The sequence below is a fragment of the Dryas octopetala genome, chromosome 5 (assembly GCF_963921425.1).
Source record: "Dryas octopetala chromosome 5, drDryOcto1.1, whole genome shotgun sequence".
Classification (NCBI taxonomy): domain Eukaryota; kingdom Viridiplantae; phylum Streptophyta; class Magnoliopsida; order Rosales; family Rosaceae; genus Dryas; species Dryas octopetala.
This window is the reverse complement of record NC_141370.1, coordinates 10487373-10775730: the sequence shown is the minus strand read 5'-3', so window position 1 is coordinate 10775730 and position 288358 is coordinate 10487373. Positions and strand designations below refer to the sequence as shown.

At 34.6% G+C, this 288358-nt stretch overlaps 20 protein-coding genes, 2 long non-coding RNA genes, 1 other non-coding gene and 6 pseudogenes across 27 annotated transcripts in view; 19 read left to right on the top strand and 10 right to left on the bottom strand.

The window, feature by feature from the left end:
• LOC147284218 (Homeodomain-like superfamily protein) overlaps positions 1-4445 on the top strand; it is a 4524-nt gene extending 79 nt beyond the window's left edge. Inside the window, exons 1-2 of the mRNA XM_086245115.1 lie at positions 1-867; positions 3538-4445. The exon at positions 1-867 is cut by the window's left edge and continues 79 nt beyond it. Of these exons, the coding sequence (XP_086101241.1) occupies positions 1-867; positions 3538-4311 (1641 nt within the window). The 3' untranslated portion in view covers positions 4312-4445. The remainder of the gene's footprint in view (positions 868-3537) is intronic.
• A 958-nt stretch (positions 4446-5403) lies between these two features.
• On the bottom strand, positions 5404-7251 carry LOC147284217 (transcription factor bHLH93-like). The gene is made up of 4 exons (XM_086244340.1): positions 6447-7251; positions 6033-6203; positions 5764-5931; positions 5404-5665 (listed from the first exon to the last, which is right to left on the bottom strand). Exons 1-4 carry the CDS (start codon positions 7092-7094, stop codon positions 5579-5581), a joined length of 1074 nt encoding a protein of 357 aa, XP_086100466.1. The 5' UTR covers positions 7095-7251; the 3' UTR covers positions 5404-5578.
• Positions 7252-53649: 46398 nt separating this feature from the next.
• Positions 53650-57133, top strand: LOC147284216 (Glycosyl hydrolase family protein). The gene is made up of 6 exons (XM_086243561.1): positions 53650-54484; positions 54582-54748; positions 54868-54965; positions 55082-55432; positions 55894-56310; positions 56388-57133. Exons 1-6 carry the CDS (start codon positions 53711-53713, stop codon positions 56984-56986), a joined length of 2406 nt encoding a protein of 801 aa, XP_086099687.1. The 5' UTR covers positions 53650-53710; the 3' UTR covers positions 56987-57133.
• A 16102-nt stretch (positions 57134-73235) lies between these two features.
• Positions 73236-79415, bottom strand: LOC147284215 (DNA-binding protein, putative (duplicated DUF1399)). The gene is made up of 9 exons (XM_086244948.1): positions 79261-79415; positions 78483-78650; positions 78052-78169; positions 77710-77964; positions 77073-77528; positions 76013-76551; positions 74864-75062; positions 74318-74473; positions 73236-74235 (listed from the first exon to the last, which is right to left on the bottom strand). The coding sequence occupies exons 2-9, from the start codon at positions 78638-78640 to the stop codon at positions 73546-73548; spliced, it is 2571 nt and encodes an 856-aa protein (XP_086101074.1). The 5' UTR covers positions 78641-78650; positions 79261-79415; the 3' UTR covers positions 73236-73545.
• Positions 79416-80549: 1134 nt separating this feature from the next.
• Positions 80550-83840, bottom strand: LOC147284214 (endoribonuclease E-like protein). The gene is made up of 6 exons (XM_086244287.1): positions 83534-83840; positions 82986-83263; positions 82468-82633; positions 81942-82186; positions 81242-81429; positions 80550-81126 (listed from the first exon to the last, which is right to left on the bottom strand). Exons 1-6 carry the CDS (start codon positions 83772-83774, stop codon positions 80913-80915), a joined length of 1332 nt encoding a protein of 443 aa, XP_086100413.1. The 5' UTR covers positions 83775-83840; the 3' UTR covers positions 80550-80912.
• A 6409-nt stretch (positions 83841-90249) lies between these two features.
• Positions 90250-101725, top strand: LOC147284213 (nodulation receptor kinase-like). The gene is made up of 15 exons (XM_086245522.1): positions 90250-90649; positions 91179-91704; positions 93319-93797; positions 93895-94045; positions 94252-94350; positions 94453-94521; positions 95190-95261; positions 95375-95449; positions 95548-95720; positions 96642-96868; positions 97721-97847; positions 97923-97991; positions 99158-99347; positions 100533-100665; positions 100889-101725. The coding sequence occupies exons 1-15, from the start codon at positions 90556-90558 to the stop codon at positions 101216-101218; spliced, it is 2814 nt and encodes a 937-aa protein (XP_086101648.1). The 5' UTR covers positions 90250-90555; the 3' UTR covers positions 101219-101725.
• A 354-nt stretch (positions 101726-102079) lies between these two features.
• Positions 102080-103595, bottom strand: BRK1 (BRICK1). The gene is made up of 2 exons (XM_086243491.1): positions 103368-103595; positions 102080-102377 (listed from the first exon to the last, which is right to left on the bottom strand). Exons 1-2 carry the CDS (start codon positions 103498-103500, stop codon positions 102247-102249), a joined length of 264 nt encoding a protein of 87 aa, XP_086099617.1. The 5' UTR covers positions 103501-103595; the 3' UTR covers positions 102080-102246.
• A 1127-nt stretch (positions 103596-104722) lies between these two features.
• LOC147284211 (putative cytosolic oligopeptidase A) lies at positions 104723-113084 on the bottom strand. Its single transcript, XM_086243492.1, has 17 exons — positions 112683-113084; positions 112313-112480; positions 111865-111988; positions 111365-111441; positions 110731-110874; positions 110407-110637; positions 110254-110344; positions 109753-109874; positions 109383-109490; positions 109022-109267; positions 108124-108269; positions 107413-107530; positions 106587-106746; positions 106456-106487; positions 106188-106253; positions 105467-105538; positions 104723-105151 (listed from the first exon to the last, which is right to left on the bottom strand). The coding sequence occupies exons 1-17, from the start codon at positions 113082-113084 to the stop codon at positions 105065-105067; spliced, it is 2394 nt and encodes a 797-aa protein (XP_086099618.1). The 3' UTR covers positions 104723-105064.
• A 602-nt stretch (positions 113085-113686) lies between these two features.
• SHM1 (serine transhydroxymethyltransferase 1) lies at positions 113687-120599 on the bottom strand. Of its 2 annotated transcripts, none has more exons than XM_086244645.1 (16): positions 120266-120599; positions 120114-120164; positions 119907-119993; positions 119517-119638; positions 119318-119394; positions 118699-118823; positions 118283-118375; positions 117524-117616; positions 116910-117107; positions 116654-116758; positions 115884-115949; positions 115568-115645; positions 115210-115321; positions 115007-115117; positions 114684-114841; positions 113687-114093 (listed from the first exon to the last, which is right to left on the bottom strand). In XM_086244645.1, the coding sequence occupies exons 1-15, from the start codon at positions 120353-120355 to the stop codon at positions 114702-114704; spliced, it is 1548 nt and encodes a 515-aa protein (XP_086100771.1). In that variant the 5' UTR covers positions 120356-120599; the 3' UTR covers positions 113687-114093; positions 114684-114701. The 2 variants fall into 2 exon arrangements, with proteins under 2 accessions (XP_086100771.1, XP_086100772.1); XM_086244646.1 differs by having other exon boundaries at positions 113687-113976; positions 120266-120598.
• Positions 120600-124151: 3552 nt separating this feature from the next.
• Positions 124152-124225, bottom strand: TRNAN-GUU (transfer RNA asparagine (anticodon GUU)). The gene has a single exon. It is a non-coding gene; the product is annotated as a tRNA-Asn (tRNA).
• Positions 124226-131523: 7298 nt separating this feature from the next.
• Positions 131524-138749, bottom strand: AGL21 (AGAMOUS-like 21). Its single transcript, XM_086243495.1, has 7 exons — positions 138568-138749; positions 135328-135409; positions 132461-132522; positions 132108-132207; positions 131918-131959; positions 131778-131819; positions 131524-131613 (listed from the first exon to the last, which is right to left on the bottom strand). Exons 1-7 carry the CDS (start codon positions 138747-138749, stop codon positions 131524-131526), a joined length of 600 nt encoding a protein of 199 aa, XP_086099621.1.
• Positions 138750-146725: 7976 nt separating this feature from the next.
• On the top strand, positions 146726-148681 carry LOC147284207 (L-type lectin-domain containing receptor kinase IX.1 pseudogene; annotated as a pseudogene).
• Positions 148682-152647: 3966 nt separating this feature from the next.
• LOC147284206 (L-type lectin-domain containing receptor kinase IX.2 pseudogene) lies at positions 152648-153100 on the top strand (annotated as a pseudogene).
• An 11206-nt stretch (positions 153101-164306) lies between these two features.
• LOC147284205 (L-type lectin-domain containing receptor kinase IX.1-like) lies at positions 164307-166253 on the top strand. The gene has a single exon (XM_086244551.1). It carries the CDS (start codon positions 164307-164309, stop codon positions 166251-166253), a length of 1947 nt encoding a protein of 648 aa, XP_086100677.1.
• Positions 166254-174463: 8210 nt separating this feature from the next.
• LOC147284204 (uncharacterized) lies at positions 174464-176172 on the top strand. Its single transcript, XM_086245664.1, has 2 exons — positions 174464-175010; positions 175358-176172. The coding sequence occupies exons 1-2, from the start codon at positions 174464-174466 to the stop codon at positions 176170-176172; spliced, it is 1362 nt and encodes a 453-aa protein (XP_086101790.1).
• A 559-nt stretch (positions 176173-176731) lies between these two features.
• LOC147284203 (L-type lectin-domain containing receptor kinase IX.1 pseudogene) lies at positions 176732-178389 on the top strand (annotated as a pseudogene).
• Positions 178390-182586: 4197 nt separating this feature from the next.
• On the top strand, positions 182587-184673 carry LOC147284202 (L-type lectin-domain containing receptor kinase IX.1 pseudogene; annotated as a pseudogene).
• A 19621-nt stretch (positions 184674-204294) lies between these two features.
• LOC147284201 (uncharacterized) lies at positions 204295-206279 on the top strand. Of its 3 annotated transcripts, none has more exons than XR_015122394.1 (5): positions 204295-204569; positions 204680-204735; positions 204887-204923; positions 205448-205501; positions 205930-206279. It is a non-coding gene; the product is annotated as an uncharacterized LOC147284201 (long non-coding RNA). The 3 variants fall into 3 exon arrangements; XR_015122396.1 differs by having other exon boundaries at positions 204295-204579; XR_015122395.1 differs by having other exon boundaries at positions 204295-204579; positions 204680-204923.
• An 11897-nt stretch (positions 206280-218176) lies between these two features.
• LOC147284200 (uncharacterized) lies at positions 218177-224433 on the top strand. The gene is made up of 17 exons (XM_086242843.1): positions 218177-218279; positions 218489-218630; positions 220161-220218; positions 220482-220603; positions 220845-220895; positions 220975-221097; positions 221202-221321; positions 221474-221609; positions 221719-221889; positions 221987-222139; positions 222245-222351; positions 222450-222540; positions 222699-222840; positions 223017-223173; positions 223323-223439; positions 223638-223764; positions 223874-224433. The coding sequence occupies exons 2-17, from the start codon at positions 218500-218502 to the stop codon at positions 224111-224113; spliced, it is 2046 nt and encodes a 681-aa protein (XP_086098969.1). The 5' UTR covers positions 218177-218279; positions 218489-218499; the 3' UTR covers positions 224114-224433.
• A 145-nt stretch (positions 224434-224578) lies between these two features.
• On the bottom strand, positions 224579-228313 carry LOC147284199 (uncharacterized). Its single transcript, XR_015122247.1, has 2 exons — positions 227681-228313; positions 224579-224693 (listed from the first exon to the last, which is right to left on the bottom strand). It is a non-coding gene; the product is annotated as an uncharacterized LOC147284199 (long non-coding RNA).
• A 19866-nt stretch (positions 228314-248179) lies between these two features.
• On the top strand, positions 248180-251419 carry LOC147284198 (putative mannitol dehydrogenase). The gene is made up of 5 exons (XM_086245442.1): positions 248180-248368; positions 248493-248606; positions 250055-250568; positions 250659-250812; positions 250976-251419. Exons 1-5 carry the CDS (start codon positions 248271-248273, stop codon positions 251179-251181), a joined length of 1086 nt encoding a protein of 361 aa, XP_086101568.1. The 5' UTR covers positions 248180-248270; the 3' UTR covers positions 251182-251419.
• A 2107-nt stretch (positions 251420-253526) lies between these two features.
• LOC147284197 (putative mannitol dehydrogenase) lies at positions 253527-255894 on the top strand (annotated as a pseudogene). Its single transcript, XR_015122357.1, has 4 exons — positions 253527-254606; positions 254682-255210; positions 255289-255422; positions 255681-255894. The product of XR_015122357.1 is annotated as a putative mannitol dehydrogenase (transcript).
• A 622-nt stretch (positions 255895-256516) lies between these two features.
• LOC147284196 (putative mannitol dehydrogenase) lies at positions 256517-258500 on the top strand. The gene is made up of 5 exons (XM_086242945.1): positions 256517-256614; positions 256802-256915; positions 257364-257877; positions 257967-258120; positions 258295-258500. The coding sequence occupies exons 1-5, from the start codon at positions 256517-256519 to the stop codon at positions 258498-258500; spliced, it is 1086 nt and encodes a 361-aa protein (XP_086099071.1).
• A 1489-nt stretch (positions 258501-259989) lies between these two features.
• Positions 259990-266656, top strand: LOC147284195 (uncharacterized). Its single transcript, XM_086245663.1, has 11 exons — positions 259990-260047; positions 261696-262543; positions 262626-262763; positions 262847-263023; positions 263432-263611; positions 263983-265067; positions 265203-265266; positions 265349-265435; positions 265538-265768; positions 265972-266210; positions 266288-266656. Exons 2-11 carry the CDS (start codon positions 261704-261706, stop codon positions 266502-266504), a joined length of 3258 nt encoding a protein of 1085 aa, XP_086101789.1. The 5' UTR covers positions 259990-260047; positions 261696-261703; the 3' UTR covers positions 266505-266656.
• A 964-nt stretch (positions 266657-267620) lies between these two features.
• On the bottom strand, positions 267621-269239 carry LOC147284194 (uncharacterized). Its single transcript, XM_086245156.1, has 2 exons — positions 268825-269239; positions 267621-268732 (listed from the first exon to the last, which is right to left on the bottom strand). The coding sequence occupies exons 1-2, from the start codon at positions 269237-269239 to the stop codon at positions 267684-267686; spliced, it is 1464 nt and encodes a 487-aa protein (XP_086101282.1). The 3' UTR covers positions 267621-267683.
• Positions 269240-271304: 2065 nt separating this feature from the next.
• On the top strand, positions 271305-275547 carry LOC147284193 (putative mannitol dehydrogenase). The gene is made up of 5 exons (XM_086245451.1): positions 271305-271422; positions 271722-271850; positions 274196-274709; positions 274806-274959; positions 275125-275547. Exons 1-5 carry the CDS (start codon positions 271325-271327, stop codon positions 275328-275330), a joined length of 1101 nt encoding a protein of 366 aa, XP_086101577.1. The 5' UTR covers positions 271305-271324; the 3' UTR covers positions 275331-275547.
• A 1709-nt stretch (positions 275548-277256) lies between these two features.
• Positions 277257-277958, top strand: LOC147284192 (putative mannitol dehydrogenase pseudogene; annotated as a pseudogene).
• On the top strand, positions 277659-278674 carry LOC147284191 (putative mannitol dehydrogenase). The gene is made up of 3 exons (XM_086245453.1): positions 277659-278147; positions 278223-278376; positions 278469-278674. Exons 1-3 carry the CDS (start codon positions 277974-277976, stop codon positions 278672-278674), a joined length of 534 nt encoding a protein of 177 aa, XP_086101579.1. The 5' UTR covers positions 277659-277973.
• Positions 278675-281573: 2899 nt separating this feature from the next.
• LOC147284190 (putative mannitol dehydrogenase) lies at positions 281574-283331 on the top strand. Its single transcript, XM_086245452.1, has 5 exons — positions 281574-281693; positions 281807-281920; positions 282074-282587; positions 282696-282849; positions 283018-283331. The coding sequence occupies exons 1-5, from the start codon at positions 281596-281598 to the stop codon at positions 283221-283223; spliced, it is 1086 nt and encodes a 361-aa protein (XP_086101578.1). The 5' UTR covers positions 281574-281595; the 3' UTR covers positions 283224-283331.
• Positions 283332-288358: the final 5027 nt, after the last annotated feature.

Here is a 288358-nt window from a genome sequence, read left to right as displayed (position 1 = left end):
TCCATAGCCAACACAGCACAACAAAGCACAACTCTTCGAAGATCTCCCAGATTTCTTCACCGGAAGAGCACTCCAGAAACAGAGCAACCCACTGCGACTCTCCGAAAATGCCAGAGACTTGTCCACCAGAAAAAGAGTGCTGTAGAACCCGAAAACCCGAGAACCCCCAAATCCAAACCCAGAAGCAATCCGGTACGGTCTTTGAACCCTTCTGTCAGCTCAAAGAAATCGACTAAAGCTAAAGATGGGTATAGAAAATCTCCGAGATTGAAGGATGGGGACGAGCAGTTATGGAGTCTTAGACGATCTTCGAGGGTTTTGAATCGGCAACTTGTCGTCGATGATCAACGTAAGGGTGAATTTGACAATGGGTCGAGTTATCGCGCGAAGTTGAGTTCTGGGTCAAGAAAATCTGTAAGATTGAACGATATCACAGAGGGGTTTCAGAGCCCTAGACGATCTCTGAGGCTTTATGAAAAGCAAAATGTTGTTTTTGAGCATACTGATAGAGCAACCAGTGCTAAATCTAACTGTCTAACATATAGTTCCTTTGATGAAGAGGAGTTATCAAGTGTTGGGAAAGCTGGAGCGTGCGTGAATTCATGCGAAAGCACTCGGTCGAAGAGCAAAAGGGTCACGAGGAGGGGTTCAGTTGGTGTTGAGACGGTTATTCTGGAAGGCAGAGAAAGGAAAGCGCAAGTTTTTGATGGTGGAGATAAAGAATTTGGGGTTGGGTGGAAGAGAAAGAGAGATGAAGAAGGTATTCGGGTTGTTCACAGTTGGACAAAAGAACAAGAATTGGCCTTGCAGAGAGCTTATTTGGCAGCAAAGCCGACACCCCATTTCTGGAAGAAGGTTTCAAAACTGGTATTTTGCTATTCTTTTGATCATCCTTAAATGCAAAAAAATTTTGTTTTCATGTCAAGCTGATTATAGAATTCTTTTATATATTTTTTGTTTCTATAGTTTAAGCCTGATTTTCTTTAGTTTTTATAGTTCCAGTTTTAACAAAATTTCCTTAGAGTTTGCTAACATTTTAACATGATCTAAATTTACATTTCCTTCACATTGTGTGACGAAAAAGGTGAAATTTTACTTTAATTTCACCAAGCTGGAAAAACTAATGTGACAGAAATATAGAACCAGGCCGTGGTGAAAGGTAAATTTGTTCACCTTTTGATCATTTTGTTAACCAATGTGATAGAAATGTAAATTTGGACCACATTGAAAAGGTTAGCAATTACAAGGGTAATTTGAAATAGAGCTATAAGGATTAAAGTGGAGTTGATCATAAACTATGTGGATCAAAATTATAATTTAGCGTAATAATGATACTAATATTGAAACTATGAAAATGGTGAACTTTTTTCATTGATCAGTTATTTTCCTGTTTTAATGATATAGTAGGACTAGGAGTACTCTTGTTGCTTTTGTTTCTTTTATGTCAGTCAGTGTTTTGTTCATTCTAATGCAACTGAAAGCCAATATACTGAAGGGAAAACTGATATAATGAAATTCCTGTTTTATACTGAAAAATATTATACTGAGTGTAAAAATTGATATAATTAAACTGTATATAGAAGATCACTCTAAGTCTTGAAAGGAGGATTTGTAAGATATAGGTACATGCTCTTTCCAGTGAGTGAAAATGTTGGTTGCATACCAGGAATTGGCCTTAAAATTTGTGCTCAAATTCAGTGCAATGCTGTGATGATTTTAGATATAGTTTTGGAGCTGAAGCGCAGTGCACTTATATAAAGAACTCAACAGTTTTTGTAGGATGAAAAAGTTGGGTTGATGATAATTGATGAGGCTTATGATTATGCAAGCATGACAATAGGCCTGGATGATACTCCTTTAGCAAGCACAACATTCGAAAGTAACATGCTAAGAATGGAGTTTCCTAAATTTCCCAAATCACATACCTCTTAGTCCTAAGCACCTTGGTATTTTATAATATTTACTTGTCTAAAAGTCGTACATGAGACTTAACTGATAGAAGAATGCGATAAATGTTGATAACCATGTTTCATATGAACCAGAACCATAATGCTTTCCTATAAATAAAAAGAAAAAAAGTAAGAACCATAATGCTTATTAGTTTAGTAAATTAGGTAGTACAGAGCATTTCTATTGGGTACATGTTTTGACAACGTGGTAATAGCGATCATAGTCAAGTAGGGCTTGGGTCAAGAAGAGGATCCTGATTCCGAGATTCATTTTTTAGGGGTATCACAATCCACAGCTTGGGAGTATGATGACCAAAATTTTCTTAAACTGCAAAATTGATAAGTACAAATAGTCTAGGAAAATATTACTTTCCATTGATATTTCATGTGATGCCTGCAAAACAAGGAGAAATATTTAAAGTTATTATAAGTGCAGATAAATTAGAGAGATAGAGAAAAATAAAGAGGAGAAAGTATACATGGAGATATGGAGGCATAAAGCCTTCAAGGTAACAAAGCCTTTTTCAACAAGACTTATAAGCTTCATATATAGAACCCCGAAAGACTCCCTGGAAGTACTAAAGATTCATTATAGGCTACAAAACTCTTACAGAGCTTAAAAGACTTCTTTCTAATACCCAAATACATTAAGTAGTAATACTCTTAAACACATATAAAAATGGATCGACTCTTAAATGACATTTTAAAATGATAGAAATGAACGGACTCTTTAATTACCATGGGCATCTCTCTTTGGTCCCAAAAAAAAAAGGCCTTATTGACAGACTTGGGCCAAACACTTAATTCTTTTCTAATCCCTTGCTGTTGCATAACTGTGGTTTTCAGCTTATTGGTTCCCCTTATGTTGTTATTTCTTTGGCTTTTAATGCATCTTTCTTCTGCTTGAGTTTTGAACAAAGTCCATTTAACTTTTCATAACATAAACCAAGTCATTTGCAGCAAACACAGTGCTGGGAAGGCCATGTCATTTAATTTTTTATAACATAAAGCAATTCATTTGCAGCAACACGGCCCTGAGAAGGTCATGTTAAGTATGAGCAGTCAATTCATAAACTTAAGGGTAACCATCAAACTAACACCACATCCAGTTCCATTCATAGCAGTGTATATCAAGGGTCTTCTGTTACATGATACAAATATGAGATAGGATTGCATTTCAATGTTTAATTTTGCATGAATATACTTTAACTGTTATTTCCTGTTCCAAAGTTTGGAAAGCTTTCTAAAGTTAGCAGTAATGTTATCCTTGTGTACTTGCAGCACTACTTTATGGGAACAAAAAAATTGGGGTTACAAACTTGGAACCAACTGTAGTTTTCTCTCCGTTATTCTATCTTACAAGTTCCAAGTTACTTATTTAAAAACTTAGCTGCTATTGAAGTTTTCAGCTATGAATTGATGTTTTGTTTTAAAGTTCCTTGAACATTTAGTGGGCTCATTTAGATTTGGACTTGTTGTAGTAATTATATATCTTTGTCCTTTGACATGCATAGCCAATTTTAATTGCCATTGCTTTATTCAGATGATATCTAGTGTAACTTATGGTTCCATACAAACTCAATCTCAGGTGCCTGGAAAATCTGCACAGGATTGCTTTGATAAAGTCCATTCTGACCATATGACCCCACCTCAACCTCGTCCTCGGTCGAGGGCAAAGATACTAACAAATTCATCACCCCTTGAACAATTTTCACTCTCTGCAAGTAAACTGCTGAAACCGACTGAGCTAAAGGTTAAAAAGCCAAGCTGCAATAAACAGAGAAGTCATCTTGCCCAGAAAACTGTCAGAAAGTTATTACAAAAGCATTATCAAGTGTACCAAGATTATGAGGCAGATCTATTTTCAGTACTTGAGCCTAGTCTGGGTCCATCTACTGAGAATCAGCCTAGTGCTATACTTTCTACCCCAAAAAATTTACAGGAAAATCAGGGACCTCTTCAAAACTGCAGTCAAAGATCTTCTTCGGGTCATAAGAAGCCCCTTTCAAGATTTAGTAGCTCAAGTGGGACACCTCTTGTTAGCCCTCCAGTACTGAAGCAGGTCAAAAACAGGGCCTTGCATGAGAAGTATATTGACCAATTACATAACAGGGAAGCCAAGAGAAAAGCAGCTACTAAATGCACCAAGAAATCCACTGTCGGAATTGAGGATAGAAAAAAGAACCATATTCAGGAAGTGGATGTGGTCAGAACTGCAAAAATTGCCCTGGTTTCTGACGCAAGAGATGCCATCAGTAAGCTCCAACATCTACAGGCCAATGCCATGGGCAACTCTTCTGATCTAGATGATGATGGCATTGTAAGCGATGATGAGGAAGATGAAGATGAAGATGATACTTAGTAATGCCTTTTCTCCTCCCTTTTTTTTAGATATGTGCAACATTAACAGAGATATACTAATTGAAGCAACCTTGTGTAGCTGCTGACTATGGACCCCTGTAGTCTATCATTGATCCATATTTGGAAACTCCAAATTCTGTAATTTTTTCATTTGTTATTGTAAATCCAAGTTCTGCTTGAATGATTTCATAATTTGCTTTCATATCCTTATGCAATGATGCATTTAAAACTCATCTGAATGCAGCTTAGCTTAACGTATATAAAATGAAGAAAATAGAGATAATGATGGTGAGATCTGGCGGCTAACCTTTGACTAATTATACCCTATGAACCTGGTTTTATGCATGTAGGGCTAAATTGTGGGATTAAATATAGATGGTAATGACCGCAATGTTTGCTGCAATTTCGTTAGCCTGATATCTTATGGCCTTGCTGTTATGTTCCCATCCTTGCTCAATTATTTCCTCATGTAAAACTCACCAATTGTGTTTTGAATTATCTAAGAAGATGAGGTTGTATGTGCTGTACAGAATTATCATAACGAGAAATGTTCTTTTGTCAAACAATATGGTATCTTGTGTTGCCAGTTTATCAATCTGAATGGCTGATTAAATGGATTCTTGTCTGAATGGATGATTTAAATTCACAGTTTGACAACAAATGCTAGATATTTAGTAAAAGAACCCTAAAAAAATTGTTTTAGACGTATACGTGGAGGCAAAAGAATATTTGATGATATCCTGCGTGTAAGAATTGTCTTCCTGAATGAATTACTCTTGTCGCTGTCATGGTTTCTGTGTAGTGTATAATTGCTGATGTTCTTGATATTCTTCAAAGATTGAGGGACAAGAAGTCTCTATCCGAATTCCTAAAATCCAATTATTGATGCTTTCTGGTTACCTCTAATGTAGCAACAAGAAAATATACAACGAATCATTCACAAAATTCTGAGCATAACACTATGTAGCCATTGAAAAACATAGAAAAGAAGAAACACAAAATCAAAGACAGAAAGAAAAAATCGTTATTAGCTGTCTGTCATCAGTCTTGGTTAGATGTGGAACTTGTGACCCTTATGTTGGAAGATATATACCCCAATTTGAGTAGACAATACAGAATAGGATGTTAGATGGATCTGATAAATGGGCACTATTATTTAAAAGGACAATATTATTACAACTTCTCATTTGAAAAATCTCTTGAAGTCATGTCAAAACCCATCTATTGGGACTTTGTAAAGCAACCCTTTCATTTTGCATCCCTTGTTCCTACAAACATCTTCCTCCATACCCTGCATTCCTGAATAATGCTTGCTTTATGTCCTCAGAACTTATCAATGTTCTCTGCTCAGCTCCCTAAAGCCATTAGAGAAACATAAGCATTTAAAACACAGATTTACACAAAACATGAACACTAATTAACATACATATAGCCAACAAAGTCATATACAAACCTCTGAACATGAAGCTTGCATTGAAAAATCATTGAAGCAGCTTATAACACACTGTTGAATCTCAAGGCCTAGTGCTTCTATAGTATTTACTGTTGTTAGCAGCAATCCTGGCTTGGCTGCACAGCAGATTTCTATCCGGGTATCCATGTCTCTTCTTTCCACATCAAACTGCAGGGTCAATGAGAGAGAGAAAGAGAGAGAATTAAGTAATTGGGATATAAAAACCTTGATTTTGGGCTTACAATGTGGAAGTGGTGTATGAATTTTACCTTGGGGGAATTTCTCACTAATACCTCACTTGGGTTTTGCTCCTTGGAGATGCCCATTAAGTTGATTTGATTTGTACCCTCTTCAGTTTTTTCTTCTTGCAACTTATTGATTCTTTCCAAGAGCTCTTTCATGTAATCTATTGTGTCTCCAAGTATAGATGTCCTGTCCATCTGCTAGCATTTAGATGCATTCTTCAGTTTATCTTTAGCAAGTAGTAATTGGTACAAAATTCCTCAGTATTAGCAGTGAGGATTTGGCCAATGTCAGAAAGCAGATGAAAAATTTACTATAAATGAAACATCATCAAGAACAATGAAATGCCACCATTGTAGTTCTCACACAGCATAATGTTAAAAGGAAAAAGAACTTAAATCAAAATAGAAGCTCAAAGGATGCAGAACATAGATCATCACCTTGCTTATTTTAGGGACTATTGATCTGAGCATGGAAAGGCGATCATTTAAGCGCTTCCTTCTTCTTCTCTCTGCCATTAGATTCTTTGAAGGCTGCCCTTCTAACTTCTTAGCCTTGGCACCTCTTTTTTCTCCACACAAACCCATATTAAAAGCCGGAATAGTAATATCTGTAGCTTGTTGTTCCATCTCAACTTTGCAAGTACTGTGGTTCTTGCTTTCTTCCAAACAGCTTCTGTGGTTTTCAGCAGCACTGCCAAGAAAACCAAACTCTTCATCTTCCACTATTGAGGGGTAATCTGCTTCCTGTGATGGAAATGGAGGAGGGGTGTCATTATTGTTGGTGTATGATGAATCAATCTCTGCTGCTGCAGGCACTGTGAGTCCTCCATCAACAAAAAGGTAGGAGCTGGCAGCTGCTTGTTGATCACTGAATGGGCATTCAAAGCTTGGTTGATGATCAGCTTGTGTGGAGAATCCAGCAAATGGAGGATTTGGGGGAACCAAAACTGGGTTCTCTTCCAAAGCATCAAAGCTCCATCCATTGGGAAAGAATTCATTCAGTACTCCAGTGGAGTAGCTGCTCCAACCGTCTCTTCTTGGAGCCATGAGTAGCTCCTCCAAGAAACCATGTTGAGTGAGCTCCATCTCTCTCTCTCTCTCTCTCTCTCTCTCACACACACACACACACTTTAATCAAACACTGTTTAAGGAGTAGGGAATTGGAAATTCAAAGAGAGAAGCTTAACAATATGAAGTTGCACCAAGGTGAAAGGAATTGAAATACAATATATATGAAAGGGTCCATTCCTCCTAATCAAGAATGCATTATAGAATGTATTAGAGTGTGTGTAGCAGCACCTAGCGCTAGACTAAGATGGAAATGCTAGGTGCTAGACTAAGATGGAAATGGAATCTGCTTTTTCCTCTTCTCTCTCTCTCTCTCTCTCTCTCTCTCTCTCTCAAGGTGAATTTATGTCTTTTTCACCGAAATTATTAATCAGACAAACTTATTATTTAATATCCATACCCTGAAAGCTTTGACCCACAAATCTGTCTGAACCCAAAAAGGATGCATTAGCATCAGAGACCACCAGGTATATATATAGTTATTTGTTTTTGGATAAATTATAATTTAATACCTCAACTTTATCTCAGATTTCAAGTTAGTAACTCAAGTTCAAAAAGTTGCAATTTCATGCCTCAACTTTCATTTTGTTTCCTCAACTTTCATTTTGTTTCAAGTTAATACTTCCGTTAGTCTTGCCCTCAAAAAGATCGTTATCTGATGACGTGACAAACTACTAAAAGGCTTTATTTCAATTTAGTAGCTCAACTTTATCATATTTTTCAAGTTCATACCTCAAGTTCAAAAACTTGCAAATAAATAAATGTTTTCCAATTTTTATCTCAATTTCACCCCAGTTTTTTACCCATCAAATCTCTACCAAAATTATCAATCTTATACTCATTTTGAAGCTATGAATCTCCTCTTTACAACCATATAAAAATCATGCAAAAAAGAGTTATGGAACCCAAGATAATTGGTCACAAAGTAGGCTACCCAAAAGTGCCAAATTTTCTAAACAAATTGACAATTTCGGGTAGCCTAATTTGTGACTACTTCTTTCGTGTTTCATAGCTTCTTTTTGAATTATTTATATATGGTTATAAGGAGGAGATTTATAGCTTTAAAATGACTATAAAATTGTTGATTTTGGTGAAGATTTGATGGGTCAAAAGTTGAGGTGAAGTTGAAATAAAAACTGAAAAATATTTATTTATTTGCAAGTTTTTTAACTTGAGGTATGAACTTGAAAAACATGGTAAAGTTGAGGTACTAAATTGAAATGAAGCCTTTTAGTGGTGTGTCGCGTCATCAGATAACGGCTTTTTTGACGGCCAGACTAACAGAGGTATTAACTTGAAACAAAATGAAAGTTGAGGCATGAAATTTCAACTTTTTGAACTTGAGGTACTAACTTGAAATCCGAGATAAAGTTAAAGTATTAAATTGTAATTTATCTTTTTTTATTTTCAGACAAAAAAAAAATAGTTATTATTTTTTTTAATTTTTGTATTAACTTTTCAAATGTGACCGGATGAACATGCAGAAATAATGCATCTCTTTGTTTCTCTCTCTAATGACTAGGCATGGAAAAATACGCCTAAATTGTCTCTAGCTAGCTGGGATTAAATAATGTACAGTGTATTTGTTCTATGTGATTAGTCCTTTTAATGTAATTATTTCTACTTTCCTGGCTAAGGCAAAGGAATATTCAAGGAAACAGGAAATTAAAAGTGCTTGCACTCTAAATTCCTTATTACAGAAATTAATATAAGTTCTTAGCTAGTTAATTATATGTTATTGTTTCTCTCAGTTTTGGCTTTTTGCTAAGGTCGGCTAAAACATGTGAACAAACTCTTATTTTATTTTATTTTTTTCATATTTAAAAGAGGGAATGTCTAAAAGTTGAACTTTAATCATAAGACAACTTTTGTTATGTTGAAATGAAATTTGAGTGTGAAGTTTTAGAATGAAAATGAGTATGAGATTTCTAAAATCACATTTTGTGAAACAAATGCTACAGGTTATAAGAACCCACCTCTTCAAAGGTTAAACACATGTGAATGTGAGGTAGTAGATAAATCGTGTAACGAATCATATTGTTGTAAGTAAGTGTTTGGAATACATTATTGTTTTATTGATAAAAACAGCTAGAATCCTTGCATCAACATGCATTTCCTGCAGTGCTGTATGCCTGTATCCAAGTAGCTAGTACTTTGTACGAATTGAAAACTTTAAGACTAGCTTGGAATTGATTCTTTTCAGTGATAAGCATTAAAATGTAATGCCTGCAGGGAAGCTAGCCAACCCTACAAAATATATATTTTATATATTTAACAATGTGATGAAACATTAATTTTATTATATGCATCACCTGGAGAACCTAATTAAGTTGTTTAATTAAATTCATATTAATTGGACAATGCTGGTAGCCTGGCCCGAAATAAGTAATTAATTATTAATTTTTTGGATTAAGGGTCAAACAATTCTCTGGGGTGCATCTTGTCTTGTGTTTGTGAGGTTCAAGATTGGATGATCATGTCTTTTAGCACTTGTAGGAATGACCATTATACGAAATTAAACAACACAATTCTCTAGTCTGATAAATTATAATTTACTCGAAAGAAAAACAAGAGAATATTATTCTCGCATATTAAATTCTTAATGAGGTGCCTTCACGATCAGAGCGTTTGTAGCCGTTGGATTGAATTCAATATTTCAATCTTAATAAGACAATCATTACAATTTACATCAATTGAGTACATGCTATCGAAGGTGAAAACTTACCTATAATAGAGGTAGAGGTTGACTTAACATCCCAATAGATAGTTTTTGTCTTAAAATTGGAAAAATTTTTATGTGATAAAGTATAAAAATATAGGTGCTATCATGTTATTGAGTTGTAATACCAAATCAGTCATATTCCTGTTGCAAGGAGGTTTCTACCGCTATCAAATAACAACAAGAGTTCCTTGAGCATCCTATATGATCCATATTCTACTGGGGAGATTATAAGAATTAAAAGTGCTTAATTTGATTTCCAGCACATTAATTGACTTACTTACTTGTGAGTTGTGACAAAATTATTAACATTGAGACCGTTAGACTTAATGAATGCACGCGCGTACGTGTTGCTTTGGTTAGAGCATTTGAAATTTTGATTATAAGTTAAGCAAGTCGTTAATAATATTTAATCAAACTCATTTCTTAGTAGAATTAATTACTTCTAAGGGCAAAAAAAAAAAAATACATACACTAATATTAAATACAGCCAATAATATAATTAAGCTAAATAATAATTTGTGCGCGTTAAACACGTCCGTTAATGTAAAATATACCGCCGAACGCTCGGCCTTTTGAGCTGCATCTGTATTTATTGTTAGATTTTTTTTATTTTTTATTTTTTTCTTAATTCTTAATATTTGTGAGTTGATTATGTTTTTTTTGGTGTGTTTTAGGAAACTTGTTGGTTGAAGATTTTAAATTAGAGTTTTTTTTATTGAAAATATATAATATAGCTGCAATAATGTTGTAAGTGCAGATGCAGTAAATTTTATAAGTGCAGCTGCCGAGCACTCGAAGGTAATTTTTGTCTTGCAGCTTAATATTGCATATGGCTTTCCTTTTGGTTAATGAAATTACGTTTTTTATCCTAATTTAAATTGTCATATAAAGACTAAAGTTAGTAATTAATCAATAACTTAAACAAAAAGTGGAAAAAGTTAATACGTACACATGTTCCGAGTTAAGACATTTTTAGGTAACATGTGATATGTTTCACTTGCACCAAGCTTCTAATTAAATAATTTTGACTTTATATTAACAGAGTCACATAGATATGAAATAAATGCACATGTATGCATGCATGCCACCATGGCACCATGCATTATTACCATCATGGCCAGTATTGGTTTTATCATTAATTAGCTGCTCATTGTTTTATATTGTAGCTGCGGAGTGCAAACACAGAGTAGGACAATAATATTGGAGGTAGGAGAATTTCACTTTATAAGAGAAATTCTGCATGCAATTGCATCGATTATTTCTAACTCTTAGCTGGCAGGGGCACCATCAATATCATCAACACAATTGTATTTTTTTTTGGTCTGATGCAGAAGTGATGCATACATAAATGAATGATATAAAAAACTGTAGTATGTCTCTAATTATTTATGCTTGTAAAGTTGTTCCTGAAACATTACTGTATATGTTCTTACCGTTTGCGCCAAAACAAAGACATTAGTAATCATGCAATTATCTTTTAGAATACTGTTTAGTTCTGTTATCTAATCGTTGTCTTCCCTTCTACTTTTACAATATAAGAAAAAAAAAACATATAAATAAATCAATATGGAAGTCAATTAATTATTAGAAGACTTTTCTTTTTACCTAGGAGTTATAATTCGAATTTGAAACCTATTCAATTGTTGAGAGAAATACCAAATAACTCAACAACTAGTTTGGAATTATTAACCAAGCTTTATGTTGATGCAAATTCTCGTAAGGTAGATGCAACAACTTAGATAAGCTGATCTGGCTGATCAGGTGCTTTGCTGGATGATGAAGTGGATACTGGTTGAGATTTTCCTGTAGACAAAAACAAGATCAAAGGAGATGGACCGGTGTGGTACCAGCCAAACACACTCCGATGATGAAATCAGTGGTGGTGTTTGATGGTGGATGAGGAAGAACAAAGGAAGAACTTGGGAGAATGGGAAGAACAAGGCAAATGTTCTGGGTTATTCTCAGCAAGTTGGGTAAGCTCTTTGGTGAATGGGAATTTTTGTGTAAGTGTTTTTGGGTAGATGCGTAGATTGTTAGATGCCTCATTTTGTGCATATGTGGTGCCTTATATAGGCAAAGGAAGACTTAATGAATAAGTTACCTGCATGTGAATGAATGGTTGCCAGAGATCCACGCACCTGGCTAGACCTAGTTGCATGTTCAGCTGCTTACTTCCTCAGCATTTAATGTTGCATTGAATGCCCCATTAAATGCTAGGTTGGAAGGATTAGGCAAACTGTCCCAGTAGTCATGAATGCAAGCCTGATATTCTATCTGTCAGAAGATTGTGTCAGGTGCATTCAAGTGTGGCGGTTCGTCCCAGCGTGATCTTCCTGGGAATGGCGGCGGAGAGCCGAGCCGAGCCGATACAAACACATATTCTCATGCAAAGACACGAAGTCCAAGTGTGGTCGGATCGGACATGGGATTCCAGGCCGAGCCGGTCCCATAGATTGGGGTCTTTCCGAGCCCTAACTGGTCGACGCCAGAACTCGACAAGAGACCATCTCCTGTGCCGAGCCGAGCCGAACCGGGATGATCGTGGGAAGATGGATACTCGATCCCTTAGAAGATCATGGGTTCGGCTCGGACCGAACATGGAGGGCCCGGCATGGAGATCCGGTCCGAGCTGGCAGAGGCGGTGCTGAGTGGTGATGACGTAGAGGTCAAAGTTTGACCACTGAGAGTCAACTCCGAGGTGGGTGTTGACCAGCCACGTGTCGAGCTGTGATTGGCTATTCGGATCGATGTGGATTTTCCCACAAACACTTTATTTCTATTATTTTGAAAATTTGAGGTCATATTTGGTATCTTAATCTCTCGATCTTTTGTTTGAGATGATGGGATTCAAAATTAGGACATTGTCCAACGAGATTGAGAGATCGAAATATATACCATTAGACTATTAATAATTAGTTGGTCATATTTAGTATTTAGTCACTTGAATAACATTAATTGGAATGTAATGTATATATCGATTATTCAATTTAAAAGAGATGAAATTAATTTCTTAACATGCACTCCAGCGTGCGTCAATATATAAATTGAAATTAGCTTCTTCACATGTGCCACTATTCATGTGGCTTGCATCTTTAGATAAGTACCCGGCCAGGCTTTGTTGCTTAATTAATATATTCTCCCTCGATCGTGAAAGTCTCATATGCTGAGTAGATGATGAGACAAAGGTAATTAAGCCAATGTGGGAAGAACAAACAAAGAAACAAAGCAAGTAGCAACCCAAGAGCACGTGAGTGACAAATGACTCACATACCCATGCAGGTATCCAGCAAGCAAATTCCATATGGCGCCGTAGCTTGAGACAAATTAACAAAGCCTAATTAATAATCAGAATTAATTTTCTTCAATTCATGATTTCGTCCTAATTAACCTAGCTTGTTCAATCAATCCATGCATGGATGTGATAATGATTCGCACTTCATCTTATAATACTTAATATGGGATTGAATATTCAGAAATGGTGCATTAATAAAAGAATTTTGTCTACTGACTTCTATGTATATATTATATATACATTCCAAGATATATAAGTGGAAATTATTATGTGATGGAGAGTGGAAAAAAAAAAGGAATAAACTTATTGTGGATTGGATTTGGGCTTACCCTCAACCCTTTGAAATGATTGGACTTCCATATATAACCTGAGGTGCAGTTCTATCTAAGGATATATTGATTCTAAAATATTATGTGTGGGATGGGACCTTGTAGGTAAGTGTCAATATATTATACTAACTACAGATTAATTATATTTAGTGGTTATTATAAAGATATTTAAATTATTAATTAGATGTGGGTAAATAAGTAATTTACATTCTAATAACCCTTTCACATGTGAATATCTCTCCACCACTAGAAGGTAAAATATGCAGAGAAAGGTTATAATTATAGTTACTAATTATAAACCCCTAATCATTCCAAAACTTAATTATATAGGGATCCAAATTCAGCGCGCATTCATTGTTGGATCGTGTTAAGACTATATACAGAGTTGCTAGGCTAGAGTGAAAATTTTAGGCTCAAACCATTAAAGCAACTTGTTCGATCCCTGTGTTAATCACTTGTTGAGTATTATGTCACTTTGTTGCAGAAATGTGTAGACTAGATTGATTATATATGCATATAATTTCAGATCAGCTAAATAAGCATGTGATCGAGAATGTAAAGTGTTGTCCTACGTTGAAAAATTATAATATTCTATAGTGATTTATAAGCAGTGGCGTCGGAGCCACAATGAGGGTATTGGGGTCATGAATAGTCAAGTTGTTTCACTCTTACAATTTTGGGTCTAATATATCCCATTATTTATTTAGACAAAAAAAAATTAGACCCTATTTTTTATGAACATTGGAAGATGAGTTTCTTATTTGAATATAAATAGTGTGTTACTTTAGTTTCTGTGTGTGCTTTTGACTTTTTGTGTTTGTTTATTTGTATTAGTTTAATTGGTTTCTTATTTAAATACTTATTTTATGTCTTCTAAATAAATGAAGATGACACAAAATTGCAAATATCTTTTTATTAATTGTCGTTGCCTCTCACAACAATTATCATAAAAAAGTTAAGATAAATAGATCGATACAACAGCTGGAAATTTTTCTATTGGATTATAGTGGGAAAGAAAAAATTTTATATTGTTATCATGCCCTCATTATGATTAATTATGGCCTACGCCAATGTTTATAAGGTGTTGGGCCTCCCACTTATTGCTAATTGATTTTGGGTTAGATACTTTAATTTTGTTTATAATATTAAAATCATGTTCACTCATGTGTTGGACCAAATGACCGAACGTGTTCCACATCATCTAATATATGTTTAACTTGAGCGATGCCACACGTATAGGAGAAGTTATAGTCTTCCAAGTCTTAAAACAGGTCAATTCTTCACAACACACTTAAACTATAGAATTGTGTAATTCACTTCATTTTACTATGCGAATGGAACAATGTTAATAGTTATAGCTAAAACTTGTTTAATGCAGATTTATTTGAAAAAGAAAAATTGCAACTAGACTTCCACCGATCCTAGCTTATAATGCTTTTCTGTGTTTGGATTCCAAGTAAATTATAAGGCACGACTCGAAGAACGTAAGGGTCAAATTTAATGTCAACTATATGTATTTAATTTACATCTATAACTGGTCTTAAACAGCATTAAGAGTTAACTATGGTCGAACTGGTCTTGACAAATGTGGTGTGACATTGAAAGTGACAAGTAACACCTAGCTAGTGCATGTGTTTCTTTGTACAGTACCAACTAACTTGGTATAATCTTTTTCACGTCATATCAGGATATGAGATAGGCCATGTACCATATGAACTGCAAATGCACTTTCAGTACTAGTCTTGCATACGTTTATAATCGATCATAAACTAATTTGTTTTATAAATCATAATTTGTTTTAATATATAGTTTTTCTCTTAACCCAATGGTAAACACTGGGATGTCGTTCAATGTGGTTTAGTAATATTCTACATTCTAAAATAAGCAACTTTATTCAGAATGAAATAAAAAAAAGGGTTAATTTCATTTATATACTTCAACTATACATTACTTATTAACTGGGTACCTTTGGTTCAAAAACTTTCATTCGGATACTTCAACTTCAATATTTTGTCAACTTAGTACCTCCGTTAGTCTGACCGTTAAATGTCTATGTGGCACTGATGTGGCACACGCAGACCCACTACTAAACGTTGACTTCTCTTTAAAAAAAAGTCACATATACAAAAATTAATAAAAAAAATAAAAAAACCATTAAAATTATATAAAATTGAAAAAAAAAAAAGCCAATCCCCACCTAGCACCCTCCCTCCCCTTCCTCCCCCACCCTTCCCCCACCCAGACCATCCCCTCCACCTTCCCCGCCCTTCCCCCCAAACCCAGGCCACCCTCTCCACCTCCCTCGCCCCTCCCCCCCCCAAACCTAACCCCCTGGCCCGTCGCACCCCCTTCCCACCTAACCCCAACCTTTCTTCCATCCTTTCCCAAACTCTCCTAAACAGAAACCAAAAACTCATTGCCAAGATTGAAACCAACCTCCCAAACAGAAACCAAAAACTCATTGCCAAGATTGAAACCAACCTCCCAAACAGAAACCAACCTCTCAAAACAGATGCGGCCCAGGTATGCGCTGGGCTGGGCAGGAAGGGGATGCGTATGGGTTGGGTTGGTTTTCAGTGGTGATGTGGTTTTTGTTTCTTATAATATCATTTGCAGAGAACGTACTAGAAATTCAGATCAAACATGGCGGCCACTACTGATCAGCTTCGCTACTCTACTCTGGCCAGAGATCATTACACTCCCTCAGACAATCATCACTTCTCCAACAACAACCCTCACTCTGCTATTTCTTTCCCGTATTCCCAAATCCCAAATCCCACTCTCTCTTTAGTTCTCAGATCCACCCGGCCCATAAAGCCAGAGCTCACATTCTCTGGCGGCAATGGCAGCAACGGTGGCGCTGGAGCCGGCGGAAACAGCGGTGGTTGGAGCCACGGAGATGGGAATTTCGACGACAACAACTCTTCATCATCGTGGTCGAAATCTCAGGGTCTAGGAATGAGTTTTTGGTTTATGTTTGGGAGAGTTTGGGAAAGGGTGGAAGAGAGGTTGGGGTTAGGTGGGAGGGGGTGCGACGGGCCAGGGGGTTGGGTTTGGGGGGGAGGGGCGAGAGAGGTGGAAGGGGTGGCCTGGGTTTGGGGGGGAAGGGCAGGGTGAGGTGGGGTGGGCGGGGGGTGTTGCTGGGGGAGGGGGCGCCGGGGGGGGGGGGGTGAGGGGTGTCGGGGAAGAGGAAGAGGAAGAGGCTGGGTTGGGCAGGATAGAGGCGAGCTGGGGTGGGAGGTGCGATGGAGCTGGCTGGAGCTAGGTGGCAGAGGGAGGGGCGGAGATTGGTGGAAGAAGGAGGTGTTGCAGAGGGGAGGGGGGGCATAGAGAAAGAGAAAGAGAAAGTGAAAGGAGGGAGGTTGGTTGGGTCTGGTCGGGGTGGCGGGGGGAAGGTGTGGCCTGGGTTTGGGGGGGAAGGACGGGGGATGTGGAGGGGGTGGCCTGGGTGGGGGAAGGGTAGGGGAGGAAGGGGAAATGAGGGGGCTAGGTGGGGAGGTGAGGCCGGGCAGGGGAGGCTGGCCCTGGCTTTGTTTTTTGTTTTTTTTTTTTTCAATTTTATATAATTTTAAGGATTTTATTGATTTTTTTATTAATTTTTGTCCATGTGGCTTTTTAAAAGACAAGTCAGCGTTTAGTGGTGGGTCTGCTTGTGCTACGTTAGCGCCACATAAGCAGTTAACAGTCCTTCTAACGGTCAAAGTAACGGAGGTACTAAGTTGACGAAATATTAAAGTTGATGTACCCGAATGAAAGTTTTTGAACATGAGGTACCCAATTGACAAGTTATGTATAGTTGAAGTATATATTTGTAATTAACCAAAAAAAAAAAAAAACGAATGATAACAAATGGTTTGAAGCAAGGGTACGTGCTTTAATGTGTGTCGATTGATCTATGTTCCTAAACTTGTTGACGTCCTGATTTGTTGAGAGTCTGCCTTCCTAAGCTGGTACCAATTGATAATTAATGTACGTTATATGGAAATAAGTTTACAAAATTTGTAAATATTGAAATGGTGTTAAAACAAGAAGAGTAGGATGTATTGAAATATATGTGAAGCATGTGTAGCCAATAATGGAGATAGGAATAGAGTGATAAAACGACGGCGTTGGGTTTGGTTGCGATTGCGAAATAGGTGCGTCAGAAAACGCAAATCTAATCAAGAAAAGAAAGGGATGATATTGATGTACGTTTATTTGGTGGTATTATTTTTGTTGGTAGTACGTGAACGCTGATCGAACCTGTTGATATATTCATGCAATACAACAGGCTACGCCCACAATATCACTCACTCTCTCCCACACCAAAACCGCTTTCCATTCACTTTTTTCACTGTCCTTTCCTCCATTTCACTGGGTCCCACCCCCACCTTAATACTATGCATTTGCATTTTTTTTTTGGGCAAAACTATGCATTTGCATTTTAGGAATTAGGAATTGCTCAAATGAGAAATAGAGTTTGTGTATATATGCTACATTAGGAATTTAGGATACATAATTACACAAATAAAAAGAGGACGAGGGACCTAAAAAATTGTCCTGATCATTGAACTCTATTGCCGAGTGATTCCTAAAGAAGATGTCCTCACTTTTATGGACACTCTCATTTGAAATCACCTTTACAATTAAATATAAGGGTGAAAAAGATCTACATCTTAATAATAAAAAACCAAATCTGCTACAATTCAAATGTTAAAAATGTGTATATGTGTCATATATATATTGGACATCGTGTTTTTTCACATTAAAATGTTGAACATTTCTGTTATATACTTATTGTATAGTATTCAATTATTCTTTAAACTTTGAATGTTGACATATTTACTTTCTAATATATACTATGTTATAGATTTTAAGTTCATCTTAAATACAATGTTTGTATAGCATTTAAACACATCTAATATGGTGGAAAATTCATACAATAGTAGTAGAATGATTAATCCATTAACATTTAAGAGTAAAAATATGTACATAGCATGTGGTGACTTGTAAAAGTTTTAATAAATTTTTTACAATCTATCTAATACACTCACCGACAATTTTAGAATCTTCCTGTAAAATGAGAATTATTGAGAGAGAGCTCTTTCTAATCAGCAGCTGCAGTGTTTCAAAATGAAAATTTGGCATCCGTATGTGAGTGTGACGTACACTTAACAATGGGGGTGAGTTGCATGCATGTGGGGTTGGTGTACGTTTGAGTTGAAGGACAGAGCTTAGAGCTAGGTGTGTGCAGGCAAAGGTCAGAGACTAAGGAGTGTCGCTGTTGGGTCTAAGGGGAAAGTTGAGCAAGTAGTGAGGTCCCCATTCCAGTCATGTCAGCACAAGAAAACGAGGGCAAAAGAAGCCATCAAAAGACGTGTAATTAACCAACACTAATTCTGCCAAAGCAAAGGAAGTCATTTTTCATGGTAAATATTGATATTCACTGCAGTTTGGTAGAATTATTCTTGGTTAACAGTTGGAAATTTCAATGAAAATTTTGACGGAGGTTTTAAAAATTTTTAAATTTTGATAAAAATTTGATGGAAACGACGAAAATTGCTATCAAAATACGAAAATTTTGAATGAAATTTTATCATATGTTTATTTAACATATTATCTACTACATTGATAATATATTAATAAAAAATATTAAAAAAACTTAATTATATAATAAATTTCATGTGATATAAGATAAAAATACATTGTTTTAAAGTATTATTTCATTAAAAATGCTGTGAATAACAAAGATGTTGAAGTTATTTATTGCAAGACTGAAGATCAAACAGCTAATATCTTCACAAAAACTCTACCTAAAGATAAGTTTATCTATTTAAGGCAACTATTGAGAGTTAAATAACAAGACATTAAGGCTAAGATTTTATTTGGCGTTGAAATATAATGCCTCCTGCCTTTTGAACATAAAAATATCTAGTTACTGTTTTATATTTAGTCAATTTTTTTTTAGTCTAATGCCACATATAAGGCTAGGATTTTATTTTATTTGGTGTTGACTTTTTAGGAACTTGTCCTAAGCAATTAGATCTCTTAGCTATATCAAAGAACAGGGGCAGTAAGCTTGCTGCGCCTTATCTATTCTCTCTCTCTCTCTCTCTCACTCAGTTCTTCATTTCTCTGCAACTGCAACTGTCCTATTTTTGTTTGAGATTGATTAAGTGCAGGTGAAGATCAAATTGAGGAGTCTATTTCAATAGAACATTCATTCGATTTGAGGAGTCAACCACCCTCTCCCTCTCTTCTCTCCCGCAGCCTCTCTCTCTCTCCCCTGCTTTCTCTCCCCCACCGACTTGAGCACCACCAAGCTTCTCCATCTCTCGCCCCCTGTCGCCGCCCCTGTCACCGAAAACCTAGCCCCCCTCCTCTCTTCCTCCCTCCATAGCCTCAGTTCCTCCCAAAATCTAGAAACTTCCCGGAAATCTCACCCCCAAAGTCGAAAATTTCGCCGAAATTTCAAGAATTTCGGCGAAAATACCGAAATTCGGCAAAATAATCTAAATTTTGTCGAAAACTAACTGGTTTAGTGTTAAAACTTCCATAGCCAAAAAAACGAAAATTTCGGCGAAATTTTTGAAATTTAACTCCTTGTTAACAATATTAAAGTCGCGTATTTTCTAAGTTTAGATTAAAAGATAATTCTCCAAAAAATTACAGAAATTGACATTTTTAAAATTTATTTATTTTTAGAATGTAATTCCATTAATAAAACTTAAATCATAAAAGAGAACCCTAGCTCGAATTAAGGCCACCGAAGCCCCTCATAAACAGCTAACATATTTGTTTCACTCAGGGAGAGAAAATTCTGAACTGCTTAATTTACTGCAACCCGCCATGAACTTGTCCAAGTTATATTGTGAATAACCACCCTTACCTCGCGACCCCCATCCTCCCTCACAGCGCTGTCAATGTTAATCTTGTACTAGCTGGCAGGAGAACATTCCCACCGCTCAACCACGTACAATGGATGACGAAGGAGCAGCCAACGCCCTAATATTAGCTTCAGCAAATTTCACTGCATCATTTCAAGTGTTTATTGAATCACTATATAAAGGAAACTAGGTATTCATCCTAAAACCAATTGACAATGAGATATGTAACCCAAACTCTTATAAACTACTATGCAAGGCCTCACATTTTCAATGTGAGATATTTCTCTCAATACATCATCGCACGTGTAGCGTCACTCAAGCCTAACACGTGGACAATTCGTATTGGATGATGTGAGAGCATGTGTGGTTGTTGGGCCTAATACGTGGAAAGCTTGCTCTGATACCATGAAAGAAACTATACATCCATCTCAAAACTAATTGGCAATGAGAAAAGTAGTCAAAAAACCTTGTAAACAAATATGTAAGGCCTCGCATTTTTAATGTGTGATCTTTCTCGCATCACTATATCCGTTTATTATTCAATTATAATTAGATATCTTAATGGTTTTTAATTTACTAACTTTTTGCATGGATGTCTTTGAATGGAAACTTAAAAAATAGACATCTTCAGTCATCAAACTATAATGGAACCCATAATTAATCCTTTATTATGACTTAAATGAAGTATAACTCATTTGAACCTCTTAGCTATATATATTCTCTAGCTTTAGAATGACTTTACATATATATTGATACACATATTGATCGAGCATAACTACACGTCGTAGAAATAGAAACGATGAGGCCTGGATTACGTTTGGGCCGTTGTTCTAGTGGACTTAGGCCGAGAAGGCCCAAGAGACGTGAGACATGTCCATAGGCCCCAAGGGTCTAGTGGATGAGGCGAGGTCTAAACATGGGCTTGAGACCCAAAGGATCAAGGCATTGTGGGCTTGGCGACCAATGGACCAAGAACAGAAGGTTTGGTGACCAAGAGAGGCGAGGGTAGGTTAGCCTTGGATTAGACATAGGTAGTAGCTTGTGATGGACCATGAGTTGACACTTATGGATACGAGCACTCAATATCATAAAGGCGCGATGCTTGAGTGAGTCTTGGTGCATTGAACGTGCAAGACTAAGGGTAGCTTAGCCTCGACACTAATAGAGACCCAAACCCAATGATCTAGGCTTAAGGCTTCGTTGTAGGGAAGTCTCGGAGGCCTACAGCCATGGGACGCCCTGGGGAGGGAGGCGCTCTAGAGATGACCCGGTACCGATGTCAGCCCAGGATTGCACTTGGGGACCCATGGGGTCCCTGGTGGTGAGGTTTGTAAGCGACTAGGGTGGAGTGGATGAGCTTCTTAGCTAGAAGGCCCATGCGCAAGAGTTTTCCTAGCTAGGATGAGGTGTATAATTCAATTCTAATCGGGTAAGGAGTCATGACCTATCCTATGTTAAGACTTACACAACAATTAAGTTATCAGGAATCCTAATTGGATAAGGACTAAGAGATCTTCGACCATTATCACTATAAAAAGAACATGCTAGCGGTCAGGTAAAATATATCTATAAGCTCTCTAAAATATTCTGAAAGAAGGTGTGATTATTGACTTGGGTGTTGGAGGGTTCTTGGTCGGTACTACACTGGTGCCCCATTATGCTTATTTTTTCTTGTTTTGGCGTGCATGGTAGAATGAGATCGAGTACGTGACAATGTGATTGACATAAAGCCTTGACGTAGAGGTCAGAGGCTAAGTTGACCCGCGCGACAAATTTTACGCATCAACTATATATATTATATAAGACAAGAATTAATTGTACTTTGCATATGTACACTTGGATATATAGATATATACTCTTCGAAAATGACTTGCGCTTCACTTGTATTTAACCCATTTGGCTTTAATTGGCATGCATTCGATCTGATCACTCTTCAATGTTCTTAATGATTCGTAAAAGGGCCCTACTCCATTGGAAATTATCTAAACTAGCCTAATTGAGCTTCTTCTTTTCAGACCTGCAATATTTTGATTAGCTCCAGTGGGGGGACATGGAATATATTACTTTCTGTAAATTGGGGAACATTTTTTGTTTTGGTAAATAATTGGGGGCAAGGAATATTGAATTGCATAGATGTGACAAGTAACATTTAATGATGAGGAGTGAAGACAATTTATAATGATATCTTATACAATATCATCATTCAGGTGATTGCTAAAGAAAAAGAGAAGTAGCCTGCAGCAATTGCTTTTTTGTTGAAGTCAATTGGGTTCTTCTAGCTGCCTGCAAGAAACTTATATTCAATTCCCATTTCAAAGTCAAATGCTTAAATCATGTACTATTAATTATTTCCTTTCACCTAGGGTTTCAAAAGATAAACAATTGTTTTCACCTATATATATGCTTTTTTAAATTCGAAGTTGTTGAAGATAACTCTTATCAATAATATTGCTAGAATTTCTAATTAAGACAGATTTTCACATCAGATAAATAAAGTCTTGTATAATACATTCTAGCTATGATCTTGTGTCTTTTTATTCATTGTTAATTGATTTAGGTAGATATTCTAATTTCTTTATGATATATATTAGAGCAAACAATGTACGTATTAGGCACAACGTCTTACGTTTATCAACATAGAATGTGAGAAAAAAAAATGAGTGGAAAGGAATAAGGCGAGAGAATGAATTAGAGGAGGGATGATTCATTTTCATTAAGTTGTTTACTAACCATCTAGAATCAGAATGAAAATGAAGTTAATTCTAGCTCACTCCCGTGTTTACTAATGATCATGAATTAGAATAAAAATTACTTTAATTACCAAAAATTTTAAGGGTTGTTAAAAAAATTTTATTTTCTTAATGGGTATTTTGGGATTATTAATTAAAGTTTGCGAATAATATTCTTGGCATAAGTTATGACCCTGGTGGAATGAGAATCAATATGTTCAGTCCCCACTAAGGAGTAGGATTGATGAAAACCATATGGCTTTTTTATTTATATTTTTTTTTTCCGAAATAAAACCCTTTGACCATTGCCTTGTTAAAGAAATGTCATTATTATTATTTTTTTTTTAGGGTATATGGCATAAGTTCACCTCATACTTTTTTAGGGTATAGAATGAAGTTTGTGGAGGTTACACAGAGCCCAAAATATTAGAGTTAAAACCTAATATAAAGCTGACAAACCAACACTCGAGGAAAAAATAAAAATGCACTACCGAACACTCGACAATGGCTGCCGAGTGCTCGGCGTCTGGTATGTGTGAAAAAAAAATTAAAAACTAATGGACCAATATTATGTAACATGATTCCATGAAATTATTATAATATTATTGAATTTTAGTTAGATTTTAAAAATTATAAGACTTTAGTTGGTAAATTGTAAAATTAAAGTATTTGGATAAAAATTTATATAAAATTATGTTATTTTAGATTTTTATTTAATTTTTTTTTTAAATGAATCTTAAGCCCTAAACTTTGAAAAGAATTATTTAACCTTTCAATCTATATGGTTTTGATTACAATTATAAAAGGCAGCATCTATTTGCATACTTCCAAGCATTGGTAATGATCATGTCTGGCTGATGAATCATATCAAAATTAGTCGGACTTTTTGAGGCTGATGATGAACACAACTTAAAGGCCTGGCCTCTCTAGCTCTAATGAACTTTAATGTTCGACACGTGACTGTGTCTGCGAAATCCTCAACTGGGTTTTTGTACCAAGCTATAATTAATTTCACTTTATCATTTTGTTTCATTAAGGAATAGTAAATATTAATATTTACATATAGAAAGTTGCTATTTTGTGGTGGAAATTAATTTCCTAGGGTTCATGCAATGCAAAAAGCATATATATATATATATATATATATATATATATATATAACTAGCTCTTACTGCACATTTCTTATCTTTATCGAATCCGATTGAAACTTCTGTCTCTAGCATTTTCACGTGGCAAAGTTACCCAATATATTCTAATCATCATTCCCTTAAGTTTTGTCAAATTCATTATTGCAAATCGATCAGTACGTGATTCTTTTGCAGAGAGAATTGGATATTCTTCGCCACTTTTATTCACAAGACACATTGACATAAAAATTCTAATCATAACATGCAGACTAGATGTGAGATTAATTTTTCAAAACATGCATCACAATATAGGATAATAATTTGTAGCTCTAGTACTAGGAATTGTCTTAGCTTTTAATTTGCCTCAAAGTGCATAACAAGCAAACTAAATTTTTATTGCAACTAGAATTGAAATAACAAATTAAGAACTTGAAAAAGATTGCATAAATGAACTTAAATCGATATTAAGAATTGGATCTTAGCATTGCTTAAACTAAAGAAAACCTAGAACTTCTAGGAAAAACCAAAGTCGGGGGATTTGATAGTAAGAGAGACATCATACTCGATCTTGAGTGTTGTGTGTTGAGCGGGGCTTTCCCTTCTTCATTGCCCATGGCCATAAGTTGCCTCTTCTGATTGAATCTGAGATCATTATCTTATATAGTTCTCAAAAATCAAATCAAATGTTCCACAACATAATTTCCTTAATTAATATCCAATAAAATCTCCTAGATAATTGAGGCAAATAACATTGTCCTTATAATAACAGGCATCCACAGAGATAATTAATTATATCAAATTTTCTCAATTTAAATAATGTCCATATATAATTTCCTTAATTTTTTTGATTGGGGAGGAGGGAGAATTGAACTTGGGTGCATATTGAGGGCAATTCTACGACCCTTCTAAGTAGGTTATCCCATCAACTACATATATAATGTAAATTGAGGTTGGCTTAGTTATCCGAGGACAAAACTCCCCCCTACACACCTGAGATTTAATACAATGAGTCAGTGAGTTATTAAGTTCAGCACTTACAAATTCAATCCCAATGGTGATGATCGTTCCTCATAGATGATAATAATTAAACCCACATTTGAACTTTTTTGTGTTCATAGCTACCAAAAACATTTATATATGATATTAATGGACTACAAATCTCCTAATTTTTATTTTTTTGGAAAGGACTAATCTCGTTAATTTCAGGTGTTATAGTTTGACAAATTTGTTTATGCGTGTGAGTTGTGGCACTCTCTAAACATATTAAACACAGCCGTTGGGGAGAAGCAACCAACCTAACATAATATCTGCTATACACTTCATTGTATATCCATATCCCTCATCAACAATTTAAGTAGCTTTCAACATATACGTACTCATTGCTTCTTAGGGGATCGTCCAGCTAGCTAGTTTTTGTCTGTTCATAATAAGTTGCTTATATAAATTAAGGTGATTTGAAGGCTCCTTCAAATGGATAATATAGTATACTTTATGATCTAGAAAAATGTTGTCCTTATGTGGTGTCTTCCTATATGCTACAACAAATTTTAAACAACGTACCAACAGAATTTGGGAATGTTTTGTGGTTCCCAGATCATTCTTTATAAGGCGCTGATCCTTTTATTTTACTTGAATTAATATATGCCTTCTACAATATCGATCTGAACATTTGGATGAAGGCTTTATACTCTACTACAATTCAGGGCATGATCACAGAAAGTGTGATGCAGAACGGATGGCGGAGAAGTTTATGCAACAGCTTGATCGTTGCAAGCCCAAGAAATTTGGGAAATGATTTCTACTAGTCGGAGGGTTTGGCTCTGAAAGTGGCACTAATGCATATCGTTTCAAAGGAATCGCGAGACGAGTCAAACTCATCGCTATGCCATGACCTATGGGCTTTTTCGGCCTTCTGAGGTCGTTTAGGGTCTCAAAACTGCATTTTAAACTTTCAGACATTTTATTTATTTTCGTTTATATTTTATTTGGGTTTGTAATTACCCGTGGGCCTTAATTATAAAGTTGTTTTCACCCTAGGGTTTCTTTAAGCGTACTTAAGCAATTTTACAATTGCTAGCCGGATTAGCTATTATTATTTTTATCAAATTAATTGTCGAGGTTTTCTCTCAATTTCCTGGTGGATTCCAGGTTCCTTGTTCTTTTAGGTTTACGCTTGTAAGCCTTGGTTGATTGTACTGCATCAAAGTGATACGAATGTTCAATAATTAATAATAGAATCACTAAAACTTTTCTTAAATTTTAGCTACTAATTAATCACATGGCGTGTGACATGATAATATCATACTCACACACATATCTACTTGGTACAAATAAAATAGGTTAGAGAATGAGTCTAGATGTGACCAAATCAAAACATTGTCTTAGATTTAAAATCTTAGGTTTGGGTCGGTGTCTTTGGTACTACTTAATGTCTTATACAAAGACCTTCGTGTGTGTGAATATTGGTTATGCAAATCGTCAGCAAATTTTTTCTCGCAATTAAATGAAAGGAAATATGTTCTTGCTAGACATTTTAACAACACTTGAAATTAACAGCCCGAAATTAATGGCTCATATTAATCCTGTAGTCCAAGTAAAGCAGCATTATAGTGTATATTCTAATTAATATATAGCTGGTTCATATTTTATATATAATTTAAAAGAGAAAATTACAAATTTAGTCCAGTTATTTTATACCTAGTTCAATTTTGATCCACAATCTTTTTTAAGTTTTGTTTTGGTCCACTAATTGTTTTATTTGTTCAATAAAGATCCAGATTTGTTTTCTCAAATTTGGCCTGCCTTTTACCTTATCAAATCTCTTCCAAATTCAGCAAACATATACTTGTTTTAAAGCTATACATTTCTTCTTTACAACCATATAAATATCATTCAAATTGGAGTTCTAAAACTCAAGATAATTGACCCCAAAGTAGGGTATCCGAAACTGCCAATTTTTCAAATTTCACCCAATTTCAATTTTCTTAGATTCTAATACTCCAAATTTGTTTCTATGACTAAGAAATGATGAAATATAACTTATACTTCAATTATAATTGAAGAAAACAGAACCCAAAGGATTTAAAGTCACAAAGCTGGACCTTTATTGAACAAGTGAAACAATTAGTGGACCAAAACAGAACTTAAAAAAGATCATGGACCAAAATTGAATTAGATATAAAATAAGTGGACCAAATCTGTAATTTCCTCTAATTTAAAACATAATTAAGAAGCTGCAAAAAGTCAGCAAATTGGGTTGGAGATGGTTGTTGAGATCCACAATAAGCTTGTCGATTATGTTGAACCGATTCTCGCAAAGACCTTGTTTGTTTATCAGTGTGATTGGAAGTTATTCTTAATTCCCATATTGAATATGGTATTTTTATATATTCTTAACATGCCTAATGGTTAGTGCTTATTGGGTCATGAACACCAAACCCTAGATTAAATTATACCTACCAACCTAGCTAGGCACCTTTTTAAGTTACAACTTTCAACTGAGTTTTTTTTTTTTGCCCAGTTTCAACTGAGTTTAATAGATCAATTAAGTGCTATACCGATTTCCCAACTTAATTCTAGCTGTTCTATCTCTCTTCTCCAACTGACCAACTGAGGCATAATAATGTGTAAGCCACACAATCAACTTTCTTGGACTTGTCTAGGGCCCAAATTGAAAGTAGTGTTGAGTGAAGTAATGCTTTTCCTTCTGGACTCAACTCGATGGAGCCCGAACTTCAACGGATTCCAAATGTCTGCCGCTGGCATACTGCCAAAATATATATAGGGTTACAACAATGATCTTTGAGCTTTACTCTTAGTATTAAATTAGTCTACAAACTTGTTTTTTAAATTTTATAGTCCGTGAACTTTCATCTATGTATCACTTAAGTCTATTATGTCAATTCCATCTATTTTTTCCATCAATTTTAGTTATGTGTCAAGCACGTGAGCCTAGTGGCGTAGCCTAAATTAATTATAATGGGGGCATGATAACAATAGATAATTTTCTCCTTCCCACTATAATCCAATAGAAAATTTTCCAATTGTTTTATCTACTTATCTTAGCTTCTTGACGATAATTGTTGTGAGAGCGCGCCAACTATAGTTAATAAAAAGATATTTCCAATTTTGTGTCATCTTCATTTATTTAGCAGACATAAAATAAGTATTCAAATAAGAAACCAATTAAACTAACAGATAATTAGGCTTAGGTCATTTAGAAAAACAGTTTTTATATGAAGACCGGGGGTGTTTTAAAATTTATAAGAAAATCCTTTTAATTTATAATAATTTATAAGAAAATTCTTTTAATTCATAATAAGGTCCTTTTAATCTATAAGAAAATCATTTTAATTTATAATAAAATCATTCCCCAATTTGAAGGGTATTTTCCCCTATTTGAAGGGTATTTCTCCTCCTAGGATATACAGAGGGCTTTGTAGAGGCTGCATGTTAGGTTTTAACTCCAAGATTTTGGGCGACTTAATTAAAACCTAATATAAAGCTGTCAAAGAAGAAAAATAAAAGGACTTAATTAAAAATCCTAAATCACTACGGGGTTTAGTCTAAGAAAGATTCATAAAATGGACTGAACTCTAAGTCTCTCTTAAACTAATCTAAAGAAACAAACACAACAAGCCAATAGCCAAAAGCACACATAGAAACTAAAGTAACACACTATTTATATTCAAATAAAAAACCCATCTTCTAATGTTCATAAAAAATAGGGTCTAATCTTTTTTTTTTTAATTATTTTTTTTAATCTAAAAGGATAATAGGGTTAGACCCAAAATTGTAGAAGTGAAACAACCAGACTATTGGGGTCATGTGACCCCAATGCCCCAATTGTGGCTCCGCCACGGTGAGCCCTTTTTGAAAGATAAAACTGGTAACACCTCCTCTGTCTTTCCTAAACGTGATATAAGTGACTAAAATTGACGAAAAAATATAGATAAAATTGACAGAATGGACTAAAGTGATACATAGGTGAAAGTTTGTGGACTATAGAATTCAAAAAACAAGTTCCTGAACCAAAGTGATACTTGAGGTAAAGTTGGAAGATCATTGCTATAATTATATATAGGGCTAATTATAAAATACCCATCTTAGGTTTAGTGTCATTTTCAATTCGCCCCCATAAGGTTTTAATTTTTTCAATGTGATAAATATAGTTTTCAATTTTTTCAATGTGATACATATAATTTTTAATTTAAGTCAATATGCAAACTGAAAAGAAAAAAACAGAAAAAACTGAAAAAAAGAAAAGAAAAGAAAATGACTCAATTACCCTACCCCAGCCTTGCCCCACCCTCCACCCAGCCCCGTCGTCCCCTCCACCCTCCCCAGATGTAACACCCCAAATCTTGATGATTTTGGTTTAGAATATATGTGTTACCAAATTGATTTCTTAGATTAGACTAATGTTCACATTTTTGCAACTACAAATATGGATTTGATCCACATGTTTACATCTATGGGAAATTGCTTTCTTTAATACACTTATTATAACTTGAACCATGTGCTTATGCTTACTTTCCATACTTGTTAAATTGTTATGCATGCATTGTCTTGTGAAAACAAGTAACTTATCTAAGTGTTTTATTAAGCATTTTCGGATCACATGTGCACTTGTACTTATGCACATGTGTGATTTCTATACTTGAATTTGGTTTAGGACGCTAAGAGTTGACAAAGGGAATATCAAAGGATCAAGAGATTTGACCTTGAAACCCTAGCATTGACTGGCCTGCACAACTAGGACTAAAACCCTAGGTTACTTGATTAAATGAAGAATAGGTTGAACCCTAGGTAAGGTGTAATGATATTCATGGTTTAAGAGAGGTTGAATGTATTTTCAGCTAAATGAAAATAAAAAGGGAAAAATCTAATGATATATTTTTTTAAGTGGGTTAAAATCAGGAAAGGCTTTGGATTAGTTAATTGGCTATTAAGCCTAGTCCATTAGGTAATTATACTTGTTAGTAAGCCTTAAGAGATTGGTTAACCCAATCAGAACCTTCTTGGGAAACACAAAGCCTGAAAACCAGCCTTGAAGCATTTCCCACGCAAACCATAAGAAACTGAAGAGGTGACTCTTCACTTTTCTTCCAACGGCTACCACTCTTGACCTATAAACCAACCTCCATTCAGACAACTTTCTTCCCCATTTAATTCAGAATTCAACGAGAGAAAGAGAGAAAGAGAGAAAGAAAGGAGGAGGGACATAGAGAGAGAGAGAGAGACTTGAAGGATTCAAGAAGGAACAATAATTCAAGAAAAGAGGAAGGAGGAGTGCGGCCAACATTGCCTTCGAAGAGAATTTCTGGTAAGGAATCTTAAAACAAACCTCTCAAGTTCTTCAATACCAATATCTAAGATTAGAATGATGGTTGAATGGCTAGGATAAGTTGCATTTCGAAAATCCATAGGATTTCATGTTATAAAAATCTTGTTCGGCTGATTTCCACTTTTCTAACCTCACTGCCTTATTCTGAAGTTTTGTATTGTTTGGTATGAAATTTTGTAAAACTGTTTTAGGGTGTGAAATTAGACATCCTAATCTTTCTTAGAATCAAGAATCACTAGAATCCAACTTGTTATGGATTTATGGTGAATTTAAGAATGTGCTGCATTTTTCTGCATGTTATCATAAAGAAAAGTCTTACGTTTTTATGCACAAATTTTGATACACTTGGAATTCTGTTTTGAAATAGTTACAGTAGTTTTTAAATGTGATTTCAAAACTAATGCAAGTGGTCTCATTTGATTTGGTTCAGTATATACAAAAATGAGATTTTTGACCATATGAACAGTGTTCTCAATAATTTCAGTTTCTGGTATAAGTTTGTGCTCTTCGAAAATCATACTTAAACAACCCAAAATACTTTGAAATTTTTTTTGCATGAGTACGTGTTAGCATGTCCACTACTTACTTGTGAAAAATCTTGTTCAAATGATTTCTTTATGATTTTATAAAATTCACTGAGAAAACACTGCTCTTTTGACCATTTTAAGAAATCAATGAAGTGCCAAACTGCCATTTTTCATTTTAAGACCTTTTGGCCAAAACTCTTAGTTTGAGCAAGTCACAAATCACCCTTGTGAATGTTCTAGGAACATGAGGGAGTCCACCCTTGGATCGAAATTTAGGTTGTCAAACTCCTGCTTGTTTTTCAACTGAAACCTTGAGAATAGTTTCTGCAACATACCTATTTTCTAATATGGCTTTTGTGATGTTTTCAAACCCCAAGTATGATTGAATATATGATTTCAGACTTGTGAGAAGTTAGTCCTTGACTTTTTTTGAATTTTGAAATCTCGGATGCAACTTAACTTGACAAATAAACCATTAAACCCTAGGAAAGCCTAAGTTTAAAATTGTGAATACAAATTCTGATTTCATTGTATTTTGAAATTAGGAATCAACCTACTTGAAGGTGCAGCAAATGAAGGGACTACAATCGAGGTAGGGGGAGCTAGTCCACTTAAACACTATGTTTTCTTTATACTTATAAATATATATATGTATAAATGTGTATGCTTGTGATTGTTGTCTGGAGCCATGTGTTCTTTAAGTAGAAGAGCATAATATGATGTTTTGTGTACCTCACTAAGTTACTGTACACTAGGACAACTAAGCCACTAAACATAAATTAAAACATTGCCTAGTTCTTTAGGTTTGTTGTTTGAATGCTTATTGATTTGACTAATTGGTTTTGTGTAAAAGAAGATTAACATGTGCAGACATGTTGATGACTTCAACTTGTTTTGAAAATAATAATAGTATGAACTGGTTATGCTCATAATTAGAATGCACTTAGGATGACTAAGTGTAACTTGCAGCCTTCTTTATGCATGCATGAACTCGAGACTAGAAACTAAAAACAACTTGCTTCTTAATAAATCATTGGTACTTTGCTTACTTAGATTGGTTATTTAAACAAGTTGGAATAATTTGAAACCTAGTTTCACAGCTTTGCTTTAATATTGCATATCTTTAGGAATGTAAATTAATTGAAACTAAAAGCTAGGAACTGAAACTGAAAAGGAATTAGTTGACTATCCTACTTTGTTTTGGAATGAATACAAACCTGCTTCTTTTGGATTATTGTTAATATGATTTACTGTGTTTTATTTCTTTAATTGAGAGCATGCTTATATGATTTATTTATTGAACTAAATATGTATATGTGAAACTGTCATCCATTGCATTACATTAACATTCATAGTTATTGAATTGAAAATCTGTACTCTAATGTGTTTTGAGTTTTGGACTTCCTAATTAGAGATGAAAGGGTAAAATGAAACTTTATCCTTGGGTTCAATCCCCTAAAAGTATGCATATAGGTTTTATCTAGAGGGTTATTTGATTTAAAAATATGCTAGAGGGAAAAAGATAGATTTATCTACTTTCAATGAAGGCTGGGGGTGGGGCTAATTGAGTCATTTTTTTTTATAGTTTTTTATGTTTTTTTTTCTTTTTTCAGTTTGCACATTGACTTAAATTGAAAACTATATGTACTACATTGAAAAAATTGAAACCTTATGGGGGGAATTGAAAATGGCATTAAACTTGGAAGGGGTATTTTGTAATTAGCCCTTATATATATAGGAGAAGAAGGGGTTTTAAAATTTAGGTTTAATTATCAATAGATACAAATGTCTTTTCATTTTAAGTGATGTGGTAAATTAAAAATGACATGTACAAATTAATAACTTAGCCACATCAAATTCTATGTCATTAGGGCACACAATTGGGCATAAATTATAGGGGCCATAATCTTTTCCCATATATATATATATAGATTTTCACTAGAGGATGTCTGCATTTTACAAAATTTGCGAATGTGGACTATCCGGTAGACAGCCGCAAATTTTGGTCGACAGGTACTGTAGCAAGTTTGGTCTCCAGGGTTTAGTGGATGTCTACGGGAAGGCGACCAGATAGTCCACATCTGCAAATTTTGTAAAATGCGGACATCCTCTCTAGAGAAGGACTATATATATATACATGCACCTTCAAGTGTGAGATCTCATAAATAATTTTATTTGTGGGATCCCTCATACGGCTCACTCCATATAATATTTCAACGATCCGAACTGTCTATTCTTTAAGTCTTTATTCAAAGATCATCCTTGCAAAAAATTAGTCAAATTGGAAATAATTTTCCTATCTAACTTTGATCAAACAAATAGGCGAACCAAATATTTTCGATAAAACCGTCCATTTGTTTGATCAAAGTTTAATAGGCAAATGATTTCCGATTCGCCTAATTTTTTGCAAGGATAATTTATGAATAGAGGCCTAAAAAATAGACTGTTTGGATTGTTGAAAAACTATATGGAGTTGGCTCATCCGCTCTATCCCACATTTAACACTAAATGTGAGATATCACACTTGAAGCTCCCTGTATATATATATATATATATATATATAGGAGTGCTCTAAAGTTAACTGGTTAGCAAGTTAATACGAAGCTAACCATATTTTTGGACCTACTACATAACTAATATCATAATTTGAACCGTCCATTTTTTAGGCCCTACTTAAAAAATCATCATTGTAAAAAATCAACTAAATCAGAAATCATTTAGTCATCTAATTGTGATCAAATAAATAGACGATTACTGTTTTCGATAAAAGCATATAAGTAGTTGTTATTATAATCAAATGGCTAAATGATTTCCGATTTTAGAGATTTTTTACAGAGATGATCTTTCAAGTATGGCATAAAAATTAGACTGTTCGGATTTTGAGATTACATTGTGCGGTAGGTCGAATATCGTGGTTAATTTTGTATTAACTTACTAACTAGTTAGCTTTAGAATATTCTTGTATATATATATGGGTCAGGTTCAAGACCCACACCATTTTACATACTATTTTTACACCCCATTTAAATCTTTAGATTAAAATACATTGAATGGTCAAGATTGCATCTGACCTTACACCACCTGTGAGATACTAATTAAAAAAGCATGTTCTCTCTCTTCATCTCTCTCAGTCAGACCCCTGGCATTCTCTAATTTCTTCATCTCTTTCTCTTATTGGACTCGCCGGAAAAATGAATGCAAATTCCGTCATAATGCTGGAAGTAGTTTCGCAGCCATCTCACTCCTACAACCCTCATTTTCATCGTGTAAGAGGATGGGAGCCTTGAATCTTTTTTTTTTTTTTTTTTTTTTGGGTCTGATGCACTTTGAATCTTATACCATGTTTGTTTGTTCATTACTTTATAAATTTCAATTTCTATTTGGTTTGATTCTCTAATTATGAACTTGTCAATAAAAAAGTATGCATATTATTTTTGTTGGTATATTATAATTTTAATGGTACAAACAAAATACCATAGTTAATAATCAATACAAAATTAAGGATATTTTGGGCAACCTAAATTTTTAATTAATGGGCCCAACAACTTTCAATTAGTCTTGAAAAGCAGGTGGATAACTGCTTTTAAAAATTGTAGTGAGTGACATAGAATAGTGAGGCACTATAGTTTTTTGTTTTTTTACCAAACACTAAAATTGTTGTGAGTGACCTAAAATTGTCATCCACAACAAATTTTGGGTGTCCAACAACAATCCTCAACGGGCCCTTAATCTAATAGTTTAAATAGGGTGTAAAAATGGTATGTAAAATGGTGTGGGTTATGAACCTGACCCTATATATATACTTCTTTCATTGAGGGATCCCTGATTTAATGGTAAATAAGGGTCTCTTGTGGGGCCCTCTCCTTATTATATTTTGATGATCGAAATCCTCTACATATTGAGTCTTTGTTAAAGAATCATCCTTACAAAAAATTAGCTAAATCGAAAATAATTTACCTGTTTGATTAAATGGTCATTATTTCAAGTGTTAATCGAAAATATTTTGTTAATTTTATGCAATGATGATTTTTGAATAAAGACCTAAAAGATAGACGGTTTGTTTCCTTAAGTACTGCATAGAGTGGGCCCAAAGAGGCATCCCTTATGACCCATTCTATATTGTATTTCAACAATTCGAACTATTTATTTCATAGGTTTCTATTCAAAAATTATTTATGCAAAAAATTAGAAAAATTCAAAATCATTAGGATATCTAATTTTGATTGAAAAATTGACGAACATAATATTTTCGACAAACACTTGAAATGATGATGACCATTTAATTAAACGGCTATATAGTTTCCGATTTATCTAATTTTTTGCAAAGTTGATTGTTGAAATAAGACTTAAAAAATAGACAACTTCAATTGTCGAATTACAATTTAGAATGGGCCCTACAAACTAGCGATCTTTTTTTTACTCTTAAATGAGGGATCCCACGTTAGAAGGGGCCTATATATAGTGTGGGTTCAATTCCCAATATCATGTACACTTGAATTATATTGTGTATTTTTTCTTTTTTTCGAAATCAGAAAATAGAGGGAAAAACAAGGAGATGTGGTAAAAGTTTGTCAAGTCATTATTTTTTCTCGCCCTGAGCATTCGAACGCTAGACACAAAAACTTCAAACGCTCGTCTGTAACGCGATTGTTGTTCGCAAGTTACAACCCACATTTAGGTAAAGAAAATTAACAAATTCATTTACAAGGTGTTTTTACATATTGCTTGTCAAATATTAATACACAACCACAACAACGTAATCATACAGGTCCAAAAAGAAAATATTGTGAAAAATAGAAAATAAAAAATACAGTCAATACTATATATTGGTTAATATAAACACATATGTTATTGCAAAATTTGTCACCCTAAATTTATATTGTGGACTTGTTTAACCTAAGAAAAATATGAGTGGATCTACTTAACAGAAAACAAAGTTAGGAGGGTTAATGAAACAATGAAAACTTAAAACTGGACTTTTGGTTCATTATTTATACAACTTTTTTGACCACTATATATTATCTATACAACTCAAGCATGTGAAAATATTAATACACAATTACAAGAAAGTGATGCACACAATTCTAAAGAAAAAAGAATCACAAAAAATTAAAAATTTCAATTATTATTGTGGATTAGTGCCACTGACTGTTTAATCAGGGCATTCGAATAATTGTTTAAAATATGGATCTCATAAATTTAATTATAAAATGTAAGTTTATTTATCATTGAAAATTGTGAAATAGATGTTCGTATTAGTAATTGTAGTTTAAAAAATAGGCTATATTGCCCTTCGAGCCTATTTTAATTTCCATCCTTTATTTCTACCTCCAATAAATTTTAAGAATATTAATTTACTTATCCCACACATTCTAATCTAAAAAAATGTATACATTTATTTATTTCCTTCCCGGTCTCATAACTCAAACCTAGTAACCCTAACACTCTCTCCTCCCTCCTTTTTTTAATCTAATTAATTAATGAGTGTTGCCCCCAAAATGAAGAGCAAGTAATTTGAATTTACATGTAATTGTTAAGACGAGCTTGCAAAATGGACTTCAATTATGTTGTCAACACTTGTTTTCGAAGATATGGTCAAAACCAAAAAGCAAGTGCAATAATTGTCTAGGAATTAAGTGCATGACACTGATTAGTCTTTTATTGTTGACTACCATAATCATTTTTTGCATTGTATTTATCATAATACTTGGGCCAAGACTCACTTTAGTTAGTGTTTTTTTTTTGTTGTGTGAGTCTTTAGCCTGCTATTGCACTAAAAAAAAAAAAATTAATATTCTTGTTTATCAAGAAACTCTCAACTCACTCTTGCCAAAAATTATGAAAGCTAATTTAAAATAAAAATCATGACTCATACTTATTTATTATTAATATGGAATATAGTCAATACAAAGATCAACAATAGCAATGGCATTGATGAGCATTGCCTACTTTTTTGCAGAATCCTCCTTTTTCACATTCAACTATACAAAACGCCCAGCATTTACCATTCTTGTTTGGGTCGTCATCCACACCAGGCACACAATTTCCAAGTTCCGGATGATTATTACAACACCTAGAATCAATTTCTTGAGCAATTGTTGTCTTGCAAACTGGAATTGAAAACAAATTAAGTATTAGTTTTTCAGAATTGATAGTCATTATCGTATAATCACACTCATAACATTACGATAAGATTAAGCTTGGTTCAAAAGAGTGTGTATATTATTACAAGATATATTCTTTGGACAAAAAAAAGTGCAAATGGACTTAATTACAGAATAAAAATCATAATAACACTGACAAAAGAAAGAAAGTGTATGAGTTTGCTAGTACTTAAATACAGTCTAGCTAAATGCGTGGATGCACTTGAAGTTCCAATAATAGAATCTTATAGTGGAAAAGAAGAAAAAAACCATTAAGTCACATGAACATATGAAATAAATAAAAATCAATAAAAACTTGACCCATAAAAAGAAGAAGCGTACATGCATGGGTTTTCTACTACTTGAACTACCCTAATAGCTTGCATGCACATATATGGAATATGTTAGACTATAGAAAATAGAAAAGGATAATATGATTCTCGATCATTGAAACAAACCTGCACTGAATAAAACCATCGACATAAGGACAATAGATGCGAATGTAACCTTAGTCATCTTTTTTCCCGAGAATTAATTCACTTCTCCAATTCTTTTGTTGAAAATGTTGCAAAAATCTGCAGTATATATAGTCGGAAGTAAGAAGTAGATAGTTGAAAAAACCTATGGATATTAAAGCGTAATTAAATTACAATGAAACTCCCTAATAAATGCATTTTATAGGGTCAAGAGTATATTTACAATGAAATTACGGTCTTATGATTTCATTACGACCATATATTGAAGTTATTTTGATCATTATGACCATATATTTTGCGATTTCATTGTAATTTCAATAAGACCGTAATTAATTTTTAATTGTATACACTAATCTGCATATATTGAAGTTATATGGTCGTAATGAAATCATTAATGAAATCATAAATTGTATACGATATATTGAAGTTATTTTGATCATTATGACCATATATTTTGCGATTTCATTAATGATTTTATTAAGATCGTAATTAAATATATTGCGATTTCATTAAAATAATGATTTAAATATATTGAAGTTATTTTGATCAAAAGATATGGTAATAATGATCAAAATATATGGTCATAATAATCAAAATAACTTCAATATATGGTCCTAATGAAATCAAAATTGTATACAATATATGATTTCATTAATGATTTCTTTACGACCATATAACTTCAATATATGGAGAGTAAATTAAAAATTAATTACGGTCTTAATGAAATTACAATGAAATCCCAAAATATATGGTCATAATGATCGTGATTTCATTAATGATTTCATTAAGATCGAAATTAAATATTTTGTGATTTCATCAAATTAATGTTTTAAATATATTGAAGTTATAATAATGATTTAAATATTTAAATATATTGAAGTTATTTTGATCAAAATATATGGTCATAATAATCAAAATAACTTCAATATATAGCCGTAATGAAACCATAAATTGTATACAATTTATGATTTCCTTAATGATTTCTTTACGACCATATAACTTCAATATATGGAGAGTAATGTATACAATTAAAAATTAATTACGGTCTTAATGAAATTACAATAAAATCGCAAAATATATGGTCATAATGATCGTGATTTCATTAAGACCGTAATTAAATATTTTGCGATTTCATCAAAATAATGATTTAAAAATATTGAAGTTATAATAATGATTTAAATATATTAAAGTTATTTTGATCAAAATATATGGTCATAATAATCAAAATAACTTCAAATATGGTGGTAATGAAATCATAAATTGTATACAATTTATGATTTCATTAATGATTTCTTTACAACCATATAACTTCAATATATGGAGAGTAGTGTATACAATTAAAAATTAATTACGATCTTAATGAAATTACAATGAAATCGCAAAATATATGGTCATAATGATCAAAATAACTTCAATATATGGTCGTAATGAAATCATAAATTGTATTGCAAAAATCTGCAGTATATATAGTCGGAAGTAAGAAGTAGATAGCTAAAATAACCTATGGATATTAAAGCATAATTAAATTACAATGAAACTCCCTAATAAATGCATTTTATAGGGTCAAGAGTATATTTGCAATGAAATTATTTATTAATTACAGTCTTAACTTCAATATATGGTCGTAATGAAATCTTAAGACCGTAATTTCATTGTAAATATACTCTTGGCCCTATAAAATGCATTTATTAGGGAGTTTCATTGTAATTTAATTATGCTTTAATATCCATAGGTTTTTTCAGCTATCTACTTCTTACTTCCGACTATATATACTGCAGATTTTTGCAACATTTTCAACAAAAGAATTGGAGAAGTGAATTAATTCTCGGGAAAAAAGATGACTAAGGTTACATTCGCATCTATTGTCCTTATGTCGATGGTTTTATTCAGTGCAGGTTTGTTTCAATGATCGAGAATCATATTATCCTTTTCAATTTTCTAGTCTAACATATTTCATGTGCATGCAAGCTATTAGGGTTGTTTCAGTAGTAGAAAACACATGCGTCTACGCTTTTTATTTTTATGGGTCAAGTTTTTATTGATTTTTATTTATTTCATATGTTCATGTGACTTAATGGTTTTTTTCTACTTTTCCACTATAAGAATCTATTATTGGAAGTTCCTACGTATGGACTAACAACATTCAAGTGCATCCACGCATTTAGCTAGGCTTTGTTTAAGTACTAGCAAACTCATACACTTTCTTTCTTTTGTCAGTGTTATTATGATTTTTATTCTGTAATTAAGTCCATTTGCACTTTTTTTTGTCCAAAGAATATATCTTGTAATATACACACTCTTTTGAACCAAGCTTAATCATATCGTAATGTTATGAGTGTGATTATATGGTAATGACCATTAATTCTGAAAAACTAATTCTTAATTTGTTTTCAATTCCAGTTTGCAAGATATCAATTGCTCAAGAAATTGATTCTAGGTGTTGTAATAACCATCCGAAACTTGGAAATTGTGTGCCTGGTGTGGATGACGACCCAAACAAGAATGGTAAATGCTGGGAATATTGTATAGTTGAATGTGAAAAAGGAGGATTATGCAAAAAAGTAGGCAATGCTCATCAATGCCATTGCTATTGTTGATCTTTGTATTGGATATGTTCCATAACAATAATAAATAATAAATATAAATAAGTATGAGTCATGATTTTTATTTTAAATTGGCTTTCATAATTTTTGGCAAGAGTGAGTTGAGAGTTTCTTGATAAACAAGAATATTAATTTTTTTTTAGTGCAATAGCAGGCTAAAGACTCACACAACAACAAAAAAAAAAAACACTAGCTAAAGTGAGTCTTGGCCCAAGTAAACGTGAAATAAAATCCAACAAATTTAATTATATATGATTCTTAAAAGCTTCCTAAGGTGATCATTAATTGCTTGATGAATACAATGCAAAAAATGATTGTGGTAGTCAACAATAAAAGACTAATCAGTTTGATGCACTTAATATTCCTAGACAATTATTGCACAGACTAATCAGTTTGATGCACTTAATATTCCTAGACAATTATTGCACTTGTTTTGGTTTTGACCATATCTTCGAAAACAAGTGTTGACCACATGATTGAAGTCCATTTTGCAAGCTCGTCTGAACCATTACATGTAAATTCAAATTACTTTCTCTTCATTTTGGGGCAACACTCATTAAGTAGATTAAAAAAAAAAAGAAGGGAGGAGAAAGTGTTAGGGTTACTAGGTTAGAGTTATGAGACCGGGAAGGAAATAAATAAAGGTATACATTTTTGAGAATATAATGTGTGGGATAAGTAAATTAATATTCTTAAAATTTATTGGAGGTAGAAATAAAGGATGGAAATTAAAATAGGCTCAAAGGGCAGTATAGCCTATTTTTTAAACTACAGTTACTAATACGAACATCTACATCTGAATTGATTCAATTTATGTCTAAAACTACAAATCAAATCAACCTAATCGGTTTGATTTTTTTTTTTGTTCCAAATCAAAACTAATTAAACTATATACTTGACCGAACCAAACTTGTTCATTCATTGTCGGTTTAGTTTGGTTGATTTGAACAGTTTAAGAAGAGAGGACAAATAAAAAAACAAAATAATAAAGATATGAACATGAATAGAAAAAAATATATGTCAAGAAGTTAAAGAATAAGATAGAGAAAACTTGCAAAGAGAGATGGAAATGGATGCATTGATTAACGGGAGTTTGAGAGGGAAGGAGGAATGAGATTATGTTGGTCAACTCGTCGATTCCAATCAGTGTGTCAAGTTTCATGCGATTCCGAGTTTGGACTCGATGATTTCTACTAATCTTGTTCTAGGTCACCTCGGTACTTCAGAGAGTGAGACTCAAGGTTTGAGCTCGGTGTCACATTTATGGATCTACCGCTGATAATATTTATGACATAACATTAACTATAAATGAATCGCATAATTTTTTTTTTTTTTTGAAACTACATAACTCAATCATTTATCACAACATTAAGAGTAAATGGTCTTTCATTCCCCTAAAGGTTCTTTCTTTGGCATCTATAATATATCCTTGGATAGTTACCATATATGACAACCTAGGTAATTAATTCCCACAAAAGTGTATTGTATTACCCTTTTTTTTTTTGTTGGAGAGTAGTGTATCCACTTTATGATTTCATTACGGCCATATAGTGAAATTATTTTGATCATTATGACCATATATTTTGCAATTTCATTGTAATTTCATCAAGACCATAATTAATTTTTAATTTAACTTTAAATATACTCTTCACTCTATAAAATGCATTTATTAGGGAGTTTCATTGTAATTTAATTATGCTTTAATATCCATAGGTAATTTAATTTTGTCTCACTTTTAGACCATCTTGACCATCCAATGTATTTTAGGCTTAGTTTGGTATTGTTATGAGAAAAAACTGCTGTTAAGTAAAAAGATTGTGAATTAAAGGCAGCTGTAAAGTAAAGCAGTTGAGTATTTGGTAAACTATGTTTTCAAAAGTGCTGTGAGTGCAAAAAACACTATCAAGGTGCATGTTTGGTAAATTTTAATGTAAAATTGTTGTTGATGTTTATAATTTCTAAAGTAGACATGATACTGAAAGTGATTTTGATTTCTTTAATTGGTAAAAACAGGCATTTTCTTGGAGAAAGTATTCTATATAAACGATACACTGCTACATGGTATAATTAATCTATGTAATGTCATAATATGGGTAGATGTTATTAATACTATACCCTACCAATATAAACATACCGTCCAATAATACTCTTACACATTTGATTGGTTATACCATGAGGCGGTACGTATATCAGTTATACCCAATAATTTTTTCTTTAGTTGTTAATAATTTGTTGTCAACAAATTTATATTAACATTAAAATTGCTAAAAACAAAATAATTAAAAAAGTATGCATATTATTTTTGTAGGTATATTATAATTTTAATGGTACAAACAAAATACCATAGTTAATAATCAATATAAAATTAAGGATATCTTGGGCAACTAAAATTTTTAATTAATGGGCCCAACAACTTTCAATCAGTTTTGAAAAGCAGGTGGATAACTGCTTTTCAAAATTGTAGTGAGTGACATAAAATAGTAAGACACTATAGTTTTTTGTTTTTTTACCAAATACTAAAATTGTTGTGAGTGACCTAAAATTGTCATCCACAACAGATTTTGGGTAACCAACAACAATCCCCAACAGGCCCTTAATTTAATTGTTTAAATAGGGTGTAAAAATGGTATGTAAAATGGTGTGGGTCATGAACCTGACCCTATATATATATATATATATATATATATACTTCTTTCATTGAGGGATCCATGATTTAATGGTAAATAAGGGGTCTCTTGTGGGGCCCACTCCTCATTATATTTTGATGATCAAAATCCTCTACAAATTGGGTCTTTGTTGAAGAATCATCATTGCAAAAAATTAGCTAAATCGAAAATAATGTACCTGTTTGATTAAATGATCATTATTTCAAGTGTTAATCAAAACTATTTTGTTATTTTTATGCAATGATGATTTTTGAATAAAGACCTAAAAGATAGACGGTTTGGATCCTTAAGTACAACATAGAGTGGGCCTGAAGAGACATCCCTTATGACCCATTCTATATTGTATTTCAACAATCCGAACCATTTATTTCATAGATATCTATTCAAAGATTATTTATGCAAAAAATTAGAAAAATCGAAAATCATTAGGATATCTAATTTTGATTGAAAAATTGATGAACATAATATTTTCGACAAACATTTGAAATGGTGATGACCCTTTAATTAAATAGCTACAAAATTTCCGATTTATCTAATTTTTTACAAAGTTGATTGTGGAAATAAGACTTAAAAAATAGATAGCTTTAATTGTTGAATTACAATTTAGAATGGGCCCCACAAGCGATCCTTTTATTCCCCTTAAATGAGGGATCTCACGTTAGAAGGGGCCTATACATAGTGTGGGTTCAATTCCCAACATCATGTATACACTTGAATTAAATTGTGTTTTTTTTTTTTGGTCGAAATCAAAAAATAGAGGGAAAAACAAGGAGATGTGGTAAAAGTGTGTCAAGTTATTCTTTTTTCTCGCCTTGAGCTTCGAACGCTCGTTTGTAACGCGATTGTTGTTCGCAAGTTACAACCCACATTTAGGTAAAAAATTAACAAATTCATTTACATGGTGTTTTTACATATTGCTTGTCAAATATTAATACACAACTACAACAACGTAAAACATACAGGTCCAAAAAAGAAAATATTTTGAAAAATAGAAAATAAAAAATACAGGCAATACTATATATTGGTTAATATAAACACATATCTTATCGGTGATGGAGAGTGACAAGCATTAACGCTCACGTAGGAGCATTCGAAGTTTTGAATTAACCCTCGTTGAAAATTTGTCACCCTAATTAAATTTATAATGTGGACTTGTTTAACCTAAGAAAAATATGAGTGGTTCTACTTAACAGAAAACAAAGTTAAGAGGGTTAATGAAAACAATGAAAACTTAAAACTAGACTTATGGTTCATTATCTATACAACTTTTTTGAGCACTATATATTATCTATACAACTCAAGCATGTGAAAATATTAATACAGAATTACAAGAAAGTGATACACACAATTCTAAAGAAAAAAGAATCTCAAAAAATCAAAAATTTCGATTATTATTGTGGATTAGTGCCACTGACTGTTAGTAATCAGGGCATTCGAACAATTGTTTAAAATATGGATCTCATAAATTTAATTATAAAACGTAAGTTTATTTATCATTGAAAATTGTGAAATAGATGTTCGTATTAATAACTGTAGTTTAAAAAATAGGCTACACTGCCCTTCGAGCCTATTTTAATTTACATCCTTTATTTCTACCTCCAATAAATTTTAAGAATATGAATTTACTTATCTCACACATTATATTCTCGAAAAATGTATACCTTTATTTATTTCCTTCCCGGTCTCATAACTCTAACCTAGTAACCCTAACACTCTCTCCGCCCTCCTTTTTTTTTAATCTAATTAATGAGTGTTGGCCCCAAAATGAAGAGCAAGTAATTTGAATTTACATTTAATTGTTCAGACGAGCTTGCAAAATGGACTTCAATCATGTGGTCAACACTTGTTTTTGAAGATATGGTCAAAACCAAAACAAGTGCAATAATTGTCTAGGAATATTAAGTGCATCAAACTGATTAGTCTTTTATTGTTGACTACCACAATCATTTTTTGCATTGTATTCATCAAGCAATTCATGATCACCTTAGGAAGCTTTTAAGAATCATATATAATTAGATTTGTTGGATTTTATTTCAACGTTTACTTGGGCCAAGACTCACTTTAGCTAGTGTTTTTTTTTTTTTTTTTTGTGTGAGTCTTTAGCCTGCTATTGCACTAAAAAAAATTAATATTCTTGTTTATCAAGAAACTCTCAACTCGCTCTTGCCAAAAATTATGAAAGCCAATTTAAAATAAAATCATGACTCATACTTATTTATATTTATTATTTATTATTGTTATGGAATATATCCAATACAAAGATCAACAATAGCAATGGCATTGATGAGCATTGCCTACTTTTTTGCATAATCCTCCTTTTTCACATTCAACTATACAATATACCCAGCATTTACCATTCTTGTTTGGGTCGTCATCCACACCAGGCACACAATTTCCAAGTTTCGGATGGTTATTACAACACCTAGAATCAATTTCTTGAGCAATTGCTATCTTGCAAACTGGAATTGAAAACAAATTAAGTATTAGTTTTTCAGAATTAATGGTCATTATCATATAATCACACTCATAACATTACGATATGATTAAGCTTGGTTCAAAAGAGTGTGTATATTACAAGATATATTCTTTGGACAAAAAAAAGTGCAAATGGACTTAATTACATAATAAAAATCATAATAACACTGACAAAAGAAAGAAAGTGTATGGGTTTGCTAGTACTTAAACAAAGCCTAGCTAAATGCGTGGATGCACTTGAATGTTGTTAGACCGTACGTAGGAACTTCCAATAATAGATTCTTATAGTGGAAAAGTAGAAAAAAACCATTAAGTCACATGAACATATGAAATAAATAAAAATCAATAAAAACTTGATCCATAAAATAAAAATCGTAGATGCATGAGTTTTCTACTACTGAAACAACCCTAATAGCTTGCATGCACATGAAATATGTTAGACTAGAAAATTGAAAAGGCTTAGACAATGATAATATGATTCAAGATCATTTAAACAAACCTGCACTGAATAAAAGCATCGACATAAGGACAAAAGATGCGAATGTAACTTTAGTCATCTTTTTTCTCGAGAATTAATTCACTTCTCCACTTTTTTTGTTGAAAATGTTGCAAAAATCTGCAGTATATATAGTCGGGAAGTAAGAAATAGATAGCTAAAATAACCTACGTATATTAAAGCATAATTAAATTACAATGAAACTCCCTAATAAATGTATTTAATAGAGTTAAGAGTATATTTAAAGTTAAATTAAAAATTAATTACGGTCTTAATGAAATTACAATGAAATCGTAAAATATATGGTCATAATGATCAAAATAACTTCAATATATGGACGTAATGAAATCATATGACCGTCATTTCATTGTAAATATACTCTTGACCCTATAAAATGCATTTATTAGGGAGTTTCATTGTAATTTAATTATGCTTTAATATCCATAGGTTATTTTAGCTATCTACTTCTTACTCCGACTATATATACTGTAGATTTTTGCAATACAATTTATGATTTCATTAATTACTACCGTATATTGAAGTTATTTTGATCATTATGACCATATATTTTGTGATTTCATTGTAATTTCATTAAGACCATAATTAATTTTTAATTGTATACATTACTCTCCATATATTGAAGTTATATGGTCGTAAAGAAATCATTAATGAAATCATAAATTGTTTACAATTTATGATTATATCCAAGTTATTTTGACTATTATGGCCATATATTTTGATCAAAATAACTTCAATATATTTAAATCATTATTATAACTTCAATATATTTAAATCATTATTATAACTTCAATATATTTAAAACATTAATTTGATGAAATCACAAAATATTTAATTTCGGTCTTAATGAAATCATTAATGAAATCACGATCATTATGACCATATATTTTGGGATTTCATTGTAATTTCATTAAGACCGTAATTAATTTTTAATTGTATACATTACTCTCCATATATTGAAGTTATTTTGATTATTATGACCATATATTTTGATCATTATGACCATATCATTTGATCAAAATAACTTCAATATATTTAAATCATTATTTTGATGAAATCGCAAAATATTTAATTACGATCTTAATGAAACGGCAAAATATATGGAGATCGAGTAGTATATACAATTAAAAATTAATTACGGTCTTAATGAAATTACAATGAAATCGTAAAATATATGGTCATAATGATCAAAATATTTAAATATATGGTCATAATGAAATGATAAGACAGTAATTTCATTGTAAATTTACTCTTGACCCTATAAATTGCATTTATTAGGGAGTTTCATTGTAATTTAATTATGCTTTAATATTCATAGGTTATTTCAGCTATCTACTTCTTACTTCCGACTATATATACTGTAGATTTTTGCAACATTTTCAACAAAAAAAAAGTGGAGAAGTGAGTTAATTCTCGGGGAAAAAGATGACTAAGGTTACATTCGCATCTTTTGTCCTTATGTCGATGCTTTTATTCAGTGCAGGTTTGTTTCAATGATCTTGAATCATATTATCCTTGTCTAAGCCTTTTTATTTTTCTAGTCTAACATATTTCATGTGCATGCAAGCTATTAGGGTTGTTTCAGTAGTAGAAAACTCATGCATGTACGCTTTTTATTTTATGGATCAAGTTTTTATTGATTTTTATTTATTTCATATGTTCATGTGACTTAATGGTTTTTTTCTACTTTTCCACTATAAGAATCTATTATTGGAAGTTCCTACGTACGGTCTAACAACACTTTCTTTCTTTTGTCAGTGTTATTATGATTTTTATTATGTAATTAAGTCCATTTGCACTTTTTTTTGTCCAAAGAATATATCTTGTAATATACACACTCTTTTGAACCAAGCTTAATCATATCGTAATGTTATGAGTGTGATTATATGATAATGACCATTAATTCTGAAAAACTAATACTTAATTTGTTTTCAATTCCAGTTTGCAAGATAGCAATTGCTCAAGAAATTGATTCTAGGTGTTGTAATAACCATCCGAAACTTGGAAATTGTGTGCCTGGTGTGGATGACGACCCAAACAAGAATGGTAAATGCTGGGTATATTGTATAGTTGAATGTGAAAAAGGAGGATTATGCAAAAAAGTAGGCAATGCTCATCAATGCCATTGCTATTGTTGATCTTTGTATTGGATATATTCCATAACAATAATAAATAATAAATATAAATAAGTATGAGTCATGATTTTATTTTAAATTGGCTTTCATAATTTTTGGCAAGAGCGAGTTGTGAGTTTCTTGATAAACAAGAATATTAATTTTTTTTAGTGCAATAGCAGGCTAAAGACTCACACAAAAAAAAAAAAAAAAAAAAAAAACACTAGCTAAAGTGAGTCTTGGCCCAAGTAAACGTTGAAATAAAATCCAACAAATCTAATTATATATGATTCTTAAAAGCTTCCTAAGGTGATCATTAATTGCTTGATGAATACAATGCAAAAAATGATTGTGGTAGTCAATAATAAAAGACTAATCAGTTTGATGCACTTAATATTCCTAGACAATTATTGCACTTGTTTTGGTTTTGACCATATCTTCAAAAACAAGTGTTGACCACATGATTGAAGTCCATTTTGCAAGCTCGTCTGAACAATTAAATGTAAATTCAAATTACTTGCTCTTCATTTTGGGGCCAACACTCATTAATTAGATTAAAAAAAAGGAGGGCGGAGAGAGTGTTAGGGTTACTAGGTTAGAGGTATGAGACCGGGAAGGAAATAAATAAAGGTATACATTTTTCGAGAATATAATGTGTGAGATAAGTAAATTCATATTCTTAAAATTTATTGGAGGTAGAAATAAAGGATGTAAATTAAAATAGGCTCGAAGGGCAGTATAGCCTATTTTTTAAACTACAGTTATTAATACGAACATCTATTTCACAATTTTCAATGATAAATAAACTTACGTTTTATAATTAAATTTATGAGATCCATATTTTAAACAATTGTTCAAATGCCCTGATTACTAACAGTCAGTGGCACTAATCCACAATAATAATCGAAATTTTTGATTTTTTGAGATTCTTTTTTCTTTAGAATTGTGTGTATCACTTTCTTGTAATTGTGTATTAATATTTTCACATGCTTGAGTTGTATAGATAATATATAGTGGTCAAAAAAGTTGTATAGATAATGAACCATAAGTCTAGTTTTAAGTTTTCATTGTTTTCATTAACCCTCTTAACTTTGTTTTCTGTTAAGTAGATCCACTCATATTTTTCTTAGGTTAAACAAGTCCACATTATAAATTTAGGGTGACAAATTTTCAACGAGGGTTAATTCAAAACTTCGAATGCTCCTTCGTGAGCGTTAATGATCGTCACTCTCCATCACCGATAAGATATGTGTTTATATTAACCAATATATAGTATTGCCTGTATTTTTTATTTTCTATTTTCAAAATATTTTCTTTTTTGGACCTGTATGTTTTACGTTGTTGTAGTTGTGTATTAATATTTGACAAGCAATATGTAAAAACACCATGTAAATGAATTTGTTAATTTTTTACCTAAATGTGGGTTGTAACTTTCGAACAACAATCGCATTACAAACAGCGTTCGAATGCTCAAGGCGAGAAAAAAGAATGACTTGACAAACTTTTACCACATCTCCTTGTTTTTCTCTCTATTTTCTGATTTAGAAAAAAAAAACAATTTAATTCAAGTGTACATGATGTTGGGAATTGAACCCACACTATATATAGGCCCCTTTTAACGTGGGATCCTTCATTTAAGGGTAAAAAAAGGATCGCTTGTGGGGCCCTTTCTAAATTGTAATTCGACAATTGAAGTTGTCTATTTTTTAAGTCTTATTTCAACAATCAACCTTGCAAAAAATTAGATAAATTGGAAACTATGTAGCTGTTTAATTAAATGGTCATCATCATTTCAATTAAGTGTTTGTCAAAAATATTAAGTTCATCAATTTTTCAATCAAAATTAGATATCCTAATGATTTTCGATTTTTCTAATTTTTTGCATAAATAATCTTTGAATAGATACCTATGAAATAAACGGTTCGGATTGTTGAAATACAATATAGAATGAGTCATAAGGGATGTCTCTTCAGGCCCACTCTATGTAGTACTTAAGAATCCAAACTGTCTATCTTTTAGGTCTTTATTCAAAAATCATTCTTGCATAAAACTAACAAAATATTTTCGATTAACACTTGAAATAATGACCATTCAATCAAACAGGTAAATTATTTTCGATTTAGCTAATTTTTTGCAATGATGATTGTTCAACAAAGACCCAATTTGTAGAGGATTTCAATCATCAAAATATAATGAGGAGTGGGCCCCACAAGAGACCCCTTATTTACCATTAAATGAGGGATCTCTCAATGAAAGAAGTATATATATATATATATATATATATATATGGTCAGGTTCATGACCCACACCATTTTACACCTTATTTAAACCATTAGATTAAGGGCTTGTTGGGGATTGTTGTTGGATACCCAAAATCTGTTGTGGATGACAATTTTAGGTCACTCACAACAATTTTAGTATTTGGTAAAAAAACAAAAAACTATAGTGCCTCACTATTTTATGTCACTCACTACAATTTCGAAAAGCAATTATTCACCTGCTTTTCAAAACTGATTGAAAGTTGTTGAGCCCATTAATTAAAAATTTTAGTTGCCCAAGATATCCTTAATTTTATATTGATTATTAACTATGGTATTTTGTTTGTACCATTAAAATTATAATATACTTACAAAAATAATATGCATACTTTTTTAATTATTTTGTTTTTAGCAATTTTAATGTTAATATAAATTTGTTGACAAAAAATTATTAACAACTAAAGAAAAAATTATTGGGTATAACTGATATACGTACCGTCACATTGTGTAACCAATTCAATGTGTAAGAGTATTATTGGACGATATGTTTATATTTGTAGGGTATAGTATTAGTAACATCCACTCATATTATGACGTCACATAAATTAATTATACCACGTAGCAGTGTATCGGTTATATAGAATAATTTCTCCAAGAAAAGGCCTGTTTTTTACCAAACAAATAAATCAAATTCACTTTCAGCATCATGTTTATTTTAGTAATTATAAATAGATACAACAATTTTACATGAAAATTTACCAAACACTTTGATAGTGTTTTTTGCACTCACAGCACTTTTGAAAACATAGTTTACCAAATACTCAACTGTTTTACTTTACAGCTGACTTTAATTCACAACTGTTTTACTTAATAACTATTTTTTCTCATAGCAATACCAAACTAAGCCTAAAATACATTGGATGGTCAAGATGGCCTAAAAGTGAGACAAAATTAAATTACCTATGGATATTAAAGCATAATTAAATTACAATGAAACTCCCTAATAAATGCATTTTATAGAGTCGAGAGTATATTTAAAATTAAATGAAAAATTAATTACGATCTTAATGAAATTACAATGAAATCGCAAAATATATGGTCATAATGATCAAAATAACTTCAATATATGGTCGTAATGAAATCATAAATTGTACACCTACTCTCCAACAAAAAAAAAAAAGTAATACAATACACTTTTGAGGGAATTAATTACCTAGGTTGTCATATATGGTAACTATCCAAGGATATATTATAGATGCCAAAGAAAGAACCTTTAGGGGAATGAAAGACCATTTACTCTTAATGTTGTGATAAATGATTGAGTTAAGTAGTTTCTAAAAAAACGAAAGAAAAAAAGAGTTATGTAATTCATTTATAGTTAATGTTATGTCATATCATATATATTATCAGGGATAGATCCATAAATGTGACACTGAGCTCAAACCTTGAGTCTGCTCTGAAGTACCGAGGTGACCTAGAACAAGACTAGTAGAAATCATTGAGTCCGAACTCAGAATTGCATGAAACTTGACATGCTGATTGGAATCGACGAGTTAACCAACATAATCTCATTCCTCCTTCCCTCTCAAGCTCCCTTTAATCAATGCATCCATTCCTTCTCTCTTTGCAACTTTTCTCTATCTTATTCTTTAACTTCTTGACATATATTTTTTTCCATTCATGTTCATATCTTTATTATTTTTTTTATTTGTCCTCTCTTCTTAAACTGTTCAAATCAACCAAAATAAACCGACAATGAATGAACTAGTTTGGTTCGGTCAAGTATATAGTTTAATTAGTTTTGATTTGGAAAAAAAAAAATCAAACCGATTAGGTTGATTTGATTTGTAGTTTTAGACATAAATTGAATCAATTCAGACTATGTCCACTCCTAACTTAACCATGATATATAATCTGGAGTTATTTACACTTACACCCCATGTGGTTTATCATCTTTTTACATATACCTCTCGGGATTTCAAAAATTACACATACACCTCCTGAGGTTTCAAAACTGTTGCATATAACCTCTGTAAGACAAAACAATAAATAAACAAAGAAGAAGATATTTGTATTGAGGTTGGACCTTACACCTTGAGTAATCTTATTAGGCCATTTCATTCCTTAGCATGCATTTTTGCATATTTTCTAATCATTTTTTGTCTCACTGTAGGGGGTTATGTGCAATAGTTTTGAAACCTCAGGAGATGTATGTGTAATTTTTAAAACCCCAAAAGATATATGTGAAAAAACGATAAATCTCAAGGGGTGTAAGTATAAATAACTCATATAATTTGTTGGCCAACACCACACGTGCATCACTCTAATAAGTTGCAGAACATTGGTCAACAACACACTTGCATCACTCTAATTAATGTCTAATAACATTGCTTGTTTTATTTTTTAGGCTGAACTATCAAATATGCCGAGCAGACCTTTTTTTGGTCAGAAATACCGATCAGACCTTTGAGCTACCGCGATTTGTTGAGTCAGATATAATCATCAACTTATTTCAATTAATAATTAATTAAATATCGATTATTCTTGATTTTGACTATTAAATAAGTAAAAGCATTTAAGCAAGCCTAAAATAATGATTATAATTACTCAATACTGTTTTGGTTTTCATCATTTCCAACTTATATATTATCAATTCATTTTGTTTGTTTATACCAAATTCTTTGTATCCTTCTTACACCAAAACAAGCTCTGAAACTCTTTTCATCCCCAACTCTGAATATTTTATACATCAATAGTTTGGCCCGTGATTAACCACTGTTTGTTCAAATCTTTCTAACATGAGAACGATTTGGAATCTAAAAACTCCAAACCTAGGTATTGAGACCAGCATTTATATTCTAAGTAAGTAAGTATTGTTGGGATTGTGTAGCTCAATACCAAGTCAATGTATATGTAGAGAAATCTCACATTTTGAAACGATAATTTTACAATCTACAATACAATATATAAATTAGAGATATGTTAATAAAGCATCGAAACTTTTTAAATTAAAATTCTACACTTAAAAATGTGCACTAAACCCGACTCCATCCAAAAAACCTTAATTGAGAGCTTACTTACCACCTCATCATGCTAAGGCAAGATTATCTACTAAAAAATTGCAACTTGTTCAATTGTTACTATAATTTTTTATTTTAAATTGTCAATTTTATTTTTATAATAACAATTGAACAAGTGGCAAGTTTTTAATGGGCAGTCTTGCTACCAAATATAGTAAACAAAAATTGGGGAGATGGGAGATTAAACTTGGATGCAAACTGAGAAATTTCACAGCTCTTCTAAGTTCTAACTTAGGCTACCCGACCTTGGCCAAAAAAAAAAAAAACTTAGGCTACCCGACAGCTGCTTTGATTTTATTTAAGTGGTAGATTAATATGCAAAGTACAACCACTGGTCTTCATACTCTTCACTGACTTTTAGTTTTGGATGTCTCCTCAGTGGAAATCCCTCTTCTTCTTCCTCCTAGAACTCCTCAAATTCTGCTGCAGCATATCCCAGCCATTCACATCGTCATCATCAAATCCACACCTTCAATTCCCATGCAAGCCACCCCACCACAGCTCCTACCCTTTCTGCAACACCTCCCTCCCCATACACACCAGAGCTCAGTCCCTAATCTCCCTCCTCACCCTCCCAGAAAAGATCCAACAGCTCTCAAACAATGCCTCTGCCATTCCAAGACTCGGCATACCACACTACGAATGGTGGTCCGAGTCACTTCACGGCATCGCCACCAATGGCCCTGGTGTGTCCTTCAATGGCACCATCCCTTCAGCCACTAGCTTCCCACAAGTGATTGTCACCGCGGCTGCTCTCAATAGGACCCTTTGGTCCCTAATTGGGTCGGCCATAGCGGTTGAGGCCAGAGCTATGTACAATGTTGGACAAGCTGGGTTGACATTTTGGGCACCCAATATCAATATTTTTAGGGACCCCAGATGGGGGAGAGGCCAAGAGACCCCTGGTGAGGACCCCATGGTTGCTTCTGCTTATGCTATTGAGTTTGTGAGGGGTTTCCAGGGTGGGAATTGGAGAACTGGTGGTGGAATTAGACATGGGTTTGGACACAGGAGAGTATTGGAAGGTGATGATGGAGGTGGTGGGAGTGATGGTCTAATGCTCTCAGCTTGTTGCAAACATTTCACTGCTTATGACTTGGAGATGTGGGGGAATTTTAGTAGATATAGTTTCAATGCTGTGGTAAGACTTTATTTAACTTTCTGATAATTATAGAATGTTAGTCAATTTCAGCTTGGGTTTTGTGTGTTTTAATAGCTTGATTCATGTTTGATAGTAGGTTTCAGAACAAGATATGGAGGATACATATCAGCCGCCTTTTCGTAGTTGCATACAACAAGGTAAAGCTAGCTGCTTAATGTGTTCTTACAATGCAGTAAATGGGGTTCCTGCATGTGCACAGAAAGATCTCTTGGAGAAAGCTCGGAATGAATGGGGATTCAAAGGGTAAGCATTTCTTCATGCTTATCTATATTTGAATAGAAATTGAAAAAGAATAGATATTCAAACTTGATAGATAAATAAGACTCATATCATATGCATACTCCTTGGTGGATTAAATACAGATATATCACCTCAGACTGTGATGCTGTGGCCACAGTCTTTGAATATCAGAATTACACAAAAAGTCCTGAGGATGCAGTTGCGGATGTTCTTAAAGCAGGTCTTTATGATTGTTTCTTTCCATTGAAATTATTGAAAATTTCTTGTAATATCTATTCATGACTAAAAATGTGTGGATTTCTTTTAAACTGTCATAATTGAATAAGTTATTTGTAGGGACGGATATTAATTGTGGTACATACTTGCTTCGAAATACTCTTTCTACAATCAAACAAGGGAAGGTGCAAGAGGAAGACATAGACAGGGCTCTTCTCAATCTTTTCTCTGTTCAACTTCGTCTAGGGTTGTTTGATGGAGATCCCACGAAAGGGCAATTTGGCAGGTTGGGACCTCAAGATGTCTGTACCTCAGAGCACAAGACTTTGGCACTTGAAGCGACAAGGCAAGGAATTGTGCTTCTTAAAAATGATAAGAAGTTCCTGCCTTTGAAAAAGGATGTTGATTTTTCCTTGGCTGTTATTGGTCCATTGGCAAACAATGCAAGTTTGCTGGGTGGGGGTTACACAGGTATGATTTTCTACATGTATTACTACTGTGTGGTATCATATAAAGTTTCTTAGACTATATATAGATTTTTCAGTTATTGACGATTTCTCAGGTTGTTACACTTGGTAGAGTCATCTTATGTATGAATGATACGTACTAATGGACTACTGTTGGCATTTTGAACATGAAAATTGGGAATGTACGAACCAGCCACATTCTCAATTAAATCTAGAATGGCATCCACCTTGCAAGAATACACATTTTTACCCTGCCTTCCCATCAAAGTAGAGATTCATTTTACTACTCTTCATCAACCTTCTTCAAAATATTGCCACATTTCGTGATTAATACTGGCTTCTAAATTTGTTTCCATGTTTTCCCCATGTTGCACTAAATTGAAATTAGTAACCATGCACAGTAATGACAGCATTTCATGAGGGTTATTTAGCTAAAGGATCTGCCGTTGTTCTCTGATTGTATAGGGATTCCCTGCAACCCAAAGAGTCTTTTTGAGGGTCTTCAAGAGTACACAAAAAGAACATCTTATAGAGCTGGTTGCCTTGATGTACCGTGTAATTCTGATGCTGGGTTCAAAGAAGCAATTCGTACTGCCAAGAAAGCTGATTTCGTTGTTATAGTCGTTGGTATTGATTTGTCCCAAGAAAGAGAAGATCATGACCGAGTTAGTCTTCTCTTACCTGGTAAACAGATGGCCCTTGTAACTTCTGTGGCTGCTGTAAGTAAAGAACCAGTGATTCTAGTTCTTACTGGTGGTGGGCCACTTGATGTATCATTTGCCGAAGAAGACCCACAAATCGCAAGCATTCTTTGGATTGGGTACCCTGGGGAAGCTGGTGGGAGAGCACTAGCAGAAGTCATCTTTGGAGATTTTAATCCAGGTAGGTATTGGAAATTTAATATGAATTTGCTATTAAGGTGTTAATTTGTCATGATCATTTGATATGATTATAAATAGGTGGAAGGTTGCCTATGACTTGGTATCCTGAGTCATTCACCAGTATACCAATGAATGATATGAACATGAGGGCTGATTCTTCTGATGGTTATCCGGGAAGAACCTACCGATTTTACACAGGGAACAGGGTGTATGGATTTGGACATGGCTTAAGCTACAGTAATTTCACTTACAGTATTGTATCAGCGCCAAACAAGTTAAGCTTATCAAGACCTTTCAAGGCTGGTTCCAGTAAAAACAAACTACACAAAGCAGGAGATGTAGTGGACTATTTACACATAGATGAGGTGACATCTTGTGATTCCTTGAGATTCTTTGTTGAAATCACATTTATGAATATAGGAGACAAGGACGGAAGTCATATTGTGATGTTGTTCTCAAGAGTGCCAAATGTTCTTAAAGGTGCTCCAAAACAACAGCTGATTGGATTTAACCGTGTGCATACTACTCCATACAAATCTGCTGTAACAAGCATTCTAGTCGATCCTTGTACACATCTTAGCTTTGCAAATGATTATGGGGAAAGGATATTGCCATTGGGTAATCATATCTTAATGGCAGGGGATATAGAACATGTTCTCTCAATTGAAACTAATTAATACAATTTATGTCAAACAGGCACCTTTATTCTTAGAGTTTACATTATAATTGTGCATTGAATGCACATACATCACTTGTAAAGAAACATGATTCTTGATGTATTTCAGCATGGAACATTGATCAATCATTTGTTTGCAGAAAGTAAAGCTTTTTTATTTGAACATAATTCGTTTGATTTAAGACAGGTACCACACTGTAAATTACGGATGAGCAACCATGGCCTTTCTGTAGCTATGGATGAAGACTTGAAAAACTAAGTGAAAACCAGAGAGGTAAATGAGGTAATAATATACAATGTGACATTTTTAGAGAGCATCAAACTATGGATCAATGAGTATGAAGCTAAATATTCATACAAAGCAGTCAGTAGCTAAATGTTTCTCCATATGAAAGACATGAAAAGTATTCCGTTTTTCTAAACAGAAGATTTTGGATTTAGGAAGACTTTTCTGCTAATGGTAGAGTTCACAAGAAAAAAGAAGAAAAATGTATTTGGAAGAGAAGTGATAGGCATAGACACTTGCACAAATTAATCTTTAAAGAGAAAATTGATGAGCTTAAAGAATACATAAGAGGCCTGAGTTAGACCAAATCAATCCTGAAGCATTCTCTAGTGGTATGAGATTGCTACACATCAATATGCATGGATAGATTTTGTGAATCAATTAAACATCAGTACACCTGACTTACAAAATGAAAAGCATTAAAGTAAACATATCTAATCCCCTTTTAATCTTGACAAGAGTTGGAGATCTTTCAGAGTGAATATCCCAACATTTGAGCAAACCAATTGCAGCTGTTTTTTAGCTTCAATTTTTTTTTTTTTTTTTTTTTGTGATCATATTATGCAGTTTCTCTGGACCATGTCATTTGTTAGATTTGCATTTGAAAACAACCTGCTAGTTGGAACTCATATAACAGGTTCTTTCTTGTGATCTGTGGATGTTCATATTATGCAAGAGCTGTGTTTGTTTACTAGAAAACAGACAGATATCATTTTGGTAACTCTGTTTTGTTGATACGATTCATATATAAGAGATATCGCTGCATGTGTTTTCCTTTTTCTTTCTGATTCAGATGATGGGGAGAGTAATTGCTATAGGGGTAAGTGCTGTAGAATGACCTAATGAGTATTGAATATTTGTATTATTTTCTTATATATTCTTTGTCATGGTTGTAGGGGTAACTGAAGTTATAAGTCCTCACATACTCTTACGATAAAGTTAGGGTGACCAATTTATTCACCAAATAATGATATCGCTAAGAAACAACTCAGATTTAAAGTGGGTCCAGATTTAAATAAATAAAACGTTATTTGATGAACAAAATTTGATAACCCCGCTTGCTTGCGACTGCTCTAAGAATTAAGATGGAAAGTCCAAAATGAAAATCAAGATCCCTGAACTAATGGAGTTGGTGTAATGACGTAGTTTGGAGGATAAGGTCATTAAAAGGTTGCCTCACAACACAAGGAGTATGAAGCAATGAACCAAGTGATAATATTTTCAAAGAAAAGAATGCTATGTGCTTAGGGCCTTAGGCTAGCTGCTAGCATATGGATAACATTTATACGTTGATAGTCTTGACTTTTATAAAGTATGGTGTCAAGTGCCAGAGCATGAGGTGCTCTTTCTTTTTCCCAGGTTCTCAAACTACTCCAATATTGGTACCATATTAAGTATTAACCCTACCTTTTTCTTTTTTATATCTTTTTTTTATTTAAATATATTTTATTTTATATAGGGTACATGCAATACCAAAGAACGCACCTCACTACATCATTGTTTGAGAGCTTTTAACCACATGAGACTATTGTGCTTTGTGAAAGTTTCCTTCTTTCTTTTTCTTTTTTTCTTCTGTATAACTACTTTACCTATTTTGTGTCTTTCTCAAAGAGTGGAGTGGTGAACAGTCTAAGAATGACTTCATCAAATCTTTTTTTTTTTTTTTTTTTTGACCAAAGACTTCATCAAATCTTTATCAAACGGTGTTGTTACACTATTGCTCACATGCATTGATCATTCTGTTATTCTTTTTACTCTTTGGACTCATTTCTTTACTGCGTCAGCGATTTTTCTAGGGTTTCCATACGTCCCTAAGTTTATGTTATATGAACAAAAAATAGTCGCGCGGCAAGCAAATTAAAGATCAAGTGATTGACTTCATCAAACGATGTTGCAAATACTCTTGATCATCATGTTACCCTTTTTATAATTTGAACTCATTCTCTTGCTCACATTGATCATTTTGTTACGTACTCTTTTCACCATTTGGACTCATTCCTTTATTGCCTCAGTGATTTCTCAGGTGAAGTTCGACTTTTATTCAGTTTTAGGTATGTTAAGAGTTTTCGTATCGTGGTAAAAAAAAATAAAAAATCGTCTCCAAGTTTTTATGTTGTTAACAAATAAAATAATAGTGGTGTCAACACATTATTAGCTTAGCTTCAATCATGTAACCAATCACTTTATTACTCTACTAATTAGTTGCAAGTCCGGCTTTATTAAAATTAAATTTAATCCCGAAAAAATAATTGAGACTCAGCAATCAAAAATTAGTCCCAATAAGTTGCAAACTTATACCCAAACAGAGATAGAATCTGAGAATCAATACTCGTGACCGAAAGCAGAAAACCAACTAGATGATAAGTCGGTCCTGCCCTTTTTGACAAACCATTAACAACTGACAAATACGTCTAAACAAACCTTAACCAACCCTTTCCAATTGGACCATTCATTTTCCATCACACATTCCTTCACATTCTTAATTTCTTCCACTCAGCAAATAAAGCCTGCCGTATAATACCATAATATAAGAAGATAGAATAGAATACAGGCTGTGGTGTTTCATGTATAGTCCCAAATCTCTCACGTAGGAATTAACCTTAAGATTTTAAGATTTGGACCCCTTTTACAGAAATTGAAAATAGAAAAAGAAAAAAAGAAGAGAAAACATAATAAAATCTAAATTTTAATAGCCATTCATATCACATGAACATGATACAATTATTGTTGTGGTTTTTTTTTTTTGGTCATCAGTCTCCACGCTTGGTCTTCGTCAAGTTTGAACTTAAAGGATTGTGCTTTTGATCTGAGCACTCCACTGTGGTTCCGATTCTGCCGTAATGATGCCACGTCTATAGTTGAATGTTGTATGTGTCTTCAATTACGCGTTCCACGAGGACCACGATACCAGGCAACTTGCCACTTGTGAAAACAAAATTTACTACTTTGCGCCCAACAAAATTTAGTACCTAAGAGCAAAAAAAAAAAAAAAAAAGCACTGTATTTTATATTTTTATTTTAATCTTAGAAAGTGGAAAATCAAACTTGCGATCTCTCTACATAAAAAATGAATACCACTAACTGAACAGCTAAGTGGTAAGAAATCAGTAGGATTCTTGACAATTGAAGTTTTTTTTTTTGGACTGGTTTGAAGTTGAACCCTCCTTTTTAACAATGCACGATAAATAAAAATAAAAAAAAGGGATTGATAATTGAAGTTGAATCCCTTTTTTTTTACTGTGCATCATCAATGATCTAAGCACAAAACCTTTAAGTACTGAATTACAAATCTTCATAAAGTTTCAGTATTATGATTTTTTAAGTATTATGATTTTTTTTAAACACTTAGATATAGTAATTATTCAATATTTTATTGATCGTTGAGTTACTTTTTTCAATATGAAACTTATTTTCACATGTATTAACTTATATCAAGCCACACAATAATGTTAATTGTCCCACATTTTTTTTCCTACATTTGTATACCACCTTATGTGTCATTACTTTACTGGAAGGGTATTTCCTTTTTCTTTTTTAAGTTTTATTTTTTATTTTTTAGTATCTAATGCATGAATGCCATATAAGGTGGTATGAAATTGTGGTATAAAAATGTAGTAAGTGTAGCATTACTGCAAGCCACACAATTTCAATACAAGACATCTTTTAAAGTTGGGAAAAATGATACCACTAAATTAACTATTTGTTGTTTCTAAAAACTGAGTTGGATGAGCAAAAATTTGAATGCAGATAGAAGCGCCCAAAAAGAAAGCCGGAGTGCCCCAATCATATCCTGTGGGGTACCTAAGAAAAGAAAGGTGAGACAGGAATGTTGAGTGAGTAGAAAAAAAGAAAGAAAGGACATTAAAGCAGGTGATGCGTGCAATTTATTTATGATTCTATGACTACTTTTTGGTTTAAACCAGAACTTGTTAATAGTATAAAAGCCAAAGAAATCAGGATTTTCTCTTCCTCAGTCATTCATAAATCATAACTCTCTGTTCATTTCATTTCAGTCCAAAAGCTTGGGTGTTCAATTAGCAGACATGAGTGACCAAAAGTATGGTTATCCCTACCCTGCTCATCAAGGACAAGGTATTATCTCTAATTTCTGCTCTGTCTTATGTTTTTAACACCTTAATTAATTAATTTTTCCTGATTTTAAACTGCCATATTATGGGTTTTTCTTGTTCTCTATAGTTAATCACCAGCAAGTCTATTTGAATTTCAATAATAATTGCCACTATACAAGTTTGGGACTATGGATTGATTGTTTAATTTGTTTTAGTTTTAAAGATTCTAAACTTGTTCTGTGTCACTATACTCTTCTTTGGGAACTCAAGGTTGTCCTGTCTCATTACATTAAGTCCCTTTTGACCAATTTCCTTTTCCATGTTTTAGATGATGAACAAGCACTTATTTATTACAGACCTTTTGTTTATTTTTTGGTTTTTTTCTAATAATTTTTTAATTATTTATTCTAAATTTGTTGGCGAATTTTGTGTAGGTTATTATCAAGGCCCTCCAGTAATGGCACCTCCGCAATATGCATATGCTGCTCCGCCACCAAGGAGAGAGCCAGGTTTCCTTGAGGGATGGTAATTAAACTTCCTCATCCATCTATATTTTCTTATTTATTTTTGGCTGGTTAATATATCCTTCTACAATATTTAATAAGTAAAATAATTTTACTTATAGTGGCATATATTATGCCAGAGTTGTTCTTCATATAACTAATTTTCAGCAGAGTAGGTGATCTGAAGAGATAAAGATCTACCTGTAGGAAATAATCATCAAGGGTGCTTATCATAAGTTTGGACTGTCTCGGTTTGTACTATATAAAATCATTTTATATAAGAAGACTTAGAGGCCAGTCTAGTTTATGAGTCTTTCTTAGACAAAGACCGGTAGTGATTTAGAATTTTTAATCAAGTCATTTTATTTTTCTTCTTTGACAACTTTATGTTAGGTTTTAAAATTTTGAGCTCCGTACAAAATCCCGAAGTTAAAACCTAACATGCAGCCTCTAGAAAGCCCACTCTACATCCTAAGAGGAAAAATAACCTTCAAATCGGGGAGGACTTTATTATGAATTAAAAGGATTTTCTTATGAATTCAAAAGATTTTCTTATATAGAAAATTAGGATTAAATACTAAATCTCAATAATTTTTTGGTATAGCATGAAGACCATATAATATTTCAATTGAACTACTAAATTTAAATGTAGTTTTTTATATTAGGCCACAAATATGTTGGCTCTTTTGATTTGAGCCTTTTCCATTTGACATTTTTGTCCTTTGGCCCACACATGATGGGTGTTAGTTAAACTTTATAAGATTTTGACAAATTGCCCTTCAGGCTTTTATATTATCTTGAAAATTTGCTAATGTAGTCTCAATTTCATATTTAGTTGTAACTATACGACACTCACAACTTCAAATTTAGTTGTGATTGAACGACAGTCACATCTAAGTTGTGAAATAGTCATAGTTAAATTGTGACTTAATTGAATTTTTTTTTTAGAGAAATTATACTACAATATAGTATAAATAGATGTCAAAACAATACTTTTACTCAAAATAATACATAGTATAATAGTGTGAGTTGTCTCTTTCAATTTACCAAGACATCACAGTTAAGTTGTGACTGGATTGATTTTTTGTTTTTAATACAATATAGTATAAATTAATGTAATATTTGTGATGTAATATTATTTTTATTTTTTTATTATAGTGGCATGTGATGTAATATTTATAAATTTTAATACCTTTTACTTTATTATTTTGTTTGACTTTTCAACTAGTACCTAATCTAAAATACTATTTAATTTTGGTACCTAAACTAAAAAGTTATTGAAATTTAGTAGTTAAAATCAATGGATCTTTTCTTATAAATTAAAAGGACTTTATTATAAATTAAAAAAATTTCTTATAAATTAAAAGACTTTATTATGAATTAAATAAATTTTCTTATAAATTTTAAAAAGGTCTATTGATTTTAACTACTAAATTTCAATAACTTTTTAGTTTAGGTACTAAAATTAAATAACATTTTAGATTAGGTACTAGTTGAAAAGTCAAACAAAATAATAAAGTAAAAGATGTTAAAATTTACAAATATTACATCACATGCCACTATAATAAAAAAAATAAAAATAAAATTACATCACAAATATTACATTAATTTATACTATTTTGTATTAAAAAAAAAAAACAATTCAGTCACAATTTAACTGTGACTGTCTTGGTAAATTGAAAGAGACAATTCACACCACTATACTATATATTATTTTGAGTAAAAGTATTGTTTTGACCTCTATTTATACTATATTGTAGTATAATTTCTCTAAAAAAAATTTAATTAAGTTACAACTTAACTGTGACTATAACTTAACTTTGACTGTCTTACAACTTAGATGTGACTGTCGTTCAGTCACAACTAAATTTGAAATTGTGAGTATCGTATAGTCACAACTAAATGTGAAGTTGAGACTATATTAGTAAATTTTCAAGATAATATAAAAGTCTCAAGGGCAATTTTGTCAAAACCTTATAAATTTTAACTAACACCCATCATATGTGGGCCAAAGGACAAAAATGTCAAATGGAAAAGACTCAAATCAAAGGGGCCAACATATTTGTGACTTAATCTAAAAAAATACATTTAAATTTGGTAGTTCAATTGAAATATTATATAGTCTTCATGTTATACAAAAAAATTATTAAGATTTGGTATTTAATCCTAATTTTCTAATTTTAAAACACCTCTATTCTCTATCTAAAAATATTATTTTTCTAAAAGATTCCGGCCTAATTATCTCTTTTATATATCATCTCAAATAGAGATTGAAACCCACACAAATATTACGTCATGCCTTCATTAAAGAGATAGCACATAACATTGTTAGATGAATGGTAAAACAAATAGTATTATTTTTACAAAATCCCTAATGTATTTGTGTTTGTTTGGATGTGCTGTCACAGTCTTGCTGCTTTGTGTTGCTGTTGCCTTATTGACGAGTGTTGCTGCGACCCCTCCATCCTCTTTATCATTTAATTAGTTAATTACAATCTTGTAGATATATTGTAATGTCTGAAGGTTATTTTGTTGGATCATTTTAATTGATTTGGTAGTACTTATGTATAAGACTTCTGCTTTGTTGGCCTATCCAAACCGTTCATCTTCATCATTTCTGCTTTAGGTTTAATTTGAACTTGAATTGAGGTAAGGTTTCTTTAGTTTGTTTCTCTTATGGGTTTTTTTTTTCATTTTTAGTACCTAAACTTTGACCATTGTCTCAATGTGGTATCTGAACTTTTATTTGTCCTAATTTAGTACCCAAACTTTTATTTTGTGTCTAATAAGTACCCAAGTGAATTTTTGTTAAAATTGTTAATAGAAGTTAGGGACAATATGGTCACTTAAAAAAAAACTATAAACCTTTAAAAATAATATAAAATATAAAACAAATAAATAATTAAATTGAAAAAAAACAAAAAACAAAAAAAAAAAAGCCCAGCAACCCCTTCGCCCCCAAACCCTCCTCCCTCCCCCTCCCCCGCATCGGCAACCCAACCCACCCACTTCCCTCCCCTTCTCCAGCCTTGATCTTATCGTCTTCAATGACGTCGATTGGAACTTGACAACTTGACGGACCCTCCCTCCACCACGCAACAGAAGCTGTCGAATATGATCGATGACTGGTGGACCGTGGACCAACGGGTCCTTAGCGCCGAATCCTTTGGAGCTGTCGCCATTGCCGAGGACAACAATATCAATTAAGGTCGGAGAGGGGGGGGAGGGAGGGAGGAAGGGAGGTGGGTGGGTTTGGTTGCCAATGCAGGGGCGGGGGAAGGGGAGGGGGAGGGGGAGGGGGAGGGGGAGGGGGAGGAGGGGGAGGGAGGAGGGTTTGGGGGCGAAGGGGTTGCTAGGCTTCTTTTTTTATTTTCCTTTTTTTTCAATTCAATTATTTATTTGTTTTATATTTTATATTATTTTTAAAGGTTTATTAGTTTTTTTAAGTGACCATATTGTCCCTAACTTCTGTTAACAATTTCAACAGAAATTCACTTGGGTATCTATTAGTTACAAAATAAAAGTTTGGGTATTCAATTGAAATAAATAAAAGTTCAAGTATAACATTGAGACAATGGTCGTAGTTTAAGTACTAAAAATGAAAAAAAATCCTTCTCTTATTGATAACTATGTGAATACACTAAGGCCTTGTTTGGTTACTAGTACTAGATAGCAGAGGACATGATTAGTATTTTGGATATAATAGTTTGGTACTCGAGTGTGAGAGTCATGTCCCATCGTGGTCCATGCCATGCATAATTCAGTTCGAAATATTGTTAGCTCATCATAGGTTATGATTATTGTCTATCAATTTAATTCAATTTATTCTTTCTAGTGCCAGTCATTTTGATTTAGTGGTGGCACTAGTTTTTTCTTTGTGGGAGGATATCCTTAGTTTAAATATGATGAACGACAGTTGTTGATAATTAACAAAAATAGGCAAATTAACTTTAGGTTTACACCATTTTTCAAGTTATCCCAATAAAAAAAAAAAAGTTGGCAGACGTACCTCAACTACCATTTTTTGACACCAACATACCTCTGTCAAGTTTTTCGTCTGGGAGGCCGTTAATAGTCGACATGCTACACTGACATGCCTTTAAAAAATAAAAAATAGTCACATAGACAAAAAAAAAATATCAATAAACCTTTAAAAATAAAATAATTGAAAAACAAAACAAAACAAAAGAAGAACAAAAAAAATTAGTGCAGGTTCTCCCAACCCGTAGCTCCGCCTCCCTCCCCACCATCTCCACCATCACCTGCAGACAGTGCAGGTTTCGACAACTTAGGTTCCAACGACTTCTCTTTGCTGGTCCAGCGGACCCTCTCTCTCTCTCTCTCTAATGAACGATAGTTGTAGATAATTAAAAAAATGAGCAAATTATATGCATGTACTTCAAGTTTACACAATTTTTCAAATTAGTACCCCAATAAAAAAAAGTTGACAGACGTACCTCAACTACCATTTTTTTGACACCAACATACCTCTGTCAAGTTTTCTATCTAGGAAACCGTTAATAGTCGACGTACTACAATGACATGCCTTTAAAAAATAGTCACATATACAAAGAAAAAAAATAATAAAATCAATAAACCTTTAAAAATAAAATAATTGAAAAACAAAACAAAACAAAAGAAGAACAAAAAAAATTAGTGCAGGTTCTCCCAACCCATAGCCCCTCCTCCCTCCCCCACAATCTCCACCCTCACCTGCAGACAGTGCAGGTTTCGACGACTTAGGTTCCAACGACTTCACTTCGCCAGTCTGGCGGACTCTCTCTCTCTCTCTCTCTCTCTCTCTCTCTCTCTCTCTCTCTCTCTCTCTCTCTCTCTCTCTCTCTCTCTCTCTCTCTCTCACCTGCCTTGTCTCAATAACCACACAGAGTACCAAATCAAAATTAAAACCAAACAAATTTCATCAAACCACAAAATCCGACCCTACCCGGCCAAGAACAAATATCCAAAATTCCCATTTTTTATTCTTTTTCCCAAACCAAACACTCACAAAAACCTATTCAAACATACAAAATCGAGAACCCATGATTTTTAATAGGTGTCGAGGCCTGTAAGCGTGTACATGGATAGATTGGCATTCTACTTAATTTTTTATTTGGCTGGGTTCCAGTTAAAAATCTTTCAAATACTGGATTTGAGAGTAATTTATTATAAGTATTTTAGTATTTTGGGTTTGAAAATTAAAGTAAAAAAAAAAAACACTTCTAAACAGATTATAGTAAGAAATTACTCGATATAGTACTAGTGGTAGATCACATATTCCTACAACGATTGTTATAATTCGATTCATGTCCTCCCTTTTTCTTATAATTTGTTTCATGTCCTCCCTTTTTCTTATAATTCGATTCATGTCCTCCCTTCTCTTCTTTTTTTGAAGAGAGTCAAAGTTTTAATTCTATAATCTGCATTGTCTTCTTAAGTAAAATTTTGCCAAGCGCTCGGTACCACTTTTTTCCCCTCCGTCCGCGCGTATATGAATAGATTGGCATTCAATTAATTTTTTATTTGGCTGGGTCTTCAGTTAAAAATCTTTCAAAAACTGGATTTGAGAGTAATTTATTATAAGTGTTTTAGTATTTTGGGTTTGAAAATTAAAGTTAAAAAAAAAAAAAAAAACACTTCTAAACAGATTATAGTAATAAATTACTCGGTATAGTACTAGTGGTAGATCACATATTCCTACAACGATTGTGATAATTCGATTCATGTCCTCCCTTTTTCTTATAATTCGATTCATGTCCTCCCTTCTCTTCTTTTGTTTTTGAAGAGAGTCAAAGTTCTAATTCTATAATCTGTATTGTCCTCTTAAGTAAAATTTTGATCTTCATGTTGGGAAAAAAAAATTGCTATTATTTGTAGAGATTAAAAGGGAAAACATGGTTGTGCATGATTAAAAAGGGAAAACATGTTGTTATCCTTTAGTTAATTACATGTGTATGAGATTATATAGTCCATGTCAAAATCATAATTGTGAACAAAACTCGTAAAGATAGAACGAAAAATTCTGCTTACCAAAAACAAAATTCAAATTCAAATTCAAAATCAAAATCAAAATCAGTCTGTTTTGCTTTTGGATTAGCATTTGTATTGAAATGTGAGTAAGTCCCCACATTTTGAAATTTTGTATAGGTGACAAAGAGATGGAACTTATCCTTTATTGATACATTCAAAACTGTGGGGGCTACTTTATAGAATTTACAAGGGGATGTTGATTTTCTATCCTCTTCCATTGGAAATAAAATAAAATAAAATTGCGCGCATAAAGTAATTAAATAGAAAATACTTATTTATATGTATAATTTGGAGAACAATACTTTGTCTCAATCCATGGTTGGAAGAGTTCCTCCAACCCCCTTTTCACAAAAGCATGTCATTTTTGGTATTTTCATTCTAAATAAATAAAGGATGCTTTAATTCGAAAACTAAAATGAGAAGAGCACTCGGCAGTTGCAAATTCTGCAACCTAATCTACATCTGAAAGCTTTATCTGTAAGTGCATTTGCAACCTTAAACCTACATTTATAACCTAAAACATGTCATCTGCAACCTAAAAAGATGAATCTGCAACCTAAAACAGACATCTGCAACCTAAAAAAATGCATATGCAACCTAAAAGGGTGCATCTGCATCCGCCAAGCTCTCGGCAAGCTATCGAGCGCTTAGTAGTGTAATTTTTCCAGCTCCGCGCGCGTACACAAACAAATTAGGCTGAAACTTACTCTTATTTTTTGCTGGGTTTTTAGATCAATTTGAGGATGATAGGCACTACTAAAATCAGCTTCGTGTTAGCAAGCTTCCATAAACACCTCCAAAAGTGGCTGATAAAACAAGTATCTCTATTAGAAACAATGGAATAACGTAAACCATGTAAAAGATATATATCTCACGCAAGAAAATTTGAGCCACATTCACAACATCAGTGGTCTTTTTGCAAGGAATGAAGTGAAATTTGCAACAATATATGTCAACTTCATCTTTTTGCAACGATATATCTATGAAAATCTATCCACAACCACAAAACAAAATCCATACTAAGATCCACTTATGGTTGGCTAGGAATTGGCAAAGGCATGAACAAGCCGGATGTGATACCCGGAACTTTTTCGAATATATTTTGGGAATTTCATGGATATTCTAGATTTTTTCTAGAATTATTTTGGTTAAAAATTTAATTTGTCCTCTTTGGTGTTGAATTTTTGAGTTTACCCAAAGCAAAATTTTGACCAAGGCGAGACCACGGGAAGGTAGTACTTATCATTATGAATTCAACGGTACCAACCTCGTATGTTTTGTACTTTGGAAATTATATTATGAATTTCCAAACTTTTATTAATTTTAAATATTATTTTTTGAAAATTAGTTTGAGGAGTTGAAATTTTCTAGAAAATTTAAGAAGTGAAATTGGTATTTTGACCCCATAGAAAAATAGTACTCATCAATAGGAGTTCGTAAGATTTTTTCGAGTCTTAAGCTATTTTAAGCGAATTTACAAGTATACAAAAAAAGTATAAGATATATATATATATATATCAAAGATCATTCTTTAAGTCTATTCTTTAAGTCTCTATTTTTAAGTCTCTATTCAAAGATCATCCTTGCAAAAAATTAGTCAAATCGAAAATTATTTGTCTATCTAACTTTGATCAAACAAATAGACGGTTGTTTGATCAAAGTTGGAAAGACAAATGATTTTCGATTTGACTAATTTTTTGCAAAGATGATCTTTGAATAAAGACTTAAATAATAGACGGTTCGGATCGTTGAAATATTATATGGTGTGAGCCCTATGCGAGATCGCACAAATAAAATTATTTATGAAATCTCATACTTGAAGGGACCTATATATATACAAGAAAATATCTTGAGAAACCTAGCCTCCAATCAATCGAGGATATAAAAAATAAGGGACAACACCCTACATATTGAGTTTTCAACTCATCATAATCCTAGCTAATTTCTCTATCATCCATCCCAACTCAGCTAACCCAAGGGCTTCAGCTGTTTGAAATAAGTGAGTTTATCACATGCAAATTAATAAACCAAGCTTTGAGGGAATAATATACAACTTATTCATGGTGTTCATAAGTGTATGATAAATGATTGAATTATGTAGTATTTTTTTTTTTGGCTTATTCACGCCAATGCCCCCTGAAAGTAACTTCGGTTTTCAATTTGTCCCTTGAAACTTTATTCCTCTCACTTTACCCCCCGAACTTTACAAAATATCATATTCTGTCAAGTCCGTTACAAGCTCCGTCAAATAAGCTGACATGGCAGTTTATTGCCCCTTCCACATAAGCGCCACGCAGGCTTTTTTGACGGAGTCATAAACAGACTTAACGAAATATGGTATGTTTTAAAGTTTGGGGGGCAAAGTGGGAGGAATGAAGTTTCAGGGGGCAAATTGAAAATCGAAATTACTTTCAGGGAGCATTGACGCAAATAAGCCTTTTTTTTTTTGGGGGGGTTTGGGGGGGGGGGGGAGAATGAGTTATATATGCTATGTATTTATTTGTTTTTTTGGAAAGGATGCCCTAGCCTTAAAGTAAAGGAGTTTTTTAGATGAAGTGAGGGAGTTTGCTAAGTCCTACTATTATGAGAAACCTAGCCTCCAATCATTTAAGCATGAATGTATAACAACGCCTAACTATTATGGTCCAAGATCAAATTGAAACAAACCTGAACCGAAGAAAAGCACCGACATAAGAACAAAAGATGCAATTGTAAACTTAGTCATCTTTTTTCTTGAGAATTGATCGACTTCTTAACTTTAGGTATTGAAAAGGCTGCAAAGATCTGCAATATATATATATATAGTCGAAGACGAGAAGTAAGGAGTAAAAATAACCTATGGGTGTTAAAGTGTAATTAAATTACAATAAAACCTAAAAACAAATGCAATCTATACAGTGATGAATATAAATTAAAGCAAAAATAAAAATTGAAGATGGCCATAACGGAATCAAAAATACATATGGTCATAATGATCAAAATAAACGTCAATATGGTCTTAATGAAATTGTTACTCTTTGGAGGGAATTAATTAAATCATCCCTCGGTTGTCATATATGGTAAGCATCAAAGGTCATATTGTAGATGCTAACAAACAAACCTTTGAGAAAATGAGACACCACTTATTCATTGTGTTGATAATTAAGTGAGTGGTAAATGATCTAATTATGCAATATGTGGGAAAAAAAAAAATGAGTTGGGTTATTTATTTGTCAAATATGGTAAACCATCCAAGGACATATTATACATATTACCTAACTGAGGTAATTACATTTTGATTTAATTTTTACCCAATTTCAAAAGAAGCTCGACACATGGCAACGTGTGGTACCTCGCCGGGTATGGCCGTCGGAGTGGCTGAGGAAGGTGTCTGGCGGGAAAAATTATAGGGTATAACCGATATATCGTCACGTGGTATAACAAATCCAATGTGTAAGGGTATTATTGGACGATATATTTGTATTAGTAGGGTATAGTATTAATAACATCCACCCATGTTATAACATATAGACTGGTTATACCACGTGTCAATATATCGGTTATACAGAATAATTTCTCGTCTAACGGATAGTGGCCACTGGCAGCAAATATTAATAAACTGAACTTATGTAATTACTATTATGTGAGTATTGTGAAATGCCAAATCAAATCCCAACGACATGAATTCCGACTAACGTTGTTCTATGGATGCAAAGGTGCATAAGGGTTGAGAAGCTTTACAACCAGTTTTTAGAGTGTAGACATATGCATCAAAGCAAAGATCAAATGGAGATACATCTGTAACCCTAGCCGCCGCCTCTGTTTTCTCTCTTCTCTTTCCTCAAGCCCTCCCATAGTCGCACACTCCAGGGAGGGTGAGGGGAGCTGGCCTTCCTTCCCCTCCCCTCCCCTTCCCTTCCCCTTCCCCTTCCCCTTCTCCCCCCAACTTAGGGATACTCTCCTCCCTCAATTGTGAGAGTTTTTCCATACTTCCATTTTGGAAGTCTTTCATACTGCATCTTGCAGCTTTGTTTTGCTCCTTTATTTTCACTTGTTTTGGCTTGTTTGGTGCTTTGATACTCTCAGGTTTTCTCGAACGCTTATCTCAAGGTGTTTGGTTGGCACTATTTTCGCCGGTACCGGTTATGTTTCCACCAGTTACTATTGCTCGATCTGCCATTATGAGCTACTATCGGCCTCGATTTAGAGTTATTTGTAGGATCGTGGACCCTAACGTGACAAGTTCGCTAAATCCTTCGACGCCTCACTGGCTCCGTTTGGTGGCTATAATGTCTGCTCAACACCGCTGTGATGAGATCTTAGAATTTCTGTGGGCTTTGATGCTCCACTTCTGTAGGCTTTTGCCTTCTTGTAAGCTTTTGGGCTCTTTCTTTGTATTTACTCTGTCTTTTGGCTGATCTAATGCAATGAGATGCTTTATTACCAAAAAAAAAAAAAAAAGGCAAAGATCAAATGGTAGTGGGAAGATGGTTAATTAAATACCTCCCCCATTAAGACTACATATGCAAATTTTTGTAGATTCTCATTAACTTAGAGGTGTCAAACGGGCCGACCCGTTTAAGTTGAGCCCATCGTGCTTTCATGCCGTGCTCGGGCCGGCCCATATAGTTAAGACCTAAGCCCGGAACGGCCCACGGCCCGCGGACCATTCGTGCTCGTGCCGTGCCTTAAACGGGCCGGCCCACCGACCTTTTTTTATTTTTATTTTTTATGTGATAAAACTAATCTTATAATATTTTTTTCTTATTTATAATTAAATATTAACATTATTTTTCATGAAAATTGAATATTTTTGTTGAAAAGTTCTTTAAAAATGGAAAAAAAAATGTTAAAATAGTCATGCCTAATTCGGGCTCATTTCGTGCCCGTGCTCGTGTCGTGCTTGGCCTGTGTCGTGCTCGGCCTGTGTCGTGCTCATGCCGTGCTTTGCCCGTGTCATGCTCGTGCCGTGCCGTGCCCGATGAGCTAAAAACTTCGGCCTGGCCCGGCCCATTTAATCGTGCCGTGCCGTGTCGTGCTCGGGCCGGCCCGACCCGTTTGACACCTCTACATTAACTCTTACCTTTCTAATGGAATTCAATTGATGTAATACAATATATGGAGATAATATTATTTCACACTTCATTTGATATATAAGATTAGATTGATATGTTAAATAACAAATTCATAAGTATTCAAGGAAGAAGAAAGTGAGTGTCTTTTTGAATGAGCCATAATGGGAAACTTATCTTTGCTAATCCCACCATTTTTGTAGGGATTATTAGGGATAAGTTTTGTCCTTATGACTAATATATCTTCTTCCTTCATATTAGAAGTTTATTCATTAAATACAGATGGATCTAGTTATTTTTACATATGCAATCCAACTTTATGCATCAAACGATGCCTTAAAATCATGATAGTTCATCCCAGTACAGGTAATGGAAGTTATGTGCAATTTAATCGAGTAACTTCCCAAATTGGAGACTTGACATACGAGAAAAATAAAGCTGTACTTATTTTACAGCACATCACAACAGATGAGAGCTATACTCGGTGGACTTTTTTTATTTTTTGGGCTATGATACTTGGATTGACATCTGTGCATACAAGAAGTATGAATGCGTCATAAGACTTTGCTACGAATCTACGATGCATTTAGATACTGCTGATGTTCCATGATGCACAGACATCAAGCTACTGCCTCATTCACACAGATGGGTGCCTCCTTTGGGTGTGCCTCTGCGCATGAGTTACTAGATGTGTTTTCATGAGCAGATTTAGCACTAAAACTTCCACAACCACCTCCACCACCACACCCACCACAACCACCACTCTTCAGCATGTTTCCACAGCCACCACCACAGCCGCCACTGCCACCACAGCCGCCACAGCCACCACTCTTCAGCATGCTTCCACAGCCACCACCACAGCAGCCTCCACCGCCACAGCCACCGCAGCCACCACTCTTCAGCATGCTTCCACAGCCACCACCACAGCCGCCTCCACCGCCACAGCCACCGCAGCCTCCACTCTTCAGCATGTTTCCGCAGCTACCACCACAGCCACTACCACATCCACTAGAGCCACCACTCCTAATTGCATTTCCACACCCACTGCCACATGCTCCACCACAACCTCCACCTTTTTCCGGCATCACTACATCTCCTTCAGCCACCTCATTATTCAGCTCAACCTCACTTGCTCCAGAAGAGGTCAAGTTGGTTCTTTTGGCTTCCTCATGGTTTTCATTAATTGCCTCAGCTGCACTACCCATCTCCTTGGCATTTACAGAAAAGCCATCATATCCTTCCTTCTTTAACATATCCAAAAATATAAAAGCCAATATTATCCCAGGAACTAGCATCCATTCTTCCTTTACCTATTCATTTTTGTAATCAAATCAAGTCAAATAAAGTATTAAGGAGCTGTAACAAAGTGAAGAGATCACATGGTGACGGTACCTTGACACATCCAGATTTTATGTCAAGCAATGCCACTGCTTTTCCATAAGGATCTTCAGCAGAGAATTCAACTAAGGTCATGAAGCCTCGTTCACTTTTATGTTTTTCACAATGTTTAGATTCATAGTCGAGCTTTCTTCCGGGGAAGAACTTGACCTGTACCAAGAAGATAAATTTAGGAGACAATCTACTACTCCATATAAGCAAACCATCTTCATATCCAGAAGCCGCACTCTACTATGTGATGCTACTCTAACTTAATGCACAAATGTACTTGATATTTTATGCTGAGCACAACTGTATATTAACAAATCTTTTATCAGTAATTTCAAATTCATGTCCATTTTATAAAAAAAAACTAAAAATAATATTAATAAATAAAAAACTGATTTCCATGCACTTTGTCAAGGTCTTTTGATTTGTAAGCATGATTCAGGGTGGTAAAACAAATGTACAAACACGATATATCAAACTAATTTCCACAAAATTATGTAGTAAACAGAAAGTTTGATAATAACAATGAATGAGAAGTGGATGGATGCGTACCATCTTCTTGCCCTTCAGCACAAAGACGTGGCCATCTCCCTTGGAATTTTTCTGAGGGTGAAGGGACCAGTGAGAATCCATCAAAGACCACCCAGTCCCCACAAACTCTGCAAGAGTACATATTTGTCCAGACTTGGTAATTCCGATCACGTCTTTAATAAGATTTTTATTTTCCCTTGCCTTAGTCTTTTCAGAATCCCTGTATATACAATCCAAGACGGCACAGAGCAAAGGTCAGAGCTTCATAACACATCATAAAATGAAAGACATAAACAAGTTGCATGAGAAGCATATGGTTCTGTACATACTTCCATACTACGTATGATAATGCATATAGTATGTTAAGTCTCAATTTAAGAAATATATATCTCTTGTAGTTGTGGCAAGTTGCAGTTGTTCCCAAAAGTTGTATTAACCAGGTATAATATGAAACAACTTTTTTCAAGCAAACAAGAAGGATCACTGGGTTCTTTCTGCAACTGCAAGTTCTTATTCTTTTGACACAACTGACATTTTACTTTTTATATATACACTTGTCAAATCAAATTGAAAGCTTAGAACATTTCAGGTTTCCTTAGAAGCAAAAGTCTATGAAGGATAAGTAATCCATGTTGAATATATAACTTGTAGAGATGAATAAGCTAGACACCAAGAAACAGCATCATTTCTAAGAATAAGGCTATACAATTAATGTTTTAACATCTCAAGTTCAATTTCACTTATACTGCTGCAAATGTAACTTGTCAGTTTCACACCCTGGAAGATGCGTCATTTGGCATAAAGTTGATGTTACACTCCCCCTTCAGCCAACATCCATATGAATCTAAACTGCATATTGATTTCCATCAAGTATCCATTTTTGGAAGTCATATCTGTTTAACTATATGTGCATGCATGCATACAACTTCGGAAGAAGAAAAAACCTAAGTATAGTGACTGTGTTCTGATACCTGGAATTCTGCATGCATATCCTTGGGTTAGGATTCACCTAGAACCACCAATATCTCTAATTTGAAAATTATACTAGGGAAACAGTTCCGACTTTTCAAGTTTTACCGTCAACTATGAAAACATAAGAAGAAGAACATGTGTAGTCTTGGAAGGTAGGTTTAACTCATTAGCTAGCAGAAAATGTGGAGATAAGCATACCTCATTTGCAGGCTGATGAGCTTCGTGCCAGTTTCATCAATCACATGTGTCCAACTCTTGGCATCTTGAACCTTCCCAGGAAGGGAGAAAAAACAAGAACTTTTTGACAATGGTCGAGAACGAACCAAGTGAAGTGCGCGTTGTGCTACAGCTGGAATAGTAAATGACATATCAACCCGTAGATAGATTGGTTTTGAATTCACATTTCCAGAACTTGGCACCAACTCCAACCATTTTTCTGCATATAATTTAGAGAGTGGGACCAGAAAATCTTGAAGAGAGAATGTAGTAGAACCTATTGTTTTATATGCCCTTTTCAATGGTATGTGGGAAGGTGAATAGGATATCAGTTCAAAATGCAGGTCTCCAGTAGGTTCGCACTGGAAACAAGCAACCTGTTTCTCTCCAGACTCAGACAAAATACTCAGTGTCTGCTTAGAATTAAAGAATACATCCTGTTGGGTTTTACTAAATGAGACAAAGAGACTTCCTTTGTGCCCTTCAGGTACGTTCCTAACTTCCACAAACTCCAAAAGGACCTGGAAGACGAATAGGAAAACATCACAAAGAATGAAAATCATTGCAGTATAATGGCTCAGGCAGGAGGTAGCATATGTCCCTATTTAATATCTGAGAAAAAAAATTTAGAAGGGCCAGAAGCTATGAGCACTGCCTTATAACCTATATCAGAAATGAAAGTTAGCTACTGTGCTCATTTATATATAAACACTCTAAATTCAAAAGCATGCTCAAAATTTAATTAAGATACTATCCCCGTTCTCAATTTCCATTGAAGAAGAAATTTTCAACCTTTATGTAAATTATGATTCTACCCAATATAATGATGAAACATTTCTAAGTCAATCTAATAACAAGGACACTTTAAAAGTCCTTATGTGCCTTTATGAAGCCAACTTTTAAGGTGAGGAGCCATGAGTAAAATAGCTACTAGCTATAGACTATGTCTAACTTTAAAGTCAAGACATTCCAGTCATCAACATACTATAATTATAAGAAATATAACAGGGAAAAAGAAAAAATATAACTGAAAGAAATCTACCTCCATAAATTTCACCTCTGGAAGCTGAATTACTTTCTGATACTCAGTGGATGCAACAACATCCTTGCTCATCATGTTAGATTTGTAAGGAGTGGTTGTGAGAGGACATGGAGCACTGCCTCTATACATTGCCCCTGCCCTCCAATACCTGATACCAAATGCCTCTTCCCATTGCTTGGTAGTTCCAGAGAACCCAACATCAAGCTTCTTCCCTTTAGTCCTGTCCACGTCCATGTCATCATGCTCCAATACCTTGCCAAGTATTTCATTCAGGTCTTTACAATAAGATACAGGATGCAATTGGTGAGAGTGCCAGATAAGGTCAATGTCGTATGTTGGAACACAAAAACGTTTTAGAGACTTCTCTTTGTTTCTCCTGATTAGATGAAGAAACCCTTTATATCTAGACACCGCTCCTTCAAGAAATAGATCATGGTTCATATGGGGTCTGGATACCTGTCAAAATACAATGACATGAGAAAATCGAACCCCTAAAACACTCAAAATGATAGAATACAAATTGATCTGGATTAACCAGCCAAGATGGACGGACCCCTTGATACTTCAGCATAAGTTTATTTTTTTAAGACTCAGCATAAGTATTCTACCCAATATATTAGCTGCATTCTCGTATTACCTGGTAAAAGAAAGGACACTGCCTTTTAACAGCTGAAACCAGATCATATTTGGTGCATTTTTCAAGTCCAGAAAGTCTTTCAGATATATCCTCTGACAACGCCTTATCTAAGTTTAATTTGTACGGTTCTTCTGGATACAGACTATTCCACATTTCTTCAGAATTCCTTTTACAAGAGCCTTGAACAGAGGATACAACATTAGAATTGTCAAGGATCTTTCCATAAAGTTCCTCACAGTCAGTCTTGTATTGAACCTGAATAACAAACCCAAAACACAAAGCTTAGTAAATCAATCCATCAAATAAAGATAATCAGAACGAAAACAATTCAGAGAAGCCTACTGGATTTAGCCTGTGACAATGCCATATCCATTCACAATCAAGAGGTACAACCAAAGGTCCTTCAGAAATCTGGGACTCAGAATGTTTGGCAAGCAAGGGAAGCCAACAAGCATTGTACCTGAATCAGCATTTTTAGAACTTTGAATATAAAGATCAAATGCCCAGCAGGAACACATAATTGAAAACAACACATAGATTATCATCTCCTGAGACTATATAGCAAACTGATTAGCTCAAAATAAAAGTACCCTTTGCTCCACACTAATTGAATAACCCAAACTGAAAACAATAGGAAGCTCCAACAAAAAATATTAAAATTAAAAATGAAAAACCCAAAAAAATGTGATTTGGTACTGCCAAGAATCTAATGCACCCAAAACACAAGAACTGAACCAAAGCTACAAAGTTGAAACAATCTACTTCACGCGTACCTATAGATTGCCCTTTCAAGAGCAGGCCCTTCATAGAGACACCGATTCCTGTCCACAGCAGCAAGAAACTGAAGCTGCTTTTTGGCTGCAGCCACAAGGTCCACGCCTATTCCAATCTTCTGCGCTTTGATCCACTCAAGCTCTTGTTCCTTCTCCATCTCTCAGTTTCTCTAAAAAAAAATAATACAAAACTTCAGCAATTTCATAATTATAGTTTGTATTAAAGCTTCAAAATTCTTGATAATCAAGAGCTAATAACACAGAGTCCATAAAGCTCTGATTTTGATGTTCGTTTCGTTCTCTTATTATCGATTTCTTCAGGTCCATCACGAAAGGTTCTTCTGTACGGAGTACGAGAAATCCAAAGCTGCCGCAGATAAGATCGCATTACAAGCTTCTCAACAAGAGGGCTTGCCGATCATTCTGCTCTATCCCGGAACGCATAGGTTACATTAAAATGAAGCAAACAATTCATACACACAAGCCTGCAAACAATATCTATTTTCCATTTTCATTTGGTCACTTCGTAATTAACAGGAAAATCAGCACTAACATGAAAAATTAAAAAAAAAAAAAAAATCAAGGTTCAAACATGAGCAGAGAGAGTTCTAATTCTTTTTCATTTTCCTTGCTTTTCCTACAGTTTCTCAGAAACCAACCAAACAGAGTTAAAACTCCAGCTCCTTCGAATTCAGATCTTTACCAACTTGTTCGAAATTGAAGTGAAAACTTTGAGAAGTCAAACATCGCAATTATACACAGAAATGCTTTGAATTACCGGAAAGGATTGCCGGATTGGAAATCTAAGTTTGACGGCTTCGCCGGAAAGTTGACTTGGCCACCTCAAAATTGTTCCGGCGACGGTTGACGCGCATTCTCAGTTCCTTACAAGTCTGATTGTTTGAAGCTTCAGCTTTCTTGCAAGTTACAACTTTGTGCGCGGTTGGATCAGATATTTATAGTGTGCGCGTTGCTGGAGGTACCCGTACGACACTTCACAGTACAAGTTCCTCTAAATGACCGAGTTATCCTTTATTGTACAGATAATTTACCAGCCAATGAAGGAGAATACTTTTCCTATTTTGACCTTTCCATTCTTTTCCCTAGAGGAGTTCTAACAGATTTATTAATTTGTGGTCATCTATGTGTTTGAATAGTGAAGATCTGAATGTGAAATGCTTTTGTTAATTTCTGATATGAACAAGTTATTGCATAATTTCAATCCCTTCTTTTACAAGTGACATTGATTGGATATTTTCTTATCCTTCAAAATTTTATTAAGTGTTGCAATCTAGGACGTAGCCAAAAGCTATCTAGGAAAATAAGAAATGGCTTTTTGAATGAGTGTTTGTCTGTTTGATAATATCCTATTGATCAGTAAGCGACCTATAAACACGTTTTTAAAAAATTTAGCTCCAATATATAATTTTGTAATTTCACTGGTTGGTGTATCTATACCCAGAAATGCAGCACAAGCAAGTCACTTCCCAACGATAGTGGGCCAGATTTTCTTTCATCATTCTGTTAGGTGGCAAAGTGAATGACCTAAGAAGACATGGAAGTTAGCTACTAGCATTGAGCTTATCCAGTCCCAAATTTAGCAACAAACAATAATACAACGCATGCAAAATGTGAATAAAGATAGATGCTCATTACCACGCTATGCATGTTGTGCTAACCTTGCTCTTTGTCCTATACCCTTGTACGAAACAAAATAGAGATGCTTTTAGTACAAAGAAGAGTAGTACCAAACAATCGCAATGCAAGTACAACGTCATGGGCATTGAGATCTAAGCAGCACCAAATAGGTGCTGTAATAGTGTAATAAGTAAATTTTACTTATTATGTGATGAGTTTCACTATCCATACTTTGTGTGCATACCTTGTATGTGTACCGGTCCGGCCTAGAATGCTTCGTGCTGTTAGGGCGTTGTTAAGGAATATAAAATAGGACTAGTTTTCAAATTTTTTATTTGCTTATGTTTCATGCTTAGGAGTGCACTTAAGCCACTTTTTAGGGCTCACTAGTGAATTGTGATTTCGAAGGCATAAGAAAATAAAAAGGGTTCAAAATTCTTGTATGGTTAGGGAGGGCCACACCCTGAAAGCAAGAACCCAATAACTTAGCAAAAGGGTTCGTTAGACCCTGTCTTCGACAACTAATTGGCAAGACTTACCCTACAAAACCCACTATACTCAAGTTAATTAGAACTCGGCCCAAGAAGTCCATTAATACATTTGCTCTAAATACAAAAATGTCACTAGAATTTCTTCTACTTCCTTCCAAGTGCCAAAATAGAGTCAATTTAAGAAGCTGAAAGATGCATGACGGCAAGGTTCACAACTCAGCTTCATTGTAAAACTTGGGATTCTTCTCCAACATGAACGTGACAGCCAGATATTATGCTATTAATGATAATGGGTGGTACTTCACAACTCCTCTGATTTAGTATCCTCTGTTTGAGACTTCGGATCTGTGCTTCGTTCCAAATATTCCTCTTCAATAGTTTCCTTGAGGATGAACAGCCTCTGTATAACCACAGGTTGACTCATCTGCTTGGCCTCCCTAATGTCAGTTTCTTCCGCATTTAGATGGTATGCATCAAGCATGACCTTAATCCACTTGTGAAGCTCTTTGGGAGTACTGCTCAGCCACAAAGAGGGAAAAAACAAAAGATGATATATCCAAAGAATGTAACTGATTTTTCTATTTCCGAAAAGATAATATTATTGTGTGAAGAAGCAAGGGGCTCTCTTACGTGTATACAGCTTTGGGGTCCTTGGCTTCAGGTCCATCACCAGGGGAGAAGGCTGTTGCCAATGCTGAGAATCGCTCTTCAGGGTCTGTGATGTTCAACAAATGCTTGAGTAGCTTTATTTCTTTCGGTGCAATGCTCCGAAGACTTCTTTTTGTGGCTTTGTACAAACGATACATTATGTCTTTGACCTGCACTAAGAAGTCCAATCTTGAGGAAATAGACAAGGAAGAGCAAGCATTTGAGGACATGAAGGCATACATAACATTGCATTAAAGAATTTTATGAAGGGTAGCTTGGGTTAAAGATTCTTGATGTTCTTCAAGAGAACAACAATAGAAAAACAAAAATTTTGTAGGAGTTGTGACCGATGAAACACAAGCATCTAGACATGTCTTGGACGCGATTAGTCCTTTCTACAAGGGCTGCTATGCAAAATGAAGCCTCTTAAGTCAATCTATTAATACTCTGAAGATGAAACTATTCAAAAGAATTGTACTGTAGCCCCTATAGCCATTTACACTCATTAGTACCTCGGAAAAACTGAATACATGCACTGCTCGGATTTTTTTTAAGACATATCTTTAACGACTCCAAGAATAATTGCTAACTTATCCTCGGCTTGAGCTCTGACACAATGTTTGGTATGAATAATATCCCGTAACCCAACATGAGCTCCGCAATACAAGATTGCTGGCCATACCTCATTCTTCATCGTTGTGGACTCCTTTGCTGAAGCCCAAGCACTGTTTATCAATAATACCAATGAAGAATCGAGTTCCTTTGCCTTGGCAAGGCTTTCAATCTTCTCACATGCTACATCCACTGAAGGAGAATTTAGGATATTATCAAACTTGGCCTGAGCAGTATCTAATGTGTCCACATATTCCAGTGTGTTATCATACGTACTGACAGCAGACAAGCATCTAGCCCCTAGCCGGGCCATCGCTGCTCAAAAAAATTGAGACAATCAATAAGATAAGTGAACAAGCTACAAAAATTTATCTTTAGATGGAAAGTGGAATCAGATGAAAATATGAAGTGTGTCAAACATTGTAAATAATTAAAGTTCAAGATGGTAGATTGCACTTCAAGTCATGCAAGTAAGACTTGGAATAAATTTGTGAAACCTCCTAGTGTATTTGCAAAATATATTGAAAACCAGAAGAGACAGTCTTACAAGTATATGTAAGAAAAAATACAGGCATTGAAGATGATTCTGCAATTACCATCACGATCCTCCAAACCATCATAAATTTCTGAAAGTAGGTTAAGGTGGCGAAAGAATTCCTCTGTGAAGTCTTTACGCCTCCGTGCAACTATTGCATTAACGTCAGTTGGATTGTCTTGTATCTCCTTGAGAAGTTCGCTGTGTCTTTCCATTTCATCATCAATCTGCAATGCTCACTCCTGATCAAACAGAACCCAAAAGAGCTCGAAACTCAAACAAGCATCTATTAATTGAATCTTTACTCTTTCTTTTAGATGTTAAATAAACAGAAGAAGAAACGAGAATGAGGTGTTTAATCTCATTCAATTACTTGGGACCTGGAAAACTAAAGCCACCACTCAATCAATTGATTCAATTCCAACACTTTTGTTTACTCTCACTTGGGGTCTCCTAAATAACAAAAAACATATCTTCAAAATATTTGTTCTTCTTTTAATTCCTTTGACATTTCAGAAACAAAACAAATAATCAATACAAACATAGAACCAAAAGAATAAGATAGAGACATTTTCATACCTTCTTCACCTTTCTTCCCAAAGAAATAAATTTTTCTTTCATAGTTGAATCACCCTCCATATCTGCCCGCGACCTACACCGATTATAAAATCTTTCCCTATATTTCTTCCAATCCTCCCTAAATACCAAAAACTTCCTCCATTCCTTTGCCCTGGGCTTCTCATTCATGAAAATATCAATTATCTTATCACAAAATTGAGTCATGGTGTAACCCTCAGCAACTTCAACCTCTACTTGGTCCTCCACTTGGGCAGTGGCTATGTTACTTGCTTTGGGACCTGAACAGCAATTTCTTCTTTTCAATTTTTGACAGACCCCACAAAAAACAGAGAAGTCACTCTTACCGTTGTTCAATTGCTAAAATATTGAGTCTTGTGCTTTATTCTGTTTTGGGTTTTCAAAAAGATTAACAAACCCAATTTGCTGGCCAATGTAAAAAGAGATTCTTATTCTCTCGATAATTTCATCATTTTCCTCAACAAACAAACACATTAAGCTAAGAAAAGAAAGACAGGCAGTACTGAAAATGAAGGTAATAAAGTACTCACTAGTAGTGGGGCTTGACTGGGCAACATGGGCTTTGCAGCAGTGAGCTACCCTTGTCTTTCTTTTGAGCATGGACTGAAGGCTTTGTTTGGAAGGAGGGAAAAGAGAGGCAGAGGATATGGGAGGGATTAAAAGGGTTGTTGGGGACAGGTTTTCATTGAATGGGAAGAAAGTTATGGTGTTGAAGAAGATGGAGGGTTTGGCTGTGGAGGTTGAGAGCTCTAATCCCAATAAATTGTTCATGGTGTTGGCTCGCTGCTGCTTTTGTGTGTGGATGCGCTTTGGAGCAGAGAAGATGAGGATGAGCAGCAGCAGCAAGAGGTGCTGATAAGTGATAATTAGTGAGTGCTTTATACGATGAAACTGTTTCAGTAAGATACAGAACCCGATTCGGCGTCGTTTTAGTCACACACATGACACACTAAAGCGAATTGTTAGGATCTTTAAATTATAAATGAAAACTTGACATAAAAACATATTAAAAGAATTAAGGAAAAGAAAATCAAATAAGAAATTACTCACAAGGACAAAAAGCACAAGAAAATTAAGTAAAAGGACATTTGATTTTGTACGTGTGCAGTCAGCAGTATAAAAAAGGGTCATTTAATTAGAAGGTCAAAATGTGAAAAAAAGTTAAGTCAAATTACAACCGGTTGAAAACTTAAGTAGAAATCCAAATTGTCCACCAAACGCTTGGTGAAGCATCTGCCGAGTGATCGATGGACATTGTCGAACGTTCGGCAACTTGCAGATGCAAGATGCAAGGAAAAAAGATGCATTAGTAAGCAAAATGATGCATTTGCATGCACCACCGAGCGCTCGGTAGTGTATTTTTTAATGTCCGCATGCGCATACAGGAAAAGATTGAGTTTCCACTTAATTTTTAATTGATTGGGTTTATAGTTAAAAAATTTTCAAAAACCGGGTTTATGAGTAATTTATTATATAAAGAAAGTTGTTGAGCACTCGGCATTCTTTCCGAGGACGTGATAGATGCAAAAATTATTTTTGTTTAATCTGGTTAATTCAAAATTTAATTAATAGAAAATTTGAATTTAGTCCTTATTACATCTCTTATTTGGGCTGAAAATTTATAGGTTTATTTAATCTAAATAAAGGCCTTTGACCACTACTACGTCAAAAAAATATGTCATTATTTTTTTTTTTTAGGGTAAAAAGTACAAGTTCACCTCATACGTACCATTCTAGAATGTAGAATGAAGTTTTTAGAGGTTGCATATTAGGTTTTAACTCTAGAATTTTGGGCAAACCAGTATTGAGAGCTCGAGGAAGAAGCAAAAATGAAAATGCACTACCGAACACTCGACAATTGTCATGTCACCGAGCGCTTTGCGCCTGGTATGCGCGAAAAAAATCGATACTAATGGACTAATATTATATAACCTTTAATGGTTACAATATTATTAGAGTTTAATTAGAATTCTAAAAGCCATAAGGTTTTAGCCAGTAGAATATAAAATTAAAAGACATGTATGGAAGTCTCTCTTTAATTAATTAATATTAGTGCATATGTCTAGTGGTGTAAGTGAGCATGCCAACATTTATCAAAATTCGACAAGTGATGTGATAACTGTATTTAGGCCAAATTATACTTTTGGTTTACAGACATGTTTTTAAAGGTGGGATTAGGATTTTGAGAAAGGGGAAGAGAAGCTGAAAGAAAAAGGGCAGTTTGAGAATAATGGGGGTGGAAAGAGTAGTTCTACTTTTTTCAAAAAATGTTGTGGGGGTGTGAAAATATGAATAAGGGGTGGCAACAATGCACTCTTTTATTTTTAGTTTAATATATTTAAGTTTTGTAAGGTTAAAACAGTCTTTATGTGGAAATTGGATTATGACATATATTTGACAAAATTAAATATTTTAATTGAAATGAAATCTCATGTCATTAGGATTACAAAATTAGGGCACTTTAGCATTGTCATAATAAAATATGAGAGAGTTTTCTCCTATTTTCCTATTTCAATAATAGAATAGGGATGTATCAGTCTAATAGATGCCCTTTCTCTTGCTATTCTCGTTCTAGAGAATCAACATACCTAAGAAAGGTTGTGTTTCGAAGATCCTTATCATTTAGCCTAACCTGCGCTGCATCACCTTTGGTCATAATTTTTCTCATATTATAGTATGATAGATGCCCTTCTTATCCTGTAATATGGTCACAACTGTTATTTGACATGTACCAAATTGGTTTGTCCCAAAACACAAATTGTAATGGTATTCTCGAAATAATAAAAAAAATCTAGATTAAAGGATAAAATAATATGAAGAATAAAATACATATGACATTATTGTTAAACTCTATTCTCTTATCACTTTATGGCTCGTTCAAACTCAACATTAATGGTGCCTTCGATCTTGTTTTGGGGAGGGATGGTGCAGGTGCGATTGTTCGCGATTGTCACTGGGGTGGTGGCTTTGGCCTAATCTCTTGGTCACATTGCTAGTCCCCCCAACAAGCAGAAATTTTGGTGTTAATTTACGGTCTTCGTTTCATTCAAGCTAATGGTTTATCTTCTATTTTATTGGAGTTGGATGCTAAAGCAATGATATCTCGGCTTGGGCATATGAAGCAGGATCTTGGTCTGGATGGGCACCTTTTGGAGGAAGCTAAGCGGCTTTGGTGTGAGTTACTAGATTCAAATTGTGCTTATATTTCGAGAGTGGCTAATGGGACTGCTCACTCTCTTGCTCGTTTTGCCCTTCGCACTGAGGGTGAAACTACTTGGGAGAGAGAGGCTCCCCCTTGACTCATTTCCCAATTATACAGTGATTGTAATCCGTATGCTTAGTTTTTCATTCAATAAAGTTTACTAAATCCAAAAAAAAACAAAAAACAAAAACTCTATTCTCCTATTGTATTCTCCTGCATGCGCGCCAATTGGTTTTTCTTTCTTTTCTAATTAAAACTAATTAAATACATAATTCTTACAAAATTAAATGGATAATTAGTAATTGCTTAGTACATGAGAATTTAAATATAAAAAAAATATGATGTTACTGGTTCCTATCTTTAAGATTTTTTGTTTTTTTTGCATTTTTTTCTTAATTAATTTAACGGATTAGTTGTTTACAAATTTACCCATGTTAAGTATAATTTTCTTCATAAATAAATAAATAAGTCAATTTTACAGCCCTCAAAGATAAATAAGTGCCGATGGTAAGTTAGTTTTGGAAGTTCAACATTTGGTGGGTGCTTTCCAGGCAATTTATTTTGGGTATACTCCACGGACATGTAACGTTGTGGCCCATCATATAGCTCGGTTTTCTTAATTTGAGTTGTAAGCATTATGTTGTCTGAGGGGAGGTTGGCCCTGTTTGGCTTACTCCTTTCCTCCAAGATGATGTTTCTGTTTGGTTGAATTCAATTCAATAAATATGGCTTTTTGCCTTGATAAAAAAAAAAAAAAAAAAAAAATGTTAAACCAACCCGATTATTGGAATGTTAAAAAGGTTCCCATGATAAACATGGTTTTTAAAAAAGGAATGGCGCTATATAAACAGGGTCGAGCGCTCAGCCCCCATTGCCGAGCACAGATATCAAACTTTATCATACTATTTGAAAATGTGATATCTTCTGCTTGTGCTAACTGCTCACTATGTTGTGAGTTTGATGTTTTTGCATAAATTGCTCCATGACTTTTCATCGAATCTAGTCTAGCTAGGTTGATTAATTCAATGTACTTCATTTATTTGAGGTTTTGTCTAAGGAATGCCGAAGGGTAAGGAATGCCGAAGGGGAGAATGTAAGTATCATGTAAATGCGATTGGCATATCCATATTCCAAAACACTCTTTATGCGTAATGGAATTAGAATAGGTCTCGGGTTATAGGAATAGGCATGTGGGAGTGATAATGTTGTTGTCAAGAATAATAAGATCATTTGTTGACTCTTACAAGAAAATCAGGTGTAAGTACGTGCTACGTACATATAATGCATTTCATACCATATTGTATGTCATTCTGGTAATTCATAGTCATATTTGAAATATGTGTGCATGCTCAAAAAATATAAAAAATTCTCTATTGATTGACACTTTGAGTTTCTTCAGCCATTACAAAATGCCTACATGTTGCACTATTGATTAAAGGTTGCTGAGATTAGTAGTTTTTATTGCGCTTATCAATAGATCATAGTTGTACTATCTAAAGGACTTGCCATTTGTCTAATTTTTTGCAATAATGATTCTTGTATAGAGACTTAGATAATAGACTGCTTCGATCATCGAATTACAATGTGAAGTGAGTCTCATAAGTCATACATCATTATGTTTAAGATGAGGTATACCTCAACGGAAGGGGCCTATATATATATATATAATTTTATTTAGGTGCGAACATGTGAACATGTGAACATGCGAACGTGCCGCCAAGCGCTCGATAGCTTTGCCGAGCGCTCAGTAATCCATTTTTTATAACAGCCGAGCACTGCAACAAGCGCTCGGCACCGCTTCTGCCGCAGATTTTTTAAGGTATTTCCCTGAGGGTTCATCACATACCCTCTTAGGGTGTAGAATGGGGCTTGTGGATGCTGCATGTTAAAATTCCGGAGTTAAAACCTAACATAAAGCCGACAAACCAGTGCCGAGCTCTAAAGAGAAGAAGAAAATAAGAAAAAAAATGGCACTACTGAGCGCTTAGCGCTAGGTGCGAACGTCCGCACCTGAAGCAGACTATGTATATATATATATACAGTTTTTCATATTGGACATTCATTCTTCGTGTGTGGGTCATATTTAAAATTATGTAAGAGGAATATATAAGTAAGAATGGAATGACCAGTAGCACAACTTTAGGATGAAAATAAGAGTAAAATATAATATCTACTACGATTTTATCATATCTACAAATGCTTCCACAATTTTACAATTATATTAAATTGAGGTATTGGAAGAAACTAATATAACTACATAAGGGATCAATAAACTATATTGCTTGCACTCGATGCATTTTGAAGTTTCACATCTAGGATTGTACCCAAAGCTCTACCTAGGGGAATCCAGTTCAATAGTAAATAAAAGTCACGTGGTATTCAATTAAGACTTTTAAAGACTTTTAAAAAATTCGTAAAAATCTTTGTGTATTTAAAAAGTTATTAAGTTTTATGGAATTCATTTAATGATAGATTTGTAATGACTTTGAAAGACTTTTATGTGTATTTCAAAGTCATTATAAATCTGATCCCTTGCAGATTTCTAAAGATTTCTATAGACTCAGTAGAATTCTGTGAAAATCTATGAATTCTGCAAAAATCTATTACTTAAAAAAAAGTTTACAAAAGTCTTTATAAATCTATATACAATACACCCTCTAACTATGATTTTATCATATCTACAAATGCTTCCACAATTTTACAATTATATTAAATTGAGATATTGAAAGAAATATAACTATATAAGGGATCAATAAATTATATTGCTTGCACTTGCTGCATTTTGCAGTTTCACATCTAGGATTGTACCCAAAGCTCTACCTAGGGGAATCCAGTTCAAGAGTACGTATGCACAACTGAGTTTTTAGAATCCTAGACACGTGTCATTGCGATTTTGGTGAGTTATGGGGTTCTTATAGTCTATTTTGAGAATTTAGTTTGCTAAAATATTAGTTCTATATGCATTAAACCCTATGATTTTATACATCTAACTTCATGTGAGTTTACAATATGCTCAAAATTAGCATTGGTACTTTGCCTTTAAGAAAAGGGTATAAACAAAGGGAAGAATGAAATAACTGTGTAGTGCCATTGTTGGACTTATAGTAAGCATGAAATCAATATCTTTTTATTTTTTTTGTGAAGATGAAATTAATATCTCTTAAAATAAAATGCAAATTAAGCATCCTACTGTTGTAAAAATGGTGATTTGTCCACAAATTAAGCCATTTCTTATACCGGAAGGCTTAATGGCTCAACCATTTTTTGAAATTTTTGTTTTTCAATTTACGGAACATTAATTCATTTGACATGATTTATCTTTTTCTTATTTAATTTTTTATAATAAATATATAAATATCATGTAACCTGAGAAAAAGTTAGGACAAATAACATCCCTTAGCGTCTTCATCACATTTCAACTCGATTCTATGTTTTATTTATTTAATTCAAGAAAAAAAGAAATCGAATTTAAGTGTAAAGGGCAATTCTACTGAGTTATCCCATCATTTGCCATGGTTTCACTTTGAATCAACATATAACGCTTGTTAAAAAAATTACATATCACATGTGTACTGTGTTTGACCCTCTTTATCTTGAACCACTTCTGATTCAGTTAGCACGAATTAGTCTGTTTTTATGCTAAGGTAACTAACCTTTTTAAGCGATGTATTATCAGAAAAACAAAAAAAGAAAAAGAAAAAAACTTCAAACGTTTGCCGGGGTTCTGTTCTTCATGTTGACGTGACATAATACAATTGGCATTATTAAATGCATTTGGTTTTTAACTCGAGAAGCCAAACCCCAATTGCTGTGATGTTGCGTCCATGGTAACGGACAAGGAGAGAGACGAAGGGTTGCTCCGCCCTCTCATTAAAAAACCATTTTTGTTAATTGTTAGAATTATAAACATCATCCACCAGGACCACCACCATAAGAAATTAACAATAATATTTTTTAAAAATTAATTGTGATTAGCTCTGATTATTATTCTAATAATTTGGAAAACTCTCATCTTCTTCCTTGTTCCACGCTCTTTGCACTGTTCCTCCACATTAGAAGTCAAACCATTTTTCCAGATCTCCTCTCTTTTATTCTTCTGACCCTTTGATGCTCTTTTGTCTCTGCAGCTCTGAGATGATCACTCTGTTTAGGACTTAGCCGTAGAACTCTGTTTCATGTTTGTGTGTTTGGGTTTTAGTTTAAGTGAGGAATTACAAGCCATAAAGTGGTTGAGTTGATGAAATTCTGAAGAGCGTTTGTTTGGCAGGTGGTGGAATTTGAGAAGGACACATGTTGGTTTGATTATGAGTTTGATAACCAAATGGGGCGACTTTGGTTTGTGATAAAAGGATGATGAAGGAGCTGGATAATTGGGTTCTAAGACTAATTGAGTTTTTCATCCTCTGCCTCTTGATTCTTGTGCAATCCACTTCTGCAGATGAAGGTAAGTGTGCAGACCAAATTAATTTATTGTCATCATAAAGACAAAATTGAAAAAAAAAAAAAAAAAAAAAAGATAAAAATTAACTTAATTTCTGAACAATTTAAGGTTTTCAGACTTTGTATATGATTCTAGATCAGTTTAAGTACTATATTAATTATGTTTGGTCCAAATTAAAAACCCCTTTGAGATTCAGTTTCAACCCCTTAAGAAATGGTCAAGAACTAAGGGGGAAAGAGAATAAGTCATCTCTTGTAACCTACCTTGCAACAAAAATTTAACAAATTGTGGCTTGAACTCAACTGTTCTTGATCTGACAATCTATCAAAGTCACTGAAAGTGGTTGATGTCAAACTCAGATTGATTTTTCATATCAGATATTGGAGGTCAATCAATCATCTAAACATTATGCAAAGACATGAGTTCACGTTTGAAATTTAGCTGCATATTTTGATTGTTCATAACATGATCTCGTAAGGTTAACCACAATGGCCTTAACAAGATCTAATGTGATTTTTGCTATGTTATGCAGGCAGCTTTGTGAGCATTGCCTGCTGCGCAGAAACTAATTATACAGATAGCAACAATATTAGTTGGATATCAGACTTTACTCAATTTCCAAATACTACAGGTTGTCTCAACATAACTAAGGCAGTGGAAAACTATATTGGTTACAATAAAACTAGAGTGTTTTACGAAGATTCAGGTCAGAAAAGATGTTATAGCTTGCCAACAATAAAGGGTGAAGACTATCTGATAAGGGGTACCTTTCTATTTGGAGACATTTGGGGCTCTAAGGGCTCAAATTTTTCAGTTTCAGTTGGTGTTACCCCAATTGGTGAGGTGGATTCATCTGAGGATTCTGTGGTTGAAGGAATTTTTAGAGCTACTAAGAACTACATATACTTCTGCTTAGTGAATGGCAAGGGAGATCCTTACATTTCAGAGCTTGAGTTGAGGCCTCTGCATGAGTTGGGATACTATCTAAAGGACTTGCCTTCAAGTGTTCTGAAACTGGTTGGAAGAGTTAGGTTTGAAAGCACAGATGAGGACATCAGGTATGTTTTCTACTTCATTTCTTTAAAGCCAAGGAATAAAGAAAATATGAAACAGAAAAGTCTTAGATGGATTGTGGTGCAAGCAATCATGTGCCATAGAGTTTCACTCAAAAGGATGTTTCTTCTTTGTTCACTAAATTCAGTCATCTAAATCCAAAACATACCTTGATTTGCTAGTTTACACATACTTAAAGGAGAGTGTACTTCGCGGCCAAAAAAAGTAAAAAGGAGAGTGTACTTCACATTATGCCAAACCTAGTTAGAGAAACCCACATTATATACTTCAAATAGTACTATTCAATGTAGTCTTGCTCCCACTTCTGTACTGGTGGCACGTGAGATTTGACATGCACATGCTATCAAGGAATGAGTAATTGTAAATTTGTAACAAAGAGAACAATGCCATATAGAAATCTTACACAAAATTGTAAATGTACTTAATAAATTGTTTAAGAAATATTATTCTGTCAAATTCAAATGTGTCACCCATTTTCTCCCACTTCCTCAACATTCAATTAATTTTAGAACCATATGATAAAAGGCCAAAAACTTCAGTGGTTTGCCATACTACATTATTATGTTGACATGGTGGTTAGTGTGGTGCATCTAACCACTTAAATAAAAAATATTTGTTTATATTTTATAACTAAATCATAAAATTTAAAATTCGGTGAACACTTATAGAGAAATTCTCTTATAAGAAAGTTGAGCATACTAAGCATCATGTCATTAGATTGCAAAACACTTATTAAATTTTTGCAATCCAATGACTTATTTTTCTCATATTTATATATGTTCATATTTCTCATATTTATTAAGTCAATATGAGTCCGAGAGATGAACCTTTACAAAACCCTACATAAAGTAGTTTTCTAAATTTTAATAAAAGACATCCAATGACTCACATTTTAATGATTATGTATGCACATCAGGTTCATACTTTACAACAAAATTTATCTTCAAATCTTGGTTCTTTCCAGTCTAAAACAAATTAGTTTCTAATAGGTCTACGTAAACATATTATTTTAGAGGGAGGCTATGCAAACCACCCTTTTGTGCTGAGTTGACCACCCTAATAAATTTTTTTCAACTTTTTTCCTATTTTACCCTTTATTGCAAAAACATGATAAAATCACCCAGATCCATTCGGTGGTCATCTACTGAAATATCCACCAATGTTCGGCAGATAAGTGTCGAATAAATGCAAATATTTCGGCAGATAACTGTCGAATGCCTTTTTCATTTCCATTCGATAGTTATCCACCGAATAATCCACCAATGTTCAGCAGATAACTGTTGAATAACCATAAATATTTCGGTAGATAACTGTCGAATGACCCAACGAACAAAATTGAAATTTTTTTGTTTTAAGGGTAAAGTTGGAAATTTAAAATAGGGTGGTCAACTTAGCAATTTAGGGTGGTCTGAATAGCATTGGCCATTATTTTATGAATAAACCCTATAATAAAGAGGCCCATGCATATGTAACTTAGAAGAGGCCCATGCACATGTGACTCAATTGGGCTCGCTCCACATTCATAGAATCATAGGTTCAAGAGATATGTGACCAAATGTTCAACTCACATGCCTTTGGTACTTCGCTAATAATTTCAGGTTCCCAGATGACCCAAGTGACAGAGTCTGGACACCAAATTCAACCGTTGAACCTGGAACCAAATTCATATCACAAGTCAATCCCTCCATTTTCGGTAACGCTAGTGCGACCACAGCACCTTTACGAGTCGTACAAACAGCTCTACAGGCTCCATACCGATTGGTCATTCTTCTTCACGATGGCCTTTCCACAACAGACTCTCAGTACCTTGTGTTCCTCTACTTCTATGAAGTCAATCAGACTGTTCAATCTGGGCAAAGGGTATTTGATATTTACCTCAACAATCAGTTGAAACTGCCCAGATTTGATGTGTTGGGTAATGGGTCCAACTACAAGCAGCTTGCTTTGAATGTCACAGCAAATGGGTCTCTGAATTTGACATTGGTTAAGGCCTCTGGGTCTGCATATGGACCCATTTGCAATGCCTATGAGATCTTGGAGGTGCACCCATGGGTTCAAGAGACTAACCAAAGTGATGGTAAGTTTGGTTTCCAAGTGGGTGTTTATAGTAATTTAGTGGGTCGTTCTTGAACCACTCACAATTTCTTTTCTTATATGACACATTGTTTCTTCAGTGGAATTGATTTTGGAGGTGAAGAATGATTTGATGAATAATAACCAACACAATGAAGCTTTGGAGAGTTGGTCCGGAGACCCATGTCTTCCAGTTAGCTGGGATGGTATAGCTTGTGAATCCATTAACGGTTCCACTGTCATTACTAAACTGTAAGTATTTATTTCTCTCTTTTAAAGGTTCTGCAAAATGGGTTTCATGGAATCAAATGGTGTTTGTATTGAATTTTTTTGTTTTATTACAAACTAGCAGAACAATAAATTTGATCATATTTTATGAGAAATTAATAATTCATTAGATATTAATGTTCCTTTATAGGTACTTCATATTAAGCTTTGCTCATTATTACAATTTTCAGGGATCTTTCTTCAGAAAATCTTAAAGGGTCAGTTCAAAAAAGCATTCTTCAAGGGCCAGTTGCTTCAAGTATCACTAAGCTGACCCACCTCACTGCCCTGTATGGTTAAAGCGCTGTTTAATGGGTTTTCAATGTTGCACTTTCTCGAGTAAATGTTACTCTAATTTCAGTGCATTGCCGTATTTTGTTTGTGTCATGCAGGAACCTCAGCCATAATCGCTTTACTGGCGAAATTCCAGAATTTCCTCCTTCCTCCATGTTGACCTCAGTGTAAGTTTCTATTTCAAATTCAGTTTTGAAATAATAGCATTTGCAGCTGGTGATGTGATAAATAGCTAGCCAACTCCACCAACTGAAATAATAGCATTTGCAATGTTTATTAATCAAAGAGATTATTTTGAAAAACTGCACATATCCTGCACTTCTTGAGGGTCCTAAAGTGCAAATTGCCTGCACTTCTTTAATAGGTAGACTCTTTTAAGGTGATTGCATGATTTATCGGGAAAGCCTCCATATCTGGCTTGCTTGATTGAAGAATCTGTAGTATCACATTGCATGAGCCAATGACATTAAGCTTTGTAGATTTGCTTAATTCATTCATGTTGCTGTGAACTGCAGGCAATTGCCATTGTCTTACATGGATCAAGTGTGGCATACCTGTGCTGGATAAAGTGTGTCATTGTCTTACATGCAATATGATTTACCGGATATAATGATTGTACTTTGATACTTGATCTTTTGATTCTATAATTCCAAAAAAAAAAAAAAAGAACATTGCTAAAACTAGCCGCTCAATTTTTGTTTGTTTAATGTTTCACAATTTTTGTATGTACTTCTCTTCAATTCTAAGTGTCCTGGGAATCCAGTGACAGTGTTGTATGCCAGACTCTTTTGAGAGTTTTGTTTTTCTGATTGATCGATTTCGATGATATTGTCAGGGATCTGAGCTACAATGATCTTTCGGGGTCACTTCCAGTATCTCTTATCTCACTGCCACATTTGGTAACACTGTAAGCTCTTAATTCTATATATTTTGTCACATATGAAATAGTAAGTACCTCTGAGAACTACATTGGATTAATCATGCTGCCATAAATTCATTGTGCACATGCTTGATCCGCAGATATTTTGGCTGCAATCCACAGATGTCGAAATCTAAGCTTCCCTGCAGCTTCAATGGCTCAAAACCTATGACAGAGTATGAATTTTCTTGTCTATGCATTCAACCAAACTTTGTGGTTTGAAGAATAACTAAAAGTATAAAAAGAATCTGAAATTTGTATGTCTATATTGCAGCAACAGAATTTGCACTGGTCAAGAATCTTCAAAACAAAAAATCATCATTGGGGCTGCTGCATCTGGATCTTTACTACTAACCATTGTAGTCGGGATAAGCTTTTGCATTTGGAGACAAAAATTTGTGCCTCGAGGAAAATTTGATAAGAAAGGACATCATCCTATGGCAAAGAGTGAGGGGACTAATTGCTTTATTTCTTCTTGATATTCCACTTGTACTTCTAGGATTGTAGGAATAATCAAGTTCTGTTGGTTTTTGACTTCTGAAATAAAAAAGAAATCCCAATTATTGGTTTCCAATCTGGAAAAATGGCCCCCACCACAATAAAAAGAAATCACAAATCTTGTCTTCTATCCTTTCCTGTAATTTTCAAGATTGAACTAAACACACATTGCACTCAAATTATAGGGTACTAAATAACTACTGTATAAAAATAAAGGAAATGCATCAAATTAATGTATACACTATTAATTATACATGGTCTTAGATATTAAAATTGCATTACAAATGAGAAATTTCCTTCAGATCTTGAGATGAATCATTCTATATTAATTTTCTTTTACAATTGTTATCAGTAAAATCATACTAAATTACACTTTATTTTTAATAAATAAGGGTATTTTTATCTAGCAAATGTTTAATACCTATTTGATACATAGTATGGATAATTTCATTTTATCGCCATTGGGCCTATGTAAGCATGTCAGAATCTTAAAAACTTTTGCTTGCTTGTTTTGGGACATGATTTGGTAAGTTAATTTAGCACCACGCAGAGACATCAAGTGTAGTTATGACTTTTCTGGTATAATTTGTAGTGCAAATACTAGATATCTCACACTTGGATGCAATTTTTTGTGTAAATGATGTAGTACCATCATGCTAACATCGTATTTGAAAAATGCGAAGCTTAGTTTAAAATAAAAAGCCTGACCATGAATTATATTTTGTGTTTTCATCTAATATCTGCAGAGATGACTAAAAGAAAATCATTACACATGGTTTATGTTGTCAAGCTAGTTGAGGCAGTTTTTGCAGATTATGTTTTGCTTATCTATATGTGCAGCCTCTGAATAAAGATATCCTCAAACTGCAGATTTAATTTTCTCATTACCCAGCTTAGATGATCTGGGTTTAAAGTCGATATCCATAGAGACATTTACTCTTGAGTACATAGAGGCTGCTACCCAAAGGTACAAAACATTGATAGGTGAAGGAGGTTTTGGATCTGTTTACCGTGGCACCTTAACTGATGGTCAGGAAGTGGCAGTGAAGGTTCGCTCAGCAACATCAACCCAAGGGACTCGGGAATTTGAGAATGAGGTAGGATATTCTATTTTCATTTTTGGGTACTTCTGATTAATAATTATAACTTTCCTTAATTTATACATCAGTCCTACAGTTACCATCTATTGTGAATTTGTGATTCAGCCATTTTGAACATGACTCATGGAACTTCCAGCATCATTCTATCTCTTCATTCTCTTATAAGACATTTTGATGAGAGTGACACTATTACCATCCCAAAGTGCTCACCCCTTCCACCTGGTTTCCCACTCCCCACAATCGTTTTTATTTTATAAAAGCGTATTACTTATCCCACCCACGAATATTCCCAAAATACCCCTAAGCCCTACCCTACTTTTCCTCTCCCCCCCCCCCCCCAGGAATGGCCACCGCCCATGGCGTTGCCCCCATGTGAAGGGCCCAGTTAGGGTGTTGCGGCCCTAGAGGCAATGCCCCCATGGTTGAGGCATTGCCATGGACAACGCCCCTTGAGTGGGGTGCCGTGCCATAGAGGCCTAGTTTCCTTTTTTTTTTTTTTTTTTTTTTTTTTTTTTTTTTTTTTTTTTTTTGTCAAATCTCAAGGTTTAGATAATTGTATAAGAGGATGAAATTGTAATAACTTAAAAAAATGAGGGTGGGATAAACATGTTGTGGCGGTAATAGCGCCACTCTTTGATAACTATGAAAATGGATCACTATGTTATATAAAAAATTATTCCATATCAGCATTAAAGTCCCTTCTTTAGCTTGTGTTTAGTTCTCTCAGATCAAGAAATTAATAAAATGTATTTGTTTCTCTATTCTTTTTGTTGCCATAATTAACTATCAAGTTATGATTTTAGCTTACCTTAAAAAGCCAAATGACAATTCTTTTAATTTACTTTACAGCTAAATCTTCTTTCAGCTATTCGCCATGAGAACCTTGTGCCTCTTCTTGGTTATTGTTGCGAAAATGACCAACAAATTCTTGTTTATCCATTTATGTCCAACGGCTCTCTACAAGATCGCCTCTATGGTACTGCTCAGTCACTGGTTCTTTGGATTCATACCTGTTAATATTCATTGTTTACTAAAACCAATTTATTAATAGGGGAAGCAGCAAAAAGAAAAATTCTGGACTGGCCAACCAGACTGTCAATTGCTCTTGGTGCTGCTCGAGGCAAGTGATGTGGGGTATTCGATTTTATTATCATATTCGAACTTGGAATTTCCCTAAATCTCAAAATATCACATCAAGAGCTCAAGTATATTCTGAACATCTCCAAACCATGACATTCTAACATCTTCAGAAATTAATCAACTTAGTAATATGATTGCACTAACTCTTCAAATAATTTATAGGGGTGAATATAGAACACTAATTGGTGCCCTACTATTTGAGATAGAAGAATGTAAATCCAAATTTATAGACATAATGGTTTCATAAGTTACTAGAACTGGTAGCATTGCCCAACAAATTTTTTCTAATCCATAAACCCTAAAGCTTTGCTGTTAAACTTATAAGCAGTAAGGTTTTGTCAGAAATAATTCAGTTTTACCAATAATATACTTTAACCGACCAAATTTTTGTGGTAACTTATACAAGGTATTGTATCATCGGAGCCAAATTTGGCATATTGTATAGCCTCTGGACATATATACTTGTCCAGTTATTTCTTTGAGGTTCCAATTATGTTTCAGAAATGGGAAAGTGGAGCCTACTTTTGTTTACTTAAAAGGATTAGACAAGAGCTATGGATCTACAAAGGATCCCTCAGGATATACAAAATTCTGATGGTTTGTAGTTGGTCTTGGTTGAGATTATCAGTGAAGCTAGCAGATGTAACTGCTCACATGTTGCTTCCTCATATGACAGCAACTGAAGGTGAGAGACGATTACCAATAAGTAGTGGCTGCTCTGCAGCAATTGCTTTCTAATGCTTATTCCTAGATTCTGAAAAATTGGAACAGGGAATGAAATATTGGTGAACTTGGTACATGGCATGCCAATGTTCTTTACTTGTTAAAAAAGCAATGGATGGCATGTTGATGTCAGAAACATTTTCCAGAAAATATTTAAATAGATATATTACCGGTGATAAAGAACCCTTGATCACATGGGACCACCATATAATTGAAGGACCTTCTGAAACATAGCAACCTATTCTGTGCTTTGGGATTGGTCTAGCTTTGGTAAAATTCCACCCAATAGCATTTTCAATTTGCAGCATTCCAGCTTTTACATTTTCTTCATGTGCCTCATCTGCCGGTTGTTTTGCTGCTCTCCATTTTTTTTCTATGACATTCAGAATATCAGAATGTTTGAATGGTACTTTCACTGCTCAGGTTTGACGCATCTTCACAATTTTGCTGGGCGGTGCATTATACATAGGGATGTGAAGTCAAGTAATATACTTCTGGATCAGAGCATGTGTGCCAAGGTGGCAGATTTTGGTTTTTCCAAATATGCTCCTCAAGAAGGTGACAGTGGTGCTTCTCTGGAAGTAAGAGGGACAGCGGGATACTTGGATCCAGAGTAAGATTGTTTCTTCAGCTTAAGTTTTGGTTTGAAATTTTCTTGGGCTGTTAAGCTTCTTATTTTAATGTACAATCGTAACTGGTATAGAGATGTAGGATTATAAGAACACTCTGATGTCAATTAATGTAGGAAAGGAGAAAATGAAAGACAATAGAAACAGAAAGTAGAAAAGAGAGATTGAGTAGGAAAAAAAGAGAAAACAAAGAATCAGAAATCTAAGGAGAAGGAGAATAAAGAAAATTATGATATTCTCAAATCTATATAACAAAGTCTGGAACCATATTATAGTAAGGCCTGTTCATATAGGCAATCCAAAATTATAAAATATATAATTATCAAAATAACATAATAAATTTTGACCAAAAAAAAAACATAATAATTAAACAGAGCTATAAAATAATTAATTCTTATAAATTAAAACCTAAACAATTCGCATTGATTGCATAACTTAGAGAGTTGATGGATCGAAGTTGAACTTTGATACCAAATTGATATAAGACAAGAATGCTTGGATACAAATTGGAATCAATGCCTGAAACGTTATTACAAAAGTATATTAGGGTAAATGCAAGCTCAAACGCTATTACAATAAAGGTCCTTTTATATTAGCAATCCAAAATAATAATGCTTTAAAAGATATTAAAGTAACTTAATAATTAAACTCAGTTGAAATCCTAAAATATTATTAAAAAAAAAGGTTAAATAAATAATTAATCTCTAAATGTTAATTCTAATAAATAAAATAAACAAATTTAAGCTTGCATCTGTGTATAAAATAAATATGATATATCTTTTTATATCCATCATTGTATGGTACACTTAGATGAATGTAGAAGGCACCACGCATATGGACAGTTTCTGGAACCTAAGCAAATCATAAATATATCTCCTACTTATTGCATCTTGAAGTTTTCATGTGGCTCAGAAAGCAAATAAACTGTAAAATATCTCCTACTTTTTGCATATGGAATTTTTCATGTAGCGCAGAAAGTAAATAAACTGTAGTGACCCATTGACCGCTAAAATGCTTTGTCTTCAATCTTTCCTGCCTGTTTTGAATAATGTAAAAAGCGTTCAATCTCCCCGATTCTAAATAAGTCCTAAGGGCGACTTCTGGAGTAGCTCGCATTGCAGAGAAAACATTTAGCGAAGCCTGATTCATGTTAATCTTCTATTATTCAGGTACTACTCGACCCATCACTTATCAGCCAAAAGTGATGTCTTTAGCTTTGGCGTGGTTCTACTTGAAATTGTAAGCGGTCGGGAACCTCTGAACATACACAGGCCACGTCCCGAGTGGAGCTTAGTTGAATGGGTATGTTTTATCATTTTCTATGACTCCAGAGAATGATGATGCATATAGTGTTCTTAAGTTAGATGTTTTATGTAAAGATCAATGACCTTTTTGCTTTACACTACATTTTCAGACTGGCTGGTATAAACTTTCCTATTTTTCACCCTTGGAGATTCAAATATCGTTGTAAACAACGTAATTAACCAATAAGTGCAAACTAACAAGTGGACATCATTGCATGCAGGCGAAACCCTATATAAGGGAATCAAAGATTGACGAAATTGTTGACCCAAACATAAAAGGAGCATACCATGCAGAGGCTATGTGGAGGGTAGTGGAGGTGGCATTGTGTTGCATTGAGCCCTTCTCCGCTTACCGACCAAGCATGGTTGATATTGTCCGGGAGCTAGAGGATGCTTTGATTATAGAGAACAATGCATCAGAATACATGGGATCCATAGAGAGCACTGGATCCAATCGCTTTTCCATAGTCATGGAGAGAAGGATTCCGCCACCTTCTCCTTCAGAACCTTCGCCTAATTTGACACAAATGGCCCCTCCAGAGCCAAGATAGTGAATGGTTTGGTTTTATGAGATTTTCATCAATTTGTGAATGATTATTTTAGTTGCTTCGCATAAGTGATAAAGGAGAAAAATGAGGATAACTTCCCAGTTCTCTTTTTGAAATTATGCACCATCTTGTGTAATATATTATTCTTGCCTTAAACATTCATGGAATCTACCTGATGCTATTATACTTCTGAAGAATAGTAGGGCTTTTTTTAGCATGGTTTGCCCGTTTTGAATAAACTGATGAGAACAATCTACCAAAATCAGTGCGGTTGCTAAGTCACTCAACAAGTGGTCTCCAAGTTAAACCATACATACATTACAATGCATGCCAAATACCTTATTGAAATTGGACCAGGGAAAGAGCACCTTAAGGTGCCAGAATAATAGACATTGGTTGTTTCACTGACAATTCACAATTGCAACAACTTATGCTTCACCAATATTAAATATTATGGTAGTTCTAACTTGTGGAGGTTGGTCATGAGGAATGAGGAAGAATGTTGGAAGACCTTGAATGACCGAGTAATGAGGAAGAATGTTGGTTATACATAGCAGAGTATGACCAACTAGAGGAAAATACCTCAATAATAGGCAAGACTGCAAAAAAAGGTTTTACATTGCTTATCTGATAGTAATTGGGTAAGGCCACGTTAATCAGACTTGCATTCCTTTTCAATTGATTAAAGAATTGCCATGACCTTGGCCAAAAAAAAAAAAAAAAAGAATTGCCATGACATTTAGTTTGAGTGATCATGGTCTTCCACTCATAATATATGTCCCATGCATAGATTTCAAAGAGAAACATAAGACCTTGAACACTCAATATAGCCCCATGCTCTGTTTACAGTGTTAATCCACAAAATAGCCACAGCACAAACAAAAATATTTCTATTACTCAAACATACAAGCATACAAATTGATAGGTTGCTTTTGAACTGGAAAACAAGACCAAGAAATATGTTCACCTTCACATTATGGACAAGCGGGTGCTTACAGTAAAGCCGTATATTCTAACAATGGAATGATCTGCTAAACATCACGAACGAAAAGAGAAGGGTTGGCTGATGCAGTACCCACTTGAACTTCAAGAAGTTCTAGCCTGCGTTCCAATATATCAAGCTTCTCATTCAACGATGCCAATTTGCTCTTCGTTGTAGCCTCTTAAAAAATAAGAAACACAAAGTTTAGTCCAAGAGTGTGTAACATAAATTATAATGCATAATTCACCCACGTCCCAAAAAGAAGAGAAATTTCCATTTTGTCTAACAAATATTTCAAACTGAAACAAACCAACATCAAGGCTGAACAAAAAAGGAAAATGATAAAACAATCACATTTTCTAACCACATTAACCGACCGCATGATGGGGCAGTTAATATGTACTTCTTACCTCAATTATTATGGCCGGCCAACTGTTAGTTAACACATTAACTGCCACATCATGTGGTCAATTCATATTGCACTCTATCATTACTCAAACGAAAAAATCTGCTTTGGAACCTCATAGTGAGATTCCAGAAAACTTGATTAATACAAAATAACTATTACGCTTAAAATAGGAAAGTTGTAGTTCGAACTATGCACCTATAGAAAGATGTATGCGCAGCCATAATTCAACTATGGCTGCAAGAAGAGTTAAGTCAAACAAAAGCATGCTGCTTGAACAAGAAGATTAACTTTAGGCCACATTCCTCGTTTGTGGACATCAAACTCAACCAGGTACCATAATCACTCCCATTTCTAGTAATATATACACAAAATGAGCTAAATTAGAGCCAAATGTTGGGCAGAAGTAGGTTCAATTTTGGCTATAGGTTCAGGTTAATATGTAAATTAAATAACCTCATATTATTGGTATAGTGAAAAGGCAAAAAAGTCTAAAATCAACCCAAAATCTCAAAATGAGAAACCCAAATCAGCAAATTCACCAAAGGTATAATTTGAAAACAAATAAATTAAAAATTAAAAATCGGTCCCAATCTCAGACGGGTCAGCACCAAAATCAGCAAGAACCATGAAACAAACTGAAAGAAGTCAATCTAAACCACAAATGAGACATACCCAAAACCAGAAAAAGCCTAAAAAGTAAACCAGGATAAAGAGAAAAAACAAAAGCATGGAAAGGGAAGAGAGGTTGAGTTGGCGTGTACCGAATTGGACAAGGAAATCGAAGAGGCGGCGAACGTTGAGAGAAATGTGGGAGATGAACTCGCGGTTTTCCCAGTCAGCTTGGACCGCTATCCCTACGTTCACTGCGTTTGTTATCCCTCCTGCCCGAGCCATGTTTGATCTGAGAAGGAGATCAAAGATCCAACAGCTACAAATTTTTCATTTACTATAGAAAGGCAAGCAAAGGAGCAACTGGGGTGGGTACATACATTAATATTTAATGTTGTTGGTCTGTTTTGGCCAAAAAAAAAATGTTGTTGGTCTGTTTAGTAAAAGTTGATTGTTTTTACTTGTTTTTTTTTTTTTGGTTTGTGAAAAATGAGTGGAAGGGTTTGGGGGTGGTTGCTACATCAACATTCAACATCAAAAAATGAGTGGAAGTGGGTTTTAGCTTAAGGCTTAAGGCTTTAATTATGTTATGTCTCATGAAGTCACGAATTATATAGCATCAGACTTTGTCCTCTAATATTCATTTAAACTCACTACACCCCTTAAATTACGTTATTTTTTCGCTCAACTGAATTATTTGTGTCACAAAATTTTGATGGATGCCACATCAACTTGACTAACAAAAAAAATGACAAACTTGATCTAATAGAGCAATTTAAAATTTCAGACAAAAAAAAAGAGCAATTTAAAACAATGGGCTTACTTTAGCAACAAAATGAGATATAAGGCACAGTTCAGAAAATATAGACATAATAAAGCCTTTTCTTAGGCACAATGGCTTTTTATCTTATGAGTTATGATTCCCATCTTTGAAGGCAAACCCTGATTATTTTATTTTTCTTTTCATCTTTAAAAAGAGATCTTTTACCATTTCTTGCTCTCTCTTGGTTTCTTTTTCAAACTATCTTCACCACAAGACAATTTGGGGAGTAATCTCCATAACTATTTTCAGTTCTTCACCAACTCCTATTAGAAATGTACATACCAAACCTAATTTAGTCCAAAAATCTCATTCCTCGTCGAAAATTTTATCAGATAAAATAAATACATAATCCTTTTTACAACCTTTTTCTAGTTCTTTCACATGCTGGAGACGAATAAGTCTCAAAATTTTGGTTAAAAAAAGTGAATCCCACAATGTTTAGCTAATGAATACCCTAATATCTACTTTTTTTTAACAAGATACTAATAATGATTGCACCCACAAACACAAAAAATAAAATAATAGACAACTAGATTATGGCAATTCTTGTTTTCGTTAAATATTGTTAGTTATCATTCACACCATGGTAAACATTCTTTGTAAGGTATATTAGGTAGTAACTCTCATATAAAAAATTAACAGAGCAGAAAAACCAATAGACACTGCCATAGTTAAAGCAAATAATAAAACAAAACAAAAAGACAATAAATGAATTTTTCACCACAAGCTATTCCAAGAAACACTACAAAGAAATTGCAAAAATTTCCAGAAGAGTTAAACCTTGAACAAATCTTAAAGGTCGATCCACTGTTCCATTTTTGTGTTATTTTCAAGTGCTTGTACAATGAAAGCAATCTTATTGAGATGGATGACACTTCATTCAAAATCATTTTGGGCAATAATTGCTACACAACTACACAAGGTCCCTTTTACTGGGTTTGAGACAATTGGGAGCAGTGCCTAAATAATTTGAAGACCAAGTACAAGCCTGCAAGTCTTCTTTCAAGTCCAATAAAGCATCGTAATTCATGCAGAAGCCGTGACTTGTAATAGGCCATTGTGCCTGAGCAGTGGCTCTGGTGAAGGTTCACGACCTCGGAATTCCACAAAAACCTGGAAACAATCATAACATGTCAAAAGAAAATTACGATTTTGGATTTTATTAAATAAAATATAGAAAAATATACCCTGTATTATGGTCAGAAAAGATGACAATGAAAGGATACAAGGCTTGTTTAAGTTACAATAGACCACAATGAGAAAGCCGTACATTGCTTTATGACAAAGCAGAAATAGTTGGAACCATATAAAGCTTTACCCACAAACAAATTGTGGTAAAAAGATTGAAAGAAATTGAATCTGAAAAAAATCAAGAGAAGAAACAAGAAACTCATGAAAAATTATGACATAAGGAATAGTTTGTCTAACCTCTAGTGGCGCCTTCCCACCTCCAAGAGCAAGGATGGTTTCTCGGAACTTGTGCCCAGTTTCTTTTACAGCCTGTTGCAAGATATAAAAAATCACTATTGACATGTGAAATGTGGTCAAATAAGCAGAGGCTTTAACATGTTTGGCGAGCTCTAACTAGCGAATAATATTAAGATAATGCACCACTACTCATTAAAAATTGCTTCAATAACAAGCCTACGAAAAACTCCTTTGTCCTTATGGCTGTATTTTGTATGAAAGCAGAAACATAATATCACATTTGGGAAGATATGGAAAGCATCAGCTAAGTGTTAATGTTTGCACAACTTTAGATACCAAGATGGGAATACAAGGGACTGTACAACCTTAAGGATAATGACCATGACAAGAATCTCCAACCAGAGTATGTGTTACTTCCCTCTCACTATGATCCACAACTCATAACTTGTTGCCAATTTTATCAATAACAAACTTCTTAACCCTTTGATATAACCTAATTTTGTTTGGCAATGATCCGAGTCCAATGTCACATTTGTGCATTCAACCATGTAAACAATCCATGAGATGCCCCAAACCAGCTTAAGGTTGACAAGATATGATAAATATATAAATCAATTAGGAGCTACATGAGAATACACATAATCCACTTGAGAATTTTAGTCTCTGTTACACAATGTAAGTTGCAAGACTGAGTTCTTATGGACAGCTCTTTCCAACTTACCTTGCTGTCATCCAATCCAGCATCCTCAAATGCTGAGAAAGCATCAGCAGACAACACCTCAGCCCACTGCAAAATAGAGCAATTTTCATCCAGGATCAAATTCCATGGGAAAGGAAAATTAAAATTACAAAGAAAGACCACAAATCACAGCGAATAAACTCAAGCCGGGGAGTGAGTTGAACATCATCAGCATAAGGTGCAAAAGATTTTCTTTTTTCTTTTGTAGAAGTTGAATGCAAGTTACTTTAGGAGAAAGGAAAGGAAATACCTTGTAACTGTAGTACCCAGCTGCATATCCACCTAATATTCACAGAAAAACAATAGAAGATAAACATATAAGGTCAGTTGAAGTTAAGAATTAAGAACACTGCTGAGAAGATGAAAGAAGTAAAAGCAAACCTGCAAATATATGGCTGAAACCACAAAGGAACCTGTCTTCTGGAAGTGGAGGGATCACTTGTGCACATTCACTAACCCTCCGATCAACATCAAATATGGATTCTGATCCACCAGGTATGTAACTTGTGTGTAGCTTCAGATCTACACTTGCAAATCTTATCTACAAAAATAAAATAATATGCAGATCAACAGCAAAGTCTTTCATGTATATTAATAGAATTGACATCTTGGAACAACAAAAAATGATACAGGAAATGAATACAATAAAAAACAGGTGAAATCATTTAAAAACTAATATAAGGCTTAAATACACTAATGCGCCTTGACCTTTGACCGGTTTTCCGTTTGGTCCTGAACTTTAAACTTTCCCAATTTGGTTCTCTCTTCTCTATCTTAGTTTAGTTTGATCAAACTTTACAGATACATTTACATAAAACTTATGTTTTTTTTATATCGTTGAACATTCAGTGGTTCTAATATAATTGCACAAGCATGTCACATTCAAAAATTTGAAAATATGTACATCATAAACCCTTCAGATACCAGAATATCTCAATTCTTACATAACCTGAATTTCACAGCAAAAGAAAAGACAAATCCCTCACTGAGAGGAAACAGAAAATTTACTTACGTGTGTCATGATGATAAACAAAAATTTTGTTAATTGAAAGCAAGACAAAAACCAAAAAAGAATCCAGATGTGCATCCTCCATAAAAGCAAAACCAAGTAATACTCAATTCAAATCAATAGTACAAAATGATTTAGAAAAAATATAAAAAGAAAACGAGGCGTAAGAAAAAAGTAACACCCGCATATTGCACTGACCTGTCGAAGGCTTAGGGAGCCCGCACGGAATGTCCTAGCTGCAAGAAGCTTCAAATATACATCTTCTGAAAGAGTCTCCCCAGTTTCATAATGTTTTGCAATGCTCATTAAAGTGTCTCTACAGCACCAAATAAAGAAACAAATCACTAATACAGTGGGAAAAAAACAAAAACATTGGATCCTACTGTCATTTGATACTGCATGGAAAGAAAATGGGTTCTATGTATAGGGACTTGTAAAATTAGATAAATAGATTTCAACAAGGTACAAGCAGCTGAATCCTGAAGGCCAAATGCCAAATTACCATTAGAAGCTAGTATTTGATACATAGTAGAAATAGAACCATTTTAAAATTGATCAGAATTCCCCCATACATAGAGTACTAATGCATAAAATGCTCTGAGATAATGATGCACAAAGCAACGTGTCCTATTTCATTTGTTTTATTGAAGTTCTTGTACTATAAAAGCACAAAGATGCACCATATGCAAGCTTCATAATAATGAAACAGAACCTCACAGTATTATGTTCCTCCAAAGAAAATTAGGAAGTCAAATAAGTTCAAGTGTGCGATGATAGAGAAATTACATATTTCATAAATTTATCCCTTCCCTCCCCCCTCACAATCAATATAAAGGTCTGTAATCTGAAAACAAAATCAAGAAGATATAGATGCATAATAGTTTAAAGGATTATGGAAGACAGAATTACTTATGGTAACACCAATTTTCCATGAACTGAGAGGGTAATTCAACAGCATCCCATTCTATCCCCCGAATACCAGCAACTAGACCCTCATCCTGCTTAGTCAGCATATGCTGAAGTGCATGACCAAATTCATGGAAGACAGTCTCTACCTGCAAAAATAGTCACTAGTCCATAACTTTTAAGACAATAAATATACAAAATTGTGGCATCCACTGCACAACCTAATAATTTAATAGACAGATGGCGTAGATGGAGAAAGCCCAATTGGTAGCCACAATCACACACCTCTCCCATAAAAGGGGGTCCCAAGTTTGAATTCTCCTCCCGAAAATGTCATAACTTATAAAAAATAAATCAAATAAATAAATAAAATGAAAATGAAACTGAAACTATTAAACAACATATGGCCTAGTATATAATTTCAATCTCCCTTACACAATGGTTGGGTACACAAGTCGAAAGAGAAAGGAAAATAAAGAGCGAAAGAAAAGGAAAGGCACCTTCCCTTGCAAGTTTGGTAATCTAAATATATTATAAATACATATCATATTAATTAAAAAATAAAAAGTGGAAGGAGGAAATTATAAGTGGATCTCACTGCAGTATAAGAAAATGAAATACACTTTCTGTAACTTCTATCATCCTTCCTTCATATAGCTCCAATACAGGAAGAAAGAATATTATGAGCTACATTTCCTAAAAAGTAAAGATGGGCCTCAAATGTAGGGACACTCCTGTTTCCTTGTCCACTCAACCGAAGATACGCTCCTTCCTCCATTTCCCCTGATCCCCTTTACTTTCCCTCCCCTTTCTAAGCACACATAGCCTTGGTATCCTTTTAGATTTTGGGCATCTTAACATATTACGGCCAGTAAGCTGAAATGAATGTAATTAAATTTACCTCTCGAAAGGTCATAAGGCTGGGCTTGTTTCCCACTGGTGGTGTTTGATTGCACACCATGTGTGCCACAGGCAGCCTCGCAGAGGTACCGTCACGTGACAACACACGACTCCTAGCAAGAACTTCATCCATCCATGCACCTCCCCTTTTCTCAGATGGACGGGAATATGGATCAAAATAAAAGTATGCAATGGGACTCCCAGAAGAATCTTTGAGACGATAAAATCTAACATCATTGTTCCAAACCTGAAATGTATATTTTTGTATATAATATCATATATGTATATGAGTAGAGGATGCAAATTCACATCTTTATAAAACGACCAAAATAGAGCACAACTGAAGTAATCGAGATATATACCGGAGCTAGACCATCAGCCGGTTCAATATCAATTCCAAAAAGCATGTTTGCTAGGTTAAAGAGACCATCCATAACCTTAGGCAACGAAAAATATGGACGCAATTCTTCCTGTAGGATACAAAAGCAGGAATATAAGTCTTCCAAGCAGACCTGGTGGCCTAAAATCAATAAAAAAAATGAAAACATAGAAAAAATAGAAAGCAGAAAGAAAGAGTTTGAAAATTCTTTGCAATTCTATTACATCAATAAATTGATCCATATGTTATCACCTGAAAATGATACTAATCACACCCATTAGGTGTTGCACATGTAATTCCAAACAAATGAAGATTAGAAGTTGAACAGAGAGAGTGAGAGAGAGAAAGAGAACCTCATTGATGTCAAATTTTGTCTCCCGAAGCCTCTCACTCCAAAAGTTGATGTCCCAATGGTTCAAATCATTGGCTTCTGGAGCATCTTTACTTTTGGAGAAATTCTTAAGGTCTTCCATATCTACAAGGAACAGTAAATCAATCCAACCATCAAGATATTTTCCAACGTACAAGGCTTTTGTTGAAAGTAGTTTGCATTAAAAATGAAAATTCTAGGCAATCGTTTTCATTTTCCTTTTATTCCTTTGAAGAGATGACAAAGTTATATCAGAGACTGAATACCAAGGAAAATAGAAGGTAACTTATTTTTAGAATACATAACAAAATTTTAACAAACTAAAAAGAAAACTGAAAAAAAAAATAATAATAATAAAAGAAAGAGCCTACACTTAAATCCATTTTAAGCAAGATAAACTCTAATAAAATTTTGATTCACCTAACAGTTAAAAAAAACATAGAAATAACTTTGCATAAAGTAGGACGGTATGCCAATAATCTACCTTGAACTCCAGCATTCCAGGACGCACTTCGGAGCTTTTCCAGGAGCTCTTCTGCCTTTTCAACAGTAGCCATTTTGGTTGCCATGCTTACCTGATACGTTATACCTCAGCAAGCGCATCATAAGAAAGTAGTTTTAAAATGAATAGACGTACCTCGGCATAGTTATTGTAATTGAGAAGCTTGGCCTTTTCCAACCTAAGCTTCAAAATTGAGTCAATGATTACAGAATTATCCAAATCTCCACTAGAGGCACGAGTTACGTAGGCACGGTATATTTCCTCACGCAAAGACCGGTTTTGAGCATGCTGCATAACAGAGAGAAAACTTGGACCATCCAATGTAATTAACCAAGGCCCATTCTCTGCAGTCGCGTTTTCATGCCCCTGATGAGATACACAGATGCAATAGATGATACCAAGTAAGATAAAGAACAAATACTAAAAAATGGAAACCTCACCAGAGTACAATTCGAATACCTTTGACAGTGCTGTTTGTGCAGCCAATCCAAGAGCAGTAGCTGGCAATCCTTCAATTTTGTTCTTATCAGTAATTAACTTTTCAAACTTCTTTGTGGCATCCAAAACATTCTCCTCAAATTTATGAGACAGTCTTTCTAGTTCCTGCAAATACAAAATGCCAAAATCAAGTAATGGCAGCACCAAACTAAAATCAGAAAATCATCATCAAAAACTATTAATTAGTCTTACTCTAATTAGAGAGATAATACTTCAATATCCAATATTTCCAAATTAAAAGAAAAGACCCAAAAAATATAAGGAGAAAGAAAAGGCAGAAGAGAAATTTCCCGATAAAAATCATTTAAACTATCCCCCCCCCCCCCTTCCCACTCTCAAAATATAAGAAAAATAACAAAAAAAAAAAAAAAGTTAATAAGCAATGCTCGTACAAGCCCAAATGAAGCTATGTATCCAAGAAATAAAACATGGCATTGCGCTACCAAGTAGCAACTTTTATAACGATGATAACACAGGAGTTATTGTAAATGTATACCAAGCCTTCTTCACAAAACGGAAATATCAAAGACACAATTGAGGGCGTTGTTAGGAAAGACTCCTATTGTACTAGCTTAATAAATGTATTAAAGCACACCTGTTCAATTTTGTTAAACTGGTCTCTTTTATCATCCTCAAGAGAAACACCATTCAGAACTGCCTCCTTTATTTGGGCTGCACAAGTACAGTTAATAGGGAAAAGAGAAATGTCAGACACGGCAAGCATACACCACAACGCAAAGGTAAAAGGAGAATCACAAGTTAACTAGATATTGTTTTAGCAGAATACTTAGATGTTAATTTGTGAGCTTGCAAAATTGCAAATTAGCCCTAATGATTACACCATTATATAGCTTAGATATCAAGAATCTACAAAGCATGCATCAAGGCAACAACATGTTTTGCACAGAGCTCTCAGTCCTGCATCCAGTTCAAGCACCAAACACGAGTCATCCTTTTTCTAGTGTAAAAGAAAGCAAGGCTAGGTGGTATAGGTCTAGATCATTAAAGATCACAATTACTTTAGAATAGAAAAAACAATAACAAGGTTGTGAATCCACATGCATGCCTTATGTAGATACCATTTGAAGTACTCACATTCAACTATACGTTTGCGAGCATCACTCAGTGTCTGCCAATCAGGAGATTCTTGAATAGCTTTAAATGCATTGTAAATTGGTTTGCTTTGCCCCAACCTGAGCTGAAACTTAACTTTCTCTGGCTGCAAACCAACACCAAACAACTTAACCACCAAACAAGACACCAAAGCAAAACCAAAACCAAAACCAAAACCAAAACCAAAACTAAAACTAAAACACTCAGCATTGTGGACCCAAATGTACAATCAGGGAAAGTCAATGCAATAACACTGAGATGTAAGTTAAAGTTAAAAGAACTTTAAGAGGCAAGTCAATTGACAAAAATCATCTAATATAGCCTTCTTTGAAATAAGAACAACAATCAGAAATTTATAAGAAAAATGGAACTTCAAGCATTTACGCACACAAAGAAACAAAATTGAAAATAAAAGGATAAGAAAACATGCCTGGACTTCTTCAATAGCAGAACGAAGCTCCGGTGAGTCCTTAACAGACTTGAGGTGGTTGACTAACCCCCAAACCACAGTTAACCGGTCAACGATCTTCTCCAACGGCACGACCAGCTTCGGCCACGTGGGCTCGACCGTGCGTTCTAATTCCTCCAGATCAGTCTCCTGTAAAATCCCACCATGCAGACCATCAAAGCCAAAACCGAAAAAACCCAAAACCCAGTACACAGCCAAAAATGAACAAAAATACAAATAAAAACACGAAGAACCCAGAAACCAAAACGCAAAAATGAACAAAATCATAAAAGCCCAGAAACGCAAATACGATAAGAAGATATAGATTTTAGAAATAAAATAAAATTCGTACAAGCTTCTGCAAGAGGGCTCGAATCCCAGGGCGCACGTGCTTGGCATCGACGACATCGAAGGGAGGGAAGTCGAAGTCCTGGAGAAGAGGGTTGGCTTCGTCTACAGTAGCAGAGGCGGCCATTAGAGGAGCAGAGAGGGAGGAGCAAGAGTGAGAGAGTGAAGGGTAGGTGGTGGTGGATTTGTGGAGAGTGAGGCAGAAGGAGAAGGAGGAAGACCAGAGGGGACAGGGATGGGATTTGGGTAAATGTTTAGGGGCAAAACGGGGGAAAGGAGTGCGTTTTAGGAGTGGGCTGACTGAGCGGGAGAGAGTGACGCGGGTTGCCATGAGCATGTTGAGTATAAGAAGAGAAGCCAATAGGGCTCTCTTCCGTACGTGGAGGTCTAAGACATGATGCTTCATCCTATTCCTGTTTTTATCTATTTTCTTTCTCTTGAGATTTTTTGCTATATGGAAAATGAAATTTGGGAATGCCAATTTTTCCATGTTAAAGTGGGCCCATTGACTGCCATGTCACGTGTGTTGCATTGGGATGACATATTAATGTAATTATTCACAACTAATTACTTAGTGACCCAGGCTGAGACACAAATTACTTGGTCACAATTTGTGTTCTTGCAGTTAATAAGTGGATTGAGTAATCAGCCTAATTTTTGAATTAAACTTAAAAAAATACACCCTATTATGTATTTGTGGTGATAATAAGAAAAGATATTTTAGAAAATAATTTTAGAGCTATGCATACTAGACATGTTCTCGTTAATAGGTTAGACCAATAATTAGTCTAGTAGTATTTATCTCTCTAATATTAGGAGAGGTCTCAAGTTTAAATCTCATTCCCTCCATATTAAATAAAAAATGGAAAACCGATCTCATCATGCTGAGTGGCACACCACCCACTTAGAACATGCCATCTGTTTTAATTACAACTTTCCATTTTCATCATCTTTTTCCCTTTTCTCTTCTAACCCAGAAGAGATTTCAGACTTGTATGAACTCTATGATGCAGTAAATTTGCTTAATATTGGATAATTTGGATATAAGAGAATATATCATATTGGCCATGCTCATCACATCATGGCGATTGTACCTTTTTTTTTGTCTTTTTCTCTTTTGAGAAGTCAAGGCAGGTTTTTGCATTGCAAAGCCTGAACTAATACATTATATATATTCATCAGGATCCGAATCAAGGGTTTGCTGAATTTAAATACACTATAGCTCTAAGTTCCATCTTGACATACGACCCTTCTCCTTTCTTGACCAAGAAAAATCAGTTGATGACTGCTTACTGTGCCTGTCCACAGAGACATAATCATCACACAAAATGAAGAAGACTAACCCAGAAGATGAGGAGATCAACCACATATCCTTTCTCAACCAAGAAAACTCAGTTGATGACTGCTTACCGTGCCTGTTCCACAGAGATATAATCAACGCATGAAGTGAAGAATACTAAATCAGAAGATGAGGAAAACAACCACATACCACATAAGAAACTAATCAAAGACTACTAATTAACATGAGAGATTACAGTGATGCAGAGATATAGTGTACAGCATTACGCCGGCAATGTAGATTGTAGACATATTTTTCATAACAGGCACTCAAGTCCAAATGCGTCAATTATTCATTCTGGGATTGACAAAAATTTATTGTCCATAGATTTTTAATGTCCAGGACATGTTTGAAATCATGATCTCTAGCTAGGAGTACTATTTTCAACTCCCTATTGTTCTTTTGTACATATTTATGCACAAAAGCTTAAGCCCTTCAATGATAATCAAACAATATCACAACTCACAGACATGCCTATGGGTTGCTTTTGAAGTGATTTGTGTCTATTTGTTACTAGTCATCATCTGAATGATATTTTTGTTCATTTTGAGATTTATAAGTAGAGCATTTTTCCTGTTGAAACAACAAATTGAAAGTTTTAACACCTTACAAAATCAGCTTTGTCTGCACATATATGAATCCAACAGTATTCAGGTAATCCCATACCTAAGACAACATTCTTTTTCAGTTCTTGTATTTCATGGTTTCTTTCTCAAACCCAATTGTAGGAAATTGCTTAGCATACTCCTCGACGTCATGACGGAGCTTTGCAATCTGAGATTGAAAGTGAGGCAGTGTGGCCACGAAGTCCTTCAACTTTGTTCCTGGGTATACAGAAATGTTAACAAAATGCAATTCCATATTAGCAGATGCAAGCACTAGGATTGCTGACAGCCAACTATTAGACAGCATGTGTATATGAAAGAAAGACAACAAGACAAAGAAAAGCTTGGTGAGCATGAAATTTATGATATCAAAGATCTAGGAACCTTTGGCTTCCTCCTTGACCTTCAATGCCAACTTCACAGCAGCATCAAAAAAATCTGCAACCTTAGCAAAATCCTCCTCAACAAATCCCCTAGAAGTAAGAGCCGGTGTTCCTGAAGGTTCAGAAGAATCAGTTGGTAAGGTTACTGAAAATTTAAGAAAGAAATAGAGTATAAGAAGGACCAAAATGATGAGAAGCGTTTACCCATCCTGATGCCACCAGGAACCATGGCAGATACATCTCCAGGAACAGTGTTTTTGTTGGCTGCAATGTGAACAGCTTCCAACACCTTTTCAACCCTGGAGCCATCAATACCCTGTAAAATGAAATTCAAAGAAACAGTGATGTCAGCGACTTTTTTCATGATGGAGAAAACAATATGTTACACCATTACATGGAGTCAATATCTCAATAGCATCTCGACCACAGATTGTTAGTTTCAAAAATTCTCTAATTATAAAGCACAACTAATTGGTCGACTTAGATGATTACACAAACAAATTTTAGAAACCCAGAGACTTCTCTCTCAAGTATTCCAGAAAAGAAAATTTGTCTCATTTACCTTGCTCTTCAAATTCACCAAAACTAAATGGTTATCGGTTCCACCAGAAACAAGTTCATGGCCCTTCTCAACCAACGACTGCATATTTTGTCAATTTTTAGCTATTAGAATGACAGAAGTAAATTATACACCCATGTACTAACAAGAGAACATTGTGTCAGTGAAAATTCTACTATTTGTTAAGAAAAGGAAATGTCTGATGTTGTTCTCTCTCTGTTTCTTTTCGTTTTTAATACATATAGTTACAGGAACAATAAATTTATATTTGTAAAATCTTGTCTCAGAAACAAAGATTGTTGCATTCATATACTGATACCTGTGCAAATCTTGAGCAATTACTGAGAACTTGCTCTTGATAGGCTTTGTACTCTGGAGTTGTAGCCTGCATTTACATAAGAGTCAGAAACTATAAATAATGAGATTTCAACTGAATCAGAACTTACAAATTAAAATGCTTAAGATAACATTGGTAATTTTATGAATGAACTTGGGGGAGGAGAGTGTGGTTTTGGAAGATGGGGTCCGATGAATGAACTTGGGGGAGGAGTGTGTGGTTTTGGAAGATGGGGGTCCAAATTGACCATAGTATGTTAAAGGCCAAGGGAGTCATGCTTCCTCAAAATTGCTTTGAATGTACTGGACATAAACCATGTATATCTTACATTGGACCATTTGGCACTTCCAAGAATTTCTTATAATTCAGTGGATCTCAGAAAGGTAACTCAAGTGCTTCAAGCACAAATTCTGCAAATTCACTCCAGTATGTGTCAGTTCTATACAACAACCCAAGGGATATCAGCATCTGTGTAGATAAATACTATAAGAAATCATTTACTGCCTTGGCCACCTGAGTTTTGAAGCCATTTCAGTGCCTACTGTAGTTAGCAACCAGCCAACCACCATTAGATGGGTGGAGAGTTGAGACTCAACTCAACATACATAACAAACCCCTATTCTCAACGTAAGAAATCACTATTGCTGATCATTTATTCCCATAAATAATTGAATATACTGCAGTGACAATGAAATTAACTTTTAAAAAGAACTTAAAAATGCAATGGAATTAATCTAAATCTGCATGTATACCTGTTTCAATGCAACTGCTAAACCGGTAATTGTGTGGTTGTGCGGGCCACCTTGAAGCCCAGGAAAGACAGCTTGATTGATTTTGTCTTCGTAGTCATACAACACCTTCGTTAAAGTATTAATACATGGTCATTTATAGAATTATATTGATTATATAAGGGAAAGAAACATAAATTCGCCAAATGATGATTAAGAGTAAACTGCAGTTTACAAAGCAAGTATTAATAAACTTTTGAACTGATCTTTGAAAACTCACCTCTTTCCCTTGCTTGTTAATCTCTTTTACCCCCTTTCTGAAGAAAATCATGGCTCCACGAGGGCCACGAAGAGACTTGTGCGTTGTGGTGGTCACAACATCTGCATACTCAAAAGGTGATGGGATGACACCAGCTGCAACCAACCCACTGATGTGTGCCATATCTGCCAACAATATAGCTTTCTGTTTGTCGCATACCTGTCAAGTACTTAAAATGTAATATTGGACTTTTCCACATCAGATTAAGGAAAGCCCACAAATGGAAACATATGGCAGACTTATGAGGATTAATTGATGGATAGGATTTGTCAGTTTGTCATTGTTCGCAAAAAGTTAAGTTATTAGGATGTGAGCCAACTATTATTTTTATATTCTAGTGCCCCTTACGTGTGGGCCTCTCTTCACCACTAGAGAGCCCTACACATGGAATTCAATGTAAATTGGGAGATTACAGCTGAAGAAATTTGAATTTACTACTACCTTTAAAAGCTTTGTTGATTGGATCCCAAGTTCTGATACCATGATAAGATTTGTTGGTTTACTACTACCTTTAAAAGCTTAAGTTGTTAGAACATGGGGCAGCTATAACTATAGATCAATGCAAAGGAGTTTACCTTGCGAATATGTGCATAATCATACAGACGTGCATAAGCACTAGCACCAGCAACAATTAATTTCGGCCTGAAGAGCGTGGCACTTTTCTCCAACTGAAAATCATTGTTATTCATGTCAAACGAAGGTTCAACTGGCACAGGTAGAAAAACTTAAATATGCAGTTCCTAATGACAAGCAAGATTAACGTAGAATAATATAGAACTCATCTTGGTACCCCTTTGTTATATGTTGTGGTTTACATCATCCATCACAGTGCTGATTTAAATAACTAGTTTTTGACATTGTTATTAAAAGGTCACATTTTACTATTCCTACAAGAGAACTGATAGGTTTCATTTGCAATATGTTATTATTTGGTCATCATTGATCTTCATAAATTCCTCTGCTGTGCCAAGGCCATAAAGGCAAGGTAGTTTAAGGCATTTTTGAAGTATTCATTCATGCATCATGGGATTTTTTTTGTTACATTGGAATGGATCAAACCGTTATCCTATCCTAATCCCAACCATTTCTCTATCCTCCCTCACCACTTGGGCTAACCCCAAGGGCATACATCATGGAAATTTTATCAAGTAATTTACTACATATATCTTAGATATTCTACACAGCTTGGTTTTACCTTCCTTTTTTCATAATTTATAATGCAGCTTCGTTTGCACGACATTGACTTAAAAAGACTAGGGGGCCGCAAGGCAATAATGTAACAATAAACAAAGAGTAGTGTAAGAATCACTATCATAAGAAAATTTCTAAGCTACCTGGTCGTAGTCAATATAGCCAGTGCTCTCATTCAATCTGTATGGCATTGTCTCAAAAAAGATGGACACAGCAGATATCTTTTTGGTGTCAGTCTGCACATTACCAACAAAAGAAATTTGAAAAAAATAATGTAATTACTATCAACATAACACTGAACTGAAAATTATAAACAGTATGAGTTTCTTCAAAGTTAATTTTGACAAGTCAATAGATGTTATAAGAACAGTTGTACTACTCTAACTAAAGCTACTGAAAGTTTCCAGAGAAAGAATCTGCAGATGTGTACAACTATGCATGGAAATCATCCCTATCCAAACTTCACAGGAAATATTTTCCAATAAACCCTTACAACGACCATAAACTGATATTAGACATGTCATCACAGAAGAAACAGCTTAATGAAGGTTGTAAGTACCTGATAGCCATGAGAAAGATGCCCACCATGAGGAAGATCAAGTGCCATGATTCTATCATGAGGTTTTAACAATGCAGTGTAAACCTGAAAATTAGCTGGAGACCCTGATAAAGGCTGCACGTTGACTGCAATATAGAAAGATGACATCATGTAAAAGAAAGCTTGTAAGCTAAAAAAATATATTAGAGATGGGTGTTTGCTTAGGGTTGAAGATTCAATGGGTACTTGGTCCTTTCACACCAAGCTCTTTCACACTGTTGCTAAATATAATCATACAAGACACAATCAGGAACATAAAGGTAGAGCCTAGAAGATGGGTCAAAGACTAAGATGCAATTGGAGATGTTGGTTGGAAGTTTTTTGATTTAGTCTTAGCTTCTGAAACAAACTCCATTGATAATTGCTTCTTACAAGACATCCAAGCCTAATTTCTATACAAACTTAGGTTAGATGCCATCGTGCTATCCTGAATCATATTGTAGCTGTTTGACAACTGGTATGTGAATACGGAAAAATGGTCCTTGTGAGTGTTGAGATGAATAGTCCACATGTATGCTTACTTTCAGACATTGTAACAAATAGCTGGAGGCTACTCATGAGTCATGCCATATGAATTTACCTCCCCATTTTGCTGGGTCCAGCCGAAATGCTTCCAAAGCACGCTTCTGGCATAAGGTTTCTGCCATGTCAATGAACCTGAAATTAAAAGTTTAATATTTAGATTTCGGCCTAAAAATAAAACACAAAGAGTTGACTGTAAATACTCAGCTTTCAAACACATATAAGCAAAGGGAAGTGGTTGGGAAGATTTCACATACTCATTTCCTCCATAGTATCTAGCCCCGGGATATCCTTCGCTGTATTTGTTGGTCATGACTGACCCAACTGCTTGCATCACAGAGACTGATGTGAAGTTCTCTGAGGGTATCAGTTCTAGCCCCTTAAGAAATACAACAAGGAATTCTAATAAGAGATGAAGCACACACCACTACTTGATAAACATGCTACAGAGAAACTTGGTACCATCATCTAATCATAGAAAGATCAAATAGAAAAACTTTTCTCAATTGTGGCCTAGATAGGTTTAGTTTTCAACATAGGCTAGCAGTGTTCACTGAAAAATAAGCCTCAAATCCTATCATGGTCCATTCTAACAACTACAATTCATAACAAAGTCTTGATTTGATTATAGAATAAGAACCATATACCTTCCATTGCCTGGCTTTCTCGTGCTCAATGATGTCTGCAATTTCGGGATCGACAGCCTCCAGTGGAGCATTCAATTGCTTAGGCCACTGTAAGCCAATAAAAAGTTTATATTTCAGTACTTAGAAGCAAAACACAGCAACAAACAAAAACATAAAACGAAAAACCAAGTCAGATAGATAACAGGATATATAGGATTAGGAGCTTACTGTGACACCGGACTTCTCCTTCTCGTACACAGCTTCATTAGGCAAAGATGACTGTAAAAGTGACAGAGAAAAGTGGGAAAAGTGGTTAAATATGATCAGGCATTCAATGACAGAACAGAACCCAACAAAAGAAATGAATATAAAAAGAGAACCATGTAATAAAGAGAGGTGGCATTGAAGAGAGGTCGAATGGGCTTGTCCCCAGAAGAGGAAAGCCTGCGAAGCGCCAATGCCATTGCCATGTTTTGCTTGATTTCTTGGTTTCAGTTGGGTTGGGTGAGGCTTTGGTGGTTGTAGGAAAACTTTGTGTGTTGGGTTTTGTCCCACCCTGTTATGGATGGCTTCAGAGTTGAGATTTCATAATCAAGAGTTGTGCTGTAACTTAATTATGTGGTATAAAAATGAATGAATTGCTACATGAGATTGAGAAAGAGAGAGATGGCACCAAAACCATCCATGAAAGGCCTATCCGATGTTGTCATTTCTTAGCCACAAAGGGACTCTCACAGATAATAGCCTGATCGGGTTCGCTGTAATTTGTGAGACAAATTTGGCCACAGAAGCTTTTGAATGGTTCCTCCAGAGGAGTTCACGAACTTGGATGTCATTTTCGTGAAGGTTGTTATTCATTTGGGGCCTGGTTTTTTACCAAACCCATTTCCCACGTATTTTGTTTTTGTTTTGGTAAGCATTCTCACAGTGCCTTCCACGTGGAAATATACTTGTGTTGTATTAATATTTGTCAGGTTTATAATATTATAGCAATTTAAGTAGGGAGACCCAAATATGATTCAGCTGACACGAATAAGAAACATGAGTATGATATGAGCCACTAAACACGAATAATAAACATGTTGGGTTAGTCTCAAATAAGAGTAATACAATTGTGGTATGATAAACATGTTTAACTAATATTATATGAAAAAATGAGTTATTTTTCTTGTTTATATCCATTTATACGAGCAGAACAATGCTTTGTAAAAATGGAAACGATCGGGGCTTGATGACGAGATGCATTGTTGTCCATATAGATTTGGACCAAGAAGGCACAGGAGACCGAAAGAAATACCCAAAGGCCTAGAAAGCCTAGTGGATGGGACGAGCTCCAAGTATGTGCTCGATACGAACATTAAGAAATAACATTCTTATTGAGACCTAAATGGACAAGAGTCAGTATAGGTTTGGTGCCCAATGGTATAAGGCCCAAAGCATAGCCTCAGTACCAATATGAGTAAGACCCAAGATATGACCTCGTAACCTAATTAAAGGTCTACCAAGATATAGGGTCGGGGCCTTGTTACATGGGAGCCTTGGGGGCCTACACCATAGGGACGCCTTGGTGGTAGGTGCTCATGGGGCAGACCCAAGATTGGGACCAATAAGTGATTAGCTCAGTACCAAAGCACGGTCATACCTTGAGACTTCAGCAGAAGGTGACCCAATTGCAAGACTCGTGCATAGCTTCGGAAGAGCGACCGGGCTTTTTGATTAGAAGGCCCACACCATGCAAGGCGTTTACCAACCGCTTCGTGGCATTGCGCGGTTGGTCATCTCGTTCCAACTTTACAAGGAAACCTCGACTATGATCACTATAAATAGTTGGTGTTATTCACAATGTACCATCATGCCAACAAAGCTATTACTATTACATAGTTTTGGTATTTGTGACAACTAACTTGAGTGTCGGAGAGTGTTTGGTGTTTGGTCTGTTGCCACACTAGTGCCTTTATGCTCTCATTGTTTGGTGTCTTACCTTGTAAAGTAGGTAAATAGTGGCCTTTTAACTTACGTGTAGTGACGTGGACTTTAGCATGGATGTCAAAGTATCTCGTTGATTGCTTAGCAATTTTGACCATTAACATTTCTCATTTTGTAATACGTATTATATGGTCATTGTAATATGTATTATATGGTTCTTTTTCATATATTTTTGTTAGTGTCATGATTAAGTAAATTTTTATCTTATAAGTGATAGTTTTGGTTTAAAAATGAAGGAAAATTGTGCTTAAGTTTTTAATTTACAAGATATATGAATTAATTTGAATACGACACGATACAAACGGATTGGTTTTAGGTTAGGATTGAGTCACTTAACACAATTAATTAAACAGTTAGAATATGGTTAATTGATATTTTTGTTGCATTCGAAGGAATAGAACTCTAGATGTATTCTAATCCTAACTCATTACCTTACCATCCCCCTCCCCACTTGGGCTTATCCTAAGAGCTACATTAATCAAGGTTTTAAATTTCAAAAATTTCGGCGAAATTTGGCCGAAATTTTCGATTTGAGGAGGGGTCGAAATCGAAACCTAGTTTTGTTAAATTTTCGGGATAATTTCGCCGAAATTTTCGCCTGTGATCTGGTTTTGGAATTTTGGGTTTTTGGAGAGGAGGCTGGGTTGGAGAGAAAAAGATGGGTTTGGGAGAAAAATGGGGCGGTGGTAGGGGGCGCGGCAGGGGGGAGATCGAGGGAGAAGAGGAGGGGGCGGCTGTAGGGGAGGCGCGGCAGGGGGGAGATCGAGGGAGAAAAAGGAGGAGCGGTGGCAGGGGGTGGGCGGGGGGCGCGACAAGAGGGAGATCGAGGGAGAAAGAGGAGGGGGCGCTGCAGGGGGCGCGGCAGAGGGGCGATAGTGGAGGCGTGGCAGGGGGCGAGGCAGGGGGCGCGGCTGGGGGGGTGATAGTGGAGGCGTGGTAGGGGGGATAAAGTGGTGGAGAGAGAGAGAGAGAGAGAGAGAGAGAGAGAGAGAGAGAGAGAGTGGAAGGCTTTTGCTGGAGAGTGGAGACTCGGGGGGAAAAGAAAGGAAAGGAAATGAAGGAAAGAAAAAGAAGAAAAAAAAAAAGGAAAACAAGAAAAAGAAGGAAAGAAAAAGAAGAAGAAAAAAAGAAAAAGAAGGAAAGAAAAAGAAGAAGAAAAAAAAAAGTAAGAAAGAAAGAGAAAAAAAATTAAAAGGTTTAGGGTTGATTGGGGTTTGGGGCCTTTGGGCAATTGTAATGAAAAAAAATAGTTTAGGTTTTCATTTGACCTTTTTGGAGTTTCGTTTAGTTGTTTTTAAACCCTAAATTTGTAAACTCTAATATATTTCTATATAAAAAATAATTTAAAATACTCTAAAGAGCCTAAACCCTAATATCATATACCATATTCTAGTTTGAGGTTTTTGGGCAATTGAAAAAAAAAAAATGATTTGAGATTTCGTTTAGCCGTTTTGGGGTTTCGTTTAATTGTTTTTAAACCCTAAACCAATAAACGTTAATACATTTTTATATAAAAAATAATTAAAAATATCCTAAAGGGCCTAAACCCTAATATCCTATATGATATCTTAAATAATATAGAGTATAGATTATAAAGTATATAGAATTTAGTATATATATTATAGAGTATAAATAATATATTAATTTTATTTATTCATTATACTAATTTTATTTCACAGTATTTACCTTCAGCGCATTATATTCATCTTATATCACATGAAACTTACTATATAATTTAGTTTCTTCAATATTTTTTATCAATGTTGTAGATAATATGTTAAATAAACATATAGTAAAGTTTCATTCAAAATTTCCATATTTTGATAGTAATTTCCATCGTTTCCGTTTAATTTCTGTCGAAATTTAAATATCTTTAAAATTTCTGTCGAAATTTACATCGAAATTTCCTCGAAACCCAAAATTTTATTCCTTGACATTAATTGACTAGTATTTAACAAAAACACAATAAACATGTTATAAACACTACCCACTAAGATGAATCACACCACCTCTATTTATACCATCATAGCTTTGTATGTTGTAGACACCATGGCGTGGCTAGTATTCTTGGACTTACAAAATGGGGCTCTCCCAGACAAGGGCATGGACCGTGGAATTACAATGATGTGGGCTTGGGTTGGTCTTTCTTACTTCTAATTTGGGTTTCCTACTTACCTTATCATTTTCTGATCATTTGTCCAAAAACATCATTTTCTGATCGTGGGCTTTTTGCCTTAAGCCCGTAACCAAAATAAAATAATGAACATGAAAAGCAAAAAACGCTAGAAGGAGGGGTCGAACCTCCGACCTTGTGGTTAACAGCCACACGCTCTAACCAACTGAGCTATTCCAGCTTGTTGACAATCTTACAATTAGTAATAATATATTAGCATTTAATAATACGTACGATAGCATAATGTTCATGTTGCAATTATGAACTTACGAGACAGTCGCTGCTACATTCGTCCTGTCCATGTGCAAGCACTGTTTTTGTCTGGGTCCATCCTATTGACGACATGTGCCCCTTGAGATCTTGGCCTGGAATATTCAATTAATTTGTTTGACCATATACATATGTGGCAAAGTTCAAAGTCTAAATAATTTGCTATTTCATATCAAAGATGGTGAAAAGCATGATGTGATTCCCACTTCAAGGAATTAGATGGTGTCAGGTGTCTTTCTATAGGTTCATTGTATTGCTTCCTTGCAAGAGGATACTATTTTTAATTTGTGTTACCTTGGAAAAGATTAAATTCTTATATCCTAATTAATTAATTCAATTTTGTACCATCCTCACCACTTAGATTAATTAACTCAAAAAATGAAACCGTTAATATAGCTTAATCGAGATTGTAATAATACTAAATGAATCATTTTTAGATCTGAACCACATCCATATATGTTGCATTCCGTAATGCTGACCTATATTAATTGGGATATTGTGAGTGATAACAAGGGAATACTAATTATTGGCAAACCTGCACTTCATAAATTCATGAAACACTTGGCAATACATAACATGATAACAATCACATCACTCAAGCTTTGAGGGACAAAAAGGAATCCAAGGAGTACGTACGTGGATCAGAAGAAAATAAATAAGTGATAAAGTTGGGACACCAAACCCTAGAGACTGCAGTACTGTGCTTGCATGAATATATATATATATATATATATATATATATATGTCTCGACACTACTACTGTCCTCTGCTTTATCTCTTCCCTTACAAATTACAGCAACACGACAGGTACCAAGTCCCCACACGTTTTGGTGGGTGTGGCTGGTGGATGTGTGGCTAGCTCTACCCAAATCACATGCCCCAAATTGCCTGGCTAATTCTTCTCTTTTTATCTTGGAAAATTTTCATGGCTGTCAAAAATTTCCTTTGGAATTTTTTTAGTTTCATCAATTTAGTTTCCCTTCCAAATTTTCTACGAATTCATAAAAAGAGAAAAAATAAAGTCTACGAAAGAATCATTCGGAGAAGATAAATTATGTGCTTTCATGGCTCCATCTTTTTGTTCTTTTATTTTCTTCCACTCATATTGCTCTCATTATTAAGAAGTTTGAAAGATTGATCCATCCCCTTATCAATTTACAAAAGAAGTTGTTAAAGCTCTATGTCAAGTGCCATTAAGGTACAATCGATGAAGAATTGGAAAAATTAATCAGTATAATCAGAATATTATCATGTGGTGTAACTAAGTTACGTGTTATAATATAGATGGACAACGAGTTTATATTTAATTTTAAGATACAGTATTAATAATATATACTTACATTATAACACATAAATTAATTATATCATGTGACGGTGTACTTAGAACCTTATGATACAGTTATTGTATATTATAATTAGAGAAATGCTATCTACCTTCTCCACCAACTTTCTCTTTTATTTTTCTCATTTTGCAATATAGTTTTATAATCGAACCCGTTCATTTTTTAGATCACTCTTTAAAAATCATCTCTGCAAAAAAATCAATCAAATCGAAAATCATTTGTTATGTAAATGTGATTAAATAAACGGACAGTTTTTGTAACAATTAGATTCATCATATGTCTATTTGATAATTATTACATGACCAAACGATTTCTGATTTGATTGATTTTTTGCAAAGATAATTTTCAAAGGGTGATCTAAGAAATGAATGGTTATGATCGTGAGACTAAACTGCAGAATGAGAAAAAGAAACGACGAATTCATTTTCATCGTACATCAAATTGCCCTAAAATAGATGCCCAATCTTATTGTTTCTTGACAAAAAAAAGTCATTATTTCTAGAACCAAAATATGCTATCAACTAGAGTAGTTAAGACTATAGATAGTAACCAAAAGGTTTTCAAGTTGAACTTCCCCCAAATTACTATGGATGTATTGTTGAAATGAGTGTCTGCCATTAATAGCGTAGAGTCAACGTTTGTCATTAATTGAAGTTAATTGCTTAATGTGCTGCATAATTGGATGCTTAAAATTATGCATTTGCAATTAATTAAGTTAGATTTGTAATTAAGACAGATTAGTTGACTTTGTGTAAGAACTTTAAGTTTCTCCTATATAAACTTCCCATGAGGAGAAGAATAAGAACAAAAAATTACCCCAAAACATTAGTTTTGACATGTATATGATTTGCAAATAATTTATATACGCATGTGTTGAATTAGCTAGAAAAAATAATTTAAAGTAAGAATCATTATCAATCAAACAAAAGATCAATGATTTGCGCTTTATTTTGCTAGCTGTGGTTTTTCTTCTTTCCCCTCTTTGTATTTACTACCATTCTTAAATTGATTACCTTGTGCGCGCTTTGCTCTTTACAGTTCAGAATCTTTCAAACGTTAACACATAAAATATGTGTCAAGCATTTCGTTTGTAAGGGATCTTATCAATATATCCTCTTCAACATGCATCTAACAACCAAGCTGTTTCAATCAATCAAAATTAGTGACATAGATTCTCGATCTTCATCTTTCTAATATAGTGTACGTATAAATAATAGATATAAATAGGATTTGTGTAAGAGAGTAGTTTTGAGTTTTACCTAACAACTAACAGTACGTTGCAAAAGTTATCAATTTAACAGCTTTTTTTTTTACATTAAAAGAGTCCAATATTTGATATGTCATTCTATCATATATAACCCATTTCTCCACCCCCACTCATAATTTAATAGCATCATCCCTCAATCTTAACCTATTTTCTTCGATCTCTCTAGGCTACCAATGGTGACAACCATGGTCACCGGCCGCCCACTATTGGCGTTGTCTCTTCATAATCGATCCGTGCGCGCCGCCAACAAGGAGGCATTATATTTACGGGAAGCCCCTCATGATACGTACTCATCTTTTTTATTTTCTTTTTTATTTTTGGTAATTATATAAGGGGTAGTGCTAGAGTGTCCTAATCATTTGTGCTATAATTGTGTACGTCCTAATGATATGACATTACCACATATGTTTTTACAAATACTATTTTAACCCTTTTTAATTAAAATCTTGTAAATTCTATATATTTTCTATTTTAATTCTATTCTTTGCTCTTAAGTATATATCGAAATGCAGTGGAAATGTTTTAAACAAAGATCAATGATCATTCCTTTTTTAAATAAAAGATTGTTTCTAACTTTCCATCAAAGGATAGCAGCTACGTACATACGATCCGATCACAACAGCTAGGCAACAAGATTGCCCACAACATTTTATCTCTCTTCTTCTTCACTTTGCAGAGTAATAAATAATAATTAATGGTGTCCAAAATCAATCAATATTTTATGTTTAATAAAAATCAACCAAAATTGAAGGACCTCTCTCTTGCTTTCCTTAACAATGAATCAGTCTCACGACACAAAATCAATAGTCTGTCTAAAATTGGATCAAACTTCCAAATTCCACGTACCACACAGTTCCCTCTTCTACCATACTACCATAGGCACCAAACAATCCTCATAATTTGAGATAAAACCCAGGCCCTCTCTTTTGTCCATCCAAAAAACCCCACCCTTCCAACTCTGTCCAAACTTCACCTAGACAAGAGAGCCGAATAGGAGAGAGAGAGAGAGAGAGAGAGAGAGAGAGAGAGAGAGAGAGAGAGAGAGAGAGAGAGATTAATTACTTTTTTTTTTTGCCGGGAGATTAATTAGTCATTTTAGCAAAAAAATTTAGGTAGGATAGGAATCTAAGATAGTCTTTTAACACTCATGATATCATGATTATGACGTGGAGTTAAGTGATGATGTATGCAAACAATATCGGATTAAATGTGCCTTATATAAGATGGTGAAATTGTAATTTTAAAGAGAGTAAGATATATATATATATATATATATATATATATATATACTTATCGAAGGAGAAAATAAAATGATCGACATGAAAATTTTGGTAGGTTGTAATAATTAACTTTATTTTTATATATTTATATAGAGTAATGTTATTTGTACTATCTTAACAAACATATCTCTTGGACCATATTTGAAAGTGTAGTTTTACTTCTATTACAAAAAATATTGATACAAAACATAACTAGCTAGCACGCTGAGACATACGTACAAATACTTTGATTCATGTATGCATATAATATGCTTAAAATAACAAATCCATGAAAAATATTCTAGGAGAGTTGGTACAAAATATATGCTTGCCAACATGTGAGTTTTGTCAGTGTCTTTCCTACAATAATTTTCAAACTCAAACAAGCATAAGGCCCACGAAACTGGTGCTATAAGGATACATTTTACATCGACCATGCTCAGTGTTAGTTAGCACCTATAAACAGAGATAGGTATCATGATCATATCCTTCTACTCACACTGTGCCTTTGAAAAACCAAAATAAGCTTGTCAAGAAAAAACCTACCACACCCAGAAGCTCGATCTTTTGTTAAAAGTTCTAATGGCGAGTCGGCGATCGCCTTACCTTTCGGGGTGCATGATGTCCCGGCCGCCGTGCTTTCCCGTGCACGGAGAAATAATGGAGTACACTAAAATCCACAACAACAGCTGTGGCCACAGCAAAGGAGCGCGGAGATGGCGAAACTTTCTTAGGAGGTTGGTGAGGGATAGGCCAATAAGAAGCATGAGTGGGTCGACCAAAGCTACGTCGTTTCAATATGATGCTGTCAGCTATAAGCAGAATTTCGATGAGGGGTGCCATTTGTATGAAGAACCCAGACGCCATTTACAAGGTGTTTCATGATGTTAGATGGGAGATCATTCATTACATGAGTGATGTTGTACGTACGTTGAGTCTATAGCGGCTACTAGCTAGATGTGTAAGTATAGGTTGATTATTTTTGTTGTAACTATTCAGATCTGTGCAAATTTGAATCTGATTATGTCCTCTTTTTCTAACTTTTTCAGTCATATATTGTTGATTGCCTATTGTCTTTTTCTCAGTTACAATTAATAGTAGTTTGAATTTGAAGATGATAAACAATTAATGTTGGAAGAATTCAGATCTGTTTTTAGTTTCTAGGATCAAGCTAGGCAAACTATAATAATAAAATGTCGAGACTTCAATTTTATAAAATTTAGGGTTCTAAATATTTGGGGGCCAAAGACAATTACCTCATTTGCCTATCCGCAGCAGGCATTATTTTCTCAACCAACGACTAAGTCGTTGCCTAAGGTCAGAAACTTAGGCCACAAATATTAATTGTCGTTGCCAAGATCGTTGCTTAATCACTGTTGCCTATTCCCACAGCCACAGCCCAAAAGCAACAAATTTAGCGGTCATTGCCCAGTTAGTATAACTCAGTTGTTGTCTACTTGCTTTTTCTGAAATCCAATCGTGGATTTGTTGCCTACTAGATTGTCGACTGGTCCTAAAAGAATCACATTGTAAACTACATTATAATAAAGATGAAGTTTATTTTTATGCCATAGTACAAATATATCTACCAATTATAAAGATATATATATTTCAAGTGATTCTACAAATAAAAATAAATAAATTCAAATTCATATATTTATTAACGAAAACTCTCCATCTGCAAGCAAAAAAACTCAAATCCAAGCAAAAAAAATGTATTTGCAATAAAAAAAATGCGTATGCAAGAAAAAAATAATGCATCTGCAAGCAAAAAGATGTATCTGCATGCACCGAGTTCTCGCTAGGTTGTCAAACGCTTAGAAGACTGAGCATTCGATAGTGTAATTTTTCCCCTCTGCGTACACGGATAAATTGAGTTAAAACTTAATTTTTTATTTTGTTGGGTTTTTAGTTAAAAATATTTCAAAAACTGAGTTTATGAATAATTTATTATAAAAAAAAAAACCAAAACTCTTAAAAATAAAAAAATATAAATAAAACAAAAACACAAAAAAAATTTGAGAACACCCTGCAGATTCCCCACCCACTCACCATCCTTCGATCTACTGCATCATTAAAAATGTCACATTAGCTATGTCCAACGTGACATATATTTAACGTTTTTTTAGAAGGAAATCTTGACAGACGTCCCATATTGTAAATTTTCGTTAAAGAATTTGAAAATTTTGTTTGTTTGTAGACCAATTTAAAATACCCCTTATAATTAGTGAATGTATTTGTACTTAAGCCTTATTTTTATTAGAGATGTAATTTACATCTAGATAAAATAAAGAGATGTACCTTGTACAAATAGTGTTATTATTTAAAGATTGTGAAATCTACCACAAATTAATTATATATTAAAACTCGTGATAGAAAACTTTGTCCAAGATTGTTGTTTCTCATCCATCTGGGAGACTAAAATGAAGAACTCTGAACTGAGATAGAGCAGCATTTGAGAGGCTACAAAACGCAGACCCTTGCGAGTTTATGTCCAATTTCGTTTGTAGTTCTAATTTCAATAATTTTTTTATGAGCTAATTTCAACAGATTTCCTCATTATTTGTTAAGGTTGACCATACGGTCCAAATTTACATTTTTGTCAAATTAGTTGATGGAAGTAATCAAAAGGTGCACAAATTTAACCTAATGACCTGATTCCAGATTTTGTCACATTAGTTTTGCCGGGTCAGCGAAATTATGGTAAAACTTCACGTTTTCTGTCAATCAATGTGACATAAATGTGAATTTAGGCTTGAAAATTAGGGATTAAGGTTGATGAAATCCCTGACAGTATTCACTCACCTTGAAAATAGTTATAAAGAATATTGAGAACTGAGGATATAAATGAGCAGATATCTATTTAACTCTTATTGATGTGCAACTTTACAATTGCTGATAACTTCTTTTCTGGTTAACAAAACTTTATTACACAAACTAAACTTTTCAAGGGCCATCAAGCCCACAAAGAACCAAAAAAGAACTAAGGGGAAAAAACCCAACAAGGACAGCAGCCACAACAGACAAGCCCACCAAGGCCCAAACGGCCTACATACAAAAGCAAATAAGCAAGAACCAAAAAGTTTGCTGATAACTCTAACTGAGTGTATAAATGATATAAAAAAGAAGCATTCTTCCATTCTTGGGGTGTAAGGTATTTGTCCCACATGATCCTCAGTCACTTCTTTGACATATAGACTGCTGCAGTTTCATAAGTACATTTTAGATGAAAATTGAGATGACAAAATCTCGTAGTATGAACTCTTACTTCTTATTTATTTTTTGAATATAGAATTTGAATAAAATTTTACCCTCATTTTGCTGCTGTTGCAGGTGTCTCTTAAGTTTGTTGGTCGAGCCGGCTTTGCTGAAGGTGAATGGGGACATGTGAATCCTCATCTGTGCCCATGCCATAGGGTATTCCATAAACCTGATACATCGATTGAAGCCTTTTTACTTGCTTCTTCTTGTATACCTTTTCAATTAAGGTAATGGGGCTTATGATTTCATTAAGGGTGTTTAAGTTCCTGTTGTTATTAAAGCAGAATATAACTTCTTGTGTAATTCCAATTTTTCTTGACAAATGGGGTTTACCTTCTTGTACAGTTCCATATTTTGTTGATGAATGAGAGTACCCTGTTTGGAGAAAAAACAAAAAAAGGTATATAAAATGACCCAAATAACTCTTTGTAGAAATTTGTGACAAGGAATGACTATTGTGTTCCTGGAAAGACCTTTTGATTTAGCTCTTCAATTTCATCAATTAATATTTGTTCCTGCAAGAGTTTGAATCAATGCATGTTATGTATTTGTCAAACTTGCACTTCAAATGATCCCCCAATGGGATTCTACAACATATCCAAAATTAATAGATAACAGAAGGAAGGAAATGAGATTATACACAAATGAAAGCATTGGTCTGACCTTTTTCTTACGAATGCCCTGCAGACTCAGTTCTAATTGATTTTCTAGACTTTTTATTTCTTTGATACTCAAACCATGAAGCTGTTCTCCCAATAACTGCCTGCCATATCAGAATGCGGGATTATCATCAGGTGTTTGATAAATGTTCCCAATCTAATATCTATTGGTGTCTCGTTTGGTGGGCTGTACTTGTACAAGGCCATTTCTTGTCATTCAAGTGCATTTATAAGTTGTCAAAGTGAAATGATGTGTGTAGTGGGGTTTTCTGAATTTCATCATTTTAGTGGTGTAAGTGTGTGTGATCCTTTTCAAATAAAATTGTTGATTTCTAAACTGAAGGAGAAAGATTGTACCGATGGTTCTCTTTCAAGCTCTGTAGTTGTTGCCTTAACATGGCAACCTCCCTTTGCCAAAACTATCAAGTACGGGAATACAAATTAAAAGCATGCAACATTTCAGAAATTGATTAGTCCATTTGGCCAAACAGAAACAAAGTTCTTTGACAGTATATCAGGAACATTTTTTCGTAGAAATAGCTTCAAAAACATTTCAAAAGAAGCACAAATCAATGATCACAAGCTAATTTGGGATAGCTTAATAAATAACCCAATTGATTTAATCAATTCAGCTTATAGTGTTGTTTATGATGTTGAATTGACTATAAACTGATTGATAAGTAGAATGGATTATTTACTTTTTTTTTTTTTTTATGTGCAATTTAGTGACTTGAGGTGCAACATCATGTCCAGGATTGGTTTGTGCAGTGGACCACTATTCTGTGCTCTACTCTTTCATATTCTATTTGTTGGTGATCATGAGGTAAATGCATATGGTAACCTATATCATGCTGAAACAATAATCTGTTGGCAATTCAATGTTGGATTTGAAGGGCTCATAAGTGGGAGGTTTATGATAGCTAATGGCTTATCAGATCCGTATGCTCTTTCACTACAAGAAAAATGCCTTTTGACCACATTTATTCAACAACGTGTGTATGATGCATGTTGCGAAATTTGTACAGGTTTAAATGCATTTCCTGATGGTGTAGAGTAGTGCATGCCATTGAATGTCTTCATACTTTTTCTGTGTTAGTGTAATACAAATAGAAATTCTGCTTCCTAATTCTTCTGGGGTTGAAAGAAACAATACAATACACCTTTTTCTATAGAAACCTAATATATTGGTTATTATGCATATAAACTATGATTGCCAACTTTCTGTCTAAGGTGCTTTAATGATGCAAACTATTTTCTGCATATTTTGTCACTTATTTCTCATCATAATGAGTATATAGTTTTTGTCAGAAATACATAATTAAGGTGGTTGACTTTTCAATTTTTTATTATTTTAATTATATTTTTAGTTAGGCAGCAATATGGTTGACTTGGATTGTATGCTCACACTATATATCCTACTCCCTCTGGTCGCATACCATCACAAATTTGAAGTCATGTTCAATAAGATCTTGAAATTTGTAAGAGCATTTAATTTGAACTGTTTTTTTTTTTTCAGTAATTTTTCACAAGCTACAAGTTTAAATTTGCGTACAAACCTAGTTTTTGGCAGCTTGTACACAATTTTTGTTTAGTTGAATGTTTCAACATATTCTAGTAGTACTTCTCAGTCAAGACAAACGAACTATCCTATAATGGAATTATGATAGTTCATTTATGACATTATCAGGACTTTATTTTGCAAGATAACATGTACAGTTCAAATCCTTGGCAGCTGAAAAAATCTGAGTACAATGATGAAAGAGTTTTAACTTCTTTGGAGTGGGAATGCAACTAAGCCTTAATCCCATCTCTCTGTGGTTAAATGAATCCTTTTGTGCCATTTTAACATGTAGGCAGTTTGTAGCAGAATTATATATATATGGTAATATTTTTTACTGATATCTCAAAATTACATTTTCTGTTCCTATATGTGAGTTAGGAACACAAGTTGCTATACAGTTTTGGGTTCCTAGCATTCATGATGATTCATAATCATCTTCATCATTTGAACTAACATACTTGATCAGTGCCAAGGAATTTGATTGGTGGTATGTTTAATTTGCAGCTTCATGCCTGATGGTGGTGTAGAAAGTAAGCTTTTCTTATGTCTACAATTGGTAATCTCAATTGGAATTATGACTATATGTCAGGGCATAGCTATAGCCTCTCCGTGTCCACAAATCGGCATAATTCCATTAAAAAATAGTTCGTTTGACTTGACCAAGAAGGACTCTAGAATATTTTAATGCTTTTTTCTTAGTAGGTGATAGAAGTACAAGCAACCATTGGGAGTTGGATATCTTTTTCAATAATACTTGAGTAAGGATAAGGTGATGAATTCCTAGAATTATAAGACAGAGATGAATAATTTCTTTTTTTTTGCCTTGCAACATAAAAGGTTTATTGTTTTATTGCAGATCTGTATGATATTTTCTACAATGTTGAAGCAGATACTAGAGATATGTTTCATTGGTATGCAGATGCAGTACATATTCATGACTATATTAAGTCTTCTGTGTACAGAGTATAGTCATGAACTTGAACTCCATATCTTTATGTTTTTATATATAACTATGCTATCATCATGCCAAAATGAACCCTGATTTCAAAGCAGAACAGGATTGATTGGTTCTTTGCATGATGGTATGACATAAACTACGAGGAGTGTTTCTCTACTTAAAATTGTGTTCATGCATGTCTGTTATTCCTGGAGTTAAGATGCTCAATTGAAGTTGGCTTTCTCTAGAAGGTTGGTTATACCTCTAACACAGGTGGCTTAAGTGTGGCAAGCTTCTCAAGGAAAACCCTCGTTGCTTGAAAGATGGGAAAATAAAGAATAAGCAATGAAGAATGACAAAGGCATTAGATGCCTTCTCACCCCTTTATCAAGAAAAAAGTCCACCTTGCTTTTCAATTTTCATACATTTAATCTCTTCTCGTGGTTGTTGTGAAGAGGTTTGAAGATAGAAGGAGAATGTTTACCCTGATATCTATTTTGAACCCAAATAAAGCAGGGAAGAAAGAAAAGAAATCTGACTCTTGCAATGTGGTATATAAAATGATTAGCATTACTGTAGTTTTATTACTAGGTATATTGTGTGTCTGCAACTTTTGAGCTCACAGGAGTTAGTGGGCAAACATGATGAAACAATAAATTCAAATATAAACAAAGATATGCTGGAATAGTTTCAGAGAAAAATTAATGAGTGGTAGATGAAAAAGACCTTCACTTCTGATACTGGGTCAATTAGAAGTTGCTGATGTTCCTCCTTTGTTTTGTCGTATCTCTCTATCACTGATTTCATGCTGGTGGAAGGACATGAAGTGGTCAGATCTTTGTTAATCTCTCTACCATGAGATTAACAAAAAGTAACAGATTAAAAAGAAATGTTTCTGAGGACTAATTTGAAAAAGATGATATAATGGTCAAATCCATAGAGGATAATACTCTCTCTTTATATAGGGTGAATTGATGTCCTTGAATTTCTATGGATGGATGGAGATCAAATATGTAAATTATATATGTTGTTATATACTTATATCTATCACTTTGAAATTAACTACAGAGGCCGGCTTTAGGTATGTGTAATTTCTCCATCCTTTGTTATTTCATATTTGGAAACCCTAATTGTTGGCTTCTAGTTATAGTCATTGATCGAAATTGGTTAAAGCTGTATCTAAAATATGGGATTCCTTTAGAAATTTGGATTCTCTACTATATATACTTGTTTTTTTACCTGTTTCAATCCTAAGCTCCTAGCCATATATTATAAATCCAAAGGTTATGAATGCATGAATGTGATCTACACACCTCTCCTTTACTCACACATCATTCGATATGATTTGTAATACATATAGTTAAAATTAAAAGTCAAATAAAAATTAAAAAACAGAAAAAAGAAGTATAGAATCTCGATCAATCTGAATTTTTTTTGTATCTAATATTTTTTTTTCTTCAAATCTTAATGTAGAATTGTCCGGTTGCATTATTCTTGTAATTTATGGATGACAATGGCTATTCTCGCATTACTTTTTCTTATGAACGTAATGAAAGTTGCTTAGTTTAGGATATCCTTGAGCTGGTGCTCATCAGTCCTGATTTAATCACAACCTAAGATAGAGGAGCTGCCTGAAGAGACACCTTCACACATGGGGCGCCTTGGTAGATGGACGCCCCACAAAAGAGGGTTGACAAGAATTTATGGGTAGAGCTTACCCTTGCAAAACCAGCTGGGGGTATGTTCACACTGCTTTTGTACAAAGTGTTTTTACTTATAACACTTTTATTAGAAGCACTTGGAGGGACATTCTGAAGAAGTACATGTAAGGTGTTTCTCAAAACATCACTAAAAATTGTTTTTATAATCAAAAAACACTTTTAACTATTTCTGCCAAATACTACCAAAGAGCTCGTATACTTGTCTAATTAAAGATCAAGAAGGAAATAATGAGAAGATATATAGCTAGAGAGAAAAAAGAAGATAGATGTCGAGTAAATATGAGAAAATGTATATGAAATATTGATACATGATAAAACCTTAAAACTGAAGAAATATAGGCATTCCATTCCAAAACTAATTGACAATGGAAGAAGTAGCTCAAATCCTTATAAGTCACTATGCAAGATTATACTTTTCCAATGTAGGATAACACTTTATATTCTCACACGCTTCCTTACGTATGGCGTAACTTTAGCCTAACACAGGTAGGTACGTGAACCTGCTCTAATACTATGAAAGAATCTAGGTGTTTATTCAAAAAACTAATTGACAATGAAAGGAGTAGCTCAAACCCTTATAAGTCATTATGCAAAGTTTATAATTTTTCAATGTGGGAGGGATAACACTCCACATTCTCACAAAAATAATTTTGATCAATTTTCTTTTCCAAGTTTTCGTTTCATACAATATTCTTCTTCGTTTCTTCCTCCTCTCGTCTCCTTCCCTCATTCATCCTATTTTGCAACATTTGACTCATAAAAGAAAAAATTTCTTAATTAGTAGACAAATGATGCAATTACACATACCGGCCAAAAGGTGGCTTGGGATCGATTCTATATAATATCCACCAATACAAATTTATGAATTCCACCTCTTTTGATTGAATGATTAGATACAAATAATCTAATTGAAGGAAGAGAAAGAGAGAGAGTTTCTAAATACGTACTCGGGCAAAGAAGGCCAATGCTAGCACAGCAAAATGTCTTGTCTTAGAACTATTGTCCCCATGGTCGTCGATCATAGTTCTATTCAGTACCTATCGCTTTTAGCATCTTCATATATAGTATTATATACCATAATTAAGGAGCCTACTTTTCATATATCTCTAAATTTTTGGTTGCATTCAAAGGAATCAAACAGTCAACCTATCGTAATAACTCAAAATTAGTTGATTTAATTTTTCACGCTCTCGGACTAACTCCAAGGACTTAAATATATTTCTTCATTTTCTCTTATTTGGTGCTACATGCAACTCCCAACATACCCATATTCTCATATATATATATATATATATATATACTTTTTCTATTGAAGTATATTTTAATTTATTTCTGTTGAAGTATGACATTGTTGAGACTCACACGATTCGTTTTGTGTCGATCCAAATCGTTCATTTTTTATATCTTTATTGATAGATCATCCTTGCAAAAATTAGTTAAATCGAAAATCATTTGTTTATCTAAATTTGATAAAATAAATGGACGATTTCATCGAAAATATTTAGTTCGTCCATTTATTTGATCAAAGTTAGATAGACAAATAATTTCTGATTTGACTAATTTTTTACAAGGATGATCTATCAATGAAGATGTGAAAAATGAACGGTTCGGATCGATACAAAATGACTCGTGTGAGCCCTAAAAGGGTATACCTCAACATAAATAAATTAAAATACACATCAATAGAAGGAGCATGTATATATATATATCTTATGATCTCCATGCTGCCACTCCATTGTCTTCATATATATAGTACGTTATTCTGGCTGCACCTAATTAATCTTTGAACAGTTTTACTTTTTGGGCTCCCTTTATTATATGATTCTATTATACCCTTAACTTAGTTCAAGCCCTCCCTTTACATCTGAATCATCTTAACTCTATGCTGCCCATGATAATATTGAAAGGAAATCTTATCTATATATTGATTAATTCCAGAATATACACTAGCTAGATGCGTGCTAAACCTCTAGCTATACATGTGGGACTGTACATGACACAATATAGTAAACTAGCTTGCACGTCACTGTGGTCTAAATTAAACTCTAGCCGCTAGCTCCAATATTCTGCTCTTTAAAGTGGAAACTACACATTCTAAGAGATCACATATAGCTACATATATATGTTCAATTAAAAATAAATAATAGCTCATTCAATCATAATCATGTTTATTAGATGCAAAAACATGCAGCACAATCGATCACTTAGCCATGCAAATTAGATTGATATTAACGATCAATCAAACCTGTTGCTTGCAAATTCATAGAGCTTTCCTGTGCTTGAGAAGATCACAAGTCCAACTTCTGCATCGCACAAAGTCGCCAACTCCTTCGCCTTCTTAATCAAACCCTTTCTACGCTTTGAGAAAGTCACTTGCCTGCTCGTAGAGTTATCGATCCTCCGAATCACAATCTTCCCCCTCCCCATAACCCTTATGCTCTAGCTAGCTCTTTTTTGTAATTTTAAGGTCTAGCTCTGCAAAAAAAAAAAAAGAAAAAAAAAGTGTACGTTGAAGAACAATTATATATTTCAATATTGTTAGCGTAAGGATTAAGAAGAAAAGCATGCTATAGCCTATAGGTTGAGCCAAAGAGAGCACTCACAGTATTTGATCAATCTGTGGTTTGTAAGAAGCTAGCTTGTGTTACATTTTTTCACCCATTAAGAGCTTTATATATATAGACCAAAAAGTGGGTTTAGGGGTGACAGTAAAACCCATTTTTTAATGGGGTGGTTTAAAGTATTATTAAACTTGTATTAGTGGTTTGCACTTTGTATAATGAAATACTAAACAAGGAGTTATTTATAATATTAGACATTGGCTATATATATAGAACTAGATCCTTAATTTAATTATTTTGAGAAATACTTTGACGGCGCCATCAGCCGACATGTGTGGTTTAGTACAATATTGTCATACCTTTTTTTTTTTTTTTGGTAAATCACATATCATACTTATGTGTCATAGTATACATTTGATAACTTCAATTTATTTTTCATTATCACATTTTTTATACATTATGCATACCACATTTATATAGATGAAGCTTCATACTTGCATAGATCGATGGATCCTACCCATACTAGAGATGTGAATCTTAATTATAATGAACATGTGTGTGGTTGCATTTATTAAAAAGTTAACCATGATTAATATGTACAATATAAAAAGGTGTTAAACGAGTTATGATATGTCAATTTGATCAATTTAAATTAGATTTATTCGTATCTCATATCATATTTATACTGATTTATAATAATCAATAATGTTGTAAAACTAATTAGTTAGTAAGTTAATACAAAGCTAACCACCATGTTAGGCCCACCACATAATGTAATCTCAAAATCCTAACCGTCTATTTTTTAGGCCCTACTTTAAAGATCATCCTTGTAAAAAATCTTCAAATTCGGAAATCATTTAGTCATTTGATTGTAACAACAACTATTTATATGTTTTTATCGAAAACACTGATCGTCTATTTATTTGATTTCAATTAGATGACTAAATGATTTCCGATTTAGTTGATTTTTTGTAATGATGATCTTTGAAGTATGACCTAAATAATTGACGGTTCGGATTATAAAATTAGTTATGTGGTTGTCCCAAAAGTATGATTAGTTTCGTATTAATTTACTAACTAGTTAGTTTTAAAGCACTCCTCTTATATAATAATTGTATCATGATATGACTCATTTATTAACATGTAACACACACTGAGGGGAAAAAAAAAATACTGCACCTTAAAGATAGTAGTGAGCAAAATCTATATATATAAAGAGTGAAGGTGGAATATTTGGTTAAACGTTCAAAAACCCAATATTGTTTTTCTTAAAGCAAGAGCATGTCAATTTGCAGCTGGAGTCCGTGCGAGTAAGATGGGGCCGTCTCCACGTGTCAGACCAAAAATATGGAGTTGGAGATGTAGAGCGATAGGCAGCCATTGGTTTTATTCTTTTGAAAACTTCCAAATCAGGCAAGGAGTAGAGGTGAAATCCATGCCATGAATATTCCAAAAGGCCATAAATTGTAATATTTTAATATTGCTTCTAAACACTTGGAATAGATGGTAGTTGGAACTGCCAAACACAAAATCATGTACCTATCGATTTTAAATTTGGCATACAATACAATATTGCGTGAATTTAAGAGTATATATAATTACGAATATTGAAAGTATTACTGGTAGTTTGGAAATTTTGTGAAGTATATACGATAAATATTTTTATGTAATTGATATATATAATATTGTATTTATCTCTTTTATTATGTTAGATATATAAAATATATACAACTGTAATAGGTAAGTCTTTTTTCAATATTTAATATTGGAAAATCCTTGCAGCATGTTTAATATTTCCAATACCAATTGACCGACTCTCACCTGAGTGAGTGTGAAGAAGGACTTGGTAGATTTAGATTTAGCATCCGCCAATCGAGGGTGGTCTCCGCACGCCTTTATCTCGAGCTTAGCCAATTCTCATTAAACAACCCCTACGCCCAACCTGCACTGTCACAGTCTCACACTGCATATATGTGTGTGAGAATTGAGATTTTCTCCGGCACAAAAGTACACCATCACCTGAACACCACACACTCACACACACGTTATCATATTATCAAAAGACAAAAATTAAGTTATATTGTAAAGGTACAAAGGATAAGAAGAAAAATTTCATTTTAGACAATCTAGATTTACACAATTGAAAGGCAATGCCTTTAATCCAATGGATGACCAAAATAGAGAAGTGACATTAGATTTTTGTAAGGATAACTTAGAATTGTTTAAACTTAAGATATTGAATTTTGTCAATCTTTATAAAGGATCAGTGGAGAGTGTAACTTTCGTTTATGTTTTTTATTTTATTTTATTTTTTTGCTGGGCTTTTGTTTTTGTGTTTGGGAGTGAAGATGGCCATCCTTGTTAATATCATTAATCTATTTATGGTTAGGGGCTGGCTAAGACGCCAATAATCATTAGGGTTTGGTGACTGTCTCTAAACACAACTTCCCATTGGCTAAATCCCATGTGAATTTGATTTCTTAGACCAATAAGATTCGATGTTGCTTGAAATCCTAATGGGGCCCTTGGATTAAGGAACCCTAAATCCAAGATTAGTCTAATTTAGTATAATTCTTAATCACGACAACTAGTAGATCGAGCTTGGCCAGGTGTCAATCATCAACAAATCATATAGGTGCACACACCGAGAGAAAAGGTAATATTGTGGACATTTGCCATTAGGGTTATCATCCCAACAAAGGAAGATGTTGCTTTAATGAGTCATCACACCATTGAATATTACTACTTTTTAGTTTGGTGATGTTAAGAGTAACATAATAAATAAGAGAAGCACATGAACTTTATCATAACTTACAATTTTCTCCACCCAATGAAAGGAGATGTGGCTTTTTTTTGGAGGAGGAGAGGTATTGTCCCTTTTGATGCTCTAAGCCCACATGCTAACACACTAGTTGTTGCATTTGACAAGACCTTCACTAGTGAAAGTGTGTGAAGATTTTACCCTGGATTTATTATGGTGCAACTCGAAGAAGGGAGAGTGATGATTTTGTATTTTCCAACCGGGTATGCCTCTCTTCCTTTTATCCATTTCAAATTATATATGTATTTATTGCACACGTTACAGGAATGACTAACAATGTGGTCTTTACTTATTATTATTTTTTTTAAAAAAAGAAGCAACGTGGTCTTTACTTTTTTCAAAATGAGACCATTCTCACTAGAGAATTCTCCTATATGTAATGAATGAATTATTCTATGATAAATACGTCCGTAAATTATAACTTGCTTAAGATCTCTAGAATGAGAGGAATTTTTTCATGACAATCATATGTGATATCTCTTTCACAACATACATATGGGTCCCATCATATAAAGGTGAGTCTCATATACATATTGTGAGAGGGTCACATATGACCGTCACATGCAAAATTTCTTTATCAAAAGTCAAATTCTAATGCTTTTAAGGGTTACCTACACTTTGCACTCCTGCTGTTTGGGTCAAATAACGCATCGGTCCTTTAACTTTCGAAATGCATCAATGTTAAACCCAACTCTCCTTATAACTTTATATATACTAGTCTCTTGACATGCACTCCGCTTGGGTCCAATAACGGATCAATCCTTTAACTTTCGAAATGCATCAATATTAAACCCAACTCTCCTTATAGCTTTATAAATACTAGCCTCTTGACATGCACTCCGCGTGTATTAATTGACCTAAATTCTTACTGTGTATTTTGTTCTCATTATTTTATAATTTTTCATCACTCTTTCCACATTTTAAGGTGGTGGATTGTCTTTTTTTATTTTTTAAATTTTATTTTAATGTTTGTATTTTACAGTTATATCTTCATTTATTATGTTATTTTTATATGACTGTTTTTTTAGATGAATGATATTTTAAGCAATCTCATTTTCGGTGAAGCTCGTAACACTAAATCTTACTTCTAGCTTTATAATAGTAAAGATAAATACTAGATTCTCCAACACACGCTCACGTGCATGCGCGTGCCAAAAGTCAGTTGATTTTTTTTTTCTTTTTCATTTTGAAGTACATGGGTAGTTAAGATTTAAGAGCATGTATCCCAACTTTGTTTTAATTTTAATTTGTCAATCAAATGAAGTTGGGACTAGGAGCAAGTGAAGTTTCTATTTTAGAGCCCAGTTTAATTTGCAATGAGACATGGGCCTACTATTGTAATACTTCCACTTGGGCCTAACGCTTGCATTAATTCTCGTCTCGTTCCTCAAATTGCGGGGTTGCTTGGCATTGGGCATTTTGGCGACTTTGCAGATTTTCAAGAACTGCGTCTGGTCACTGCAGGCAAGGAATGAAATTTCGAAAATTTCGGCGAAATTTCGCCGAAATTTTCGTTTTTTTGGGATACCGAAATTTTATCACATATCCCTTATTTTTCGTAAAAATTTCGGCGAAATTTTGGTAATTTCGCCGAAATTTCGCTTAAATCTCGCCCGAAATTTCGATGACAGAGCCAGTATGTTTTTGTAAAATTTCTCCAAATTTCGTCGAAATTTGGGCGAAATTTGGCGAAATTTGGGCGAAATTTGGCGAAATTTCGGTGTAACTTACCGAAGTCACAAAGCCCACCTATATCTTTCTCTTCCCCGACTCTCTGCAACTCTCTTTCTCCGGTGAGTTTGGCTGGCGATCTCCACTGCAAAGGGAGCGCCTTCCTCCCCTCTCCTTTCTCCTGGTCTTCATCAGCTTCAAAAGCCAGCCACGCCGGCGTTTTTGGGCAGATTGCAGTGGAGGATCGCGGTGGCGTTGAGTCGTTTCCGGCCATGCATGTCTCGGTGCCGAACCCTCTGGGTTCTCACCCCCTCAGCACAGCGAGTCCCTTGGCACCTTCAATTTGGTCATCCGATCTGCAACGACGTCGATTCGAAGGGAAAGGCTCCGCCATTCACTTTTTGTTCCCAGCGGAGATGCAAGTCAGCAGAGATGCAACTATGCAAGTAAATAAAATAAAATAAAAAAATAGAGGAGAGTCAGAGAGTGCACTCAGTGCAGGATGTGTTTTGGGGAGTGGGGGAGTGCAAATAGGCTGCTAGTCTGCTACTTTGCCAGATTTGATTTAAATATTTAAATATGTTTTTTGTTTTTACTTTGCCAAACATATCTGCAATCAAACCACAGAAGTTCAGAAGGCAAATATTTAAGAGAAAAGATAAATAAGATATACATGAGGTGGACAACATATCTCTGACTTTACGCCACTAACTGATCCAAAAGATAAGCAATTTTATTTCCCACATCTTCACAACATTTTGAGAAGCCGTATAGTCAACTCAAAAGTTAATTGATGAACCAATGTAATAAAACCTAATTAAAAGTTTTAAACAATATAAACTATAATATGATTTTTTCTTTTTTTTTTTAGGAAAAACTATAATATGGGTTTAGTAATTTTATATAAGTTTATAAACTAAATATCACTATGGAGTATTTAAGTTTATAATTTTATATAAGTTTGTAAGTATATAAGTTTAATATAATTTAGGGTTTAGAGAGTGTTTTATTGTTGATGGTTTATGGTTTAGAAGATAAGGTTGAGTAAATTTAATAATATATGGTATAGGGTATATAGAGAGTATAGCCTTATAGGGTATATAGAGGGTATAGCCTTACATGGTATAGGGTATATGGAGGGTTATAACCTTACATGATATATGGTATATAGAGGGTATATAGTTTAGGGTTTAGGGTATGAGGTGTTATTTATATAATTATTAATCAGTGACCCATTTTTCTAATAGTATTTGCATCCAGCGCGCATTATATTCACCTTATATCACATAAAACCTACTATATAATTTGGTTTCTTCAATATTTTTTATCTATATAGTAAATAATATATTAAATAAACATATGGTCAAGTTTCATTCAAAATTTCCGTATTTTGATAGTAATTTCCGTCGTTTTTGTCTAATTTTATCGAAATCGAAATTTTAATCGAAATTTCCACGAAAATTTCCGTCGAAATTTCCATCGAAAATTTCCTCGAAATCGAAATTACACTCCTTGACTGCAGGTGTGTATATTTCCACTTCCATTGTTCTCATGATTACAGACTCTACTTTCTAACCCAAAAGCATTGTGTAATTTGTATTGAATTGGATGATAAACCTCATTGTTTGAGATAGAATTCACACCGCATTCTCTACCAGAAATTTAAACTTCCATATTAATTGGTGATTAACGAAGCATGAAAATTGTCTATATACGTATGTCATTATGAAAAGAATAATTTGTCCGTGACGTCCGTTGTTGTTGGAGCTCGCAAAATTTATGGTTCCAAAAAGCATACTAAGGAACTACTCAAAAACTCTAGGTCCAGCATGGTAAAATTACTTTTCTTTATGTTATTGTTATATTGACTAAACTGATGGGTTTTTCCTTCCGCATGATATAAGGTGATTTTTGTTTGTGTCGGAGGAGGTGGCTTAGATTATTAGCCATATTTGTGTAATTCCACGTTGGATTTGTGAGTAGTCATCAATTGGTATATAAAAAATTGAGAAAAATTTACCTATAATAGGAATAGGGGCTGACTTGGCATTCCAAAAGGTAGATTCTATCTTGAAATTGGAAATTGTTACGTGATGAAGTATAAAAGCATAAGTGTCGTTATGTTATTGGATTGAGATGTCAAATCAGCCATATATTCCTGTTGCATGGAAATTTCTCTCTTAAATAATTAGATGCTGAGGCCCTTTGGTAAACCCCATATCCATTTGGTGACGCGGGAGGCTAAATTGGGAGGAATATAGGTATGCGTGGTGTATGTGGGTCCGCGAAAGTGCATGGTTGGACGCATGTACAACAGTTTGTATGTAACTATGTATCTATTAGTTCATGAAATTAAGATTTTCTTGGGTGAACATCTAATTTGATGCAGTGAGACAGTGAAGGCATGAATATTTAGTTTCTCCATGGAGCGAAAACTGCCAGCACAGCATTAATATTTTGGAAATGTTGTGACTTTTCATTGCCTTCACTTCAGTATTTCTCAGCAAGCATCAGATAGTTATTTACCCATAATTTTGAATTTTCATAGTTTTTTTCTGTAATCACACCCCTTTTTTAGGACCTTGCCTTCCCTTTCTTTGGGAGGTCTGCGAAATTATAGTGAAAAATTTTCATCTGTACCAGGCAAATAGGCAATTAGGCTGAGTCAAACAAGTATTGGTATGTATATATCTTAATTTCTTGCTAGCAGTCAAGTGTTTTTTACTTATAGTAAGTCTCTTAGGATGAATTGAACACATTTTGTTACTTACCTCATGATTTAATGTAACAGTGTGCATCTAGGGATTCTGCATTTTCTATTATGATTGGTATGCATTAGGATTTTCTATAGGCCCAAACAGTTGGCCAGAAAAAGATTCGGTGGAGTTTTAACAGAATTAATGTGAAATTTCTCCGTAAGTACTTTAGGATGCCCAACTATTCAAAGGTCAACTCTAGCAGATTACAAAGTTTGTTGAAACATATTTTTTGTAAGCTGGTTGTTAGAGGTTAGTCTTTCTCCTTTTAACAAAAACATTCCATGTTAGTGAAAGTGGCTGCATGTCACATAAGCAAGTTGATGATTGTAGTAATCAAGTTGATGTAGATGTATGTCACATAAGCAGACAGTAAAACTGTCAAAAGATTCAGGTAATGCCAATGAATTTGCATCAAGTCTTTTTCTATATTTCTGAGATTCTCTTTCAACAAATTTGTACCATTATAAGACCCAAGGAGCTTACCAATTACATGATCAGTTGATATAAAAGTCAGTTTTTCTTGAGTCACTTCCATGATATATATCTCTCCAACTTGTCCAACTCTCTCGGTCTCTCCCCCCACCCCTACCAATGGCCACCTCTTTCTACAGCTTACTATTGCTACCATTCTTCTCTTTCCTTATTTTTCTTCCCTCAGCTGATTGCTCAATTTCTTTTGAGATAACTAGGTTTGAGCCTGACACGCCCAACCTACTCTATCATGGCGATGCAATAGCTCAAGATGGGGCTGTCAAGTTTAACAAAGTCAATTATGTATGGCGTATTGGTTGGGTCACCTATGCTGAGAGGGTGCCTCTATGGGACTCTACAGGAAAGCTCACTGATTTTGCTACCCATTTCTCCTTCACCATTGACAACCAAAACCGTCCGATCTCTGGACATGGGATGTCATTCTTCCTTGCTCCTGTTGGATTTGAAATCCCACCAAATTCAGGTGGTTCCTATTTAGGCTTATTTAACACCACAACCAGTAATTCCACCCAGAATCAAATTGTTCTAGTCGAGTTTGATTCTTACGCAAGTCCTGAATGGGATCCCAATTTTACGCACGTTGGAATCAACAACAACTCACTAGCTTCTTCTGTCTACACCTCATGGAATGTTACCCTACACAGTGGGGATACTGCTGATGTATGGATTACCTACAACGCCACTACTCAGAACTTGAGTGTCTCTTGGATGTATCAAACAACCCATAGTTCTCAAGAAAACAGTAGTCTTTTTTACCAAATTGATCTAATGAAGGTTCTGCCACAGTGGGTAACAGTTGGATTCTCAGCTGCTACTGGTACTGGTGTGAATTTAGAGCGACATATCCTTAAATCCTGGAAATTCCGTTCAAGTTTGAATATAACAGAAAAGAGAGGAAAGGGTATGAACAGATCTCTTGTGGCTGCAACAGTTTTTGGTGGTGTTTTAATATCTGGGGTGATCATAGCATTTGCGGTTTTGTGGAGAAGGAAGCAAAAGAAAAGCTTGAGGAGGAAACAAAATAGCAGCCAAACAGAAGGCAAGATGAATTTAACTTCAGTTAATGATCTTGAAAGAGAAGCAGGACCAAAGAAGTTTTCTTACAGGGATCTTGTTTCAGCCACCAACAACTTCTCAATCGACAAAAAGTTGGGTGAAGGTGGGTTTGGTGTGGTCTTCAAGGGGTATCTGAATGACATAGATATGGCAATTGCAGTGAAGAAATTTTCGAAGGGATCTAAACAAGGGAAGAGGGAGTACATAACTGAGGTGAAGATCATTAGCATGTTAAGGCATCGGAATCTGGTGCGACTCATAGGTTGGTGCCATGAGAAAGGTGAGTTCCTACTTGTCTATGAGTTCATGCCAAAAGGTAGCCTGGATTCTCACCTATTTGACAATAAGAGTCTTCTGACTTGGGCTGTGAGGTACAAGATAGCTCTTGGTTTGGCATCTGGTTTGCTATATCTTCATGAAGAAGGGGAGCAATATGTGGTGCATAGGGATATCAAATCAAGCAATGTAATGCTAGATTCTAGTTTTAATGCCAAGCTGGGTGACTTTGGGTTAGCCCGACTCATGGATTATGAGTTAGGTCCCCGGACAACCGGGCTGGCTGGAACTTTAGGCTACATGGCACCGGAATACATATACAGTGGTCGGGCTAGCAAGGAGTCAGATGTTTTCAGCTTTGGGATGGTTGCCTTAGAAATTGCTACTGGAAAGAAGTCAGTTGACACCATGGAACGGAAATCTCTGCTGGAGTGGGTTTGGGAAATGTACGGAACTGGAAAGCTTTTGTTGGCTGTGGATGAGACGCTGAATATTGCTTTTGACATGAAACAGGCAGAGTGTTTGATGATTGTTGGATTGTGGTGTGCTCATCTTGATAGCAGCATGAGGCCCTCCATAAGACAAGCAATCCAGGTTTTGAATTTTGATGCAGAAATGCCAAATCTTCCAACAGAGATGCCCATTCCCACATATCGTATACCCACTAAATTGGACCATGGTGTTGAGATTTCAATATCAAGTTCAAGTTCTCGAAGATTGTAGGTTGTGGTGGGAGCTTGTAACTTTAGCCATCTAGTGGTTAAGAGCATTTACCCCCTACACTCAAGGTCCCGAGTTGGAATCTCCCTCCCCCAATAACGTTTGATAAAGAATAAAAAATTGTAGGTTGTGAAAATGTACTTTAAATTTCCATCTCAGTTTGCTCAAATGTATGGTACAAATGTTACAAGGAAGATCAATGCCTCTTGCCTATACCTGACAGTTTAAGCATCTATTTTTTGAGCATGAAAACAATGTCATATTTGGCTAATGTCTGCTTTATTTCTCACTTGTTACTTAACCTTATTTGCAGGCAACTGTGCTAGGTAACATATTAACATGCATGCGTAATAAATCCAAACCAACGTCATTTATTCATGTTCATGATTGTCTGTGCGTGAAATAAGACAATGGTAATTCCTCTGTCTGGCTATCGTTCTCTGAATAGTTTTGTAACGTATGTATTTGTTATGAGCTTTACATGGATATGCATAGCATCATAGGGACCATCCGAGATACAGTAACCAGTCCAAGATCAAAATCAAATATTTGGTTTCGTAGATGAGTAGAAAAAGTACCAAATTACCAATATTGAGACATTTGTGTTGTAGACATATTATTTATACTTCCACTTGAACCCTAATTAAAGAAAACCTTCTGTCATGGCAACAGCCAATCTCAAACCATAAAGTGATGGACCTAAAATTGGTGTAGATTACCTTGAAATAGGAGCATGCAGGGCCCTTATTGATTAAAGATATATGATTGGTCTCTGAATCTCACCTAATTTCTTTTGACTTAACAGTTCAATAATTTGGACAGTCTTTCATTGCCCCTTAAAGTTACTCAAAAGAAATGTTGAAAGTAGTGAGAGTGACTTTTTGCTTGTGTTTAACGTTCACACAATTAACCTGAAGAGTCAGGAATCATGTTTTTTAATCCCAAACAAAAAAATATATGTACGTGACCAAGATGCAAGTGACCACTAACCAATTTACAAAGATGAAATAAAAAGACTGACCACTAAAATCTCTATACTCCCCCTTCCTGAAAGTGAAATGTCACTCTTGTCAAAACCATGAGTTCCATGGCTCATACAAGTCATAACCAGTAACTTCTTAAGTCCTAACAAAATTCATCCCATAGTCAGGAAATTGCCCCTTAAAGTTACTCAAAAGAAATGTTGAAAGTAGTGAGAGTGACATTTTGCTTGTGTTTAACGTTCACACAACCTGAAGAGTCAGGAATCATTTTTTTTAATCCAAAACAAAAAAATATATGTACTTGACCAAGATGTAAGTGACCACTAACCAATTTACAAAGATGAAATAAAAAGACTTACCACTAATATCTCTGTACTCCCCCTTCCTGAAAGTGAAATGTCACTCTTGCCAAAACCATGAGTTCCATGGCTCATACAAGTCATAACCAGTAACTTCTTAAGTCCTAACAAAATTCATCCCATAGTCAGGAAATGAATTTTTTGGCATTTCACATTTTTTCTGTTTGCTGTCATTAATTTAACATTAATTTTTATTTAAAACGATTAATTGGCACCTACATTATGAAAAAAACAATTGTTTGGATAAGAATTCTAGCTAGGTGTTAGAAAATGGAACGCACCAGAAAACAAAAATATATGTTTTTGACATGAGGTGTGTGTGATGTGTGATGATAAGTTCATTAAAAAGAATAATAAATTACTCCAAAGTCTTGTTTTTAAAAGATTTTTAACTACAAATTCAGCCAATTAAAAAATTAAGTTCAAGTCCAATCTGTCCGTGTACCGGTGCTGAGCGCACGGAGGATCTCATCTGCATCTGCATCTACATATTTTTAAGTTATAGATGCATCTTTTAGGTTGCAGATGCTTTTTTAAGGGTGCAGATGCATTTTTTTAGGTTTCATATAACATGTTTTAAGTTTTAGATGTAGTTTTTAAGTTGCAGATGCAGCTTTCAGATGCATTTGCTAAGCGCTTGGTAATACACTTGGTGGACAGTTTGACTTTCTACTTAATTTTTGAGCCGGCTGGAGTTTGAGTTAAATTCTTTCTCATTTTGGGTTACTAATTAAAGCACTCTAGAAATATATTTTTGAATATGTATAAGGAAGGAAGATTGGAGGTGGATAGTCAAGCCACACAGAAGCTTCTAGCTAGATGTGTCACTCAAATTTTCATTGAAGTGATACTTTTGATTATCTTATTCCTATATGTTGTCTTGAGTGATTACATGAATGTTTGTGTTATATAGAGATTTTGGTGTCACTAGATACATGCAACATTGATTTGGTTCATTTTATCCTTGTATGTCTATTCATTTCTAGGGAATTAATAGGATCCTATGTTTATGTTTTCTGTGATTATAATGTGCTCGTGTCCAAACGACATCGTTTTTAAGTTCAATTTGGAGTTAAGCGTTTTGGTTAGAATTTATATATATTGAAATTAATTAAGCAGAAGTTTGAGGCACTGAAAAATTCTGATACATGAATTGACCACTTCTAACTGTACTGAAAAATTCTAAATTAATTTCTCAACATCCCATTTTAATTTAAAACTTTGTAAAAACTTACTTGATTTTCTTATCATCCTTTTCGTTAATTAGCTCTAAGTTTTGCTCCATTTCTTGCAAATCACCTTCAAATTCTTCAATGCATGAATGCTTGCCTGATGATTTCTTGCTCTTTCTTGCACATACGTCTACGTGCTCGATGATCCCTCCAACAAAGATTTCTTTGGCCTTAATTTGATTCTTTATATTCTCAACATTTTTAATTGTTTGTTTTCTTTCTTTGATTTCTTTTTAACCAATGGGTAGCAATGTTAATCCCGTGACAATTAAGAACAAAATTGTGGGAAGATTCGAACCACAGACTCTGGTACCATGTTAGAAAATTTAAACAAATTGTTTATGATATGAGTGTGTTTGACGTGTGATTATAACGAAGAACATATAATGTCTGAACATAAAAAAGGAAGAACGGGGATGCACGTATAGCCATTGGTGTTTCTCAAATTTTCCATGAAGAGATATTTTGATTCTTCTTCTTTTCCTTCAATCCTCTTGTGTCTTAAGTTGTTTACATGAAGCTAGGTTTAAACCTCACTTGCCTTGCCTTCTTTCCGTAAGTCTGTGAATCAGATTGCAATTTAGGCCGGGTCAGAGTAGTGCATACATTTAGAACCTCATGGTACAGAACCAATCTTTCTAGCTGCAGGCAAGCGCTCTGCTTATCACAAATCTCTAATTAGGATGAATTGGCAAGAATTTGTTACTTAATTACCTTATGGCTTTAGCTGTCACTGAATGTATAAGGGATTCTGCATTTTCTATTATGATTGAAAAATCCCAATTAGGATTATGATAGGTATAGAGTTCGAATACTTCCCATATAAAAAAAAAAAAAAAAAAAAAAAAAGAATGAAGAAACCCAATTAGCAGATTGCCAGAAAAGCTTGGTTTCATCGCGAAACTTCAGAAGGTCATCATAAAAACAAGAATTACCACAAAATAATGTGATAACTTCAAAAGGTCATAAACTTTTAAGACAGGCACCACTTCAAGACCCATATTGTTGGTGAAGGTGGCCTTCATAGCTATGTTCTGCGTTAATTACACAGTATAAATGTCAGAAGTCAGGTCATGCCAACCAATCTTCAATTAATGAGTCCATTTCTTTATATTTTCCAAGTGTCGATGAATCTTTGTCAACATTTTATTCTATATTTTCAAGGCTGTGAATCAATGATATGCATGTCAGCAGATTTCTCTTATCAAATTGACATGCATCATTGAGATATAAATTCAGTTCTTGAGTCCCTTCCATGACATAAACCAATGGAGATCTCTTCCTACAACTTATTGGTGCTACCATTTTTCTTCTTCTCTCTTTTTGTTCCCTCTTTTTACTCAGTTTCTTTTGAGATATTTCGCTTTGAACCTGATACACCCAACATACTCTATCATGGCGATGCAATGGCTTTTAGATGGGGCTGTCGAGTTTAACAAAGTCAATTATCGATACCGTGTTGGTTGGGCCACCTATGATGAGAAGGTGTGTCTGTGGGACTCTCGTACAGGGAAGTTTGCTGATTTCACTACCCATTTTTCCTTCACCATTGACCCTCAAAACCGTCCCCTCCATGGACATGGTTTGTCATTCTTCCTTGCTCCTTTTGGCTTTGAAATCCCACCAAATTCGGCTGGTGGCTTTTTAGGCCTATTTAACACCACAACTAGTAATTCCACCCAGAATCAAATTGTTCTAGTAGAGTTTGATTCTTGCGTAAATGAGGGATGGGATCCCAATTTTGAGCACATTGGAATCAACAACAATTCTCTGGCTTCTGTTGTCTACACTGCTTGGAATTCTAGCCTACACAGTGGAGATACTGTTGCACTACTACAAAAAATGTAATAGACATCGGTCAATAGACAACGATTCCTGTTTTTTTTGTTATCTTAATTTACCACACAACGGTTTTTAACAAACCGTTATATTAAGGTATATTATCCCATAGTATTTGATTTGATAATTTTTCTTCAAATTAACAGACAATAGTATTAGGAAATACCGTTGTGTTAGACAAGTTTCACAAAAATAAAAAATTTTGCGGGTCTTTGTATTTGACAAACGCATGCTTGCTTTAATGAAAAAGTCCCCGCGTTGAAGTCTTTTTGGGTCAAAGCCCTGACTTCACTTCACAACACTCACCCCATTCGAATTCCATCTTCATTTCCATCCTTAGAACACTCAGATCTTAGCCCTAAGATCTTCAGATCGCCCATCTATGTCCCACTAACTCAGATAGTCCCTCGATCTTAGCCCCATCCTCATCGCCCATATCTGTCCCTCTAACTCAGTCCCTCATCTTCCTTTATCTTAAAAGAGTGTCGCCGACGTCGTCCTCGTCCCTAGATCTTCACAGCGTCGCCAACGTCGTCCATCTCCGTGTTCATCATCTTCGTGCATCACTCAGGTATTTTTGTGGATTTCTAGTGGCTGATTTATGTTTTGGATGGCTAGTGCTAAGATTTTGATGGTGGGTTTTTGGGTCTGGAAATAGAAATCTGGCTGGGATTATGTTTTTGTGGCTTGGGGTAGTTTCGAGTTCAATTTTGTGGTGGATTTTGGTTCCAGTGATTTTGCTTTGGAGGCTAGGTTTAGGATTTAAAGGGTTTTGAAGGTGGATTTCAACTAGCTTTGGGGTGGGTTTCAATTTTTTTATGGTGGACCTTTATTTTTCTTCAATTAATTAGTCCATTTTCCTATTATTCTGTTTTTCTCATTTGTTTTTGCTTTCCCATAGAATTTTAAATTGGTTCTTGTTTGTTTGTTTTTTCTAATTTGACTGGTGACTCTTTCATTCGACCCCATTTGAGGAATTTGTCTCCTTATCAGCCTATTTAATTTGCCATTTGAGGTATTCCAATCCGAACCCAGCTCTTATTTCCCCTTTTAAATTCATTTAAAGTTTGTGTTTGGTGGTTTAGTACAGTGGATATGGGTGAGATGAATGGTGAATAAGTTATACTAGACTTGATAATGCTTGCAGAATTATATGACCTTGGTGTTTACTTACCTTGTAGTGAAGTGGGATTATTACTAATTTTTAGTGAAATGGCTGAGCAACTCAGTTCTAAACTTGTGTTTATTTATGTCTATTTAGTTGACTGTATAATGTGTTCTTTCATTCCATTCCATTCCCTTCACTTCTTTTTTGTTTTTTATTTTTTGTGTTTCTACAAAATTGATATATACTTGATTTCTTTCAGGAACCTAGAAAGTATTCTTAGAATTAGTTGATCTCCTTATTGAGACAAATTTATATGATATGGAATTTACAATTCTTTTATGATTCTTTAAAGGTTCAGAGATAAAGAGGTATACGTCTATACTATAGTATTTTTTACAACAATATTTATTTCCTTTGTGCTCAAGATGTTGAGCTGGAGAGCACCACTAATATGGTCGCTGCGATTTGGGCTGTTTGGGCATGAATCGGGGCGAGTGATGGTAGAGGGAAGAAGAGGAGACAAAGACGAAGCTGATGATGGTGGTTTCGCTGGCAACCGTCGCCGGACTACGACGATATCGCTGGTCAACAGGCGCGAAGAGAGAGAAGAGAGAGATTGGGTTGGGGGAGAGAGAAAGCAATTTCCAAAATAGCCGGTTGATATTTTTTCAAGATTATAATTGGAATATTGAAAACAAAGGGGGGTCAAACCTAACTGGATATAGTTGACCAGAGGATTTTGGGAGAGATTAAATCCTTAATAGGGGGTTTTGAATTAATTTAATTAAGGTTGAAGGTTTTGAATTATTCAAGTTCAAAAGTAGAGGTTTTTAATAGTTTACTACCAAAAATTTTCTAATTAATTTCTTGATATAATCAAAAATTTTCTAATTGATTTTTTGTCAATTGTAAATTGTTTTGCCAAAAATTTTATTAGAAGCCCAATTTAAATTTCGCCCATAGACCTTCCAAAAGTCAAGGCCGGCCCTAACCAGATTGTTCTTGTTGAGTTTTGACTCCTTCCTAAACCCTAAATGGGATCGTGCATATGAGCATGTGGGAGCAATGTGTGGTGCATCGGGATATTAAACCAAGCAATATCCGGTTAGATTCCAGCAGCACATAGTCAATGGTCAAATAAAACAGATAATGTGTGTCAGTGATGTTTAACCTTTTTTGTTTCACTTATTACAGGTGTTGCCATGCTAATAAGAAACAAGCATAATATTCTTTTACCGCCCACATCATTAATTCTCATGGGTATTGGGAAAGGTAGAAAGTCCCCATAGAGATTGAATTTTTGGAAGAAATTCTCAGTCTCATAGTATAGATAGAAAAAAATAATGAAAAAATAGCCGCTACACAGGGAACAGTTTTTGTATTGTCCCACCCACCGATGGCGATTGGCGGCTATAGAAGCCGAGGAGGCTGTTGAACTCCATTGTACAAAGCTTAAATTAAGCTTTTTGGAAAGTTTAGAAGTTGGAATGAACTCTTCTAAGAAAGCTTAAAGCTTTTAATTTTTCTAGAGAATTTTCAAGCTCAGGTAGCTTTTGAACAAAATTTCTGGCCTGTTAAATGGCTGGGTCCTAGGAAAGTTGGGCCCAGCCTTATATGGCCTTGGACTTTTTTGACTGTATGGGTTGGGCTCGGGCTAGGCCCATTTGGCCCTACCAAATGTATCGAACAATTATTTGTTTAAAAAAAGAAAAAGACTAAATTTTACTTTAGGTCTATGTAATACGTTGTGGTCAAGTTCCATTTTAGTTCCTGTAGTTTTAATTGTTTTGATTTTAGTTTTATAATTTACAAATTCATGCAATTTAAGGATACGTTAACATTTTTGTCAATTAATTTCTTAAATTCGTCATTTACACGAAAACATGGATGTATGTGACTTCATAAGCTTAATTTTTATGTTTTATATTAGTTATATTAGTTTTTGACATATTTATGTAAGAAAAGACATAAGATATATCTATTAGTGTTACCTTTATATAGTTCAAATAGCTACTGATGCATAGTGGCAAACTGACAATAATTGTCATTATCTAACAGTGGCAATTGCTCAGCACTCGGTGTACAGTGTCGAGTGCTTAGTATTGTTCACTAAGGGCTCGGTGAGTTCCGTGTCTCATGCATTTCATTAAAGTGGATTGAGCTAAAATTTACTATAGCGTGTGGGCTGGAAAAAAAAAAAAAAAAAAAAAACCTAAAGATTTAAGGGCATTTTTGCAATAGGTGACCAAAATTAATTATTTTTTAAACATAACTTGGACTTTTTTCCCATTTAACTAGGGATCCAAAACATCAAGGCGTACTTTTTTTTAATCTGGGGGGAGGGATTCAAATTTGGCTTGACGTACCTGTTTTACTTTATTTAGTTTTCTTTTGGTATTAAGCTTTTTTTGTTTATCTCGATCAAAATTCTTTTCTTGCACTTGTTAAGGTTAATTTATTAGGGTGATAATTTTTATAGTTTTGAGAAGGGGTGCTAAATCTTAATAGTAAATTTGTTATTAGTGTAAAAAAAAAAATTTATTATCTTTAAGTGATAATTTAGAGACAAAATTTAATTTATTTGTCGCTCCACATGTTGGTTGCTATTCAGTGTTAGGGCATACGAATGCTTGTTTTTTATTTTTTATTTTCTTATTTGTTATCTTAATAAATGATTAGTAGGTCTTAACATAGAATTGAGTGTGAAACCTTAACATAGAAATATTAATCATAGTCCCATATTACAATGCAGAATATCTTTTGATATCCAATATATAGTTGCATTTTCAGCGTATGAGTAACATGCATGCATGTTGATGTTGCTAGGATATTGCACCGGATTGGATGCTTTCTGTTGAAGAAGAAAATATTATTTCTACCGTTGTGTTAGCCAACAATTGCGCGGCTTCATTTCAGAATTCTGATGCCTCCTATGGAAGGTCAATTCCATAAACCAGATATAATTAATCTGCTTAAACATTTCTGGCAGGCCAATTATAGTTATTAATAATCTTCATTGCTTTGACACGTCTCTAACAACCTGTCTTAACTCACAAACAATTGAATTAAGTTAAACATGGAGAAAATGTATGCTCATCTAGTCATCTTTACAGTGTATGACGATTGTAGTAATGCAGCCCTTTCGACCATATATACATTTATATATGAAACTTAATTCATATGCGACAAATAAATATTTAACCATTTAGCTTAGTCAAACAAAAAAACATTAATCATTCAGGTTATGATGTTGATTACTACAATATATTCTAAATTTTATATTTCAAATGGTCAAACACTTGGGTCTTATTTGGTTTGTTAAGTTGGTACTTTGGGAATCTTATACCTATACTCATTTAAGGAGGTTGAGAACTAATAATTCCCATGATAATATTTGGAATGATGCATGGGAATGGTAGCCAAGAAATTTTTTTCATTCTCAAATTTGTTTTGTGCAGTAATATATAGGAATCATTTTTTTAAAAAAATTATTATGTTTTAGATTATGTTTTAATTTTTAGTGAGGTTAATTTAGTAAGAGTTTAGATAATGTTTTAATGTTTTAGATAAGCTAGTCACAAGTGGCCCACAACATACAACCTTTTTTAGTCATAAACTCAAACTTCTAATCTATTTATTTTTCAGCCACTAAATATATTTTTAAGTCACAAAAAATATTTCTGAACCACAATTCAAGAAAAATCAACTATGAAGCATTCAAAACTATTCAAACTCAAGCATACCTAACTAAGGTATTTAAGCATTGTTGTAAAATTTTATTTACTCGCAAATATACGAGTTTAGTAATATATTAACGAGGTCGAACCTCAAAGAGTGATAAAAAAACGATACACTAATCTTAAACTTAAGTTAATTTAAAACTAAACTAGTTTGGAAATTTTGTTGGTTTGCGAGTCAAATTAAAATAAAATGCAACTTAATTAAAAAGCAAATAAAGTAGATGGAAAGAGATTAAGGTAACTAAAGGTGCAAGAATTGAAAAATTAAATCTAGAAAGGAAAATAACAACTTTTTGGTTTTAGAAACTAAACAATGGTATAAGAACCAAAGTTTAGGGTTCCACACCACTTATGAACATATTAAATGAGATTTTTATTAATTTTCCCAAAAAGGAGGGCACCCAAGAGTCATTTGATGCCCTCTTACAAAGATAAATATGAATTAAGCACAAGAATTAAAGATTTATATGGTAGATCTTGATTTTGCTTAGAAAGTACAAATTTTAAGCAACTCAAGTAAACCAAAACTAAGGAACAATTAGAGTTCAAAAAAGTTGGTGTTTAAAACAATTAACCATAAAGCTAAAATGTAGAAAGAGTATCTAACTACCCAAAATATATGACATTATGGGTGAAAGGGAATCTCTTTCTCATTTTAAAATCAAAATCTAGAGCTTGTAAGATCTTAATTAAACAAGGGAAAAATTTACATTAAGACCTCATTTAATAATGTTCATGGTGGTGCTTCCCCCTTACCTTGGTAAAGGGGTTTAGTGACCACCCATGATCTTATATCTAAAATAAAAATAAATAAAGAAGTAAATGAGCATGAAATTTAAAGAGCAATAAAATAAATAACACTACTAACAATAAAATAAAAGATTACATAACATAAATGACATAAAGTAAATAGAGAATTAGAATTAGAGAACATAGAAGAGAGATATAATATTAAGAAAGAAGTAAATAAACATGGAATTTAAAGAGCAATAAAATAAATAACACTACTAACAATAAAGTAAAGGACTATATAAAATAAATGGCATAAAGTAAATAGAGGATTAGGAGAAGAGAGAAGAGAGACATAATATTAAACTTTCATTAATTAAAATTGTAAGAGAGTTACATTTCTATTCTCTCTCAAATATCATAGCCAAATGGCTTGAGAGAGAAATCGTAGAAGAATACTATAAAAGACAGCAAATTAAATTCTAGACTAAAGGATATGAAGAGGGGACTCAATGTTCCTATTTATAGACAAATATTAGGGCTAGCAAATATGAGAGGGGGGAAGGATCAGCTGTTAAAGGAGAGAGGTAGAAGAAAAAAAAGGCTGGAGACAGTTATAAGGGTGCCACGTGACAACACATGAGTGGATGAAGGCTTGATAGGCGGAAGAAATGAGAAGCAGCCGGGCTGCTGGACCTGCCACGTGTCGTCTGCTGGTTGGAGGAGGAGTTGATTAATCAAATGCAACTCGATCTGCTAGGCGGAAAGAAAAGAGGGGCAGAGGCATGTGGCTCGGCTTGTGACTTGCGGTTGCGTGGGAAAGCGTGAGAGAGAGAGAGAAGATGGCTGATGGCTTGGCAGCTCGGCTTGGCTTTGTGGCTCACATGGGTGTGCTGATTTGCGGAAGAGAGATGTGAAGCGCCATGTTTATTTCAGCTGCGCCACGTGTCACCGTGGCATTGGAGGAAGGATGATTAATCAAAGCACTTTTGCATTTTGGGCGGAAACTTTGCCGTTGGGCGAGTGACTCTTCGCCTTCCATTTGTTTGGGCTGGGCTTCATTCCTTCTTTTGGGCTTTTGTTCCTCTCTTTTGTTCTTCTTTGTTTTTTTTTTGGGCTTTTCATAATTAAATCCTACAAAAATAAAACATTAACTAATTTAAGCCTCATAAAATTCATGAAATTAATAAAATCTAACAACTTAATAAATAACTAGATAAGTAAATTAAAACACTAAAAATGCTAAAAGATATTGACAAAATGTATGAATTTGAGGATAAAATATGTAAATAAATTAAGCTCAACAAGCATACCCAAGTTTTAGTTTAATTTTGTTTGAATTTTGTTGAGAGTTTAGGGTTTTTGGTATATATAGTCTTTAGAATTTAGGGTTAAAGCCCTAAAACCCTAAATATAAAGTCATAAAACCTAAACTCTAAATGCTAAACCTGAAAACAATATTACATCATTTAAAAAAAATATAATTCTACGAAATTATAAAATGTAATTTTACAAGAATTACATACTGCATCATAACAAAATAAAGTGTACGTAACTCTTTACATATAACATCATAACAAAATTAAGTGTAACTTTGCGATGGTTACATATGGTCTCAGAAAAAAAAAAAAAAAAAGTTTAGTTTTAAGCCATTCATTGTGGCTTAAAAATAAATAGATCTTTTCCTTGGCAAAAAAAAAAAAAATAAATAGATCTTTTACATGAATTTATGAATGAAACTTACAATATATTTTTTGAGTGCAAATTTGCTCACTACCTCTAAAAGTGGTGAGCATCATCACTTTATTTATAGGGTGACATGTGTCCTCTAAATTAACTCTAGTTAACAATTTTGAATGAATAAATTCTGATATAATAATGAGGTGAGAGAAAATTTCTTTCTTTCAAAACTTACTTGCCTTTTTTAATTCTCACGGTCTCTCTCCTTTATTTTATTTTCCTTTTTTTTTTTGTAAATCTTTTTTTTCTTGTTTGAAACCCTATGTCTTTTCAACTTTCATCTTCTTCAGGAAAAACAAGTTTGGTCGTCTACCTTATTCCCTACTAGTTTATTTCAAATATTAATTAATTTGATTTATTTTTTTTGGCCAAAATTAATTAATTTGATTAACTGATCAATAAATATGTGATCATAAATTTGATAGGCAAGTACAAGCACTCAACCAACAACTCAAGGATCATCTCGTCAGTTAAATTTTTCAGGCTCAATTTGATGCAGTGTTTGAAGATAAGAGTTGTAAATGTTTTTTACACATAATTTTCGATATGTTAACTTTAGCATAGTTGTGTTGCATTGCAATAACAATGTTTTTGGGTCGGTAGTATTATGGATTTTGTAAAATTATGATATATTGGGCTTCATGTAAGAAGCCTATGGAGACCTCATGTAATTTTTTCACTCAAAATTAAGAATTTAAAGCAGACTAAAATAATTTATTGTGTTATAATTTTGAATGAACAATTAGCTTAAAATAAATTTTGGAATAACATGCAAGTATAAAAATGAGGTCTTCGATTGCTTTAGATTAAAAATGAGGTCTTCAATTATTACATGCTCAAAAGAGGTCTTCAATTGGAATAATGAGTATAAAAAGTTCTGGAAATTTCTTTCAAATGTGTGATAAAAGATAGTGCAGGGTGAATAAATAAAAAATGGTCTAATAGGGTAATGTGACGAAGAGTGTAGTGTAAAAAAAAAAAAAAGTGCATACATGAATAAAAGAGAAAAACAAAAAAACAAGAAGCAAAATCAGGAAAATAAAATAAAAGGGAGGGAGAGCATGAAAATTGAAAAAGGCAAGTAAGTTTTGGAAAAAAGTGATTTTCTCTCACTTCATTATTATATCAGAATGTATTAATTTAAAATTGTTAACTAGAGTTAGTTTAGAGAACACATGTCTTCCTGTAAATAAAGTGGTGATGCTCACCGCTTTTAGAGGTGGTAAGCAAATTTGCACTCATATTTTTTGTAGCTTTTTGCTAATTTACTTATTTAGGTAATAAGCACTCGCAATAAATGTTTTTCCATGTGATAAGAATAGCAAACCCAAGAGTTTCAAATTCTCCCTTCATGGGTGTCTATGCCCATGTAATTATGTAAAAGATAACACATTTTCACAAATGTACTTACCAAACATGAAAATAGAATCTCATACCTATTCCTAAGCTCTAAATCCTCAAACTAAACGGACAGCCCTTAAAAGTCTTTTTCTATATTTTTCAGGGATACAATTGCTTTTCAGCGACCTAATCAATGTGTAAATTAAAACTAGTGGCACAAAAAGTAAACTTGTTCTTTATGAAATTAATAAGCAATTGTTGTCTCGTGACAAAGTCATAATGTAAGTTTCCAAGCAGTTAATTAATCACCAACTTGTCTCACGTACTCTATCTCTTCTCCAAGCCATGGCCAATTGGCCACCACTTCCAAGAACCTACTATCTCTACCAATCACGCTCTTTTTTCCTTTTGTTTCTTCTTCTTCTCATTCAATTTATTTCCAAATACCACACTTTCATCCTAAGGCAGCCAACATACTCGATCTATCAAGGAGATGCAGTACTCCTGATGGAGACATTGAACATTCCGCATATAATACATTGAACACTTCCAGACTCTAAATCTAAATTATTGATTAAGTTAACTCTTAGCTAAACGTATGGTCCAGACTAACAATATAAGATTACTTTGTGGTTGAACTACCTAACAAGATCATCCCTGCCAAAAAAAAAAAGGAGACCAATATAGGAAACCATTTAATCATTTTAATTAATCATAACCATTTCAGTGTTTGTCGGAAACACTGTTTTTGTCTATTTATTTGATCATAATTCTCCAATTTTCTGCAAGGATTTTCAATTTTCTAAAAGGAACCCTTTACATTGCATAGGACTATGATCTATTTTTATGTTATTGTGAGACAGCTATAGGTTAATCATATAGGAATATACTTCATGCTTAAGAAGTTCATTCAGCGGTGTCCTTAATCTATGACTGTGTCCGAATCTGACTTGTACAAGGCAGAGTCAATGAGTCCCTTGTTAAAATGATCACCATTCATCAATTGGATGAGCTAGAGGCTTATGGCTTGGTCTTGGTCCAGTCTTAACAAGTCAACTTCATTCTGGTGATGTTTGAGAAATGAACTTGTGCAACTATTGATCCAGTTAATTGTTTTCTAATTGATTATTACATTCCTGTTAATTAATTGCTTGGCTACTTGCAATGTCAAAAGAGATTAAAATAAAAAGTATTAAAATCGCAATTAAAAACTTGTCAATGATCTATAACAGTAATGATAACTAACAGAAGAAATGATTATGCATTATGTATGAATTAAGTTGTTTAGCATGTTATGTGAATAAAAATAAAATGGAAGGGAAGCAATTCGGTTGGTATAATTATACATAATAAGGTCTCAGGGAAATAACATAGGTAGTTGTATAACATTATATATGCTTAACTGGCCACTCTGATTTGTCTTTAAAGAATGATTTTTCGAATAAGTGCATTTAAATTGTCATCTAACATGGTTTTAATTAAAGACATCTTGGTACAACAAATGATAACTTTTTGCTTGTGCAAATTGATGTTATACCGCTTGCAAGGCGCTTGATATACATAGAAATAGCTTAAACTTTTAGGTAAGAGGTTGTCTAACATGTGTACCATTTATGTTTTGCTGTGCACAAGAGCTGTGTGAGTATGATTGTCTTTCTTGTCAAGTGCTGCATGCTGGCTGCTAACTGATAAAAATTTTCATTTTCACATACAACTATTTGAAAACTTTTTGTTTTTATTTGGGGTAATAGTTGAATTCTTGCGCGCTGTGATCGAATATGGGATAAGTGTTCTACCACTTGAGCTATAATTCCCTCCATTGCCACCAAATATTTGAAATCTTAACAAAGTGCACAGGTTGATCACAATCCCATATTACAATATATGCAGCATATCATATATATTATCATTGATATCTAATATTATATATCAGTGTGAACATTTCATCAAATGTTTTTGGTTGAAGAAGAAAATAATAATACCGTTATTTTAGCCAACAATTGCGCGGCTTATTTTGAAATGCCTCCTATTGATGGTCAACTCCATAACACAGATAATTAATCTGCTTAAGCATTGCTTTACATGCCAATGATATTATTTAATAACCATCATTGCTTTGTCAAGTCACGAATGACAACCTATCTTAACTACCAAGCCATTAAATTAAGTTGAACCTTGAGGACATGCTCATCCTCGATCGCATACTTTCAGTGTATGAAGGTTGTCGTACTGTAGTACTTTGGACCATACATACATATGAAACGTCATATGGAAGAAACACATATTTAATCATTCAGGTAATAAGGACTACTTACAATTCAAAATTTTATATATATTTCATATCTATCGTTGACACTTAAGGCGCTGCCAAGTCTCTCTCTCTTTTTTTTTTTTTTTTGAAGGATAAAACTCCTTTTCAGATTGATCATCGTCAAATTACTAAGTAATTGTTGGCTCACAAAGTCGCATTGTATGTTTCCTAGAAGTTGGTCTCCAATTAACTGCTCTGTCTCTCTGTCTGTGTCTGTGTCTCTGTTGTTTTTCTACTCTCCAAGCCATGGCCAACTTTTTCAAGAACTTACCATCTCTACTCTTTTTCCTTTTTGTTATTCCTTCAGCTCAATCAATTTCATTCCGTATACCCCGCTTTGATTCGAATGCAGCCAACATACTCTACCAGGGAGATGCAGTACCTTCTGTTGGACAAATTGAACTCAACAAAGTCAATTATGTATGCCGAGTTGGCTGGGCCACCTATGCGGAGAGAGTGCCAATCTGGGACTCTGATACTGGGAAGCTCACTGACTTCACAACTCATTTTTCATTCTTCATTGACACACAAGGTATTGCTTCTTATGGCAATGGACTTGCATTCTTTCTTGCTCCTGTTGGATTTCAAATCCCACCAAACTCAGCTGGTGGATTTCTAGGCCTATTCAACACCACAACCAGTTTCTTCTCCGGGAATCAGATTGTTTCAGTTGAGTTTGACTCCTACCCGAACCCTGAATGGGATCCTGGATACGGGCATGTGGGGATCAACAACAACTCAATTTCTTCTTCTGTGAACACCGCTTGGAATGCAAGCTTCCACAGTGGAGACACTGCTGATGTTTGGATTGACTATAATGCCACAACTAAAAATCTAAGTGTCCATTGGAGCTACCAAAATACCTCGAATCCTAAAGAGAACACTAGTCTTTATTACAAGATTGACTTGATGCATATTCTGCCTGAGTGGGTCACAATTGGATTTTCAGCTGCTACTGGTATCAATGGGGAGCGACATGCGCTCTTATCATGGGAATTCAATTCAACTTTGGAAAGAGAAGAAACCGCAAAGAATGGAAAGAAGAAAGGGTTAGTTGTGGGTTTAACAGTTTCAGGGGGTGCTCTGATACTAGCTGTGGTGTTTATAGCATTAATTGTGGTGTTGTGGAGGAGGAAACACAAGAAGAGGGAAACACCAGAGGCAGAAAATTTAACATTAATGAATGAAGACCTTGAGAGAGGAGCAGGACCAAGAAGGTTCTCTTACAAAGATCTTGTTACAGCCACCAACAATTTCTCCAATGAGAGAAAGTTGGGTGAAGGAGGGTTTGGGGCTGTTTACCGGGGCTACTTAATTGAGTTAGACATAGCAGTCGCGGTGAAGAAAATTTCAAGTGGGTCGAGGCAGGGAAGAAAGGAGTACATAACAGAGGTGAAGGTGATTAGCAGCTTGAGACACCGAAATCTGGTGCAACTTATAGGATGGTGCCATGATGGAGGTCAATTCCTACTTGTCTATGAGTTCATGCCAAATGGTAGTCTTGATTCTCATCTCTTTGGGAAGAGGTCAGCTTTACTAAATTGGGGTGTGAGGTACAAGATATCAATGGGGTTGGCCTCTGCATTGCTTTATCTTCATGAAGAGTGGGAGCAATGTGTGGTTCACAGGGACATTAAATCAAGCAATATCATGCTAGATTCTAGTTTTAATGTCAAGCTTGGTGACTTTGGGTTAGCAAGGCTAATAGATCATGAGCTTGGTCCCCAAACAACTGGATTGGTAGGAACACTTGGTTACATGGCTCCAGAGTATATAAGCACAGGCAGGGCTAGTAAAGAGTCAGATGTTTATAGCTTTGGGGTGGTTGCTTTAGAAATTGCTACTGGAAAAAAGACAAGGGATCCTCTAAGAGAGGATACCGAAAAGGGACTTGTAAAATGGGTTTGGGACCTTTATGGACAAGGGAATCTGGTTTTGGCTGTGGATAAGAGGCTGCATGTGGAGTATGATGAGAAACAAGTAGAGTGTTTGATGATTGTAGGACTGTGGTGTGCTCATCCTGATAGAAGTTTGAGGCCCTCAATAAGGCAAGCAATTCAAGTTCTTAACTTTGAAGCAGCATTGCCAAATATTTCAACAAACATGCCTGTTCCAGTGTATCATGTGCCTACACCACTATCAGTCAGCTCCGGGGAACCTTTAAGTACTACAAGCCTTCAAGAGGGTCGTTGAGCTCTGTGTGCAATCTGATCATGATCAATCTGTAATATTTTTTTTTTTTATGCAAGTCGATTTATAAATTCAGACTATTTCATTGTTTAAGAAGAAACCATTACTCATCAATTTGTGTTTTCTGTAAGACACATATATGATTGTCTTCATGTATCAGAATCTTGTAAGTTAGTCATAAAGCATGTCATTTCTGTTTACTAGTATATGAGCACAAATTTGCTGAGCAACTTAGCTTCGTCTTTTATTTCTTGTTATTAACTTACTGAGGGAGGTATCAAGGCCGGCCTTGAGGTAGGGGAAGGAGGCGAACGCCTCAGGGTCCCAAATGCTGAGGGTGTTCAAATTTTGTAGACTCGTCATATATGTTAGGCCAAGTAATGTATATAAGGAATTAATGGACCCATTTTTATGATTTGCCTCATGCCCTTAAAATCTCATAGCCGACCTTGGTGGTATCAAGCATCGATTTAGGTACACAAAATTACTTATCTTGAGCCTTATAACAGAGTATATTTCAAAGTTGAAAATTTATAAAGTTTTGCCCAAAATATGGGGTCTTTTTTGGATTGGGGGCTCCATGTGGTCGCACCACCAGGACACCCTCAGAGACAGTGGGAAATATTATGCAAAAAGACGTCATGGGTTTCACAATGTTATGATTCTTCACGTGAAAGAGTAAGAAAAAATATATCATAGTTGGATTCTAAAGCATTTTAGATTATAAAAGAATTTCTAACAGCCATAATCGAACGTTCAAGAGTTCATAATATATGAAAATATAACCACATGTGTTTTTGATATACATTGTTATCTTATTTCTTGGCATCTTTATGTTATGGATACTCGCATTTTATTACGCGAGATTGTGATTGTCTTCTCTCATCTAACTCCTTAGAGCCGAATGATCTCGAAATAGGCTTCAAAAGTTTTGGGGTTTAGGGTTTTAACTCAGGGCCGGCCCTGAGCACATGTTGGGTTCGAACACATGACCACTTGAGGAGGGTGAAAGTGTGAATTCCTACTACACCACTTAGCCACTTATGATATTTAAGTACATGCAATATATTTACAGACATACTGATACTTAAAATATAATAATTTATAAAATTATAATTGGTATTATACACCATAACCTTATACTCTAAACGGCTAAACCATAAAGTCTGAAACCTTATATCTTAAAAATTAACCCTATACTCTAATAATTTTAGTATATAAACTATAAATTATAGTTTTTAACTTTTAGTAATATTTTTACAATATAGAAACTATAAATTATATAAAATATAAACTAGTAATATTTTTAGACTTTTTGCAATGGTAATATTTAAATAGAGACCTAAAATAATATCTTAAAAAAAGAATGATATACAAAATATGTTTAATTTTATAAATTATTATATTTCAAGTATCAGTATGCCTATAAATATATTGCATGTACTTGAATTTCACAACTAATTAAGTGGTGTAGTGGGAATTCATACTTTGACTCTACTCACAAGGTCATGGGTTTGAACCCCAGCATGTGCAAAAAACACCTTACACTTTTTTTTATTCAATATATATAAGTTTTATATAATAAAATATATAAATAATCCGGTTTGGTCCCGCTTTTTTGTCAACACGCTTTTGTCTACCATTTTGTATGTTTTTTTGTTAGTTAATGGGGAAATTTGAAATGTTTTATAGTTCGTGAATCAACTTGAAATGAACCATATAGTTAATGGAAAAATTTGAAATGTTTTATAATTTGTGGACCAACTTGAAATGGACCCTATAGTTGGTGGATGCAAATGTACTTGAACCAAAATATAATGCTGCAACAAAGAAATTTTTTTTAGATGAAACTCTTGTACTGCTACATACAGAAAATAAAAAGCCAACATTAATAAAAGCCCAACTCATTAAAAAGGCCCATTGGTAAAGCATTTAGAGATGATTGATGAGGTATGTTGTTTGACAAGTCCAAAAGCCCCTAAACTTTTATTACTTTTTGTTCAAAACTTGTATGTCAAAAAAGGCAAAGACCCTACAACTTTAATTGATTTTTATTCAAGGTTGTACAAACTATGATATTGTTTTATATAAAATGAAAATCGGTCTACAAAATTATATAATTTTTTCTTTTGTAAAACTAAAATTATATTCAAAAAGATCCATTCCAAATGTTCACCCCAGGCCTCCCAAAAGTCAGGGTCGAACCTGGTGTTGTAAAATTATATTTACCTGCAAATATACGAGTCTAGTAGTATATTAACGAGGTCGAACCTCAAGGAGTGATAAAAAACAATACACTAAGCTTAAACTTAAGTTAATTTAAAAATAACCTAGTTTGGAAATGTTGTTGGTTTGTGAGGCAACTTAAAATAAAATGCAACTAAATTAAAAAGCAAATAAAGTAGATGAAAAGAGAATAAAGTAAATAAAGATGCAAGAATTGAAATATTAAAACTAGAAATGAAAATAACAACTTTTTGATTTTAGAAGCTAAATAATGGTATAAGAACCAAGGTTAGGGTTCCACACCACTTATGAATATATTAAATCAGATTTTTAGTAATTTTCCCAAAAAGGAGGGCACCCAAGAGTCACTTGATGCCCTCTTACAAAGATAAATATTAATTAAGCACAAAACTTGAAGATTTATATGGTAGATCTTGATTTTGCTTAGCAAGTACAAACTTAAAACAAAAGTGAACCAAAATTAAGGAACAACTAGAGTTCAAAAAGGTTTGTGTTTTAAAAGATTAACCATAAAGCTAAAATATGGAAATAGGATCTAACTACCCATAATATATGACATTATGGGTGAAAGAGGATCTCTTTCTCATTTTAATATCAAAATCTAAAGCTTGTAAGATCTTAAACAAAGGAAAAGTTAACATAAAGACCTCACTTAATAATGTTCATGGTGGTGCTTCCCCCTTACCTTGGTAAGGGGGTTTAGTGACCACCCATGAGTTTATATCTTAAATAAAATTAAAGAAAGAAATAAATAAGCATGTAATTTAAAGAACAATAAAATGAATAACACTACTAACAATAAAGTAAAGAACTACATAAAATAAAATGCATAAAGTAAATAAAGGATTAGGAGAAGAGAGAATAGAGACATAATATTAAAGTTAACCATAAAATAAAGAACTACATAAAATAAAAGACATAAAGCAAATAAAGGATTAGGAGAAGAAAAAAGAAAGACATAATATTAAAATTTTATTAATTAAAATGCAAGAACATTACATTCATATTCTCTCTCAAACATCATAGCCAAATGGCTTGAGAGAGAAATTCTAGGAGGAATACTAGAAAAAGGCATAAATTTAAATTCTAGAGTAAAAGATGTGGTAAAGGGGCTGAATGCTTCCTTATATAAGCAAATACTAGGGCTAGTGATGAGGAAAAATCAGCCCAAAGTTGGTGCAAGGCTGGGAATATCTGGAATATCTGGAATTTCTACCACATGTCGCATGCTGATTGGCTGAGAGAGGATATTTGTGAGAGAAGATTAATCAGGCGGAAAAGGCTGGAACCAGCCTTTAGGCAGCTATCACAATTGCCACATGGCGATACATGAGTGGAGGAGAGCAAGTTTAATGAAGAGGCGGAAGAAAAGAGAAGCAGCTGGGCTGTTGGAACTGCCACGTGTTGACGCAAGAAAGGATGGAGGCTTGATTAATCAAGCAATTCTGTTGGGCGTGAAAGAGGGTGCAGTGGCTTGGCTTGGCTTGGAGCTTGGAAAAAAGAGAGACACACACAACAGAAGGAGGCGGCTTGAAGGCTTGGCCAGCTAGTAGCTTGGCTTGTGGCTGGCATGGGGCCGGAGGCGTGCAATATCAAACCAAAATGAGCGTGCTGCTGGGCGGAAGAAAAGAGAGGCATCCGGGTTGATTCCAGCTTCGCCACGTGTCGTCGTGGTATTGGCTGGAGCCAATATTAATCAAACCATTTGATTTGGGCGAAAGTGTGGTTGTGACTCTTCAGCTTCCATTTGAATTGGGCCGGGCCAGCTGCTTCCTCTTTTGGGCTTCAGTCTCTCCACTTGGGCTGGGCTTGTTCTTCTTCCTTTATTTGTTTTGAGCTTTTGTTTTCATTTTCTTTAATTAAGCCTACAAAATTAAAATAAACTAATTAACAAAAATAAAATTTAATAAACAGTTAAATAAAACTTATTCAATTCTAGGAATTTAGACAAAAACTAATAAAACCCACTAATTAATTAAATAATAAAAATAAGAATTTAAAACACTAAAAATGCTCAAAGACATAGACAAAAATATATGGTTTTAAGGATAAAATATGTATATAAATTAAGCTCAACACCTGGTTTAACTCATGACATCTTTAGGTTTTGGAACTCACATTTTATTGAGAGAGTGTGTGATTGTCTTCCCTCATCTAACTTCTTAGAGCTGAATGGTCTCAAAATAGGTTTCAAAAGTTTTTTAGTCACAATGGTTTGTCTACTTATCATGGCATCAAAGCTTTATTTTTAGGAGTTCTTTTGAATAAACCCTTTTTTTCATGAGCTAATTAGAAATACATCCATTTCGGAAGACCCAATTTGATATTACCCTTTTTTTTGGGAAATTAGATATACACCCATTTTTGAATTTGTCATGAAAGATTATCCATTTTTTGCAAAAAAAAAAATTTTTGTGATTTCCTCTTTTACCCTTTTGAGTTGAAAAAATTTAAATTTTAATGTTATCAATTAATGTCTTATTTTAAGGTATTATTATTTCTTATTTTAGTAATTAATTGCCATTAATTTATGAAGTTGAATATTAAGATTTCCTTTTTTTATTTTTATTTTCAAATGTCAAAGAGAGCAAATTTGTCACTTCTTTCCAAAGAAGCCACATGTTATATTTACTAACCAAGACCACCTTCACCCCACCTCCACTACCCAACTCACCTCCACACGCCTTTCATCATCACCTATTATTTAGGTTAACAATTTCAAAAGTTCTACACGGTGTTTTTTTATGGTATTCTTTAGATGGTTGCATTAATCTTTAAGTCGAAGTCACGATAAGCAATTGGTCTCCTTCACGAGCCAAACGTATAGCTCGTGGTTTCCGACAACGGAGGGAGATACATCTGTGCGTATAATAGAGACAATGCAAGGTGAGGGTAAAAAATAAATTAGTAATAAAGATGAACCCAAATTAGGTTGAAACCCTGGATGGATATTAGATGTTGCAGAGGTTTTCGATCTTCTCTTAAACCAAACATGTAGCAATCACACCAATTGAAAGGAAGAAGAAACAATATGGCTGAGCTTTAATTTATTTGGTTTTGTGAAACCAAGGAGCACCGAAGCAAGGAACACACGCTTTGTTTTTTTTTTTTGTTAAAAGGTTTGATTTTTTTTTAATAAAAGTTAGTAGCATTAACAGAGTTAACCCACTATTAAGAGGAAGGCTAGGTGTCAAACAAAGAGTTATTTACACTTACACCCCCTAAGGTTTCAAAACTATTGCATATAACCCCCTACAAGAGAAAAAAGTAAGGCATAAATTCAATTTAGACACATAACTATATAAGCTATTTCAACGGGGTCCATGAACTTTAAAACATTTCAAATATACACCCGATCTATTATCTAAATTGAAAAATGAATTTCTGTCCAATGATTCGTTGAGAGATCAGTTAAATGACAGCTTGGCTTTTTGCTGACCGGGATTACTTGGCGACGTGGCGCTATCTCAACAAACATTTCCCGCCAAATGAGCGACACGGGCCCACAATTTAATAATAATGATAGAGAGAGAGAGAGAGAGTTTGTGGGCCCGTGTCAGGGGTTAGATGGACCCGTGTCGCTCACAGGTCCACCTAACCCCTGACACAGGTCCACAAACTTATCATCTCTTTCTCGCTCGTTGAACACAAGTGAGGGATTTATATTCGAATTTGGGGGCAAACGTGATGTTTTTGGGAGACTAAATGGTCAAGAGAGTATTCGACGAACGGGAAAGAGGTGATGGGTGTGTGAGCCCTTGTCAAGTGGACATGTGTTGCTAATTTGGCAGGAAATATATGCTGAGTTGGTGCCACGTCGCCAATTAATCCCCGTTAGCAAAAGCCAAGCTGACATTTAATTGATCTCTCAATAAATTGATGGACGGAATTTCATTTTTCAATTTACATAATAAATCAGGTGTATATTTGAAATATTTGAAAATTCGTGGACCCCGTTGAAATAACATATATAGTTATGTGTCTAAATTGAATTTATGCCAAAAAATAAATAAACAAAAAAGAAAATATTTGTATTGAGGTTGGACCTTACACCTTGAGTAATCTTATTATGACATTTCACCCCTTAACATGTCTTTTTGCATAATTTCTCATTATTTTTCGTCTCATTATAGGGGGTTATATGCAACAGTTTTGAAACCTCAGGGGGTGTATGTGTAATTGTTGAAACCCTAGAGGGTGTATGTAAAAAGACGATAAACCTCATGGGGTGTAAGTGTAATTAACTCGTCAAACAAATAGATAGGTGAACAGGAGGACACATGGATTTTGATGACAGCAAATTTGGACTCGAGCCCAGGAAAGAGCAGACCTCTTACCAAAGAGGTGAGAATCAAGGCTACCTTTGACATGAAGTTGGAGACCAATTGTTTGAAAACTTACATCATGTATGCCATAATTACATAGTAGTTTTATGATGATCAAGTTCTTGATAAAAGTTAATAACATTAACAGAGTTAACCCATTGTTAAGAGGAAGGCTAGATGTCAAACAAATAGATAGGTGAAAAGGAGGACACGTGGATTTTGATGACAGCAAATTTGGACTCGAGCCCAGGAAAGAGTAGACCTCTTCCCAAAGAGGTGAGAATCAAGGCTAGCTTTGACATGAAGTTGGAGACCAACTGTTAATTTGGAAACTTACATCATGTATGCCATAATTACATAGTAGTTTTATGATGATCAAGTTTTTGTGCCATCAGAATTAATGTATACATTGATTGGTTCTCGCTACTTACTAAAAAGATAATAACTTTCATATCTCCATTATAGCCTTATAGGGAATGTGGCATTACATGCAAGAGAGAGAGAGAAAGACTTACCCCCCCTCTCTCTCTCCTCTTTCTCTCTCCCCCTTTTTTCTCTATATCTTTCTTTTACATGTGATGTCACGTCCCCTACAACGGGGACAGACAAATTCTTCTAAAAAAAATAAAGAGAGATACATGTCAGCCGGAGCCTTAATATCAAGTGTCAACGCTAAAAATGAAATCTGAAATTTATAATTGTAGTACTTATCACCTGAAGAATTAATTAAATAAATTCATATCTTTTCTTTCTCATCCTCTTTCATATATATATATATATATATTTGTGACATACACGTACCTATGACTCATTTTAAATTATAAGATTAAAACTAAGGAGTAGAGACGATAAGTTCTTGAAAAAGATGGCCATGGGCCCGGCTTGGAGAGAAGAGAAACAACACACACAAAGACAGAAATAGAGAGACAGAGAAGTTAATTGGAGACCAACTTCTCGGAAGCTTACATGATTACTTGTGAGAGGCAACAATTGTTTAGTAATTTGATGATGATCAAGTTTTTGAACCACCAGCTTTAATTTATACATTGATTAGCTCCACTGAAAAGGAGTTTCATCCCCGAAAAAATAAAGAAAAACTTGCCAGAGCCGTAAGTGTCCACTGTCAACGCCAGAAATCAAATATAAAACCCTGTTTTGTTGGAATTAATTGGACGAATTAAGGTTCCTTATGACTAAGTGGCCAAAAAAAAAAAAAAGGTTCCTTATGACTAATTCATCTTCTTCTCATCTTTCAAATTAGAATTTTTTTTTCTTGAATACATATGAATTTAGGCATTTATCATATCTAATTCAATTTAAGACATTAAAGGCCTAAATGATTGTTTCTTTCGTATGACGTTTCATGTGTAAGAATGGTCCAAACCAAAGTTCTGCATTACCAGTACGACAAGTTTCATACACTGCAAATTTGTGCAAAGATGAGCATTTTGTCCAATTGAATTTAATCCAGTGGTTTGCTAGTTAAGTTGGGTTGTCAGTGGTGATGTAAACACCTAAATTGTCTGAAGGAGCAAGTTGAGAACAAAGGGATGGAGATCGGATTTCTCTTCCAATCTAAATTAGGACCCATGGCTTGGTGCCAAGTATCATAGGGGACTCGGATTCGAAAACTCTTCTTTTATGGCACTGGAGTTGATCGGAGGAGCAGTGTTTACATTGTTGTCTGATGGCGTTAAGAAGGCGTTGGGCCAGAATGCGACGTTTAGATACCTCCTAAGAGATCTCAAATCGACGCTAGAGTCTTTAAGTCGAGTACGGGCAACCGCCATCCAACAGATAGGAGAGTACAATGTTGTATTGAGTCTCCCAACCGAAGAAATCGAAGGTCTTCAAAAACAAATGGAGGACGGCATAAAGCTGGTTGACAAGTTGTCCAACTTTCATATGTGGAACTACTGCTGCATAAATTGTTTCACCGACCAACTTGTTGACTTGGATAGGTCTCTTAGAAGACTTTTAGATAACCTCCTGGTGCAACAAGCAAGGGATGTGAAGGAGATCTTGGATTTGTCAAGGAAAAACCGCAGAGATCTTGATGAGTTGAAGGGAATTCTATTGAATATACAGCAATTTCAGCAGAAAGCAGGGGATGTGATGGAGAGCTCGGCTTCAGGAATTAATAAAGAGACGACGCCAGAGCAAAATGAAGGGAATAGCCAGGAACAAGGTAATTTTTACATATTATATATATTGATCTTCCAAATATATATTCTGACAACGTATACATCAGATAAACTTAAACCCCACGCAAACTTGAAAAACAACTTTGTCCTTGAAGTATAGAAAAACCACTTGAAAGTTTTTGAGTGTGTTTAAAATGAAAGAGTGGCAAAGAACATGTCTAGCTAGTAAGAGAGTCGAGTACTTTAGTTTTGTATTGCTTGCAAATGACATTACTGTTATTGGATTCCAAATCTATATTAAGAGTCTCTCTCATTTTGCGCATTTTCTTAAAAGTAAGATTGAAACAAGTACAAGTTTTCTGATTTTGGTGGTGGTGTACAATTATGGCAGCAGCATCATTAGAAGGAGCTGCTTTAGGAGCAGCATTTGGGATTCTGTTTGATGTCGTTAAAGGAGCGGAGGACAAGACCAAGATGTTTAGATCCTTCCTCAGAGATATCAAATTCACATTAGACTCATTAAAACCACTGGTCGAAGAGATGGGTGTAGACTCATTAGGACAATACAACAAGGTACTGGATCGCCCAAAAGAGGAAATAGAAAAATTTAGAATACAATTGGAGATGGGTGTAGAGCTCGTTCGCAAGTGCTCCAAAGTTGGTGTGTGGTCGTTCTACAAAAAGCTTGAATTCACCAACCAACTTCTTGCATTGGATGAATCTCTTCGAAGACAATTAGATATACTGATAGAGCAGATAGCAAGGGATGTGAGGGAGACCTCTGTTTCAATAAGTAATATAAAGATGGCGGTCAAGCAAATTGAAGGGAGTGGTGTTGTACAAAATCAACTTAAAAGTAAAGGTTCGTTTGAAGTGCCTGAACCCCATCAGGGAGCTGTGATCGAGGAGACCTTGATTTCAGAAAGGAATATAGAGGTTGGGGTCAAGGGAATTGATGAAGGGAGTAGTGTGGTACAAAATCAATTTGAAATAGAAGGTTCATGTGAACCTAAACCAGCTCTATCCCCTACAGTAGAATTGGAAGAACTGATTGTGAAGAAAAACCAGCTTAAGAGGTTTCTGCACTTCAAAAAATTGAAGTTGCCACGGAAAACAAGGGATGTGAAGAAAACAATGGATGTGGAGGAGACCTATTTGAAAGGGCTGCCTAACGACTATAAAGGTAATAACTTTCCAATTTCTTGAAAATCGCTTGATATAATTCTACATTAGTGTTTCGACTATTTACTTCGCCTCTAGGCTCTAGCTATAGCAAATTCAATAATTAAAATGGTCAAATTATTAAAAGATAAAGTTGGTTATTATTATTTTTTTTTTTAAAAAGGTTATTTATGTTGTTGTCTTTAATTGATACCCTTGCAGCTATCAATTTTTCTTCCGGAACCAATATAAAAAAAAATTGATACCTGCAAGGTAATCGTACCTAGTGGGGGTGAAATTCTCTTATATTTTTAAAAGTAAATTACTCTTAAGTCTATTTTACAGACTTTTATGATAAATAAACTCACTTAAAAAGTTACAATGATAAATAGGTTTATTTTGTACAAATAAAGCTCATATTATGTTTTTTCTGTATTTTTTGCACCGAGCGCTCAGTGAGGTATTTTTTATTTTATTTTTAAAAAAACTGGGCAAATTGGTACTGTCGTACAGTGGTAATTAATAACAGTATAACATAGATGATTTTTGCAATTCAAATAACTATTGTCGTACAATACGTGGCAATCATTGCCACTGTCTGACAATGGCAATTGTCGAGCGCTTGGTGAAGCCACTAAGAGCTCGGAGAACAGTGCCAAGCGCTTGGTGACTTATGTGCCATACGCTTCTCATTAAAGTGGAACATGTTGATTTCCTATAGCAAGTGGGCTGGGTTATCAGCTTAATTTCTGACTGGACTTTAAAAAAATATAACTCTATTTTTAATTGATAAATTTCACCCTTTTTTTCAACGCCCATGTAGGAAAATCAAATAATAGGCAAAACATAATAATATATACAAATGGTTATCCTTTTGAGTGATTAGATTAATAAAGTCGTATTTCTTTGTTATTTTGATAAGAGGAATAATTGGTGAAAGCTTTTTGTACTTGGCTAATTGGCTTCATGTGATCCTGTACATTCATACTTCTTATAGCTAGTGTGATAAGGTGAGCATTTAAAAGACCAAATCTTTATTAATTTATTTTTTAATTATTAATTTCAACTACACGAAAGCTTATCATGTTTGGATTCTTTAGAGTTATATTGTTTTGGATCTTGTTTCTAGTCAAATTTACGATCGATACTGTTCATAATTGGTGTTATAGTGCTAGTGTCCATTATATATATATATTTTTTTCTTATCAACTCGCTAACATCAATGAATGTTATTCCTTCTTTCTTATCAACTTGGTAACATCAATGAATGAAGACCTTGAAAGAGAAGCAAGACCAAGAAGGTTTTCTTATAAGGAGCTTGTTACAGCTACCAACAATTTCTCCAATAAGTTGGGTGAAGGAGGGTGTGGGGTTGTTTACAGGGGCTACTTAACTGATTTAGACATAACAGTAGCGGTGAAGAAAATTTCAAGTGTGTCTGAGCAGAGAAAAAAGGAGCAATGCATAACGGAGGTAAAGATACTTAGCAGTTTGAGACACCGAAATCTTGTGCAACTCATAGGATGGTGCCATGACAGAGGTCAGTTCCTACTTGTCTACGAGTTCATGCCAAATGGTAGCCTTAATTCGCATCTATTTTTGAATTGGTCTGCTCTACTAACCTGGGATGTGAGGTACAAGATATCTCTGGGGTTGGCCAATGCATTGCTTTATCTTCATGAGGAATTGGAACAATATGTGGTGCATCGGGATATTGGACCAAGCAATATCCTGTTAGATTCTAGCTTTAACGTAAAGCTTGGTGACTTTGGCATAGCTCTGCTAATGGACCATGAGCTAAGTCACCAGACAACTGAAGTTGCTGGAACAGTTGGTTACATGGCTCCAGAATATATAACAACAGGCTGGGCTTGCAAAGAGTTAGATGTTTATAGCTTTGGGGTGGTCGCATTAGAAATTGCTACTGGGAAAAGGGTACTGCATCGTATGGGAGAGAAAGTACTGGGACTGGTAGAGTGGGTTTGGGACCTTTATGGAAAAGGAATGCTGCTTTTGGCCGTGGATGAGAGGCTGCATTTGGAGTATGATGAGAAACAAGTAGAGTGTTTGATGATTGTAGGGCTGTGTTGTGCTCACCCTGATCCAAGAATGAGGCCCTCAGTAAGGCAAGCAATTCAAATTCTTAACTTTGAGGCTGCTTTGCCGAATCTTCAAACAAATATGCATGATGTGCCTACACTGCCAGAAGTTGGCTCCCGATCAGAAGATTTAAGTTCTGAAATCCTTGAAGAGGGTCGTTGAACAGTTGAACTCTATGTGCAATCTCATTATCAGTCTGTAAAATTTGTATACGGTGTTATATTTTCTATAAGACGTACATATGATCATTCTTGTAAAAAGCAAGTTAGGCAACTACTTTGGACCAGAATTTAGGGACCCAAATTTTGTAGACCCTTTTATATTGTGTTAGGCCCATATAATTTGAAAAAAATAATAATTAATTAAAGCTTCAATCCAAAAATAAAAATAATCAAACAGACCCACCTAGTCATTAATTAAACTCATACTCAACTACCCAAATACAAATACTCAATTAAATTAACTAAATAAAATAAAACAAACAAAAAATTTGAAAACCCAAAACATGAACACCCCCCCCCCCCCCCCTCCCCCCCCCCCAACTACCCAGTCTACCCCTGAATACCCAAATACACGTTTCTGAAAATTGAAAAAAATCTCCCCAAAACCGTACTTGGCTTCCCCCAAACGTAAAAACTCCCTTAACGCTATTATATAATTTTTGTATGGGTTACATTTTGTTTGTTGTTTTGTTATATTACAATCTTGATTTTACATTATTATAATTAATTTTTAGTAAATCATGTGAATGTACATAGGGCTCATTTTTATAATTTGCCTAGGGCTTCCACAATCTTAAGATCAACCTACAAATTTGGCTTATTATGGTGGATGAAGTGGTTTTGAATAGCTTAGGCTTTCAACAGTGAGTGAGAGTAAGAGTGTGAAATTGATCTCAAAAGTTGATTAGTGGGCCGGAGTTGTGAGAGTGAGAGTTAGAGTTAGAGTGAGTGAGATCAATATTTGAGAGCAATGCATAGCTCCACGTGATTTGTTTTTTGGACACACATAGGAGAGAGAAATAGGGGTGGCGAAATGACTTCCTCATCTTTTTGCTTTTATTTGGGCCGGTTACTTTTGTGAGAATAAAGGTATTGTTTAAGGGCGAAATGGGAAAGCAACAAAAAGGTAAAAAGTTGCCGATAGCTTTACTGTAACACAGCAGAGGTCGCGCGACTCTCTTTTTTGAGCGCATGTGGTGCACCAACGGTCTAGATTAAAGGGGACCGTTGTAGATCAATGATCCCCTAAATTGACCTTTACTTGAAAAAAAAAAAATGGCCCAGACGTGTGGCGCAATCTTGGTCTTCCTTTTCATTTGACTATTGGTGATCAACGGCTTCTATTTAATTACCGTTATAATTATAATAAAAAAGACATAATAAATACAAAAAAATTAACTTAAAAATTTCAACGACTATTTCATCATTTTTTCTATAAATTGAGCATTCCCACCCTATTTTTTCATACATCCATCTATCTTTTGCATACTAAATTATTGTATAATTTTTTTTTTTCACACTCTCTTTCAGGATGTCTTTCACTAACGAAACAAGTTTAAAGACAATTTAGTGGAAAAAAAAATATATAAATTATAATTTGGGTCATAAAATAAAATATTCAAATATATTCAATATTGACCTTAAATTAAAATCTCATTAAAATAAAACCAATGGTATAAATTTTATAAATATTTAATTTATAATTTAATAATCCTAATTAGGCTTAATTTAATTAGGTACAACTGAATTATTTTTTGCTATAACTCTCAACACCACTGTAGCTTTAACACATATGATTATTACTCTCATATCACAAAATCACTTTTCAGGCCACAAAATTATTTTTCAAGCCATGTATTGCTCTCATTCTCACCCTCACAAGTGTGGATAGCCTCACACCTCTAGGTTCAAAAGAAATGGAAGCTAGGCCTAGACGTCTCAAAGGAAAAGGGTCTGCCTAGGAGAGACCCGTGGGCCTAATTAGTTTTGTCCTAATTGCCACGTCACAAGAGTGCACATAAAACACCTCTATGTGCCACGCAATAATAAATTTTTAAAAGGTTTAACCATACAAGAGAATGACAAAGCAAGATGAGTTTGGGTCTTTCTTTAGGTGAAGGAGTTGAAAAACTAATTGGATTCTTTGAACCAAAAAAAAAATAGAAAACTAGGATTAAATACTAAATTTTAATAATTTTTTGATATAGTATGAAGACTATATAATATTTCAATTGAACTACTAAATTTAAATATAGTTTTTTAGATTAGGTCATAAATATGTTGGCCCCTTTGATTTGAGTCTTTTTCGTTTGACATTTTTGTCTTTTGGCCTACATATGATGAGTGTTAGTTAAAATTTATAAGGTTTTGACAAAATTGTCCTTGAAACTTTTATATCATCTTGAAAATTTGCTAATGTAGTTTCAACTTCACATTTAGTTGTGACTGTACGACACTTACAACTTCAAATTTAGTTGTGACTGAACGACAGTCACATTCAAGTTAGACATTTACAGTTAAGTTGTGACTTAATTGAATTTTTTTTAGATAAATTATATTAAAATATAATATAATAGAGGTCAAAACAATACTTTTACTCAAAATAATACATAATATAGTAGTGTGAGTTCTTTTTTTCAATTTACCAAGACAGTCACAGTTAAGTTGTAACTGGATTGAATTTTTTTTTTAAATACAATATAGTATAAATTAATATAATATTTGTGATGTAATATTATTTTTATTTTTTATTGTAGTGGCACGTGATGTAATATTTGTAAATTCTAATACCTTTTACTTTATTATTTTGTTTGACTTTTCAACTAGTATCTAATCTAAAATGCTATTTAATTTTAGTACCTAAACTAAAAAATTATTGAAATTTAGTAGTTAAAATCAATGGACCTAAAAAAAACTAATTGGATTCTAAGGAAGTTTTCATCATAAAAGAATTTCAAAATTAACAGGTAGAAAATAAAAAAATTATTTTGTATAATCGATATATTGACACGTGGTATAACCAGGTTATGTGTTTTAATATGAGTGTATGTTATTAATACTATACCCTATTAATATAAACACATCATCTAATAATATATTTACACATTAGATTGATTATACCACATAACGGTATATTGGTTATACCCTATAATTTTTTCAGATAACAAATGTCAGGTGTTTTGATACGTGGAAATATGACCACCTTGACCTTGATTTCCCTAAATCTTTCTTATTCTGCAGGCTAGCTAGGATGAAGATGATTTGACTTTCTCAGAGAATCCAACCATTTAGGACAGGACCGGCGTTGTTCTTTGAGGTATGGGAGAAGATATCAACGCAGAATTTTGTTTTGCTTCGTCACGTTTGGTCTTTATTTTGGCAACCTCAACAACATCATCCTTTTGTCTCGTTACTTTGTCGTCTTCATACCTTACTTTCCACAGCTTTATATCTCTAAACCTCACGCAATGCCTAGTCTAATTTAACATAAGAAGACACACTATCGTTTAATAACTCTGGCTTTAACAAAACAATAATACTATTTGTCTATTACTATGTTGCTTGAGTTGGAGTAGATAGAGCAATAATATTAAATAAAAAGGTCAGCAACAAAGTTGCAAGGTCATATTCCTCCAAAGCATAAGTTAATCCTGACCAATGAATGAACAAAGCAGCTTGCTAGCATGGTCTTGGATAACTCAGCAACCAACAAGCCGACCAAACATTAGTATACTCTGAATCCAACACAGTCCCAGCCATGAATACGGCCAAACTCATAGCCGGCACTCAGCAGTCAACATACGCGTATCGTATTGGTCGGAGTAATGCTAAAGGTACCTTGCATATTTAGGCTACGTTATGTGGTAGCTGATGTATCTTTTAATAACTGGACATAATAATTGATGTGATAAGTGGTTCAAAAATGTGATCTTCGGTATTACTCTATTAATTCTACGTATCGTTCAACTTATTGTATTATTGTAATTAATGCTTATATTGTTCAGAATAATCTTAAAGGGGCCACACATTATGTAATAGTTGATGTTTCTATTAACAGCTGAACATAATAACTAATGTAACAAGTGAATTAAAAATTTGATGTCTCTAGCATTCCTCCATTAGGCCTACTGGGACAACTTGGTGAGTGTGTGTATATGTGTTGCTGCAATATATTGCATCACGATAGTATTGATCGAGTAAGAACAGTTGAGAAGAATATCCTTTCATCGAATTGACTTGGTTAATAAAATCAAGTTTTGAATCAAGACAACCATATAGTTGAACCACCTAGGCCTCTCCATCCAAATAAGCACCCTCCTTTCCTTTGCCTTTCTTTCTGAATGCAGGCCCTTCCATAATGGCTCTCTACAACTCCATTTCACACCCCAAAACACAAACTTTTCCCTCTCTTCTCATTAACATCTTTCTGTTCCTGTTGCTACTCAAAAATGTTGTGTCAGTCTCCTTCAACTTTACCAATTTCAAACCAAATATGAATGACTTAACCTTCCAAGGCGATGCATTCGCATCAAGTGGAGTTATCCAACTCACAAAGAATCAAGCTGATAGCTCCCTCACTAGCAGTACCGGCCGAGCTTCGTATGCAAATCCAGTGCGCCTTTGGGATGCCGGCACAGGGAGGCTCACAGACTTCTCCACCCATTTCACATTTGTCATTAATGCCCTGAATGACACAGACTATGGGATGGCATATCCTTCTTCATTGCACCATTTGAGTCAGAGATCCCCAACAATTCGACTGGCGGATACCTTGCACTGTTCAGTGCTGATTCTGCTAAAGATGCCTCCAAAAACAAAATTGTTGCTGTTGAGTTCGACAGTTTTGAAAACGAATGGGATCCAAGTCCAGATCATGTAGGAATCAATATTGATTCCATTGTGTCAGTGACTAATGTCACATGGAAAACTACCATAAAAAATGGATCAGTAGCATATGCTTGGGTAAGTTATAACTCCACCACCCAAAATTTGAGTCTTTTTCTAACTTATTCTAAAAATCCAGTGTACAACATTGGGGATTGTAGCCTTTCATATATAGTTGATTTGAGGAAGGAATTGCCTGAGCAAGTTAGAGTTGGTTTCTCTGCTGCCACTGGTGATTGGGTTGAACTACACAACATTCTGACTTGGTCATTTAGCTCAAGCTTGGAGATTAGTACTAGTGGTAAAGTGAAAGTAAGGTTGGGGGTTGGTTTAGGCGCGGGTTTGGGTTTTTTGAGTTGTGCATTGGGTCTCTTCTGGTTCGTCTCTTGGAGAAAAAGGGGTGTCAAGAAAGATGAGGCATATGACATGTCCATGGATGATGAATTTGACAAAGGAACAGGGCCCCGGAGGTTCACTTACCGGGAAATTAGCCGGGCAACAAGCAATTTCGCCGAGGGAGGGAAGCTTGGGGAGGGAGGATTCGGAGGTGTCTACAAGGGTTTGTTGAGTGAGTCCAACACAGAAGTTGCTGTCAAAAGGGTGTCCAGAGGATCAAAGCAGGGGAAAAAGGAGTATGTAGCTGAAGTGAGGATCATCAGCCGTTTGAGGCACAGAAATTTGGTGCAACTCATTGGTTGGTGTCATGAACAAGGTGAGTTCCTTTTGGTCTATGAAATCATGCCCAATGGAAGCCTTGATTCCCATCTGTTTGGAATGAAACTCATGCTGAGCTGGACAGTGAGGTACAAAATAGCCCTTGGCTTGGCCTCTGCCATTTTGTACCTTCATGAGGAGTGGGAACAATGTGTGGTCCATAGAGACATAAAGTCAAGCAATGTGATGCTGGACTCAAACTTCAATGCCAAGCTTGGAGATTTTGGGCTTGCAAGGCTTGTGGACCATGAATTGGGTTCACAAACAACAGTCTTAGCAGGCACAATGGGGTACCTAGCCCCAGAGTGTGTGACCACTGGAAGGGCTAGTAAAGAGTCTGATGTCTATAGTTTTGGGGTTGTTGCCCTTGAAATCAGCTGTGGAAGAAGGCCAGTTGAAGCCAAAGCAGAACCAACGAAAGTAAGGCTTGTAGAGTGGGTTTGGGACCTCTATGGAAAAGGCCAAATACTTGAAGCTGTGGATAAGAGAATGAGTATGGAATTTGATGAGCAGCAAATTGAGTGCTTGATGCAAGTGGGGTTGTGGTGTTGCCATCCTGACCCAACTGTGAGGCCCTCTATAAGGCAAGTGATCAATGTGCTCAATTTTGAAGCTCCAATTCCAAGCCTGCCTTCAAAGTTGCCAGTGCCAATGTACTTTGCTCCTCCTTTAGATATGTGTAGTTTCTCATACACATCATCTAACCTCACAGTTGGGTCAGTTAAAGATCGAACTCGGTGTTCCTGCAGCACTTGCTCTACGTTTTCATCATTGTCAGCAGGCTCTTCTAAAGCTCTGATGAATATGCGCAAGGGTGATCTGTACCCTGCCTCAATTAAGTTTTAATTTTTAATTTCTTTTTTGTTTTATTTCTTTCTTGTCAATGTTGAAAGAGAGAAATTTTATTTTTTCTTTCATAGAGTTGGCTTACTTTTTCTTTTTTTGGGCCTGGACAGAGTTGGCTTACTTGGATATTGATAAGCGTGTTATTGTGTACTTGTTAATAAACTTGCAATGACTTGTAATCCAGTTTAGGTTTGAAGGTTACACTAATTTATTAAATCCTCTTCTTTTTTTTTGTCTGAATTACTTGACACCATGCCATGTGTTGAGATCAAATTAGGTATTCTAAGTCTTGTATTATAATATATAAATCTTTAATTTTTTCACTCATTCTCAATTAGCTCTGAATTGAATTGGTATTGAATTGGTAGTAGATCAGCAAGAATTAGAAGTAAGAAACTCATCGGCCAAAAGTGCTTATCAAAGGATACATTGTGTAGAAAGCTCATGCCACGCAAAATAATCCACGTGGAGATACAAAATTGAAAGAGAAAAGTTCATTATATTGAAAATACATTAATCCAAAATCGTGGGTACGGTCTTGAAATATTACCGATCTTTTCATAGTAGAGATGTGAATTTCAACTTAGGACATCTTCCGACAGAGTAGAGATAAATATTATTAGATCGAGAAATTATTATGTATAACTGACATGCTGACTTAATGTTTTCAATCTACTCAAATTATAACACATATACAATTATTAATATTTAAAACAATGAATCCTAAAAAATACCCTTAAAATACAATAATTTTTTTTAGACCAAGGTTGTTTTAAGGCCTATATGTAATTTGTGCAACCATAGCAATAAGGGCTCAACCTTAGTTTGGTTATATGCATATGTATAAGAGAGAGAGAGAGAGAGAGAGAGAGAGAGAGAGAGAGAGAGATAGAGAGAGAGAGAGGGGGCGCTTCCATTATGGGTTGCTTAAATAAGCTTATTTAAGAGATTTTATGAGACTCGCACCATATTGTAGTTTGATTATGGGACAGTTTGGTATTACTGTGAGAAAAAACAACTGTGAAGTAAAGTCAGCTGTAAAGTAAAACAGTTGAGTGTTTGGTAAACTATGTTTTCAAAAGTGTTGTGAGTGCAAAAAATAATATCAAAGTATTTGGTAAATGTTAATGTAAAAGTGTTGTGACTGTGTATAATTACTAAAATGGACATGATGCTGAAAGTGTATTTTACTTATTTGTTTGGTAAAACTAAAATATTTTTTTACTTATTTTTAAAATTTGTGGCTACAAATTTTTGTTAGCATTAATTTTTTTTAAGAACAACATTATTAAATAAGTATTCCTATTATTTTTTTAAGTATATTATAATTTTAATCGTACAAATAAAATATCATAATTAATTATCACAATATAAAATATAACTAACAATGAACATATTTTTTAATTTAAAATAAACAAATATAAATTATAGAAATCAATAAGGGTAGTATGGGTAAAATAAAATATTCATTGTTGTTGTGATTCACTGTAGTTTTCAAAAGCACTTAGAAACCTGCTTTCTGTTTTTGCTGTGGGAAGTTGAGAATTGTGGGGGAAAACATTTTTTTATTTTTTTACCAAACACTAAAACTGCTGTAGGTGATTGAGAATTGTCATCCACAGTAGCTTTTGGGTCCTCCACCGCAATCCCAAACGGGGCCTATATTTGTTTGTCTCCATTTAAATATCATACTTACAAAAATTAGACAAATCAAAATTGTTAATTAATACAGTATTTTTGATACATATTGAAACTATCACCATTTAATTAAATGGTTAAATATATAGTCTCTGAGTTGTCTAATTTTTAAAAAGAATTATATTTAAATAAAGATCTGAAAAAGGATAGTTCTGATCACCAAACTAGAATATAGAATAAGTCTCACCATAAATCTCTTAAATAATCTTATCTAATATATCCTTTAATAATATCCCTCTTTATTTTTCTATTTTTTTGTTTGGATGGAATGGAAGTTCTCCCTATATATATATATATATATTTTTTTTTTTTCTTATTTGGAGACAAATTTGATAATTTTTTTATTTGTGCCACCACCCAGGCATATGTATTCACTATTCATCAAGCGTTGTGGTACTGACATTTGTATCTCTATCTAATCGAAAATAACCGGAGCATCCGTGACACAAATTGGTGTTGACATGTTCGGCAACCGGGCCGGCAGACACTTGTCAAGGATTTTGGTGACGTAGGTTTCATCGATCGGAAATATTCATCAAATCCAGTTGTGCATTTGGTTAGCAACATATAATATTTGACCATGTCCTTTTGCCATGAAATTAGCTAGAAACAAGTTAAACCTTAATACCACACTAACCCTTGCCATAGATATAAATAATGCAAGTATTCCTTCAATTTTCCCGTCTGCCATTGCATGCATTGTATGGGTTTAATTTGTACTCTTTTGCTTTGAAAATGAAAAAGAAATTATGCACATGACACCATCTACTCACCAAGACCAATTGGCCAAAGATGAAAGATCAATTAATGTAGCTAGCTGTCTACCAACTACCACCTGCTGGTCGCAATTACCTTCTCTTTTATCATGCTTACATGGATGATTACATAATGCAATAAATTTCCCTATACATACAATGTTTTGCCCACTCCCACCAGCTGGTTGGCATAATGCTATTTACGTATACCATGGATTTGGTATCTCATGTATGTTAGATATATAAACCACAAGCATCAAGAAATCAATCTATAGTCAGTAAAAACTAAACCAACATAGAAGGAAAACACATACAGGAAGCCATCAAAGAGTGCAGCTAGTCTTCTCCTCTCTGTAGTCTTCCTTAATTGCAGCTCAATATGGGACTGAGTTCTTGTGCAGAAAACGTGACTATGAGAGCAGGGACTAGTTCCTTTTATATGTGTTGGTCAGATAAGAGTCCTCCCATAAAGGTGCAACTCATGCCTCTTAGCTGAACATACACAGCTGTCAAAGAAACCTTAACCATGTTCCATAAGGATTCAATTACCTTACTAATCAGGCCCTTATGCTTATTGAATTAGAATCAGAAACCAATAAGGATCCGGATTGACTTAGTATTGTTCTTTCTTGGACTGCACGTTATGAAGCCTTGTAGAATCCTAATTCATTAATGATAAGTTCATTAGGAAATCTTACATTCTCCCACTTGAACTTATCACCAATGTCTTACAATAACATCTTAAAGCACAGTCCAAAAATCCTTTGTGATCACTTAAACAATACAAGTCGAAACCTGCAATGTGATTTGATCAACTACTGATTTACAAGGGACCATAGAAAAGTCTTGCAGTACAGAAAAAGCAAGTATCCTATGACCACCAAGGAAAATCGAGTAATGTCACTAACCACCTGTATGAACATGAAACAATGTGTTGATCCTTAGTGATTCAATACTTGAAAACACATCAGTCCACTTTAACGATTCAGAAGAATCTTCTTGAAATGCTTTAATAAAGCCTGTTAGTCTTAAAAGAGACTATATTCCATAACCATTACTTAATAATAGTAATAAGTTGTATTAAACCACAATGTGAAAACAGAGGCAACAGGAATATTTGAAAAATAATTGAGACCAAAACAGTAAGTTGACTAAATGATGTTATAACTGTAAATGCACTTAACATCACTTCTATAAGTCCCAACTAACCAATGAGTTTATAAACCAAGACTCGAAAATTATCAAAATGTTTGAAAATAAATAACAAACTCCCACTAGTCTACAGCATCAAAAGATTCTAAGACTCCCATTCTAGAAACATGTTCTTTGAAAACACCTATAGGCATGGCTTTAGTAAACGAATCTGCTAACATGTTGTGAGTGTCAATGTTTTCCACATGAATCTCTCCATCTCTGACCTTATCTCTTAGCCAAAAGAACTTAGGATCAATATGTCTTGACTTAGTTGACCTTCTGTTATTCTTGGCAAAGAAAACTGTAGCTTCATTATCACAATAAAGTGTCATTGGGTTTGCTGCAGAATCCATCACTTCAGCTGCTTGGGTAAAATTTCTCAACCAGACTGCCTGAGTTCCAGCTTCATAAAGTGCTACAAACTCTGCCTGCATAGTTGAGGTTGTTGTTAGAGTTTGTTTTCCACTCCTCCATGTTATGGCACCACCTGCTAACATAAACAAGTATCCAGAAGTTGATTTCCCCTCTTCTTTACTTCTAGCAAAATCTGAATCCGAGTAACCAATCACTTCTAGCTGACTCGTTTTCTTATAAACTAGCATATAGTCTTTGGTTTTCTGCAGGTATCTCAGTACTTTCTTGCCTGCACTCCAGTGTACCAAACCAGGGTTTGTTTGATATCTGCCTAAGATTCCCACTGCATAACTAAGGTCTGGCCTAGTACAGACCATCGCATACATCAGACTGCCTACCAAGGAAGCATAAGGCTTATCTTTCATTTTGTCTTTCTCCAAATTGTTTCTAGGACATTGACCTTTATGAAACATGTCACCTTTCTGCATTGGTACTTCTCCAGGTGAGCAATCTGCCATAGAAAATCTTTTCAACACCCTGTCAATATAATTTCTTTGTGACAAGCCTAAAAGACCCTTTTCTCTATCTCTTCTAATTTCAATACCAAGTACAAAGCCAGCCTCTCCCAAATCTTTCATTTCAAATTCCTTAGACAGGAAACCTTTGGTTTCTATGAGTAAGTTCAAGTCACTGCTAGCCAACAAGATATCATCCACATACAAGACTAAGAAGATGAATCTGCTCCCACTTACTTTAAGGTAAATACATTCATCAAGTTTATTCTCTGTAAATCCAAAAGATGTAATAACAGCATCGAATTTGAGGTACCATTGCCTAGAAGCCTGCTTCAGTCCATAAATGGACTTTTGGAGTTTACAAACTTGGTTCTCACAGCCTGGAGTTATAAAACCCTCAGGTTGTGTCATGTAAATGTCTTCCTTCAGATTTCCATTAAGGAAAGCAGTCTTTACGTCCATTTGATGCAACTCAAGATTGAAATGTGCTACCAAAGCCATGATGATTCTAAAAGAGTCCTTAGTAGAGACTGGTGAGAATGTCTCGTTGTAATCAGTGCCATATTTTTGTGTGAACCCTTTTGCTACTAACCTAGCCTTATGTCTTTCAATTTTCCCATCTACACCCCTTTTGGTTTTAAACACCCATTTGCAGCCTATAGGTTTCGAGCCTTCAGGTAGATCAACCAACTTCCAGACTGAATTGTTACTCATTGACTGAAGTTCTAACTGCATAGCTTCCAGCCAACTGCTTGCATTAACACTATTTACAGCTTCCTTGTAAGTTAGAGGGTCATTATCATCTTCCCCAATGTTGTAATCTGTTTCCTGCAAGTAAACAACATAGTCTTCAGAAATTGCAGACTTCTTTTGTCTTTGAGATTGTCTCCTAGGTATAACATCTGCAGCTTGATCAATATGAGCATTGACAAGTTGAGGTCCTTGGTCACCTTGGTTCTGAATGTTAGTTATTTCAAGATTTTCAAGATTTTCACCTTGAGCTTGAAATAGAAAGGATTGATCCGAGATGGTCAAGGGGTCAAAACCTGAACTGGTGGCAGTGTTTGGCTCTTTTACAGCTTCTTCTATCACTTCTTCAAGAAAAGAGTCCAGATTTTCCTCACTTTGCCGTGGCACACCCTCCTCAATGAATTTAGCTTTGTTGGTTTCCAAAATTCTGGTATGGTGATGAGGGCAATAGAACTTATAACCTTTTGATTTGTCTGGAAAACCAATAAAATATCCACTGACAGTCTTAGGATCTAGCTTACCAAGTTGAGGATTATAAACCTTTGCCTCTGCTTGACAGCCCCAAACAAGCAAATGCATTAAACTAGGTCTCTTGGTAGTCCAAAGTTCATATGGTGTCTTAGGGACAGATTTGCTAGGCACTCGATTGCATATGTAGTTTGCAGTCTTCAATGCTTCCCCCCATAAAAATTTAGGCAAAGTGCAGCCACTCATCATGCTTCTCACCATGTTAAGTAAGGTTCGATTCTTCCTTTCAGCAACACCATTCTGCTGTGGGGTTCCAGGAGTGGTGTATTGGGCTATAATTCCACAAGATTCAAGATAAAGTGCAAATGGACCTTTGTTTTGACCCTTTTCATCATATCTGCCATAGAACTCCCCCCCACGATCTGACCTCACTACCTTAATTGTCTTTTCTAGTTGGTGTTCTACCTCAGTTTTGAAAATTTTAAAAAATTCGAGTGCTTGTGATTTTTCTGAAATTAGGTAGATAAAGCAGTATCTTGAGTAATCATCAATGAAAGTAATGAAATACTTGTTTCCACAGATTGTTTGAACAGGGAAGGGGCCACAAATGTCAGTGTGAATGATTTCTAAGGTTTGTGTACTCCTAGTTGAGTCTTTCTTGCTGGTGTTAGTCATTTTGCCTTTAATACATTCTACACAGGTCTGGAAATCATTGAAGTCAAGGGCTGGCAGTAGGTTGTCTTGGACTAGTTTTTGCAATCTCATTTGTGAAATGTGGCCTAAACGTTTATGCCAGAGCATGGATGAATTAATATTGAACTTATTTCTCTTAGTTCCTACATTGTTTTCAACCAAGAAAGTCTCATTCAAGTAAGAACACTGCAATCTCCAATAATCATCCTCAAGCACAGCACAACCAATATAAACAGAATTTTCAAACAAGGAAAATTTATTAATATCAATACTTGAAGTCAAACCACACTTAATCAATTTCGAAAATGAAACTAAATTCCTCCTTATAGAAGGCACAACTAAGACATCTTTTAATTCCAAAATAAAACCTGCTTCCAACCTAAGCCTAATGGTTCCTATAGCTTGTACTTCTACTGGTGCTCCATTGCCAACGCAGAGCCTTGATTCTTCTTTATTTGGGATTCTCCTTCTTTCCAGCCCCTGCAAAGAGTTGGCAATGTGCACAGGTGAGGCAGTGTCTATCCACCAAGAAAAAACAGGTATGTTAACTAAATTGGATTCTAGGATAGTGTAGATATCTATACCTTTCTTAGCTTTCCACTTCTTGTACTTGTTACAGTTCCTCTTCATGTGACCCTCTTGATTACAGAAAAAGCATTTAAAAACTGTGGTTTTGTTGACTCTAAGGTTCTGTGGAGTAGGATTGTTAAAGTTGGAGACTTTGGCAGTATGATTGATGTTTTGATCCTGCTTAGGTCCAAGTCTTGCACTCTTGTCTGAATTCCTTTTGGAATTTGGGTTCACCATTAGGTTAACAGTGTGCTCATTCTCCTTTTTCAGCCTTTCTTCCTCTAGAACACAGTAGCCAATCAGCTCATTCACTGTCCACTTATCCCTTTGAGTGTTATAAGTATGTTGGATCTGACCATACTTAGGAGGTAAGGCATTCAGTGCAGTCCACACCAAATAGCCATCAGAAATTGGCATGTCTAAGCTTGTCAGTCTAGCAGCTACATCAACCATCTTCATAATGAACTCCCTAACACTCCCAGCACCATCAAATCTCATGTTAGTGAACATATGCAAAAGGTTCCCAGTCTCTGCCTTGTCGGATTCCATGAACTTTTCAGTAATGGATTGCATAAAGTCTTTAGCAATCTCAGATTCTGAAATACCTCCTCTAATGGTTTCACTCATGGTTCTTTTCATTATAAGTAAAGACATTCTATTCGATCTCTGCCATTTCTCAAATTTAACTTTCAACTCTGGAGCACTATCTTCAGCTATCAAGGGGCAATCTTCCCTTAAGGCTAAATCCATTTCAGAGAGGCCTAGGTAGATCTCAAGATCTTGTTTCCATTTCTTAAAGTTTGTACCATTGAGAGGTTCTATATTAGCAAGGTTAAAAACAGATGCTGCAGAAAAGTGAAAAACAAGTTTAATGCTCTTGAAATCGAAAAACAATCAAAAAATCCCATATTTTCCTTAAAACTGTCATTGAGTCTCACCTTTGGGCAGAGAACACAAAGAAAAGAAAGAAACCATATAACCAATCTCGACACAACATGTCTGTCATCATAAACCTTTCAACACCTTTAGGCAGTAGCAAAGATCTATAAAGTAAATACATGTTTTGCCTTAACTGTAATATGCTAATTATATTCTTAATCAAGTAAATGTTTAAACCTCCTTTGAGAGAACCATTTATTTAATCAAGAATAAATTACAATCTGATCTTTATTCTTGAATCTAGAAATTTTAATAAAATTATTACTTTGGTAAAACAAATTATTAAATTTCTAGATTTGTTCTAAGATCACATAATTTGCCTTGAGTTACAAAACTTTATTTTGAACCTAAAAACGTGTCTGATAGATTGAAGAAACTTAAAAAACAATTATAAGCACATGAAAACCAGTCAATACTCAAAAACTACCAGAGATTGTAAAGCAAGAGTAACATATATTAATATTGCACATACAGAACTGAAGCAGCAAGATTCCCAGAATCGAAGAGTAATATCACAGTTTCAATATTATGCATATCAATTCTATATAATCAAAAGTTCTAGCAATTCAAGACTAACATAATGTTTAAGTTCAAAAATTCACTTTACGCAGCAGTAAGACATCTTTCAAATATATGTATGTCAGATTAATCATAAGGAAAAACTAGATGATTTCAGAATGTTTGTGTGATGCTCTGATACCAAATGTTAGATATATAAACCACAAGCATCAAGAAATCAATCTATAGTCAGTAAAAACTAAACCAACATAGAAGGAAAACACATACAGGAAGCCATCAAAGAGTGCAGCTAGTCTTCTCCTCTCTGTAGTCTTCCTTAATTGCAGCTCAATATGGGACTGAGTTCTTGTGCAGAAAACGTGACTATGAGAGCAGGGACTAGTTCCTTTTATATGTGTTGGTCAGATAAGAGTCCTCCCATAAAGGTGCAACTCATGCCTCTTAGCTGAACATACACAGCTGTCAAAGAAACCTTAACCATGTTCCATAAGGATTCAATTACCTTACTAATCAGGCCCTTATGCTTATTGAATTAGAATCAGAAACCAATAAGGATCCGGATTGACTTAGTATTGTTCTTTCTTGGACTGCACGTTATGAAGCCTTGTAGAATCCTAATTCATTAATGATAAGTTCATTAGGAAATCTTACAATGTAACCTAATTTAAAAATATGGTGATGTCTTGCGTGTTTTGATTTTAATATATTCAAATATTATTTTTTGGACCTGTAATTCTATTCTTTCAATTCACGTAAGTCTAAATATTATGGGCTCCAAACTTCAAAGTTTCAAACTTCAGGTGCCCAATTTTAGACACTAAAATATGGGCGACGTAATCATGATTAAGAACCTGAAACCCCAAACACATAACTCCTGACAGAAGACCCATATACCTAGGGATGGGTTCGGATCGGTAACCGAACCGAAACTCCTAAACCGAAGACCGAACCGAACCCATCCGGTAAGCCTCCATGGCAACCGAGACCGAGACCGGCAAGCCGGTAAACCGAAGTCCGGTCAACCGAAGAATCCGGTCGGCTCGGCTCGGACATGGGCCTAAACCGAACACATGCTGGGCCATGTTTTGGGCCACATTTTGGGCCATTTTTGGGCCTTGACTCCATTCACTCAAGGCCACTTCTGAGTTTCTAATTAACCAACTTTGTAATTCAAAGACCTGTCACTTTTGCTGTAATCAATTAATCATACATTCAATAAACTGTAATCTACTTATCTACATACATTAATACATATATTTAATTGTTTAAAGAGAACTGATAATAATATCCTATAATAATATCCTATAAATGTTCAAATATGACAACTTCCATGTTTTTTTGCTACTACTACAATCTACATAAACCAAATTTACAAGTACTAACTTATATAATTAGAAACCCATTAAAAAATAAACAAGCAAAGTAGCAAACAACTGCAGACCAGCTTCAGCTCCACCTCCAACCAAATTAATTGATTTACAAACCAAAAACCAATTTACCAATTCAATTACAAACCTAAAAACTATATAGTAGGCTGACCAGCTCCAAAACACTGCAGATCAGCTCCAAAACACTGCAGATCAGCACCAAAAAATGGCAGACCAGCTCCAAAAAACTATATACCAGCTCCAAAAATGGCAGACCAGCTCCATAAAACCATATACCAGCTCCAACAGAAATGTTAAACCTTTGCAGCAACCTTAAAACTCCAAACATATTCACAACCTTTGTAACATCTGAATCAAAATATAATTAATCAATTAATAAATAAATAACTTACTTGGACAGTTAAGCAAAATAACCAAGTTAGCAAGATAACTTACTTGAACAAAAATTAAGCATGTGTTGGTGTACTTGGAGGAAATGCACTTGAAGTTGAAGACCTTTGTGAGGCATCCACCACTTCAAAATATTAAAGAGAACAATTACTTACAACCAGGCAGCACACAAAGACAAGAAAAAAAAAATGCAGCAAGCAATCAACCACTTACCTCTTTCAATTTCTTCAAGTTCTTTGTAGAATTGAACTTCATCATCAGTTGGCTCCTTGTAGAAATTGAATTCTTCTGCCCTAAGCCAATCACTAGTACACACTAATGCCTCTACGGTTTTTGGGGTCAAAGAAGATCTAAAAGGATCCACAATCCTCCTTCCCAAGGTAAATGCATTCTCACTAGCCACTGTTGAGCTTGGGATGGAGAAGAGATCCTTGGCAACCTTTGAAAGAATTGGGTACCAAGATTGGTTAATCTTCCACCACTCTAAGAGATCAAAACCCACCCCTTCTAGTTTATCAAATGGATCATTTAGATACTTATCCACTTCATTGGATATCTCAGTAGCCTCTTCCTCCAATCTTTGTCTTTTAATTCTTAATTCCAGCCTAGTAAGTCCAGCTTCTTGAATGACCACACTTGATGGGACATTGCTTTGATTTTCTGCTCCTCCTTTGTATGCACTATACAAATTGAACAAGCATTTTCTGATCTCACCAATAATGTGTGAGACCTTTTCAGTATCTGCCCCTAGCTCTTCAAATGCAGCTTTAATCATTTGGAGCTTGAATCTAGGGTTTAACACATGTGAGACATAGACAAGTTTGTTCACTTTCTCAAAACTGCCCCAATACTTGTTAAACTTAAGCATCATTGAAGCAGCCACCCTTTGCAACACCATATTACTATAATCTTGTTGTTTTTCTGCAATCTCACATTGAAACTCACTAATTTGAACAAAAATCAGCGATGATGTACAAGTTTTGGTGGCACTAAGGACTAAGGTAGCATCATAAATTTTTTTAAGGAAATGCACAAAGGCTTTTGCTTTCATCCAATCCTCATCACTTGGAGGACCAACTCTTGTTTTTCCATCCCTTTCTTTCTCATCAAAATAGCTCCTAAATGGCCTATATTCCTCAGCCATCCTATTAAACACCATTTTGTATTTGGCAGCAGCCTCCAACATCTTGTAAGTGGAATTCCACCTAGTTGCCACATCCATTGGCACATTGGACATTTCCCCCATCTTAAAAATGACAGCAAAGTCCCTAAACTTATCCAATCTTTGAGGACTTGAGTGAATATACTTCACACAATTCCTAATTGCCTCAATGGACCCAAACAGTTCATTCAACCCATCCTTGACAATCAAATTCAGAATGTGACAAGCACACCTCATGTGCAAGTATACACCATCAAATAGCAATGTATTTGCCTCCTTCAACCTCTTACTCATGTACTCAACAAGCCCATCATTTGCACTAGCATTGTCAACCGTAATGCTAAAGACTCTTTCTATCCCCCAACTTCTCAAACAGCCCTCAAGAACCCTTCCTAACTCCTCACCCTTGTGACTAGTTATTTTTGTGAAGTTGATTATCCTTTTATGCAACTTCCACTCACTGTCCATAAAATGGGCAGTCACAACCATGTAATTTATGTTTTGGACAGATGTCCAAGTATCAGTTGTGATACTAACCCTTTGATTCCCAATGACACTCATAATTTTTGCCCTCTCTATCTGGTACAGATCTAGAACACCAGCAACCACCTTCTTTCTATCTGGTATCCTAAACCTAGGACACAAGTCACGGACCAATTCCTTAAAAGCTTCCCCTTCCACTATCCTAAAAGGATGTTCATCTCTAATCACCCAACTCACAACCTTTTCTTCATGTCTTTTTTGATTAAAGGAATGGGGAAGCAATGGAGCCCCCATTGTGTCTTGTGTAATGGTGGGTTGGCCTTTAGAAATGCTGCCTATGTAAGCTGGACATTTTTGACATTGCCTTTTTAAGTGATTTAGAATCCTAGTAGTCCCATTGTGAGTAGTATGGGCTGGAAATTCTTGTTTGCAAGTATTGCATCTAGCAAATGGCCACATAATCTTACGCTGCTCATGCATTTTTTCAAACTTGGTGCAATGTGTCCACACTATAGACTTGGTCTTCTTAGATTTGCTTTCAGTCTCTACTTGGTCATCATTCTCATCTTGGGTTTGGGTTGATGGTGAAGGTGTAGGTACTGGTTGGTTTGGTCTGTTTAGAGGTGACATTATTGTAGGGCAATTAAGGTTAGCAGAGGCATTCATAGTGCTGGATTGGCTAGACTCCATGTGCCCTAAATTCCAAATTGACAAAGTGTAACAAACTCAATTAAATTTAGACAACAGCAATCAGCAATCATGATAAGTGAAAACAAAGAAAGTAGAAATCACCAGCTGAAAACAGATTGCAAATTCCATTTACATTTACATTTAAGAAGCTAGTTCAACAATGAATCACACAATCAACAGGCAGCACCAATAATCATTCAATCATTATCAAAATTACAAGGGCGACATACCTCAAGCAGGCTAAGCAGTAGGCAGCAGCACCAACAAGCAGGCTAAGCAGCAGCACCAACAAGCAGGCTAAGCAGCAACACCAACAAGCTCTTCAACCTTGCAAAGAATCCTACATTGATTAATAAATCATCAATTCTGAAACCCTAACCTAAACTGATTCAAACCCCAATATTGACCCCAAACCCTAAATTAATTATTAATCAATTTAATCCAGAATATTGACCCAAACCCTAACCCTTAAATTGACTCAAACCTGAAACCTGAAACCCCAAACCCTAAATTAATTACTAATCCATTTAATCCCCAATATTGACCCCAAACCCTAACCCTTAAATTGACTCAAACCTAAAACCCCAGACCCTAAATTAATTATTAATCCATTGAATACCAAATATTGACCCCAAACCCTAACCTTTAAATTGATTCAAACCCTAACTCTTACCTGCGGAGGTGGTGGTGACGAGCGATGCTGGTCTGTGAGGTGGTGGTGACGAGCGAGCTCTGTGAGGTGGTGGTGACGAGGGATGCTGCTCTGTGAGGTGGTGGTGAAGAGCGATGCTGCTCTGTGAGGTGGTGGTGAAGAGCGATGCTGCTCTGTGAGGTGGTGGTACTGGTGACGAACGATGTGGCAGAGAACAGAGAAACAAAGAGATCGGTGAGAAAAGAGCAATGAGATCACAGAGAGAGTGAGAGTGTGAGAGAAGAGTGACTGAGTGAGATCGTACTTACTTGGATCGAGACTGAGAGAAGAGGCAGAGAGAGATCGTGACACAGAGACTGAGAGAGGAGGCAGAGAGGACGCAGAGAGGAGGCAGAGATGAGGCAGAGATGAGGCAGAGAGGGGGCGATGAGGCAGAGAGGAGGCGATCGAGACTGAGAGATGAGGCAGAGAGAGATCGTGACACAGAGACTGAGAGAGGAGGCAGAGAGGACGCAGAGATGAGGCAGAGAGGGGGCGATGAGGCAGAGATGAGGCAGAGAGGGGGCGATGAGGCAGAGAGGAGGCGGAGAGTGAGAGGAGGCGGAGAGTGAGAGAGCCAGATAGGAGGCGGATTCGAGAATGAGAGACCCAGTGAAAAAAATTAGGTCTGTTGACCTAAGTTAGTTTTGTTTAAAGTTTTTTAGGTTTTTTTTTTTTTTTTTTTATTAAGACATTAGGGTATTTTGGGGTTTGGTTTAGGGTTTAGGGTATTTTGGGGTTTGAATTGGGGTTTGGAGTTTTTGATTTTTATTACATATGTTTTTTAGTATATTGTTTATTAGTTTATATAGTTTTTAATTTATTTCATATCTTAATAAAAATATTATACCATATCCTAAAATAACCTTAGGGTATAGGACTATAGGATATACTATATAGTATATAGTTATATACCATCATACCATATACTATATAAGTATATAGTATATTAGTATATAGTTATATAGTATATAAGACTATAACTCTATAAGTATATAGTCTATACAATAATACAATATAGTGATATACATATAGGATATTATTGTATTAAACCCCAAATCCTATATAAGTATATAGTATAACTATATAATAGTATAATACCATATAGTCATATACAGATATACTATTATAATATATAAGACTTATAAGTATATACTATATAGTAAATTAATTATATACCATAATACCATGTCCTAATATACTAATATACTAATATACTAATATATACCATAATAGTATAATACCATGTCCTACATAAGTATATTGTATATAAGTATATAGTTATATACTATATAATATATTAATTATATACCATAATACCATATATGGTATATTAATTATATACCATATATGATATAAAGTATAAACCACAGGCTCACAACAATGAACCACACAATAGGGTTTAGGCCCTTAGGGGCTTAGGGCATGGGATATACATACTGATATAGGATATAAATTATAATGATATATAGGGTTTAGAATTTACTAATTTAGTATAATATATTAATATTATGGTTTAGGGTATTTTTAATTAGTTTATATATATGTATATATATTAAAAAACATATAAATTAAAATTATAGGGGTTCATAAATTTATATATGTTTTATATAAATTATAGAAATGTATTATATAAAATTATAAATTATTTATTAGAAATGTATAAAAATGAATTATGTAAATGATTTATTAAGTATATTCGGTTCGGTTCGGTTTACCGACGGTTTAAGGATATGGGAACCGGAACCGAGTCTGAACTTCCCGGTTCGGTAGCCAAACCGAACTTCGGTACGGTTTTTTTCGGCATCGGTTGGGCCGGTTGCGGGCTCGGCCTCAGTTTTTCGGTCAACCCGACCCAGCCCTACATATACCAGACACATGAACCCAAACCTCAAACTTCAAACTTGGGACCAAAGAATTCGAACTCGGGATTACAGACTTAGAGACTCCAAATCCAAAACCCGAGCTAAATTGGACCGATCCAAGACTTAGACCTCATATCTTAATTTAGTTTTGAACCCGAACTTCGGACTCGAGTTTGGACCCATGGACGTAGCCATGTTGAAGGCTGGGTGGGCTTCAGCCCAGGATAAATTTTGTTAAAAAAAAAGAAAAAAAAAAAACACAACTACTATGTTTCTAAGCCTAGCCCAGCGTATTTGCTAAACACTTGGCCCAACCCACCCATTCCATTAACAAGAATCAGAATACTTGGTCCACAATTAAAATACTCACTCAACTAAACTAAGACAGAGAAAGACCTTTTCCCTCATCCTCTCCCCTGTAACCTGTAAGGGATTCTCAATTTCTGACTTGTTTACTTTCATTCTCAGTCTTACCCCTCTTATCTTCTCTAAATTGTGTCTATCACTCAGTCACTCTGCTCTCACTACGTCTCCCCAACTAGATGTATCTCTTTTATTTATTAATGAAATTTTCTCGTACCGCCAAATTTTTTTAGAATCTTATAAATTTGATTGTTTGAATTTTTTTAACAAGTTGTGCAAATGTAAGAAATACGAAAAGCCAACTAAGACTGTTGAAATTGTAACAAAATATTGTCACTAAAGGGAAAAAAAAAAAAGTTAGCTTTTCAAATCCTGGCTTCATCTCATTTGGACCTCAAGAGTTGACATGTAGGATCTGGACCCAAACTCAGACTACGAACCTAACTAGACCTTATACCTAAACCTCGAACCTCAAATTGTAGCCCTAAAATTAGACCTTTAGCTCAAATTTGATTAATTTCAAACTTAACTCCAAATTAAACCAAATTATAGAATTGTTTCCATTATTCCCACAACCAAGCAGTATCTAATATGGCTATATTGTTATCATGTAGTGTTTAAGCATACATTGTCAAATAAAAAAAGAGTAATGAAAATTACAATGAATTATAAAAAGGTCTACTAATTTGGAGCCCCTCATGATAAAATAACTTACATAAAGTGTTGGATGTTAAAGGGCTACCTAAGTTTTTAAAAAATGTAAAAAACCCCACGATATAATAAACGTCTACATGTTTATATTGTTCTACTCCGTTTTTGTGCAATGCCTTTGTGTTTGTGTAGGGCCGAGTGCTAGGTAGTTTTTTTTTTTTTTTTTTTTTCTTATATGATTTTATGTTTGGAAACTGTTGAACAATTTCAACTAGGTTCAACTGAAGCTGTTGGACAGTTTCATTAAAAACATGCAAAAACAAAAAACAGGCGCCAAGCGGACTGGGCTGAGCTCGCGGCTCACTAAAGTGGGCTGGCTTGAAGTATTTTTCCACATGTCGGTCGTTTTGTCCTTGCGGACCATGGTTTGAGCTATAAAAAAAACCCTAAAAATTAATATAGAATATAAGGGAGAAAAGAGGGGCTAAAGGCTTAGGAAAACGCTAAAGGCTTAATTAATATATATAATTAACAAAACTTTGTTAAAACTCATGAACTCAAGTTAAAAAAGAAAATCATTTTTCTGTCTTAAGATCGAGAGTGATGTAAATTCAAGTCATATAGTGGCTATTTTACTGAAAAAAGAAATCAATTACATTTTGGCAGCAAAAAAAACATGAAATTTCATTTAGTAATTTATGATATATTGTATAATATTTTTTAAGAAATTGTATATTTTACTTGCTCTCGCGTATGCTGGAAAGGCACTTGTATTTCAAAGTAAATTAACTCCCAAGAGTTGGCTGTTGTCGTTTTCCTCTACAATGTTCAAAAAAGTGCACTGTAATTCGTTGGGTTCTCGTGTGTATATATATATATATAGAAACAGAACCTTAATGAGGTAGAAAACCTTAAGCTTAATTCCCTTACAGTTTCAAGAACCTGCAAGTAACATAATACCAGGTATGTCTAAGATTTGAACACTCACACACATATGTATTTCTTCCTCCCTCCCCAAGAAAGAATACGCATGTCATTTGTATCAGGGGGATCTTCTCTGGTGCGGTATTCGTTTAAATCGTCACAGACATATATGAAGCATTTAAATCGTCACAGTCATATATGAAGCAGTTGGATATATATATAGATACCAACCCAATACATTATCGCTAAAAGAAGAGTGACCACGAGTCATGCATGAAGCAGTTTGGATAGTTGCCAACCTGTTAGGCCAATCACCAAATGTAAAGCAGCTTCTGCCTTGAATTTAGGAGGTTGTGTGATATAAGAGTAGTACTATAGATCAATGCACTTACTATTAATCTAACTCTAAAATTCTCAGCTGATGTGATAGTTTTTTATTTATTAATTATGGACCCATTTTAGATCGACCTCATTTATTTACATTAAGTAAAAATATGACATTTCATCTGCCACAATTGTTGATGACCAAAAATTTTAATAATTTGGTGTCTTTAGCATTATTGGTTTTCTCCTTTGATTCATCCCAAATTTTAAATAAAAAAAAAAAAAAAAAAAAAGGTGGGTACATTTAGTATTTTGGTTGTTGTCAGATAAGTAGACAATTAATATGGCGGCTGAAATTTTTGACAATAATGATTTTTTTTATTTTAGTTTTAAGTGGGAAGTCATAGTTTTAGTAGTTTGGAGTATTTATATATAGGTGAGTTCGAGTCCGACCTCATAGTAATGTGATTCATGTTCTAGCATTACTCAGCATGTATACCATGAACCAACACAACGTTTTTTTAGAAGGGTGTGTATGTGAAAAGGAAGGATCTAAATCTTTTACTTGTATACTATGAAATAGATTCGTAACACTATTGGGGTGTTAGTGGGGTTATACCTTTATATTTAGAGCTCGATCTTGAATTTAGATTATATGTGAGAATGTGAAGTGTTGTTTCATATTTTAAAATTATAATCTAGCTAGTAGCTTATAAGGGTTTTGGACTACTCTTTCTATTGTCAATTGATTTTGAATAGATGTCTAGATTCCTTCATGGTATCAGAGCTAATTCACCAACATGGGTTAGGCCAAATGGCCACACTTGCTTCATGTCATCCAGTATGATTGAGTATGAGTTGTCCACGTGTTTAGCTTAATTGAGTGACATCACACGTGCGGGGACATATGAGAATGTGAAGTATTGTCCCACATTGAAAAAGTTTAACCTTGCATAGTAGCTTATAAAGGTATTGAGCTACTCCTCTAATTGTCAATTAATTTTGGAATTGATACCCTAGATTCTTTCATGGTTAGATTTGAAAATTTGAAATAAGCAACAACTTTTCTCCTCTTCTTTTGGTTAATCATATAATTGTACAATTATTTTTTAAGAAAGTAGATTAGAAAAGTTAAATTACATGCATGTGTAAGAACACTACAAAAAAAATAGTCTTTCCCGACTAAAGTTTTGCCAACAAAATGTAATTTTGTCGGCCAAAATTATTTTGCCCGACCAAATTTAAATTTGGTTGGGAAAAAATCCAAAACTGACCATATGATCATGCCTTTTTTGGCCGACAAATAGATAGTCGTCCAAAACTATTTTGATCGACAAATATTAATTTGGGTTAAATACAAAAATGATCCACAAATTTTACAGTGAATCTCAATTTAGTCCATTAACTATAAAAGTGTTAGTTTGGTCCACGAACTTTTCAAGTTGTATCAAACCAGTACAAGCGTTAACTTTTATCAAAAATTTAACAAAAAGTGATCATGTGCACAACAAGTGACCACATTTTCAGAGGTATTTCAGTCCGTTCATCACATTTTCATGTGACCAATTCCGTTAATTTTTGGATGAAAAGTTAGCGTTTGTACTATTTTGGTACAAATTGAAAAGTTTGTGGACCAAATTAACACTTTTTATAATTAGTGGACCAAATTAAGATTTACTGTAAAGTTCGTAGACCATTTTTGTATTTAACCCTATTAATTTTGTTGGCATAGTTGACTAAAACAATGAGGCGGGATCGATTCTCGCTTTGCTGAAACGTGGTGTGCATATATTTTAAAGGAAAATATTTGGGTCACCCCTTCCCCCAAAATAACAATTTCGGTAATTTCGGCGCATGATCAGAACCGTTCATTTTTTAGATCACCTATTATAGATTATCTCTGCAAAAAATTCAAATCAATCAGAAATCGTTTGATTATATAACTATTGTCAATTAAGTAGAAAAAATTGATGGTTTTCAATTAAAGAGTAATTTTTTGACCAAACCGTTGATTTTTTCTATTTAATCAACAACAGTTATATAATCAAACGATTTTCGATTGAGTTGATTTTTTGCAGAAATGATCTATAATAGGTGATCTAAAAAGTGAACAGTGATCATGCGGTGACATTACCAAAATTATTATTTTGGGGGGAGGGGTGACCTAAGTTGTGTCCTATTTTAAATTAAAGCACACTTGATTTTTACTTTTATGTTTTTATTTCTTTACTTTTTCACACCCTCCCTCTCAAAGACTCAAACTCTCTCGATGTGTCCCTCCCTCTCTCCCTCTCCCTCGCCGTCGCCGTCGCCCTCTCACCTCGTCGTCGTCATCGCAGTCTCCCCCTTATCTTTCTTGGTCTAGATCGTCCTCATCCTCTGCTCCCTCGTCTTGACCTCTCCAAAACCCAAAATCCACGGGCTAAGCTACCTCTATGCCTCCCGATTTTCCTCTCCTCCATGGAAAACCCTAAGAATCTAAGATCCCCTGGAAACCCTAACACCCAAATGTATAAAAAGGTTTTTTTTTAGCATTTTTTATTTTTGTTTAATGCCTGAATGTCCGGTTTCTGGTGAATATTTTTTTTTTTTTTTCTGAAAACGTTTTTTCATGTTGCAGGTTAATTTCTTTTTTTCAATCTCTAATCTTTATTTTTATAAGTCTTTGATGTACAGGTTAGTGATTTTCTGCTTTCTTCTCTTTCCATAATTGGTTGATTTAGTGACAGTGTTCTATATGCGTTTGGGTTGATTTGCAGATTAATTGTTTTTTTTATTTATTAAAGTGTTGGCTAAAGTTGTGAATCTGTTAAGTGGTTAGTTCCAGGTTTTTTGGGTCTTTGCTCTCTCTCCCTTTCTGCTTGGTATGCCTCTCTCTCTCTCTCTGTTTGGGTTTGGGGGGGTGTTGATGTGAAGGGTGGGTTTGGGTTACTGTGAATAAATTTATACCTACTGGATTTCTATGAATTAGTGTATGACAGGCCTTTGGATTAATTTGAGCTTTTACCTTTACTTCTTTTTCTTCTTTCTTAATTTATGATCTCTGCATAGCTGTACAATCAAATGAACCATGAGATAAACTTTCTATCTCATATAATTGCTATAACATTTTCTTACTCATTAGGCAGACTCGGATTGCAAACCTTGAGAAAATCACTGCTGCAAATACATCTGTAATGTGTCTTAAGTCATTTATAAATTAATCAGTTACAAAAATTTGATGATAAAGCCATAATGCTTATTCTTGTTTCCAAGTTTGCCTCTGTCTTTAAAATTTTATCCATGCATCTTCAATGAGTGTCAATATTTTTATTTTTTGGTCAAAAATGAGTGTCTGTATGTTGTATTTATTTTTTGGTTTTTTTTTTTTTGTATGTTATCTGATAAGGCGTGAGATGTGGGGGATATGCAGCCATTGTGAAGCGAAATTCTAGAGTGTCAAGTAAGTTATTTTTCCTTCTTTCTGAAATTTTCTTGTCATTTGCTGAACTAATTGGAAATTGCCTTTCTAGTATAAACATTGAATTATATATATTAGCCCCTCTCCTTAGTGTCTCACTTTTCATCGCTCAAAGATCAGGTTCTATTTGAAATTTAATGGGATACTCTTGTGGCTTACTCATGTTTGGAATTTACAAAAGGACTGTATTAGTCTGGGGTCTTGATTTTTTCTTAATGTTTCTAAATGGTTAAGTAACTTTTCAGAAGTTCAAGAAATTGGTATGCCAAAGTTGTAGATGAGCTTTATTGTTCATATATTTTCTTTGTTGTGCTGTAATCAATTCTTTAATTTCTTGGATGCTTCAAATGGATGTTCTAATTCTTGGGTCTTCTAAATTCATGGCTTTCCTTTCATTTTCTTTGTGGCAGGAGGTATATTAACATAAATTGGAGGACAAACTGACTTAGGAATTTTGGATTCAGCTAGGAATGTGTTTCAAGTCATGTGTTGATGAGATGCAAAGGGATGAGGCAGAGGAATTGGATAATTCCAACTTCAGCAAGGTACTGGAGCATCCCAACTTCTTGGATATAGTTTGAAGGTTATGATCCTCTTGAAGGAGGCCTACTTGATTGAGGTGCTGGAAAATATAGTGTATACACTTTTTGTGTACTTAGTACTGTAGGTTTGTATATACAATTATATTTAAATACATATTTGTATTTTGATGATTTTATATATATATATATATATGGAGTCACTGCTCTTCATTTTTTCATGATTTTTGGTTATTAACTTGTAGTATATCTAATATCTATCATTCTAAAAATTTAATAATAGAAGTCCAAAACAACAATTCTAAAACAAAACAAAGTATAAAACTATAATCTGCCAACAAATGGCTGCAGGCCAAAAATTTTAATTCTTTAGCGATGAAAGATTTTGTCTAAAAAAAGCACCTTTCCTGACCAAATGTTTTGTCGGGAAAAGTTTAGACCTTTACCGACAAAGTTATTTTGTCGGCCAAAGTGTTTTTGTAGACAAAATATTTGTCAGGAAAATAAAAAATTTGAATGCTTCAAAAACTTCACCGACCAAATTGCCGACAATATTTTTTTCTCGGCCAAAAACTTGCTCGAAAAAATGGTTTGGTTTTGTCGGGAAAGACTTTGCTCAACGAGCTTTGGGAGACGAAATGACCGACGAAATTTTTTAGTCGGTAATGACTTTTCCCGACAAGAAAAGCCATTTTTCTTGTAGTGGAAGTCACTTAACATAACCATATATAAAAGTATAATCGAGAACTATATTTAAAATTATCTTGCTAAGAAAAATATGTCCCAAATTTGAATTACTCCTTTAGTAATCGTAAACTATATGAATGATGTCTTGTTGATTATCTTCTTTAATTTTATTTTTTATTCGCAGAGGAGAGGGACATCGATTGGTGTATTTTATAATATTTCTTTTTCATAAAGGGATAATATTTATTTTCTATTTAAAAATAACATAAAATTTATTGTCATTTGCATGATGAATTTGTAAGAAGCCTAACATTGTAAGACATGAATGGCTTCTTACGAGAATCCCTACTCGTCACAAATTTCTGTTTATCTTTAACCGAACTTATATATTAGGATAAGTAGTGATTTTCTATAAGTAAAGGGTAGTGAAGGCTTTTCTAGGACTATTAACTTTCACAACTACCACACGTACAAATTTTAGATAAGTCTAATGTACGTAATACACTAAAAATTATTGATTTAATAATATTTATTTTTATAATGTTAAAGATATTCTAAGTTCAAATTCTTACACTAGCTATTAAATTAATTTGGCCTTGTTTGATGCATAGGATATGATATGATAGAATAAAAGCTAAATTCATGTGTATTCAAAGAAGAATATGAATGATATCTTCTAACTTGAAGGAAGAACATGGGAAGAACATTGTATGAATTATTTAATCCTAGGGGTGGGCACGGTGCGGTCCGGCCCAGTTCTCCCCCTACACCGGCACTGCACTGTAGAGGGCAATACGGTGCGGTGCGGTGCCGGTGTGGGAGAATTGTTGCAGCAGAACTGGACCAAACCAAACTGTAACAGTTCCGGTCCGGTCCAGTGCATTGTTTCTGTTTTGGGCCTTACTGTTTTGGGCTTTTTAGTCTGAGCCCAATTAAAAATTTGGGCCAAAAAATAATCAACCATACTACTATACCATCCTGTCATGTTCTCACTTCTCATTTCATAACAAATTAACATGCACTCATAAGCTTTTCACTGCACCACAGTTCAAGAAACGACAGAAAATTAAAATCCAAGAGAAAACAAAGCCACAAGCTAGCAAATCAAATTGGTAACCAGAAACTAGACCATGAATAGCAGCTAAGGGCCTGCCAGACATATTATGGTCTACAATCAAACATACCCTGTAATTTGACACAATAAAACACAGCACAACACAATAAAACACAAATTTTCTTATACAGTATACAGATATGTAAAGAGGATTCACAATATGGATCAAAACAACCCATTAATCAATAATTACAAAATTTCATATCCCCCAGCCAGTAAACACCATAAATCACTCATTGTCTTCAAATAAACCTTGCCAGCAGCCATCAAATACACCATAAAACCCCTGCCAGCAGCCATCAAATACACCACAAGACCCTTGCAAGGAAGAACCACAAAATTGCACATAAATTACAGAATAACCCTAATGTAAACCCTAACCCGAAATCAAACCCCAAATTAACTATAAACCCTAATTTAAAATCAAAATTGCAAGGAAGAACCACAAATTTGCACAAAAATTATAGAATAACCCTAATGTAAACCCTAACCTGAAATCAAACCCCACATTAAGTCATTAACTATAAACCCTAATTTAAAATCGAAATTGCAAGGAAGAACAAAAAAATTGCACAAAAATTACAGAATAACCTTAATAGAAACACAAACCCGAAATCAAACCCCAAATTGCAAAGAGATGACAAGATGAGAGAGTGAGAGATGAGAGACAGAGATGATAAACTGACAGAGAGAGACGCGAGATGAGAGATGAGAGTGAGAGAGATGGTTACCTGAGACGACGCCGACGAGATGTACCGAAACGGCTTTTGATTCGCTGCGACGACGCCGACGCCGACGAGATCAGAGACTTGAGTGGTTGAGTCAGCTGACTGCGATTCGCGAGTGAGAGTGAGAGATGAGAGACAGAGATGACTAGATGAGATCATGAGAGATGCGAGATGAGAGATGGTAACCTGAGATGAGTGTGAGAGCTGAGAGTGAGAGACAGAGCAGAGACTTGGCTGGCTTGCTGCGTGAGAGAGTCAGAGAGGCAGAGACTTGGCTGGGTGAGTGAGATTGGATGCGTGAGAGTGTGAGACAGAAATCAATTGGGGCTTTAGGGTTGGGGATCGGGGTAATCTGTAATTGGGTAGGGTAATTGCCAAAAATGGCCAAATGGGTAAATTGGTAATTGACTAATCTAATTAGTAATTAGGGTTTGACTTTTTGAGGGTTTCAAATTTTCAATTGGGGTTTCATTTGATTTTGGGGTTTCATTTAATTTTAGTGTTTTAATTGGGGTTTAGAGTATAGGGTATTTAGGGTATATGATATAGTCTTATAATAAACTTATAAACATATACATACAAAAATTATAAGTTAGGATATACTATAATATTATAAACTATATATTATATGGGTACTATCAAATATATAATTAGTGTTTCAAATTTTCAATTAGGGTTTAAATTGGTAATTTGTAATTGACTAATCTAATTGGGGTTTGAGGGTTTCAATTGGGGTTTCAATTGGGGTTTAGAGTATAGGGTATTTAGGGTATAGTCTTGTAGTAAACATATACATAAAAAAATTATAAGTTAGGATATACTATAGTATTATAAATTATATACTATATAATACTATCAAATATATAATTAGTGTTTCAAATGGGGTTTAAATTGGTAATTTGTAATTGACTAATCTAATTGGGATTTGAGGGTTTCAATTGGGGTTTAAATTGGTAATTTGTAATTGACTAATCTAATTGGGGTTTGAGGGTTTCAATTGGGGTTTAAATTGGTAATTTGTAATTGACTAATCTAATTGGGGTTTTAGGGTTTAAATTGGGGTTTAAATTGGTAATTTGTAATTGACTAATCTAATTGGGGTTTTAGGGTTTCAATTGGGGTTTAAATTGGTAATTTGTAATTGACTAATCTAATTGGGGTTTGAGGGTTTCAATTGGGGTTTAAATTGGTAATTTGTAATTAACTAATCTAATTGTGGTTTGAGGGTTTCAATTGGGGTTTAGAGTATAGGGGCCATAGGCCATTTAGGGTATAGGGTATAGTCTTATAGTAAACAATAATATATATAAAAAAATTATAAGTTAGGATATACTATAGTATTATAAACTATATACTATATAGTACTATATATATATAATATACTATATAGGCCATATAGGGATATATATAAAATATATTTTAGGGTCTAAAATATAACTAGGTTAATATTAATTTTATTATCTAAAATATATATAAATGTGTGTATAAAAATATAAAATGGTATAAATATATATATGTTTATACACATACGGTCCGGTCCGGTCCCGCCCGGCTTCAAGGAAAGCAAAACCGGAACCGGAACCGTATAGGACCGGTCCGGTCCAATTCGGTCCAATCTTTGACCGGTTTTGGTCAACACGGTTTTTACGGTTTTTTAACCCCCGGTTTGGTTCGGTGTGTCCGGTTCGCGGTTTAAATGCCCACCCCTATTTAATCCCACCATTTTTGGAGGGATTGGAAGGGATAAGTCTCCCCTTATGATTAGTCCATCTTAATATATTTTTTTCCTTCAAGTTAGAAACTTCTTTCTTGAATACACATGATTTTAACTATTTATCTTATCCAATTTTAACAAAACCAGATGTCTTAACAAACTAATCTACCTAAGCTAACACATGGCACACTAATAATGCTAACTAGGCTGACTCTCTTAACACTACGTACATGTTGAGCAATTGGATTTAATATAGTGTATGTCGACTCATTAAAACTAAAATTTCTAAGATGACAAATTTCCAAACTTTTTTTTTCTAAAAAAAGTACTTTATTTAAATTTCATGAAATATATATGAGTATAATGATGGCATCCAAGAACGCAAATTATTTCTTAACTGACCAAAGTTTGAGAGGATTATCTTTCTTGAGATAATTAGACTTGGGTTCTTTAGAAAAACAGTTTTTAGATGAAGACCGAAAGTGTTTTAAAATTTATAAGAAAATTCTATTAATTCATAATAAAGTCCTTAAATTTATAAGAAATTTTTTTAATTCATAATGAAGTCCTTTTAATTTATAAGAAAATCATTTTAATTCATAATAAAGTCCTCTCCCGATTTGAAGGGTATTTCCCCTCCAAGGGTATAGAGTGGGCTTTGTAAAGGCTGCATTCGCTCAAAATCCCAGAGTTAAAACCTAACATAAAGCTGTCAAAGAAGAAAAATAAAAGGACTTAATTAAAAACCCTAACAATGTGTTTGGATGCCAAAAAAAAAAAACTTGGGATTTAAAAAAAAAGTCAGTATTTCACGCGTGGAAAATTGAAAGTTCTGTGTTTGGCCAAATTATAAGGAAATTCACAAATTACGAGGGAAATATTTGTGGAATTTACAGAGCTAAAATCCTGAGTTTAAATTCCAACAAAATAGGCGTCATTTTACAATTCTTATGCAAGCAGGAATTCTCTTTTCCAAGTGGAATAAATTTGGAAATTCTAAAAAAACAAAATTACTCATAAAAACAAGCGGGACTTCCTTTTCCATCCCACCCAAAAAACAAACGTAGGTACATAGGTGCTTCTCTACATCTCAAAGCAGCTCAGTCCCTACAAAAATAGAAGCAGAACGACAAAAACCCAACCAGATCAGTCACCATGGTGCTATACTGAACAGATTTGCTGGTTTGTTTCCTTTCTCACGTATGTTAATTTTATTTCACTACAAATATTCATGTGTTATTTCTCTCTGATTTATAATATGATTTGATGGTTAATCTATGAATTTTCTCCGAGTGAATTGAAACATGGGTCTACGAAGGATTGCAAATAAAATTTATAGGTAGAGGAACAATTATATATATATATATATGTTAGCCCACAATCTGATCACGATTTACGACGGTCAGTGAACATATATATATATATATATGCTATGACATGGGTATGTTCACGGTCTATGAACATATTAATCAATATGTGTGTGAGTATATATACCCACCCATATTAATCAATATAGGTATATATATATATGTTACGACATGGGTCTGTGAGTGTATATATATATATATATAGGAGTGCTCTAAAGCTAACCAGTTAGTAAGTTAATACAAAGCTAACTATATTTTTGAGTCTACTACATAACTTATCTCATAATCCGAACCATCAATTATTTAGGCCATACTTCAAAGATTATCATTTCAAAAAATTAACTAAATCAAAAATCATGTAGTCATCTAATTGAGATCAAATAAATAGACAATCAGTATTTTCGATAAAAGCATAGAAATAGTTGTTATCATAATCAAATGACTAAATGACTTCTGATTTTGGAGATTTTTTACATGAATGATCTTTGAAGTAGGGCCTAAAAAATAAACGGTTAGGATTTTGAGATTACATTGTGCAGTGGGCCCAACAGGGTAGTTAGCTTTGTATTAACTTACTAACCAGTTAGTTTTAGAGCATTTTTGTATATATATATATGTGTGTGTGTGTGTGTGTGTGTGTGTGTGTGTGTTACAACATGGGTTTAACGACTTTGCCAGCTATAATGGCATGAAACAAGCTCATATCAATCAATATTAGCCATGAAGCATCCCTAAGACACATATTGATTAATATATATATATATATGCTATGACATGGGTATGTTCACTGTCTGTGAACATATTAATCAATATGTGTGTGAGTATATATACCCACCCATATTAATCAATATGGGTATATATATATGTGAGTGTATATATATATATATAGAGAGCCCTTCCAATAAGGGATCCCTCATTTAGTGTTAAATGATGGATCACCTTGTGGGGCCCACACGGGTCGTTTTGTGTTAATCTGAACCATCCATTTTTTACATCTTCATTGATAAATCATCCCTGCAAAAAATCAGCCAAATCGGAAATCGTTTACCCATTTGATTAAGCGGTCAAAGTTTAAGTGTTTATAGAGGAATTTTTTGTTCGTCCATTTGTTTTAAACTTTGACCGCTTAAACGAACGAATAAACGATTTCCAATTTGGCTAATTTTTTGTAGAGATGATCTATCAATAAAGATGTAAAAAATGGACGGTTCGGATTAACACAAAACAACCCGTGTGGGCCACACAGGGGGATCCCTCATTTAACACTAAATGAGGGATCCTTTATTGGAAGGGCCCTCTATATATATATGTGTGTGTGTGTGTGTGTGTGTGTGTGTTACAACATGGGTTTAACGACTTTTCCAGCTATAATGGCATGAAACAAGCTCATATCAATCAATATTAGCCATGAAGCATCCCTAAGACACATATTGATTAATATATATATATGCTATGACATGGGTATGTTCACGGTCTGTGAACATATTAATCAATATGTGTGTGAGTATATATACTCACCCTTATTAATCAATGTGGGTATATATATATATATATGTGAGTGTATATATATATAGAGGGCCCTTCCAATAAAGGATCCCTCATTTAGTATTAAATGAAGGATCACCTTGTGGGGTCCACACGGGTTGTTTTATGTTAATTCGAACCGTCCATTTTTTACATCTCCATTGATAGATCATTCATGCAAAAAATCAGCCAAATCGGAAATCGTTTACCTGTTCGTTTAAGCGGTCAAAGTTTAAAATAAATGGACGAACAACAAATTCAATTTTAACAATTACAATCTATTTATTTAGATTGTGGATTTTAGTTTTTAATTCTGTTTAAATATTTCCTCTAGTATTATAACCCATGAAAAATAGAAAGTTGTTAGAACTAATAAATCTTAACAGATTCATGCACAAAACCACAATTAGCAATTTATTCAATCATTTACCATATATAAAATTCCTATATAACCAGATTTTTTACCTAAACGCACCCACGACTCCACGAGTACATTCTTAGGTACTGATATATATATATATATACACACACACACCATTGACCATTGTACAGCAGCTCAAAAATGGACACCCCAACAATTGACTCATCACCTGTCTAATCTTCCCTCTGCCCCTCTCTCTTTATTCCGAAGCTGTTTTCGTGCACAAAGAAGAATTAAAGTCAGCATTATTTTGGCAAGGTACATATACTGCAAGCACATGTTGTACTATTTTACATGCATGTTTTAAACTTTTGTTGTAAATTTGTAATAACTTTTAGATTTTCATTTCACATGTTCAGAACATGTTATTGAAACACGTACCGGTTAGTAGAAACACATACCGGCTAGTGCCGGTACGTGTTTGAACATATTTCTTTTTAAAAAATTCAATTTTATGAATTTAAAAACGAAACTGTTTGAACATTACTCTATGCAATTCAAGAATCATTGATCTATATATTGGTGATGGAGTTTTAAGTATACATAATGGGTGAAGAGTGAAGACGTAATTGAAAACTTTTAGACCCAACATAGAAGGCCCAATACAAGGAGGGAAAAAAAATTTAGACCCAACTCTTGGCCCAACACTACTAGAGGAATAGAAGATGTATAATGAGTAATTTTCTCTTGCGTGATTCTAATATGGATAAAACTATTTGAACCTTGAGGGTGTATTTGAACTTTGAATGCATAATTTTTCAAGATGGAATTTGGGGTTAATATGGGTTTTATAATTTTTTTTTGGCTAAAATATCTTGTTTAGGAATTAAATGGGATATGAAGATGAGATTTGAGAGTTCCAAATCTCATTTCAAAATTCCATACAATGGAAATTTGTCTAAACTTAAACAAAAAACACGAGAAACCTAGGACCATGACTTAAGACCCCGAACCAAGGATTTCGAACCTTGGACCCTACCCTAGACTGTGGAATATGGACATTAGACCGTGGACCCAAGACCCGAACCCGAGATTGGGACCCGGACCCTAAGACACTGAACCCCAAACTTTAGACTGAGAACTGGGACCCATACTTGAGACATGAACCAGGGCCTAGACCTCAAACCTAAGATGTGAACTGAGGACTTCAAACTCAAGACCTTGGTGTTTGAATTAAACCTTATTAACAAAAACAATAAAAAATAAAATTAGAAATTCCAAAATTAATTCCCGTCAAATAAATACTTTAACCAAACAAATCATTTTGTACATCTAATCATTTGGAATCTCATTTTAAATCTTATCACTTTAAAATTCTATAAAATTAAAAAATTCTCCATCGAAACACAACCTTAATAATTATACACATGCCACCTAGTTGATAAAAAAAATTTACAATCTTGTTACGACAATACACAATAATTATTTTTATTGTCTTTAAAAAACTGCTATTGCATGTGTCATAGCCATTGTAAGACAAATCGTACACGCATGATGTGTCATAGTGTTGACGTGTGGCACAACTTTAGTGTCACGGGCTCACTCGAACCCATTCTTTCCTTTCTCTGATTTGCTTCTCAGTTGCTGCCATGTATATAGTAAAGCCAAAAAAGTTCATGTCACCGCCTCCGACCTGCCTATAGATTCTTGAGCCCAACAATCCCCCTTTGTTTCTTGTGCACTGGGTTAGTTAATTAAGAAACAGCTTTAGTAAAGATTCTAAAGAAAGTTCTTCAAAACAAGAAAAATAAATACTTTAGAATATAATTTTAGGATATGTCAAATATTTAATATTATTGCTTTGGACTTTGGTTGTGATCCATTTGAAACTATTTGGTAACGTTGATCCACTTAGCACTATAGCACATGGGGATGGGATCAAGGAATATATGTCTTATTGTTTAACTATATATATATGATCGAGAGATTAAAGAAAGGAAAAGACGTAGTAGATTTAGCATTTGGAATGATCGAGAACATTTTGCCTTTGTTTTTACAATTAAGAAATGTCATTAGGTACCGGCCAAAAAAAAAAAATGTCATTAGGTATATGCAAATAGTCAAAAGAGAAGGTACCTAGCTAAATCCAAAAGAGTTGTAGGTCCTTACACTAAAACAAAGGGATGAAGTAACGTTTACATAGATCACGTCGTGGGTCATATCATATTGAATGTGTGCATTAATTACATACTTAATATGATACAAAAATGTAGTACGATTAAGTTTATTAAGGTGACTGAAGAGAATGAGTCGGTATTGTGATTTTAAAGATGTTTTAAGAATTAAGGGGAGAGAGATGAACCAAAAAGAGCTCTTTTTGGTGCAAAATGTGTAGTGAGAAAGAAAGATCGAGTGAACCTGCCACCCATGCATGCGTCAATATTCCACCATATACAAACTTTAAAGTGATCACCATCTTCTGCTGTCACTTCCACCATATAGAGAAACAATGATTAGGTTTAATCCATACTCCCCTGTCTTTGTATATCACTTGATGAGGTACATATATATATGCATGTCAACTTCTTCGAAAGTGCGAAAGTGCGCAAGTGCACTAGGCTTGAGGCTACGCATGCAATTACCAAACCACCAACAAACACATTTATATTCGCATGCAACATTTGCATAAATTGCATCCCAATATGGGCCATATGGCTAGCTATATTCTTTTAACTTCTGTGGTCCTTTTAGCTTTTATTAATCCATAAATAATAAAAAGTAAAAAATAAATAAGAACTTTCAATATAAGGGACTAAGAGAGAGGGTAGCTAGCTAGGCAAAAAGTAGTGGTTCAAAGCAAAGTGTGTTCAGATCAATGTCACGGGAGGGTCTTCAGTCTTGTGTGAAGTTAATGTATCTGGTTCCCATGTTCAATGTGGTTTGGAGTCACATGACAATATGACATGGTGGTGTGTCACAGGTGGGTTCTGTTGGAATTTGTTTTTTTAGAATTTGGTATTAATATTTATTGGATTTTGGATGGGAAAAAGTTATAAATTAACTAGGAAACCTACAATATTTTTAAACTTATATTCTCTATGATCGGTGCTTAGGATAGTCGACTAGGCATGTGTTAGTGATATCTATTAACGCTTGATATACATTACTGGTACATTTTGTTTTTGTTTTTTGTAGAGATTACTGGTACATTCTTTAAAGCTTAAGCTTTTAGGGGTAGTGATTGCAGAAGTTTGTTTGTAGTATTGGGGTTGTACGTGTGGCTCTACTCAATCATTGGTGTGGTGTAGTAAATTTCACACCGAAAAAGTAACTCAACAATCTACAAGATATAAGTTGAGAATTCACTATTAAATAATATTAAGGTTTTTCTAGATAAGACTCTACAATTAGAGAGGTCCATTGGACCTCACTTCACCAGGATGGTGAACCTAAGTGATTAAGTTAGGGATAATATCGATACAAGAGTCTTATTAATAATGGGCTACACACGATACAAGAGTCTTATTAATAATGGGCTACACAAATATATTTTTACTCTTTGTGTAAGTTGGGACTGCACGTGAGGGAGGTTACGTACAATTGTTAGCCATGAGTTCATGGTGTACTTCACAAAACATGTTTATACAAAGTGAAATCTTGGATTCTATAGTGGGTTCAAACTGAATGTTAGGACTCCATCTGTCTCTATGAGTTAGATTTTCAGAGTCTGACAAAAAAAACAGAGATTTTATGAGACATTTTTACACTTAATTTGTGATTTATATATGATGACACAAACGCTACATCATGGAGTCATATATATATATATATATATATCTCCTTATATCTTTCCCTAAGTAGTGATCACATTGTGTTCGATTGATTGTGGATTAATTAGTTCCTAAAAGTTAGGCACAAACCCTTTGCCACCTTTATTTACTAGTTGCACTCTAGAAGTTCAAGTTCAACCTATTGACGCACCTTAAAAGGAAAATTGGAAAAGCACCAACCATTTTGCTAGTTTTACCAAATACCAAATATATATAATATATACTTTCAATACGGGATGCCAGATCTCAAATTTGTCAAAATTTGGTATAACAGCACAAACAGCTCTGAATAAATATTATTTCCACCCCAAAATGTCAAACATATTAGTTCAAAATTCTCAAAACTTGTCAAAAGTTGGCACAAATAATTCTCAAAATTGTCAATAATTTCAGTAGTTCACCATACCCCCTATATACCCAGTGACCCACATGATCTTTCTGCAGGACCAAATTATCCTCATCCCCCTCTTGTTTGAATAAAATGAAGCAGGTTGATTATTCATTGGGATTTTCCTACACTAAATTGCAAGAACGAATATAAAATAATTATAAAAAAAAAGGTCAACAATTTGTGTAACACCGAAAAGGAAGCAGAAGTCATCGGCCAGCCTCCACCTGGGGTTATATAAAGGGCCATGATTCAGTTGGTATTACATATATATGTATGCACGTTTTGGAAGACCCTTTAAGGTGCCAAAAAGGAATTTAGTACGTAACGACCATAGAGAAAAGAGAGAATTGAAGGAAACAAAAAGTTTCACACAGACACATTTTAGTAACATAAATCCTTGTGCTTTGTCCTCTTTATTAGGCTTCTCTTGCTTCCAAAAGACGGCCATTAATATAGGAGCTATATCTCTCTAGCTAGCTAAAACTCATAATTGCCGTTAATCAAGGTAACCATGCATTAATGTTGCTGCGATTTTGATGGAGTTTCCATACCATATAATATATGCATTCATGTTAATTGATATCATATATCCTTTAATTATGTTAATTGATTAGATCTTCTAATTAACAAATTAATGCAAGTTTTATGTTTTAATATATACTTATGATATATGGAGTTATTGCGTTTAATTATATGTGCTGTTAAAATTTGCAGGGTGGTCGAAAATGGAGATTAAGGTGGGTCGGAGGTGGAGGCAATGGGATTGGTTCCTTGGGGGATTGGCAATGTATGTGGTGGTGTTGTTTCTCTTGGCTGGTGATGATGATGATGGAAATTACGAGAAGACCCCTGTGAGGTTCTTCCTGATCTGCTCTCTCTCTCTCTCTCTCTCATTCTCTCTTTTTCTTTTCTTTCAATTCATGATGATCATCATGTAGATTCCATAACATAGGCAAGAGGGTAAAGCAACCTCTGTCTTTCTCATCTCTGCAAAGCTAGACTTCATGCAAGGGCATAATGCAGGCATGAGAAGAAACAGAGAGTACTGCATAATACATTTTCTCTGTAATGGCATGGTGAAATGAACTCTAAGTCTGAGCTGCTAATAACTGTTATTTTTGGCCTATAATAACGGTCTTGAATTTTTCTGCAGAGGTCCAAAATATATAGTTTTTTTATTATCTTATATATTGCATTAAATGCTTTTAATATATGTTCTATTTCTTATGCTGTCAAATTTTTGTATTTTTCCATGCTGTTTTTCGGGTGATTTTTTCACGATCAGTAGAAGTAGTTGAGGTCTTCATCAACATATTATTGTTCTCATTCAGGCTATATATATATATATATATATTATGGCACATATTCATTGTCTTGTAACAGTACTTCATGATGATCAATTGTCTTTATCTGTCTCGTGAGTCATAACTTACAGGAGTTTGTAACTCTCTCTCTCTCATGCATAGGAAATGTTATATGTTCCATAAATTTTGACCACAAAGTACGTTATGCTTTTTTTTTTTTTGGCCACTATAGTACGTTATGCTTTACCTTTTAACAGAGGTCACGGTTTGGTACTAACAATTCACAAGACAACATAAGCTTATTTTATATATACACACGTATATATTAGAGAATCACAAGAGAATACTCTAGGACTCTGAATTGGCCCGGGAGCACGAAATTCGATTATAAATAGAACGAACATACATATACATATAATAAAGATATTTGTCTTTTGCATGGTGGTCATGGTTGATGTTAATCATGTTACTGATGTATGTTCTCTAGTTTCTTTTTGTTTTTGGTTCAACGTGTATGTTTTCTAGTTAAAAGGTCTGCAAATAAAACACTATAAAGGTAATGTCTCAATTCCATGTTATATTTTCATAATATCAATGTAAATCATATATACATTTCGACAAGCCAGATACATTCCATTTGATTAATAGATACGATTAACATTTCATTCTCAAAAAAAAAAGAAAAAAGAGAAGATAAGATTAACATTTGTTAATTAATTGTCATCCAATCATACCTCAATCAGAAACTCCATTAGATCTTAATCATAAATTGACTATCTTTACCAACCTCCACATCATTCATCATGGCTTGATCATCTCCATTAGTAATTTGGTTGTCTCGTTAATTATTACTATTGTCCTTTTTCCTTTTTTTTAGTAACAAGCATTTGTATACATTTGGTGATTTGCACGCTAAAAAAAATATAAAATTATTTTTAATTTTTTGACTAATTAACAAAAATCTCACAATATAATATGTTAAATTGTTTAATGAAGAAATTTTTTTTAATTATTAATATTCATAACCGAACTAATAACTAATAAGAGTTTTTCAATAAAACATATTTAATGTTTAATTGCAGAAGGGCACTAAGGAGCATTACTGGAGGCCAATATGGGGTAACAAAGACACGTAACCGGGTAAAATGCATTCCCTACCTCTTTTTCTTCTTTTACTTTTTTCCATTAATTTTTTAATATATATGTAACTCAGATGTCAGATATTCGATTAGACGTCAAAATTAAGCTTGACCAACAGATGTCCATTAATTGGTGTCTTTTTCTGTTAAGGCTGAATTATTTATGTCCATTCTGCTTCACATGTGAACATGGGTTTGGCCTAGAATTAAGCTGCTCTTCATTGATTGACCATTCACCATATATATGTGTTTTGTGTGTTTCAGGTGGTGATGGATAATGGGCTTGTCCAACTCACTTTTTCTTATCCCGGTGGAGACGTCATTGGAATAAAATACAATGGAATTGACAACTTACTTGAAATCAACAATGACCCAAATAATAGAGGGTCAGTAATAACTACACTTCCTTATTCGACCAAAAAATAGATAAATAAATAACTACACTTCCTCGGTTGGTTTCTCCAAGGCTCCAAGCATGCAGCTTGGTGTAATGTTTTTAGTAAAATATTCTTATGCTTCCCAAAAACTTATAATTGAGATTGAATCGAAAACAAGTTAATTTCTTAAATTTTTATCATGGTTAGAGGTTATATTTGCACATTGTTTGAAATATATCCAAATGTCTAGGTACTGGGACGTTGTTTGGAACAATCCAGGAGAGAAGATTAGTATTGACAAGTAAATCCTCTTCCTTCTCTACTTGAACTAAAAATTATTTATACTTTGAACTAAAACTATGTACATGATTCATGTCCAGATTACAGGGAACAAAATTTAAGATAGTTACTGTGAGGGCAGACCAATTAGAAATTTCTTTCACCAAAACATATAATGTTTCCCTCTCGCATGGTGCCACAGTTCCCTTAAATGTAGACAAAAGGTATGACCTAAACCTTTAATTTGTCAATTAGAGATCAAAAGAGTACAGTGAACTTAAACTTCATGTAAATTCTCTCTAACTTAGCATTAAACACTTCGCTGCAGGTACATATTGCAGCGTGGTCGTTCTGGGTTCTATGCATACGCCATATTTGAACGCCTTGAAGGGTGGCCGGAGGTGAAGATGGATCAAATTAGAATTGTTTACAAGCTTCAAGAAGCCAAGTACGTAGAAAATGACATAAATTATTGAATACCCCGTCACATATTGTGTCGGGTTCTAATAAATTGATAAATCGCCCGTCATATTATTATTAGAGTTCAACATAATACAAGGCATATTTGCATATAAAACTTGCTTATGTTGATCTTTGCAGATTTCGGTACATGGCGATATCAGACAACAGGCAAAGAGTCATGCCAACAGCCAAAGACCGTGAAAATGGTCAGCCTCTTGCATATCCTGAAGCTGTTCTTTTAACCAATCCAAGCAATCCTGACCTTAGAGGAGAGGTACTACTGGCCCATCCTCACTTTAACATTTTTTATTTTCTTACTTTTATTTTTATGCTCTGTGCCTTCACTTTTCTAAGTCCCGTGACATATTTAATGGGGGTTGTAGGTGGATGACAAGTACCAATACTCAACCGAGAACAAAGATAACAACGTTCATGGTTGGATTTGTTCTGACCCACCTGTGGGCTTCTGGATGATCACACCCAGTGACGAATTCCGTACAGCTGGGCCCATCAAACAAGACCTCACCTCCCATGTCGGCCCAACCACCCTTTCTGTAAGCCCAACCCTTCTAGCCCTCTCCAATCCTATATGGGCCAAATCCATACCCATATCAGTGACAATTTTTATTTCTCAAAATTTACATGACCCAGATGTTTGTTAGTACCCATTACGCTGGAACGGATGTTGGGATGAAATTCGAAGAAGGTGAGGTATGGAAGAAGGTTTTTGGGCCTGTCTTTGTGTATCTTAATTCAGCTCCAAGGGCAAATGAATCCACACTCTGGTCAAATGCGAAGGAGCAGGTAATAATAGTACATACATTGACATTACATTTGAAGGCAAGACTTGTATTAATGCTGATTCAACTTATTTGTAAAATATGACCCTAACTCTATGGTTCTTATTAGATGCTTGAAGAAGTCAAAAACTGGCCATACAATTTCACTCAATCCGAAGACTTTCCTAGCTCCGATCAACGTGGATCAGTCGCCGGCCAATTACTTATAGGCGACCGGTATGTTCATTAGCACTCCAAGGCTCAACCTTTTTTTTTTTTTTTTTTTCTTTAAGGTAAATCTATACGTGAAATGATTAAGTTGTGTCTTGTTTTAGATACATTAATGAGAGCCTCATTTGGGCAAGTTTCGCTTATGTGGGATTGGCTGCACCTGGAGAGGTCGGATCTTGGCAAAAGGAAAGCAAGGTAATTCATGAGAGAAATTAAATTTTTCCATTTGTTTTTGCTACACCTAACCAGTTTGATAACATTTTTGTTATTTCCACATTTTGCTTGGAAATAATCTGGTCAACATTTATGGTAAATACATTCCTTTTTTTTGTTTTTTGTTTCTTCTTTTGCAGGGTTATCAGTTCTGGACTGAAGCCAACAAACAAGGCTATTTCCTCATTAAAGATGTTCGACCTGGGAACTACAGTTTGTATGCATGGGTTCCCGGCACCATTGGGGATTACAAATATGAGGCTATTATAAAAATTGAACCAGGTAATATATCTACCTATATATACGATCTTTTAATGTCTTAAAATTTGAGAGAACAAACAAGCTAGTATTGCTATGTATCTTTCTTTTTTGGTCCAAATGCCCAAATACTGAATGAACTACAAAGTAGTTGGCAAATTTTATGATAACATATTAATGTCACCGACTTCTACATGCAGGTAGTGAAATCAATCTGACTAATCTCACGTTCGAACCTCCAAGAAATGGTCCCACTTTGTGGGAAATCGGCATCCCGGATCGCACTGCTGCCGAGTTCTACATACCGGATCCAAATCCAACTCTTATGAACCAATTGTACAACAATCATCCAGACAAGTTAGTTCTCATACAGCACTCATTTTTCTGTTATATTATCAAACGTACTGTTCGGCAAGAGAACATTTTTTCCATACTTAGATGCTTAACAATTTGTTTATATGCTCGAAATATTGCATTGCTTACTGCAAGTGAATTTTTGCAATCAGGTTTAGGCAGTACGGCTTGTGGGAACGTTATGCAGATTTGTACCCTGACCATGATCTCATCTACACCGTTGGTGCTGACAATTATGGTGACGACTGGTTTTTTGCTCATGTGACAAGGTACTTGTTTGACCTGACATAGTAATGTCTCTATTAATTCATTAAATCTGTAAAGGTAGATGTTAGAGTATCTAATTCAAAACTAATTGGGTGGAGTGGCTTAGGATCTTATATACTGGTATGCAAGGCTTCACATTAATTCTCGATGTGAGATATACTTTCAACAGTGGATCATGTCTCTCTAATCTTTTACTGCAGGAATAAAGGAGATAACACATATGAAGCGACCACATGGCAGATTCTATTTGAACTTAATAACGTGACAAACACCGGAAATTATACACTCCAATTGGCATTGGCCTCAGCCACTGCTGCAGAATTGCAGGTATTGTTTTTGCAAGTGACATATCATAAATATGATTTTTTTTCGAATAAGAAAACTTTGGTCAAGTACTCACTCTTTTGGCTAATTGTGTTTGGCAATGTGTTCTAAGGTTCGGTTTAACAACTGGAGCACCGAGGATGCTCATTTTACAACAGGGCTAATAGGGAGGGACAATGCCATAGCAAGGCATGGAATTCATGGTTTGCATTGGTTGTTCAGTGTAAATGTACCAAGCTATAGGCTACATGAAGGAAACAACACCATCTATCTTACTCAGTCAAGAAGCCTGGGCAGTTTTAATGGAGTCATGTATGACTATATCAGACTAGAAGGGCCTCCAGAAAGTTGATCATGCACTGACCAAATGCATATGTTCATGATCATATTGGTTCAACCCATATATTGACACAGCTCACTAGTAGTGATACACATGTTTCTTCTACAACAAAGTTATACAGATCTCCATTTCACTGATATGTAGTGCTAGCAGGGCCCAAAATACAGTAGCTAATCTTACCAAAATCAATCCCATTCTTTGATTTTCTAGTTTTTGTTTACAAGATTAGAAACTAGGCAAAAATCAGTCCCATTCCTTGTAGTGTGTATATTTCATAATGAAATTTGTTGTTGATGATATTGGAGTATATCAATGAAGGGTTAATTTATTTCTCCTGTACTTTATTTCTTCCAACCATGACATTACCCAATATTTATCAAAAGAGAGGGGAAAATGAAACATTAGAGAGGTTACTCAGCCAACTCTAAAAGAAATGAGAACAGAATGAGAACAAAACAGAGAGTACAAGGGAGAAGTTAAAATGAACTCTGCCATTTTCATTCAATAATCTATTTGGTACAATAACTAATCGATCACTTAAATACAAGTCCTGAGGCTGATTAACTCTTCTAGTTCACTAGACTCTCTTTGCCTATGAAGCACCGATACGGATACGGATACGGAGATACGATACGACACGACACGGCGATACGGCAAATTTCTAAAAATTAGGATACGATACGTCATGGATACGGCTTTAAAAATATATATTAATATATAATAATAAAAATATGAATAATTTAAAACATACTTTAAATAACATAAAAATTCAAATTCATTTAACTCAAACTCTAAAGACTTAAAAAAATCATCCAAATTTTACACATATATTGCATAGCTCTTCTAAAAATATATTACAAGTGAAACATATTGTTGAACAAAATTTGTAAATAAATAATAAATATTACCCAACATAATTTCACCCAAATTCATTTATGGAATGAGGGTTTTATTATTTTGGGTACGACCCATTCAAGATGGAGTACATCTCTTAATTATAGTCCCTTGACTCAAGGGAACACCCTTTGATTCCAAATGTAATGAAACCAACGGATCACTTGGTGAGTGTTTGGATTTCCAATGGATAAAAGACCCATTGAAATGGAATTTATTTGTGATTGCGGTTGCACCCGTATTTTAGGTTGCCTACGTACCCACTGCAGGATCAAACCACACGTAGTTCCGAGTTTTTTTGGGAATTAAATGGGTGAATGACCCATTTAAATGATTTGTGTAATTTGGGTAGGGTTTAGAGCCCTTGGATTTGATTTGAGAAATTAATTCAGGGACTTTTGTGTGTAGAACTAATTTCTGAAGAATTTGGGTGGATTTGATTTGGTGCGAAATTAATTCAAAGAAATTTATATGAATTAATTCCTAAGGGAACTTAGAGAATTTTGTGAATGAGGTTGAGTGTGAATTTTGCTCACATTGCCTACGTACCCATGATGGGATCAAACCAGACGTAGTTCAATGAAAGAATTTGACTTGATTGGCTTTGTGCCATTTGGGGTTGAATTTAGGATTTGAGTTTGAGAGATTTGGTTTTGTACCAATTTAAGAGAGATGGTTTTGTACCATTTGAGAAAGGTGGTTTTGTACCAATTTGAGAGTTTAAATTTGGGGTTTGGATTTGGTTTCGGTTTTGTACCAATTGAGAGAGTTGGTTTTGTAACAATTTGAGAATGTTGGCTTTGTACCAATTTAAGAGTTTGAATTTGGGATTTGGAAGAAAATGTGCCCATTAATATTTTTGTACCATTTATTTGTTAAATGACACATTTTTATAATGGGCTAACATGAATTTGGTTATGTGCCCACTAATTAATATCTTTGTATCAATTATTTATTAATTGATACTCTTTATATTCTTAATGGGCAATCCTACTTTGAAAACAAGCTGGGAGCATTCTCAATTAGGGAGCTAGCTCTTAGCCTTCGCGGGCCCAAGTCCAGTAGCTTTCTGACTTGGCTGGCCTGATGGATTGGACAAAAACTTGAGTACCACAGCACTACAGCAGCCAGGCTTTATGCCATTTTCCTTCTTGCTTAACTTGTCTTTGTGTACAGTAAACATTCATGCCAACTCTTTAAATGCAGCAGCCCACAATTGCTTTATCCTTACTTCTTGCTGTACCCGTAGGCTTGCTGCATGCGTGAGGTTATGTTGCAATTGAGTCATGCAACTTTTCTTTTTCTTTAGTTGCATAGCTTTGCTTTTTTTTTTTTTTTTTCCTTGCGGGCATTAATATAGCAACAAGAGATTTTTATTTCTCTTAATCTGGTTGGCAATTGAAGGCAGAGGAAGTAATTTCCTTTGTGAGGTTCAGCACAGAACCACCAGCTTGGAAAATTAATTTTGTGGGGTTCAGACCAGAACCCCCATCTCTTGAGAGATGATAGATTTATGGGAGGTTCAGACCAGAACCCCCATCTTTAAAAGAAAGAACACCGCCAAGGGCCACTACCTTGAATTTGAACAGCAACGGTCTTGCAGTAATTCTCTCTTCTCTCTGTACTTTCTCCTTCAGCTTTTCGGTGTCTTCTTTCCCCTTCCTCTCTTCTCCTTTTTTCTGAACCCCTTATGCTCTATTTATAGAGTCCATGGGAAGTCCAAGTGATGAGATCAGATGGAGATGAGATAACTCTCTCCATTTAAATTTAAACTCATCAGATAAGAGATAATTAAGCTTTCAGATAAATCCACATTATCTCATTTTTCAATTTGTTTTCATTTGAAATTAATGTGGCACATGGCATATGGGGATCTTATCTCAACCTCAACCTTTGTATTTTTTTTTGAATTTTTTTTTACGGTTCAACACATATATATTATTAATTAATATTACACATGGTATTGGGTAACATATATATTAACTAATATTACACATGCTACTAGGTAACATATATATTATTAACATATATCATTATATTATATTATTAACTAATATTATAGATGGTATTGGGTTTTCCACCGAATTGGAGAGTCAAGCAATAATATCATATAATATTATGCCACCGAATTGGAGAAAGTTAAGAAACAAATATACAAGCTGTTAATAATATAATATTATATTATATTACAAGTTTTCAAGTTTCCATATTAATCTAAACCAGTATAGACTACAGACTAAAACTGGGGACGCAGACACCCAAAGAGAAAACAGTAAAGGAAATGATCTGTACAGAAATATCAAGAAAAGCAGCAAGCCCACAAGAAATGGATGATTACGAACTGATCTGGAACAGAACTCGTCGGCGGTGCAGCGCAAGTCGATCTTTTGGAGTGGGTTTATGCGCATCTGATTTGGGTTTTCAATTTGGGTGAAGTGGGTACTGAATTTCTGCGCATCCAATTTGAGTTTCCAAGATGAAGAAGATGAAGTGGCTGAAGAACACTGAAGGATACCCGTGTCGAGAGCAAATGATACGCGTATCCAATGAGTCAAATACGTATCCGTTGACCTGGATACGTATCCAATGCGTATCTGTCCGTATCTGAAGCGTATCCGTATCCGATACGTATCCGATACGGGATACGGAACCAAAATGGCGTATCCATGCTTCAGAGCTCTTTGCTTAATGATTACAACTACATAACAGGGTCACAACTTTTTAACCGAATGAAGTGATTTCCTCCGCTGACAATGAATTGTCTGGACCCTTCCCAATCATCACTTTGATTATCTGCTTCATACTCTAGCTGCTATTGCTACTGCATTACTTTGGTTAATACTATGGGGAGAGAGTATCAACTTCCCAAACACTTTTCTACTATGTCAATCTCAATTGGTCGAATCAGCACTTGTTGGATTGAGATATGCAAATCAGCACAGATTTTGCAGAATAGCCCTTCAAAATTGACAGGCCCCTTCCACTGAGGGATTCTTTAAATAATTTTATTTAAGGGATCTATCATGGCCGCAGTGGCGGATCCAGGAATCGAACGTTATGGGGTGAAGATTAAGAAGCTCATGAATATTTATTTTGGGTAGAAAAAATATGATTTCTAGGTTGACACAGACCCTTTTGTAGATAAGCTCTTCAAATTTGATCTATAATATTAGAATCATAATCTGACATTGGAGGTTGAAGTCCAGGGTCTGCAGGAAGGGTAGCCAAAATTGCATCTAGCTCACTTTGTTTTGAACTTTCAACCACAAGACTATCATTTGATGTCGGAGAAGGTGACGAACTCTCACCTAATATTCTTTTAAAGGCTTAATTATCGATTTACCACCCAAAACTATAACTCATTCCCACTTTACCACCTGAAAGTTTTTTTGTCCCAGATTACCACCTGTAACTTACATCCATGTCCCATTTTACCTTGTTCCGTCAACAATTCCGTTAATGCTGACGATCTGGCCGTTAATGCTGACGTGGCGCGCTAGATGTGCGCCACGTGTCACATCATTTTTTTATTTTTTCGCATTTTTTTATTTTTTTATTTTTATAAACTTTGAAAATTCATTAAAAATAGCTCCGAACTCAGAAAAATACACGAAAAATTCCTACGGACTCGTCTTGACTAGCACTAATTTTCTATAAGGTTAAATTACCAATTTGCCCTCTAAAAATTTTCAAAAAAATTAGAAAGTCCAAATTTATTTCTAAAAAATTAAAATAAATTTTCCTCTATTAAATAAATTCTAGAAAAAATTCTAGAATTTTCGTAAACTCTTGGACAAATTCTCAAAAATATTTTGAAAAATTACCAAAAGCTTGTTTTAGAGAATTATTTCGAGACTTTACAGAAATTTTAAAATTTTTATAGAATTTATTTTATAGAGAATTTTATTTTTCTCTAAGACCGAGAGGTCTTTTGGGTAGCAAGTGTTCACGAGAAAGGTAATGTTAGTTTTTAGAAGACTAACGGTACAGACCTCATATTTTTTGGAGTTCGGGAGATTATTCTATGAATTTTCAAAGAGTCTAGAGTATTTTAATTTTCTAGAAATAAATTTGGACTTTCCAAATTTTTTGGAAATTTTTAGAGGGAAAATTGGCATTTTGACCCCATAGTAAATTAGTACTAGTTAAGACAAGTCGGTAGGAATTTTCCGTGTATTTTTCTAAGTTCGGAGCTATTTTTAATTAATTTTCAAAGTTTATAAAAATAGAAAAATAAAAAAAATCAAAAAATACAAAAAAGATGTGACACCTGGCGCACATCCAGCGCGCCACGTCAGCATTAACGGAATTGTTGACGGAACAAGGTAAAATGGGACACGGATGTAAGTTACAGGTGGTAATCTGGGACAAAAAAACTTTCAGGTGGTAAAGTGGGAATGAGTTACAATTTTGGGTGGTAAATCGATAATTAAGCCTTCTTTTAAAATACATCTCTATGACTATTTATAATTCAATAACAACCCCAATTAATAATTAACCAATTAACTTATACTACATGAAAGGAACCACATATCCAACAGCCCCAATTAATCCCAATCAACCCAACAACCCCAATTAACAAAAGAATTGCAAAAATTCAATTACCTAATAGGCAACGGTCCCAATTAACCCAACAGCCCCAATTAACCCAAAAGTCCCAAATCCAAATAAGAAATAAGAAAAACCTGTGAAGGGGCGGGAGGGAGTCGGCGAGCAGAGCAGGGGGCAGTGTCGCATCGGTCGGCGAGTCTGAGCGGTGCAGACCAGTCACTCGTTCTCCTTCAGTCTGAACGGCTTAGTCCTTTGCTGATTTCTCCTTCATTCTCGTGTCTCTCTTCTAATTAACACTCTGTTTTTATTTTTAATACACTTGCCAAAACGACGTCGTTTTGACAAGTTAAGATTTTTTTTTAAAAAAAAAAAAAAGCCCAACTTCATATCACGTGAGACTCTCTACTGTCTTCTCTCCTTCTCTTCTCTTTCAGACATTTCTTCAAACACCTTGCTCTGCAACTCCACCAACATCCATGGGTTCACGGGGATAGCCACTTTCCTCAAGCCTAGGATTTTTGGGTTCATGGGGTCAATTGATCCCATTGTAGATCCTCCCCTGACCATGGGGTCCATTTTATATTGTATTTTGACGATCTGAATTGTCTATTTTGTATGTCTCTATTTCAAGATCATCTATGGAAAAAATTAGACAAATCGAAAACCATTAAGATATCTATTTTTAATCAAATAAACAGATGAACATAATGTTTTCGATAAACACTTGAAATTGTGACCATTTAATCAACGGTCAAATAATTTTTGATTTACCTAATGTTTGACGATCCTTCAATGGAAGCAAAAAAATAATCAGTTTCGATCATCAAAATATATTGTAGAGTAAACTCTACAAAGAATCCCTTAAATAAGCTTATTTAAAGGATCCCTCAATGGAAGGCCCCATCAAAATTGATTCCCAACAAATCCAAACTTAAAAGCTTTAAACCATGATTGCTTGAGCAAGTACATATGCATGATGTTGGTTTCTGTGTCATATACCTTCCTAAATTGAGTGAGATATTGAGACTAATGCATAAACATATATATAGACCAATGCATAAACCAATGCATTGAGATAGTGAGATATAAGGTGACTTAGTTACCTTGATATATAGACCAATGCATAAATATATATATATTTATATATATAGAAATGATTACTCGCTCATCATAGATTGGGGAATTCTCTACTCACCTAACCACCCAACAACGAATTTCAATGATCGAAACCATCCATATTTTAGAACATCATTCAAAGATCACCTTTGCACAAAATCAGCCATATCGGAAACTGTTTAGCCAGTGTATTACTATCAACATCATTTCAACCTTATCTGACGAACTGTATTTGTCTGCAAAGTTTGAAGGACCAAATAATTATCAATTTGGCTGATTTTTTACAGGGACGACCCTTAAGGATAGACCTAAAAAGTGGACGGTCCCGATTATTGAATTTCCCGCTCTGAGGTGAGCGGGTGATCATTTCTGTATATATATATATATATGGTGAGCGAGATATCATTACTGTATATATATATGTCTTATGATTTTAATTTGTCACGTCTTTACAATAAAACAAGGGTGATGCATGGATAATGCCAATTATATAGATCACATTCTTTTACCACATTGTGTAAACATCACGTACATAATTTGGTTTGTTCAAAAATGTGCATGGCTCATATAGTTTTATTAATACATGATTCACCAAAAAAAAAAACAAACAAACTTTTTAAGGGCGTTTAAGAATTAAAGGGATATAGATGAAAGCTTGAAAATTTTGTGGTATATATAGTCAATGTATTTAATATTCCAAATTTTAATAGTGAAAAACTATACCTAATTAGGGAAATGTGCGCACATAAATAAGACTATATATGGTGAGCGAGTGATCATTTATATATATATATATATATGTCATGTTATTCAGAAGTGTCCAAGCTAGTGCATTAGTGCTAGGCTTGAGGCCACGCATGCAATTATCAAACCACCAACAAACACATATATATTCGCATGCAACATTTGCGTCCCAATATGGCTAGCCATATTCTTTTACCTTCTTTGTCCTTTTAGCTATTATTAATCCTTAAATAATAAAAAATAATAAATAAATAAAATCTTCCTATACAAGGGACTAAGAAAGAGAGTAGCTAGCTAGGCAAAAAGTAGTGATTCAAAGCAAAGTGTGTTCAGAATGTCAGATCGATGTCAAGGGAGGGTCTTCAATCTTTTGTGAAAATTAAGGGGTGTATTCGATTAGAAGCTTAAATGATTTTTATAGAATTGAGAAGTTATTTAATGACAAGACTTTTAAAGAGTTTATACAAATAGAGTGTTATTTAATCATGACTTTTAAAGGGTAAAATTTATAAAATCATAATTTTATAGACTTTGTGGTATAAATTATGTTATATCAAAATCAATAACTCTTCAACATTGATCAGGTGGATTTTAATGAATTTTAAATATTAAATAAAATATAAAAGTGGTATATAATTTAAAATTAAAACGATTTTGTATTTTATTCAGAATTAAAATTCCCAAACAGTTACAGCATTCGACATTAGTATAAATTATTTTTTTTCTCCCTCCCTCTTCCTTGTGCATCACTGCAGCCCTCTCTTGGGTTTGTGGGCCATATGGGCAATGGCTCACCTTCCTCCCTACCTCCACGTAAGAGAGTATAAATCAGCTTCTAAGGTTTGTGGGCGTAAGGTTTTATGACATTAACTCTTCATCGTTGATATATGGCTCCATTAGATCAATGAAAATTGCAACTCCAATAATATATATTATAAAATATAATAACAAATTATAATTAGTGTTGGAGCAAGATTTCTCAAACAGAAATTTATGTATCAATCAATATGTGGATGGAATAATCTGAATTATCACGAACAAACAGACTTGATGTAATCCTTCTTGAAGATCCTGATCGGAGAAATGCGAGTGCCACCTGCCAAAGACACTTCGACGCCCAAATTAATCTAATCTCTGTTTTATGAATTATTGCCAAAGGTTCTTGGAAAGAAGATTGCGTACCTTTCGTGACCGTTCTTACTTATTTTTATAGGTCCTATGTATAATATTTCTTCCTTTATGCCTGATATGTAATTGATTTCTTTCTTAATGCTCTTCAATGGCTATGTTCTGATAATCCTATATTTAAATAAACAGTACGTTGCCAAACGTTCCTCTTAATTTAATAGCACATGTCTGGGCTGAATTCCTTCTTTTGGGTTTCTGGTTTATCTTCATACTTTCTAACCATGGCCCATTTATCCTTTTTCCCGTGCCCAAGCCCAAGAACCGGCCTTTTTCTTATCTGCTGAATTTCGGTCCCACAATTAGTATAATTTATGAGCTATGATGAGCTTCTATTCAGATAAGTGAAAGAAAAAAAACTGTTGTTTTCTTGTTTGATGCGGTTCGTTCAAAAGACAAAAGTGATAGTTTGTTTTAATATTAGAATAAAAGTCTATATATATATATATCATTTAATTCGGTAGAGTCTATAAAAGTCAATAAAAATTTATAAACTAAAATCTCTACAAAAGTCTTGTATTAATCTAAATCGAATACACCATTTCTAATGTATATGTGGTTTCCATATATATATATATATATGTTCTATGTGGTTTGGATTTTGAGATTAATTTAATATTTATTGGATTTTGGGATTAATTTAATATTTATTGGATTTTGGATGGAAAGAAAATTTATAAATTAGAAAACCTGCTAATCACGAGTCTGGTCCTCTATATAAATTTTCAATTACAATTATAAGATTAGATCATTTGATTGATAGACCAAAGGTTTTGAATTCCCTCTCATCCTTATGCAATCCCATATGATGGAGTACTATCCTCAAAGGAACAAACCTTTTTGAATTCCCTACCATCGAATTCCTATCGAAATACAATATAGTTTATCAATAAGCCTTTTTGTTTTTTTTTTAATACCTGTAGAATGCTAGAGTACGTAGTATTTTATTTGTACTCAACTATTGTAAATATCGATCACTTATATATAAATGGACATAGACGATGAATCTCTAAAATCGAGGTGTTTTTCAAACAGACTTACATTGAGTTCCTACACTTTTCAGGTATGACAAAACGCTTACATAATATGTTTTTTTGACCCTTTCAAACCTTATATTCTCTATGTTTTGTGCTTCGGATGGTGGTTTAGCATGTGTTAGTGATTCCTAATTGTAGATGAATGTGGAACATACATTGAGTCACATAAGTCAATGACTATATATATATATATATATCAGTCTTTCGATCTCTTGAGATTTGCAATTTTTTTTCCACAAAAATCAGGCGGCTTAGCAATGCATTTTTGCTTTTTCTTCGAATATGACATTAGTTTGTCAGTTTTATTTTTGAGATTTGAGGCTTTGTCTAAAATCTAGGAATTAAAACTTAATTACATACAGCATTTACAAGTTACATTCTATGCACCTTAAGACCTTATAAATTGAACTCATACCTATATTCTAAAAACTGAGCCAATAAAACAGCGCTGCGCTGCAAGAAGTGCTTGGCTGTTATACAGGACTGTATACGACGCTTTTTTATAACAGGACTGTATATATTTGTGAGCTGTGATTTATGATGGCTCAAAAGCTACATAGTGGAGGCATGTTGTCATGTTGGTATCATGTATCCTTTAATAATGTTAATTAATTATTATTCTTCTATTAATAAATGCAAGTTATCAATTAATACATGCTTAGGTATGGAGTTATTGTTTTTAATTATATGCTATTAAAATTTGCAGGGTGGTCAATAATGGAGATCAAGGTGGGTCGGAGGTGGAGGCACTGGGGTTTGTTCCTTGGGGGATTGGCAATGTTTGCGGTGGTGTTGTTTTTCTTGGTTGGTGTTGATGGTGATGGCAATTACGAGAAGACCCCTGTGAGGTTTCTCTCTCTCTCTCTCTCTCTCTCTCTCTCTCTCTCTCTCTCTCTCTCTCTCTCTCTCTCATATTTCAATTCATGACATAGACTCCAAAAATTAGGCAAGACGTCATGCCAATTAAGGCAGGCATGCATGCCAATGGTGTTGATGTATGTTCTCTAGTTAAAGGTATGCAAATAAACCAATAGATCCTTCCTCGCAAGGTTAAGGAGGGTTAATTAATACCCTAGCTCATACGTAATGTTCTCCCGTACGTCACTTTAACATATTAGCTAGGTTGCCATAGGATATATTCCATTTGATGACCTTCTTCAGCCTCCACTAGTATCGGCCAAGGCTTGATCATCTCTATTATTAATTTGAGTTTCTCATTCATTATAATTATTATTATCTTTTAAAATTACTTTTCAAATTTATAACTTACATAAGAGTTTGTTAATAATCATTGTTATATTGAATGACACACACTCTTCTTTTATCTTCTTTTCTCGGCGAAAATACCTCCATCCTAAATAGTATTTAATTAATCAAGAGATAAAGAAGTAGAGTTTTTATTTTGTACGTACTAACTAATAATATTATTTCAGTCGCAGAAGGGCACTAGGGATTGAGGGAGGGGAAGCTTTGACTAATTCAATAGGGATCTTTATTGAAGGACAAAATGAGGCGAAGATGGGAACAAAGACTCCTAATCGGGTAAAATGCATTCCGAGCTCTATTCAATTTTTTTTTTTTCAATAATTTTTAATATATTCTATTATTAAAATATATTTAAATTTTTTTAAATTTTTGGTACCTGAACTTTGAACCTTATCCCAACTAAGTATCTAAATTATTATTTGTCCTAGTTTCATATCTAAACTTTTAATTATTTTGTTCCAAATTGAAATATAATGTGACTTTTGTGAAAAAATACTAACAAAATTTGTTCATATATGTTGCACATGTCTTGTACCTAGGGTCAATTTGGTTTAGTCACCATCCTAGGTTAACTAAAATGCCATTAATTTTAATGCATTATTTGAGAAAGGTCATATTATATACTAAATTAGGACAAAATAAAGTTGAGGTATAAAATTTGGACCAATAATAGTATAAGTACTCAGTCGAGACAAGACTCAAAAGTTCAAATACCCAAATTGAAAAAAAAAAAACCCATATATTTATGTAGCTCCTATACTATATTAGTAGTCAAAATTAACTTTGACTCACAGATGTCGATCAATTGGTCTCTAATTGAATTTATATGTGTCTATTCTGCTTCACATATGAAGATGGGTTTGGACAAGAACTGGGTTTGGTCTTCGTTGTTTGACAACTTTGACTTTGACTATTTTTTAGGTGGTGATGGATAATGGGATTGTTCAACTCACTTTTGCTTATCCCGGTGGAGACATCATTGGAATAAAATACAATGGAATTGACAACGTACTTGAATTCCATAATAAGCCAAGTAATAGAGGGTAACTACACTTCCTTCAATACCATGTAGCTTATTTGCTTATAATGTTTGGCTGGAGTTAACCTTTTTTTTTTGTTAGTGCTCCTATTTACACACTTTTTTTTTTTTTTTTTTGTGCACACATTTTTCTCTTATACACCTTTATTCTCTTTGAAAATTTAAAATTTATCTTTTAACACACCCCTCCAATTACCCTAATACCCCCATTTTATTCAATACACCCCATCTATTCAAACAAAAAAAAAAAACACACACACCCAGTCCCTCTCTCTCTCCTCTTTTCCCGCAGCACCAAAAATTAAAAGTCCTTTGGTTCACCCCCAACATCCATCCTAACACATTTTTTGTATGTTTTAGACCATTTGGAGTGTGAGTTTTTTAGAGTTTTAAGATTTAATTTTCGGGTGGGGGATTGTTAACGTTGCAGGTCGTTCGGCATTGCACTTCTGAAATTTTTCTTTTCATTCGGCAGTCACCAGCCGAACATGACTGAAAGTGTTTGGCATTGTATTTCCGAATGGTTTTCTTGATGTTCGGCACTATAGTGCCGAACCAGTTACGAATATATATATATTTTTTAGTTTTTGGCTGTTTGCTTGGGCGAAAGGAGAGAGAGAGAGAGAGAGAATGGCGGGGCAGGGTGGTGTGGCTGGGTTGGTGCGAGCAGAAGGGCGCGCATGTGGCTTCGACGGTGCTACACGTGAGTGGCTTCGACGGTGCTGTGCGCGAGTGGCTTCGACGATGCTGCACGCGGTGGCTGGAAGGTGTTGTGGCTGGAAGGTGCGGTGGCTAGAAGGTACTGTGGAGGAAGGTGCTGACTGCTGCACGCAGTGGTGCTGCAAGCATAAGGGGAGAGAAGCCAGAGAGAAAGGAGAGAGAGAGAGAGAGAGAGAGAGAGAGAGAGAGAGAGAGAGGATGGTCGCTGGGGGTAGTCTCCAACGAGACGGGGCTGGGTTGGGCTGGGGTGGTCGCAGACAGAGACTAAAATGGGGATTGTTAATGTGTTGGGCAAGGCACAGTTAATTAATTGGGAGGGAAGAGAGAGAGGAGATAAGATGGCCGGGGTGTGTTGGGGAGGATTTTAAGGTCTTTCCATAATAGGATAAATTTGTAAAATTACTAATTAAGTGATGAGAGGTGTGCAAAAAGAAAAAAAAAGGTGTGCAAATAGAAACAATTTTTTTTTTTTTTCTCATAAAAAGATAAAACTTTTTTTTTTATTCAAAAAGAAAGTATTGAACAAACATGACTATATACTAGTCAAAATCCAGTTGATATGTGAGTTAAGATGAAAATATAGTAATCTTTGTTTTATGTAAACATGTTATTTTAGGAAGAAATCTGCCAAATATTTATTTTGTACATATGATTTTTGACATAATATCATAACGTCTAGGTACTGGGACCTTGTCTGGAGCAATCCGGGAGAGAAGATTAGAACTGACTAGTAAATCCTCTTCTTTCTCTACTTTCACTGAAAAATGTTTCTGCTTTTAACTAACATTTTGTACATGATTTATGTCCAGTCTACAAGGAACAAAATTTAAGGTAGTTGCAGCGGGGCCAGAACAAATAGAACTTTCTTTCGCTAACACATATAATGTTTCCCTCCCGCGTGGTGCCACAGTTCCTTTTAATGTAGACAGAAGGTCTGTGGTCTTAACCTTTCTCAATTTTATATATATTTTTTATTTAAAGAGAGGAGAATCAAATTTAGATATAAGAGACAATTCTACTATCTTTTCAACTAAGTTACCTCAACAATTATTTTAATCTTTATCAATTAGAGAGCAAAAAGTATGAAGTAACTTAAACTTAATTTTATGTCAGAAATTCTCTCAACTCAACTTTTCTTTAAACTTTGATGCAGGTATATATTGCAGCGTGGTCGTTCCGGGTTCTATGCATACACCAAATTAGAGCGCCTCGAAGGGTGGCCGGCGGTGGATATGGAGCAAATTAGAATTGTTTTCAAGCTTCAACAGGCCAAGTATGTAGAAAAAGATGAAAATTATTGAATACATGCATATTTAGATAGTATATTGGATACTAATAAAGAGATGAATTCCATTATTTTATTATTAGGGTTATGGGTAATACATCGTGCATATCTAGAAATTACATGTAAATTAAAGGGAACTTATTTACGTGAATTATGTTAATTATGGCAGATTTCGATACATGGCGATATCAGACAACATTCAAAAGGTCATGCCAACAGCCAGAGACACTGCAAATGGCCGGCCCCTTGCCTATCGTGAAGCTGTTCTTTTAACCAATCCAAGCAACCCTGAACTTAGAGGAGAGGTATCACCGGCCCTGGCCATCCTGCATCCTCACTTTTACTTATTTATTTATTTATTTATAATTTTATTATAATTATTTTTTGGGTTTCTTTTTGAAGTCCAAAATAAAAAAAGCCCATGATTGACCAGTTTATTTTTAAAAACACGATACAGGCTAATCTACTTTAATGAGCCGAGCGCTCGGCAATTGTCATTGTCTGACTATGCAACAATAACTATTTAAATTGCATGCATAAAACACCCGTGTTATATTGTTACTAATTGCAATTGTACGACCGTAGTTATTTGCCCAGTTAACAAAAAAAAGATATAGTTGTCCTATTTATTATTGTAACTTTTTAAGTGAACTTAGTTATCATTAAAAGTCTAAAAATAGACTTTATAATCATTATATGTTATTTTCTTTGTATGGTGTGAGCCTTCACGTTTTTAAGTCTCTTGATTATATAATATGGGGTTGCAGGTGGATGACAAGTACCAATACTCAATGGAAAACAGAGATAACAGGGTCCATGGTTGGATTTGTTCTGAGTCTTCTGACCCACCTATGGGCTTCTGGATGATCACACCCAGTGACGAATTCCGTTCAAATGGGCCCATGAAGCAGGAGCTCACCTCCCATGTGGGCCCAACCACTCTCAATGTAAGTCCAACCATCTAGCTCTCTCCCATCCCATATGGGCCATATCAGCGAAAGAAACAAATTTAATTATTTGCCAAATTCACATGATCCAGGCGTTTTTTGGTGGTCATTATGCTGGGGAGGATGTTACGATGAAATTCGAAGAAGGTGAGGCATGGAAGAAGGTTTATGGGCCTGTCTTTGTATATCTTAATTCAGCTCCAAGGGCAAATGAATCCACACTGTGGGCAAATGCTAAGGAGCAGGTAATAATACATACATTCCATTATTACATTTTGTATGTAAGACTTGCATTAATGCAATTCAACTTATTATAGTGACCCTAACCCTAAGATTCTTATTAGATGCATGAAGAAGTCAAAAACTGGCCATACAATTTCATTGAATCCGAAGACTTTCCTAGTTCCGACCAACGTGGATCAGTCGCCGGCCAATTACTAGTAAGAGACCGGTATGTTCCTTAGCACTCCAAGGTTCAACTTTTTTCTTCTATAAAATGTAAATCTATGAGTAAAATGTGTGTTGTGCTCTTGTTTTAGGTACATCAATGAGAGTCTTTTTTGGGCAAGTTCGGCTTATGTGGGATTGGCGGCACCTGGAGATGCGGGATCATGGCAAAGAGAAAGCAAGGTAATTGATCATGACACAAATTAATTTAATTTTCTATTCAATGATGATTTCATTATTCATATTTTGTTTGTTCATACATAACATGTATCAAAATAAATAAATAAATAAATAAATACCCGTTTGATAACGTTTAATTTCATTATTCATTTCTTGCTTGAATATAATCCTCTCAACATTAATGATGTACCCAAATGCCTCCCTAAGGTGAATACTTTTCTTTTTTTGGGCAGGGTTATCAGTTCTGGACTGAAGCTAACAAGCAAGGTTATTTCCTCATTAAAAATGTCCAGCCTGGGAACTATAGTTTGTATGCATGGGTTCCTGGCGTTATTGGGGATTACAAATATGAGGCTAATATTACAATTGAACCAGGTAACTTATCTACCTATACATATGCTATCTTTAAATGGCTTAAAATTTGAGAGAAGAAACAAGTATTGTTATACCATGAAAACCAATTATAATTTATATCATGTTAGAAGCTAGCTTCTTTCTTTTTTGGTCCAAATGCCCAAATGCTGAATGAAGTGTACAAAATAGTTGGTCAATTTTCTGATTATATAATAACATCTCTGACTTCTACATGCAGGAAGTGAAATCAATCTGGCTAATCTTACATTCGAACCTCCAAGAAATGGTCCCACCCTGTGGGAAATCGGCATCCCAGATCGCACTGCTGCCGAGTTCTACATTCCGGATCCAAATCCAACTCTCATGAACAAATTGTTTACGAACAAATTGTTTATGAACAAATTGTACAACAGTCACCCAGAAAAGTTAGTTCTTATTATCAGACTTGAGAACAATTTTTCCGTACTTAGATGCTTAATGATTTGTTTGTATATATGTTCGAAACATTGCACTGCTTACTGCAAGTGAATTTTTGCAAACAGGTTTAGGCAATATGGCTTGTGGCAGCGTTATACAGATTTGTACCCTGACCATGATCTCATCTACAACGTTGGTACTGACAATTATCGTGACGACTGGTTTTTCGCTCATGTAACCAGGTACTTGTTTGGCCTACATAGAAATGTCTATTAATTCATTAACTTTGTAAAGATAAAAGTTAGAACATTCATCCCAAAACTAATTAAAATAGATAGATTGAGAAGCTCAGTGAGACTTCACATTAATTTAATGTGAGATATACTTTCACTGCAGGAATAAAGGAGATAATTACACATATGAAGCAACCACATGGCAGATTGTATTTGAACTTAATAACGTGACGAACCATGGACATTATACACTCCAACTGGCATTGGCTTCAGCTACATATTCAGAAGTGCAGGTATTGTTTATGCAGTGACATCTCATAAATATGATTTTTTTTCTTAGAAAATCTTGTTCAAGTACTCAATCTCTTGGCTAATTGTGTTTGGTAATGTGTTCTAAGGTTCGGTTTAACAACCGGAGCATCTACCGTCCTCATTTTACAACAGGGCTAATAGGGAGGGACAATGCCATAGCAAGGCATGGAATTCATGGTTTGTACTGGTTGTTCAGTTTTGTTGTACCAAGCTATAGACTACATGAAGGAAACAACACCATCTATCTTACTCAATCAAGGAGCAAGGGTCCTTTTCAAGGAGTGATGTATGACTATATCCGACTAGAAGGACCCCCTCAAAGTTAATCAGGGACCAAATTCATGTTCATGATCTCTTCAACCCATTGACACAGCACACAAGTTACAAGCAGTCATGTAGATGCCTCTTCTACAACATAGTTACAAAGATATTCATTTCACTAGCTGATACCAAAAATCAATCCTATATATTCTTCAATTTATTTTCAGTTTTTAGAGCAAGATTAGAACCTAGGCAAAAGTCAATCCCATTCTAGCAGTGTGTACATTTCATTATGAAATTTTTTTCTGATGGTATTGGAGTATATCAATGAAGGGTTAATTTATTTGTCCAGTATTTTATTTCTTCTAAACATGGCACTGCACTACATTTTTCCTTCTAAGAAAATGGCTTGCTTTTATTCTTCCTGAAAGCAAAATGAAACATTAGAGAGTACAAAAGAGAAGCTAAAATGAACTCTGCCACTCATTCAATAATCTGTTTGATACAATGACTAATCACTTAAAGTAGACCATAATCTGTTATGGTCTACTTGATATTTTGGGTTGACGTTATGGCCATGTCGACCCTGTCTCAACTCCATTTGTCGATCATAGAGTTTTTTTTTTTTTTGAGCCTTAAAGGGTGCTTTGGTGTAGAACCATGCATGAACATGAAAAACAAAATCATAAACATGAAGAAACAAATAAGGGGGTTGTAGCAATCATCTAAGAGTATGTACAATGACATGACTAAATGCTATGCTAAAACCCATATATAGTGGAATTGATAAAAAATTTACTGTAATGACATTATTATATGAGAAAATTATAGATTTGGTCCACTTACTTCATAGTTAGTTCAGTTTTAGTCCATGATCTTTTTTAAGTTCGGTTTTAATCTACTTATTATCTAAATTGTTCAGTTTTGATCCATTCCATCTATTTTGGATGGATGACGTTTATTTGAAGGGTAAATATATAATTTATTTATAAAAAATTATAAAATAAAATTAAAACAAAAACAAAAAGAAATAAAAAAATTAAAACAAAACCCAAAACCCCTTCCCGGCCCCAAGCCTTGCCCGACTACCTCCACCCCCACCCAGCCAGGCCAGCCCCTATCCTCTCTCTCTTATCTCTATTTGGTCAAACATAAGTGTCATGTTCCACTCCAGATCTTGAAATCCAAAATGGATCCTGCGCGAAGCAGTTAGCCATTGGGTTTGTCTACTAAAAGTTGGTGGTCAAACACACTTTTAGACCAAGATAGGACTCGTCAACTTTTTGCCTACTGCTGATTTCCTTATGGTTCCCTTGATGTACTTCTAAAATCTAAATTAAAGCAATAGAGAATCATTCAGGTAGAGTTGGTGTCATTGACTATACCGCTTTAGCAGTTCCTTGAAGTTAAATGGGCTAGAAAAATCTGATGCAACATTTTTAGTTTGTGATATAGATACATATATTAGTGATTGTTCTCTGCATGGTCGGACCTCCACCAGTCACCGGCGAACCAGCTCCACCTGCGCGCTGCCACTACCGGGCTCGACAACACCGTCCAAGCCCAGTCTCGGGGAGGGGCTGGCCGGGGTAGGGGTGGGGTGGCCGAAGAGAAGAGAGAGAGAGAGAGAAGAGAGAAAGAAAAGAGAGAGAGAGGAGAGGGGCCGGCCTGGCTGGGTGGGGTTGGGGGCCGGGGCTGGGTTGGGTGGGGGTGGAGGTGGTCGAGCAAGGCTTGGGGCCGGGAAAGGGTTTTGGGTTTTGTTTTAATTTATTTATTTATTTATATTTTTGTTTTAATTTTAATTTTGTTTTATAATTCTTTACGAAGAAATTATATATTTGTCCCTCAAATAAACCTCATTCATCCAAAATAGACGAAATGAATCAAAATTGAACAAGCTAGATAATAAGTAAACTAAAACCGAACTTAAAAAAGATCATGGACAAAAAATGAACTAGTTATGAAATAAGTAGACTAAATCTGTAATTTTCTCTTATTATACTTAGCATTTGCTATGTTAAAGCTATATATTGAATGTTATTGTAGATGACAATAAACTTGTGACCCCAAATCTAAAAAAACATGTGAGGAAAGAGAAAATTAGTATTGGTAATTGGTGGAAGTTGATTGGTTGAAAAGAGATAGAAGAGAGAGGTTGTTGAAAATGTGGGTTTGGCAAGAGAGAGAATTAATTCATGTGGGTGTTGGAGTCAATGTTTTATACACATGGTTTGCCTTTATTGGTTGAACACAAAGATTATAACTTTTGTAAATTGTAACATTGGAAGGAAAACCACAAAAGATATAACAAAAGCTAAAAATATAGCTTTTAGCTTTTCACATTATACATGCTCTAAGGTGGCTGTAGCCAAGGAATAAAATTTCGGGTTTCGAGGAAATTTCGATGGAAATTTCGATGGAAATTTCGACGGAAATTTCGAAGATTTTTAAATTTCGACAAAAATTCGACGGAAACGATGGAAATTATTATCAAAATACGGAAATTTTGAATGAAACTTCACAATATGTTTATTTAACATATTATCTACTACATTGATAAAAAACATTGAAAAAAACCAAATTATATGGTAGGTTTCATGTGATATGTGATGAATATAATGCGCGCTGGAGGCAAATACTGTTAAAAAAATGCTTCACTAATTAATAATTACTTCAATAACACCTCAATTTTATTTTTACTATAATATTGCCACATGAATTACAAAAGTAATCAATACCACATAGAGTTTCTAGGAGGTTCAAAATTTCCGCTGTCTTCAGTATCATCATGTCCAGAGTAGGTGTAATGTGAAGAATAATCATCCCAAGATACTTCTCCAGCATAATTTTGCATGTAATTGCCAACATGCCAACCATATGGATCAGGAACCTGTTGTGGTTGAATTTGCCCATAAGCATACTCATTTGAAGAGTTTGTCTCTTGTTGTGCCAATGAGTTACTATCAGACTCAACCAAGTAAGGCAGATGTGGTGGGTAGAATATTGGAGGGTTTTGCCCATAATTGTAATTGTCACTTCCTACCCCCATAGAGCCAAAAGTGGTGGATAATGAATCATCTAAATTCCTAATAACAAAAAGACATACACAGTAACACAAGAACAATAACAATTAACAAGAGAGTTAAATTCTATATTAATATCATATCAGTATATCACCAAGAAATTAATATCATATTAGTCATTAACTTATTACTAATTAGTAATTTCATATCATATTGATATTACCAATTGGCAATTCCATATTACTAATTTGTAATTTCATATCATATCACCAATTTCATTTCCATATTACTAATTTCATATTAATTATTAATTTATTACCAACTCCATATTAATTTCACTAATTCTAAATTACCAATTCGGGAATTCCATACATCATACATCATACATATTAGATTATTACTATTAACAAATCATACAAATTCCATATTAATTATTAACAAATCATACCAATTCCAATTCCAATTCCAATTCCATATCATATCACCACTTTCAACTTCCATAGTTCCATATCAATATTTATATATCATACAAATTACACAAATCATACAAATCAAAATCAACCTAAAATTATACAATCAATTCCAAAATTATACGATTAAAAATTCAAAATTAACCCAAAATCATACAAATTATACAAAACAAAATCAACCCAAAATCATAAAATTAATTCTAAATCTATATAAATCAACCCAATATCAATATAATTTATCTTATATAAATCAACCCAAAATCATACAATTAATTCTGATCCTTAAATATTAATAGGTAATGAAGTAATGAACTAATGATAAATTGATAATATATTCTAAATTTATAACTTTGTAAGTTTGTAAATTGTAAATTTGTAAGTGACTAACTGACTAATCAACCGATTCAACCCAAACTTAAGTAACTTTGTAACTTAAATATTAGTATATTAGTATATTACTTAGACAGCACACACTAATGACAAATGTTGAAACGTTTTTTGTAAACTTCATGCCCAATATTAATTTATTAAATCTGAATGTCTAAATTAGGGATAATATCAATATGTATTGCGTGTCGAATTCTGCAAAGGAGGATGGTCGAATTTATCCACTAGCTCCACGCCTCCACTCAATATTTACTTCTGAATAAATTAATTGCATTGATAATTTGATATGTATAAATCTGAACCATTCAACCATCTAGTGCGCAAGTTATAAACTTATACTTACAGTAAGTAAGTTCAGTAACAAACTAACAAATCAACCCAAATAGGCAAATACCCAAAATCCAAACTGATTTCGGGGTTCAGAACAGAGCAGTCCGAAGGTGGCCGGAGACAGAGCAAATACCCAAATAGGCCGAAGGTGGCCGAGACAGAGCAGTCCGAGACAGAGCAGTCCGAAGGTGGCCGGAGACAGAGAGAAGAGAGAGATCGATGACTTCGGCCTTCAGTCCAGTCCGAGAAGACGGAGGAGAGAGGCGAGCCGGCGGCGCTGCAGATGGAGAGAGGCGAGCGACGGCGTTGCAGATCGACAGAGGCGAGCGACGGCGCTGCAGATCGAGAAGGGTGTGCGACTGGCCGACTGTGCAGGTGAGAAAATGAGGGTTAGTGGGTTACGGGTTAGGCTGGTTAGCTGGGTAACTGGGTTAGCTGGGAAATTTCGTGGAAATTTCCCTAAATTTCCACGAAATTTAAGCGAAATTTCCACGAAATTTCTCTCAAATTCAGAAAATTTTGCATTTAAGGGTATTCGAAATTTCACTCGAAATTTCGGCGAAATTTCGAATATTTCGGCGAAATATTCCGAAATTTTGTCAAATACGTGTTAAAATTTCGGTACCCCTTAAAAACGAAATTTTCGGCGAAATTTCGCCGAAAATTTCGAAATTTAAACTCTTGGCTGTAGCAACTATCTAAGGGTAATTTAGTCTGAAAATTGTCCAAAGAGTCATAAAATAAATTTTAAAAAAAGAAGTTATAAAAATAATTTGCTCTAAAAAAATAGGTTACTAAGTTAAATTTTCCAATAGGATATTATTGGCCAAAGTTTATGTTACCAAAAATGATTTTTTTTTTTTTTGTTTTTGTTTAACTTGATATCTCAGTACAAGTAGAAACTTTATTGAAGGCACATTCCAACCTCCACATAGTAAGACGGTAAGATGAACAATCATCCATGCAGGCCCAATCAACCATCATCTATTATTCAAATCTACCAAACGAAATCAAACTGACCCATACAAGTTGCACATTTTTCCCAAACAGCATTTGGATCTCCTGGCAGCAATAATGAAACCAATCAGCAAAGCCCCAAAATCGTATCTGGATTTGGGTTCTTCTCCAGCCCATCAACACATCGCTTGCAAAATGAGAAACTAGCTTGCCCACTCTATTGTAACAGATGTTGATCTTTGAGCGTGCCACGTCATCATGTAAAGGAAGTTCTCATTTAAAAAGGGTTGGTGTAAAACCTATCTAAATGAAATAATGGATATGTGGACATTTAAAAAGATTGTGTCCTTGTCCAACTACTCTCCCTGAGGGATTAGCTGTCTAATTAACTCACCCCCATCTTTCACCCACTCACCGAAGCACCAGCCTTGAATCCCCATTCCCCACCACGATCCCTATGCATGGCCTCTACAATCTATGCTCAATTAATTAATGTCTGGCTACTGCCTACAGTATTAAATTATTAATTCCTGATATCATAAACTTACAATTTAACTCCTCTTACCTCAACTTACTTGAAATGACCTACCACAACGGCATATCAAACTATGAATCCCATATTATGTTAAAAAGTAGGGTAAATATGACCATTTTACTTTTTCATAATTTATATATCTTTATTGTTTTGCGTACTAGTACTGGTTCTTTTGAGAGTATCTGTGGGACTTATAACTATAATAATGTGTACTACTAAAGACGTTAACTACAATCTTAAATTTTTGCATCCTAATTGAAGTGATAGTATTTTATTTGTCAACATCTCAAGTGTTAATTTTATTGATCATTTAATCTTTATATGTAAATGGTTTATGAATTATCTAATTTTTTATAATGATGATTTTTTAATAAAAATTTAAAAAGTTGACGGTTCATATTGTTGAAATTTTATATGAAATGGGCATCATTGAAATATTGTGTCAAAAATAAGATGTCACGAATCTGCTCCCATTAATAAATATAGACTTGCCATACACACAAATAGTTTATTAACATTAAATATTGGTGTTTTAGTTTTATAAAAAATAACTCTAGGGTCCATTTGGTTCAAGATTTAGAGGCCTAAATTGCATTCTCACTGTTGGTAAATACATGGAAGGAAATCAATTCTTAGTCAAAAGAAATCTAATGCATTTATTGAGGGAAAAATGACACCCTTGCTCCAGCTTAGGTTTTATTTTTTCACTCTTGAGAAAATATTTATTACTTTTTTTTTAGGTAAATTAACTTTACTATTATTTTAAAATGTCATCCCTATTGTCATTCATTAATTAAATAATCGATAAGGGTATAATTAGAAAATTGACACTTTTTATTTTTAATTTCTGCACAACACAAATATGAGAATGATTTACTTTTTTAAGATTACCAAATACAAAAAAAGAAACTTTGCATTCTCTCTTTTCTGAAAAATGCAAAAGAAATTAATTTTCCTAAACCAAACCGGCCAAAGTTACCAACAAAAGAAAATGAATCTAAAAGTTGAGGGTTGACTGTATAATAAGCCTAGAAAAAAAGAAAAAGAAAAAGGCGGTTGTTGGCAAAAACATTCGTCTTTGACTCTTCAACGAGAACTCGAGGAAAAAAGTAGTGATTAAAATTCATTTGAGTGGAAAATGACATATTTCTCTAGAATCAGCTAAAAAAAATCCGTCTGTGGCGATACTCATAAAATGTCCATGAAAACAGTTGTAAGGTCACGGATCACCCAAGAAAACGGGAATATGTGTAATTTCAAAGAGACAAATACCCTTCGGCTTTCCATTAATTAGCTCACCCAATACGTCAGCGGTCAGCCCAGCCCAAAACCAAAAAGGCAAAACCCAGCACCTCCACCACCACATCCTCACTATATAAACACACACACCCCTTCGCAGTTTGCACTGGCCATTCACTACCCTCACTCACCCACTCAGACCAGCATTTATTCCAAGAAGAAAAAAAAAGAAGAAAAAAAATGGCGAAATCTCCAGAGGAAGAACACCCCAAGAAGGCCTTTGGTTGGGCTGCCAGAGATTCCTCTGGTGTTCTCTCTCCCTTCAAATTCTCAAGAAGGTTGTGATATTTTCTGGGTTTGATTTTGTTTATGCTTTTCTGGGTTTGGTTTTGTTCATTTTCAGGATCTGGGTTTTTTTGATTTGTTGTCTGAAAAATTGAACTGATCTATCTGGTTTTGCAGAGAAACGGGAGAGAAAGACGTCGCGTTCAAGGTGTTGTACTGTGGGATCTGCCATTCGGACCTTCACATGGTCAAGAATGAGTGGGGCTCTTCTTTCTATCCTCTGGTTCCTGGGTAAGTAGTTATGTCTATCAATCTGCTAAAAATCATAGTTCAATTAGTTTAATTGTTGATTTTCTATTTGGTTAGTAGGAGCTATTGAAATATTGCATGGAATCAACTCGATAGAACCATAGTTTATAAGATTCTACGTTGGCATATAAACTGTTCAAGGAAACAAAACCCATGATTACGATGTACAATTTTAACTTTTTAAGGATTAAAAAAATAATACTTTTGCAGAAATGTCCAAATACTAGATTCTGGGTTCCTCTAAATAATAATTAAATGGTTGTCCTCTTGCTTTTTTTTCATCCACAAATAAATAGTTGGACCCAAATTTTGGGCCGGGGTCCGTTAATTTTTAACTTCGCTGGATCTTTCACAAAAGTGATATTTTTTAAAGCAAAAAAATAAAATAAAATAATGGCTATGTACAGACAAAATTGAATGCATGTGTATGTGACGATCATACTTATACCATAACTGTTGTTGCACTATAAAAAATAATAATCTTATCCTTATATTGGTAATCAAAACCCATGTTAACAACCATTGAATATGGGTTCTTAGCAAAAAATCAACCATCATGGGTCCCCTGAACTAAAGAGCTGGGTCATCAGAGAGCCATGATTTGATTGTTGACAACAACAGAACTAGGGGTTTTTATGGGGGAGGGCTAATGGAGTAAAAAGATGGAAGAGCAGGCTAAGAGTTTGAGAGGTTATTCCTTTTACCATGAAAATTAAGGATGAAGTCAGCTTTTTGCTTGTGTGTTAATGGGGGCTGCAGGGATTAATCCCGAAAGGGCAGGACTACAGAGTAGAGCCTCGAGTAGGGCAGTCGGGTGGGGCTTAATATATGCTGGTGTGAGCTTAGATAGGTGGGGTAGAATTTAAAAATATTAACATATGTGTGATATTCTTTGTTTTTGTTTTTGTGTTTTTTCTTTGGGGCCCAAGGGCTGCACAGGCCAACTTATATATAGTTCCACACTTTATTGCTATAAGTAAAAAACTTGATGCTTGATCAACAAGCTTTTTTCAGAATCATTCAACTCTATTAGTTCAATTGACTTGCCTGAACTACTACAATTTTAAATATACTTCTAGGGAGGTGCAGTTTTGGAAGTAACCAGTTTATATTTACCCATGTATTTTTTCTTTTAGGAATATTTTGATGATGCAAGATGCAAAACTCTGTAATTATAATGTACCATCGATCTTAGATGTCTAAACTGGCCTTCAAATTGTCAATCAGTAACTTATTGTAATAATCTTATGCACCTTATAGTTTCAATATATGTCGCCAGCACCGCATGTAATTTAGCCCTATCTTGTGTTCAATTTGAGTAACATGCTAGGACACATGTAATCACTTTTTACCAATGAACTTAGTATCCCACTTGGATTATGCTATCCGTTTGAATAATCAATGTGAACTTAATTAATTGGGCAATGCAGGCATGAGATTGTTGGTGTAGTGACAGAGATAGGGAGCAAAGTAGAAAAAATCAAAGTTGGAGACAGGGTAGGTGTTGGATGCATGGTTGGAGCTTGCCGATCATGTGATAGTTGTGCCAACCACCTAGAGAATTACTGCCCTAAAATGATACTTACTTATGGTGCCAAGTACCTTGATGGAACCACCACATACGGAGGTTACTCTGACATCATGGTGGCAGATGAGCACTTTGTAGTCCGTGTTCCGGAAAACCTACCTCTTGATGGTGCTGCTCCTCTGCTGTGTGCTGGGGTTACAACTTACAGTCCCTTGAGATATTTTGGACTTGACAAACCTGGTATGCATGTGGGTGTGGTTGGCCTAGGTGGTCTAGGCCATGTGGCTGTGAAGTTTGCCAAGGCCATGGGGGTTAAGGTTACGGTGATCAGTACCTCCCCTAATAAGAAGGAGGAAGCTATTGAACATCTCCATGCTGATTCATTTGTAGTCAGTAGTGACCAAGCTCAAATGCAGGTTATTATTTGAACAAGTTAACTTGACGACTTTAAGTACTTGATTGTGATGTGTGTAGAGTGACCTAACGTTGCTCTGTTGCTTTTGTAGGCTGCTATGGGCACAATGGATGGTATTATTGACACAGTTTCTGCAGTCCACCCTCTCATGCCTTTGATTTTTTTGTTGAAGTCGCATGGAAAGCTTGTTATGGTTGGTGCACCGGAGAAGCCTCTTGAGCTACCAGTTTTTCCATTGATCATGGGTAAGCATTCGGTTGAGTAAATGATGATTGAAGATTGTTTATTGAGATAATATTTTATACAAGTACTTGGAAAGGAAATGATCACCCGTGTGCAACTAACTGCTGCAGTAGTTGGCTTTAATGTTGGCATTCATATATTAACAATTGTTTTTCTGCAACACAGGAAGGAAGATAATAGCTGGTAGTTGCATTGGAGGTATGAAGGAGACACAAGAGATGATTGATTTTGCAGCCAAGCACAACATAACTGCTGACATCGAGGTTATCCCAATTGATTATTTGAACACTGCCATGGCGCGCCTTGTCAAAGCAGATGTCAGATACCGATTTGTCATTGACATTGGAAACACACTGAAATCTAGCTCTTAGATTTTGAATTCCATGCTGGATCAATGGTGGGTTGAGACTGCTAATTAAATTTGATTTAGGAGCTTTGTTGTCTACTATATATGTGTTTTGGAAAAACTGCTACATTAATTATGAGCACAGTGCCATTGTCTGAGACTTCTAAATTTCTAGTAAATGAAATTAATATGTTTATTTGAAAAATGAGGTTTTGGTCTGTATTGTTTGCATGAAATTAAATTTCGAAAATTTTTTTTTTTTTTTTTTTTTTTTTTTTTTTAAGGTTTCGAAATATTACCGAAACGAAATTATCGAAATTTTGTTAAAAGTTTTTCAATTTTTTTAGTATAAATTTCTAACGAAATCAAAATTTCGGAAAAATTTTAATATTTTTGAATTCTCGAAATCCAAAATTTAATTCTTTAATTTGTAATTCTTCTGTTCAAGGTGTGAGCCACAAGAGGGTTGGAGGCCTCTCTCTTCTTATGGAACATGGGCAGAGTAACATGTTTTTTTTGAGGAGAAGTAACATGTTTTTAAGCTCATGTGAAAACTTGAACTTGGCTTATGTGTTTTCATCCCATATATCCATCCCATGCTATTTTATTTAAGGAAAATGGGCAGAGTAACAAGTTACTAGGGGTAGATTCATGATATTTTATTTTTGACATAAGTTTTGACACAATATTTCAATGGGGCATACTCAAGAAATTCAATTTCGAATTTCGAAGAAATTTTGAAGATTTTTAAATTTCGACAAAAATTAGACGGAAACAACGGAAATTGCTATCAAAATATGAAATTTTTTAATAAAACTTTACCATATGTTTATTTAACATATTATCTACTAAATTGATAAAAAATATTGAAAAAATTAAATTATATAACAAGTTTTATGTGATATAAGATGAATATAATGCGCGCTGGATCAAATACTATTTAATAAAATTAGTATAATGAATAAACAAAATTAATATTTTTTTATACTGTATAATTTAATTATATATTAAAATCTAAATCCTAATACTCTATATATTCTATATATATATATACCATATTACTCTTTATATTTTATAATCTATACATTAAACCCTATATACTCTATATTCTTTAGGATATTAGGTTTTAGGCTCTTTAGGATATTTTAATTATTTTTTTATATAGAAACGTATTAAAGTTTAAAGTTTAAAATAACTAAACGAAATTTCAAACCTTTTTTTTTCTTTCCAATTGCCCAAAGGCCACAAACCTCCCCTCATTTTTTTTTCTTACTTTTTTTCCCCGTACCTCTCTCTTCAGTCATTTTTTTTTTTTTTAATCTTTCCTTCCTTTTTCCCCGTGCCTCTCACCTAGCCAAGCTTTGTCTTCACTAAGTGTAACAACTCAAATTTTGGCTTATGGTAATTTTGTTACTTAAATTTTTTAAATTTTTTTTAAGGTTTGTTTAAAGGAATTAGAAATTTCTTTAAATTTATTTTAACTAATTTAGACCTTTGGTTGTGGTTCTAGAGTTTAGTTGTATGAAAATTAATTTTAGAAAATAAAAATTCAAGAATTTAGCGATTATTAGTTTTTCAGAATTAAATTATAAGAGTTGGATTTTTCATAATTTTTTTTTGAAAGCAATTTGACTATTTTGAGGTTATAGGAAATTAGTACTCATCAATACAAGTTTGTAGAATTTTTCAGTGAATTATTTGGAGTCTCGAGCTATTTTTTGTTAATTTCTAAAGTTGGAGCAAATAAAAATTATGAAAATTTCGATAATTTTGATGAAATTTTTCTGAAAATTTATTAAACATGTGTTTCGATTTTGGAAATCCAAAACTCAGTACAACCCACACTCACCCATAAACAAAATTAGAACAATATTTCCCCAAAAAAATTGTCAGTGTACTTGTCAAGGCTTACAATTATTCAAATCCTCGTCATTGTTGTCAAGGCCCGATGTTTTTTGGACTGTAGTGCAATCAATCCTTATATGGTTTCATGTGAGATTCCTCCTTTCTTTGTTTGATTCGGGGGAGGGGAGAGCAAAATTCAAACTCTTACTACGTGTGTCAATAAAGTGCATTCGTCTCTTACAAATTTGGCACAACAATAAATGATATTTGTTTTTGAAAACGTCAAATTTTGGGAGATTCAATATGAGAAATTTAAAAAATTAATCTAAATTAAAGTAAAATAAAGATTTTTAACCTTTTTTTTTAATTTTTAAAAATTTTAGCTCTTGAGTAATGTTCGAACTTTTTTGAAAAGTGCTCAAACACCCCTTGTGCACTACTCGAGGGAGGTTTGAGCACTTCTTGATGGGAGCTCGAACGCTACTCGAAGGTTAAATTTCAAAATATTAAAAAAAAAGAGTTAAAAATCTTTAATGACAATCAAAATGAATTAGCTTTCCAAATTTCTCATTACATTTTACTAAATTTAATTAATATCTTAGCTATATAGATGTGTCACACAAAAATAGCATTTTCCATCAGATGTGTTAAGGTTGTCACACAAAATAGCAATTATTTTTTCTTGGTTGAAAACCAAAAAGTTGATTCAGACCAGAAAAAAAGTCAAGGATCGAAGTTGGATTATGTGAACGGCCCTCTTTGACTTTCCATTAGACTCCCTAAAGACTAGCACTTCACAATTGCTAGTTCCCCACCCTCACCATATCACTCTCTATGCATATATATATAAAAGGTTGAAAATTCACTTTAATTAGATGGTGCATGTTATATACTTACAAGAAAGTAAATGGCGAAATCTAGAGACCAAGAACACCACAAGAAGGCCTTTGGATGGGCTGCCAAAGATTCATCTGGTATTCTGTCTCCCTTGATATTTTCAAGAAGGTTATTAATTATTCCATGCATCTTCTCCATACAATTCTTGTTTGATTCATTTATCGTCTTCTTTTCAAACCAAAATTTGCCTAACTTTTGGTTCTTAGGAAATACAATGAAGTTGAAGAAGATGAATAAAAAAGATTAAATTTAAATCAATATCCATTTGGCTTATGTTGTTCATGCCTCAGTAGCATGCGTGAACCAATTAAACTTGTTTCGTTTATCTTCATATATATAATGTTGAGAGCGCATCCCATGTTGAAAATGTGAAATCATGCCTTATAATATATAATGTACGTTCATAGTTTCAATGTCCACCAATTACCAATTGGCTTTTTGTTGTTTATGCACTAATTTCTTTATGGTATCAAAAGACAATCTATGTGTCAGACCCAATGACCACTCATGTTCATTACTCAATATAAGTGGTCAATGTGTTCAACTCATGTCACGCGACATATATATAATCTTATTGTACTGATTTGATTGCAGGGAAACGGGAGAGAAAGATGTGGCATTCAAAGTATTATACTGTGGAATCTGCCACTCGGACCTTCACTCGATCACGAATGACTGGGGCAATACTATCTATCCTATGGTTTCAGGGTACGTATATAGTTATATATTGTCTACCACTTATTAACAACTAACTTAGAAATGTCAATTGGGCTATGCATGCAGGCATGAGTTTGTTGGTGAAGTGAAAGAGGTTAGGAGCAAAGTACAAAAATTCAAGGTTGGAGATAGGGTAGGCGTTGGGTGCTTGGTGGGAGCTTGCGGATCTTGTGATAGTTGTGCTAACAATGTTGAGAATTACTGCCCCAAACTGATACTCACATATGGTGCCAAGCACCATGACGGAACCACCGCATATGGAGGTTACTCTGACATCATGGTGGCCGACGAGCACTACGTAGTCCGTGTTCCAAACAACCTACCTCTTGATGGTGCTGCTCCTCTGCTATGTGCCGGGATTACAACTTACAGCCCCTTGAAATATTATGGACTTGACAAACCTGGTATGCATGTGGGTGTAGTCGGCCTAGGTGGTCGAGGCCATGCATGTGGCCGTGAAGTTTGCGAAGGCCATGGGGGTTAAGGTTACTGTGATCAGTACTTCCCCTAATAAGAAGGAGGAAGCAATCCAACGACTCAGATGCATTTTTGGTCAGTCGTGACCAAGATCAGATGCAGGTGATTATTTGAACAAGTTTCCATATTGAATTTAAGTAGCTAGATTAATGTCATGTGTGTAGGGTGACCCAACATTTTGTTGTTTACTGTTTAGATGGTATTATTGACACGGTTTCTGCAGTCCACCCTCTCATGCCTTTGCTCGGTTTGTTGAAGGCTCATGGAAAGCTTGTTATGGTTGTGTACCAGACAAGCCTCTTGAGCTTCCAAATTTTCCTTTGATCATGGGTAAGCATATGACAGAGAACTCACCTCTATCATTACTTACTCTTACCATTTGGTTGAATTGTTGAATAGTAGAAAATTAGGATTGTTTCATTAGAGAATAAACACAAGTACTTGGAAAGAGAAAAGATTATATACCCTTGTATAGCTAATTATTTATTCAGAAAGTTGGCTTTTACCTGTTGACATTCACATCTTATCCTTCTGGCTGTGAATTTTGAGATGGATTGTGTATAACAACTATTTGTTCTGCAATTATAGGAAGGAAGATAGTAGCTGGTAGTTGCATATATCGGAGGTTTGAAGGAGGCACAAGAGATGATTGATTTTGCTGCCAAGCACAACATAACAGCTGACATCGATCGAAGTTATCCCAATTGATTATTTGAACACTGCCATAGAGCGTCTTGCCAAAGCAGATGTAAGATATCGATTTGTCATTGACATTGGAAAGACATTGAAGCCTACCCCTTAAATATTTCTTCCCAAACTAAATTAAGCATTGGATACATGTGGAATTGTATTTGATTTTTATATATAGGTAGTCTCAAATTAATTTTGTTCTTTGCTATCTGTTTTTTTGAACATTTCGTCACATCACAAACACCATGCATGATGCATGTGATATATAAGATGGATTTTGAGAATTAAATTTCGGATAACTCTCCTCTCTTTCTATTTTTCCCTCCCGGGCCTTCTATATATCTCTCCTCCCATCTAATATCGATCTGTTTGATCTACCATACGCACACGCGCGGTGACTGGTGACCTTTCCACAATGTGAACTTGAATATATTGTGGTGATTTATTTGGCTTTTAAATAAACATAAGTTTTCTTTGACCTTAATAACATGTTTTGCCTAAGGTGATATAAGGTCAGAACTCATACCAAAAAAATAGCCACGATAGTGGGGTGGGTTATGTGAATGGCTAGCCCTCTTTGACTTTCCATTAGCGAAATTAAACACGTACCCTAAAGACTAGCACTTCACAATATTTGGTAGCTGCTACTTGCTACCCCCACCATCTCTCTCTCTCTGCTCACTACCCTCACTCTTTTAAGGTTTCATGTTCACTTTAGTTGGGTGAGAAATTAAATGGCGAAATCTCCAGAAGACGAACACCCCAAGAAGGCCTTTGGATGGGCTGCCAGAGATTCATCTGGTGTTCTCTCTCCCTTCAAATTCTCAAGAAGGTTATTAATTAGGATTAATTATTCCATCTTCGATCTCCACCCAATTCTTGTTTGATTTATTTACCGCTCTCTTTCAAAACTAGGAATTGTAACGTTTGCTTCGTATGAAATACAATGATCGACATTGAAGAACTTGAAAAGAATAAAAGTGATTTAATAATTTAAAATCAAACCAATTTTGTTGCAGGCAAACGGGAGAGAAAGATGTGGCGTTCAAAGTATTGTATTGTGGGATCTGCCATTCGGACCTTCACGCGATCAAGAATGAATGGGGGAATTCTACCTTTCCTCTTCTTCCCGGGTATGTAGTCATATCAATATGCAACTTAACCTTATATATGCAATTTTTTTTTTTGGCCATTAACCTTATATATGCATTTAACTAAGAGTTTTCGACCAAAAAAACTAAGAGATAACCAAAAACTAAGACAAAAATTGTGCGGATCGGAATTACATTTTTTTTACATTTTTTTTTTTTTGCAATGTAGTTATACTTATATTTCTAACCAAAAAAATAAAAATCTAAATCTTAAAACTCATAAATCTCCTAAAATCTACTAAATCATACCTAAATACACACGTATTATAAGCCCATCGATTGGTGCTATTGCAACGCAGGCGTCATTGGTTTCCTTATATATTAAAAAACTATACACGCTCACTTTTGAGTGTCTTTAAAAGTTTTCGGGCTTTTGCAGTAGTTTAGTATTTAATCAAATGTGAATTTATATATTGGGCAAGAAATGCAGACATGAGATAGTTGGTGAAGTGACAGAGGTAGGGAGCAAAGTAGAAAAAATGAAGGTTGGAGATAAGGTAGGTGTTGGATGCTTGGTGGGAGCTTGCCATTCTTGTGAGAATTGTGCAGACAATCTTGAGAATCACTGCCTCAAATGGATACTCACCTATAATGCCAAGTACCATGACGGAACCATGACATATGGAGGTTACTCCGACTTCATGGTGGCCGACGAGCACTATGTAATCCGTATTCCAGACAACCTTCCACTTGATGGCGCTGCTCCTCTGCTATGTGCTGGGATTACCACTTACAGTCCCCTGAGATATTTTGGACTTGACAAACCAGGTATGCATGTGGGTGTGGTTGGTTTGGGTGGTCTAGGCCATGTGGCTGTCAAGTTTGCCAAGGCTATGGGTGTTAAGGTTACAGTCATCAGTACCTCCCAAAATAAAAAGGAGGAAGCTATTCAAAATCTCCATGCCGATTCATTTTTGGTCAGCCGTGACCAAGATCAGATGAAGGTGATTAATTTTGTATGAACAAATTTCCTTAATCACTTTAATTAAGTAGATTAATGTCACATGTGTACGTTGTTTTGTTGATTTTGTAGGCTGCCATGGGCACAATGGATGGTATCATTGACACGGTTTCTGCAATGCACCCGCTTCCGCCTTTACTTGGTTTGTTGAAGTCTAATGGAAAGCTTGTTTTGGTTGGTCTCCCAGAAAAGCCTCTTGAGCTTCCCGCTTTTGCTTTAGTTATGGGTAAGCATATCGCTTCTGTCAATCGGTTGAATTTATAAAAGAAAATTATACATGAGTTGTTGTTTTTTCAGAGAATAAACACAACAACTTAGAAATGATTGAAAGGACGTACATTCATAGCTGGCTGGGCAATTGAATTGGATGATTTTGTATTAACTGTGTATTCTGGAACAGGGAGGAAGGTAGTAGCTGGAAGTTGTATAGGAGGTTTAAAGGAGACACAAGAGATGATTGATTTTGCAGGCAAGCACAACATAACAGCTGACATCGAAGTTGTCCCTATTGATTATTTGAACAAGGCCATGGAGCGCCTTGCCAAAGCAGATGTCAGATACCGATTTGTCATTGATATTGGAAAGACATTAAAGCCTCCCTCTTAAATTTTGCCCCCCAGACTAAATAATTAATGGCATGATGAGGATAGAAATTGTGTTTGATTTTTTGTAGTCTCAAATTTTGTTGCTTGCTATCTGTTTTGTGAACATTCTTCACATCATAAGCACCATATATGCATGTTATAGGATCTTTTTTAATAAATAAGTACCCAAAATGATTTCTTGATTTGAGAATTTAATTTCAGATGAGGTTTTGGTCTGCCCTTTTTACAATTCTATAGTTGAGCCACAAGAAGATATATTGTAATGAACTTTGAACTATGACTCGATCGTGAATGTGGTCTTAAAACTTTAAAGTCACTCAATGTGACCCTAATAATTTAGAACCGTACATCATTGTGGTTTCGGTGCCTAATCAATTAATGTAAGTCGCAAACTTTGGTCTCTAAACTTTAAATCCATAAATATTTCCATCAAAATTTATTGATCATGAAGAGATTCTTTACTATGGCAGTCGTGACACACGTACGGTGCGACTTCCAATAATATATACTGACATGTGTGTATTTCAAGTAAAGTTTAGAATTTTTAAAATAATCAAGTAATCGTACGATACATGTGATTAGGTACACGGCCGACTCAAGAAATTATCATTGTTCATGTGCACCTTATCCCTTTTTTAGGGGCATTTTTGTCAAATTCTCCCCCTTAGGGGTTCTTAGATGTAGCGCCATTTTGACCATGCAATTTTAGGTTAGGCCCATATAATTTTGATATTAGATTGACCCTCATTATTTTACACGTCAACAACACAAGATCTATTTTGCCATTTAAAGTAAATAATTAATGGAAATAAATTAAATTTGAGGCATTTATTAAATTTCATATTTTAAGCCATCAACAAAACTTAAATTTCAAACTTAAGAATTTAACAGAAATCAACAAAAATGGCTTATTTTTGGTTGATGAATCCACCTCATACTCGTCTAGGGTGTAAATTAAATGAGGCTTATGGGGGTTGGATGTTAGAGTTTAAGTCCTGTATTTAATTAATTTGTCTAAAATTTTAAAGTTATATTTAATAATGTGGGTGCACATGCACTTTTCTATTTATATATAATATATATAAAGGTCCTTTCATTATAACTACTAAAGTTTAATAAAGTTTTAGTTTAACTACCAAAATATAATTAGATTTTGGTTTAGGTACCAGTTGACTTTTCAAAGAGTCTCAATACATAAATACATTCAGTTATCATGTTATTTACAGATTTGCCCTATTAAAAATTACGTTTGTTTCATTTGGATTAATACACTAAAATCCAATACAGATGGGCCCACAAAATCTCATAACCCAATAATACACTAAAATCCAATATAGATAGGCCCACAGAATCTCATAACCCACACATCTTTTACTCAGTCACACACACGCCAAAACTTCACTCACTCAAAAACTGTTTTCACTCTAGAACTTTCAGTAACACTCACGCACGACTCAATCTCGTTACTTTCGTCACTCACTCTTTCGTAGATTTCTTTCAACGAAGCTATTGATTCATCACGCCTGAGTCAACACGAAGCTACCTGAGGTGAATTTCTTTATTTTTGATTTTGATTTATTTAGTTTTCATGTTTGAAGTTAGAGTTTCTGAATCTAAACTCTAACGCTATTACATTTGGATTCAAGAAAGAAATACCCAAAAATATGAAGAATCTGAGTCCAAAATATAGTTGTGAGTTTGGGTTTGAAAAACTTTGGAAGTTCTGTTTCATTATTTTGGTAAATTAGTTTTTCATGTATAATTTGGATCCAAAATATGGTTCGTCTCTAAGTTTTTTTTTTAATTTGTAATTTATTTACATGATTTTGGTTGTTTATTAGTTAGTAGTCTATTTTAAGTTTGAATTTCTGGAAATCTAACCTGTGGCTGTTGTTGAGAACCATAGTGATTTTATGTTAGAGTGACATATCTAAGTTTGAATTTCTGGAAATGTAACCTGTGACTGTTGTTCAGAACCATAGTGATTTTATGTTAGAGTGACATATGTAAGTTTGAATCTCTGGAAATGTAACCTGTGACTGTTGTTCAGAACCATAGTGATTTTATGTTAGAGTGACATATGTAAGTTTGAATGTCTGGAAATCTAACCTGTGACTGTTGTTCAGAACCATAGTGATTTTATGTTAGAGTGACATATGTAAGTTTGAATGTCTGGAAATCTAGTGATTTTATGTTAGAGTGACATATGTAAGTTTGAATGTCTGGAAATCTAACCTGTGACTGTTGTTCAGAACCATAGTGATTTTATGTTAGAGTGACATATGTAAGTTTGAATTTCTGGAAATCTAACCTGTGACTGTTGTTGAGAACCATAGTGATTTTATGTTAGAGTGACATATGTAAGTTTGAATTTCTGGAAATCTAACCTGTGACTGTTGTTCAGAACCATAGTGATTTTATGTTAGAGTGACATATGTAAGTTTGAATCTCTGGAAATCTAACCTGTGACTGTTGTTCAGAACCATAGTGATTTTATGTTAGAGTGACATATGTAAATTTGAATTTCTGGAAATCTAACCTGTGACTGTTGTTCAGAACCATACTCATTTTATGTTAGAGTGACATATGTAAATTTGAATTTCTGGAAATCTAAGCTGTGACTGTTGTTCATATATATAAGTTTGAGCACTGTTAATCTTGAAATATGAGTTTTGTTTATTTTGTCTGATATAAGTTTTCTTTTCTAATTTACACTTTTTGCATTTGGTTTAGGTATTTCCTTAAAGAACACTGGAAATCTTAATAAACATTCGTCTTAAAGGTTAATTTTCTTACTTTAGTGGTTGTTTCATTAATATAAGTTTTGCTTCTTTTTTAATATGAGTGTTGTGATTAGTGTTGTAATTTAAAACATTGTAGATGCATGACAATCACACATTTGCACTCTAAGGATATGGTTAAGCTCTAGTTATAATGTAGAGATTGAATTTAATTGTGACTGACATGAAAAAACAAACCCAAACTAGCAGAATTAGGTGTATTAAAAGCCAATCCTAAACCTGTGACTGACAATGAAAGTCCAAATTTAATTTTGAAGATTTATGTTAATGTGATGAATGTGGTAAGCTTCTACTGTAAGGATATGGTTCATATCTAGTTTTAGTTTACAAATTGAATCTAATAAGTTTAGCATATATATATTTTCTTTTAAATTTAGTGAAATTTGTTTTTTCAGGTGTGAAAATGGAAAAAAGAAAAAGTACAGAACAAAAAAGAAAAAGAGGGAAAAGTAAAGATATAAAGATCGTAAGGACAAGACCTTCTTCTAGACAATTTAGATGTAACATGGTTTCTTTCTTAAAGAAAATGGATGCAATCAAGGAAAAGTTAACAGCAAGGCAGATTAAACTATTGAAAGAGACACCATTTTGGAGTTTTATAAAACCATTTTACAATGGCTTGATGAACAATAAGTTTTTGTGGAAGTCGGATACGGATATTGAAAGGTTATTAAAATCTTTTGATGCACAAACAAACAGACTCTGCTTTCAAAAGAAACATTTGAAGTTAAGAGCAAAAGATGTCTCTAGCATATTTGGCCTACCAGTAGAGGGGAAACTACCAAAGCTCAGATCTGAAAGGAGGCACGAGTCATCATTTCTTGATAGGTATTTTAAGTCAACTAAACGGCCAACTCTTGCATCATTGTATACTGCACTTCAAGATGCATTTGATGCTGCCACAAAACACAAAACACAGAGAAAGAAGGTGAGAACAGCAACAAAAGATGTAGAAGCAAAGGACAAAAAGAAAAACAGAGAAGGTGATGATGAAGATTATGACAAAGATGTTGTCAGATTGATTTTGTGCATCTTATTCAACCAAGTTCTTTTCAGCAACTCAAGTCAAACTATATGTTGGAAACCAATGAAGTATTGTGAGAATTTAAGCCAACTTTCAAAATATTCTTGGGCTAAAGCAGTTCGAAATTGTCTTTACAAGTCAATGAGAAGTAAAGAAAGAAGAAGAAAATCAAGAGAACAAGCTCTTGGAAATGTTAATGGTTGTGTTGTGTTGATACTGGTAAGTCACAACATCATAAACTGACAGTTAGTCACAGTTTGAATATTTTTCTTTATGATATATTTTTTTTTTAAATATGCAGTACATGATATGTCAAAAGACTGAAATTGGAAATAAGAGCACAATTCCAGGACATGAAAAGAAGACACCAAATTTTGTGAAGTGGAGTTTGCCAAGCTTGCACTCAAGTCTTGATATTTACGATGATAAAGCAATAGCTGTAATATCATAAAACTGATTACTATTTGAAGTTCAAATTTTATTCACTAAATACTAATATGTATATTTAATAACAATTGGCAGGACTCGATCATTGAAAACCAGAATGATGACACTTCTTCTGAAAATTATGAAGAATATGGTGATTATGATAATGATTCTGATGACAATAATGGAGAAGAAGACACAAATACTGATGAGGATTCTAATCAAGATGGACATGATGATGACAATGCAAGAGAAGAAACATTAGCAAGCATGGTAATGTATATTTAACTTTAACTACCCATTTAGTTAAGTTTGTAATGTATATTAGGGAAATATGATCTTATAATATTAAACTCACAGTTTCATTATATATGTCAATGTTTGCTTGACTTCTGAGTGTTATCTTGCACAAAGTTAGAAAATGTTCTTAGTGAATGAAAATGATGGTAAGACAGTTAGTTAATCATAGAATTCATCCTCAAAACTCACATATAAACCAATTAGAAGAATGTGAAGCTGTGACTGCTATTCAGAAACATACAAGTTTTATGTCAGTCACATATATGAGTTTGGATCACTAGAAATCTTGTAATATGAATTTTCTTTCTTTTTTAAATATGAGTTTTGTTTTCTGATTTATGTTGATTTCATTAGGTATTAACTTTGTATTAAATTCTGCAGAAGGATAAATTGAATCAAAAGGGAAAAGAAACAAGAGAAAGTCATGAAGAAAATAGTGATGGGGAATCAGATGGATATGATGATGAAGATTTTGAAAGACATAGTGGTGGACAATTAGGTGAAAACTCCAATAATCAAGACAGTGATGACAGTGCAATAGAAGAAAACATAGCAAGCAAGGTAATGTATATTTCCTCTTATTTAAAGGTTCTTTGAAATTTCAATTAGAGTGATAATAGTAATCTTCTACAATATTTTTGCTCAGAATCAAATGACATCTCTTTGACTGTGGGTTCTCTAGACTGTGACTATTGTTCAGAACCTATAATTATTGTTTAGAAACTGTGACTACTGTTCATAAACTGTGACTATTATTCAGAAACTGTGACTATTATTCAGAATTATACAAATTTTTTGTCACATTCACATATGAGTAAACATATATGTGATTGTTACATTGATGAGCTCTGAGTGATAGGTGTGATTGCATTATTATATGTGGATTTTAAGTTCTCAGTAGTTTTGCTTGTTTTTTAATTCAAATTTTGCAGAAAGAGAAATCAAATGAAAAGGGAAAAGAAGGAAGTGAAAGTGATGGATACAATGCTACAGTTGAGGAATTTGAAGAAACTGATGACATATATGAGAAAATAGTGAAGCTCATGGAGGCTCACATTGAGCAAACTATGCAGCACAATAAGAATTGGAAACCTCGAGAGGAAATCATTACCTGGAGAAATCATGATTTTCCTATTCAAGAGCTGAAAGTGAAACAACTATTTGATATTGCACTTGATTATGAAGAAGAGACATCATCATACATAACACTTTTAAAGAGACTGAAGGAACTAGAAGATGAGAACTTGGATTTAAAGTTGAAGAATCAAAATTTGCATGAAAAGGTGAAAGGTTTGGAAAATATTATTGTGCTTTTGGGAGGGGATGTAGATGATAATTCAGTCTCATCACAGCACCAAGTTCATAAAGAAGGAGACAAAGATGTCAATCAAGTTCTTGATGATAATAACGGAGAAGAACATGAACAAAAAGGAAATGAAAGACCTCTAGTGCAATCACAGAACCAAAATGCTAAAGAAGCAGAGAAAGATGTGAATCTGAATGAATATCCAAATCTAGAGCAAATTTCTGATGATGTTGGCAGAAAAGTAAATGAGAAGATCAAGAATGGAGAATTTCCAATCGAAAGTCCATTGCCGGAACAATTAATGTCAAAGCATTCTGAAAATTGGGCAATTGTTGTATCATCATTACCAGAATATATGGATGATGATTGGGATGAGGCAGTAGAAGAAGAAGAGACTGAAATTGAGGAACGACAAATTCCAGATGAGGCTTCACTAAAAACTAAAGTGAAAACAAGAGCAAGAAAGAAGAATGAGTTGGAAGAATATGATTACAATTTAAAGTCAACTACTCCTCCAATAAAAAAGGCCAGAAAAGTACATCAAAGTGGTGATATAGTTCCTCTGGTTACCGTCTTTCCTGAAATGAAAACACAAGATGTTAAAAAGGAAGAGAAGAAGACAAAGATTACATGGGGAAAATACAACGTGTTCAAGAAGTTGTTGCAATTTGAGAAGGAATTAATTAAAAATTTTTGGAATAGTACAAATAAGTAAGAAGTTCTTCATATAAGTGAACACATTTACTCATTATGATTTAGTTTTTGTGATTGAAAAACAGTCATTAATCACCTAATTACTCATTTTTGCACTTTGAACCACATGGGGACAAAATTCTAGGAAGGCAGATATGGAAGCCTTGGCAAGCAAGATGTCTTGGACGTAGTGAGAGACCTCGCACTTGGAGACAATGTAAGTTAAAATAAAACCATCAAGTATACTAATATATAATCTATTCATCATATACTAATATTGTTTTATTTCTATGTGCAAGATTATTGACTGCTTCATACAAATATTGGAAGAGAGAAGCAAAAAAGCAGGAGATGAGAGTTTACAATATATGCCAACACTGTGTTGGGTGATAAAAAAATTCTTAATGATCAACTTTTTGATATAAGTGACTGACAATCAGTTGTGACTGACAATCAGATGCTTTTTTTTTTCTTTTCTTTTCTTACAGAGATTTGTTGAAGCTAAGCAGGAACCCAATTTGAGTCTGATGGTGTTTGACCCTCTGTTGAAAAAGTTTGGAAAAGCTAAAAAGCTATTCTTCCCAATCATTCTTGAAAATGAATTTCACTACACTTTGCTTGTACTTGACAAAGAAGAGAGAAAATGGACTCATTATGATCCATTGAGGAAAAAGAAGTTTAAATCAACAGGCAAATGCAAAGAAATGGCTGAGAGTTATGTAAGTAAGAATTTAATTTTATGCTTTTCTATATTTGTCAATGCTTGCTTGAGTTCTGAGTGTTTGGTTTGGCCATTTCATCTTTTTCAAAGTAATTTTATGTTTTTCTATATCTCTCTCTTTTTCAAATATGAGTTTTGTTTTATAATTTACTTTGGTTCCATTAGGCATTGATGTGACTAACATATATAATTGCCCAACAGTGTGATGCTATTGAAGATTGGATGCGAGGGATCAAAAGAAATGGAAAGCAAATGCTCGAAACAGGATTAAGATTGAAGAAAGTTCCACAACCAGGTGATGGAGAAGGATACATTGTAATAAGGGAAGCATTAAGCGCAGATGAAATTGATACCATAAAATGGATCAATAGGCATTGTAATAAACTATGCAGATTCAACTTTGAGCATGACAAAACATGTGCACAGCAAAAACAAACTTCGTAAGTGTATTTTCTCCATGAAGTTGCAATTTTGTGAAAAAATGAAACCTGTGCTTATATTTAAATATGATTTGCAGATTAGATTGTGGAATATTTGTCATCTATTATATGGATGAACTATCTAAAGGCCATGATTTAAAGAAGAAATTTGAAAAAGAAGCGGTGATAGAGTTCAGAGCCAAGACAATTTCAGAATTCCTGAATCATGAAGGTAGCTGGATATCAAAGTCAATCACATCAGCTTCATTTAAAAGAAAGAAGGCACAGAATGAAACAAAAGATGACTTCCGTTAAGAAGGGAAACTGAAACATGTTGCTTTGAGAAAGGCACTTACACAGTTACACTGTTTTTAGGAACATCTTCATTACTAGGAGTCTACATTTGCAAATCTAGTTTTTGTTATATTTTGAGGTATTGGAATACTTTGTATTGAATCTTTCTTGGAGTGCTGCTATCTTTGGTGGATAATGTTCATTTTATTACCATTTAAACTTGTTAAATTTGTATGTATGTACTGCAATAGAGTTTTGTTGGTAGATATTCAAATGTTATCATGGAGATAGCTGTGACTAGTCAACCACAAAAGCTGTGACTGACGGTCAGCCACAAAAGCTGTGACTGACGATCAGCCACAAAAAATGTGACATACAGAGGAAAACTCTAACTTTTTATATCCTAATATACAAATATAAATATGTGACTGGGACTTAGATTTCGAAGTTTCTATATCCTAGAATAGTGCACACCTAAACCTTAACATTAGTATTCTTGACAATTAATATGTGAAGTTGTGACTGCCTTTCAATAACATTCTCGCTTACTTGGTTTATGCCTTTCAATAAATCATTCTATACCCTACACCTTAGGCATTTACCCTCAAATTCGACTCCTTACTTGGTTTCTCGCTTAAGGCTTAGGGTTTAGGTCCCAGGTTTTGGGCTTCGCCCAAAACCCGAGACCTAAACCCTAAGTCTTAAGCTCGACCATATATATCCTAAAACATACACTCAAACTACCTACATAACTTGCTTACAAAGAAATTATAAAATCGTAAAGTTGTGACTGTTGCTTAGAAACTTTCAAGAGTTTTAAGCATTTCATGTGAATTGCATACTTATTTAGTTCTAATGTTTTGCCATATACATATAAATCTAATAAACATAAAAATATAAGAAAATATAACATCAACATCATATAAACTCTAAATCCCACACAAACCTTAAATGCAAAGAAACTATCAAAACTGTGAAGCTGTGACTGTCTTTCAAAAATATTATGCAGAAACCAATATAGTACACAAGAAAATATAACATCAACAAACATATAAACATATTTAAAATCAACTAAAAAGAATTCAATTCTTCATTGAATTAATAACCTTCATGTTTCAAAAATGTACTACGGAAAACACAAATTGTAAGAAAACTACTTTAGCAACAAATGTGACTGCACATCATTTTGCACAACCAAAATCAAATTACTTCATTACATGTACTCTTGTTATGGCCAGTTTTACCACACCGACCACACTTTCTCTTCTTTGAACCTTCAAAAGCATATTTGCCCCTTCTTGACTTGGGTCTTCCGGGAGCCTTCTTAGAAATAGGAGGAAGAATAACAATGCCAGCATCACCATCATTATGTAAATGCTTCTCAATATCAGGAATAGGCATAATTAAATGCTGATAAGCCCTCCTATAATATTCTGCAGTAAAATATGGATCAACATATTGATAAACAGAATGTCCAATAGAATGCATGACAATAAGTGCATGACTACAAGGAAACTTCTCTATCTGCCATAAGCAACAAGAACATGTTTTGTTCTGCAAGTCAACCTTAACAGAATAGTCTCCATCCACTTCATAAATCATATCAGCAGAAGGACAAACACGCCAATGCCTACCTTTCTCCAAACTTTCCTTGCACTTCTTCTCAAAATTCGGGCAAAGTAAACTAGTCCAACGTTGAGATTCAGTTCTCCTCTGAGTCATCATCATCATTAGCTTCTTTCTAATACCTTCTATCATTTGAAACACTGGCAGTCCACGAAAATCCAGAATCCAAAAGTTAAATGATTCTGCAATACTGTTTGCCATCTCCCCATATCGTTCACCTTGAAAGTGGGCATTTGCAAAGTTTTCTTTAGGAAGATCGTCCATAAACTTCTGCATTTTAGTACGGCCCTCATTTATTAAAGCTTCCCTACAATCCTCAAAAGCTCTTACCGTTGGAGCATAAGCACATCTTTTAAAGAGCTCTGTCACACGTTCACGCAATACTTTATTTTGGGTTCCTGCATACTTGGTGCTAACATTCTGTTCTAGATGATAAAGACAATATGAGTGAGGCCACCCTGGAAACTTATTGGAAACAGCATCCAAAATACCATCATGGCGATCAGAAAAAAAAGTTATTATTCTCTGTTGTGGTAGCAAAATTTGAGAAAGTTGTTCCATAAACCAATTCCAATTATCTTTATTCTCTGAATCAACAATGCCAAAAGCAAAAGGAAAAAACCCTGAAAACAGAAAAGAACATAAAAATCATAAGCTGTGACTAACATTCAGAACGGAAAATTAATTTTTCAAAAGTAATAATATAAAACTTTACCTTTGTCTCCATTTTTCCCAGTTGCATAGAGAAGAGTTCCTTTGTATTTACTCTTTAAGAATGTGGCATCAAGAAAAAGCAATGGCAAGCACCAAGGGAACCCAACTATGCAAGCACCAAAACATAGGAAAAACCTCTTAAACCGATTGTCCAATGGATTAAACTCAAGAAAGCAATGTGACCCAGGATTTGTTGACTTCACAGCCTCAGCATACCAACATAACTCATTGTATGAGTTTGAGTCAAATCCGTGCTCCTCAAATTTAGCCAACTCTTTGCCAAACCATGCTTGATAGTAAGTCACATCCATCCCATAATATTGCTTCATTTGATTAATAATTTCTTTTGGTTTTAGCCCTGGATTTTTACGAATCTGATCTTTAAAAACTGAACATATTAAAGTACTGTTCATCATACCATTTTTTGAGTCACGAAAGAGGCTGCAGCAAGTATGAACATTATGCAATTTTCTTATGTAGAAAAAATGATTTGAAGAAGCTATAGAAGCATACACACGCCATGGACATCCATCAGATTCATGCTTACAGCAAACCGCAATGACACGTTTTTTATCATTAGCTACATATTTAAATTTGAAACCAACTTCCATAGCATACTTCAGCAACTTGAGACGAAACTCCACAACACCGCCTTCGAATTTTTGCCCAACGCTATGAATATATTGCTGCCATTCATTTGACAAATAGACCATTGATTTGGAACTCTTATACTTGCCATAATATTCACTGTAGTCAGTCTCAACATCAGTAGAAATTACACTGGTAGATGAAGAAGCACTTTTATGAAGCATAACACTATTATTGTTTAAATTCTCAATCTCATTCTCCAAAACCAAATCTTTTACAACTATATCCACAGATTTACTATTTGATATTTCCGCATATGCCAACATAAGTTGCAAATCATCATCACAGTCCAAAAAGCAATTAGAGCACCCAACAAGTTCATACCTCAACTTAAAAAGTCTTAACTTCAAGTTAAACCTCAAACAAACCTTACTAGTTATATCAACAAACGATGAAGTCATAGACAACTTAACCATGAAAATGTCTGAGCCATAGCAACAACGTCCTATTATGAAATTTTCCATCACCTTTAAGATTAAAAACAAAAAAACAATAATTAATAAAAACTGTGACTGAACTTAGAAGGTAATAAGCAATTGTGACTGAGCTCCATAATTAATGCCTAAATTACACTACTATTAATGCCTAAATTTATTATTAGAAGCTGTGACTGAACTCCAAAATTACAGAATAATAACTCTAATGCAGAAACCATAATAATATAACAATAACATACATAACGAGAAATAGTAATCAAATCAAATACATAAGGGAAAACAGAGCCAAGCCTAAAGTCCAAAATTAAACAATATACAAAACTTGAAAAAATTCAAAAGTTACACAAAGATAACAAAAATCACAACTCAAACCCTAGGAAAAATAATAGCACAAATTCAGAAGAAACATAATCCAGACAAATAATTCATTGTGAGTTTCATCATATACTCAGATTTTGAAGAAAAAACATAGTTCAAACTCACAATGAAGATCACAAAGTCTAAACAATCAATGAAAAACCCTAAATTACATGCGAAATCAAAACCTACAATAAACTTCAACATTGACACAGCATCAATTCACAAAATCGCACAACCAAACGAGCAAAAAGAAACGAAGAAAAACAGAGAGCGATCACATACCTTTACAACCAAGCGAGCTCACCAAACTCACATCAAAATCTCCAGAAATTGCACGAAAAAATGCAGAGAATATTTGCGTGAGAGAGACGATCACAAACGAAAACAGAAAAAAAAAGAAGCGGCCAAACGACCCAATTTAAAAGAGTCATATTTTAATGACGATCACAACATAACTATTTTAACGAATTTCAAGTTCCGTCAGATATGGGCCAAAGGGCAAATCCGTCAACAATAAGGCCCAATAGAAACTGGTTGTTAGTTTGTGACCTATTCTGAAAATTAACTCCATAAATTAGTAGCCCAACCAAAAAATTATATGATCTTACTGGTTTTCTAAAACATTATTGGGATTAGGTATTTAACCCAAATTTTCTATATATATAAGTGGTTTCCAAATAAATATTAGATTCCTGTCTAAAGTATAATTAAAATTTAGATCTACCCCTAATTATTTGATTAAATATTGGCATATGTCCAATCGCTATAGGTTAGATGATCACACCAAATTAATTGGTATGGTTTAATTGACCGGTTCACTAAAAGATTCCATTTCCAGCATAGTAGCAGGCACTCAGCAGTCAGCAGTCAGCAATATGAATTTACGTCTTACATCATGATATTTCCTTCTCTGACCCCCCAATTTGCTCATGCAATGCGTCATCCCAACCCTGCACCAAAGCCCCTCTCTCTCTCCATCTCTCTATATAAATGGCATAAAGCCCCTCAATCTCTAATTCAGACTCACACTCTTAACAAATTTATAAAAGAGAGAAAATGGCGAAATCTCCAGAGCAAGAACATCCCAGGAAAGCCTTTGGTTGGGCTGCCAGAGATTCATCTGGTCTTCTTTCTCCATTCAAATTCTCAAGAAGGTTATTACTAATTAATTTACCTTCTCCACCTCAGCTCATTCCATCTTCTTTTATTTATTTATTTTTGTTTATCTGGGTATTCATTTCCTCCTTGATATATTTATAATTTTATTTTTTTTTGGGTACAATAGAGGCTTTACAGCCAAATAACACACAACTAACCAGACACTACACTTGGCCTAGCAATTAAGACCCAAACAATCAGCCTCATATATAGAGGCTTTCACATCAAAAGGAAGGGATTCTAATTTGGATTAATTGTTCTCTGAAATTGATGGAACTGATTAATTTGGTTGCAGAGAAACGGGGGAGAAAGACGTGACGTTCAAAGTTTTATACTGTGGGATATGCCATTCGGACCTTCATATTGTCAAGAATGAATGGGTGTCTACTGAATGGGGCTCTTCCACCTATCCTCTTGTTCCCGGGTACGTACCTAATCTTTACTCTTTGTTTTTTTTTTTTTTTTTCTCGTCACCAACGTACTATTATCTCATGTTTTGTACCAAACTACCAACTACCAAATAAATTAATAAGGTTATGTGTGGGCCCAAAAATTGATAAATAAAAAACAGTCGGATAATAATTAGTGCCTCTACTCGATCCTCTAATACTTCTTTTAAAAAAAGAAATTATTAGTTAAATTGTTGTTGACTTTTTGTTTTGATTAGAAAGAGCTATCGAGGTGCATAGAAAATCACATCAATAGAAACAAAATTCAACGACACTTATGAGCACAACAGTTGGGAAACAAAACCCTATAACCAAGGAGTAAAATTTCGCTTTCAAGGAAATTTTCGACGGAAATTTTCGCGGAAATTTCGGTTAAAATTTCGATTTCGACAAAATTAGACAAAATTAGACAAAAACGACAAAAATTGCTATCAAAATACAGAAATTTTGAATGAAACTTGACCATATGTTTATTTAACATATTATCTATTACATTAATAAAAAATATTGAAGAAACCAAATTATATGGTAGGTTTTATGTGATATAAGGTGAATATAATGCGCGATGGAGGCAAATACTGTTAAATAAAATTAGTATAATAAATAAATAAAATTAGTATATTCTTTATACTCTATAATTTATAGACTAAATCCTAATACTAAACTCAATATACTCCATACACTTTAATATTCTTTATACTCTATAATTTATACACTAAATCTTATATATTCTATATTGTTTAAGATATGGTATAGAATATGAGGATTTAGGCCCTTTAGGTATTTTTAATTATGTTTTATATAAAATTGTATTAGGGTCTAAAAATAACTAAACGAAATACCAAAACGGCTAAAAGAAACCCCAAATCTTTTTTTTTTCTTTTTAATTGCCCAAAAGTCTCAAATCTCAATCAACCCTAAATTTTTTTTTTTTTTTTTCTCTTAAGTTAGCCTAGTTTTAGTGATATATTGCAAGGCACAACACATAGATGAAGTGGTAAAACAACATATATCCAAACAAGTTGAGAAATCAATGTTAAAAAAGAATTATTCAAGATAATAGGAAATAACAATATTGAAATAGATTAATCTATACTTTTATTTCAACTTATTATGATGTATTCCTTGTAAAAGTAAAAGAAGGAGAAAAGTCAGCTTGTATTTTTGGAAAGATTAGATGATTTTCCTTTATCATGATATTGATGGATAATATCATAATAGTATAATAATACACAATTACACATAAAGGTAAATAGTAAACTACAAGTGTTCTTTTCTTCCTTTACCCCGTGAACTTCTCTTTCTTCCTTTCTTTCATTTCTCTGTTCTCAGTCAATAACAAACTGTTTGATGTAGGATCTGTGCTTAGTTGCAGACCTTCTCTTTCTCTTTCTCTCAGTCCCTCAGTCCCTCCCCCTCCCTGATTTCTCCTCCCTCTCCCTCCTCCTCCCTCCCCCTCCCCGATCTCTCCTCCCCCCTCCCCCTCCCCGATCTCTCCTCCCTCTCCCTCCCCGATCTCCCTCTCCAGATCTCTTCTCTCCCTCCCCGGATCTCTTCTCTCCCTCCGGCAATGGGTCCCTCCCCGGATCTCTTCCTCCCCATCTCGGGACCCCGGATCTCTTCCTCCTCTCCCTCCGACAAAGTGAAGATCAAAATTTGCTTTGAAAAATGAAATTTCGCCGAGATTTCGTCAAAATTTCGGTGAAATTTCGACAACATCTCGCGAAAAGAAGACGGCCACACACGTAATTAGGCAGCGAAATTTCGGCGAAATAATCGAAAGTTTGCCGAGAAATTATGGGATTGAGATAAAATCTCCCCCTTCCTAAAAAACGAAATTTTCGGCGAAATTTCGCCGAAAATTTCGAAATTTTCTTCCTTGCCTATAACCACTATGCATTTTTAAGGATATATTAAAAGTTAAACAATGATCGGCCCTATTACTCTTCTCAAGTCAATCACAATATTTTATATGAATTGATTTAAACAATGATCATTAGCTTTTTTTCTTTGACATTAATTGAATAATATTTTCTTTAATACGCCGAAAAAAAATTATATGCATGTCAAATTGTAATTAGTTTGTAAAGTGGAGTGTCCAATAAGGAGCATTTTTCTAGCCTATTTTGATGTCATAGAAAGAAATTGGCTCAATTACAAAATGAATATATATAAAAGCTAATTAGGTGTACTTTTTAGAGTACCTTTTAATTAAATCATTTAGATAACAGTAAAAAAGATTTCAGTATTTCCTTTTGGACAAAAGAAGGGCAGAAGGGACGGAGAGGTTTAAACTCTAAATATGAGTTGGATTATGCAGGCATGAGATGGTTGGTGAAGTGACAGAGGTAGGGAGCAAAGTAGAAAAATTCAAAGTTGGAGACAAGGTAGGTGTTGGATGCATGGTGGGATCTTGCCAATCTTGTGATAGCTGTGCCAACGATTTGGAGAATTACTGCCCCAAATGGATACACACCTATGGTGCCAAGTACCATGACGGAACCATCACATATGGCGGTTACTCTAACATCATGGTGGCTGACGAGCACTTCGTAGTCCGTGTTCCGGACAACCTGCCTCTTGATGGTGCTGCTCCTCTGCTATGTGCTGGGATTACAACTTACAGCCCTTTGAGATATTTTGGACTTGACAAACCTGGAATGCATGTGGGTGTGGTTGGCTTGGGTGGTCTAGGCCATGTTGCTGTCAAGTTTGCAAAGGCTATGGGGGTTAAGGTTACAGTCATTAGTACCTCCCCTAATAAGAAGGAGGAAGCAATTGAACATCTTGGTGCCGATTCATTTTTGGTCAGCCGTGACCAAGATCAAATGCAGGTCATTATTACTTGTCGAACTTAGGCCTTTAAGTACTCGATTAAGCTTAATTAAGAGATATATGTTACTCATTTTTGTTGATTAATATATGTGTAGGCTGCCATGGGCACAATGGATGGTATCATTGACACAGTGTCTGCAGCCCACCCTCTGTTGCCTTTGATTGGTTTGTTAAAGTCTCATGGAAAGCTTGTCATGGTTGGTGCTCCAGAAAAGCCTCCTGAGCTTCCAGTTTTTTCTTTAGTCATGGGTAAGAATATCACAATATATATAGCTTACTTTTATCATTGGGATAGTGGAAGTGTGGAACATATATATATGTTGATATATATTCATAGCATGTACATTTTTAGCTGTGGATTTGAATTGGATGATTGTTGTATTGACAGCCGTTTGTTTATACTGAAAATTACAGGAAGGAAGATAGTAGCTGGTTCTTGCATAGGAAGTATGAAGGAGACACAGGAGATGATTGACTTTGCTGGGAAGCACAACATAACAGCTGAAATCGAGGTTGTTCCAATTGATTATGTAAACACTGCCATAGAACGTCTTAGCAAAGCAGATGTCAGATACCGATTTGTTATTGACATTGGAAATACATTAAAGTCTGTCTCTTAAATTTAAATTTTGTATGTTATTGTGAACTCATCTTCACATATGAGCACAAAGGTGAATAAGAAGTGTGTTGTTCCACGTTGGAAAATAATAGGTTTTGGGTCTCGATCTCTACTTATTCCCAATTAGTCTTGGGTTGAATGTTGTATTTTCCTTCACACAATATAGCAGTTTGAAGTTAGAATAACTGAATAAGAGGAATGCTATTTACCTTTTTCAATTTATCTTCTCCACCGACCTTCTTTTTTATTATTCTTATTCTGCAATATAAATTCATAATCGGAACTGTTTATTTTTATATTTAACTATGAAGATCATCTCTACAAAAAATTAATCAAATTGTAAATCGTTTGATTATGTAACTGTGATAAAATAAATAAGATGATTTTGATAACAATTTGATTCAGCGTTTGTTTATTTGATAACGATCATATGACCAAACGATTTCCGATTTAATTGATTTTTTTATAGAAACGATCTTCAAATAATTATTTAAAAAATGAATGATTTCGATCATAAAAATACACTATGGATAACGTTTCCCACTGAATAATTAGAATGAATTGTTAATTTGAAAATTAAATTTGGGATGAGCTTTTGGTTTGCCTTGTTTACGTTTCTACTACATGCCTAGTAGATAGTGCAAATTTACCACGGTTTTCAAGCAAATGAGAGAAAATTTGTTAAGAGAGAACCACAAAGTAATATTTAATTTGTGGTGGCTACAAAAGAAATTTGACAACGTCTAAGGCTATAGTAAATATATATATACATATTTTTTTACATAGCAATTATGTACATAATTTGATGATTTTTTAGAACATCCATGTAATTTTGTAGTGTTTGTAGAGTGTAGACGTCTTGATTATTTTTACATGTACATGGTGACATGAAATAGAGCGCAATTTGATGGGGCCGGCACAACTAAAAGTCCTCATAAATAACGAGAAATTATTTAGAATAACTGATACACTGTTACATGGTATAACCAACTTATATGTTTGGACATTATTAATATTATAGCCTAAAAATATAATATCCTTATATGTGAATCGGTTACATCACGTGGCGATATAACGATTATACCTAATAATTTTTATAAATAACACAAATTAAATTTGTCACAATTTTAAAACTACACATAACTCCACGTCACTGTCACACTAGCAATACTTCGAACTGGAAAAAAACTTACCTATAATAGGGATAAAGACTGATTTAGCATCTCATGAGATAGGTTTTATTTTAAAATTGGAAGAAGTTTTATATGATGAAATATAAAAGCATATATATATATATATACGTACCATCATGTTATTGGGTTTGAATACCAAATCAGCCATATCACTGTTACAGTAAAATTTCTCTCCTTCGAACCTAAGTGGACGGCATGATGATAGGTGTGAATGTGAACAATTTCTTATAAGGCAGATTACTCAAACACGCACATATATTGAGTGCGCATGTTTCGAGGTTCAATTCGAGAGGCAATTAAAACGATAGAAGATGAGCTAGGAAAGTAGGAAGGGTCAAAACAGACTAAACCAGGATTACATGAAAAGTACAGTTGCTTGGGTGTAAAGGTTCGATTACAATTTCAGCGAAAAAACAAAAATGGCATGTGGGGGGGAGATTTAACCGACAGGAAGAATTGTGAGAAAAGAAAATGTAATGTAAGAAGCATTCTATTTTTGGTGAGAAACAAATTAGGGAAGAAAGGAATATATAGGGAGAAGAGTACAAATGGAAGCGAAGCCAAAGGTGTCATGGTGCATGAAAAGGAGTCCATTCGTGTTGCCAAGTCGAAACGGTGATTTTAAGCGATTGACATGTCAATGGGACAAGTGGCAATGCATATATATAAATTAGTCTACCCTCAGGATCACTACTTGAGACTCACACTCTTACACTAAAACCTACAAGAGAGAAATGGCAAAATCTCCAGAGCAAGAACACCCCAAGAAGGCCTTTGGGTGGGCTGCAAGAGATCCATCTGGTGTTCTCTCTCCCTTCAAATTCTCAAGAAGGTCTTTAATTAATTATTCCATCTTCTCAATCTAATTCTTGATTCTTTTCGGCTTTTGATTTGTTCTCTAATATATATTGAACCTATTTGGTTGCAGAGAAACGGGAGAGAAAGACGTGACGATCAAAGTATTATACTGTGGGATATGCCATTCGGACCTTCACATGGTCAAAAATGAGTGGGGGCTTTCTACCTATCCTCTGGTTCCCAGGTAAGTAAACATTTTCATACCAATACACTGAACATTTTTAGTAATTTGAGCTGTTGGTGGATTATGCAGGCATGAGATTGTTGGTGAAGTGACAGAAGTAGGCCGCAAAGTACAAAAATTCAAAGTTGGGGACAAGGTTGGTGTTGAGTGCTTGGTGGGATCATGTCAATCCTGTGATAACTGTGCCAACAATTTGGAGAATTACTGCCCCAAATTCATACTCACCTACGGTGCCAAATACCACGACGGAACCACCACATATGGCGGTTACTCTGACATCATGGTGTCCGACGATCACTTTGTAATACGTATTCCAAACAACCTACCACTTGATGGTGCTGCTCCTCTGCTGTGTGCTGGGATTACAACTTACAGTCCCTTCAGATATTATTGACTTGACAAACCCGGTATGCATGTGGGTATGGTTGGCTTAGGTGGTCTGGGCCATTGTGCTGTCAAGTTTGCAAAGGCTATGGGGGTTAAGGTTACAGTCATCATTACCTCTCCTAATAAGAAGGATGAAGCTATCAAACAACTTAGTGCTGATTCGTTTGTGGTCAGTCGTGACCAAGATCAGATCAAGGTGATTATTTGATCGAACAAGTTTTATTTCTTGATGAGTAATTGGTATATTAATTTGGTTTTGTTGATTTTGTAGGCTGTCATGGGAACAATAGATGGTATCATTGACACAGTTTCTGCAGCCCATCCTCTGTTGCCTTTGATTCGTTTATTGAAGTATCATGGAAAGCTTGTCTTGCTTGGTGCACCAGACAAGCCTCATGAGCTTCCCATTTTTCCTCTGCTCATGGGTGAGCATATGATATACTCATGATCATTATGATGTGCATGCATTTGAAGTAGATTATCGTTTCTTAACAAACCTTTCATTTTGCAATTACAGGAAGGAAGATAGTGGGTGGCAGTAACATCGGAGGTTTGAAGGAGACACAAGAGATGATTGATTTTACAGCAAAACACAACATAACTGCTAAAATTGAGGTTATCCCAATTGATTACGTGAATACTGCAATGGAGCGCCTCGCTAAAGCAGATGTCAGATACCGGTTCGTCATCGACATTGGAAACACATTGAAGTCTACCTCCTAACTTTTGCAGCCAAACAGATGGATCTTAAATCAGCCAAACAGTCTAAAACTTTCTTTTTGCTTGTGTTTTGTAGACCTTTCGTCGCACTATCAGTGGAATGTGATAGGACGAATCTTAAATAAAAGAATAAATGGAATGATGGGAGGTATCTTAAATAAAAGAATAAATGGAATGATTTTGTTATTTGGGAATCAAATTTCAGGTGAGGTTTTAGTTTGTCTTTGTTTTGTAATCCCTAGCCTGTATGCATAGTAGTTAATTGTTCAGTTATTGCTAGTCCAGCATTGCGAGTCTGTATATGGGTTTTATTGTATAAAAGTGGATATCACATGTATATATTTTGTGAGAAAGAGATCACATTTGATGGCTTTATACAATAATTTTTTCCTTTGAATGGGCTAAGTATTTAAAGAGACTCATAAATATTCATTCAATCTCTTCATCTATAATAAGTACTAGGAACTCTGTAGGAGTGAGTCACAATTTATCTTGATGTCTAGAAAAAGACTGAATCACATATCTCTAGAAAATGACTGAATCACCTAATAATTAATATAATGGTGCTTATTGTGGCTGCAAATTAAAGCGAATGTTCTTAAAAAATATGTATTGACATAATAATATTTTGTCTGGCTGCTATAAAAGAATATTAGCTTATTGTTTTCAAGGCAATGCTTCTCTTCTCTGGGGATCGGAGTTCGGATTTCTTTCAAACACATTGGACAAAATATTATTAAACTAATTATTTGAACAAAAATATATACTTGGGTATTACATTTTTGTACCGTTTTTTGTAATAAATTTGGAACTCACTAGCTTTTTTATATGTGAACCTTACTTCCATTAATTAGAGAGGTGGTATATATAGAGAAATTTTTGAATACAGCTGTTTGATTATGTGTATGCATGGTATCATTTCTTCCATTAGTTAGATGATATTGACTTCCTATTAGGCGCGTAGGGGGGTCTCTCTATATATAGATCATGTTTCTCGTTAAGCCAATTGAGTAGCTCATAGATTAATTAGCTCGTTAATTATGCTATGTTTATTTCTTTGCTATTTCTTTGTTGTGCCTGTAGCAAGATAAATCTTCTTATGCAGTTCCAATTGAGCTATAATAAAATTCTATTTCATTAAAAAAAAAAAAAAATCAGATTTGGTATTTAATCTCAATGATTTTTTATTTTATTTTAATGTTTCATGCGGCAACTTTTCTCTTTCATGACAGTTTTTTTATCTTATTTTTTATACTTGTTCTGTTTGGGTTAAATACAAAAATGGTCCATGAACTTTACAGTGAATCTCAATTTGGTCCACTAATTATAAAAAGTGTCAATTTAGTCCACGAACTTTTCAAATTGTATCAAACTAGTACAAATGTTAATTTTCATCAAAAAATTAACGGAATTGATCACATGAAAATGTGATGGACGAACTAAAATGCCTTTGAAAATGTGGTCACTGGCTGTGCACATGACCAGTTTTCATTAAATTTTTCAATGAAAGTTAACATTTGTACTGCTTTGGTACAACTTGAAAAGTTCGTGGATCAAATTGACACTTTTTATAGTTAGTGGACCAAATTGAAATTCACTGTAAAGTTCGTGGATTTTGTATTTAACCCTTTCTGTTTTTTCTTACTTCTGTTTCTTAACAAATACAAACAAGATTTTGGCTTCAACATTTTGACACCCCTAAAAGGTCAAAGTCAAGGGTGTCAAACCAAACATTGACAACCAACTTTTTTTGTTTGGTAATGTGGACTGTGGAGTACTGCAGTGTGTTTGTAATCGTTGGTTTCTCAACTATGTAATGGATTTGGGTTTCATGGATAGATAAGCAAGACTTTCTTCTTAGGTAATGTAAAGGCGGTGATGAGGCTGTGGTGGCTGGATGGCTGGCTGTGGGTTTTGGTTAGTGCTAGCTTTGGGAGATTTTGTTGTCGTTTTGGCTCTTGTTTTTTTGTTTGTTTGATGGGTTGTGCCCTTGTTTTGGTTTTTGCCAGGTTTTGGGCTTATGTGTTGTGAGCTTGCCTTTTGGGCTTTTAAGTTTTAATACATCTGCTCTTATTTGACCAAAAAATACACATTTGGTAACAATTAAAATGTACTAACTTATTGTTTTGCTAATTATTTGGTCAAAATAGGGGTACTATTGTTTAGTAGTATATTTGTGTTGCAATTATACATATCCATATTTTTTAAGATGTACCCATAATTTTTTTTTCTTAAATCCCACTAGACTAATAACTACTTGATAAAAAAAAGCTATTTCTTTATAATCAATCTTTTTGCAAACCATTTCTTTAGAATCAACAACCAAAGATTTATGTATTCAAATAGAATAAACAAAAATTTATGTATGTAAGCTCTTACGCAGTGTGATGACGTACACTCGTACAGCAGACCCTCTCTCTCTCTCTCCTTCTTCTCTCTTTCTCTCTCTGCGGTTACACAAGGCTTAATTCTCCTTTGAGTTTGTATTACCTCACCCGATACGTCAGCCCACCGTAACACCATCATATATATATATATATATACTAACTATTAGATCGATGTATGTGCGTTTCATGACTATTAGACATCTTGATTATTTTTACATGTACATGATGGCATGAAAAGGAACGCAATTCGAATATTCGATGGGGCACAACTAAAAGTCCTCCTATATATATACTAACTATTAGTTGACCAAAAAAAAAATATACTAACTATTAGATCGATGCAGGTGCGTTTGATAACTTACTAATTAATACTTACAAATCGCCAACCACATCCCCTCTATATATTTGTGCATAAACTCCCTCAATCTCTTTCACACTCTCACTCGATCTCCATCTTATAATTAAGGTCTCATCTTATATACTAGCTGCAGCAGGTGCGTGTCATAACTTACAATTAAGTTAATCACAGGAGAAAAAATGGTGACATCTCCAGAGCAAGAACACCCCAGGAAGACCTTTGGATGGGCTGCCAGAGATTCATCTGGTGTTCTTTCTCCCTTCAAATTCTCAAGAAGGTTATTTCTAATTATATATTCCATCTTTTCCATCTATTTCTTGCTTCATTTATTTATTTATTTATGATTTTCTAGATCACAGTTTCTTAATTATTGAACTGATTTGGGTGCAGGGAAACTGGAGAGAAAGACGTGGTGTTCAAAGTATTGTACTGTGGGATCTGCCATACGGACCTTCACTTTGCCAAGAATGAACTTGGATTTTCTACCTATCCTATGGTTCCCGGGTACGTACTCATGTCAATATAGTAAATTAGGAATCAACATTTTTAGGCAGCCTCTCATTAATTCTCCGGCGTAACTTCTTTTAATCATCCATTTGAATGGGTATCCATTTAATTTAACTATCCAAATTATGTGAACTTAATTGGGCAATGCAGGCATGAGATTGTTGGTATAGTGACAGAGGTAGGCAACAAAGTAGAAAAATTCAAAGTTGGAGACAAGGTCGGTGTTGGATGCATTGTGGGAGCTTGCCATTCTTGTGATGATTGTGCCAACAATTTGGAGAATTACTGCCCCAAATTCGTACTCACCTACAATGGCATGTACCATGACGGAACCATCACATATGGAGGTTACTCTGACATTATGGTGACCGACGAACACTTTATAGTTCGTATTCCAGACAACCTACCTCTTGATGAAGCTGCTCCTCTGCTATGTGCTGGGATTACAACTTATAGCCCCTTGAGATATTTTGGACTTGACAAGCCTGGTATGCATGTGGGTGTGGTTGGACTGGGTGGTCTAGGCCATGTCGCCGTCAAGTTTGCCAAGGCCATGGGGGTTAAGGTCACAGTGATTAGTACCTCCCTTAATAAGAAAGAGGAAGCAATTGGACATCTTGGTGCTGATTCATTTTTAGTTAGTCGTGATCAAGATCAAATGCAGGTGGTTATAAATTTGAACTAGTTTCCTTGATCCATATATGCTAACCTTAATTAAGTGGGTTGATTTTCATGTGTGGCCTAATTAATGTTGTTTGGTTGATTTTTGTAGGCTGCAATGGGAACAATGGATGGTATCATTGACACAGTTTCTGCAGTCCACCCTCTGTTGCCTTTGATTGGTTTGTTGAAGTCTCATGGAAAGCTTGTCCTGGTTGGTGCACCAGACAAGCCTCTTGAGCTTCCAGTTTTTCCTTTGCTTATGGGTACGCATATATATGGCGTAACTACGAGAAGTAGTAGGATTTATTTGTTGACATTTGTTTCCAATTTCCTCACTAATTTCCCATTGTTTCTAATCATTGTTGTGTTGTGCATTTGCATATATTGGCCGATTGTGTATTAAGAACCATTTATTTTCTAACTATATATAGGAAGGAAGCTTGTAGCTGGTAGTGGCATTGGAGGTATGAAGGAGACACAAGAGATGATTGATTTTGCAGCCAAGCACAACATAACAGCTGACATCGAAATTATCCCTATCGATTATTTGAACACTGCCATGGAACGTCTTGGCAAGGGAGACGTTAGATACCGATTTGTTGTTGACATTGGAAACACATTAAAGTCTCCCTCTTAATTTTTTTCATTTCGAACTGGATCAATGACGAGACTTGAAGAAAAAATCGACTATAGTTTTGTAGTCTCACAATTTCTGTTTTTGTAATCTCACAATTTGTGTTTGTTGTCTATTTTGCCTACGTACATTTGGTCACTTTTTGAACATAATGTGATAGGATACATGTACTTTGAATATCGAATAAATGGATTGATTAGTTTGTTGGCATAGACATTCTAAACTGAATTAGAAACCTCAGCTTTTCCAATTTATTCAGAAGGTTATTGCCTCCAGAATCACAGGGATCTCCTAAATTACATATATAAGAAGCAGAGCGAGAACGTTATTTCTCAAATCACTTGTATGTTTTCAGTTTATAGTACTTTTCTAGACTTCCTAGTATCAGAAGTGCAATAAAATCGCATTTAAAATGGGCAAGATGATTACAAAAATAATTTCTCAACATTGATTCAATTTTCGCTAAGATCTTTACAGTCTTTAAGATTATTACTCTAACGTTTACAATCCGAAGAAATATATATCATTATTTTCATAAGTGGTGTGGTCACGTGAATATACAGATTCCTTAGGACGACATTAATTTAAATTCTGTTGTAAAAGTATGTGAAAATTAGGGTTTGTGGAAAAGAGGAGGCAGAGAGAATATCATCAGTCTATTTTATTCATGTTATAAATATCCTTATATAGAAGTAGGGTTTACTAGGTTTTGTATATTTACTAGTATGCCCCTACAACTAATTACAGGGATAGCCACATATAACAATATATTTACAACACTCCCCCTTGGATATTCCATGTTATTAGTGTTGTCTCTGCTATGCGCTTCTAAGTTGCCTCGTTAAAACCTTGCCAAGTAATAAAAACCCTGTGGGAACAAAAACAACCTTGGTCGAAGGAAAAAGAGTGCAACGTGCTTGAGTGTGGAGTAGTCGCATCAGAACCTCGAAAGTAGGTGAAGTCATATCTTCTGGATCATAGGCAAATAGTATGTCTATGGGAGCGGGGTGCATTAGAGTTGCTACACCAAAACCTTGCCCGGTAAACCCAATGGGAGAAACCCGTGGTCGAAGGGAAAAGATGAGCAAATGCATATATATCAGATCAACACATCTTCATGATGTAGTATGAGTAGGGTGACCATGCCAAGATGTGCCTCATTAAAACCTTGCCAGGTAACAAAACCCAGTGGGACAAAATATCCCTGGACGAAGGACAAAAGAGTACACGATGGTTAAGTGAGTATGCTTCGGGATACTCCCCCTGATGTCGACTCCCCCTGAAGATTACATACTAGGTAAATCAGCCAATCTACGCAAACCAATACCTCGAACATGCATCAAGAACGTGGACTTTGGTAGTGACTTGGTAAAGAGGTCTGCATGGTTGTCTTGAGATCGGATCTGCTTGACTTCAATCATCTGATGCTCTTGTTGCTGTTGATTGAAGAAGAACTTCGGTGCAATATGCTTGGTGTTGTCTCCTTTGATGAAACCCGTCTTCATCTGCTCGATGCAAGCGGCATTATCCTCATAGATAATCGTTGGTTCATCAGTGGTGAAATTCAGCCCACACGTACTTCGAACATGTTTGGAAACTGCTCTCAACCATATACATTCACGAACTGCTTCGTGAAGGGCTATAATCTTAGCATGATTCGAAGAGGTAGCAACAAGGGTCTGTTTCGTTGACCTCCAAGATATTGCTGTATTCCCAATGGTAAAGACGTAACCAGTTTGAGAACGCGCCTTGTGCGGGTCTGATAGATACCCTGCGTCAGCATATCCAACAAGGCGGGCATCATTCCCAGGATCGAGGGGGTTCGATCCATTCCTTGATGCATAGGGATAGAATAAGCCCATATCCGTCGTACCTCTAAGGTAGCGGAAAATGTCTTTTATGCCATTCCAGTGGCGGCGTGTTGGCGCAGAGCTATATCTAGCTAACAAGTTCACAGCGAATGAGATGTCCGGTCTAGTACATTGAGCCAAGTACAATAATGCGCCTATTGCACTTAGATATGGGACTTCTGGTGCCAATATCTCTTCGTTATCATCTGCGGGACGAAACGGATCCTTCTTAGGATCTAGACTATGGACGATCATAGGTGTGCTAGAAGGCTTCGCTTTATCCTCATTAAAGCGCCTTAACATCTTCTGGATGTAATTCGATTGATGGACTAGAATTCCATCTGCACGGTGCTCGAGCTCCAGGCCGAGACAGAAATTCGTTCTCCCAAGATGTTTCATCTCGAATTCCAACTTCAGGTGTTTAGCGGTTTCCTTGATCTCTTCAGGAGTACCAATTAGATTCATGTCATCGACATAAACAGCTACAATAGCAAAACCAGAACTTGTTTTCTTAATAAACACGCAAGGGCATAGATCATTATTCACATATCTCATCCCGATCAAATACTCACTTAGACGGTTATACCACATCCGTCCGGATTGTTTCAATCCATATAGTGAACGCCTCAAACGAATGGAGAGCGTGTTCCGTGGTCTGGAACTATTTGCATCGGGTATCTTAAGTCCTTCGGGAACTTTCATATATATCTCTGTATCAAGATCCCCATAGAGATAAGCAGTGACCACATCCATAAGCTGCATACTCAGTTTTTCGGAAACTACCAAACTGATAAGGTAGCGGAACGTTATCACGTCCATTACGGGAGAATACGTTTCCTCGTAATCAATCCCAGGGCGTTGAGAAAATCCTTGCGCCACTAGACGAGCCTTGTATCTTACAATCTTGTTTTTCTCATTACGCTTCCTTACAAATACCCATTTAAATCCTACAGGTTTAACATGGGAAGGTGTAGGAACGACAGGCCCAAACACCTTTCTCTTTGTCAAGGAATCTAATTCGACCTGAATTGCTTCTTTCCATTTTGGCCAATCGTCTCGACGTTGACATTCATCAACGGAGCGAGGTTCGATGTCATCGCTAGTTATGATTGCGGTAGCTACCGCGAATACAAATATATCATCGATGATAATCTCGTTTCGATTCCAGAGCTCACTTAAGCATGCATAATTTATAGAGATCTCTCTGTTCTCGGGAGTGGGTTCAGATGTTGGAGCGTCCCCCAACACCGTCTCTTCCAGGACAGACCCATAATCCGGAACTATTTCGTGAGATGGATCGGTTGAGATTGCGATGTCAAGAAGACTCGTTTGTGCCAAATTTATCCTCTTCCGGTGATAAGAGTCCTTCGAACCTAGTGGTCTACCTCGCTTCTGGGCAGGGACATAAGACTGGTTAGCCGCTATGGCCGTACCTCGTCCATCTGGGACGACACGTCCTTCGGGGACAGATATCCTTGCAGGCACGTTTGCAGCAGGTATATGTGATCTCGTCACTTTAGCTAGATCAGAGAAAGCGTCTGGCATATTATGAGCTACACTCTGTAGATCTAGAATTCTCCGCACTTCACTATCACATTGTGCGGTTCGAGGATCGAGATGATACATAGTGGGGACATTCCACGTCAATTCACGTCGTTCTTCAGGAACGGTGACGTTCTTATCTCCCCCTAACGGCGGGAAGACTGTCTTATCAAAGTGACAATCTGCAAATCTGGCGGTAAAGAGATCGCCTGTCAAGGGCTCTAAAAAGCGTATAATAGATGGGGATTCATAACCGACATATATGCCCATCCTTCGTTGATGACCCATTTTGGTACGTTGTGGCGGCGCAACTGGCACATAAACTGCACACCCAAATATGCGTAAGTACGAAACGTCAGGTTCGTACCCAGTCACCAGCTGTAACGCAGAGTAAGGTTGGGTAGCAGTGGGCCTCAACCGGACCAACATGGCTGCATGCAAGATTGCATAGCCCCACGCAGAAATTGGAAGCTTGGTGCGCATAACCAAGGTTCGTGCGATCATTTGTAATCTTTTAATGAACGCTTCTGCGAGACCATTCTGGGTGTGAACATGGGGAACTGGATGTTCAACATCAATCCCAAGGGACATGCAATAATCATCGAAAGTTTTCGATGTAAACTCTCCGGCATTATCAAGTTTTATGGACTTTATGGGATAATCCGGGTGGTGAGCTCTCAATTTAATGATCTGGGCGAGGAGTTTAGCAAAGGCAGCATTTCTTGTGGACAATAGTGTAACATGTGACCACCTTGTCGATGCATCAACCAAAACCATGAAATATTTAAATGGTCCGCATGGTGGTTGGATAGGTCCACAAATATCCCCTTGTATCCTTTGCAGGAAAAGGGCAGAGTCTTTACTAGTCTTTGCATATGATGGTCTAGTATTCAACTTTCCGAGCGAGCAGGCTTGGCATAGTGTGTCACTAAACACAAGATCCTTATTAGTAAGGGGATGCCCGTGTGGTGAATTGAGGATACGGTGCATCATACTTTGACCTGGGTGTCCAAACCGGTCATGCCATAGCAAGAAACTGCTCAAATTGGTTAACTTCTGGTTAACTATGTGATTTGCCTCAATCGATCTAATGGTGGTCATATAGAGACCGCTCGATAGGCATTTCAATTTCTCCAATGTACGCTTCTGGCCATACAAATTGGAGGTTATGCAAAGATATTCCACTCTATTTTCCTCAGTGGTTTCAACGTGATAACCGTTGGCTCGAATATCCTTAAAACTCAACAATGTTCTTCTGGAACATGGAGAATATAAGGCCTCATTAATGGTAAATTCGGTACCATTGGACAACATAAAATGGGCTTTGCCATGACCCTCTATCAGGTTGGATTGGCCTGATATGGTTGTCACAGAGGTATGAGTAGGCAATAAGTTTGAAAAATACTTCCGATCTTGGAGTATGGTGTGCGTAGTAGCACTGTCAGCCAGACAACAAACTTCTCCACAAAACATGCTTATTCATAAATTTAATTCAATGGATCACATGTATGAAAATAACTTAATTGAATTAAATAATATTCGAGCATAACCAAATTTTCCAAAAAAAATAAATAATCCAAGTCATAAATCACCAAAATAATCCAAATAAAAAAACATTATTCAGAAAATAAATACGGCACAAGCGCCGATCATATCCATGTCATCGAGTTTCTAATCCTCGAAGTGTCCAGTAGCAGCCTGGAAATCAGTGACCTCTAAGGTGGTATCCATAGGAAATGATCTCTC

Bases quoted from the DNA above. Each gene is read 5' to 3' on its own strand.
- SHM1 (XM_086244645.1), bottom strand. From the start codon at position 120,355: ATGGCAATGGCATTGGCGCTTCGCAGGCTTTCCTCTTCTGGGGACAAG. The intron at 117,617-118,282 runs GTAGCTTAGAAA...AATGATTTTCAG, and splicing joins GCTATATTGACTACGACCAG to TTGGAGAAAAGTGCCACGCT. The intron at 114,842-115,006 runs GTTCCTAGATCT...CTGTATACCCAG, and splicing joins GGTCAAGGAGGAAGCCAAAG to GAACAAAGTTGAAGGACTTC.
- AGL21 (XM_086243495.1), bottom strand. From the start codon at position 138,749: ATGGGGAGGGGGAAGATTGTGATTCGGAGGATCGATAACTCTACGAGC. The intron at 135,410-138,567 runs GTTTGATTGATC...TCCTTCCACCAG, and splicing joins TATGAATTTGCAAGCAACAG to CATGAAATCAGTGATAGAGA. The intron at 132,208-132,460 runs GTACAATCTTTC...CTGATATGGCAG, and splicing joins AGCTTGAAAGAGAACCATCG to GCAGTTATTGGGAGAACAGC.
- LOC147284213 (XM_086245522.1), top strand. From the start codon at position 90,556: ATGATGAAGGAGCTGGATAATTGGGTTCTAAGACTAATTGAGTTTTTC. The intron at 93,798-93,894 runs GTAAGTTTGGTT...TTGTTTCTTCAG, and splicing joins AGAGACTAACCAAAGTGATG to TGGAATTGATTTTGGAGGTG. The intron at 97,992-99,157 runs GCAAGTGATGTG...TTCACTGCTCAG, and splicing joins TGCTCTTGGTGCTGCTCGAG to GTTTGACGCATCTTCACAAT.
- LOC147284191 (XM_086245453.1), top strand. From the start codon at position 277,974: ATGCATGTGGGTATGGTTGGCTTAGGTGGTCTGGGCCATTGTGCTGTC. The intron at 278,148-278,222 runs GTGATTATTTGA...TTGATTTTGTAG, and splicing joins GTGACCAAGATCAGATCAAG to GCTGTCATGGGAACAATAGA. The intron at 278,377-278,468 runs GTGAGCATATGA...TTGCAATTACAG, and splicing joins CATTTTTCCTCTGCTCATGG to GAAGGAAGATAGTGGGTGGC.
- LOC147284216 (XM_086243561.1), top strand. From the start codon at position 53,711: ATGTCTCCTCAGTGGAAATCCCTCTTCTTCTTCCTCCTAGAACTCCTC. The intron at 54,485-54,581 runs GTAAGACTTTAT...GTTTGATAGTAG, and splicing joins GATATAGTTTCAATGCTGTG to GTTTCAGAACAAGATATGGA. The intron at 56,311-56,387 runs GTAGGTATTGGA...GATTATAAATAG, and splicing joins CTTTGGAGATTTTAATCCAG to GTGGAAGGTTGCCTATGACT.
- LOC147284195 (XM_086245663.1), top strand. From the start codon at position 261,704: ATGGAAAAAAGAAAAAGTACAGAACAAAAAAGAAAAAGAGGGAAAAGT. The intron at 262,544-262,625 runs GTAAGTCACAAC...TTAAATATGCAG, and splicing joins GTTGTGTTGTGTTGATACTG to TACATGATATGTCAAAAGAC. The intron at 263,612-263,982 runs GTAATGTATATT...CAAATTTTGCAG, and splicing joins AAGAAAACATAGCAAGCAAG to AAAGAGAAATCAAATGAAAA.
- LOC147284190 (XM_086245452.1), top strand. From the start codon at position 281,596: ATGGTGACATCTCCAGAGCAAGAACACCCCAGGAAGACCTTTGGATGG. The intron at 281,921-282,073 runs GTACGTACTCAT...TGGGCAATGCAG, and splicing joins ACCTATCCTATGGTTCCCGG to GCATGAGATTGTTGGTATAG. The intron at 282,850-283,017 runs GTACGCATATAT...AACTATATATAG, and splicing joins AGTTTTTCCTTTGCTTATGG to GAAGGAAGCTTGTAGCTGGT.
- LOC147284217 (XM_086244340.1), bottom strand. From the start codon at position 7,094: ATGGAGCTCACTCAACATGGTTTCTTGGAGGAGCTACTCATGGCTCCA. The intron at 6,204-6,446 runs GTGATGATCTAT...AAATGCTAGCAG, and splicing joins TAGTCCCTAAAATAAGCAAG to ATGGACAGGACATCTATACT. The intron at 5,666-5,763 runs GTTTGTATATGA...TAATGGCTTTAG, and splicing joins TGCAAGCTTCATGTTCAGAG to GGAGCTGAGCAGAGAACATT.
- LOC147284193 (XM_086245451.1), top strand. From the start codon at position 271,325: ATGGCGAAATCTCCAGAGCAAGAACATCCCAGGAAAGCCTTTGGTTGG. The intron at 274,710-274,805 runs GTCATTATTACT...ATATATGTGTAG, and splicing joins GTGACCAAGATCAAATGCAG to GCTGCCATGGGCACAATGGA. The intron at 274,960-275,124 runs GTAAGAATATCA...TGAAAATTACAG, and splicing joins AGTTTTTTCTTTAGTCATGG to GAAGGAAGATAGTAGCTGGT.
- LOC147284205 (XM_086244551.1), top strand. From the start codon at position 164,307: ATGGCCAACTTTTTCAAGAACTTACCATCTCTACTCTTTTTCCTTTTT.
- LOC147284196 (XM_086242945.1), top strand. From the start codon at position 256,517: ATGGCGAAATCTCCAGAAGACGAACACCCCAAGAAGGCCTTTGGATGG. The intron at 256,916-257,363 runs GTATGTAGTCAT...CAAGAAATGCAG, and splicing joins ACCTTTCCTCTTCTTCCCGG to ACATGAGATAGTTGGTGAAG. The intron at 257,878-257,966 runs GTGATTAATTTT...TTGATTTTGTAG, and splicing joins GTGACCAAGATCAGATGAAG to GCTGCCATGGGCACAATGGA.
- LOC147284211 (XM_086243492.1), bottom strand. From the start codon at position 113,084: ATGAAGCATCATGTCTTAGACCTCCACGTACGGAAGAGAGCCCTATTG. The intron at 110,875-111,364 runs GTGTGCTTTAAT...TTGTATTTGCAG, and splicing joins AGTTTAACAAAATTGAACAG to GAACTAGAAAGACTGTCTCA. The intron at 105,539-106,187 runs GTAAGTTGGAAA...ATCTTGCAACAG, and splicing joins CTGGATTGGATGACAGCAAG to GCTGTAAAAGAAACTGGGCA.
- BRK1 (XM_086243491.1), bottom strand. From the start codon at position 103,500: ATGGCTCGGGCAGGAGGGATAACAAACGCAGTGAACGTAGGGATAGCG. The intron at 102,378-103,367 runs GTACACGCCAAC...TTATTTTTTAAG, and splicing joins CGATTTCCTTGTCCAATTCG to AGGCTACAACGAAGAGCAAA.
- LOC147284194 (XM_086245156.1), bottom strand. From the start codon at position 269,239: ATGATGAACAGTACTTTAATATGTTCAGTTTTTAAAGATCAGATTCGT. The intron at 268,733-268,824 runs GTAAAGTTTTAT...TTCTGTTTTCAG, and splicing joins TGGGAAAAATGGAGACAAAG to GGTTTTTTCCTTTTGCTTTT.
- LOC147284200 (XM_086242843.1), top strand. From the start codon at position 218,500: ATGGAGATTAAGGTGGGTCGGAGGTGGAGGCAATGGGATTGGTTCCTT. The intron at 221,610-221,718 runs GTACTACTGGCC...TGGGGGTTGTAG, and splicing joins ATCCTGACCTTAGAGGAGAG to GTGGATGACAAGTACCAATA. The intron at 223,765-223,873 runs GTATTGTTTTTG...ATGTGTTCTAAG, and splicing joins CCACTGCTGCAGAATTGCAG to GTTCGGTTTAACAACTGGAG.
- LOC147284198 (XM_086245442.1), top strand. From the start codon at position 248,271: ATGGCGAAATCTCCAGAGGAAGAACACCCCAAGAAGGCCTTTGGTTGG. The intron at 248,607-250,054 runs GTAAGTAGTTAT...TGGGCAATGCAG, and splicing joins TTCTATCCTCTGGTTCCTGG to GCATGAGATTGTTGGTGTAG. The intron at 250,813-250,975 runs GTAAGCATTCGG...TCTGCAACACAG, and splicing joins AGTTTTTCCATTGATCATGG to GAAGGAAGATAATAGCTGGT.
- LOC147284214 (XM_086244287.1), bottom strand. From the start codon at position 83,774: ATGAACAATTTATTGGGATTAGAGCTCTCAACCTCCACAGCCAAACCC. The intron at 83,264-83,533 runs GTGAGTACTTTA...ATTGCTGTTCAG, and splicing joins CCAGTCAAGCCCCACTACTA to GTCCCAAAGCAAGTAACATA. The intron at 81,430-81,941 runs GTATGGCCAGCA...TTCTTAGTGCAG, and splicing joins CCACAACGATGAAGAATGAG to GTCAAAGACATAATGTATCG.
- LOC147284204 (XM_086245664.1), top strand. From the start codon at position 174,464: ATGGCACTGGAGTTGATCGGAGGAGCAGTGTTTACATTGTTGTCTGAT. The intron at 175,011-175,357 runs GTAATTTTTACA...CAATTATGGCAG, and splicing joins AGGGAATAGCCAGGAACAAG to CAGCATCATTAGAAGGAGCT.
- LOC147284215 (XM_086244948.1), bottom strand. From the start codon at position 78,640: ATGGAGAAGGAACAAGAGCTTGAGTGGATCAAAGCGCAGAAGATTGGA. The intron at 78,170-78,482 runs GTACGCGTGAAG...ATGCTGATTCAG, and splicing joins CTTGAAAGGGCAATCTATAG to GTACAATGCTTGTTGGCTTC. The intron at 74,474-74,863 runs GTACGCATCCAT...TTCTTGGTACAG, and splicing joins TGCTGAAGGGCAAGAAGATG to GTCAAGTTCTTCCCCGGAAG.